At 41.6% G+C, this 288358-nt stretch overlaps 3 protein-coding genes across 7 annotated transcripts in view; 2 read left to right on the top strand and 1 right to left on the bottom strand.

Annotated features, from left to right (window-relative positions):
- The first annotated feature begins 4073 nt into the window (after window positions 1-4073).
- Window positions 4074-61977, top strand: SECISBP2 (SECIS binding protein 2). 3 transcript variants are annotated; one of them, XM_073344907.2, is made up of 18 exons: window positions 4075-4226; window positions 7244-7380; window positions 9807-10068; window positions 14665-14791; window positions 15239-15474; window positions 17226-17307; window positions 20129-20292; window positions 21073-21222; window positions 25806-25910; window positions 27410-27541; window positions 29640-29772; window positions 37172-37341; window positions 38994-39132; window positions 48454-48613; window positions 51571-51791; window positions 53894-54048; window positions 54963-55167; window positions 56363-61977. In XM_073344907.2, exons 1-18 carry the CDS (start codon window positions 4191-4193, stop codon window positions 56470-56472), a joined length of 2724 nt encoding a protein of 907 aa, XP_073201008.1. In that variant the 5' UTR covers window positions 4075-4190; the 3' UTR covers window positions 56473-61977. The 3 variants fall into 3 exon arrangements, with proteins under 3 accessions (XP_073201009.1, XP_073201008.1, XP_073201007.1); XM_073344906.2 differs by having other exon boundaries at window positions 4076-4226; window positions 20126-20292; XM_073344908.2 differs by lacking the exons at window positions 37172-37341; window positions 38994-39132 and having other exon boundaries at window positions 4074-4226; window positions 20126-20292.
- Window positions 61978-82517: 20540 nt separating this feature from the next.
- On the bottom strand, window positions 82518-223899 carry SEMA4D (semaphorin 4D). 3 transcript variants are annotated; one of them, XM_073344910.1, is made up of 15 exons: window positions 223824-223899; window positions 118942-119335; window positions 110499-110644; window positions 107910-107972; window positions 106109-106207; window positions 104734-104827; window positions 103526-103639; window positions 102261-102412; window positions 100113-100288; window positions 99859-100015; window positions 98257-98479; window positions 95141-95256; window positions 87117-87289; window positions 86722-86765; window positions 82518-85291 (listed from the first exon to the last, which is right to left on the bottom strand). In XM_073344910.1, the coding sequence occupies exons 2-15, from the start codon at window positions 119033-119035 to the stop codon at window positions 84369-84371; spliced, it is 2574 nt and encodes an 857-aa protein (XP_073201011.1). In that variant the 5' UTR covers window positions 119036-119335; window positions 223824-223899; the 3' UTR covers window positions 82518-84368. The 3 variants fall into 3 exon arrangements, with proteins under 3 accessions (XP_073201011.1, XP_073201010.1, XP_073201012.1); XM_073344909.1 differs by lacking the exon at window positions 223824-223899 and adding an exon at window positions 223722-223810; XM_073344911.2 differs by lacking the exon at window positions 223824-223899 and adding an exon at window positions 128040-128408.
- A 63011-nt stretch (window positions 223900-286910) lies between these two features.
- The window catches only part of GADD45G (growth arrest and DNA damage inducible gamma), a 1815-nt gene continuing 367 nt past the window's right edge, over window positions 286911-288358 (top strand). The window contains exons 1-4 of the mRNA XM_073346231.1: window positions 286911-287084; window positions 287253-287354; window positions 287467-287680; window positions 287989-288358. The exon at window positions 287989-288358 is cut by the window's right edge and continues 367 nt beyond it. Of these exons, the coding sequence (XP_073202332.1) occupies window positions 287032-287084; window positions 287253-287354; window positions 287467-287680; window positions 287989-288099 (480 nt within the window). The 5' untranslated portion in view covers window positions 286911-287031 and the 3' untranslated portion in view covers window positions 288100-288358. The remainder of the gene's footprint in view (window positions 287085-287252; window positions 287355-287466; window positions 287681-287988) is intronic.

Here is a 288358-nt window from a genome sequence, read left to right as displayed (position 1 = left end):
CCCCATCACTTTGCTGCGCTTAGGCTATTTGAGCCACCTCTCAAATCACTTTAGTATGATGAAGCTAGTCAGAAGATCACACTAAAACCAGCTGGAGAATGCAGTTGGCTGTCCTGGCTTTAAGATTATAAATATGCCTTGTGCTGCGTGAGTTTGCATTCAGTGAATAGCAAAAATTCCAGGCTATTCAGGTATTAGTTGTATCTGTCTGTCTTCTGACCACTCATTCCCTTCTGAAGAACTTCCTGCTATAATTTTATATCTAGGCCATCTCAAACCCAAGCCTGGCAATACACTTTCACAGCATGTAGTGTAAATCCAAATCAAAGTTGCTATGGTAAGCTTACCCCGGCTATCTTAGTGGGGTGTATCAGCTCAGGCATCTGTATTTGTGGATTTCTAGGCAACGTGCAGGTATTTGACTCTCTACTATGCCATTATACATGAGTCAAAAGTAAACGACTGCTAACTGGGCCTTCTCCCTAAAGGTCTCTTGACATTAGTGCTTCCCTTTAGGAAGGCATAATTTGTCAAAAATCTAAGTATATGAGCAAGCCATGCTGTTTACTGGAGGTGTAGGAGGGGAAAATATATTAGCTGACAATAGTTTAGCTCATGAATCATGGTTAATACTTAATCACAGTGCAATAAGCTGTAGCCTGAGAATACATCCTTGAAAGGTGAATAGGATAGAGTAAGGGCTGTTCCACTGCAGTCAGTATATTCAGAACTGTATGTAGATTAAAAGCATTAGATTGTAGAATGGTATAGGTTGATAAGGCCATCGGGGCTAGAATCATCTTGTTAGTACTTTGTAGAGCTGAATCTCAAAAATCATTAATGTAACTTCCTAATTATGTTGTAGCTGTGTTTGGTCCCAGGACAAGAGAGACAAAGTGGGTGAGGTAATATTTTGGGATCAACTTCTGTTGGCAAGAGAGACAAGTTTTTGAGCTTACACTGAGCTCTTCGCTTCTAAATTAGTCCCCTTAATTGTCTTAAAGTTCTATCCTTGCACTGGTCAATAGACATACCAAGTGCCTGTGGCTATATCAGATTTAACTTGGGGCTGGCTGTCTTTTGTAAATTACATGTTGGTATTTTATGTTCATGTTATACAAGCACATTGCTTTCTGATATGCTAAGCATGATGAAAGTTTAAACAATGAGATCCTTCTAAGAGTGAAAATGTCATCCTTGTTTTTTATTTTTCATATAAGTTAACTGATTTAGCTCAATGTAAATCAGACATTGGAAATATATTTCAGACATGTTACAAACATTGAGAATGGGCTCTCTACTAGTGCAGTTCTTCTTTTAATAATTTGAAGTAATGATATAGATTTTGTGGAAGAAATAGAAATTTTACTTATGATCATAAACACACAGTTGCACACAACTGTCATAAAAATGGAACAGCCTCAGTAAAAAATGTGCTTGTGTATGCTTCTCACAATGGTGATGATAAACTCTCCTTGTTTCCTTGATGGAGTCATGTATCTGACCCACATGGCTTGCAGTGGAGGGCTGCAAAGACAACACATTCAGAGAACAGCAGCTATAAGTAAGTAATTTTTCCAAAACATATCTTCAGATGAGTGACTACTAACTTTTAAAGGAAATAAAGAGACAACTTGGATGAGGTAAAATCTTTTATTGGACCACTTCTGTTGGTGAGAGAGAGAGAGAAGCTTTCAAGCCACACCAAGCTCTACTTCAGATCTGGGAGAGGTACCTGAAGAAAAGCTCCATGTAACTTGAAATCTCACCAACAGAAGTTGATCCAATAAAAGATTTTATTTCATCAACCTTGTCTCTAATATTCTGGAATCAAAATAGCTCTAACTACATGCCATAAAGGACATTTGCATGAAAAGTTTATGGGATGCCCTCACAATGTTTTGTTGCTGGTGCAAAATCATACACTTGTATCAATTTTTGAATCTTTGCATTGTTGTTGCTGAAATACAGGACAAAGAGGGTCCTGTATTGACTTGATGTGGAACTTTAGGCACTGCAATGTTTATCACCACTCAGTCATCAAGTTTTTTTGAGAGAGAAGACACCACACACATCAACTGGCAAGTACTTTGTTCAAGACTGCTCAGAAATATCATATGCAAAGGGGAGTACTGGGCACAAACTTCCATTCAAGAAATTGAATTTTGCATTGCTGATGTACTCATAGCACCACATTGATCCCTCTAAGACTTGCTTTCTTGATGGCCAAAGCTCTGTGGTTGGGAGTGGTGGTGTAAAGTATCCCCCCACACACACACTTTTTAAAATTATTATTTTAAATAGGAAGGAGGGAAGAAATTGAGAGGCCTTCAGTTGCCCCTACTCTAAGAAGTTCTCATTCTCTTTCTCACTATGTGTAAGAGCAGCCTTAGATGTTGTGTGCATGTGCCTATTAGCTGGCTCTAGGTGCCTTGTTTTATTATTACTGCACTGCTGTAGTACTGGGGAAACAAACAAGCAAATATAAATAGAAATGGTGAAAATGGAAAGAAAGGTGCCTGATTAATTTGTGCAGTGATTGATGGGAATAAAGTGTTCTCAGATGGTTGTAACAATCTTGGGGTTAAATAACAAACGAGTGAATGAAAAAGGCATACAACTTTAATAAAATTGGAGAGTATCTGTGGTGAACTGAGGCACACAACTATGCCGTGTTACCAACCCTTGCCTCCAGGGCACATCACCAAATGCCTAGGTTCATAATGTTAGGGGGCTTATTCCTTTGCCCACTTACTTCCCTGGTCCTTCTCACATGAACAGAGAGCAATGATACCCAAAGTCCAAAAGTGCAAACAATTTGATGTTTATTGGGGTGAACTTCCAGCAAGCATGATCCCAGTTTCCTTCCTTAGTATCCACCTTCCCAGCTCTGACACCACAGAGCCTTACCTGTGTCCCTGTTCCCATTCCCCGCAAAACATGATTCCAATTTTCCCATTCCCATTTCTGCCCCTTAGCAAAACATGATTCCAATTCCCTCTTCCCATTCCCCCCCTTTACTTCCTGATTGACTGCAGACTATATAGTAAAACTTGAGTTCTGCTTAGCTATACCTTAACCAATCATTTTCCTGAAATTTAACTAACCAATCCTAACATATTGTAACATGATTATTTAACCAATTATATCCCACTACCTTAATTAGTTTACACCCAGCAAAATTAATTATACAGCAGACAAACAATCACAGAACCAGAGAGAGATTATACAGACAAACAATAGGGAAATGGGGACTACAATGATAGAACAACACAGAAATGAAGATTTCACAACTACATCTCTAAAGACATAAGGGTTTCCCAGCTGTGTCTATTGATAAGTGAGTTCTTGCCTGACAGGATGCTATCAAACTAAGTTTCCTTTTACATCTTCTAGGTGCTTCCCTTTCTCTGGAGGTGATAGGCGTTATCGGGACAGGATTGTACCTAACAGCCCAATAGCACCTTATTTCAATGTGACTAATTTGGAATGTGAGTATGTGACCGTTTGCTTCTCAGCTTATGGCTGCCTCTGCAGCTTAGCCAAAGGCCTTAGCCCAAGAACAGGGCCTCAGACTGTCACAGTAAGAGAAGGCCCTTACACTGACAGACAGTGATTTTGATTCTTTCTTATATATCTCTATAACTAGCGAAGTGATAAGAATACACTTAAATTCTTAGAGTATAGGCGTTTACAGACAGGCCTGAATATCTATATCCTAACACATAATACTATCCCACATAAGGGAGCATTTCTAAATTATAATAGTCTACAAAATACCACTATAGTGTTTACTTGGCCATGAACTGCAAGAGCCAGATAAGAAGGAAAACCCTGGAAAACTGACAAAAATACCATAATTCCAAATGGATTATTTTCACAAAATAACACAAGCAGCTCTCCGTGAGCCACACGCACAGGAGCGCGCCACCCAGAGGCTTCAGGGAGTACCACCCAGTCTTGCGCACCGCCTCCAAACTCTCGGGAGGCAGGTTGGGCAGTGCGGTCATGTGACCAGACCAACAGGCTCCTCGTCAGTCCCTCGCTGCTGCAGTTGATTGGAAGGTGACGTAGAACCAGCTGCGCCGCGGCCCTTCTGACGCACCTGGCTGGCGTCATCAGCCAGTCAGACTCGGGAGCTGGTTTGGGGGAGAGGCGGCGCGCGGTGCTGTTGCCCTTCCCGACCAGCCATGGCCACGGAGCGGGAGCCGGGCACGGCCAGCGAGGTAAGGGCGGGAAGGCGGCTCTGGGCCGCGCAGCCCCCCCCCTCATCCGTTACATAAGCGGGGGCCTGGTTACACCGCTGGCCCCGAGGCGCCCTATGCCGTTCCCGAGTCCCTGACAGCGGCGTCGGGGGAGCCCCCGAGAGAGTCACTAACCATCCCCGCGGAGCAGCCGCCCGGACCTGCCCCCGGGGGTCCATGTCCTGCACGGGGAGCCGGGTGGAAACCTCCCCCGGCGCTGGACTGCCCTGCGGACTCGTGTGCTCTGCAGCTCTGCCCTGGGGCGGGGGGGGGGGGAAGCAGCGGCGGCCTCAGCCTTGGCCCTGCGTGGGACGGGCTAAGGGGCTCCGAACTGGCCTTTGAGTCCAGTGGCTTTCTTTTTAAAGGGACCATCAACTTGAAATGATACTTTTGGTCTGAAAATACTTTACCTGCTGTTGCTGCAAGTACTCCACCGGTATTACTGCAGCTGAAAGGGAGCCGGGTCAGGGAGATACCTTGTCTTTAAGTTTTTCTTGTGCTTTTAACAGTTGTTTAGCCTTGATCTTACAATCAGATCCGTGCAGGTGAGCTCTGTGTGTGTGCAGAGCCATGTCCAGGTGTAGGGATTTGCTTATATATGGCTCTGATTGCAGTGGGAGAGGCAGGTCCTTTGCCTGTCATAAGTTTCACACTTTCTTTGTGAAGTCTTAGAACTTGTCTATATGGGAAAGTTATACTGGTGTAAGCTAAAGTGTGCATATAGATCTACTGGTATAACCTCCTGTGTGAACAATCTTATTCTGGTGTAAAGAAATGGCTCTTTTCTGCGTAGCTGGTGTTGCTTGGGAATGGGTTTAATTGATTCTGCAAACGCTCAAGCATGTATGACAGGTTTCAGAGTAGCAGCCGTGTTGTAATTTTACTCCTGATTAGTCCCAGTAGTGTTTGTCCCTGATTCTGCAGCTGGATCCATGCAACTGTTGACCTCTATGGCTCTCTGCATAGGCGTTGGGGTCTGCCTCCTCAGATCCAGTTGCAGGATTGAGATGTCAGTCCTGCAAAAACTTAAATACGTGCATAAGCCTTTACAGAATCAAGACTCTGTTGTTTGTGTGAGCCTTTCACGCAACATCAAGGAAGAGAGAAACTTTTATGAAAAGGAATATATATTTATGAAACCACAAATAAGTAGGAGAGTCAGGAGCTTATGTAGTAACTGAAACATCTTATTAATTTTTAAAGATGGTGTTTGTTCTAATTATCCCAAAGAATTAAAAACCTTTTGTGAGTATTTTGGGCAGCATAGGAAACTAAATTGTACGTGCTGATCTATATGTGAAATATACTTTTCTCCCAAAGCCCTGAAATAGTTATTTTTGTCAGATACTTGTGGAGGAGAGAAGCAAGTAATTCAGAGAAGTATATACAATATTAAGAGCATACTTAAAGGAAACTGCTTTAGAATGCTTCAAGTTCTTTGACTAAAATCAGTCTTTTTACCATTACAGCATTATCAGCAGGAAATGTATTTGAATAAGCATTCAGTGAATATATTGCACCAGTACCTTAAGAACCAAAATCTCATGTTAAGAGAGTAAACACACTGTAGGCATGGTGAAGTGTGTGTGTGTGTGAGAGAGAGAGAATATGTATGAAAGGAACCCATTACTTTTAAGAGTCAGCTATGCTATGGGATAGTCTTCTATTACATTCATTCTGTGAATAATGCCCCCTAGGTTGTGTGTCAAATATAAAATGTACATATATAACCAATATGGCACTAGATTCCATAGAGATCTCCCAGTCAGACTAAGATGTTCTTAAAATTAATGATCAACCCAAATTAAAAGTATTGTTATGGTTGGTATTATTTATGCCTTATTCATTTGTCTGGTAACTAAGCTTTAACTCCAAAAATAACTTGGATTTGTTTTTATACTCGTGTGTACATATTTCATGTCCTGTTTCTCACCAATGCAATCTATATTTTGTATTTAAATGGCCAGGATACATTTGACAACAGTTGAAGTGGACACACTTCCTGACAAACCCATGAAGCCAAGAATCCATATTATCTGTTGGGTTGTAAAAGCCTTAATCCTCAAATTTCCAGGTGCACACTTAACCACAAGAGGGTGCTCATGTGCATTCTAAACACTGAAATTACTGTCAGTGAAACATTTATATAAACAAGTCTCCATGTGCCCTTGCATGGATACAGCAGTTCATGAAGTTGACTTTGTTTTACTGCTTTAACAATGAGAACTAATAAAGCAAGTTATGCCACTGTCTTAGTTATGAAGACCTATATAATCAGCTTTAAAATGACTTACTGCATGTATTAGAATGAATGGAATTATGAAATAGTACTTTGTCCAAGCACAAACTATGAAGTGCAAGCAACAAGTAACATCAATAAATACATTCTGGTTTTAACTTTGGAGCCTCCTTTACATTCAGAAGGCCTCTTGAAGGCAGTAGTAGTCCAGCATGTGGAACACCTCCAAAATTGGGCATGTCAATATGAATATATTAGTGCTGTGACAATCTCATTAAAAAGATGTAGAATTTAATGTTTGATCCATATTTTTTAAAAAGTATGCTTATAGTCAGTCACACTTACTGTACCTTTGGAGACAGCTTTTACAATAATGCTAATAATCTGCTGAGATGATTAGTCACTTAATCAGTATAATCTGAAAATGGAATATTCTTATTTTTGCATCTCACATGTTAAGCAGGATCCTAGCATTTTTGTAATGTAGCTTTCTTTTGTGTATTTTCTGTTAAATGTAGGCATTATGTGGAAATAACTTTCCAAAGCAATCAAATCTTTGCTGTTTATTGTTTTCCCCTTCACTTTCCTTCTGAGAATTTTGTTGTTTCACAGCTATTAGTATTATTATTAGAACAAGTGAACAAACTAGCTCTTTCTTGTGCAGTTTTGCTCTCCCAGAGAAAAGGTTGGTTCCCCTCTACCCCACTTACTTTTGGTTCATCTCAAAATGCATGTATCCAAAAAACATTTTGTTTCTCAGGGCTTCAGGTTCTCAGCAGATGTCAAACCGTTTGTCCCAAAATACACGACAGTCACTGTGGCATGGTCAGAACCCTCAGAAGCATGCGTCTTTCCTACTACATACTACCCATGTGTTCAGGAACAATCTGTGGATAAGTATGTATTTTTCTGAATCTCATATGGGTAATTTTAACCTTCTAGTGCCTTGACTTTGACTACTTTTTCAAAATTGCAGTAGGAGCCTCTAATGCTTTAATTCTTCTAACTGTAGTAGTGCTTGCCCAATGGTTTAGACTTCTACATTGCTCTCTGAGTGATACAGATTTGGTACCTAGGTTGTTGATCCCAAAGACCTGGTATTGTGGAGTCACTAGAGAAGGACAAGGAAGAGTCGTGTTGCTCTGCAGTGCCTAATCTAGCTGATTCAGATGTGGTGTTTGGCTCTGGAAGGAATCACATTCAGTCCTGGGGTAGAAGAATGATAGCTATTGTTTCTCCCATCCATATAATAGCCTATGTATAGAAGGGGAAGGGAGGACCCTTGAGAATGGGGAAGGGGGAGCCTCTCCAAATGCCTTCCTTCTAGATATAAGGAATCTTCACGGTCCTTCCTTGGTGCTCTCCCCCCCACCCAAAAAAAACCAAACAAACAAAAAAACAACTTATTTTAAAAGGTAAACCTAGTAAGAATAAGATACACTTGCAAAAAAACCCCAAACAAATCTATTTTCAATGTAGCAGTTTTCAGGATTTCCAAAAGTAGATTTTACTAAATGGATTGTTAATGCTGTATATTAGGATAAGAAAAAAACAACAATTAGAAGGGTTGGGTTTGATATTCAGTAAGTGTCCTAACTTTTTTATTAGTTTCTCAGAATGGTAAGCATTGGTTTCATTTTAGGCATAATTGCAGTGTCCTGCAACTCATTTATTGCCTTAAAAAAACCCCAAAGATTGTGTTCTTTTTTTTTATGCCTTAACTGACTTTTCCCACGGGCGATCTCAGAATTGTGACAACATTTCCTTTGTATGCAGCCTGTATTTTGGATTGTTCTGATCCATTTAATGATGAGCTGAATTGAAGTCTGATTTATGACAGAATATAATATAATTAAAGACATAGTGAGAAGCACCAATATTGTGATTAAGGTTGCATTGTTGGGGACTTAAGTCAGAAAATGAAGGTTAATGGTTGATACACTATTGTGCATATTTCTCCATATAAATTAGGATAGGCTGAAGTCAAAACAACTCTTACTACCAGAGAGAGAGCATTTCTTCTTTTGTATTGCATATCTGAAGTATCTGCTTATTACAGAATTGAACAGATATATGAAAATAGGAAAACATCAGGCTTATAAACTCTGGCCACACTAAACTGGTTTTTAAAATTGGATATGCATAAGCTAACATTTGTTTGCTCAAATTGAGACTGTCACCACTAGCTGTTCACTTTACATCTGTAAATGTAATTTCTGTGGGAAATGTGTCTTCACTTTCAGAGGCCCGCTTAGAATTTGGCATGATCTGGGTGGTGGAGCCCTTACTGATATCAATTTAGAAAATGTTTCCTTTTCCTCTTTTTTTTTTTTAAACTTTCAGATACGTTGAATTTGCGCAAGTTGTATTTAAGGCTTCCTTTAGCCACTAAGCACAACCCAAATATCTACCATCTAAGCCAGTGGTTCCCAAACTTGTTCCTCCACTTGGGCAGGGAAAGCCCCTGCCGGGCCGAGCCAGTTTATTTACCTGCCGCGTCCACAGGTTCGGCCGATCGCAGCTCCGAGTGGCCGCGGTTTGCTGCTCCAGGCCAATGGGAGCTGCTGGAAGTGGCGCGGGCTGAGAGACAAACTGGCCGCCGCTTCCAGCAGCTCCCATTGGCCTGGAGCAGCAAACCGCGGCCACTGGGAGCCGTGATTGGCCGAACCTGCGGATGCGGCAGGTAAACAAACCAGCTCGGCCCGGCAGGGGCTTTCCTTGCACAAGTGGCGGAACAAGTTTGGGAACCACTGATCTAAGCACCTTTTACTATAGTGTTTTATTGGGATAAATTCTGTCCTACAGAGTACTATATTTATACTCCTGTTTTTAAACTGTATTTTAAAAGAAGTTTCAGTACTTCATATTCCTTTTATTGTAGCGAAGTGCATTCGCACACATCTCTTAGTTGTATTACACTTTCAGTCCTCTCTGTCTTTTAGTTTAAGCTCACTCTTTACCACAAGGAAGTCTGGCAAAATAATAAAGAACTTTCCATCAACTGTTAAAGCTGAAATAGGGAAGTATAACTTTAAGTAAAGCAGAATAGTTTTGAAACTCAGTAACAAATATTTTATAGGTAGAATCATTGTGGTTTTTGAATTTTAAATAACCATTATAAAAGTTTAACTGTAAAAAGGAGAGAAACATTAATATTTTAATCATGTTTGAGGAAAAACTTGAATTTTATAGTTAAAACTCTTATCTAGAAAGCAGTGAGTAAATACTTAATTGAAATTATGGACAATGCTTTTCTTGCAAAATATTATGCCTGCCTTGATATTGAACAAAATCTTCAACTAAGGAATGGTGTATTTATTTAGGCCACAGATGTGTGCAGAAGATGTGTCCTGGAATGGTGCTTCATCTCTTTCTCAATATATATCTGGTAGCGTTATGGGATATACTCCACTTGGTGAATACTCCAGCTCGCTGTCTTCATCCGATGCTGCACCAAATATGTACTCACTAGCCAGTGCACGGTGTAATTATAACAACTCTCAACACTACAGTCATTCCAGGATAGTTAATGAATGTGCCGAACAAATTTGTCCAGTCAGACAGGAGACTAGAAAGACTTCTAAGGTAGGTGAATAACCTCTTCTGTGAGCTTTAAAATGAATAATCACTATTTGTTCACTATTGCTACTACAACAGCATTTAGAGAGGTTTCAGAGTAACAGCCGTGTTAGTCTGTATTTGCAAAAAGAAAAGGAGGACTTGTGGCACCTTAGAGACTAACCAATTTATTTGAGCATGAGCTTTCGTGAGCTATAGCTCACTTCATCGGATGCATACCGTGGAAACTGCAGCAGACATTATATACACACAGAGATCATGAAACAATACCTCCTCCCACCCCACTGTCCTGCTGGTAATAGCTTATCTAAAGTGATCATCAAGTTGGGCCATTTCCAGCACAAATCCAGATTTTCTCACCCTCCACCCCCCCCCCCCACACACACAAACTCACTCTCCTGCTGGTAATAGCCCATCCAAAGTGACAGCTCTCTTCACAATGTGCATGATAATCAAGGTGGGCCATTTCCTGCACAAATCCAGGTTCTCTTACCCCCCCCCCTTTTTTTTTCTGGGGACACACACACAAACTCACTCTCCTGCTGGCAATAGCTCATCCAAACTGACGACTCTCCAAGTTTAAATCCAAGTTTAACCAGAACGTCTGGGGGGGGAGGGTTAGGAAAAAACAAGGGGAAATAGGCTGTGCAGTTTCCACGGTATGCATCCGATGAAGTGAGCTGTAGCTCACGAAAGCTCATGCTCAAATAAATTGGTTAGTCTCTAAGGTGCCACAAGTCCTCCTTTAGCATTTAGAGAGATGTTATTAGCAGTAATATAGACTAGATTTAGATTTTTGTAGCAGCAAGATTTTTTTTTTTTTACAGAATCGAAGACCAGTAGAAGTATTTCTATGAAACTCTTACAATTCAAGTATGCACAATATTTTAAAATTCCACATCTTTTATTTGTCAAAATAACACAATATAATCAAGCCAGTTTCAATTAGTTTAATTTATTTCAAAATACCTGTCGTCAAGTACATCTAACAATACAGACCCCAAAAAGGATTCAGGAAATGTTTTCTGACAAATAGATTCCTTACTAGGCATACTAATACAGAACTGTGAGTAATAGTTCATTTAAACTGTGATACAGAAATGTATTTCCTGCACCCCTCAGAAGTAGTACAAAAGCTTGGGGGAGTCAGGGTAACGGAGGAGCTGAGTTGCTGGGAAAGAGGCAGGAAGTGAACCTGGAGCCTCGTTGGGTGGGAGTAGTATGGAACAGGTTTTTTTTTTGGTTTTGTTTTTTTTGGTGGGTTTTGGGAGGGCGGGGGATTGTTAGGGAGCCTCCCCCATGCAGACCCTGGCTGACCCCTAGCCTCTCCCATTCAGTCAGGTACATCTGCCCTGTCCCAGTACCTCCATTTAGCCAGGCATATCTGCATATGGCCCCTCACCCCCACTCACATTCAGCTCCTGGTTCAATGTTGTTACCCCACTAGCTTCCGTGTCTCAACCCCAGTCTGTTCCCACCACTAGCCTTTCTGAATCCCAGTCTGAGTGAGCCTCCCAGCAGCCCTGTGTGCCCTGCTCTGTTCACCCTCCCCCATGCCTCATGCCTGATTACCTGGCTCTGTGGGCAGGGTGCTGTGAGGAAGGCAGCCTCTGGCCTATGAGCCAGTTGCTCTCTCTTCTGGCACCACATCAGACCCTGGTGGGTGAAAGGTTTAATTATAGTGCAACCCCTTTCATGGCTTCCCTTAGCCTCCTTGTCAGAATCAGTTCTTCTGCAGGAGGAAAAATCTGTGGTGGACATTAATTCTGCACTTGCACGGTGGTGCAGAATTCCCCAAGGAGTAATATATATTTGAACAAATAAACACGTCTCTGAACTGAGTTGTCAATTCTCCCAGTATTTTTGTGAGTTGCCACTTCTTTTGTGGCATTAAAATTGTCCTCTTACCATATCGCCAGAAATTCTTGGTGGGTATCTCAAGGTTTCTGACTGAGGTTAAAGAGATACTGCAGTTCTTGCTGCATCCATCAAAGGCCACAGGTAGGAGACTAAATAGCGGGGTTTGGATATCCGTTCCAGCTGCCACCAGCATAGGCTGCTGCTCTCTTTTTTTGACCTGCAAAACGAATCTCTATTTCCTTACTTGTGCTCACTGTAACTAGAGCTAAGCAAATAATCGATTTTTCTGGTTTGGAGGCCAAACCAAAAAATCTGAAATGTTTTTCGACTGAGATTGAAATTTTTCTCACCCAAAAACTTGAAAAAATTTAGTTTCAGAAAATACCACCACACCATGTTTCCAAAAAGAAACTTGCTTCCCAGCACTGGCAGTTGCTAAGTGAAATTAGCATTCTTTTCAATTTCAGCTACTGCAGCAGAGCAATAGCAGTGGTGAAAATGATAAGAATGTCATTTTCTCTCAGCAGCTGCTGGTGCTCCCTGGCTCCCAAACAGCCCCACCATGCATATTGCCTAGGGCTTCCAGATTCCCAGCCCTGCTTGGACAGTCCACATGGCACCACTGCCATAGACCCTGGGATGCTGACCCCGGGCATCTAGGCTTCTGGGTCTGAGGCAGTGAAGCTGGAAGCTCTAAGATCCCTGGCTTGAGTTGGAGTTCTCAGGCCTGCAGACTCCCTGCTGCAGAGCCAGGAGCTGAGTCCCAGGTCAAGATGGGGCTCCCATGGTAGGGTGGGCATTTGACCAGTCCAAAAATAACTCGTCAAATATTTAAAGCAGTAATTTATTGGAACAGTAATGAAAAGAGTAAGACTTTATGGTCTCCAGTAGGCCTAGACTTAGCCTTAGAGTCTTATCCCTAATTGCAAAAAACAAGTTACTTAAATGAGTTGTTTTAACTCGGAAAAATGCAAAACACAATGAAATCAAGTTCTAAAAAAATGAAAGAATGGCACCAGATGCTAGGCCGCTGCCTACATCAAGGCATCACTGGAATATTTGACCATGGTTAATAAAAGCAGGTCAACTGACCAGCTTGCTAAGCCTGTCCCATAGTTTCCAGGCTCTCTGATGCAGAGCTAAGAGCCTAGAAGTCATGCAAACCCTGGCTCAGCTGGGTCTTCCAGGGCTGCCCTGGAGCTGCAGACTCTGGAAACTCAAGCCACGACTCCAGGGGGTTGCAGACAGTTTTCTGCAGAGCTGCTGTGGACCCTAAAATGCTGACTCTAGATTCGGGGAAATGATTCAGACCACAAAATCGACATTTTTCTGACCAACTCTCACTGTAACAAGCATGGGACATGTAATCTGTGAGACAAGTGGAGAAGCAGGTGAGCAAGGATAGTAAAGTGGGGGACCAAGAGGTGTAAAGGTGATCCAAAGAGTGTGTATGGTTCCCTTTCCCTGCAGGAAGTCAACTCTGCTGCACACTCTTAAGAATTGGCAAGGGAAATATGGAAGGGAGAAGAAGGTGGACTGCAGCAGTATCAAGAGTCTGGGGGACAGAGATTGGCAGGAGTCAGAGGTAGTGCTTTGGTAGAAGGAGAGCTGAGCAGAGCCACTCTCCATGGATGGTGAAAAAGGTGTTGAGCAGGGGACTATGTCCTTGAGTGGAGCAGGACAGGGCAATGGCCAGCTGAAGTAGAGCGAGGTACCCATTGGAGGGAAGGGCCTACAGAAGGGAAGGCATAGAGGAGGGAGCTGAGATTAGTGTTTGGAGAAGGATGCCCCCATCAATGAAAGAAAAATGGAGGCAGTCTTCCAGTCTATGGAGATTTTTTATTTGTGCATTTTAAGATGAATTTCCTGAAATCCTGAGGAAGGAAGGCAAGTCCCCAAAAAAGTTTACACATGTTTTAAAAAACCAAAGAAAAACTGCCACAAAACAGCATGATGTTAAGCCATTCTCTTGATGATTTTGGTCTGTTGTGATTTTTGAACTTGTTAGGTTAGCAGTTTTGCAGGCAGCATGCAACTCAGACTGCCTGTCCTGAAATTGCATCCACATAGCTTTCAGAGTAACAGCCGTGTTAGTCTGTATTCGCAAAAAGAAAAGGAGTACTTGTGGCACCTTAGAGACTAACCAATTTATTTGAGCATGAGCTTTCGTGAGCTACAGATCACTTCATCGGATGCATACTGTGGAAGCTCATGCTCAAATAAATTGGTTAGTCTCTAAGGTGCCACAAGTACTCCTTTTCTTTTTGCATCCACATAGCTGGCCTCTTGCGCCAGTGCTGAGCCCTGCTGACTCCAGTAAAACCCTGTCTTTGTGCGGTAGCCCACCCATGTAGATACAGTTGCAGGATCAGAGCCTAAGTATGCATTAGCATGAAGTGTCATGAGAACCTCAAGGTCCAATTGATTACAAATAAGTGGACTAATGTAGTTTTGTTGTCCAAACTGTGAGACATGCAAAAACTAAATAGCAGAAATAACAAAATGTAAATCAGATTTAATAATCTAAGAAGTTCCTCTGATTTTTATTGGTCCTCAAACTGTGTTGGTTATTTTAGTACTAATTTAAAGTCCAAACTCTTAAGGTTATTCTAGTTAAGTATAACTTAAGTTATGGTAATGGAAATATAGTGATCTGACCAAGTGTAACTAAAAAATCTTCCGGAAAGGTTTTCATTTATTCAATTGTTTCTTATTCAATTGCCAATTCATTGTTTCTTACAGAGGAGATCAAAAGGCGATGAGCAGAAATTGGGCAATAAAAGGCTTGATGGAAGTGAGTCATCAGACAGAACAGCAAATAGAAGTTCACTTCTTACTTCTGTGTACGGCAGAGATGCTTTGAAACCAGGTACAGGTGCTAATATGTGGCTTAGTTAAAATATATGCAGTAGAAATTATAATTGTTAATTATTTAGTAGTTTCTAGTTTAGTGTGACTATATGTTTCTGAATCTCGAGGTGCCAAGTCAAGGGGTATGGGGAGAATACTTCTTCGAGTGACTCCCTTTTTGAGAGAGGACCATGAATAACCTTATTTGCTGACTCCACAACATAAGGTAGATTGATATGAAGAACTTCCTAGGCAAGCAACTTCTCCTAGGTTCACTGTTAAATTATTCTTTCTGCATCTTTATTATAATGATTAGTGTACCAATATCTTCAAAATGAGATATCGTTGACCTAAAACTATTCTATTACAATCAGTGTGCTTGGATATCATGACATTTGAGGTGACATAAAAATCTGGGTATAATTTAGTGATAGTTGGCTTCTTTGACTTTACATGTTTTAATTAGACAGGTCTCATAAAGCCATGAACTGGAAATCAAAACAGATTCCAAAAACCGAGTCTCTTCCAAAACCTGCTTTTGAAGTTACCCTTTCGGATTTCCCTAAGTTGCAGAGTCTGGGAAACAATGATGTAGTGGACCTACAAAAACATAAATGGGGACCGTTATGCTCAACTGAAGGCAATACTGCACTCTTGAGACAACCAGTGAGAACACAGACTTCTGCTTTGGTGACCACAGAGGTTAGTTGATGTTTGTACTTTGGAGCCTTGTAGAGTATTTCATAAAATGACTTGTTTAGTGATTCATTAAACCACTTGTGTCATCAGTAGGGTGATTAAGTAATACAAGAACAAGGGGCTGCCAAATGAAATTAATAGGTAGCAGTTTAAAAACAAACACGAAGTATTTTTTCACACAATGCACTGTCAACCTCTGGAACTCCTTGCCAGAGGGTGTTTTGAAAGCCAGTACTATAACAGGGTTCAAAAGGGAGCTAGATAAATCCATGGAAGATAGGTCCATCGATGGACCTATTAGCCAGGATGGGCAGGAATGGTGTCCCTAGCCTCTGTTTACCAGAAGCTGGGACTCGGTTACAAGGCATGGATCACTTGATGATAACCTGTCTGTTCATTCCGTTTGTGGCACCTGCCATTGGCCACTGTTAGAGGACAGGATACTGGGCTTGATGGACCTTTGGTTTGACCCAGTATGGCCATTCTTACGTTCTTATGTAATTCTCCCCCAAGGAGTTCGGTCACAAATTTAATTAATGCATTATTTTTTTAACGAGCGTTATCAGTATGGAAGCACGTCCTCTAGAATGGTGGCCAAAGCATGAAGGGGCATATGAATATTTAGCATATCTGCACGTAAATACCTTGCAATGCCACTACAAAAGTGCCATGCAAATGCCTGTTCTCACTTTCTGGTGACATTGTAAATAAGAAGCGGGCAGCATTCTCTCCACTGTAAACAAACTTGTTTGTCTTAATGATTGGCTGAACAAGAAGTAGGACTGAGTTGACTTGTAAAACTTCAGCACCTACATTGTTTTGTTTTTGACTGCAGTTATGTAACAGAAAAAAATCTACATTTGTAAGTTACACTTTCATGACAAAGATTGCACTACAGTACTTGTATGAGATGAATTGAAAAATACTATTTCTTTTGTTTATCATTTTTACACTGAAAATATTTTTAATAAAAAATAATATACACTTTGATTTCAGTTACAACACAGAATACAATATATGAAAATGTAAAAAAAAAATCCAAAATATTTATTTAATAAATTTAAATTGGTATTCTGTTGTTTAACAGTGCAGTTAAAAGTGTGATTAATCATGATTAATTTTTTTAATCTCAACTGATTTTTTTAGTTAAGCTCATGAGTTAACAGCCATTAATTGACAGTCCTACTTATTAGCAACTGATGGATAACAGCAACCCCTCAGGTGCCAGCAAAAAGTTGCTAATAAGTTGAATCTATCATAGTAAGATGCTTCAGTAGCTCATCCCCTCCTTGTTCCCTCCAGCTACTTTCTTACGCGGGGGCGGGGGGGGGGGAAATAAGGCAACAACCACCACCTCTGTGCAAGGCATTGCCTGTCGATTAATGACTAACTGGCATCAGCTTCAGCCAGTCATTAATTACCAGGAAATGCTCTGCATCTCATTTTTATTGCTAAAGTAAAGTAAGTCTGTGTTCTGATTTGCATTTCGTTCACATAATTGCTGGAGCCTGAGAGCAGGAGTGTCATGGAACCTTTTATGCCAGATCTCCACTGGCAGGAGGTATTCTCAGGGTGCCATTTCTACCCCCTTTTAAAGATGCTTTTTTACTAATTGAATGGTATAAAAGGGTCTTGGTATAGTTGCAGAATATAATCGGGCCCAGTGATTCTGTTCCAGATGAGTCTAAAAAGTTATGTACATTTGGGAGTCTTCTGTATTTAAGAATACAAAACAATATGTTGTTGCTTTGTAGAATGAAGCTTCCATGGAAAAGAAAGCTGTATCAAAAATTTATACAGAAGCAGGTTCAGTTTCCTCTTCACTTGATACTAGAGGTAAGTGCTGGAGAAACCCCAAAATATCTGCCACTTATTGGGTTTGAATTGACTCTGCATCTCCTTAATATAAAAGTTACAGTAGTGCTGAATGCTTCTTGAGAATAAAATAAATGTGCACGTTTTAAAAATAAAAACCTACAATGTGAAAACTAACCAGTGAGAGATAATGAAGCAAACTTGAAACCAATTTCTCCTTCACTGAAGTGTCTGTGTGGCTTGAGGGGACACTTAACTTGAGTAATTGTTTTAATTGCTATGTAAATATCTTGACTTATCACAAACTACTTCCAAAATATATGTAAATAATGGATTTCTAATGCAGCGAGAGTTCTTAGTTTGTAGCAGATCTCTAGGTTTAAAGTTAAAAATTCACTTTTAAAAAGCAAAAATGGCAAAAGGAAAATTGTTCTTAGCAAACCACTTTGCATTGAAAATGCATTCATTTTTCTTTTAGGGCTTAGGTCTCCTCAGATTTTATGTATAAGCTTATCTTGTAGGGTTAAGAATATTTTATGGTAATGTATCAGTTTTTATGTTTCAAAACTATATCCATTTGTATTGCAGCATAAATATCTGCTCTCTCAATTAACCGCAAGTTGTTAACGGGTGTATATAGAATTCACAAGCTAATTGTCCCATTTTTGTCTGTGATGTCATGGACGTTTAAAGAGTAGTGCTGATGTACTTATTCCTGTGCTGCTGCTTTTTTTTTTTTTTTTTAATTAAGAGAAATTATCAGGTATTGAAGTATTTGAAGTCTAGTGATCTTTGACTTCTGATGTTAAGAGTACTCCAAGTTTAGAGCTTTGCTTTCTATTAAAAAAAAGATCAGTAGCAAATTACAAGTACCCTTAACAACATTTAGTAAACCTTGATAAGCAAACTTGTTTTGAGTGGTTGACTACCTGGTTGTTAGTAGCTGTCTTCTTTCACTGGCTGGCTGAGTCCTTGCCATTACAAGTATATTTCATGCTGTCTTGCAGATAAAATGGATCCAATTCAGACTTCACTGTCTGTTTCTGTGGCTGCAGGGCAGTGTCTTGAGAGGAGAAATGCAAGGTCTTCGCTGCTTGAATTTGGGACAGTCTCTCTCTCTTCCCTTCTCCCTTCCCCCCCCCCCCCCCCGAGATGGCAGAAGTGTTGTGAATACTTTTTTGTCATGAGCTGTGCTCTGGACTCGTGTTCCTTGCTGGCTGAAGGCCAGGATGAAAAATCTGGCTCAATTTATTGGCAGAGGTCATCAGTGCCTACTTTAGGGAGAATAGAATGCTAGCTTCTGCTAAAGAAATAGCCAACTATCAGCAGTATCATCCAGTATTGTGGCAAGACAGTTCTGAATATATGGCTGCCTCAGATCTCCTTGATGCAATCTCAGTACAGACTTGAGCACAGGAACTGGTAGCACTACTAGATGAACTCATGTCTATGCTGATATTAAATCTATCTCTGCCTTTGATCCATTGATTGTGAGGTGTTGATGCCTTGTCTCTGAACCCCAGCAGGAGTAGATGGGTAATTTTGTTCTTATGGTCCATGTTGTCTCTCCTCTATTGAATAGGTAAGTGTTGCCTATTATGGAAGGCAGTTGAAGGGTTTGAGTTGCTCTCGCCCAGCCCAGCCAGTGCTGTCAAGATATCTGTTCAAATGTCTTGGTATAGTAGGGTAGACAAGGGAGGTAAGATGGTAATGTTTATTGGACCAATTTCTGTTGGTGAGAGAGAGAAGCTTTCGAACCACACAGAGCTGTGTGGCTTGAAAGCTTGGACTTGTCTATGCTTACATTTTATAGCGCTCTAACTTGCTGGCTCAGGGGTATGCAAAATCACCCCCCTGAGTGCAGCAAGTGTGAGCGCTTTAAAGCGCTAGTGTAGAGAGGCTTCAAGCACTGGCAGCTCTCGGAGCTAATCTCCTTATGGAGGTGGATTACCAGGAGCGCTTGCAGTTGCGTGCGACCACACTCTCACTTCAAAGTGCTGCTGCGGGAGCCTTCCCACAACAGCGCTTCGAAGTTTCCAACGTAGCCATGCCCCTTGTGTCTCTCACCAACAGAAGTTGGTCCAATAAAGGATATTGCCTCACCCACCTTATCTCTCTAATATCCTGGGACTGACACAACTACATCAATACTGTATACAACATTGATATGGTTGGGACATGGATAAGAGCTAGCTGGCTGAAGTTCAGCCCAGATAAGACTGAGGTAGTATTGGTAGTTTGAGTGAGTGGGAGAAGGGAGCTGCTGGCAGGAGGTTCTTAGTGTGAGGATTCCTACTTCTCTTTGACTCTCAGGGCACTCTTGAACCTTATTTCTTTATCAGGGCTATTGTGGGGTAAGGGGTGATGAGGTGGTATTTAAAACAGAGTTATGTTGGGGTGTTCGGTTTCTCATTTTGGCTTTATGGTGGCTGTTTATAGTTTTGTTTTTTTTTTTGTTTTTTTTTTAAATCGAACACTTGAGCCTAGAATAGTTCGGAGGGGGGGTCCTCTTGCATTTAACTGCAGTTGTTTTCCCAAAACTTAATTTTCAGTTCTCTTTTGTAAATAAAAATTAATGTCAAAGCCCACGATCTGCATAACAACAAAGAAGTATGCATGCCCAGTGGAGGAAAAATGTAGTAAGGAAACACTTTGCTCTCTAGCTGCCAAGTAACTAATTTGAACAGCAGTCAAAGAAACTAAATTAAAAACATTCAGAATACCTTGTCACTAACTGTAGACGTGGTAGTATTTGATTAATTCCTAAACCTTTTAAATATTAAGTATCTTGTGAAATAATTTACCTTTAAATAGCTCTGAATATTTTTTTTCTTTCCAGCAGCCCTTCCTCCGACATCTGCACCTTACTCCACGCAGTCACATTTATCACAGGCCACCATACTATCGCAGGCTCCAAAGAGAGTTGTTTCCTCACCAGCCTCTGAACTTATTTCCAATAACCATTCTTGCAGCAAAGAAAAACCAGATGTTCAGGCAAATAGTAAGGTATTCAGAGAATTGTCTGTTACACTCCATTGATCTTACAGTGGTTCTCAAACTGTGGGTCAGGAACCCAAAGTGGGTTGTAACCCTGTTTTAATGAGGTTGCCAGGGCTGGCATTAGACTTTCCGGGGGCTGGGGCTGAAGCCTGAGCCCCACCGACTGGGGCTAAAGCCCTTTAGGCTTTGACTTTGGCCCCCCCCCACCTGGGACAGTGAGGCTTTGGCTTTGGTACCCCTGCCCAGAACGGCAGAGCTCAGGTGGGCTCAGGCTTCAGTCTGTCTTCTTGGTTCAGCGAAGTTTGAGAACCCCAACATCATCCATTGACACATTTAATGGCTTTTTTTTATAGTATCTGTAAACCAAATGCCTCTTTGCTAAGGTAGTTTAGGTGTAATTTTACGCTGTTTGTTAGAAGTGTTGTCCATAATTTTAAATTACACTTCTTCCACATCTTGCTGTCTTCAAAAGTTAAAGTTGAAACATGTCCTCTTTTAGGAGAAATGTTTTCTGCCCAAATCACTGTATCCAAGGTATGCTGTGATAATTGTGCAGTACGTTTACAGCAATATGTTTTCTGCTGTGCTCTGACTGCTGCTGGGTCTTAAATGATGATCAAACTCTGCCCATATGCTATCACAATGTAGATTGGTTAGGGCATACTTTGTTGTACATGTTTGATCATTTGCATAAGTTTGGTGTTTTTTTAAAAAATATTTTTACTTGTATTCTGATACTAGTCGTCTGTAAATTGTTGATTTACTCCACTCGTGGTCTTTCAATAGACAAAAACAAGAAATGATGCTCGTGAAACCGAGCCTGAAGAAGGATCAGAAAAGAAGAAGAAAAAAAAGAAAAAGAAACCTAAATCAAATCCTGAAGTGGAAAAACCTCAAAATGACAGCTTTATAGTACAGGAACCACCGAGGATTGAGGTACAGTCGAAATGTGTGCACATTAAGGGGTTGGTATATGATTTCTAATTTGTAGAAACCTGGATTCAGGTCTGTGGTGTAGACTGATTCTGTATGTATATTTAAGAAGGTAATTTTCTCCCTAGTCCTAAAGTACAGTTGTGACCAGAATCCCAAGGGATCCAGCTGAGGTCACTCAATTAAGGTGAACTGCAAAGAATGGGGCAGACAATCCCCAAAGCTGGTGGATATTCCAATACTTATATTTACCAAGCCAGCACAAAACAGCTTCCATAATAACCTCACTGGTTACCCAGAAACCAACAACACACTTTCCTTAAAGTAACCCAGCCTCAGGCCTCCACCGAGGCACCCACGTTAGATATGATGAGGATTAACAAATCTTATTCATCATACAAAAAAAGGTCCTACCAGTCCCAAAGGATCGGACATATTACTTCCCAAGTCAATGAATCTTCCAGATCTTACTTAAATACACGATAAGAATTACAGCCAATTCTTATTAACTAAACTAAAATGTATTTAAAAAAAAGAAAAGGGAGAGAGGATTGGTTAAAAGATCAGTATACATACAGACATGAGTCAATCTTGAGATTCAGATTCATAGCAGAGATGGTGAGCTTGTAGATGCAAAGAGTTCTTTCAGAAGTAGTCCATAGGTTATAGTCCTATGTTTATATTTCAGGGTGGTCCAGTCAGAACTGGGATCTCAGTCCTTGTGGCTTAGGGTTCCCCTGCATGAAACCTCAAGCAGATCTGAGATAAACAGGATCAGGACCCAAGGGTCTTTTGATACAGTTTTCTAGCAGCCACTTGACCATACAGTCCTGGGTAAACAATAGGCTTTTGATGTAACCTTCTGTTTCCTAAGCACCACCAGTAATTAGTTACACAAATTAACATAGACTGCCTAATGGATAAAGTGCTGCATCACAAACTTCAAAGAGACATATAGACATTGACATTATTTCACCCAAGATTCATCTAAATGTTAATACTCCCTTTTGGTATCTGAATTAATAGTTCTAGTCACAGATGGCTAAACAGATCGTTCCTATGTAAAGTTTGAGTGCACACAGACAATTAGTATCACTTCTAATGTCTAACAATATAGGTTTGCATTTCAAAGTTCTAGCCAATCTAACATCGAATGGTCCTAATTACCATTTCTAATATGTCTCTATAGGTTGGCTCTGGGTTGGTTAGCCTGCAAGCTATTTAACCCTTTCTGGCTGCGTGTTACACTTTGTATAAGATTCGTTGCAATTATATAACAGTGGTAGCAATGATGATTTGCATGGTTATATTTTAATTAGACAATGTCACAACAGTATGTTACAAAACCCTAACTGAGAAGTTAGGCAATTCAGACTCTGTATGTGACAATGGAGATCAGAGGGGAAAACAGGGTGTGGTAGCATGACCCTTGGACATGTTAAGTCCCACTGAATTCCACACCAGTTCTAGTAGATTCCTCTGCAGGATTTGCAGCCATAATGTGCATCATGACTACAAGCAACTAAAACCTTCAACTTGGGATTTCTTTTTGGTAGCAAAGGAAGCAATTAAAATCTGCTTCTTATTGCTTTGCTACACTGTACAGCTAACATTGTGTCATGTGCAGAACCTTCCTTACCCATATGCAAAGTATGCAGCTGCGTAGGGTACCAGGAAATTTGGGGCTCAAAATTTCCTGGTGCCCTGGGTAGCTGCATGCTGCTCCGGCTCTTCCCCAAGCCCCCGCCCCTGCTCTGCCCCAGCCCCGCCCGCACTCCCCTGAGGACTCTAGAAGCAGTCGGGCCTGCACTCACCGGTAAGTAGAGCTACCTGGCCCCAGCCTGCTCCGCTCCCGTGGCTCCCAGCTGCACCACCGGTGAGTGCTGAGGGACGGTTCCCCCCTCCCCCCAAGGCTGGGAGCCAGGGGAGCAGAGCAGGCTGGGGTTGGGTCACTCCACTTCCTGCAGGAAGTGGCCAGCCCTGCTGCTCCCCCCTGCGGAGGCCTGGGGTTGGGGCCCCCCCGCGGAGGCCTGGGGCCCCACACAGCCCCCCCTCCCCCGTGAGGTGGCTGCATAGGGCACCAAAATAGCTAGGGACAGCCCTAGTCATGTGCTTCAGATTAAGTATTATATTGGAGTGGGGGAAGATCCAGTTGATTTGTCCAATATAATTATTCAGGAGAAAATCAGGTATTCTGCTAGGTAAAGATTACACATGTACATTTTTGTGTATTACATGTTAAAAAAAAAAAAAAACAGCCTTTTAATGGTAAGTAGTAACTCTGAACATTTTTCCCTAAGATTACGGAATTGTTCCTGTGTTTGTGCATTGGACAGCACTTTGTATGTTAATTTTTGTTTCTCTAGTAAATGAAGCAGTTTCCATTTGTTTGTGTGGCTCTTTCCTCCTACAGCAGTGGGGAGAGAGGCTTTTTCAAAAATGTGTGGTAAAACGTTGAACTGACTGGGACTTGGAGGGCAGGACATGTGTAGGACCTCAGATTACCCTATTTTTTTGACATTGTCTAGATTTTAAATTGGTTTCCCTTTTAAGATTTTCATATTAACCTTAACTCTTCCACCTTACCTACGTATAACCCAATTTGGTCTTCAGATTCATGCAACTCCTGCTGAAATTGATCAATATGAAGGCATAAGTACTCCTATCTTTATATAAATGGTATATGTTTACAACAGACCTATTTCAAAATATGTGTGTAATTTGGGCAATTTAAGGTTACTGTGAGAGTATTAATGTAAATTTGTTTTTCCTGCCTCCAGAAAAGAATAGTTCTAATCAGCATTATTTTTACTCTAAATTCCTATTGTAATTTAGCTATTGCACAAATAAAACTGAGAAGTAGTTTTCATAGATAACATTCAGTTTTACTTAGTGTGAGTTGCATTTTAAAGTACATTTTGATTGAAAACTGTTTTTTTAATATATTCAAAAATTCCATTAAGCATAGTGTTATGGTGCTAATTGGCTGAGCAAAGAAGTCTTTCACTCAGCTCAGAGATGTCAGTCTGTTCATTACAGATATTTGAACACCACATCCTGTCAGTTCCAAAACTTGATGTTCTAAGCATCAGTGGGCAAAACTCCAATTGATCTGGGTAAAAATTGAAAAAACCTGAAGGGGGAAATAGGGGATTCATGGAGCTCCTTGAATCTTGTAGCAGCTTCAGCTACCTCTGTAATGGTCTTTAGATTGAAGAACTAGTTGATGGCAGCCATTAACACTTTCCAGTGTATCTATATCACCCATCTCAGATCTGCCTGTCCTCCAAGTACAGTTTAAAATTGTTGACATCCTGAATTACTTACCTCCCAGTCAGAGAAAAAAAGAAAAGAAATGAGAATGTGGGGATAGGGAATAGGGAGGAATGAGTAGGCAGGCCATTTGTCCTGCTTTTTGAAGGTTTGTTCCTATCTGATACAAAATTAGACGTGGCTTCCAGTGGAAGTGGAGACATGCCATTCCCAGAAGTACTGAAATGTCGTATTCTGGGAATATGTGAGTGGCCTTTTTAGGAATGAGGGCACATACAGAGGGGACCGCAGGGGTGGGGTGGGTGGGGAAAGCATGGAAAATGGTATGGGAAAGGGAACATGGGGGAGAGATGCCTACCATGTGGCAGAGTGGGGAAATGAGCAGGGACAAAACTCCTGGCGTGGGAGGAGGAGGACAAATGGAACACAGAGCTCCTGGCATGTGGCAGCAGGAAATGGGGAGGGCACACAGAGCCCATGGCATGGAGAGAATGGAGGGCCATGCTATCTTTGGCCTGAGGTGGAGGGTGGGGTGGCTGCAAGGAGTCCCTGAAATTGTGGGAGATTGGAGCATGGCATACAAGGAGCTTGTGCGGAGAATGAAGGCAGTCAAGGAGCCTGTAATGTGCTTTTTTTAATGCCCTCGGCCTACAGAAGCAACAAGAGCGTGGCCTTCTAGTTCGTTTAATATTGTATACTGCATACATGCATTCTCTGTGCTGTTGTTTCGCTGTAAACATACATGGTCAGTTGTATCAAAACGTGCATATACTGATTTCTTTGAGTTCACAATTCCATAGTCCAAAACTTGTGGCACTCTATTTTGTCCCCCTTCTCTCTCACCTACGCTTTTTAAGTCAGAACTACATAACTGGAGGCTAGAGTTGGAAATGGGGGCTTTGTAGTTCAGAATGCTTGTAAATCATCTAAAGAGTGGTTCCTAAAAGGAGCCATTTTGTTACTTTTAACTGTCCATACTAGTTGGCTGCAGTACTGACTGCACTCAGAGTACAAGAAAAGATTCAAGGTCTGGCATCTGTTAATGCAAGCTTTTTTTTTTTTTAAAAAATAATCCCTTCATCTCTGAATTGTTTGCTGCCATATGCAAAATCTGTGCCTTCTGCAGCTTTTAAGCATTAAGATGTTGTTAATAGTTGAAGGAGACGCACTCAGATCTGTGAACCTCTATACACCAAAACAGATGATGTATGTTTCTTTATGTGGAAGAGAGGGAGAGAATGTATATTTGATTTGTAGCTGGGAATTTGGAGCTGATTGTCTTCTTTAAAAATGATGGCTTGTATTTTATTTAGGATGTTGAAGAGTTTCCTGACCTGGCAGCTGCCGCTGACCGAAAAAACAGGGTGGGGACTCAGAAATCATCCTATACTCCTCCTGTTAGCAGAAGGCAGCCTGAAGTAAGAAATCTTGTCAGATGACTCCCATACACTTGCTTTGTATCTCCAAAAACCGAACAGAGAAAAATGGAAACTTTAAAATGTTGAATTTCCATAGTAGTTGTGCTTCTATTTGGTGAAGAGGCTTGCTCTTAGAACGAGTAAGGGAAAATGGACACAGGTGTCTACTGCAGTGTTGTAGCCATGTTGGTCCCAGGACATTAGAGAACAAGGTGGGTGTGATAATATCTTTTATAGGACCAACTTCTGTTGGTGAGAGACAAGCTTTCGAGCTTACATATGACCTGAAAAAGAGCTCTGTGTAAACTTGGAAAATTGTCTCCAACTTCTGTTGGTGTGAGACAATTTTCCAAGTTTACACAGAGCTCTTTTTCAGGTCATATGTAAGCTCGAAAGCTTGTCTCTCACCAACAGAAGTTGGTCCTATAAAAGATATTATCACACCCACCTAGACTCTCAGATGTCTGTTGCTGAGTATCTTCAGCTTCTGGCTCTGCAGCCTGATCAGTGTTAAATCTACTCAATTATATATCTAGGGCACCTAGAACACTACATTTCAGTGCCAGTCTGCAGCAAGGGTAAGAACTGTGCAGCTTTTTGGCAAAAGTAATCTACCTGCATATGCATTCCTTTCACTATTTTCCACTTCAAAATTACTCTATAGTGAAGGAGTAAATCTAAGGCATGACCTGTACTATCAACTTATGTCAGCATAACTACATCGCTCAGGGGTGTGGAAAAGTGACATAGCTATACCAACCTAACCCCCAGTATAGACAGCACTGTGTTGATAGGAGGGCACTGTCATGTCAGCATAGGTAGTGTCTTGGCTAATTGCTACAGTAGCACTGTGAGTGGGTAGACAAGCCCTAAGCCATTTCTGTGTTGCACTAGAGTAGTGTTTATAAATCTTTGGGCTGTGATCTGCAGGGGGATAACAAAAGACAATTGGAGGGTGGGGTGTGTTCACAAAGTATTAAAAACTTTTATTCTAAAGCAAAAAATATAAAATTTCCAGAATAACTTGGAGGCAGCCCAAACCTTCAAAGTTTGTGAGATGAAGCATGGTCTCAAAACACACACACCCACCATATAGGTTTGTCATATTTTTTTTATTGTTGTAATAAATGTAGAGGGGTCGCAAAAATATTTTTCACCACCAACCAGAAAAGAATGAGACATTGCATTAGAAGAATCTAGGTACTATCATAGTAGGCAAACTAGAAATACTGAAGAAAGAGAGAGGGCTTGGATGTAGTTGACTAATCTAGCAGCCAGTAAATGCTCACTGTTTCCTCACAGTGAGAGGAAACTCATTGCTTATTATTTCAGGTCTGGGTCACAGCTCCTGTTACTATAGGTAGACTTGACTACCACATGCTCCCTTTATTCCCCTGCAGATATTCATATTGCTTACATTTTGGTGTTTTAAGTCTATATGACTGGAGTCTAAACATTTTCTGTTCCTTCTTGGCACTTTCTGTCTTTAAATTTCAAAGGTACATCTAACCAAAGAGTCCTGTGACCGCCATTATCAAAATGATATGTCGCACTTGGGAGCTGTTGTAACAGCAGGGAAAAAAACAGGGAAACAGGCTTTATCTGCTATGTTGGAAAGAAAAAAACCTCAGGTAAACCAGTTCCCATAGAAAGTAAGTGATCATAGGCTGAAAATGCAATAAGGACCAAAAGATTCAAGCTTAAATGCAGGTGTATCTTTTTTGTATCTACAGTAAGTGACCTGATTCTTTAGTTGGAAGCACTTGGCACCTTTGTAAATCAAGCCACTTTAGGTTATCAGATGTGAAGAAATTTGGCCAGTGTCTTCACTTGTTTTTGCAGTATATATGTTTTAAGTATTGGAGGTTGTCCCCTTAGCCCAGGGGTTCTCAAACTGGGGGTCGGGACCCCTTGGGGTCATGAGGTGGGGGGGTTGCAAGCTGTCAGCATCCACACCAAACCCCCCTTTGCCTCCAGCATTTAGAATGGTGTTAATATATTTAAGTGTTTTTCATTTATAAGGAGGGGGAGGGTCGCACTCAGAGGCTTGCTATGTGAAAGGGGTCACCAGTACAAAAGTTTGAGAACCACTGCCTTAGCCCATCTGACTTGATCATGACGTGCCCTATCCTAAACCAGTGTCTTAAGAATTCAGGAACAGTTTGTGCTGGAGTCTGAAGTATATTACACACCCAGAGATTATATTCTCCCTTCTACATCCAACCATAGGCTCATCATTTTTAAGCTGTGGAAGGAAAGCAACTTCTCTCTAGGGCTGCAGTGCTGCCCCAAGCTACCTTTTAAGACATAAGCTGCCTTATTCCAAAAAATTCTTGCTGGATCAAGCTTGACTTGGGTTTATTAGCATTCTACTGGGTCTATATTGTTCTCTCTAAACTTTGAGAAATGCTTTTACTGTTTTAGTGAGCTCTTCAAAATTATTTCTATCTTGATATCAAACAGGTGGTAGGGCAAGCTAGTAGTCAGCCATGCGGAGCTAGGTTGTAGCATAGCTCTGGTAATGGAAGTAAATCAGAATGCCCTAGTCTCCTGCTTCCTGGCTTGGCTTGTTATTGGGTTGGTACATTACTAAAATGATGATGGCTGGGACTATGAAGGAAGAAAGAGTTACAACAATTTAGGAAGGCAACCTTGGTTTGGGTATATTGCTTACTCTGGCATGGTTTGTGTACAGAAATCAAGAAGACCATGATCCTGCAGAGATTGTCTTGTGTCTTATTTAGGTAGCTATAAAATAACATTTTGTTAGTACTTTCTGCAACCTTAGGCCTGGCCTACACTTAAAAATTAGATTGACTTAGTCATGTTACTCAGGACTATGAAAAATTTTGCACCTGGAGTACTGTGGTAAGGTTGACCTCACCCTTGGTGTAGACACAGCTAGCTTGATAAAAAAAATTCTTCTGCTGACCTCACTACCACCTCTTGGAGTAGTGGATTAACTACATCAATGGAAAAACCATTTCTGGTGATGTAGGAAGTGTCTATGTTACAGTGGCACAGCTATAGTAAAGACATACCCTAGGTTTCATGTTTCTGCCTCTGTTAGGTTATTTATTTACAGTAATAAAAGCAAGTACATGGAGCTTCTGTAAATTTGGATCTAAAATTAATTTTGTCTCTGGACAGAAGAGGCTACTGAGAAGAATAGTGCCAGCCATGGAGGAGGCTACTTGCCCACCTTCTTGAATAGAGAGACAGGAATATAAGGCTATTTGTCAGATGACTGCACATAAAGTGGGAATCACTAGAGAATTCTTTTCAAAGAAAGGCCTGGGGAAGGGTGAAGTGTCTGCACCAGGCCCAGGTGTTGAAAAACAGCTGCCTAAAACAAAAATGCATCAACTATTTATCCTATATATTTCTGAAGTAAAATTAGTAACTCCAGTAAGCCTTTTTAGTAAAAGGTACCCTACATACTTCCCAAAGCAGAAGCCTGTTCAGTCGTGAAATGTCTGCTGAAGCTAGTGTAAAGAGGTCTTTGATGCTCCATTACAGTAGGTGTCAAAAAACATACATCATTAATCCAAAACAATCACTGTTCCAAAACATTAAGATTTGATGTGTTTTTTCCACTTTAACTTGTTTTAATCTTTGAACACAAATATTCCTGAATGAATGTGTCCATAGTATATTGTACGTCACAAGAAATGCAGCCTCTTAAGATCTGAAATGGGACAACCCCTGTTTTGTTCCTGTCTTTCTTAGGAAGCTTCTAAGAGCAGTGGAAAGAAGAGTCAGATTCCAGTGAAGTTGGATTTGGGAGGCATGCTGGCTGTATTGGAGCAGAAGCAACATGCAGAGAAATCGAAACAGTCCTCAAAACCTGTGGTGCTTTCAGGTATAAGCTATGATTAATTTCCTTTTTTCATGTCAACTGTGTTGATTTCAAATATGGGAAATTTAAAAATAGCCTCACTTTTAATATGTGGTAATTGGAGGAATATACTTCACATTTGTGATGGACAAGAAAATCAAAGTGAAGCAAAGTTCTATATGAAAAGTTAAGATAGATAACATGGGGTGGAGGTATGGAAGAACTACAATTTAGCTGGATAATATCTATTCAGATGGGTTGGAAAGATGACTGAAAATTAACCTGAAGAGTTGGCAAGAGGGGGACATATTTGGTCTCTCTTCTGCTTTATGATGTATGGGGATGGCTGAAGTCTGTTTTAGCTTTTGTTTTTAAAATTAAAACTGTCGGGTCTTGTTTGCTCTTCCTTTGCTTGAGGTCTTCCTTATTGACAATTGGGGAACTGATAAGATTATGACATTGCAAGTGGCAAGACTGGAACCTGAGCAAATGAAAGTGAACAGAATTTCAGTCAGTTTCATTTTTTTTTAACACTGATTTAACTGAAACTCCTGACTAACACTTGGGAGAAAAGCTCTCTGGTAAAGATTCAAACCTTTCCATCTCAGCCCTTTCAGCTGAGGGCTGAGAACTCCCACAGCAATTCCCTGGTTCATGGAAGAGTTATCTAGGCAAAAACAAAAGACAAGACTAGTTAGTTGTAAGGTAAAAAATGAGCAAAAACCTGGCTATGGTGAGGGAAAGAAATGCTTTCAAGCTTTATTTGTATATCCTAAAGAAACAAAAATGGCACAACACATTGCATTGTAGATCACCTGTAAGGAAAACTTACATTTAACTACATTAGTTCAAGTAGAAAGGAAAAACTTAGTAATCCATATCACTCGGCAATGATTAAGAATTTCTCTCCTTATTTTGGTACTGTGGAAACAATATACTGACAATATACAAATATTACCGAGCCCTTGTAACTCAGGGCTCAGTAACATTTGTACATTGTTACAAATAATTTAGTAACAATAAATTATTATATGGTAAAATTAATTTTACGGTAAAATTAATTTCATAACTTTTTTTTAATGCCATGCCATTCTTGAGATTTCAAAGGAATAACTGGATATCAATTATCGGTGTTTTTTGTCTTTGTTCACTGTGAGAACTTGGAATACTTTGCGTATAATCTCTCTTCTAGCATTAAAGGCAGCCAAAATATAATATTGGAGAGATTCTAGCAACTACAATTGTTAATCCTAAATCACAGAGTAGTTTTTAAAAGTACTTACATGAGGATAATTTTAGGTGGGGACAGGGCGAGTGGTGTAGCAGGAAGTAAAGCATCATGAATCATAGCGTCTGCCCCTGTAGTAGTAATTACATTAGATTACTTGTGTCTGGCATTGTCTCGTAAGAGGGATGAGAATGTCTTGGTTGTACCGAGGAGGGATAAGACAGCTATTGCATTATTAAGAACTTTTTGAGACTCAAGTGTTCACAATAAATCACTTGAGACTGAGCCAAAATTTTGAGTCTGGCTTATAGGTTGTGAAATACCTTTATGCTAACAGCTGATATAGCTGCAAAAAAGTAAAGAGAATAGGAAAAGCCACAGCAATCTAATAGTGTGACAAAGATAGCATTTATTCACATTATTGCCTTTCTACCTTTGTGCTTCATTTTCAGAGTATGGTGAAAGTGAGAGAGTGGCTCAGTCATAGTAATTTAAACAACTTTAAATTTTATAAAGGATGATATATATATATATATATATATAGACATCTGTCATTTTAAAGAACTGGAAGGAAATCACATCTTAACTATGTTAAATTACTGACTTGTTTGACAGCTTCAGAGATTATTAAATGTCTGTTAATTGGTCCTAGAAACAACAAATAGTAATCTCTTAGGATCTGCCTTACATCATAGTTTAAATTCTAAATCATCAGCTGATTGGTTCTTGAGTACTTAAATTGAGCAATATCCTTATTTTGTTTTATTATAACTGTTAGAGGGCAAGACAAACACACTTGGATTTATTAATGTCTGAAGGTAAAGTGTTTGACTCTAAGGGCTAATTTTCGAAATGCTATAACCATATACAAACGACTACAGTATTTATATTTTTTGCCTTCAGGAATGCTAGCAAGGGCTCAGTAAATGTACAACACTGAGTAATTTCTTAGGGCATGGCTACACTTGCAGATGTAGAGCGCTGTGAGTTAAACCCGCCTCCTTAGAGCGCAGTAGGGAAAGCGCTGCAGTCTATCCACACTGATAGCTGCAAGCGCACTGGCATGGCCCCATTTGCAGCACTTGCAGTGGCATTGGGAGCGCTGCATTATGGGCAGCTATCCCACAGAGCACCTCTTCCCATTCTGGCACTGTGGCTTGTGGGAAGGGGGCGGGGAGTGTGGGGCATTCTGGGTCCTGTCCCAAAGACCCGTGATGCATTGTTTCGCATCCCAGCATTCCCTTTGCTTCCGTCCACATTTGGTGCCATCTTTCAGCGTTTTTTGTACTGCGTGCTTTGTCTTCCCTTTCAGTCTGCGGGAATGGAGCCCGAACTGCTGAGGAGTATGCTGACGAGTCTCGCCAGCGTGTCCTGTTTAGCAGTCGAGTTATTCCTTGTGATCTAAAGTGACAGTGAGGGCTCCGACGATGCTATTGACTCAAGTAACGCATATGACACGAGTTTGCTTGTGGCATTCACGGACATACCACCATGGAACGCTGCTTTTGGGCTCGGGAAACAAGCATTGAGTGGTGGGATCACATTGTCATGCAAGTCTGGGATGATGAGCAGTGGCTGCAGAACTTTCAGAAGAGAAAACCCACTTTCATAGGGCTCTGTGAGGAGCTCGCCCCCACCCTGCGGTGCAAAGACATGAGATTGAGAGCTGCCCTGATGGTGGAGAAGCAGGTGGCTATTGCAATCTGGAAGCTGGCAACTCCAGACAGCAACCGATCAGTTGCTAACCAGTTTGGAGTGGGGAAGTCGACCGTTGGAATCGTGTTGATACAAGTTTGCAGGGCCATTAATTGCATCCTGCTCAGAAGAACTGTGTCTCTGGGTAATGTGCATGACATTTTGGCTGGCTTTGCACAAATGGGTTTCCCTAACTGCAGAGGGGCGATAGATGGCACGCATATTCCAATTCTGGCACCAGCCCATCTAGCCTCCGAGTACATTAATCGGAAGAGGTATTTTCTCAATGGTTCTCCAGGCGCTTGTGGATCACTGTGGGCGTTTCATTGACATTAACGCAGGCTTGCCCGGAAAGGTGCATGAAGCACGCATCTTTCGGAACACTGGCCTGTTCAGGAAGCTGCAAGCTGGGACTTCTTTCCCAGACCAGAAGATCACCGTAGGGGAAGTCGAAATGCTCATTGTGATCCTTGGAGACCCCACTTACCCTTTAATGCCGTGGCTCATGAAACCCTACACAGGGAGCCTTGACAGCAGCAAGGAGCGGTTCAACAACAGGCTGACCCAGTGCAGAATGACTGTGGAGTGTGCCTTTGGCCATTGCAAGGGCCGCTGGTGCTCTCTGGGAAGCTGGACCTGGCCGATGACCGCATCCCCACGGTTATAGCCGCGTGCTGTACCCTCCATAACATTTGTGAAGAGAAGGGTGGAAGATTCACTCAGGCATGGAACATGGAGGTTCAACACCTGGAGGCTAAATTTGAACAGCCAGAGAACAGGGCTATTTGAGGGACCCAGCACGCGGCTGCAAGGATTTGGGATGCCTTGAGGGAGCAATTTGAGGCTGAAAGCCACCAGTAATGTCTGGTGCCCTGCACGGGAGTGAATTGCAGTGGTTCCAGTGTTAGGAATCTGTGCTACGCTGACTTGCAGTTCCTGTTTCTTTCCTGGGCTAAGGTATCTTTTACTTTATGCAATAATAAAGAATGTTTTCAAAGCCAAAAAATCCATTTATTGAAAAGAAACATAACTGCTTGGGAAACAGAAAGGGCAAGGGGGTGGGGTGGGGAACAGGACAATCACAGATTTGTGTATGTCTTGTTATCATGCTCGACCTTCTTGTCTGGAGTGCTGTGCAACGCGTGCTGCATTTCAGGATGGCTATACTGCATGGTGATGGGGGTTGAGTGCAGCGGGTAAGGGTCGTAGTTTTCAGGGCTGGGTGGTGAAGCTACAGGTGTTGGAGGCAGCTGGTGGCGGTAAGAACCCAGATGTTGGGGAAAGTGGGTTGGGGGTGACATGGGGGCACAAGGGAAACAGTTTTGGGGCAAGGGCTGCAGGGGCGGGTGGGCCGCGGTAGTGCTCCGCCTGCATGGCTGCAAGCACCTGGATAGAGTCCACTTGGCGCTCCATTATGCTTATCAGCTGATCTGTGCTTTGCTGCCAGAGCACCACGCTTTTGTGCCGGCTTTCCTCATTCTGCTGGCGGATCCTCCTTTCACTCTCCCGCCACTCCTACACTTTTTGATTTTCATTACTTGAATGCTGCATTACTTCATGCAACATGTCTTCCTTGCTTATACATGGCCTCTTTCTGATTCTTTGGAGTCTTTCGGCCGGTGATAACACGGATGGCTGAGATCTCAGTGTTGCATCTGTAAAGGCAAAATGCAACACTTAACAGAGGCAGCATTGTTTACACCAGACAGAGCAATGATTTCCCCTGTATTTAAGGGCAAGCACAATCTACACAATAGCATAATTTGCCTGTCCCAAAGCGAGCGCACATAACCCACAGGAGCCCCAAAATGCTGAGTAAGTACAGGGTCAAGCGTGACTGATTGTTTCACGACTGTACTATCCTCTGGATTTCTGTGCCTTGGGGAGAGCCAACAGCGGCAGGGGGTCCCTATACTGTACACTGTCCCCACATTTTCCACAGGAGTTCATCCTGGAAGATATCTCGCTGCTGAGGGTGACCTGGGAAGCAAGGGAGGGTCTTCTGCTGCAATGTGGATTCCATCCTGACCCATATGCAGCTTGCCTGTGTGCAGCAATGGTCCTCCCGCCTCTCACGGCACAGTGGCGTGGACAAGTTAGCCTGACTGGGACAAGGAACACAGTGGCTCTCCCAAGAAACCTGCGTAAGCACATTGCCCAAGTTCTGGATGAGACTTTTGAAGAGATCACTGAGGCCGATTACCATGATGTGAGAGAGCCCATCAACACCCTATTCCGCATCTAGGCATGCGTGCAGCCCTAACCCTCCTCACCTCAGGAGCCTGCATCAAATAACTTCCTTCCCAAAATAAAAGCCGCTTACCGGGAACCTCCTCTGGTGTTTGGCCTTCCCCAAGCACCAGCTGCCACGACTGGCTACCTTCCTCCTGGCTTGAGAACAGCTCCTGGCTGCATGCATCTAGGGATTCCAGGGTATCTTCCTCCGCCTGAGCACCCTCGCTCCCGCTTTGCTGCTCCTCCTTCTCCTCCCGCCTTGTTGAACTGGGCTCTGAAGTGTCCATGGTGGTCCTCAGAATGGAGGTGAGGTCGCCCCCAACTATCGCGTCCAGCTCTTCATAGAAACGGCAGGTTGCGGGGGCACCACTGGAATAGTTGTTTGCCTCATGGGCTTTGCGGTAAGTATTCCGCAGCTCCTTCACTTTAATCCTGCACTGCAGTGCGTCCCAGTCATGGCCCCTTTCCATCATGTCCCTTGATATCTGCCCGAAGGTATTGTAATTCCTACAGCTGGAGCGTAGCTGGAACTGGACAGCTTCTTCCCACCAAACACTGAGGTGCAGCACCTCGCCATTGTTCCATACTGGGGCTCGCCTGGCACATGGAGGCATGGTCACCTGGAAAGATTCACTGAGAGCACTCCACACCTGGCTGAGCAAACAGGAAGGGGATTTTCAGAATTCCCAGAGAATTTAAAGGGCAGGTCTGACGGTTGGTCACCTGAGGGCAGGGCAGTAGAGTTCAAAAGTGATGACCGGAGTGGCTAGAACAGGTATTATGGGACACTTCTGGAGACAGATCAGATCTCACTATAGGACCAGGGCATCCATACAAACGTTATTCCACTCACCGAGGTGGAGTACCAGCAGCGCTGTAGCCGTGGAGTCAGAGCGCTCTCCGTGCCTTGCCATTGTGGATGGGTCGTGAGTTAGGGCACCTGGGGTTCCTTTATTGCGCTGTAACTCACAAGTATAGCCTAGCCCTTAATTATTTTTCTCCAGGCTGTGAATACGCAGGTATATGCATAGTTTGACAGATGTATTGGAGCCTCAGGATTTTATGCATATTACTGGACATGAAGCAGCACGTAACCTTTAGCTCTACCTACACACACCTTTCTATTGCAGAACTTCCTTGGCTGTGTTCTCAACTCAGTTCTCGTTTACTAAGTCTAGCCTGAAAAGAGAAGCTGTCTTGTATCAGCTTTAAGTAATCTGAGTGCACAGTAGCTAATCAGCTCTGAGTAACTTGCTTGATATTAGAAAGATACTATGCAAATTCCCTTGAAAGCTCTAAGTAGAGGTGGCTGGGAGATACAAAAAGTGACTTGCAATATTTTCAGGAACAAGTGTGGCAATTTCACTCTGCTGTTACTTCTGATGTCTTATTCATTGAAGTACTAAGGTAAAATGATTTCTGTGCAGATCCTGAAAGTTTCATAGACTTAATGCATCTACAAATCCTTATTGGAAGCATGTTAGAGGAAAGATGGTCTAATGGTTAGTGTGCTAGCTTGGGACTTGGGAGATCCAGGTGCAGTCTGTGCTGTATCACAGACTTCCTGTGTGACCTTGGGCAAATCACTTACTGTCTCTGTGCCTCAGTTCTCCATCTGTAATGGGGATAATACTTCCCTACCTCATGGGAGCATTGTGAGGATAAATACATTAAGGATTGAAGTGCTGAGATGATGATGGGAGCCATATAAGTACCTTAGATATCTCGTTGTTCATTTGTTACACTCCAGTAGAAATAGTGTGGTGCTGGCTTGCAAGCAGTTCACAAATAAGAGGGGTGCAGGAGGTTAGACACATTTAACTTATTCACAACAAATAATTCTAGAAGCTCTAGCATATCCTTGAAGCTACCATAGAATCTGTTTGTGGAGGGGACGAAATCCCAAATGGCAAGTCTAGTAGAACTTTAGGTTTCCTAAAATATCCCAAATTAGATTGGTATTAAATTGAATATAGCCTGCATTGCAATATTTAGCTTAATTTCTTCTCCATGTTTTTGAGATTGAGAGATCAGAGCTAATTAATAGAGATGGGTGGGGTAATATTTTTTTGGGAAGGAGCCGAGATAAACTGAGGCTCTTCTTCCGCCCGCCCCCTCCCCCCCAGCTCAATATTGCTTAAAAAATGCCTCTTTATATGGTAGGGGACCTGTTGCATATGACAACCAAACACTAAATTTGCCTTAGATTTTGTTCAGATGTTAACATTGAGTTACAGCTGTCTGATTAAAACTCTCTTATCTCAGTTGGCGGTGCCATACCATTGCTTTCAAAGGAAACTACAACAGTAACAAAAAATCAACAATTAAATCAAGGGAAGACACCACATAATCCATTGGACTCCAGCGCTCCTTTGGTAAAGAAAGGAAAGCAGAGAGAAGTCCCCAAAGCAAAGAAACCAACATCTCTTAAAAAGGTGCTCCAATTTATTACCTTTTATTAAATAGCTCTATTATCTTTTTAAGCAATCACCATCATCTGTTAAATGTATTAATCTGGATTTTAGCCTTCCTACAAATTCAGTTTTAGATATCTTTGATTTTTTAAAAAAAAAAAATCTTTGTATATGATGAAGCTAAATATATTATTCAGTGTTCCAAATCAGCATTTTCTAGTCCTAACTCAAGCCACTTTATAGCACAAGGACTGTCTATATGAAAAAGTGCTCAACTCTTTGGGATGGGGAAACGTATTAAGTACCAAGTTTTTTAGTTTAGCCAGACTGTGCTCAGTGCAGGTTTGGGCAGGATGGTCTGATCCCTAGTATAAATTAGAGCAGCCCGAAAGCTTCTCTAATTTCTGCCTGGTTGCCCATGGAGCTTTTATGGAAACTGAAAATATAAGGACATCCAGGCCCCTTCGCATACCTCTTTGGCATCCCTTTTATGGTGTGGGCAGTGGCGTAGCATTAGTTCAGTTTCACCTGGGATTCCTTAGTACAAGGAGATCCTCATGGAGCCAGTTAGGATGGCTTAATAACTACTCTGTACTGCTGAAGTGCACCTGAAAATTGTACAATATAAAAACTATAGCTAACAAGCAGCAACAACGACATCACCCTTTGTTTATCAGTTTTCAGACTGTAAACTTAAGGGATGTGGACCATGTTTTGTGGGCTTTCTGGGGGGTTGGGGTCTGTACAGTGTTTAGTACATTTAGTAGCCATTGTAATAGGAGTATCTGATTTTGCTTTTTCTTGTTTTTCCCCTCTTAAACTGGGCCCTGTGGTGTGAGTGGTCACAAAGCTTGGACCAGTCAACTGAGCCAGTAGCCCCATACATGTTACCTGCTGCAATAGCAAGCTACGCTGGGGGCTGTTGCAAATGCAGGGAAGGATGACTGATTTCAAGAAGCGGTCCACTGCTCTAGCTATAGCAGTACACTTGGAATGAGTCATCAGACTGGATCCAGTGTTACACAGCTTTCCTCATCCCCAATACTCCCCTTTATCACCCTGTACCACCACTCTCCTTTCCTTTTTGTCGTCTCTGTACCCCTCAGATTTGTCTCTTTTCCCTCCCTCCCCCATGCCTCGCCCCCACAGTTGAGGAACACTGATGTACTACAAACTGACTGGATTTTACATAGTAGGATGGGAGGGAATAAAGCGTCAATCCAGCAAACTACCTTAAATGTGTATGCAATTGGACTACTCCCATATTTTACGTTCATACTTAAGTGCTTTTATCTGCCCCTTTGTTTTGGGCCAACTTTTTGCTCTGACTCATCCCTAATCTTCAGCTTTTCTCTGAGTCCTTGTAGTTGGCCACTAAAAGTCTCTCTTCCAGTTATGACGGTATCCATTAGAAAGCATCAATGTTAATGTAGGTGCAGAAAATTCATCTTTTCCCCTTTGATACAGAGGCAGGCTAGGGCATATGTGGCTTTTGGCTTGAGTCTTTACACTTACTCTGACATCAGGCTGCTTAAGCCTGGTGTGAGGGGATACACCCACAATGAAGCTCAAATGTTAGTGACATGGAGGAGTTGGTGTTTGTGTATTTGGTCTTGGTGTTAAAACTTGATTGTATTGGTGCCTGCCTGACACTGAACTGTTTAATGTTTAAGATTATTTTGAAAGAGAGAGAACAGCGAAAACAGCACCTTTTAGAACAGACAACAATTCCAAAAGATGATGGAGATACTGTTCATCAGTGTGAAGAACCCAAAACTGAAGATCAGACACTTACTCAGGATACCAAAACAGGTATTTCCTGATGCTGAATGTCTTATTTTTTTATTGGTATGGGGGAGGCTCTTTAATTTTTTTAAAGAGCTAACTAACTGGATACCACACCAGCAGTGTCACATTGCTGAGTAGACAATACAATGCGTAGGTGGCTGTGTGGGTGTAATTGCACTTGCTGCTTTAAAAAACTTTTACACAAGACTTGTGAAATGAAGATTAGTATAGAGCTCAGGCCTCCACTAGGGGTTTTCTAAAAGTTTTTTTTTGCAGAGAACAATTCCAGCCCAGCTAGAAGAGCATGTCCGAACTGATGTCTGTGCTGCTGGATAATTGCAAGTCTAGTTGTTGTTGCCTCCTTTCTAGGCACATTGGATTTACTGTATTTGTAATGGTGTCACAGCCCTGGTAAAGCTCCTCCTGCTGAAAGAAAAGGAGTACTTGTGGCACCTTAGAGACTAACCAATTTATTTGAGCATGAGCTTTCGTGAGCTACAGCTCACTTCATCAGATGTTTACCGTGGAAACTGCAGCAGACTTTATATACACACAGAAATCATGAAACAATACCTCCTCCCACCCCACTGTCCTGCTGGTAATAGCTTATCTAAAGTGATCAACAGGTCCCACCTGTTGATCACTTTAGATAAGCTATTACCAGCAGGACAGTGGGGTGGGAGGAGGTATTGTTTCATGATTTCTGTGTGTATATAAAGTCTGCTGCAGTTTCCACGGTAAACATCTGATGAAGTGAGCTGTAGCTCACGAAAGCTCATGCTCAAATAAATTGGTTAGTCTCTAAGGTGCCACAAGTACTCCTTTTCTTTTTGCGAATACAGACTAACACGGCTGTTCCTCTGAAACTCCTCCTGCTGGACGCTCACCATGCTCTGTGATTGGGTCCTACCACACTTGGCTTGTGTACTCTTAAGCTTCCCATTGTGTCTTTTCTTGACCCCTCTGGCACACTTATGGGCACTGGCTCTGTCACCACTTCATTGAAATGGGGTCCTGCCTTCCCGGGGGCCTAAGCCCAATAGCATTGACACTCCCACCCAGACTCCCTAGAAGCTTAAACATACCCTTTCCCAGAGCTCCAACCTTGTGGGCACTCTGGATTTATACTTCACTTCTTCAGGGATTATAGACTTTGTATGGGTTCCAGTCATTTTACTTTAGCTAGCACAAGAAACATGCAGATGTACAAAAACCAATAAAATATCTATACACACTTCCCTGCTCAGTTTCCGCGCCACTCTGGCATAAGCGCAGAAAATGCTTCAGAGGCCTCTACGGTGTCAAGGATCCACTTCCTGCAGCCCATGACTTCTCTGAATCATGGAGTCTGTTTTGCTCCTGCAGCCAGCTTTCTGCTCCTGGTCTCTTCTCCCCCTTACTCTAAGCCCTGCATACAGTGCTCTTCTGCTGTCTTGCACAAGCTTACTCTAAAATGGCTGGTGAGTGACCCTTTTTCATAAACTTCAGTCCCTTGTGTCAAGTAACCCCACTCTGCCCTTCCCTCCTCTCCCCATCCCCCCATCCCTCATCTGCCTTGTCAAGTAAAGAAAGTCCCCAGGAAGTCCACGTACCACCACCCCTGGAATTCAGACTTGAAAAACAGGTTTGCCATGGGTGGTAGCTGTTTGTCCAGGGACGCTCCATATGAATGGATGATCAGCAAAGTTTAACAACCCTCCATTATTATCCTTGTGTCAGGTGCAAGAATTTCTTTTGTCAGTTCCTGTGGGTTTTAGCTCAATATGGAGGCAAACAAGCCCCATGTTGAAAATGAAGTTGGAAGTTTGATATAGGCATGCAGAGTCTCCAATATCAAACAGAATTTGTAAATTGTACAAAGATTGCCCAAATTGTCAAACCGTAGTAGCCTCCCAGGGAAGTGTTACCTAGTGTGCATCTATGTCTTTAGAGAATCTCTGTCTCTTAGGTCATCTGATCTGTTGTTATACCAATAACATAAAAACCAGCAGGATCTTATAAAGGGGATAAGGCAAAATGCCATGTTTATTGTGAATACAGAAAGAATCAGAGTAAGAAATCAGTTATAGCTGTAACATCTCATTCACTCTCATACACATACACACACAAGTTCTGCAAAGTTGTTATAGTTACCAGCCTAGGAGTTGTTCGTGCCAAGTCACTGGCCTGGTGGCCTGGACACGAGGACGGAGCAGGGCCGTGTCAGATGCTCCTGGAGGTTGGTTTGCAGAATCAGACCCAAAGTCAAGGAGTACTTGTGGCACCTTGGAGACTAACCAATTTATTTGAGCATAAGCTTTCGTGAGCTACAGCTCACTTCATCAGATGCATACTGTGGAAAATACAGAAGATGTTTGTTTTTATACACACAAATCATGAAAAAATAGGTGTTTATCACTACAAAAGGTTTTCTCTCCCCCCACCCCACTCTCCTGCTGGTAATAGCTTATGTAAAGTGATCACTCTCCTTACAATGTGTATGATAATCAAGATGGGTCATTTCCAGCACAAATCCAGGTTTTCTCCCCCCCGCCCCCCCCAAATCAGCGGCACTGCTATGGGTACCCGCATGGCCCCACAGTATGCCAACATTTTTATGGCTGACTTAGAACAACGCTTCCTCAGCTCTTGTCCCCTAACACCCCTGTTCTACTTGCGCTATATTGATGACATCTTCATCATCTGGACCCATGGAAAAGAAGCCCTTGAGGAATTCCACCATGATTTCAACAATTTCCATCCCATCATCAACCTCAGCCTGGTCCAGTCCACACAAGAGATCCACTTCCTGGACACTACAGTGCTAATAAACGATGGTCACATAAACACCACCCTATACCAGAAACCTACTGACCGCTATTCCTACCTACATGCCTCCAGCTTTCACCCTGACCACACCACACAATCCATTGTCTATAGCCAAGCTCTGCAATACAACCTCATTTTCTCCCTCAGACAGAGACAAACACCTACAAGAGCTCTATCAAGCATTCTTACAACTACAATACCCACCCGCGGAAGTGAAGAAGCAGATTGATAGAGCCAGAAGAGTTCCCAGAAGTCACCTACTACAGGACAGGCCTAACAAAGAAAATAACAGAATGCCACTAGCTGTCACCTTCAGCCCCCAACTAAAACCCCTCCAACGCATTATCAAGGATCTACAACCTATCCTGAAGGATGACCCAATGCTTTCACAAATCTTGGGAGATAAGCCAGTCCTTGCCAACAGACAGCCCCCCAACCTGAAGTGAATACTCACCAGCAACCACATACCACACAACAGAACCACTAACCCAGGAACCTATCCTTGCAACAAAGCCCGTTGCCAACTGTGTCCACATATCTATTCAGGAGACACCATCATAGGGCCTCATCACATCAGCCACACTATCAGAGGCTCGTTCACCTGCACATCTACCAATGTGATATCCATCATGTGCCAGCAATGCCCCTCTGCCATGTACAATGGTCAAACTGGACAGTCTTTACGTAAAAGAATAAATGGACACAACAGATGTCAAGAATTCTAACATTCATAAACCAGTCGGAGAACACTTCAATCTCTCTGGTCACGCGATTACAGACATGAAAGTTGCGATATTACAACAGAAAAACTTCAAATCCAGACTCCATCGAGAGACTGCTGAATTGGAATTCATTTGCAAATTGGATACAATTAACTTAAGCTTGAATAGACACTGGGAGTGGCTAAGTCATTATGCAAGGTAACCTATTTCCCCTTGTTTTCCTACCCCATTCCCCTCCCCCTGCTCCTCAGAGGTTCTTGTTAAACCCTGGATTTGTGCTGGAAATGGCCCACCTTGATTATCATACACATTGTAAGGAGAGTGATCACTTTACATAAGCTATTACTAGCAGGAGAGTGGGGTGGGGGGAGAGAAAACCTTTTGTAGTGATAAACACCCATTTTTTCATGATTTGTGTGTATAAAAACAAACATCTTCTGTATTTTCCACAGCATGCATCCGATGAAGTGAGCTCTAGCTCACGTAAGCTTATGCTCAAATAAATTGGTTAGTCTCTAAGGTGCCATAAGTACTCCTTTTCCTTTTGCGAATACAGACTAACACAGCTGCTACTCTAAGACCCAAAGTCCTCAGTCTTCAGGGTCTGTTTTTATAGGGATTTATCCTCATACAAATTTATAGGGTTTGCTTCATCATGCTGTTCTCATGTTCGAGGTGATAGTCAATCATGCTGATGGCACAGCAATGACTAAATGATGTTATCTTGTTCTTCAGTTCTTCGGCCCTCCTGTCCTTGGGGCACAGGGTTATCGGGCTATCTCATCCACTGCTTTCTTCAGCCAAATGATCTAATTTTAAGGCTGGCACCTCAACCTTTAATCTTTCATTTCTCATTTAATCATATGTACGTACAGTTACACTCACACTCCAACGTATGTCCTGTCACATCTGCATTTTATCATCTACCCATCCTTTAACATAACCATTCTAAAATCAGTGGGACATGGCAGACTTTAATAAGTTTATTCATCCCACTTGTTACATCTAAAAGGAAACAAACAAGGTAAGCATGCAAGAGTGGGGGGTTCACAAATCTTATTCTGGAGTTTAGGAAAACAAAGTTGTACCATCCATAAAGAACAGCTGTTATCTTGTTACTTTTAGAACAATCTGTGTCTCTGGATGTGCTTCTGCATTTAACATTGATCTTGTAAAACTGACAGGCAATTTCAATTAACACAGACTCAGCAGGGTGGCTGAGAAACGTATTTCTTTCTAATGGTGAGGCCAAATTCTGGCGTCTGCTGTGGAGTCACTCTTTCTTACATTTCCCATATCAGAAATATACCAGTTATTAATCTAGTCCAACGTTGTTCCTCTGCCAATATAGATGGCTAACTCTTTTGTCTAGTCTGAGGTATTCAGCAGGGATTCCACTTCCACCATTTCCAAAAGGAAACTGCTCCACACAGGCTAATAAATCATATTGTTACTGAGGGTTTTAAAATATCAGCTACATTTCCCTTTCTTAACTGTATTCCATTATTCCCAATTAAATCTGTACAGAATAATGCGGTATATGTTATGAATATACATACTTGAATATACTTCAATTTTTAAAGAATTTCTCTGAAAATCCTGAATACATGTAAAGAGAACTAAACTTCCCCTGTATTTGTAATTGTGTTTATCCATTATAATGAAGATTGAGACTACTGAACTGTTTAACAGCCAGTTTTCCAAGTGTTCCAAAATCCACATGCTTGCTTGAATTGTTTTGGAAATTGCTGTGCCCAATGGAGGCCTGAGATAGGGTTAGTTTTCCAGTTTAGAGGTTGTTTGAGCAACTGTTTCCAAAAGTACAGCCCCCCTAAAATCATATGACATCAAAATTGTATGGTGCTTACAACTTTTTTTGCATGCACCTGGGGCTCACACTATGGCTCTGATATCCATCCCAAGCAGGTGATCTCAGTGTTTGGCACCACTGTTTCTTTGGGAAATCAGTGTTTTAAGTTATACAGACTAAAAGTTGATCTACAGTGTTGCCCACACCAAGTTGACAAGCCACAGAAGGGCATTTGCGTATGTGTAGCAGGAAGCACTCTGTTGAAGCCAAAGGCTTTCCAAGCAGCCTGATATAGTAAGTGGGTGGCTCGTGGTGATGATGTGGCCACTGAACCTGAGTAGTACCCATGTGTTGTAAGTTTGAGTCCTGCCTTTGTCAGTCTCTTGATAATGTGGTGTGCACATTAGTTGCTGACTGTCTACTCTTGGCCAGGGTCCTTTTAGAAATTTTACCCTGAGAGCAAAATTTATAGTTTAACAGCTATATTTCAAACTATTCTAAAATCCATGTGCATACTTATATTTTTCTTTAGAAGTATTGTCATGGAAAATAGTATTAACAAGAAGGAAGATTGAAGACTCTGGTAAACAATAAGCTTGGGGCAATGTAATCATGCCACATGCTCATCACCTGTTCCAAGAACAATAGAGTTAAGGCTAGATCTACTCTTAAAAAGTTAAGTTAACCTAGATATATTGTTCAGGGGTGTGAAAATCCACATCCATGAACAATGTAGTTAAGCTGACCTAACCCTGCTCTAGACGGTGCTTTGACAGAAGAATTCTTCCATTGTCTTAGCTACTGTATATCAGGTAAGGTCTACGCTACAAACGCTCCATCGATGCAGCTGCAGCGCTTTGATGAACACGCTCTAAGCCGACGTCAGGTTAGTTACTCCACCTCCATGAGAGGTGGTAGCTATTTCAGTGGGAAAAGCTCTCCTGCTGACATAGGGCTGTCTGCGCAGGGGGTTACGGTCGGTATCACTATTGCTCAGGAGTGGATTTTTCACACCTTTAAGTGACTGTTATACTGAAGTAAGTGTGTCGTATAGACCTGACTTCATGGAGCTGAATTAGCTATAGTGATTGGAGAACCCCTCCTATTGCTGTAATGAGTGGCTATATTTTAAGTGCTGCAGCAGTGTAAGTGTAGCCGTAGTGTTACCCAGAGGTTTCTGAACCCAAAACTATGGTAACTAATCTTCATTTCCCAGGTGGTTTCAGGAAATAAATCAATGGGGGACATAACTCTTCCTTCTGATAAATGATTGGTGCACTCAAGAGGGCTTTCACTCAAAGATCTTTTTTTTTTTTTTTTTTTTTTTTGCGCCTGAAGTGCACATCTGAAATAGTCTAGAGCAACCCAGACATAGTTATCCAAAACCTGAGATGGTGTTGAATGGTCAGTGGCAGGTTTCTGGTGGCCAGCCTTCCTCCTAGTCTCTGGGGACTTAGATGTCAGCCTCCTAGCTTGTAGAAATCCTCTCCGAACTTCTCCAAATTACACACACTAACCTTTTAATAGGTTTGTTCAGAACAAAGGACATAACTCGTAGTAACCCCTAGTGGACTACCAATTTTCCTAGCATCAGCAAAAACCTCAGAATTCTACTTGTCACCAAAGCAACTCCTAGTCATAACAGCATAAAACTCATGGTCATAGATACCCAGGTCCAAGGTCCGTAATCCACACTTCTCCCACTCTCATGAATCTGTCACTTACTCTGTCCTTATTAGCAAAGCTATCACTGCAGCTATTTCGCATGCTTATGCAAACCTCAAGTTATTCCTGACTTTGTGGTGTTCTCGCTTGCAGTTAATGGTGGCTAAGTGCACAAAATGGCTGTGGTTATGTCAAGTCCAGTTCTCTCGTAACAATAGCCTGAGTGCTCAAAGAAAAGAGAGTAGCTGCAACTCTCATCAGTGTCAGAATGATCAAAGTGGTTGCTGAGCGTTACGAAGTGAACCCATAATAGAAAGCTGTATTCTAATTGTTGGTGTAAAGTTTACATTTTCAAATGTAAAACCATGATCCTGGCATCAGTCAAAAGAGTATTTTTTATTTATCATGAAAACTTAACACAACAAATTTCAACTGATAATCATCAATCCCATCTCTGCCAACCAAGGGATCATGCCTATCAATTTTATTTCTTAGTGATGTGTAATTATCTAGAAAAAAGAAAAGGAGTACTTGTGGCCCCTTAGAGACTAACCAATTTATTTGAGCATAAGCTTTCGTGAGCTACAGATGCATCCGATGAAGTGAGCTGTAGCTCACGAAAGCTCATGCTCAAATAAATCGGTTAGTCTCTAAGGTGCCACAAGTCCTCCTTTTCTTTTTGCGGATACAGACTAACACGGCTGCTACTCTGAAACCTATCTAGAAACAGGGATCGAAGGAAATGTCAGACATTAGAAAAATTTTAGTCACGTTGTCCTCTTTAAAACAGTCACAGCAAACTTCAAACTGTATTTTCCCCCGTAAATTGCTATAGAAAAATTGAGCAGTGCACAAACTATTTATTTATTTTTTTTAAAATGATGCTCTAACCCAAATGTGTGTAGAACTTTTTCACACCTATTAAAATGGAAATTCTGTGTAACCTTAACTGTGGTGGCACTGCCATCCATATATTACTGTGCCACATTAGGGTCAGGGTTAGAGATAGTGGTGCAAGTTGGAATTACTTTGTCAAGGGATTCTCAGGTACAGCCGCCCCATGAAGAGCTCAAACACTTCTGAGCATAGTGAGATTATCTTGAAAATTGATGTACTTCAACAGGGGCTGGGGTAGATTTTTGGGATAGTGTGGGAGGATAACACCCATTAAGATGAATAGGTTAATTCACACTTCTCAGAGTTAAGGTTGATTAACAGTGTCTCATGCCCTTTCAGAATGTCTAATACAGCTAAACTTCTTAAAACCTGGAAATACAAAATTAAAGTACATACCAGCCCTGTACTACCCTTCAACCTTAGCTGGTCTCTTTGAGTGACGCCCTGTGCAACATCTGACAGGTGCCGTAGCAGTCTATCTTTGCTGATGATATGGAGCACTGTGGGGATACAGCATGAGTACAATAGGAGAAATCGAGAATGGCGAAGTTGCATTTAGGTTGGCATAATGAACAGCAGTTGGCTATACCTGGTGTATATTCAACCACGTCATCTGCTCTTTCCAAGCAGCCAGTTTTACCAGGTGTCACCACCCCCTTGAACCTTGTCCTGTAGATTCCCCCTGGAATATTACTTGCACTTACCTCTGCTCTGTGTGCTAGCAGACTGCTACAAATCCCCATGGCAAGGATAGACAGTTGTGCTCCTTTACTTGCACAACTGACATAACTTAGCCCAGAAAGCAGATGGACCTCTCCTCGTTACAGTGGCAACCTGCTGCAAGTAATCTCTGCACTGTACATTCAGCTGTCCCTGACGCAGTAAAGGGCAGTTGGGAGTGCATACAGGTGAATGAGAATACAATTCTGGGGGCAACACCACACCATGTAAAGTGGCATACTTAGTCATTCCTCATATCTGTTTATTGTAGGGCAGCTGTGACTTATATTGTATCTTGCGGGTCCAATGGGCAGACTTAAAGTGTTGGCACAGGGCTGGTGTGTACCATAACTCTATTTCCTTTCCTGGTTTTCAAGGAACTGCCAGTTAACCATAACTCTGCATTAACAATGTTTTTAGGATGTGAATTTTTATCTAATGCTGCGTCTTAGCCAAACCTATCTAAAATTGAAAGATCTGAATCTACAGGGAATAGATTGTAAAGCACTCTGGTCATATTTTAATAGTACTTGCTGAGTTATTCACTTCAGTAATAGAAATGATCCAAATAACCCTGAAACAAGTAAAAGCAGGGCTTGTAGGAACTACCTATCCTATTTCTGTGTAGGAGAGTCCTTGAGTTATATTCTCACTTATAGATCAGTTCAATTTTTCATCTGCCTTTTATAACACAAATACAACAGTTTATTTCTTTATGCTTAGATATAGCAGATGATGATCCCATAACCTCAGTTTCCGTGGCTCAGGGCGGTTCAGAAGTATTCCTGGAATGTAAAGTCCTCAAGGATTCTACAGAAAGTTCCTCCAATCTAACACAACTAAACTCCAGCCTTCCAAAAATTCATAGCAGGAGATTTAGAGAGTAAGTATTTGTTAGTATTGACACTTCCTTTATACTATGGTACCACAGGCAGGACCTTGCTTGAATAAGGTAAGTTACATCAGTAACATTCTGTGAAATGCTAACTGAATTTTAAACTCACAACTCTGAATTCTTATTTTCAGCTATCCTGCAGGTTGGCACCTAATAAGTGACATGCCAGTAAGCAGCAAGTGCAGTACTAATATGTCATCAGTCAGGCTAGGAAGGCAAATCCAAGATCAGCAGAGGAGAGGAGGATAATAGGTTTAGTGACGGCAAAAGGAAGGAGCAGCAGATACTCTTAGAAACATAAACACCTTGCTTATAATGTGGAATAAATCACGTAGTTATACAGTAAAACCTGTGTTATCTGGACCTGTACAAACCAGAAAGCTCTCTAAACTGGTATTTCTAACCGTCATAGAAAGCCCGGTTTATAGTCCTGTTGGTGCGTGGCCGGCAGGCTCCCTGCATGGCTCCCTACCCAGTTCCCTGGAAGGGGTGATGTGTCCCTGCTGCTCCTAGGCGGAGGAACAGCCATGAGGGATTTGGAGTACAGGAGGGAATGTGGGGCTGGGGTTTAGGTGTGGGAGGGGGCATGGGGCGTGCGCTCAGGAATGGAGTTTGAGTGTAGGAGGGGGTGCAGGGCAGGGAGTTGAGGCACAGGATGAATTTCGGGGTGCTGGATCCAGAGGATGCTCACCTTGGGCGGCTCCCCACAAGTGGGGACCTGTCCCAGCTGCTCCTAGGCAGAGGCACGGCAGATAGTTCTTGGCCAATGGGAGCTGTGGAGCCAGCACTCGGGGCAGGGCGGGGGCAGTGCGCAGAGCTGCCTGCTGCACCTCCACCTAGGAGCAGCCTGGATAGGTCACTGTTTGTGGGGAGCCGCCCGAGATGAGCCCCCCCAGATCGGGCACCCCGAAACCTGTCCCCAGCCCTGTGCGCTCTCCCGCACCCAAACTCCCTCCCAGAGCCTGCACCCCCTTCTGCACCCAAACTCCCTTTCTCTTAGTTAACTGGCATTTTTCACTTACCAGCAGCCCCCCATACTCCAACATGCCAGATAAAAAAGCTTTTACTGTACTGAGAGAGAGAATTAGGGCTCTTTCACCTTTCCGAAAACACTCTTACTATGGTTAGAATATTTCTTCATTTTCTGCTGCCAGACAAAATGATAGAGAGGTACAAAGCAGAATGTGATTAGCAGGATGACGTGTTTGTGTTGCATGGAAAAATCAAGGGGACAAGTTAGTTGCCCTCTTGTACAAACACTTTAAATGTTGTTACGATAGCAGCTGTGTGTACGTGTTTCCTTTTAACAAGAAACTTTGGTTATTGTGTTTTTGAACAGCAGGTCAAAGATCCACTATAGGAAAAACGAAACTCTGCCATTGACGTAACTGTTTAATAAGTGTTGCTTTCATCTTCATTCTTCAGAAAGGCACCACAGCCTTTTTATGAGTCACGATTTAGTTAATGTAAAAAAAGTCACTTTTTGTATTCCCTCTATCCTAGGTAACAGTAAAAGCAAACTTTTAATTGCTTTTTTTAAAGTGAACAAATTTCTTGGGTCCACAGTAACCGAACATTATTGCACTGAAATGGCAGATAGGTCTGGATATGCTCAGGGCTACTCAACCAAAGAGATCTTCTATTGCTTGGCATTCAGGGTGAAGGATTCTTTTATACAGCTAGATTACATTGTTTTGGATTTTAATGGGTTTGTCCATTAAACTGTACTGAGGTAAATCTGAAATAATAAATGAAGTTCTTCTACCAAAAAAATCCCACTGAAATATAAGACTAACCAATATGAAACCTAGTTTCACTTGTAAGATGAGTAATGGTTAGAAATAGGAGGCCAGATCTCACCCTTCATGGTAATACCTGCAGGAAAGGGCAAGAAACTCTTTGGCTCCCCTTGTGGATTATCCCTGCATTCTTCTGGTGTAAGGAGAGTTAGTGGGCTCCAGTATACCTCCAGAGCAAGAAAACAAGGGTCTGACTTGCAAAGTGCTGGGATCTGTGGGGATACAGGACCGTCCATACAAAGGCCCTATGAATCTGTAGCCACTTACTTTCTGGTAGCCTGGCTTCATGGTGCCAGGGATTCCCTTCAATACAGCTGTCCCCAAAACCCTTTTTTAGAGTGGTTACCAGTGTTGAGGAAGTCTGTGGGAAACTTCAGTGTAGCTGTCTAAGGCTACGTCTACACTAGCACTTTTGTGAATAAAATTTATGTTGCTCAGGGGTGTGGAAAACAGCCCCCCACACACCCTGACTGACATCGACAGAAGCTCCAGTGTGGACAGCACTATGTCAGTGAGAGATGCTCTCCAGCCAACGTAGAGCTGACGGGAAAGCTCTCCTTGTTGCCATAGAGAGCTACATGAGAGACCTCACAGTGGTGCAGCTGCATCAGTGCTGCTGTAAGGTCTCTAGTGTAAACAGCCTAACTTTCCACACTGATTTCCACTGGGTGCTAAGAGGAATGAGGTTCATCTACTCTTCCTGTGGATCCCCCTCCATGGGCAGATCACAAGGGGATCTGGCCCAGAGATAAGTAAAATGATAGTTGATTTTCTCCCTTGCCTTTGGCTCTTGCTCCAACTTTGACATTTCAATCTTGTTATAGGTGACAGTGCTATAAAAATCAACTAGTACTTCTACAATATGGTTGCTATCTCTTGATTCTTATGAGTGAAAATAGGCTGTGACATTGGGAGAACTTTTTCGTTAACAAAACTTGTCCTTTTTCTTGATATCATGTCTTGGTATAACTTGATACAGGAGCTGGAGTGTCAAGAAACAAACCTCCCTATACCTTTTTAATACACTGAAAAACCTGGAAAACTTTTTTTTATTGTCCTGTACATAGAGCTTGTATTTGAGAGAGTGCAGTTATGTTTGCGATTGCAGAATATTTAACACTTAAACAACTGATTCTTTTTTTCCAGTTACTGTAGCCAGGTACTTAGTAAAGAAGTTGATAGTTGTGTGACAGATCTTCTAAAAGAACTGGTTCGTTTCCAAGATCGCTTGTATCAGAAAGATCCAGTGAAGGCCAAGACAAAACGCAGACTTGTTATGGGACTCAGAGAAGTTTTGAAACACCTGAAGTTGAAAAAATTGAAATGTGTCGTCATCTCTCCAAACTGTGAAAAGATTCAGTCAAAGGGTAAATGTTTTACAAAAAATCAAGTTTTATTTTCAGAAGATAAATGTAGAACAGACTTGTTATATTGATGGTAGTACCCTTTGAGGGCCACATCTTACACTTGGAGAAAACTGGCATGGAAGACCAATGATTTATTGGTGCCTTCCTTGAAAAGTAAATCAGATTAAGGAATGTGAAAGCAAATGACTGGTTGGAGGACGTATCAACTTGTCATTGACGTATTATTGCAATGTTATAAGTACATCTCTATCCCAATATAACGCGGTCCTCGGGAGCCAAAAAATCTTACAGCGTTATCTGTGAAACCATGTTATATCGAACTTGCTATGGAGGGCCGAGTAGGGAAGGCTGTGCCTCCCCAAACAGCCTGGCCCCACCCCCATCCGACCCCCACCTACCTCCTGCCCCTTGACTGACCCCTCAGAACCCCCAACACCATCCAACTCCCCCTGCTCCTTGTCCCCGGCCGCCCCCCGAGACCCTCTGCCACTTATTCCACCCCCGCCCCCTTAACATGCCGCTCAGAGCAGCGTGTCCAAGCCAGACATACTGCTACCATAGGCGCCGACTCCGTGGGTGCTCCAGGGCTGGAGTACCCACAGAGAAAAATTGGTGGGTGCAGAGCACCCACCGGCAGCTCCCAGCTCTCCTCCCTTCCGCCTCCTCCCCTGAGCACACTGCTGCTGCTCTGCTTCTCCCCTCTCCCTCTCAGGCTTGCTGTGAATCAGCTGTTTGGTGCGGCAAGCTTGGGAGGGAGAGGGGAGAAGCGGAGCGCTCTGGGGAGGAGGCAGAAGTGAGCTGGGGCGGGGAGCAGTTCCTCTGTGGGCTCTCCCCCCCCCTGCCCACCATTACTTGCTGCTGCCCTCCCTGTGCCCCGCCCGCTGCCTCCCCTCTTCCCTCCCAGGCTTATAGATTCATAAATACTAAGGTCAGAAGGGACCATTATGATCATCTAGTCCGACCTCCTGCACAACGCAGGCCACAAAATCTCACCCACCCACTCCTGCAAAAAACTTCTCACCTATGTCTGAGCTATTGAAGTCCTCAAATCGTGGTTTAAAGACTTCAAGGAGCAGAGAATCCTCCAGCAAGTGACCTGTGCCCCATGCTACAGAGGCAGGCGAAAAACCTCCAGGGGCTCTTCCAATCTGCCCTGGAGGAAAATTCCTTCCCGCCCCCAAATATGGTGATCTAAACCCTGAGCATATGGGCAAGATTCACCAGCCAGATACTACAGAAAATTCTTTCCTGGGTAACTCAGATCCCATCCCATCACAGCCATTAGGCCTATTTACCATGAATATTTAAAGATTAATTACCAAAATCATATTATCCCATCATACCATCTCCTCCATGAACTTATCGAGTTTAATCTTAAATCCAGGTAGATCTTTTGCCCCTGCTGCTTCCCTTAGAAGGCTATTCCAAAACTTCACTCCTCTGATGGTTAGAAACCTTCATCTAATTTCAAGTCTAAACTTCCCAATGACCGTTTATATCCATTTGTTCTTGTGTCCACATTGATACTGAGCTTAAATGATTTCTCTCCGTCTAGTATTTATCTTGCGCAAGCCTGGGGGGAAGGAAGGGAAATGCTTTACCGCGTTATATCGGATCGCCTTATATCGGGGTAGAGGTGTAACTACTGTTCAGATTACTGTCTTTGATCTGTGATCTTGAAGTGATTTTGCTTTTAAAAGTTTTCTTTTTTTGACAGCCATACTTTACCAACACTGCATTGTTTCATACTGTTGATAGTGGTGCTGGTGTGTCATCCAATCTTTGTTCTTCAAATGTAGTAAAATCTGGAATTTAGTAGCAGTGTTATCTGAGGATTCTTGTTGATTCAAAGGGAGAATTGTCAGATTAACCTTTTAGAAGAGTAGATCGTACAGTACACTATCGAGTTTCAAGTAATGTTTCTGTGCACTGCACATTCATAAGTATATTTTAACACATACATTCTGGCATTTCTAAACGCTGCATCTTAAACCCGTAGCTTTTACTAAGGGACTTCTGGCAGTAATGCCTTTTAGTTATAACTGGATTGAATAAATGATACTTTTTGAATAGTCTCATTCTCAGTTCGCTGTCTGTTCCAGGTGGGTTGGATGAGACTCTACATACCATTATTGGCTGTGCCTGTGAACAGAATATCCCATTTGTCTTTGCTCTCAATCGCAAAGCTCTAGGACGCTGTGTGAACAAAGCAGTGCCTGTCAGCGTGGTCGGAATTTTCAGTTATGATGGTGCTCAGGTGAGTTGAACAAAGACACTGGTTCATAGCTTTAATTATTATTACTGTGTGTGTGTGTATATATATATATATAATGCGTACAATAAAGACCTGACTCTTAGGCAGCTAGACAGTCTCTGTCTCACTCCATTCTCTGTATTAATAGTCGACAGGTCTATTATAATGTTATACAGAATTAACATTTATTTCCACACCACCTTTCTCCTTTTTGCTTTGTTCACAGATGTATTTTTGGCCAGCTCTCCGCCTCTTCTCTACCCAAATCTGCTGTTCAAAAAGCTTTTCTTGAGGATAACTGGTATTTTAAATACCTGATGAGATGTCTGGAGGGAGGAGCCTAGTGGCAGCCCTTTTTTAAAAAACAAAAACAAAAAAAACCTTGTTGCAAATTGGGAGAACTACTAGGGACAGAGAGGGGGATACTGAATGTTTTTAAAAGAGACATTTGAAAATGTAAAATCTTCCTCTTCTAGCTGGTAGAATATTAGTTTGAATAACTTTTCAGGAAGGGGGACTAAATTTTCAAACTGGTACATAATAAAAATAGTATTTATAACCCATTAAGTTCAAAGCAATCTATAAAAATGCTATAGCAATACATGTCAGATGTGTGGCTAAAACCACACATTGCTTAAAAATGTACCTTTGAGTTCCTCACTGCATCAGAAAGTCTCTTGATGCATTTCCCTGTTTATCATTAACCAAAACAAGATAAAACAGTTACTAAACAAAATCCAGGTACATGGTTTATTCTGTTTTGCCTGCTCATGTGCTTATTTAATATTCGGAGTAGAAGGCGTGCAAAAACTGTACCCTACATCTTTGCACACTTCAACAGAGAAATATGGTTTAAGCCATAATAGTGTTTCATGTTCTCTTATCACTGGTTTCTCTCTTACTTTTTTTCCCGTTAGGACCACTTTCACAAAATGGTAGAACTGACAATGGAAGCCAGGCATGCATACAAAGATATGGTGGCAGCTTTAGAGGAAGAGGCCGCTGAAGGGGGAGGAAGTGAAAAGCACAGCACAATCTTAACCACTCAATATGAAGAGAAGAGCTTGTCCAAGACTGGTAAAACGCCCCATGTGGAATCTGATGAGGATGTACCAAATTACAGTGAGTGTTCAGTGGTTTATTCTTTGTGTTCAATCAGTTTTCCTTCCTTTGTACTAAAATTATCTGATCAGAATCTTTGTGAGGCAGTGCAGACTAAGGATGTCTGGTTAGGAAGGGCAAACATATCTCTTTGGCCCATGACCTTACCAGACTTCATGAATTGAAGTCCAGCCTGGTCGCTGTTTGGATGGGAGACATCTAAGGAAAACCTAGTTTTTCATGAAGTTATATGGTTGACATATCTGGGTATGTCTGCACAGCAAAAGCTTTGCATGGGCTAGCCTACCTACGCTGGATTTAATCCAGCTAGCGCAGGTAGTAATAGCAGTGAAGTCAGCAGAGAGCAGGCTAGCAAGCCAAGTGTAGTCAGGCTCAGTGCTGGGCTTGTGCTACCTGCGCTGTTTACTAAGTTACCCATGCTAGCTGGGTTTAAGTTAGCTCAGGTAGGCTAACCTGTGCACAGCTTTTGCTGTGTAGGTGGACATATCCTTTGTAAATGGCACTCTTCCTTTAAGTAATTTCTGAAATAGTCCACCTGGTGGTAGATGGCATATGCTGCTCTTTCATATAAGACTTGTAACAGAGCTCCTGACTGTTTGTTTGTGGCTAAAATTCCACTGGTACTTCTTGTAAGATTAGTTGGCCCAAGCAGGCTGGCTAAATTCTGATTAGTTTGACAATTTGCTACTACAGCTTCAAATATTCTTCTTTCTGTCCTAAAATATTTCTATGCTGTATGAAGGCCTTCAACCCTGTAGGTAACTGCATTTGCAGTACTGAAGGAATGATCCCTTTTTGTGTATATCTGTGTGCATATTAGGATCTGTAAATAAAATGTGCTCCTGATAGAGCATTAGAAAGTTATTAGTCAGATCATTACTTTGAAACAGCAGTAGGCAAATGAGTCTGTATCCGTTCCTAAAATGCAGCAAATAACATAGGGTTTAGATAGTCCCCCTGGAGAATTTTCAGATTATCTTCCAGCAGGTGCTTGCAAAGTATGTTGGCTTAAGAGTCCCTTACATGCTGATTTCTCCCTCAGTTCTTACATTGTCCTTCATACCGGGAGATTGAGCATTTCAGTGCTTAAGTAGGGTTGTCTGTGAATACTAAACTGGGGGGAAGAGAATCTGTGGGATACTCTAGGAGAAATTTAAAGTGACTTTCATACTAATATTCTGTTCTTTGTTTATAGTCAAAATCTGGAAGAGAAAGCTTGAGGAGGAGTATAACCCTTATACCTTGGAATTAGAAAAGATTGCAACTACTGAAATGCTGACCTTGAATTTAGAAGAGCCTCAGTAAAGCTGGATCATATTTTATTGGGCCTTATTACTTTTTACATAGATATGTAAATACTGAATTATCTAAAATCAGTGGTCCATCTAAGCTGTGAGGTGTAGCAAATAAAGTAATCTAGGAAACGTTTAAAGTTGGCTAAGACGACTATTCTGATCTCACTTGAAATGCATTGGAATGCATGAAACATTGGCTGATTCTTACAGGTTTCTGTATACTTGACTGGCTACTAAAGCTGCTGCTGCTTCATTCTTTGTATTAGAGAATTAATTTGAAGGGAGGAGAAACTCGTTTTAACCCAGGACCACTTAGGAATGGGCTTGTTTTAATACATGCCATGTTTTTAAGGGTTGGTAAGGCTGATTACTGCTGGTGTCTGGTGACACAAGTAGGGCTAGCTAGAAAACAAAATTTCAACATTTGTTTGAGACGCAGAAATTCTGAAAACCTTCATTTTGGGAAAATATTTCACGTTGCTGGTTATCTGCCTAGAAGGGTCTTGTTAATTTCACTTTCTCCCTGCAGGCAGAAAGTGAGATTGATAAGAACCTTCCAGGTGGGAGCAGTCACTTTAGTTTTTCCAATAGAAAATTTGAAATTTTCTTAGAAAAACTGGAAATTTTCTGAAGGGAAAATAGCCTCCTCTCCCTCCCTCCCCCTCCCCCCCCAACAAAAATCAAAATTATCAACCAGCTCTAGCGTCAAGTCAACTAAAATCTCCCTTCCTTCACTTGGGGCATGCAGCAGCTGGGAGGGGGATGGGGTAATGAGTCAAGAAATTCCTGAGAGATGGGGAAGCTGGTAAAGTTAAAATGGACCACAAAGGAGATTCCTACCCTAAAGAGCTCTTAAGATCTGATGCAGATAGAGCCCTTCTGCTGGCAGAGCTTAGGAATGCTTCAGGGAAAGAGGTGGGTCAGCCTGTTCTGTCCCCTCTCTCCTCTTACAGAATTTCTTCTCTGCCTTAGGAGTACCACAGCTTGGAAGAAGCAGGGCTATAGCAGCGGTACTCAATTCTGCAGGGAAGGGCTATTTCTTCAGCACCTGCTGCCTGCATTTTCTTTAGCTGTTGTCCGGCTGCCTCAGCCAAGCCCCAAGGGCAGCCATTTGTGTAGCACTGTTGCATAAGGGAGAATTATACAGCAATGTGCTTGGCTGCATAAACACAGTATGTGAGCTCTTAGCCCTTCCCTTCAGAAGAATTCGTCAGTCTTGTTGCTACTCTGTTTTTTTAATGTACAATTGTGTATTTTGATTCAGATAATGAAGACTTAATTTGAGGAAAAAGAACTAATATGTTAGAGCCAAGACTGACTGTATATAATTGTGTATCAAATGTAGAGAAGTTTTCTGAAGACAAGCTTAATTTACTTTTGATATTGAGACTTTTTTTAAACTGGACATGTACCTGGTGGTGGTAGAGCACTTTTGTGGGAGGTTTCTTTTATAAATAGCAATGCTTTATATATTTTTAAAATGAAGATGGCACACTTAATGGAGAGGGCCAAATAGTGTAGCAGAGTATTCAGATTTGTATAAGGGTGAAAACCAAAATTAGGATTTCTGATTTCAATGTGTGCAAAATAAAATGGGTGTAAATCCCAGATGCATCTAGTACCTCTGTGTCGTCCACTATGCACTGCATCTAACTTCTCAGAGCAGCTTTCATTTCAGCTTCTCTAGCACAATCCTCCTGAAAAGCAAGTGCCAGGAGGAATCACAGGTAAGCCAAAAGCGACAGAGGTAATATCAAGTCAACCTTGAAATGATTTTTAAAGTATAAAACTGATGTAATTTTATCGTATGTAAGACACAGTATATTATTTATATTGATTTCAGAAAATATGGTTGGGGTTGTCGTCTTTCTGACTTGCATAGCATCCTGTGGTTAGAGCGTAGCTAATGCTTGAGATTGATGTGTGAACCACAGTCTTATGCTCTGGGGAGTAGTCAGTAAAGGAGACAAAGCAGCTCTGCTTTGACACTGAGCTGATCACTGGATAGGAGATTGTTCTACTTTTCCATAATTGCAGCTGACCTTAACTTGACTTTGGGAGTGGGGAAAAAGTTCAGTGCTGAAAGATGATTTGGACTGGCAGTAGACATTCCTGGCCCAGTAGGAGGTTGCTGTGTACTCACAGCAATGCAAACTGTTGTGTATGAAGGTAGTTATGGTTGCACTCTGCTATTAGACTGTTTATTGCTGCAAATACCACTACAGGAGAGGTTTTGGTTTGTTTTGGCAGGGGGCCGGTGTTGGGCAGGTTCACTGCATCATGGAAAGCTCTCCAGCAGCTGAAGAGGTAGCTAGGTTTTTGCTTTACACAACTTCCAGAAGGCAGAAGTGCAGATGATAGAGAATCTGTGTGCTCTAGGGTTGCTACTCTGCACAGGTCATTTTGCACTCCATAGAAGTGCATAAACATGACTGTTAGCCAAGACTTAATGCTAGCATCCTTAGCAGTTTTCATTGTAACAAATTTAGGGAGTTACTCACCCATGTCCTCTCTAAGAAACCCACTGTTGAAGGCAGAATTAGTGTGGAAGATGATTAAGCAGTGAATGGATATTTGTCCTTCAAAACAGCTTTTGAGGGGTTGAAGTGTTCAACCTCATTATCACTCAACCATCCCCTTTAAGACAGTAGTTCTGTGGGCAACACTGTAAGAGAATCTCTGCTGGATTCCCCCCCCCCCCCTTTCTAATCCTGTTGCTTAGTTTCCAAAGTGTTTTTACTTCGCATTGCCACAATGTGCTATGCTTCCCACAGTTTGAGATCTAGCTTAAGTTAAAGCCAGCCTCGCTGCCAACCAACCCGCTCTGCTGGGCCAGCAGTCAGTTATAACTTCTACACATTTCATTTTTCAGTATATAAAATCACCTGATAGTAGTTTCCTCCCCATAGCGTCCACTTTTTTGGGTGGTTGGGAGGGGGGCAGAAAGGCCTGTGGTGTGCTGAATTACAGCCTAGCCAACTGTAAAGGCTTCCTTTCTCCTTGAGACTTTGGGTCACTGGTGGGGGCAGTTCTTGCTGAGGTAGCACAGCAGTAGCACATATCTTTGTGCTCGCCCTCTTTCGCTTTTTTTTAACAGGTAAAGCAGCAGTATTTTAAAAAACTGATTATCTTCTGTGCTACTGCAACAGACGTTAATAGCAAAAGGAAGTCAGGTCACTTGTAGTTTCGGGTAGGAAGAGGAATTGGCCTATTTGCTCAAATTATGCACAGGCAGGTGAAGTGTAAAGTAACCTAAACTGAGGGTAATGTTCTGAGAACAACTTACAATAATGTATGTCAAAGAAGCTATCAGTACTTCATAGTAAGCAGGTAACTTCATTTCTCTAAAGGCTGGGTGTATTTCAAGTGTTTCTCTTCGTTAGCCATTGCACCCCAGCATAGCAGTAGTCTTAGCAAAGCCTCTGATCACCGCTCCTTTAGGACTTCAATAGTGTAAAAAGGAAGGGTCTGATTTTGCCTTTGTTTTGCTTATTAGTGCATCCAACCTTTTGCTCCAGGAATGTCACTTAGTGTGTCAAACTTTTTGAAGTGGGAGGACTTTGGTCCTCTTTTTCACAACTGTCATTGAGGAAATGCAGCTGGCTTCTTCATCCTAAGATCCACAGGATCTGTTAGAATGATACTTCAGCATTGGTCAGTCACTGGCAGGAGGGGAGTGTCCAGTCCCTGAAGTTCCCTTCAGTTTTTCCTGGCACATTAACCAGGCCCCCCTGATTTGAGAATTCCAGCCTGTTAAGTCTAAACATTTGAAATGCAATGTGTCTCATTCCCAGCTGTGTCCGAGGGCAGCATTTGATTTTAGGGGTGATTGTCCCCTCATTTCTGCTTCCCCTTTTGATACATTTGCAGATGCTGGTTCTCCTACAGGCTTGCTGGGAGCGGGGGGGGGGGGGGGGGGAGTAGGAAGAAGAGTGCTAGACTGAGAAAAGCCAGAGGCAAAAAGGAAGGCCTGTCTCTCCAGCTGCCCCCTCCCTCCTCCTTACCAGTTGTCTTGTGTGGGGCTCTGCCAGCTCTGTGGGTAGAGGGCATTTTTTCCTCACAGCTCAGGCCCAGTGAAGTTGGTTCGTCTCTTGCCTATGGAAGAAGGGGCAGGTGGGATTGGAAAAGAACAGGCTCTGGGGCAAGCAGTCCCATCTCCATGAGGGGAGCAAAGCCAGAAGGGCATTTGGAAGACCATGTTTGAGCTCCTACAGCCTGCACCAGCAGCCATGCTTCTGACTGCAGAGCTCAGCTACCTCATGGATGGAGGGCACAGGACACAGCACAGCTGCTACCAATTCCAGAAAGTGGTAAGGGGCCTTCAGACCCAGCTTCCTCCTGCTAACACCCTTCTGCCCAAGGCGGTCAGGGGCTCAGCAATTCTAGCTGGTAAACTTTTACCTGAAATATTAACCTCTCTTATTCAATAGGCCCTTCACAGGCAGCCAAGCCTAGGCTGGCATCTCACAATGAAAACTCAGCCCAAAAAATTAAATATGAACTATCAAAGTGCCCCTGCATGCTTTCACAAGCAGTGCTAACATGAGTGGACAGTATTTCACATATGGTCCTTCTCAACCTAAAAATCACGTGGCCTCTCCCGAGGTAGGGAAAGGGGGGATTTAAATCTGTTTCAGGGAAACATATGGGACTTTGATCCTTGGGATTAGCTACTGTGACAAATCTGTGCATTGACAGCTGGAAACTGAACTTAAAGTATGGACTTTGCACCAGCCAGTAGAATAACTACCATGTTAAATAAAACCCCGAAAGGTTTTATTGTAGGTATATTAAATGTCCAAAGAAAAAAGCCAAGTGGCTGGAGTGCGATGTGTTTAGCATGTTATGAATCTTCCTTTTTTTGATGATTCCCAACATGAAATGCTTCCTTAAGGCAACCAACTTATTCCAGTTTCATGATGTTATAGAACATGACCTTCGAACCTCATTCTGCTCCTCACTGTACTATCCAGATTGGACATGGGGAGCTTTCTCAAACAAGACCTAGTATTGTACTTCTAATTCAGAAGGTAGGTGTAAATTCTGTAGGTAAATTAGAAATGCTGTTCTTCGGTTAGGCATTCAAGTTCAGTCCTTATGAGCACGGACAGTCTCAGGGCAGAATACTCATATCTTCTGTACTGAGACTGCCTTCATCAAATTCTACATATTTTGCATCCAGTCTTCTGCCAAAAAAAAGGAAATGGCATTGGCTAAGTCTTCTCCAAGGGCCGATGTCCATGTCCTGCTTCCCATCCTAGAGGCGAACTGCTACGAAAATCCCATTGTAATGGATCTGTGGACCCTAGAGTCAAGTGGATCACTGAGATGAAAATTGACATTCAGGGACTTAAATTTTACTTAATGAGGACAAGCCCACCATGCTTTGCTTGAAGAAATTGTTATTTTTCCTCAAAGTATATTTAACAATTTGAAGTGCTTAACAAGAGGGAACTTCAGGCATGGGGTATTCCCCTGCTGCCAGGTCTGGTCCCCAAGCTCCAGGCAGGCTGAAGTACCATTGTAAAAGATCTGTAGAGCTTGCTGCTTAAAGAAAGGAATTATTCAGGTAAGCGGGGAAAAGTTTTATTTCATATAAATTCAGGGTTAGGGAGAGAATACAGTACTTTTTGAATGACCATTCCCAGCACAATCAAGCCAAAGCTTTTATATAAAAAGTGAGGGATTTATGTGCAATGCTAACAGTGGAAATGTTGAGGACAAGAGAAGAACAAGTAAATGTCTCAAACTTTTTATTGATCCTTTGCAGAAAGATAAAACTTATTTTAAAACAGCACTGTGAAACAAGTAGGTTCCCAAAATTTGATTGGCTACCTCACTGTTAAGTCTGCAAATGTTTACTAGGAATAATAAAAACAATCCTGGTATCACATTATCAATTGCTGAATATTTGTTTAGAGATGTTTAGCATAAATCAGACTTGATCTTCCACAGTACCAAATATTATGCATATTTTGTAGCTCATTGTGTGCTGTGATTTACAGTATGCCAACTATTTTCAAGTCCTGTAAGTAAATATTTACTGTACCTTAAGTTGTCAAATTTTGTTTATACAAGTTTTCCTGTACCAATCAACAGAAATTTAACTTCAAAACAACCTTTGTACATTAATACTTTCCATGAATTAGTTTTCAATTTAAGGTCTCTCTGTCTGTGATGAATCACACAGTTTCTTTTTGAAATACTATTGTAGCTTTGCTGCCTATTTATACAAACAAGGAAAGTGAATTTGCCCCCACCAAAAAGGAATGTTCTTTAAAATGCCAGAACAGACTTTCAAGGTAAATCTTACTCTCCCCCATTACTTTTCTGAAAAATGTGTTCCAAATCCTTGTTAAATCTCCACTGCTTTAATAATGTTAAAGAGCATCACAATCAAAGTTACCTCGTCTGCATAAAACAGGATTTAGGGGTTGCATTACAATGTTTGAGCACCACAAGTCTCAGTAGGAACACTTAGTTCTTTTTCTGCTAGTTATTGAGGAACAGGTATCAGGTTGTTCAAAAGGGGTAGGGGAGTGTCTTGGTAGTAGATAAATCATTCTTCAGTGCAATGAGGAAATCCTGTTTTGCCTAAATTTTCAGCAGAGTCTCCTGAACAGCAAGCCCCCCTGCCAGCTACCATATCTGCTGAATCCTTTTTCAGATATGCTGGTTAGAGTACTGGAAGCCTCATTTTACAGACATTTCCTTGTCAGCCAACTCTTACTCCTGTCTCTGTCCATTAGGGCGTGTCTTTCTTCTTGCAACTCTCCTGAATGAACAAGACCATTTCATTTTACTTTAGAAATCTAGATTAATATTTTCATGTTAAACAAGCTGATTTTATTTAAAGCCAATCCTATGAGCTAGCAGTAGATCTATCAAGCTGAATTGTCATGCCCATAAGGGTATGTTATCTCTTGAATCTGCTTTTTCCTCAAGACCAGAAGCACTGGAAGTGGCTACATGGAACCAAGAATCTGGTCATCAGACTGGTGGTGCAGAGGGGCAATAATGGCAGCTTAAGGGACATACCCACAGTCTTTGGTGTTGGGGTAAAAGGGATCAGCCAGGAAGCAGCCCTGTGGCTCCAGCTTTGCTTAGCAGCTGTAACAGTCCCTTGGAGGCAGGAGCAGGTGGGCATTATTTACAATAGCCAAATAAGCCCCTGGTCTGTACACTTCTTAGAGAAAGGAATAGAGGTAGGAGTAGTGGAAAGCCACTTCAAATCCCCACCCCACATTGGTCCTACTGATAGTACCATCCATTTCATAGAATCAAAGGGGAGGAGGAAGGAGAAAAAATACGCTCACACTTCACTGATTTGTCTTGGTCCTAAGGTGGACTTTGAGTTGATGACAACATATCCAGGTATGATTCAACTGGCTGGAGACAGTTTGGTGTTATCTATAGGAACCTGGATTTCATTCCTAGCATCAACCCCCAAGGTACTAGATCTTAAAACACCAGAGGAAGGCAATTTTTGTCTAGAAGTAACTGAATGACAAGCAGGCAGTACTATATATGGACTACAAATGGAATCCTATCCTGTTCTCTCAGTTCAATATAGTGGTAAGTCAAAAATAAGGATTTTCAGGCTCCTCCCACTCGCTCACTTAAACAGCATAGCACAAGACAACATGCATGTCAAGAAACTTACCCAGGTCGTCTTCCAGCTTTGCATCATTGCATGATGTTCACTGACTGCACTTTTCCAGCTGTCATACCCCTTTACCCATCCAGCCTGACCAGCACTATCTGAAAATTGTAAGTCATGAAACAAGCTACATGAATAGGCTGTGATTAAATAGATGAGTATCTGCCATTGACTTCAGGGGAAGCTTTGAAAAACGTCTGAGTTAACATCAGTGGAGTTTGGAGAGAATGTTGGTGCTCTCTTGATCCCCAGAATCAGTAGGCACCAGAGCACTTGTATTCTCAGCACTTTTGAAAATCTAGCCAACAGCTCCTATTGCCTTCAGAGGGAGCTGATGGCTACACTCAGCCCCTTTGAAAATCAAGCTCCTTATTTAGATACGTACAGAGGGATTTAGGAGCCTAATGTTAAACACCTACTTTTGAAACCCTTCAGCAAGTGGTTATTCTGGAAATTTTAAGTGACTTCAGTAATATAAATGGCAGGGGGTTGAAGTAGCTACCAAACACAGTAAATCAGTACTGGAAATATAAAAAGCTGACAGCTGTATTCAATCAGGAAACTAAAAATCCAAGCTTGTCTAAATGAACATGTTTTATGGTGGTTTTGAAATTACCCGTCAGCAGACTACCTGTTTTCATAACTCACCAACTATGTAGTCTAGAAATGAAACGACAACAGCAATCACAGTCAGTATGGATATGCTACTTATTCCTTCCAGAAACAAATGCAGCCCTCATGGGAATAAGCCAGCCTTTTAAATATTGTGAACTAGGAATCCCTTCTACAATAACATCTGAAGTGGACACTAAATTTACTTAGAAATTAGAGTGTTTTTTTTAATAGTGACAGTCTTCAAGCATGTATATGGTCTTTATAGGTGAGCTAATTTTAAAGCTGTCCTCCCTGCATCAGGCCAGGATAAGCAGTGCATACCCACTGCAAGAGCCTACCTTTTCCTTCCACTGTGATGAGCACTTTTGATGTTTTATTTCCAGCTTTTGAGAGGACTGAACAATGGTATTCAGAGTTTTCTGCTACAGCATCTTTCACCCAGCTTAGAATATGCACTCTGCCATCAGCCAATGCATGGGATTGCTCACTGACACATGCTTCCACTTTCTGTCCATTCTTCTTCCAGACAAAATGTGCATCACTGGGACCTGTGAAAATGTTAGTTTAATTACTGAAGAAACCATTTGTAAGAAATTAAAAATGAAGAGAGTGTCAAATGTAGATTAAAGTGTGATGAAACATTAACATGAAACCCTGAAATTGTGATGATTAGACAGCACCAGATTCTGGATTTTAGAATATAAATAGCTGAAGATAAGAACTGTTCTGAGGGCTCTGTTTGTTCCTATGGTTCTTGAGTGCAGTGTGGTCAGAAGACTGGGACACCAGTGTTGATGAGCAGGTAAGAATAAAAGCTTAGCACTCCAACAGAAAAGATTCTCAGGGAATTGTTAAGTGGGAAAGAAACACCTGGATTCTGACATTCTCAAAAGTAGAAGCCACCCCTGGAAGAAGTAACATGATTGTAGACTGGACAGTGAGGGAACCTAGGTAAGCCCGTGTGCAAGAGGTGCAGCACTTGTTTTCTTGAAAAGAAGACCAATACCAAGTACAAGCCACTAGCAGAAAAAAGGCCAGAAACTCAGAGCCGTTGAAGATATTAGGTGTAATGGAAGCAAAATCAGATGAAACAGAAGAGACATCACAAATGTCAGCAGGGTAGTCAGATAAAGGAGGTGAAAGAACTTGGCATCTTAGGGTAAGAGGAGCAGAGGGCAAATAGCTATCTAGCCTTTATGCCTAATCACCAATATTCATACCATCCGTGAGGAACAGAATGCAACCAAGCTAAAGATTGACATTGTTTTCTTGGGATAAAGTAAAATAGGGGCTATCAAAGACAGACAAATGCAATTCTGCTTGGTGTGTACAGTTAGGAATTTAGCTGAGACAGATATAGCCCAGATAAAGAAAACAGGGATGTATGCTGTCTTTGGCTTTCCATATCGAACAACTTAAAAAAAAAAAATCCATTACCATTCTGAAGGCAAGTCCTGATGTGCCCATGTGACCTATAATCAAACACCCTTATTGATGAATAGAGGAGGGAAGATAGCAGTGAGGCAGGTGGTCTTAGGCCTCTTTTTGTTGACAACGAAGGGAGGAGACACCATATTAGAGAGACTTACCTACATTGCAAGGGGTGGATTCACTGACCACTACTATGAACTGTATAATGAGTTGATTTGGATTAGTGATTGTCACATAAGAGGGACACTGACCTACATTCAAACAGGCAGACCTTATTAGGTAGGCTTTGCATGGAAAATGGAGAACTTTCACATTAGTGTTCTACCACCACACCCGATGCAGTAGGCATTGTACACATACCAAAAAACCTTCGTCCTTATCTCGGGTTTCAGTAGACAAAGTGGAGTGGTTTGGAAGTTAAAGGAATAAGAAAAGCTTCCTGTTTGTTAAAATACCTTACACAAATGCAAAGAAACAACAAAGGGGTAGTGAGGATGAATGATGGAGATTATGATCTAATTAAACCTTGATAGGACCATTCTGTAAGAGCAAGATAAAAGGGAAGAGATAGGAGATTGGCACAATATATTTAATAGTACTTAGATACCAGCTGATAATCAAGATGGGAGAGATTAAATTATTTGGGAAAAATATATAATGAACTGAAAATACCCAACCCTCAACATCTGCAACAGCCCAGGTGTGCAAGAAGACAATGGAAATGAAAGTTTGCTGGACTATTTGCAGGGCACTGGTATTTTAGCTTCCCCAGTATCTGTACAGTAAACTATACACTCAAAAAACAACAAGGTCAGGATTAAAAAAAACAAAGGCCACACCAATTCTGTGATTTAGACTGATAATTAAAAGGACTCTTGTGGGAGTAATGCCCACAAGAAACTTGAATTCAGGATACTAGTGAATTGGGCAAGGATAGAGATTTTCTTGTTATTCTTTCTACTGATCCCAGATGTGTCATCGAAGTCCAAGGATATTTTAATTTCAGGAAATCAAATCTTGGAATTAAAAATTTAGATCCTGATTCTTCAAAGCCTTACGTAGTTTCCTACTGACTTTTCTAGGCGAGGAGAGTGTTTTATTGGCCTAGGTGCCATGCATACATCTGGTATTGTATTGATAGTAATGTTGCAAGGGACTGCATTCTTCTTGCAAATAAAGAGTAACAAGTTAATATAAGTTTTACTATCCCTGGAAATGGAGAAGTGAGAAATGATCCACCACAAATATGGAAGATCAGTTTAAAAAGAAAAAGTTGATTCTAACTAAAAAGTTAGAAGACATAAAATGGACTTTTGCAAATGTCAAGATAAACGCTTGGAGAGAGAAAGTCCATTGATACAGTGGAAGGGATAAATTTAGTAATGACTTCAACAGCTGAGGAAATTAGTTGCTTTTCCAAAATTTCTGAGAGAAATTGAAATTTGACCAATTGAAAGTCTAGAAATACTTGTTAAAAAGAGCAAGCTAGAGAATACTGTGAAAGTTTGAACAGAGAACAGCTACTATGTAATTGGTTTACTAGTATAACACACTTCATTTTATGACATGTCCCATAAGAATTCATGTGACCTTATCTAATCTTATCTTCCCACTCAGTTGGCATCGTATCATATATATTACTAATCAACTAAATTTAACTATTTGTTGCTTTTAGCAGTGACCTAACCCAGAAGGGGGAAAAGAGATACTAAGCTATACTAAGCTAGTAATTTGCCTGGTTCACTATTCAAGTTTTTCAACAGTTGCAATATGCATTTTCTTTTAAATGAGCTAATGTAAAACTATTCAGTGTACTCAAGTACCACAAAGGATAAGAATGCAGTGTATGACAAGCCATCCTAGATAATACTAACTCTTCTCAAGACCTTGCAAATATACCAGTGTCTGGATAAGTATATATATTTCCATGCAAAAGTAATTGTACAGCAGAATATCAAGATGACTGGCACTAGAAACAACATAAATGGCATACACAAGAAGATGAAGCAACTTATTCCCTTTCCCTCAAAATCCTAATTCTATTCAAAATACAGATCTTCACTCATCCTCTTGCTGTTTGGAAGAGAGGGTCCCGTGATTAGGCCCTTGCTTGGGACTTGGGCTATTGAGGTTCAGTTCCCTGCTTTATCAGACTTCCTGTGTGACTCTGGACAAGTCCCCTCTCTCTGTGTCTTCATTCCCGATCTGTAAAATGGCTAAGATATTTCACTATCTCACAAGGTTTTTGTGAGCATAAATACGTTAAAGATTGGCGGGTGCCCAGACACCACATAAGCATTTAAGAGTGTCATTTTCAAACAAATGGATTCATAGTAGTTCAGCTACTAACTTTACCAAGTTTGATTTGAACTACTTACTATCTTGACCTTCTAGAATGTCCCTTTTTCCTACAGTAGTGGGCGGGCCATATCATGAAACAGCACGTTTAATGCAGAAGACCATTTCCTGCAAACTTATTTTCAATTAATTAGAAATGCAAGTCAGTGTGATTTCATGCTATTTCCCATTTATACTGAAGTGCCAAAAGAGTTGCCAAGCGCCTGCTCTGTTTTCATTACCAAAACAATCTCAGTTCTTAAAAATCATAATGGTCTTGGAAAGGCTTCAGACGCTTTAAAAAAGCTGTAGTTTCCAAAAACAAACAAACTTGGGTTTGGCAATCCCTTTAGAAACTTCCTTGTTCTGGTTATCTCACAAGGAGTGTGATCCTGGGTCATCACTCTGGGGAGTCACTGAACAAGTGACTACTTTGCTGTCTTCCCACAAACATCCATCATATGCATAGTCAACAGTACTGGGATTTCCCACACACACTGCAAGATTTTTTGCACATCAGACTTTTACAACAACCAACCAGGATGCAAACAACATGTTTGTGCCCTTTTTGGTCTGCTTGGGAAAGAAAGCTTTACTGGCCTTTCTGCACGTTTCACGGCACGTTTCACGGTAGTTCAGTCCTGATTCTCTAATCTAATCACATCTTCCACTATGGTACTTAGTTTCATTTGCTCAGCTTCCCAGAAGCATGCAAAAGGTTAAAAAACAAACAAAAAAAAACAATTGCTAGGAAACATCTTGATCTCCCCAATCTTCTGGTTTACATTAAGTACTATATTATGATTTGCATAAATCTTGATTCAAACACCTGTTATGTGTACCTCAGCTTTAACTCTCCAGAATCCTCTGAGATACATTGTTTCTGTAAGTGATATTTAATAGATTCAATGAAAGAATGCCTGCTAAAGTTTCTTGCAGAGATGTGCTGGTGAATCCAATACAAAGGACTGTGCTTCTTTTTAAATTAAGTGATGATACCAGATGATAGAAGTATTGATACTGCTGAGAAATAGTTGGCAATCATATGTCATAACTAGAAAATTTATAGTTTCCTTTGTATTTATGAAGTGGATAGAACACAGATTGAATACAAGAGAATTGCTCACTGAGTGACCATAGAATTTCATATCTTGGGGTCTTCAAACATATTTAAACAAATACTTACATTCAGTTGTTATCCTCTCTTTGTGAGTGCTTGAGAGATTTAAAAAAAGGATTATAAAATGAAAGAAAAGGATCAAATTAATGCATAATAATAGGAGTGCAATATGCATCAGAAGCTATTCTGCACATGTAACCATCAATATAGTAAAACCAACCTTAGGAAATGGACTTTTCAGGGGTGTCATCTCAAAGCCACTGTTTCAAGCAAAGTCACTAGTTACAGAAAGCCATCAAAACTTGGACAACTATTTGGAGATTTACTTGAAAGGAGTAAAATTAATGGTCTGTCATATAGTCACATAAAAAAGCCCCACGCACCACTCTCCCAACAAGCACTGATCTTGAGACTGAACTATTCTTTTCCTCTGGAAAGCTCCTCCCGGTCAGTATGGAGTGATTGTCTGGGTAGTGAAAAGAAGCTTGCATTACCTGTGTTATGCTTGTGTGCATATATACAAGGCTTCATTTTCCAGAGCTGCCACCCTAGTACATTTCACACAAAGCCAACATTTTTAGACTTAACACCTTTGAAAATCAGAAACTTAAAGTTCCCCCAGCTCCAGTTCACATCAATGGGAGCTGCAGATCCTCATCACCTCCAATTTGGGTCACTTTTTAGGTGCCTAATTAGGGATTTAGGTGCCTAACTTTAGTCACTGAAATTTGAAATGTTCTGAATTCCCTTAAAAAATTACAATTTTAAAAAGCAAAGTAAAAAACTCTCCAATGTATGAAGAATACAGCTGCAGATGTTCTACCGGCAATATGCAAGAATACACTTAGAATACTAAAATTCTACTACCAATTTACTGATTATTAAACGGTTCACTGTATACAAACCTAATCCTGAAACAGAGTGCAGACTGCTTCCAAAAAACCTCTGAGATACTAATTTAAACAGCTCATTGGAATGAGCTGTTTCCTTGACAGGAGAAGCAGTAGTACAAGAAAGAAAGATTGCCTGAAGGAGAATATTGGAAAATCCTGGGTCCTGTGGCCAAAAGGCTTCCATGCCTTGCAAAAGAGGGGAAGAAAGTGAGCTTCCACCACTTAATGAGCCACTTAAAGATGCATTATGTAGAACACAAGAAATGCTGTCACACTGCCACTACACAATTTAATGTAGTATTTTTCCAGAATCATGCTATTCCTGGAGCTAAAATGAAGAAGCTTAGATCAGGTCTCCCTGAAGGTCACTCTAAGATTATCAAGGATGGAAATTAAATAGTAAAGGAATGTGACTAGTAATCAGGTAAAAGCAAAGAGTGAGCTGCTAGCAAGAATAAACAGCTTAGAGTTGTACCTAGCTAATCTCTAAAAGTCACCAGTGAATTGATATGCAATGAACTTTAGTGATTAATCAGCAATGGCTGCAAGGGAATCAGAGAACCTTCATCTCAGAATAGAAGGGCTTTTGTACTAGCCTAATGAAAATTTACTCTGGCATCTCAGGTGTGTCCTAAAGCAGGATAACAAGAAGGACTCTTTGTACCGATGGTTGGAATGATGAGAGAAAGGCACTATAAAGAGAGCCAATAGAAAAGGGTGTCATTAATGAATGGTGTACAGGTATGGAAGAACAGAAAATATATACAGATAGAAGATGTGGCTGGCAGCCATGGAGCTGGTTCAGAACAGCCCATACAGGAATAGTGACATTTCTTAATCTCAAAAATGAGAGACATATGGAGTAACAGCTGGTCTACAGGTTTGGTTTGAACTGAACATACTGTACTGCAATAAAAAAAAATTAAAACATCAGAACCATTTAGGAATCCCTCATCCAAAACTAGGATTAGGTTTTAACAAACTGTATAATCTGGTTGCAGAAAAAATGATCAGGAGCCACAGGACAGAAAAGTGAAAGGCAAGATTAGTCTTTTCAAAGCAGTGAACAGAAAAAGAGAGAGCATGCTTCAGGTGGAGCAATTCCTGTTACATTAGAAAGGCAACTACCAATACTATTCTTTGAACAGTAGGTGAATGAAAACTGGGTGTTAGGCTGAGTGATTCTCTATTTGGAAACTGTAAGGGCTAGATGAGAAGCAGAACTCTTGAGGGCTTGTCTAAATTACCCACTAGATCGATAGGCAGCGATCAATCTAGCGGGTCAATTTATCACGCCTAGTCTAGATGTGAGAAATCAACTGCTGAGCGCTCTCCCATCGACTCCAGGGCGAGAGGCGCGGGTGGAGTCAACGGGAGAACGTTAGCTGTCGACTTACCACAGTGAAGACACCGCAGTGAGTAGATCTAAGTACACTGACTTCAGCGATGTTATTCACGTAGCTGAAGTTGCATAACTTAGATCAATTCCTCCCCTAGCGTAGACCAGGTCTGATTGAGTCACAGGCTAGCTGATAATGAACTGATACAACTGAAGCAGACGTAAGAGCTGTGACTCAGCAAACCCCTGTGAACAAGTAGTAAGAAAACAGGGCACTTGCTGAGGGAAAGGAAGTTTCTTGACATGAACAGATTGCAACAAGTCCACAGAGATATGACCTAAAGTGTGGTCTGCTGTTGCGCTTTCCAGATAATGACAAGGAAGATGTTTGTATGAAGGTACCAGCTCCTTACCCCTGTAGAAGAGAAAGTGGATTAGCTTCAATAGAAGCTAAAGTCACAAAGAGAAACATGGGAAAACAGATCTCTCCAACTCCTGGACAGAGGGTTCATTATGTATCATAAAATACTGTTTGTTTCAATTAGCAGCCAATTCATATCTAAAGAACACAACCTGCTGCTTGCACAAAACTGGATTGTTTGTTAAATTACTGCTAAATTTACAGAATAGCTACACTGAAAATGTGTTGATGTCAGCCTTATGGAAAAGATTAAATAGATTGCACATGAAATGCTGCACGTACAAACTAAAAACAATAGAATGTCTCTTGTGGGGAAAAATATCCAGTCACCACTGCGCAATACACATGTATGAATGTAAGACCAAGCATCTAACCTGAAGATGGTAAAAAATGCAAAGAGAACAAACCAGAGGACCGCTGACCTGTCTACAAGGCTGGAAAAGTCAGTCCACTTACGACCTATTGCTTCCAGTGTGTCAATAGTATGAATTTAGATATCAGCTAGGTGGGTCCAAGAAGGGTCTCACAAAAGGAAACCTACATAGTTGCCTGTAAAAGATAATACATGTTAGAAAGCTGAACACTAGGGATTAGTGGGATTACTTAGTTTCCAGATTATGGGTTTTCTAATTTAAAGTACTCTAACAGGTTGGTAGCCTCTTGCATCTAGTAGCAGGGATAAGATGTTCATTTTTTAGTTTAGAGGCAAGGCAAAATAAAGTTCAGCTTCCCAGACTGTTTACGGAGAGCATCTACGTAGCCACTGTCTGGGGGCAATGGGGAAGAAAAGCATGTACCAAAAAACCCTCTAACTGCGGTGCTCTAAAGTGAACAAGGGAATATGTCCCATCATTTTACCTTCATCTTTTGGAGGAGAGGGGATATGGTGTGAAGAAGGCTAGAGAAGGGCAGAAATTAAGTTTGATCCTTGCTGGGGTGGGGGGAGAGGTACATAAAACCTATATACAGCAGGTGAATGATTTCAGCAGGAACAGTAAAAGTTAATGGGATTTACTCAGGCTCCAGATAATGGAAATACCAGCAGTCTGAAAGGTAAGGATTTTTCATTAAAAGAGCTGATCCTAGCTGAAGGCAGAAAATTAGGTCCTCATTCATATTCGTGACCCAACACTAAGCAAGGACACCTAATCACCCCTTCTAAGAGAGAACATGGAAGCTGGCAAAACATATTCTGTTTATAGTCCTTGAATGTTCTTAATATAATGCCTCATTGCTGCAACATGGGTCCACGCATATCACTGATCAGTAATGCATTTTACAATCTAGAACTGTGAAATCCAAATTCTTACTGGTACCAAGGGCTTAGCAGTAAATCTTGGCTTGCTAGTCTGGTCTAAGGCACTACAGAACCTATGATATACACATTAGGCATGGGGGAGGAGATCAAAGAACGGTTTAAGAACTTTATCTGTATTATAAAATAAGAGAGAGGCTAAGATATGAAGTCTAGTAAAACCAATCTACAAAGAACCCCTCTCTCTTCTGAGAGTCTTGGAGTCCACTGCAAGAATCTACACACCATATTTGGGTCAAAAACATACCACAAGGTAACTCAGAGTGCAGACTTTACAAGCTAAATTCAGTATATCTAGATGCTTATGTCTTATCCTTCGTCACAGTGTAAGTTTACCACAGCTGATTTTGTAAACAATTTGTTCTTGTGTCTTGCATTGTATGCCAGCTCAAAATATCACTTCCTCCCCCACTTGGAATCTCTTATGAGAGAGACTGAATCACTGATTTTAAATAACATGTGTGAGTGCACTGGGTTGGCAGCGGGAACACTGGTATTTTAATAACCAGATCAACTTATGTAACTGAGACAAAGGCTATGGCTACACTACAGTTTAAGTTGACATAAATTGTGTCACTCATGGGTGTGAATTAGCCACCTTCCTGAGCAACATAGCATGCCAACTTAAACACCAGTGTGGACAGTGTTAAGTTGGCAAGAGAGCTTCTCCCACCAACAAAGCTACCGTCTCTTACGGGAGCTGGAGTAATTAAGCCAACGGGAGAGCTCTCTCCTGTCAGCTTAGAGCGGCTACACTAGAGACCTTACATCTTACCGATCCTAAGTACTGCACTAATCATTATGTAATGCACTAAGCAGCAAAGTGGTAGGTTCATACAGGTATCCAATGGTAAGTTTTCTACCCAAGTTAGAAGGTACACATCATCGGCTGTATATTTGAGTCTCAGGAGATTATTCACTTTCTATAATAGAACTCAACAGGGTACATTGCCAAAAGAGAGTAGAGATCTCCTTATTAATGTAACACATAGATACCACTCTAAAATTAATTTTAAAAATGTACTTCAGATCTTTGAAGTGTGATCAATAATGCAGTGATAAAATCCCACTGCAAAGAATCAGATTTCACATTGTCTTGATCTTAACTTCCTTGTTATTATTAGTTACAAAAACCCACCAGACTGATGTACCAACTTAAATCATCCAATCTCTTAACAGTGAATGTGCATAAAATTTATAAACAAAATTCACTGATACTTTGTCGAAAACTAAAATAAAAAATACCACTACTGTTTGTAAGGTGCATTTGAAAACATTACATACATGCTAAGAATAACTATTATAACTACAATACCAGTTCTAACTTGAGAAAAAAACCTCTCGAATTTTTAAGGGGAAAATGTTTTTTATAGCATTGCCATTTTCACTATGCTGGTTAAGGTAGTTGTTTGGAATATATGAATGGTATACTAGAACAATGTAATCTACTGCTGTACCTAATGATTCAGTAGAAGGGGAAAATCTCATTGATCCTAGCCAATTGCACAATATTATACTATGGGGGAATACATTTCTCTCTGATCTCAGCTGCTGATTTATAATTAGGGCCTTACCAAATTCACAGCCATGAAAAATGCGTCACTGACCATGATACCTCGTCCCCCACCCGTGAAATCTGGTCTTTTGTGTGCTTTTACCCTATACTATACAGTTTTCATGGGAGAGACACGTGTTTCTCAAATTGGGGCTCCTGACCCAAAAGGGAGTTGCAGGGGGGTTGAAAGGTTATTTTAGGGGGTCGCAGTATTGCCACTCCTGCGCTGCCTTCAGAGCTGGGTGGCCAGGGAGCGGCGGCTGTTGGCCAGGTGCCCAGCTTTGAAGGCAGCACCCCGCCAACAGCAGCACACAAGTAAGGGTGGGAATACCACACCCTGCCTCCCTTACTTCTGCACTGCTGCCTTCAGAGCTGGGCAGCCAGAGAGCGGCAGCTGTTTGACTGAGGGCTCAGCACAGCAGGCAGCAGTGCAGAAGGAAGGGTGGCAATACCATACCAGGCCATCCCTACTTCTGCGCTGCTGCTGGCAGCTGCTCTACCTTCAGAGCTGGACTCCTGGCCAGCAGCCGCCGCTCTCCAGCCGCCCAGCTCTGAAAGCAGCGCCACTGCCAGCAGCAGCGCATAAGTAAGGGTAGCAGCACCGCAACCCCCTCCCCCACAACTCCTTTTTGGGTCAGGGCCCCTACAGTTATAACACCCTGAAATTTCACATTTAAATAGCTGAAATCATGAAATTTATAGTTTTTAAAATTCTGTGACTGTGAAATTGACCGAAATGGACCATGAATTTGGTAGGGCCCTATTTATGTCCCAAAGAGGAATGATATAACCCTTGTAATTCTTACCCCGTTGATTCAGAGTTTATACCATTTAGGCCTAATGTGCTCCAGGCTAAATTTGTAAACAACCATCTAGGGGCTGGAGGATGGTACAGACTTTCACTTAAAATGAACCAACAATGATAATTGTCCCCATTGCAGTTATTTCTTTTAGGGTTCCAGGTTATACTGCATTCAGTTTGGTCTTCAAATGTATCAATGTATAGCAACCGTCAGTCTAACAAGGGAGCTGTTTTCTGTTTGTTCAGATCTACCATTATCACCAAGAATTTAAAAACATTACATTAATTTCAAAGGTTTCCGTGAAGATGCTGTTAACTGACTAGATATTTTTCCAGAAAGGGGGAGGGAAAAAGAGGTGTGAAATAATATTGGCATTTAGAATTGTTTTGCATACAAGATAGGTGTGATCGGTCAAAGCAGGGTCACTGGTCTCTGAAACAGGAAGTGCTCAGTTAACAACATTATAATGAGTCAATAACAACTGTAGGCTCTCAACGAATTTGAGACATAAACCAACAAAAGCAAAGACATTCTTAGTCTAGTTTAACAGGACTACATGCTTTTGATGCAAGTCTTTCTTCAAAGGAATTTAGTTGGTTGTGTAAGCTTGAGTGACCAGCTTTCAGGCCTTGTCTGTTAATATCAATAGGGACAGTATTTTTCAGCCTTGCAGGTTACCTTTGATACTAAAAACAAAAAAGAAATAAGGGGACACAGATGTATATGTAAGGCATAAAGATATCTCAGTAAAGATCAAGCTCCATCAGATTACTATATCCACAGAGGCCGATATTAAATAGTCCTGGGCAGTCAGTTTCAGATTAGAAACAAAAGGTTTAGGGACAACCTAATACAAGAAAGAGGATATAAAACTGGTTAGCAAGTTCAAATTTAGCATCCCCGCATGAAGATAAAGATAAACCAAGCATGGATTAATAATGACTGTGCAGATTAAAGTCAAGGGTATGGGCTGTAGCAAAGAAAAAGCACCACATTATTTTATACTCAAAATTAATTTACTGTCCATAAAAATGTTACAGTAAAACCTCAGAGTTACGGACTGCTCTGGAATGGAGGTTGTTCGTAACTCTGAAATATTCATAACTCTGAACAAAACGTTATAGTTGTTCTTTTAAACATTTACAACTGAACATTGACAATACAGCTTTGAAACTTTACTATGCAGAAGCAAAATTCTGCTTTTAACCTTCTTAATTTAAATGAAACAAGCACAGAAACAGTTTCCTTACCTTATCAAATCTGTTTTTTAAACTTTCCCTTTATTTTTAATAGTTTACATTTAAACACTGTGAACACTGTGCTGTACTGTACGAGCTTTTTTTATTTGTCTCTGCTGCTGCTTGATTGCGTACTTCCAGTTCCAAATGAGCTGTGTGGTTGACCAGTCAGTTTGTAACTCTGGTGTTTGTGACTCCGAGATTCTACTGTACAGATAAAACATTTTAGGAAGTATTCAAATACTTTTTTTCTAAGGGATTGGATGGCTCTAGAAGACATGAGGCTTTTCACCTCTAAGTTATAAATTTGATTTAGGAACAGCTTGTTTATGAGCCATCTGACGGCTGGTCAGTATTCTCAAACTCTGATCTATGAACCACTACTATTGACCTTTCAACTGGTCCACAGAAGTAATAATTAAAAACCATGTACTGATGGGAGGTAAACTCCAGGAATAGCCACTCTCAGAGAAGGAGAAAGCTTGTGTGGAGGTGTATATTGTTTTATTCTTTTGGATTATCAATAAAACCAAACCTCAGGCATTTGTCTGAACACTAGCTCAGGCATGGCCTGTTGAGGACATGATAGATATGCATTCTCTCCAGAGTTATGGGTAACACAATCTGAAGTATTCTCAAAATAACTGTGAGGCTCATAGGGTAACGTCTACACAGACTGAGGTAACAAGCCTCCCGGCCCAGAGCAATGGACTTGGGCTAGTGGGACTCATACTAGTGCTCTAAAAATAGCTGCCTAGACAGCTCTCTGAAGTTGCAGGTGGGGCTGGAGCTGAGCCTTTGAAGCCCAGGGATAAGGGTGGGCTTTAGAACCCGAGCTCCAGCTTGAGCCACAACTTCAAAGTGCTGTCTACGCAACTGTCGACCTTGGCTGGGAGACTCGCTGCCGCGGCCTGTGGACACATACCCTAATGCAGAAGTTTAAAACAAGAAGCGTAGAAATGTTTGCAATGGTAATTCAGTGGAAGCAATATTTGTCCTGAGAAGTGAGAAAGAATAGCCTTCAGAAGTCATTTGTGATTTTAAAGAATTATGGGTCTTTTTTCCCAGTAATATTACGGTTGAGGTTTAAGGGAGGACGGGGGACTATTTGTTTGCACCATATTTTGATAAAGTAACCCTCAAATGGTGATGTGCCCAATCAGGGCAAAGTAATTAAAGGGCTTATTACCTGATTAAGGTATAAATAGCTCCTTTAAAATCTGCTTCTGAACTTAGGGAGCATTTATTGTCATTCACATGGGGTTGTCATTCAGGCTGGAGAGTTGGGAAAAAATAGTAATGGAAAACCTTCAACTTCAGAGAAAAACATCTGGGGAAGGCAGAGTCCCCAAAACAATGAAAAGCAATATTATCTGAACCTGAAAGCCAACACCACAAGGTTTCTCCCCATTACCGCTAGACCACTTAAACCTTCATTGACTCTGACCTGTTTTTATTCTTTTAGTAAAATGAGAGCAAACATAATATATAACTGTAATCACCATTAACAAAAGGAGCTGTATAGCTAGCTATCTGTACCCTCTAGTAGCTCAACCCCATACAGAGATTAATGAGTCTGCTACTGCCTGTGAGCTAATGAGCCTGATCCCTTAGCTCAAAAAATACAGCCTCATGATTTTACATTCAGCAGTGTCCTGGGTCAGTCCTCACAAACAACCAATTATTACAGAAGGAAAACTTACAAAAGAGTATCCTTCCAATCCCATTTCTTAACCTCATTAAAACTTCCACTAATGCCAGCCACCAAGCTCTGGGAGGCTCCTGATAAATGTTGGTTTCCCAGATATGATGTCCAAAATCAAGAGAGAACTCTCTTATGGCATGATTATGAGAGTCTGTTCAGAGAGAACATTAGCTGATTCTTCCTGCCATTACAAATAATGTTAAATGTGGAACACATCACTCCATTGATCTCTGGACTTTCTCCAGAAATGTTCAATGAAGCTGTGAAGTAAAGATTAAATTCCGTTAAGGTAAATTATAACGACCTCAAGCGGGCAGACAAACTATAACCAGAAAACTCCCATTAATAAACAACAAACTTCATCAGTGTACATAGTGTTCCTGCTTGTTTTTTAAACATCTATTTTAGTCAGCTCATGCTGGAGTGATGGGATAGAGTAATATATTTATCTTTATATTCACCCTCCCTTGGTGACTGTTCCTAATGATAGAGGATTAAAACGGGGAAAATTGGCAGATCACTGTTACACCATCCATGACATACTACATTTTAACAAATAAATACTTATAATTTCTCCAAACTTAGGCCACAATCTTGCAATTGCAAGTGCAGATCTTAGCATCTCTATGAAGTCCTACTGACTACAATAGAACTCTGTAGCTGTGTATGTTGGCAGATCCTGATGCAGGCTAAGTGCCAGTTAAATGACAAATAACCCCTTCAATAGGTTGCACATCTCTGGGGCTGGTGTTTACCTGGAGCAGCCTGCCATGACACACCACTGAATATTATGGAAAAGTTAATCATTTTGTGGTAGAGTGAGTGAGTGAGTGTGTGTGGGGAGGCTCAACCAGTGAAGGAGAAGGAACTATAATTGTCCCACCTATGAACTTACTTTACTATTTTTAAACAAAATTCTCTGTTGGTAATATAGCCAAAACCCTTGTGTCCTAGACCTGAATTCTTCACCAGAAACCCCAGAATCATGTGGCACTCTGCCCCCTCCAGCCAATTCCCCCTATCAGGAGTATAGCATTCTTTTTGTTATTAAATTCAATTTATTTTAGTATGCACCAAAGATTGTTTACACATGCTGCGAATTTCTAAATCCACAGAGAGTTGTTGCATTATAGAGATGATTAGGGGAAGCTGGAGATTTGGCAGGTGGGTGACCAACTGTTTGGTCTTCTAGGACCCTGGATAACATAGGAGATTTTGTTCTTTTGTAACCAGCAGGCAGTTAGGCTTTTGGTAATGGGAAGAATTGCATCCTTTTGGACAGCAGAGGTGACTTTAATTTTGGGGTAGGAAGATAGGAATTCTTTCCTCACCTCAGCACAATTTGACAACTAGCTCTCCCCCCTGTACCCATGCTGCTGCTAAAATGTTCAGCCGTGACCTCGTGAGCAATGTTTCCATTTAAGGTATATTATAGTAAGTCTTCAGTGTTAATAGGACCTTGAGATGAGTGGGAGAAGTTCATACCTTTTTAGAACTATTGCTTCAAGGTGTTTGCAGACTTGGACAGACATCATTTACATTGAATTCACATTCAACTGTTTTCTTCCTAACTTAATTTTTTAAAAATAAAGCATAGATTCTGGAGTGCAGTTATGTGGTAGTTTATGTGGCTGCATTATACGTGGGCTCCTGCTTCTTCGAAACTATAGCATTTATTTCTCCACCTGGAAGACAGGATACTAGGCTAGATGGACCTTTGGTTCGACCCAGTATGGCTGTTCTTATGTTCACCCATGCCATGTTATTCTTCTCTGTGTAGCAAAACACCATATTTTATACTGCAGGTAGTACTGCAGGCAATATGACTCCTTTATGGTTATTTCTAAGTAAGATATCACCACTATTCTCTGCAAGAATGCAAACTGCTCTTAATAGAAAGCTTGTTAGGTAACTAGTGCTGCTCAGCAGTAAAAGCAGCATACACCGTTTTCAGAAGTTCCTGCAAAGTTGTGGCCACTGCTTCAGTTTGGTGATTTTGTAATTTTTCAGCAGTGGAATGTGCCCATTCTGCCAGCTGAAGATTCGTAATGTTTCAGAGGAAAGCAAACAGCTCCAGCCTCTGCAAAAGGCCCAATAGTTTGATGCTCTCATTTGAACCCCACAGGTGGCTAAGTTGACACCCTGAATAAAAACACATTTCGTTTTCCCGTATCATTGTTCTAGCCTGCAGAATTTCAAAAGTAAAAATTTATGACATTATCCAGTTCTTTTCAACTATTTGTCTCTACCTTCTGTGAATTCCATAGACTGGCTTTAAGAAACAATTCCTTTTGTTTTAAATTTACTGCCATTTTTTTTTAATTATAATTTATATTTGAGAGAGAGAGAGCACATGAAAACAAGTTAGAACAGACATTTCCAAATACCAATTGAAGAGACACTACATTGGTTAAAAAACAATTTTTAAAAATAAACAAGTTTCCTACCTACATTACTAACATCAACTTAGATTATTGAAACAAAGAATATTTACACATTTTCTTTTTACTATTTATGCTGTTTGCTCTTTGCATTTCCTCATCTTGGACAATAACATAATTATTTTCACTTTAGTTTATAATAATCTTAAACTTGCTACAACATTTGTATCGCAAACACTGAAAGAAATGTTTGTTAAACAGTTTCCACTAACTTTTTTTTTAACTTATGGAAAAATGGCCTTCAATTTTGTAAAGGTTTATTTTATAAAACAAAATATTTTGATCAAGTTCAATCTGAAAGTTGTCCATTAAGAAACATATGCAGAGGCACAGCAAAATGAAAAAAATGCCTTACTTCTAGGGCTAACAGTCTACCAAACACTTCCAAGTCTATTCTTCAAATCAGAAGATAAAAGCGTTTAAGAACATATTTTCTACATGTTTCGTTTCGTGCTCCAAAACCCCCAAAGTAAAATTCTTTTAACTCCAAACAGGACAAATTCTGTACCACATACCTGTTAAAGACAAACTATGAATTTCTGAAAAAATAATAGCTTTGGCCTCAGAGTTACAGCTTTCAGCTGACATATACTGTGACATGAAAGATAGCAAAATAATAAGAATTTTACCAGACCAAAAAAATATGAAAAGTAATTGGTCAGGTCTAGGTAATGTTCAACTCAAATAAATGCAAGCCAGTAAAATTATATAATGAAAAAAAGATCATATAAACCATGAGACTGAAAATGTTTATTCATGTGAGTGAATTTACATATGGAAAGCCACTATTCAGCAAACTACTTAAGCACATGAATAATTTAATTAAAGGCAAGGGACTATTACATGCTTAATGATAACGGCATGCTTAAGTATTTTGCTGGGCTAAGGCTGAAGCATTTACAGTACAGAATTCAGGCCTAACCCTGAAAGATACTAAACACCCTCTGCAGCCACTGATTTCAGGACAGATCCTTAGACTTCCACATGCCATTTATTAATCAGGACATGGGGATGGATACAAAATATGCAATGGAGAAAGTGTTGGTTTACAGAGGGTCTTCTTACTTACCAGTGGCTTGACAGAAGAGGTGAAAGGTCCCCTGGACACTAACATGCTGTGCCTGGTCACTTAGGAAAGGCGGTAACAACATGACCATTACAAGCTCTGTGCTAGCCCAAACATCAGGCATGGTATTGGTGGGTGAAGGAGGTGAATCACTTCCCACACAGGACAAAAAGGAGGTACCAGTAGGAGGGAAAGGTATAGAAGATGAGGCTGTGTGACAGAAGAGGACAGAAAAGAAAAAAGAGGGCACTAAGGAAAAAAGTTTTAAGAAATACATAACACACTGAAGAAATAATGCAAAAAGGACACATGAGTTTTAGAAGGATGACAAATAAAAATCACTAGATTCCTGGAAATGAGCTCTATTCACTATCTACCCCCTAGGAATTTGAAGCTGAAGAGAAAACCTCTGTGAAATTCATTACAGAAGTCTCATTAAAGAAAAGCACAACTTAAGGCTTTACAATATTTAAAGTGGTTTCACTATGTACACTGGATGAAAGTCAAGGATATAATACAACTTATTTTAATATTTATTCTGTTGCTTTTCATATGTACATGATTAAAAATAGAAAAATAAAACCAAACTGAATCTTATAAAATATAAACTGTTTACACTAAGATGATCTATGTTTGAATGAGAGGTCAACAAAAACAACAAAAAGAAGCCTGGGCATACTGCTATTTACTCTGACAATTCTATTTCTAACATTTACAGAAAGACACGATGGAAGAAACAATTCTTCAGAACTGTACCACACAAAAAACTTTTACAGACAAATAGAGCCGCTGTGAACCAGGTTTAGAATGCTTGTACTTTTTCCACTTGCAGGCATGATTCATGTGACAATTCAGCTAACCAATTCTTTTGAGCAACTCCAGTTTCAGTCTCCAGTTGCATACGAGATTGGTGGAAGTTATCCAGAAATAGTGTAAAATTGCAAAGACTTCGTTTTTAAAGAGAAGTTCAGTTACTTTTGAGTATAAAAAAAACTGCAGTGTTGTCTTGTCTAGCTATCAACTGCAGCAAGTTTCCCCCATTCAATTATTACATCAAATTCTTCTAATAAATTCTGAATTGGTTCCACAGAGCAAAAACCTCTCAGAAAGGCATGGCTAAATGACAGCTGCTTCCTGTGCCATTTCACTTAAAAATAAAAATCTAGTTTTATATAGCAACAGAATGCAATGGTGTCCATCTTGTTGGGTTTTTTTTAAATCTTACCTATGTTCCTGAAATCCCAAAAAAATAACATTATCTATTCAAATGACTGTTGTACCTAAATTTCTAGAAAGCAAAAAGATAGCACTTAAAGCAAAGATTATCCCTGAGAATCTTAAGCAAATCAAACCAGCTCTTTCCCAATGCACATTTAAATCTAAAAGGTACACAAACAGCAATTTTTAAAAATTAATTCTGAAACCCATTAAAGCTACCCAACTTGCCAACAGATTCAAAACATTATACTAAGAATAAGAATCACTAGAAGCAAAGAAATGTCCCAATCTGGACAAAATGCTATAATTTACCAATCTGATAAACTAAACTTCATTTCCAATTTGGAATTAAAATGAAATTATTTTTTTTTTAAAATGGCAGCTAAAATATGTGCAGACTGGAAGTATTTTATTTAGTTGATTGCATTAGAGAGTCATTTTTATTGTATGGAAGGAAAGGGATTAAATAAAACAGTAATTGCATTTGCAACTGTTAAAAGTACTCTGAAAAATCCTGGAACAAACATGGTGATCTGCAACTGGCCATTTTTTAAAAACCATGAAATACGATTATCGGATACACCAGTACATTGTTTTCTACTCTAGTGAGGTTTGAAACTGGCGTGCTGAATCTTTTGAGCGCACATAACCCTCTATGGCTAAGTTGTCACATCCAAAGTATCCGTGCTCAACTAATTAACCGTAAGAACCACAGTTATTTTTATGCTTAATGTGGAGGAATTTCTCCTTCAGTCACCCTCTGCATCTGAGTCAGCATATTTTAGTTCACACTTAACATCAAAAGGTTTGTCCTTGACTTCTTTGTGAGCCTGCGAGGAGACATCATCATGTTGAACCTGGCCATTTCCACAATCTGGTTCAGTCTCATATCCAGTGTCATGAGCTGGCTTTGGATGCTCTCCAGTTTCATTCTGGATAATACCTTGCTCCACTAGAGTTTCTTTTACACTTTGCTCACAATCAGAAAAATCTGATTTGGGTTTTTTCTTACCAAGTAACATAGCAGAGCGGAATTTTAAACACTGGCCTGGTAAATAGCCTTTGTAACAGTTGTAGGACAACAGGCTTAGGAAGAGAACAAAAAAGAACAGAAAGAGAAACATTAAAAGGAAATTATCATTTGACTTTAAGAACATTGTCTTTTCGGGGACTCCATCAGGAACAGAATTGAAGATTTCAGGGTTGGAGGCTGCGCTTGTTAGGATGGGGCTGATTGGCTTTGTAATTATCCTTCCTGTTGTTATTGATATAATCTGGGTGGTTGAAGTTTGAGCAGTAGACCCTTCTGTTGGTACAGTTGACATTTTTGGTACATCGGTATTACCTTCTGTCTGTGTTGCTGGTTGGATTGGACCCACAGTACTAGGCTGGATTTTTTTCAGTTTCAAGACATGTTTAGCCACCACTTGAGAAAATTTCTTATTCTTCACTTTTTCTTCTGACAAACACTGATAAATACCACTATCTTCTTCTGATAAATTGAAGATGAGCAATGCTTTCTCCAGAAGACGATACTTGGGGCTCTCAACTTTCAATACATCATCTTTGAATTTCCAAACTACCTGGGCCAGGTTGGATTTTTGAGAACATTTGAGTTCTGCTGTGCTCCCATGCTTGAATGTATGCTGCAGAGAATTCTCTCTTACTTTATCTGGAACATCAAAATAAATTTGCAAAGTATCAGCAATGATTTTTGATTGCATTAATCCCTATAGTTTCATGATTCTGATAGTTTTAATGGAAATATAAAGTTTACTCCATGAAGTCTACCTCTATTCCTCAGTTTGAAACAGGATTACATCACCACCAACTAGGTACTTTTTAGTTCACACCAGCAGGGTTTACACAGGACAGTTAGAGCGCAACACTTCAGAGTGCTCTCCAGATCAAACCCTCTTAGTCCAGACTGTGGTGATGGGTAGACAAGCCCCTAGGCCATGAAGACATTCAAAGTCTGAACAAACCACCAAACAACAGCTATGCCTGAGATAGTGAAGATACTGAGGGATATAAAACCTCAGACTTTAGGATTTACACTAACTTCTTAATTTAAGAATTAGGATTAGGCCTTTACGGGGTAGATTATCCCACATCTTCCTATTAAGGAGTGTCTTGCACCTTCCTCTGAAGGACCTGATGCTAGCCACTTTTAGAGACTGCCAGGATATTGGCCTAGATGGACCACAGGTCTAATCCCATATGGTAATTCTTATGTGTAAGTAGTACATTTTTGAGTATGTAAATATTGTAAGCATCTAAAATATGATATTGATATTACTCAGAAATATCACTTATCAGTTGTAACACACTAACCCCCCCACACCAAAACAAAACACAATTAAAAAAAACAACATATACACAAAACCTATACAGCATGATAAAGCTAAACAATCAGCAAACAGCATTCTGAAAGTGATCCATACAGTGCTTGATTTAATAATAAACATGGTAAAGTAAACCCTTTGAAAGCCTCAGCTACTGCAATGCAAGTCTCCTGGAATCCTAATTCTCCCCAAGGATTCCTTGATGTGGTGACAGCAGCAACACACACATTACAAAAAAGAAAAGCTGTGATTATTTGAGCTTTCAATACCCTGGAGCATCGTTTCAGCTACTCTAGATATCTGCTCAGTGGTATTCAGAACCTTTCTCCCAACCATAAATCAGTTTATCTGAAGATCATTTCCTTTGCTCTAACCATAATAATCAGTTATTTCTTAACACTGCCATTAAAATTCCCAAGTCAGCTAATAAGTATCAAGAATGTAATTAAGGACTTCAATGTAATTCCTTACGGCAAACATCATTCTCATTCATAAGCAGCAGCTGCAATGGTACACATTCACTGTATTATTGCACTGACTGTAACTCTATGCAATGTATGTCTATCAATACAGACATTCTAAGATAATACACCTATTGTACAGATTCTCAAATACAATATATACAACTGAAGTTTAAACACATGAAATGGAAATGCACCTTGATAAATAAAAATATAAAACAAATGAATAAACATGACAATTTAAATGCACCACATATTTATTTTTTAAATCACTTTTATAAAAAAACAAAACTTACCAGGGCAGGAAGAGGCATCACCACCTATGTTCTGAATCCAATCCCTATACAAATTAATCAAGCATTAGAAGTTATAATCATATATTCCTCACCACCACCCCATAATTAAAAGGATCAGGATAATGATGATGCTTAAATTATGCAGACAATAGTCAACTAATAGGAAAATCAGAGTTTGAAGATACACCGCGTGCATGGACCATGAATATAAATAAATTGTTACAGCGTGCTTCTTGTTCATTAATGTCAACTGGACTTTTTAAAATTAAAAAAATTATAAATGATAAATAAGGTAACAAGTGTATCAATATTACATAATTTTGTCAGGGAATATTCACACTACAAATGTAGAGTTTCTTATTGCTAATCGCAGGACAGTCAACAGGTGCTATTACCTTTCAATTTCATCTTCTTTAAGAATATTAGTACAGGAGGCTTCATGTGATTTCCAAGCACAGTAGGGATCTCTAGCTAGAACACAGTCAACACAAGTGCTGTACTTGTCACAGAATGCAACAGGAGACTGAACCACACCAGAATTGGAACCTGCATAGAGATACCTTTTGCCCTGCGGATGTAACAGAGAGAGATCGTCCACAATCATCCTCTGGAAATCATGTAACAAACATATTACATTCATTAATTAACCACATTCTTAGGACTTGCAGGCAGAGAACAAGAGGACAGCCAAGAAAATGATGGATAGACCATCTACAGGAGGACAGAGTGGATATGGGGCAAGCATTGGACCAGCAAGCCTGGAAAATACTGATCCAGTGACCCAGCCCAGTTAGCTAAGGGGAAAAAAAAAAAGGGGGGGGGGGACAGAAGAAGAAAATTAGGACTTGAGGGGGCATATTATAAAATACAGATATATACTAGTAGAGGACTGGTGGGAGATGAGGGAAGGAGTACTTTGTTTTGAATAGTATTTTAAAAAGGCAAGGAAGCTGTCTCAGCGTGGGGGTGTGGATTAGATGATCCCTCAAGGTCCCTAGCAGCTAGGGTGACCAGATGACCCAATTTTATAGGGACTGTCCCGAGTTTTGGGTCTTTTTCTTATATAGGTTCCTATTACCCCCCACCCCCTCTCCCGATTTTTTCACATTTGCTGTCTGGTCACCCTACTGGCAGCCCTACATTTCTATGATTCTATGATCTTGACAGTGTTCAATGACTGGAAAAATGAGGGGAAATTGTGAGCGTTATGAGTGCTTGTAATAGGAGTAAATATTCAACTTTAAATCTAAGAGTCATCCATCGATTTAGAGCTGGGAAAACAACAGATTTTTCGGTTCACTGGCAATTCCAAAATAAAAAAATGTGTTTCAAGTCAACCACCACATTTTCTTTTGACAAAACTGAAATCTTTTATTTAAATTTCGACCGTTAAAAAAATCAAAAAACATTTTAAAATAAAAGAAAATTGTAAAACTAAACATCATTTTGAACCAAAAAAAAAAAAATCAAGAAGTTTTGTTTCAAAAAGGTCAAAACAAAATGTTCACATTTTTTCAGAATTTATATGAAGTGTTGTTTTTTTAAAACCAAAACAATCTGGTAAAACTGACATGAATTAGCAGTATTGCTGAATCTGCCTTTCTGAAAAAAGTTTTAGATGAAAAAGTTCACTCAGAGCTGCGCATGCAAAGCCCATGCTGCTGAGGACTCCAAAAAACAGGAATGGATGGTGGGTTGTGGGATCCACACTGACACCAACATCTCAGAGACTCACAGTTACTACAGGGTAAGGTAACTTCTCTCTTCTGAGTGTGTCACAGTGCAAATCCCACTGCAGGTGACTGGCAAGCAGTATCCTTCCTGGACTGTGGGAGTGAGGAGTTTCAGTTGCATTAGACAAATAACTGAAGTACCACTCTCCTGAACTTGGCATCAGACCTGGTTGCTGTGTCACAAACATAATGTTTAACAAAGGTCAGTAGGTTCTTCCACGTTGCTGCCCTGCAGTTCTCGGATACAAACACATTCCTAAAGCAGGTCAAAGATGCTACCTGTGCACTGGTGGAGCATGCCTTGATATTTGGAGGGAGAGACTCAGCAAATATCTGACAGCAGGTAGAAATGCACTGTGATCCACTTAGAGATCGTTTCAAATGAGATGGCTTGGCCTTTTGATGGGCTGGATATGCCCATAAGGAGGCAGGGAGACCAGCCTAAAAGGTTGGTTAAGCTCTGTTAAGGTAATATAACAAGGCTCCTGAAATGTCCAACATATGTAGCTTCTTCTCTCCTGGGGCTAAATGAGGTTTCAGGAAAGACTGGCAAGTTGACTACTTTAAGTGAAATTATGAAACCACTTAAGGATGAAGTTAGGTTGTGTTCTCAGAACGGTCCCTATGAAGAGGCATTCCTTCCTGTTCTGCAGAGCGCCACAGTGCAGATCCTGATGGACAACACATCTGTAATGCACTTACAAATAAGTAGTAAATAAGCTCACAGGCACTTGTTCATCCCCTCTCTGCCAGCAGGCCATCAGACTGCAGACTTGGTGTCATCACCATGAAGTAAACCCCACTGGCTCTGCACCTTTCAGGAGTCAGTAACAGTCTGGCAGACTTCTTAAGCAGACGTATACTGACATGAGCATGAGTGGTCACTGCAGAATTCCATCACAGAACTGATATTTCACCATTGGGGGACTTCTATAATAGATCTGTTCATTACAGAGGACACCACCAAATGTTTTAATTTCTGCTCTAGAGGGGGCATGAGGCTGACCACCTTATCAGACACCTGCCTGCTCCAGTGGTCTCCAGGCCTCCTGTATGCCTTTCCACCAATTCTCCTGAGCTTGAGAGTAATATCTAAGGCTACTCCAGACAGGCTATATTGATTGTTGATAGCTTCCTACCAGCCTGATGGCTTGGACGTTGGCTGGCTGAGTACTACCCACAGGGACCATTCTTGACAGGTTTGAGAAATTCTCATGCTGCCCAGGAAGCCATCTGCTAGGAAGACTTACTCCTCCAAATGGAATGGTTCTCCGTATGAGCAGTCCAACATAATTTAGACCACATCAAAGATCCTCAAGTACGTGCAGCATTTGAAGCATTCTAGATTGGCATTTAGTTCTCACAAAGTCCACCTTCCTGCCATACTGGCATGTCACATTCTGATTCAGTAATATTTGGTTTCACATCTGATGGCATCAAGGTTCCTCAGAGGCCTCCTGATACTTACCCACCTGTCTCCTATGTGGGATCACAACATAATCCTCCTGAAATCAGTGAAGCCTCTGTTTGACAGATCACCTTACCCTCAAGATTGCCTTTTTCTGGTGATTATCCTCTCAGCTTGAAAGGTTAGCAAACTCCAAGCCCTTATTGCTAGACCTCCTTACAATGGCCCTAGGCTCCAGGACGTTCATATGTACATTCAAATAGATCTGAGACCATATCCCTTGCATCTGCAGATGGTTCTGATGAGTTCCCCAATCTATCCCCAAGGTGTCCATGATGAATGTCATAATCAAGAAGAGGGCAAAGAGGGGCACCCCCCTTTGTATATTTCCTGGGCCCAGCCACCAAGTGAGCTTTCGCAGGACATAGGGTGAGACTGTGATTCTCTTGATCATACAGTACTTGGACAGGGAGTACACTGATCTCAGCCTTAGCTCTAAGGGTTGCAGGTGAAGTCTGGCAATTGGCATCACTTACATACTTGCCAACATGTGACCTTGTAGCCCCAGACATATCCAACATCACTGTTGGATTTGATTTTATTGGATTTATTTATTGTTGGATTTGATTATTTGCCATTGACTGGAGAGACTGCAACCTGTCCATTCTCTGGGAGATAGGGCAATCCTGGATAGCCCGGAAATTGTCAATATGTTGAATATATGAAATTTCTCTTATGACAGATGTCTCCTCTCTAGGAACTCTAAAATTCTCATAAATTCTTGAAACAACTTTAAACCATCCAGCACTGGCACCAGTGCAGAGACACTGCCTTGTTGGGTGATGAAGAGAGATTTTTTGGTCGTTGAGTGGGGCCAGAGCAGCAACAACGTCCTGAGTCCAGTTCTTGGTAGTCCTCTCTCTCCAGGTCTGGCCAGGGATACCGTTGGGGAGAGCATCCTCTTCTTAGAGTGCAGTGGAGATTGGCTCCTAGAAGCACGAGGGGGGACACGAGTAAGCCCACTAGGACTATGGCAGCATGCTGTAAGGCTACTGCTAGCTTGTTTGATATTGGCCAGTCCACAGCCATTCCTGATGGGGGCAGTGGTTGAGCCCTGTAGGAACAGCTGACTGGCCTTTTGGAGATACTGCCCTTGGATCTCAGAAGAGAGGATTCTCTGCTTAAAGGGGACCAGAAGACATGCCCCGGTGACAGGGAGAATGAGTAAATCTCTTCTAGAGACAATGCTAAGGTATAGGCACTCTCATTACACGGTCTGCAGTGGTACCAAAGATGGTCCTGCTTTCTTGCAGGGTCATGTCAGTTCGCTTTATTTCAATTGTAGGGGTCGGTATGGAAGGTTGTGTCACTGGTACTGGGATTGGTGTCGGAGAAGTTTTTTTCTCCGTCACAGGCTACTCCTTATCAACAGCCTTCAGTGCTGTGGGGGATTTTGTGGGTCTCTCTCCCGAGGCTTTAAGAGGTCCATCTTTGTGCAAAGACAATAAGCTCCACATGGATTCTCTGGCTTTGCATTTGGAGAGGCCCCCTTGGAGCTGGGCTTCAATACCGGTGGTGTTGGTGTCAATGCACTCTGCTTTGGTGCTGGTGATGCTGATGCCAAAGCGGGTGCCAGTCTTTCCTTGATGTTATCTTTTTCTGAGCTGGTCTTAAGCACCACATGTCTACTAGATGAGGTGCTGGTAGAAGCTGCCTTTCTTTTCAGCTCTGAAGACACAGTCATTGATTGTTCTAGTAGACAAAACTTCAACCATGTGTCCCATGATTTACATGCCTTCACAGAGAACGAGAGGCATACTAAGTATCTGCTTAGCACATGGGACTCTCCTACATAGGAGAAGCATCTGCTATGCTTGTCTTTTAATGGAATTAGTCTATTGTGGGAAGGGCAGGCTCGCAGGTTTATAATCCACCATACTGCAGTACCCTGTACAGGAGAGGGGTGTTTATGGGGGTATGACCATACAAATTCAGTCCAGATGAGTCTAGGTCATTCACAGCAATTCTGAAGAGTTTGGGCAAGGAGAGTTCTGAAGAAGTTTGGAAAATTTAGCTAGAGAGGGTTAGACAGTTATCAGGTTTCATCTCACTGCTCCAGGCGATATCAGGGACCTGGGAGAAGGTTGCAGTCACCCTGCACCTTATGCTCCTGCATAGGAGTCTGAGTAGACACAGCGCCCCTACATGACCCTAACAGACACTGCTGTTCAAGAGACTCCAATCTCATGGGCATGAAGCCCATGGGCATGCACATCTACCGTGGGATCCACACTAACACATACTCAAAGAACCAAAAAGAAATTGGTGAGAAAGTTGTGGGGGAAAATGGAACAGGAGACATGACTACAAAGGAAACATTTAATATATATATTCTCCCTGTGTGCGCAATGGTTACCATTAAAAAAAATATCAAGGGTTGCTAACAGTTATTGCACATTGATGTTTGAGTTATTATTTTATTTCCCTTTACTTAGTGATTGAAATAAATACAGTATCTGTTGGTTAATACTGACAGACTGGCAATTAGTGTGTGTGTACGTGCGCATTTTCCATTGTGTCTGGTAAAATTAAACACAGAACAACCCACTTTTGAATATTAAAATATAATATTAAAATATTATTTTATATTAATTTACAAGTTTTATTTTAATAAAATAGTTTAATACAATATCGTAGCATATATTGAATTAGAACATAAGAACGGCCACACTGCATCAGACTAATGGACCATCTGACAGCGGCCAGTGCCAGATGCTTCAAGGGAAATGAACAGAACGGAGCAATTTAGAGTCATCCATCTCCTGCTGGCCAGTCCCAGCTTCTGGCAGTTGGAGGTTCAGGGACACCTGGAGCATGAGGCTGCATTACTGATCATCTTGGCTATTAGCCACTGATAGACCTATCCTCCATGAACTTATCTAATTTATTTTTTCAACCTAGTTATCTTTTGGCCTTCACAGCATCCCACAGCAACAAATTCCACAGGTTGACTATGCATTGTGTGAAGAAGTACTTCCTTTTGTTTTAAACCTGCCGCCTATTAATTTCATCGGGTAACCCCTAGTTCTTGTACTATGTGAAAGGGTAAACAACACTTCCTCCATACCATTCATGATTTTATAGACCTCTATCAATTCCCCACCCTTAGTCATTTCTTTTCTAAATTGAACAGTCCCAGTCTTTTTAATCTCTCCTCATATGGAAGCTGTTTCATACCCCTAATCATTTTTGGTGCCCTTCTCTGCACCTTTTCCAATTATTTTTTGAGATGGAGTAACCAGAACTGCACACAGTTTTCAAGGTGTGAGCGTACCATGGATTTATATAGTAGCATTGTCATATATTCTGTTTTATTATCTATCCCTTTCCTAACAGTTTCTAACATTTTTAGCTTTTTTGACTGCCACTGTACAGTGAGTGGCTGCTTTCAGATAATTATTTAAATAATGCTGTTAAAATAGTTAACATCCCAACAAAAAGTCACAAAGGCAAAAGGGAAAAGGAAGGAATTTAAATAAGTGATTAAAACTTTTTTTTAAATGATAGTTTCTTAATTATATGCCCCATATCATTAAACTAGCTCTTATCTCTCAAATAATTTGAGTGAAGAAAAGAAGAATTTTCATTACATTTCTTTTGAGAGTAGAAACCTTTTATTGCTTTTGAAATTCTACTTGCATAAGATTTTTCTGTGGTGCAGCACAAATACATGGACGACACTGGAAATTACCTAGGAATCTATGGACTGGGAATGCGTTATCACACTGCAAACCCATCCACTAAAACAAAAAGTGGGCTCTCTGCATTTACAAAGTTTCTCTTCATCTTCATGAAAAATAAGAAAGCTTTCCAGTGACAGGTGCTGGAAAAATACACTGTGTAGGGCTCTATGAAAAAGAGGCAATACTGCTGACATGCAAAATGTATTTAAATATCATAGAATCATAGAATATCAGGGTTGGAAGGGACCCCAGAAGGTCATCTAGTCCAAACCCCTGCTCAAAGCAGGACCAATTCCCAGTTAAATCATCCCAGCCAGGGCTTTGTCAAGCCTGACCTTAAAAACCTCTAAGGAAGGAGATTCTACCACCTCCCTAGGTAACGCATTCCAGTGTTTCACCACCCTCTTAGTGAAAAAGTTTTTCCTAATATCCAATCTAAACCTCCCCCACTGCAACTTGAGACCATTACTCCTCGTTCTGTCATCTGCTACCATTGAGAACATATCAAGACTCAGCACAACAAGGCATAGATTGCCTTTCAGATACAGTGGTAGCCTCCCCAGTCGCAAGCTTCACGGCATTTATTGATCACCACAAACTTGTAAAGGTTAGGATAACGATCTTACATTTATAAAAAGTCTTTCATTTCCAATGAGCCCAAAATGTTTACAAATGCAAGTAATTCCATTGACATTTATGGCACTACTACTGCGGGTAAAGATTACATGCATAAATAAGGGTTTGCAGGGTCATGTCCCTAACTAGTGTACAAACTACATACAGAATGATCATCCAGATCTTGTCAGAAAACCACCCAGCAATTTCTTGACAGTACAGCGCAAACTAGACTAGAGTTTAGGACATGCAGTGAAGAATCTCTTTTCCATTTGGAACAGCAGGGGAATTTCAGTAGGCAGAATGCAATGATCCATGCTGGAATGTGACCAGGACACTGGAATTAGACACACCTATTCTTATGAAAAGTACACTACAGAAAAATCTGGTAGAATTTATATTGAAATGAATCATATCAATAACATTTGCAGATGACATCCTTGCTATAGAACTCCATTTGTTGGTTTAAAAATTCCACAGAAAGGACATCATTCCCTTAAATTCTACAGAACTTTTCCATAAGGGGTAATGACTTCTACTTTATATTTAATCAGAAAACTGGTACCTCCAGCAGCAGCAGAGTAGTTCCTAATATCATGCTGGGGAACTGGTTCTAGTATAGACTTGGGGAGAAGAATGCCACCTACTGAAACACCAGTATCTCTTTCTTCCCCACCTATGCATTCACCCTTGGAAGCTTCCCATCCACGTACCAAATGACCCAGCCTGACTCTCCTTATCTGGTGATGTCAGACAGTATCACAACACAAGATGTTATCCTATATTCTGAGTATTATTTCAGGGATAGTCACATTTTCCAACAAGTCCTTTTCTCTTTCTTCACACTACTGGGGTTACCCCTTTTTTTTTTTGGATCTTCCACAAAATGTCCTCAACACAGTCCTGTTTTTCACGCTTACCTTTTTTGATGAAAGCAACAGTGTCTGAACTGGCTCAAAATTTTGGAAAAGCTGTATTTCTTCAATAATATGCATTCCATTTTCATAGCTAATAGCTTTATGCAGGGCTCCTTTATCTGAAATATCCAAGCAATACACCTAGTAAGGACCTCAAAGAAGAACTGTGTGTAAAATGTGTATGTTTGCTATAGCTCGCATCAATGATCTTCACTAGAAGACTTCATGAACGATAATACTTTGTGTTCCATCACACAATGTTGACATGCACTGTAAACATTAACAAATTAGGTCCCAAGACAGCCAAGTAACATCAGTATTTCAGCCTCTATTTTACCAAGAGGGAAAATGATGCACGAAGAGGTTAATGGCCAGAGTACACTCCAACTTAAGTAACTGGTAAAACTTCTGTTCATTTTAACAGAAGAAGGATGAAATAAAACACTGGAAAATGTCCTTTTTTCCTGCCTGTCGAAATTCTTGACTTCTTGTCAAAAACCAAAACCTGAAAAATTGTGGGGGTTTTTATGGAAAAAAATCAGAAGTTTTTAGACAAGCAGACACTTCTCACAAAAATTTCTGTTTAGTCAAAAACTCAATCTTCCATAAAAAAAATAAAAGTTTAAAATGGAAAATTTTCAACCAGACATAGGATTAAGGGCTAAGTGGCTTGCTCAAGGTCACACTTAGTAACCCAGTCCATGTCTAGAATACTAGGAGCTAGACCCAGAACTCAGACCTTTTCATATCCAAGTCACATGCTTTAATATTAGATTATGTTTCTTCTAGCATATTCCTATGATTCAACCATTAGACTAGATTAAAAGAACCATGCCTAAGAAAATTTTCTCTTTAGCAGTTAACCATCATATCCAGTCTATAAAATCTATGGTACAATTCTGTTGGAAGCATTTAATTGAGACTATATTAAATTTAAATAGAGATATTATGGCTATAAATGTGATTTTTTTTTACTCTTGTGCAGCCATTAAAATGTTCCATTAATTATGTTTTCTCATTTAATTCTTGGAACTTCAGTGTATTTTCAGTTTGAAACAAAATACTGCAAAATTTGTTAGTATCTAGTACAAAGTACAATTTGAGCAACTGAGCCAAACACAACTGCTGGACTTGGTAACTAAGTTTGTTCAGGACCATGTTATTGTAAATGTGAGAGAGGAAAAATGTCCATTTAGCATAACTGTAGAAGGAAGTGCAGAAAATCTGGATGGGAAATAAAGGGAGAGACTTGATAACACTGACTGACCTGAGTCCATGCCAAAATGTGTTCAGGCCAATTTGGCAACTAAGTGATGATGTGTTGTGCTAACAGCACAAAGGCTTTTCTCATTTTAAAATCCTGTTTTGTACCAGAAAGTCTACTGTCTTGTCAAATATGATCCACCTGCCCCAGTTTTTAAATCTTTGCAGTATCTGTTTGTGTATTTTAAAATTTCCATTCCCTACTGATTTTTAACCTTAAATCACTAATCTGTATTGCACATGTGAACTAGGCCAATCTCCTTGTGTGGTATATTCATTTCCTAATTGGATCTGCTTCACTAAAAGGAATTGCTTATTTTATTTTGTACTAGAGAAGGCAAGTTATTTGAAGACTATTCATGAATGTTTGGTTAGGTCAGGCGGATAGGAAGAAGGGAAGGACCCCTCTGAAATGGACATATACACAGATCAAACAGGGGAAGTTAAGCATTAAAGGAGACACACTTTTATCATGTCAATTTCCATATAACGCCAAGAAAAACATAATTTTGTATTCTCCTGAATTTCAAACGCAGGGACACCTTGATTAAAGAAACTAATATGTACTTAAATACAACCGTAAGAAATAAAAATATTTTGTAATTGTGAAACCTTTGCATCAAAGGTCAGAAGAGCTTTTTGTTGGTTTAAATTAAATATAGCATGAAAATATCCCAGGTGTCGTTATCAGGCACAACAGATTCTAAGTTGTAGAGACCTACTAGTATAGCTGTATCTATGTGGTGTGGCACTTTAAAGTCACCCTTTTTCAGTATTACAGAAGAGTTCTTCAGGGAAATTAACAGTAGAGAGGAGGAAGAAGAGTCTCTCAGACAAGTCAAACACAAAACTACACAAAAAAGTGAACTCACTTTGTAGCTTTCTGGGAAACATTCAGATTTTTGTAAATTATGCAACTACCATTTCAGTTTCACCGATTTGCCAATGATCTTTTTTAAAACAAGGAATGCCCATTTTTGTGACATATACTGGACTGCCAAAAGCATGTCTGGGGTTTTTGTTTGTTTGTTGAAAGTGAGAGTCTCTCACTCTTTAAACTCACACTTTTTTTTTTTCTCCAATTAAGAGATGGTCAAGGTGAAGGAATGGCTAATCCTGGTCTTTTCTTTAGTTATTTTGATGTTAGATTAAAATATTTATTGGTCCCTGGCCAATCCTCGCCTTTTTACAGGCAGACGCCCTTCCCTACATGTGTCTCTTACAGAAGCAGATGGTACAGCACTTGGCTCCCAAAGACAAAACTGACGTTTCATACAGCAGTTATTGGAGATGCCTGGGTAGAGGAGGACGAGGAATACATGTGACCTTCCCCTACCCCTGACCTATTTGTCTTCCTCCAGAGGTTGATCCCCTTCCTACAGAGCTACCTGCTCTCCTCCTTTCCATCTGCCACCAGGAAGACTTAGGGCCTGTTTGCTTCCGTGAGCCTCTTTCAATTCAATCCTTCTCACACTGCTTGTAGGGGCAGGGGCATACAGGTGCATTGTAGGCTGCTGCTGCTAACTGAAACAACAGCTGGCTATTACCTTTAGGCAAACAACACTGTCAAAGGATACTGTTATTGGCCTTTCCCCTCCTGCTGCTGATACAGGGAACTCTTCAGCAAGGAATGAAACTTCAGAAAAGAAGACGGACAGTTTGGAGGACCCTAACACATCTACAGTTAATTTTGTGGGGATATTTTTTTAAATGGACCAAGACTGGCCATCATGGCCCTTACTTTTTAAAAAGCATGGACACCAGTTGGTATGAAAGTATTGTTCATTCTGTTTGTTGACAATATATTTCACCCTACTGTACTAACAGAGACTTAAAATAGTGTAATGCAAACTCACCTGTACTAATAAACATAACATCATACACGCTGCCATTGAGTGCTGGGACTCTGTCTACCACGATCTGTGTATACCTCACATCTCGTTTAATTAATCTGGGTCTGTCCCCTATCGGGGCCACTGAGTCATCCATTAGAGGGTGATCTTTAACAAACTGTAGTGTTTTGTCCGGTAAATTTAGAGAACTCAGGTAGTTCACTGCTCTTGCCTCCTTGTTTATACACTGTCAAAAGAAAAATTGTATCATTTGTTTTTACCATATTGTACACTGTTGATAGCAGCAACACCTGCTTTTTACCAATCTTATTTTTAAAGTTATAAAACACTGTAGGAACATAGGCTCTGTTCTTTGTTATTTCTCTGTGCAGTGCTGAGTACAATGGGGCCCAAATCCTCACCGTGTATTCCCAGGCACAAATAAATACTTACATACATACTTGCTGTTTCAAAGGGATCGCTGTTTTTTAAAAGATCCTATTGACATAATATGATTGGGCCATCTGTAAAATGGGTCATGTATTTAGTGTACACCTTTCAAAAAGAATGTTTAATATATCTTTGAAAGAAGCCTGATGGCTAAAACTGTGGAAGTGCACCTTTAAATAATAAAACTCAAACCAAACATACCCCTCAACAGTTTTTTCAGGTGCGTACTCATATTTTACAGCTTCCTGGTTTGCACAAATACCAGGTCTCAATTTGTAGCAGGATAAGTGAACAAATATATTAGGCATTGGACCCAACCAAAATATATATTTAAACACCTCCCCCGGGTCCCACACTTCTAAGCTACAATCAATTTACCATGCCCCTAAAATTAACTAATATGAAAGCAGAAAACATGTAAAAGCAGAAAAAGAACTGTAAGGACCCAATCCTATAAACACTAATTACTGTGAGTAGTGCTTCCTAGTGAGCAGTCCCACTGAAGTCAGTGAGATGACTTGAAAGAAAGGATTGCAGGATTATGCACTACTTTTGTTCCTATTGATCTAGAATACACTTTTACACTACCATAATGTGCTGTGCCATCTATTTAATTATAAGACAATTTGTTACCAAAAACTGAAAAAATGAATATGAAAATTGTGATATAAACCAACTCTGTGAACTATAAATAGAAAGAAAAGGAGGACTTGTGGCACCTTAGAGACTAACCAATTTATTAGAGCATAAGCTTTCGTGAGCTACAGCTCACTTCTTCAGATGCATATCGTGGAAACTAAGCCTGCTGCAGTTTCCACGATATGCATCTGAAGAAGTGAGCTGTAGCTCACGAAAGCTTATGCTCTAATAAATTGGTTAGTCTCTAAGGTGCCACAAGTCCTCCTTTTCTTTTTGCGAATACAGACTAACACGGCTGTTACTCTGAAACCTATAAATAGAAACTACTTCATTGCTAGATACAAAACTTCAAGATCAATCAGTTGGCAATATGGCAGTGATTAAAAGAAAAAAAAGTTTTCTAAGGAAATAGTATCCATATCAGGGCACATATATTAACTAATATCCTTCTCTAATATTTTCCCTGAATTTTTTATAGGTTCTTTCGTATGTGCAAGAGAAAAGGAACTGCTGTCATCCAAGTTTATCCAAACTTACAGCTCCAGGTCGAGGTTTAGGAATCTCTCCATTGTATCGGACCCACTTTGTATGAGACTGTTCTACTGTGGCACTCTGCATATACTTTCCTTTGGAGAAAACTTCTTCCACAGTAGACAAGTTGTATGCACACACGGCTGACAGCCCCACATTATTCCTAAAATTAAACAGTGGAAAATGTTACCATCTTACTGTGTGGTGGTAACCAATTGAGATTAAATTCAATTTCTGGAAAAAGATTAAATGATACTCACAGTTGTGGGGTAAAAACTCCATAAATCACTGGTTCCTTCAAACTTGGAGACTTTAGAATAAAAACATCATTGATAATGTTGAAAATTAAATTCTTGTCAGGTGTGGTACAGATCAATCTGGCCTTGAGAAAGGAGGTCCATTTTTTCTGCAAAGTCCTTAATCCTCCTTGGTCCCTCTTTCAGAGGGGTTGAGGGAAAGAGAAGGAAAATGTAAGGTATATTTTCTTTCTTAAATAAAGGTTCAACACATACAACACTTATGTACTATCTAAAATTTAAACTGAATAGTCATGAATAAAAGCAAAAAAGCAACTAAAAGATACAACAACAAACAAATTAAACAATGCTGAAGAGGTTTTTTTGGATACAATAGAAACAATGTAGAATGGTTTCTCTCAGCACACACAGATAAGTGTTATAGGGCCAAATTCTACTCCCAATTAAGTTGTGCAGCTCTGAAGTCAATGGAGTTACTTAGATATATGCTAATGAGTACAAAAAGAAAAGGAGTACTTGTGGCACCTTACAAACCTGCTAATGAGTACAGATTTTCTGGAGGGAAGATGAAACTTACGACAGCTTCAAAGAACTGTATTACAATAATAGGCAGTAAATTGAGCTGAGCACAGAGCTTTAAAAAAACAACAACTGTACATGGGACAACAATTTAAAGTAAATAAAGCTGCATTATAACTGCACTTACAAAAGAAATAATACGATGTCTATTCTGTGATCATCTCAAAATGTTAGTAACTTAAGATCTAGTCTGGCAAACACATATGCACGTATTTAATTTTACTTCATGTGAATAGTTCCTAGGAGACAATGAGTATTAGGGCCCAATCCTTAAATTAGGGTAAGTACCATGAGTAAAGATTTGCAGGTTCAAGGCCTTTAAAATAAGAGAGATCATTCAACTACTGAGACTGTATACCCAGAAATATAATGAAATTAGTTGTGCAGTGACTATAAGAAATTTTACAATATTCGGGATCTCAAACTTCAGCTGTGCTACTAATCTTTAAAAGCAGGCATCTCAGACCCAAATCCTTGACAGAATTTCCTGCCCTTTCTTTAAGGCTGCTATGCAGAATATTGTATAAAATATGCTAATTCCAAAAAAGCAATCAAGTATTTTTTTCCTCTTTTTAAGATAGTGTATGCATATAGATGGGTAATCTGCAAGTGGTTCCAAATAGATAACAGTTAAAAAGCTATTCCAAATTTTATGGTTCTCTCACTTTAAAGCATTGACAAACTGTCAGCAGGCAAAGGACCATACTAACAAGACCAATCTAAATTTGCCTCAAGCTGCTGGAAGATAGAAGCCTCCAGGGAAACATTTGTTATTGGTGTTTTAAAATTAAATTAAATTAAATTAAATCAACGTAACAAAAGTTAAAACAATAAAATGTTCTGACCTTATAGAAATAAAATGTTTAGATAATTTCTCATTGCAATTTTGATTAAATCAATACATTCCAGCAAAACATTTTGTATTTGTATAATCAGCATCTTCTGTTCCATCAGAAAATTTTCACACCAGCTCTAATGAGTAGAGAATCAACTCAGCCTGCCATATCCAGGTTTAAACACATTAAATGTGACAGAATCAGGTTGCTGGTGATTGTTTCTTTCCAGGCTAGGACACCTCTCCATGAAAGTACTACCTGTCACACCACAGTGAAGAAACTAACCATCTCTACATAAAAAAAAGCCTTATTTGGCTGGTCTGTAACCATTTAAAAATAACTCATAAAAGTCCACAACAATCACCCTATGGGCTCAGTTCTGCTTCTACTGAAGTCAGTGTAGCCTTTAATGCAAAAAAATCAAAGAATTGTTTCTGTGTTGTATAAAAGGGAAGGAAAGGGTAACCATCATCATTACTTTTTCAGCTGGGACACATGCTGAAATCTTACTCACTTCAGTTGTAGAGAGCTTAAAAAAATATTTGTTTTCACAGGCACCAACTAGACTGTCTGAGTAACTATATTTAGGTACAGAAGACTGATATGAATATTTGATTTGCTAAGAATAGATCTGACTACTTTTAATGTGTGTGTAAAACACAATATGAAATATCTTTCATATCTTGCGGATGTTGTCTCGATATTGGTTAAAGCAAATTATTAGATTGTGTCCCACCTTGCACACTCTACTTATTCTTGGAATCATCAACTTTCCAACAAATTCATATTCCACAGACATCTCAGTGAAAAAGAAGTACACTTTGTCATCTTCTTCTTCAGTGCTGTTTTGATCTGCTCTTATCACATCAGCAAAAACAAAACTGGGTTCTACGGATACAAATAAAGAGAAGCATTCTACATTAATAGCTACTTTTTCATTATTTCGTCATTTTCCTCTAGAGTTCTCTAGGACCATCCTTTCTCCCAAACCCCACGTTGTGGGCAACTGCACTCCATTTAGAAGGCCTGGAAACGGCTCCTCCATGAGCCCATCAGTATTGTTCCTATTTGGATAGGGCTGCTGGAGAGCACAGCTGTATGAAATATTTGCATTCCGACTCAAACTGATTGGAATGGAGTTACAGGTTTGCGATCCCAAGATTTCACATGCCCACACTCAACAGCATGATCTGAAGCTGCTTGCCTATCTGATCATCTGTCTAGTCACCCTCCCTGGCCAGCCTCCACCTCCTGTACCAACAAGCCCTAGGACCTGCTGGAAGAAATGCAAGGTAAGAAGGGGAAAGTGATGCACTACGGTTCATGCTCCTTTGAGGTTTGAGTTAACTAAATATGAACCTCAAAGCAAAGGTGCAGGGGTTGGTCAGTTTCCATTTTCTGAAAATCCTTTCATGAGTTGAACCCTATCTGCACAGCCCAATTGAAAATCCACCCAACACACTCGCAAATTCAGCTGGCTTGGAGTACAGGTCCTTAAACTGAACTTGAAAACATGCTGACAGGAGGGTAAGGACACTTTTTTCCTTATCATCTAATAGTCTGGCTAGTCATGCCAAAGCAAGGTGAAAGGTGAATGGAGACAGGATAGACTGTACTGCTTCTGGATCATGTCAAAACCTGAACGTCCTGATGATTTTCAGAGTCAATGCCACTGAGACTCGAAGTCTCAAACTAAGTATTTTCTCTCTCACACACTCAAACAATTAAAAAAGTAAACAAAACACCTTTTTCTTCTAAAAACAAAACATAGCAAGAAACAGCACCTCAGAGCCATCACAAAATTGCCTTTTTTCTTTGAATATATCCATGGACTTCAAGGTAACTATGCTCAGAGATCTGAACTTTTATAAGGGAAAAAAATATCCATTTTGGCCTTTTTTTATGTATTAGGAAGAGGTTTTAGTGGTAGTAAATAGGGAAATGTGGTAGGAAAAACCTTCAGTAAAGGAAATTGGCTTAGTTGCCTTCACATTTACTTACCATTAAGCCAAGGTATTGCATATTCTGTTCTCAACGGGCTCTGATGAGAGTTTCTAGAAATAATAGGCTCACTTCCCAAGAAGTTATAGGAAGTTCCTGAATAAAGCTCTCCATCTTTAACATAGAAAATAAAACACAATAAATACTTCAAGCCATACTACTTATTAAGTAACAAAAAGGTATAGAAATATTTCAAGACAAGTTTTCAAGAGAATATATGGTAATTTAAACCTCTCTTGAGGGAAGATGGCAAGAATTTCCTATATATTAAATTTGACATTTTTAGTGCTTATGTTTCCCCTCTGATCTTCTTTAAAGCTGATGTTTTTATATCTAATTTGTTACTGTTCTAATACAACTTTGATGGCAGAAAGTTACCAGGATTGCTCCTGCAGTAATTGTGAACGCATCTGCTTACAGCTGATTTATATTGTATACATAAAAATATAAATGAACCTAAAATATACCACTGAATTTTTGTAATTGAATAATTCTTTAGAAATTATTCAGAAAAAGTATAGGATATTCCTGCAAAAGTGAATCAAACTGAATTAATAAGAAGAATTTAAGGATCATAATCCAGTAAGTGTGTTCCTTCTGTTTCCCGTTTCATATTAATTTAAACTTTTCTTCCATGGTCTTGCTATATAAACATACAACCACAAACTTCACTGGTTTTCCCATATGAAGACTTAGTGTGGTTTAACCCTCTAATGATATGTTCATGATCACTGATTTCCCATTAATCTATTCTGTTTGGAGAAGAAGAAAGTATTCAGCCCACTTACTTTTTCACTTTTTAATTTACTGACACACGTTTTTAAATTACTTATATTTATACACAGATTCTTCTGCAGTGCAATTTTCTTTCACTGACAGTTTCATCAGATACTAAAGTGATGGGTGCTTTGGAAATACAATCTGGTGAATGAATGACTATATCAATAGCTATCATCTGCTTGAACTGAAAATCCTAAACATTATTCCCAAAAACCCAAAATGAAAAAAAGTCTAAAAACTATGAATTGCTGCAAGTTTTATGTTAAAAAAAATCACTTCAATTATAGAATACAAATATTTTGATGTGTGTCTAAAAAAAACCAACATCACAAACCCTGGTATTATGTCCTAGTGAAAAGATTAGGGCATGATGGAGGAGAAAGAATCAATGATTTTGTATTGATGATGTCATTAAAGTTTGAACTTACCAACCATAACTGATGTGTAGCTTTGGGCAGGGTCAAATGGACATCTACCTTTACCATCTTCATTTTTACCTCGGAGTTCAAATGACGTTAAATTCTATACAGAATTAATTTAAGTTAAACCAAAAGAGTTACATTCTTTACTTTCTAATTCAAACAATACATGTATGCAGTCAAAAATAGCTGTATAAAAATATAAAAATAAAGTTTTCTGTATTATTAATACTAAACATCAAAAGACACTTTAAGAGACCATATATTGAATTAAAAAACAAACAAAAACCTTTAAGTAATAAAGAGAGGAAATAACCCAACAGCTTGGGAGCACAAAGGGAGGCGGAGGAAAGGGTAGTGGGAGGGGAGAAAAGAGTTCCAGACAGATGAGGACGCCCAACTGAAAAGGTGCAGGGAGAGAAGACAGTTACGAGGTGAAGAACAGAGAAGTGGAGAGAGAAGTCAGAGGAGGTGGTTACAAGGTGGGAGAATTAGTTTGAGAAATGACTATGCAGAGTTTTGAAAACCAGAGATGGACAGGAAGACTGTGAAGTTGTCAGATGATGGGTGTGACATGACCCTATTTTTGGAAGTGTGGGAGTAATCTGTCTGCAACTTTATGGACTTCCAGATATTAAGAGAATAGGGGTTTAGCAAGACCACTAAAATGGGAAAGGAGCAAAAAAAATGGGGGGACTGAATGAATAAGGACTTCAAATGAGGCAGAGTCAAGGGATGTACGAATTCTGGCAATGTTCTGGAAGTGCTGATATACAGACTCAAAGACAAGCCACAGTCTAAGATAATTCCTAGATTTCTAGCCTTGGGAACACAAGTTAAGGGGAGCAATAGTGGAGTTAGAGACATGGAACAGGAAGGATATTTTGTTTTAACCTAGAAGAAGGACTTCACTCTGAAGTATTCAGTGATATGAAGCTCTGGAATACCCATGAGCTGATAGAGACAAGATAGGCAGAGACGGGAATCTGAGAGAGGTCAAGGAGAGACAGAAATGGGTATCATCCACACAGAGTGTCAATACCATTTAAAACTATGTATTTTGGCTACTGCAAATTTGCATCAATAGAACGTAATGAAAGCAAAGCCTTAAAGTAAATATGTTTCTGTTAATAACCAAGCTAAATCAATATTTTGTTAAAGGCTTTGTACAGGAAGAGTGAAATTAACCTCCAGACTCTGTGGTTATCATGAGACAGTATCACACCCGCTGGAAAACTATGACTGGCACTGGAATTCCAATTGCCTTAGGAAACAAAGATTAACTCATCAGGTACACTTTTCTCGAGTTCACCTTATTATTTAAATGAGCCGGTTTAGCTGGTTTTAAAGTTATTATTAAGAGAGAATGCATAGTCACACTTACCAGATGATCACAGATTGGCTGAAATGCATTTGTGCCACACACATAGAGAACATTATCATTCAGCGGTTGTAAGACACGCACATAGTTAAGGCACTCCGTCTGTAGTATGGAAGGAAAAAATAAATCCATTCTGATCAGCCACAACTTCAACATTATAATAGGAACACAGCTGACAACAAGCTATGTTGTCAATTCTTCCATTTCTACTCCTCATGTTCTATCACAAGCAGCATTTCATATGTTTAAAAACATACAGGGCTAGGTGATATGATCATTATTGAGACCAGAATCCACTCTAGCTGACTCCCTAAGAGCAGCATCCAGTGTTATATTTTTGGTGTACAATTGTTTCTAATATGCCCATTATCTCCTAAGTGACCAATTTTGCTTCAGAATTAATATGTTCGTATACAATAGCTAAAATTCGGATTCACTTGGATCTCAAAATTTTGTCTCAAGTCTAGTTCAGATAAAATGGCCTGTCATAATCCAGAAGTAAAGTCTTCAATCTGCCACACATAAATGTCACTTAGCTTCAGATTATCATTTCCTGGATTTTTGTATATACTACCACTCTGATGTGGGCAGCAATCATTATGACAGTTAACAGCTCCTAGTGTGTGAATTTGCCATGTCCACAGGGGTTTCCCACTACCTCGGATGGCATGCTGTAAACTTAGTGGTTTTTATAGCTTCCTGCAGCCTTTTGGGATGCTGGTGCTGGCAGCCCTCACTTTACTCAAAAAATAAACATCCAATTACAGCAATTAATTCCTTTAGCTTTGGAATGAAACTGGCAGTTTGGACATAGCTTCGAATGTCAAGGGAAGAGTACAGATTCAAAATGCTGAAAACCAATGAGAATGCTTGTTAACTCTGAACACCCATCTGTGTTTATTGACTTGATCAATAATCCCTATCTGTATTGTGAGCCTCATTTGGCAAGTTCCTGGTGGAATACAGAAAGACACCACCATTGTTCAAAACATACTGGGAGCTAGAATAAATAAGCATGCACAACATAACAATGAATACACACAGAAAGTCCCAGAGAGAGCAACAGAAATTCAGCGAAAAGAATAAAGGATGAGACAACAGAAACCATATGAAATACCATTAGGTAAATTACATATAGCTAGCATAAAATACTCAAGAACCAAAGTAACCTATGTGAATTACGGCAGTGTTTCTCTAACAGTTGATCGGGACTCTCAGAGTAGTCACAAAAGGCAATCAGGGAGATCACAAGGTACTGAGAGTTTTATTACAGTTCTAAAGCAAATAAAATAAAATTTCCAGAATAATTTTAGGGCAGCCAAAACCTTCAAAACCTGTGAGGTCAAATGTAGGAGACAGGGTAGCAGTAGCAGCCCCACTCCTTTCATGTGAGCACAAGTGACTCTCTCGCAATACACTATCGCACTCTCCAGCTCCCTGCACACCTTTTCTATTCAAGTGCAAGTGTTCTCTATCACCACTCACAACACACGCACGCACACAGAGTATAGACTTATCCATATTATCATTGATACAATTACTATAAAAGTAAAAGTAACAAATTGAAGCAGGACATAAGGAAGTGACAGCCTGAAAACATTGCAAAAACTGTACCAGAGTAAGTAGTTAAAGTGCAAAATTAACTGCTGCAGTTTACAAAACCCACTGCAATTAACCATTTGCTGGAATTTTTTTTTATAAATTATCACTCCTAAATAGTTACATTCAAAACACTGTTGAAAATGCTTTCCAGAAAACTAAATTCATAATGCTTTGCTGAAAGCTAAAGGACAAACAAATTCACCTGTTTGGATTTGCCCTTGTCTGCACATTTAGTTTTTTTGTCTTCAGTGACCTTCCAATACAACTGGGGGAAAAGAAGCGAAACAAAAACAAGTTCAGTGCACTTCACATTCACTTGAAAGCTATTATTAAGCGCAATGCATAATACAGAGAGCAGATCATGTTTAAAAGACAGTCCGCTGCAAATAAGTCATTCTGCAAGTAGCTGTCAGGGACCCCTCAGTGTTTGTCTTTATCCTCTGGGGAGGTGGCATTTCTGAATGCATGTGCAGTAATAGAGGTTTCAGCCACGGCCAGCACCTCTTAGAGTTCTGTACAAAGATATACTATGACGTTTCTTCTCAAATTATTAATGAAGTTCCCTGTGTTGTGTTTACTAGTGAGATAAGATTATGGTAGTTTTAGAGACTTCTACATTAAAAAAGCTGAGGGAAGAATACAATTTTTTTGGGAAAATGTCAATAATTCCTGGACCGTTATGCAGCTAAAAGGGCTTCAGTGGCTGTACGTGTCACCATGGATACTGGACTGTGTCCAGTATATCTATCTCCTGGTGTTTTTCACTGAATATCAATGTGGTTCTAGAGTAGTTTTGCTTCTTAATATGTTTCAGATAGTTTAAATGAAAATGATCAACTGTTGAAGAGGGATCAGTTTTACGTGCAGCTGAAAATCAATATAATCACGGGTCATGAGTATTTCCTTACACAACTTTGTGAATTAAACTTAAGAATCAGAAGGAATTTTCTCAAGACCGTTCTAGGTGAGAAACTGTGCTCTCTCTCTTAAGGTACGTCACGCTCCTTTCCGAAGACCCTAAAGTACATATACACACAACTCTAGCATGGATATAAACAGCAATGTAGATGGTGAAGCATTGCTTAGGCGAGTCAAAGATGTGCCTGAACCCCATAGGTATGTACTCAGATATATACCCTCCATGGCTCTCTATTTGTTCAAGCAGTGCCTGCCCGGTACAGTTTTAGCAGTAGAGTGTCCCACTGCCTCTCCTGCAGCACGGAAAGGCTCCAACAGAGTGAAGTCAGTGGGGAAATGCTCTGGCAGCTCCCAGCTGCTGAGTCTTTCCTCTCTGCTTCCCCTGTGCCACAGCCTTTCATTGACATGTGTAGCTACACACCGCAGCATGGACGTAGTGTGCTTTTCACTGCGACTTTCAGCTACGCATACCATAAACACTACTGCAAGAGGTGTGCAGTGTAGATGTAACCTTAGAGACACACTGCAAAACTTATAGCCCAGGAGGAGACTGCTGGCTTTAAGGAACCTTTGCACTATCCCTTTGGATAGTTATGGAGTGTGGAGAGGCCCCACTACAGGGTAATTCAGACAATGCTAGGGGTCGGTTAAAGTTATGGCAGCCTGTCCTATGGCCTAAAGTGCTGCCTAGAATCTCTGCAGTGCTGTTTGTTGTAGTCCTGCTCCTGACGAGCCCTTTCTGCCTCCAGCATGCCCCCTACACCAGGACTTGAAAAAGGGTCCTTGAAAGGCAACCTTGCAACTGTCTCCCACAGTGTCTGCACCAGATACGAGGCTTTTCAGACCCCCGTAAGCCATTCCAGCCCTTAATGCATCATAAAGGGACCATAGCAGGGATGAGGATCTCATCCTCTGGCTATTCAAAATCAAGATGGCCAACCTAAACTAAACCCTCACAAAGTTTTAAACACATGGAGGGGCAGCAAAACATTTATTTCCCCCCTGATTCTGTTCCACATTAGAAATGCAATCATGCAAGGAGCTCTGCACCTTACACACCCAGTCATAGCTTCATAAATGAATGATTTATCAAGGTGGCAGCAAGGCTACAGAAGCCTCTAACTCCACCTTCAAATTTATTTTACTTGACAGTAGCCAAGATACTGTAACAGGGAGGCCGTTGTACACCTCATTCATGGTTGCTGAAGATGGCTTGTTGTTTTTCTTTTTAATTTTCAAAATTAGAGCTCAAAATTTCAGAATTTAGGAGGCAAAGCACAAGTTTTCTACAAAAATGTCACCAAAATGGCATTTATACAAGAATCTGTTTAACATTTCTAGGTAACATTGCTAGGTAACATGAAAAAAATACTTAGGAGTTTAGAATTAGAAAAAGCACAGTAACTAGTGCTTTCAGGGTGAATTTTCAGAGTAATGTGCATGGATGGAGCAAACTTTCAAATTCCCACTAATGCTCACGGGAATCACAAGGTGAAATCACCTATTTGGCAAACCGAAAATTAATCCATTAAAGAATAAAAAATACATTTTTAATTTCAAAAAAATCCAGTGTATTTAAAGCAGTTCCAGACATAAAATACCTCAGTGAATCTTTACTAGAATGTTTTAAAATTCACTATTTCCTTCTCACCTTTCCTGTTTTTCAATGACATTACAAAATTACCTGTAATTTTTTCTTCCTGAATAATATATATGTGCAACATAAACACAAATATATTTACTATAGTCTACACACTATAGCTACATGAAATATCCTACTATCTATAACATTAGAAAAACGAATCTACCCCAAAAAATTCTGGGATGCAATTTTTTTTTAAAGGTGGATAGGAAATTAAAAATGCATACCTACCTCATGATGTTTTTCAGCAATATTCACTGAATTTAATGCAAAGATCACTTCTCTAGCTCCTACATATAAAACGTCTTTGTCATCACTTAGTAATAAAGTTGAATAGTTAAACACTTCTGGCTCCTGAAAATGGACCAGTTGTACTTCTGTTAAAGTAAAACAAACAGTGATGTGTAAAGAATGAAAACCATTTGAGGACTTTTTTTTTCTAATCTATCTAACCAATATTGCAGTACTTTGACAACATCTTAAAAGCAGCAAAACTGAACATAGAACCCTATTATAATAAAAATATTGGGGTCATCAAAAAGAGTAGTTAAATCGTGGGTTCAGTTAGTCAGGAGTTTGGGGCTGCAGCACTGACATACAATTGCTTTTTCCTGGATTTCAGTTTAAATTAATATCTGGGATTTGTGCTGCTGATCTCAGTTTAATTTACAACTGGGATTTCAAACTACTGCACATTTGTTGCATCTTTATTTCATATTGTGTACACATGCACACAACAGTATACAAAAAATGACATTAAAACTCTAGAGGTCTGCCTTAAACTTTAACCCTCTGCTTCATTCTTAACTAACCCTCTGCAAGACTGAACAAAGTGTTAGACTGCCCAACCAAGATGCACCTTGATAGGGGTAGGTAGAAAACTACATTTACCCCCATACACCAAACTTGCATTCACAAGTGCCACCATCAGCACAGAGAATAGTATCATGCTCTCGCAGGAAACTGCTTTACTCTCAGCTCCATGTGCTGCAAGTGAAATGGATTAGGCTGTCATTCTCTGATCCTAAAGTGAGATGAGTACAAAAGAGCAATTCAAAATGGCCAAACTTTGCAACAAAACGCTTGATAAGGGAGTGAGGGGAAATAGAAGACACAGGCCACTCCCTTTACTTTGGGCTTTCTCGCTGCCCTCCTGAGGCCTGGAGCTTTCCTAATCAGTCACAAATGCCTCGGAAGGGAAACGAGGGCTGGCAGGAATTAGACAAATTATTGAGCAAACTTGTCAGAAAGCTGGAATTTTCTCAGAAAGCTCTGCTGCAAAGAGGCCTGGTTGAGCTGCCAGCTGCTTGGGAAGCAGGAAAAACTGGGGGAAACTTCAGAGACACAACATAAGAATGGCCATACTGGGTCAGACCAAAGGTCCATCCAGCTGAGTATCCTGTCTACCGACAGTGGCCAATGCCAGGTGCCCCAGACCATGTGAACCGAACAGGTAATGATCTAGTGATCTCTCTCCTGCCATCCATCTCCACCCTCTGACAAACAGAGGCTAGGGAATCATAGAATCATAGAATCATAGAATATCAGGGTTGGAAGGGACCCCAGAAGGTCATCTAGTCCAACCCCCTGCTCAAAGCAGGACCAATTCCCAGTTAAATCATCCCAGCCAGGGCTTTGTCAAGCCTGACCTTAAAAACCTCTAAGGAAGGAGATTCTACCACCTCCCTAGGTAACGCATTCCAGTGTTTCACCACCCTCTTAGTGAAAAAGTTTTTCCTAATATCCAATCTAAACCTCCCCCACTGCAACTTGAGACCATTACTCCTCGTTCTGTCATCTGCTACCATTGAGAACAGTCTAGAGCCATCCTCTTTGGAACCCCCTTTCAGGTAGTTGAAAGCAGCTATCAAATCCCCCCTCATTCTTCTCTTCTGCAGGCTAAACAATCCCAGCTCCCTCAGCCTCTCCTCATAACTCATGTGTTCCAGTCCCCTAATCATTTTTGTTGCCCTTCGCTGGACTCTCTCCAATTTATCCACATCCTTCTTGAAGTGTGGGGCCCAAAACTGGACACACTACTCCAGATGAGGCCTCACCAATGTCGAATAGAGGGGAACGATCACGTCCCTCGATCTGCTCGCTATGCCCCTACTTATACATCCCAAAATGCCATTGGCCTTCTTGGCAACAAGGGCACACTGCTGACTCATATCCAGCTTCTCGTCCACTGTCACCCCTAGGTCCTTTTCCGCAGAACTGCTGCCTAGCCATTCGGTCCCTAGTCTGTAGCTGTGCATTGGGTTCTTCCGTCCTAAGTGCAGGACCCTGCACTTATCCTTATTGAACCTCATCAGATTCCTTTTGGCCCAATCTTCCAATTGGTCTAGGTCCTTCTGTATCCTATCCCTCCCCTCCAGCGTATCTACCACTCCTCCCAGTTTAGTATCATCTGCAAATTTGCTGAGAGTGCAATCCACACCATCCTCCAGATCATTTATGAAGATATTGAATAAAACCGGCCCCAGGACCGACCCTTGGGGCACTCCACTTGATACCGGCTGCCAACTAGACATGGAGCCATTGATCACTACCCGTTGAGCCCGACAATCTAGCCAGCTTTCTACCCACCTTATAGTGCATTCATCCAGCCCATACTTCCTTAACTTGGTGACAAGAATACTATGGGACACCATTCCTTACCCATCCTGGCTCATAGCCATTAATAGACTTAACCTCCATGAATTTATCCAGACAGGGCGTTCCCCTACTGGACAGGTTTGGCCCACACCAAAGGTGCAAACAGCTGAAGTACCATTGTAATGGATTTGTGGACTAGAGCTAATTAGGAATTTTACGACAAGTTGCTTTTGCATCAAAACCAAAACAGTGAAACTGGATCGGATTAGATGAATTTCCCAACTCGAAAAAGCATAGAGAAAACAGTTTTCATATTGTTAAATCATTTTGTTTTGACATTTTCTCAATGAAGATATTCTCATTTTCTGGTTCAAAATGACTTTTGGTTTCAAAATATAACCTTATTAGACCAAAAAGTCAAAATCAAAATTAAACTTTTCAAAATTATTGAAACATTTTTGATCACCTAAATTGAGGGGGCGGGCCAACAGTTTTTCATTTGTGAATATTTTCAAGATTTTTACTTTTTGTCCCAATGCAAGATGGAAAACAAATATTCAAATACTCAAAAATATTCATGAGATGGGAAAACCATTTCCTCTGTGGGCCTTAGCACAAAGAAGAAATTTTCTCTGCGAGGAGAACTAATGACCAGCCAAGCTCATGTTTAATGCCTATCAATTAAATTTCTCACTCTCATTTCCTTTCCCTCTATCAATTCTTTCCCTCATTTCTGTCTACCCTTTTGTTCATTTTTCTGCTCTACCCTTTATACCAGTAGTGAGCAACCTGTGGCCCATCAGGATAATCTGATTGCGGGCCGTGAGACATTTTGCTGACATTGACCGTCTGCAGGCACGGCCCCTCGTAGCTCCCAGTGGCCGCAGGTTGCCCACCACTGCTTCATACTATACCCTATCTTCATTATCAGCTCCTTTCTGCTATCCCCCAATCTTCCTCTTTTTCACTCTCATTGCATGTGTATTTGAAACAGAGAAAGTCGCCATATTCCCTACTAGTAGTGGGGCAGTTGCCCCACTTTGGCAGAGGAGGGGTTAAAGCAGGCTAAAGGGAGCCTGTGCAGAGAAGGGCAGAAAGTTGGCCAGGCTGGGCCCTCTATAAAGGCTGCAAAGCAGAGGAGGCAGCAGCCTCTTCCTGACAAGCAAGGGAGAAGGACTGTTACCTGCCAGGTGGCGGCTCCTAATGAAAAGGGCCAAGAAAGTGAAAGGGCCAAGGGGAAGTGGCCCAGGGTACACAGGGAGAATAGGAGATTGAAGGAGGGCAGTGGGAGGCTGCTGCTAGAGGGTCCCTGGGTCGGGACCCAGAGTAGAGGGCGGGCCTGGGTCCTCCCCTTACACCACACCTTACCATGGAGGAGCATGACCGATGTACTGTGCCTTGTCCCTGGGGCAAGGGACTAGACTTTGGGGAGGCAGGTGGCCACGAAGGCAGGTGCAGACTGAGGACTGCTGATATCCCTGGAAGGGGGTGCGGGGGGGGGGGAGGAGAATAGAGCAGGGGCACGGCCAGAAGGCTGTGTTCAGAAGAGGATGCCGCAAGCCAGGGAGTAACGCGGGTTCCAGACAGCACAGCTGAGCAGGCAACGGGTGGGACACCACCTGCAGAGGGCACTCCATGGCTAGGACATCGCTAATTCCCAAAGCAACCCACAGGAGGTGTCGCAGTGATGAGGGCCCGACATGTTACACTACTACATAAATCTTTTCCAAGAGAACTAATAGAAAATCCCGCACCCAATTAGAAGAGACTGCAGGCAACATGTTAATGTATAGCTGTTGTGTGAATTTAAATTGGGAGTTCAATTGGAAATATGCATAGTTTGGCTGGAGCCCTATGATTTTGGTGCATGTTTGTATTTAAACACACCCTAATTTAGCAATATAGCAGAAAATTCCAGATTAATACTAGGTATGGGTATATGTAGCTACATATTTTTGTATAAAATTTGTTTTCTCTATTGTCTTTAAAGAGTCTTTCATAATGCAGGAAACTGCATCTGATATTTCAAATATTTTTCCAAAGAATGTCCCAGGGCCCCCCTCACAATATGCTAAAATTCCCCCTTCTGAGTGAAATATGAATGTAAGAACATATCTCCATATAACATGCCTAAGACTGACATGTAACATTAAAAGCTGTATGTGCCTAATGGAGAATAAGACATTGTGGTGCTGGACAGAGAACAAAGGAGCAGTTGTGTTCAGGGGCAGGGGTATACATCAGAGCTAAATCAAACCAAGAGAAACTACTGCTGTTAACTATAGTCACCGCTATTTGGGAGCTCCAAGATGCCTAAAGCTTACATACAACATTTTTTCTCCAAGGTAATAAATCTTATATTCCCATGTTTCCTGGCTCTTTATGCCCATTAACATGGGAAATATTTTCAGGGCCTTATGCCAGTATTTTATTGTGGTCCTAATGTCCATGTATATTTTCCTGCAATAAACTCATTTGTACTTGACATCTGTGCTTAAGGCTATTTCTTCACACTGGCCATAAGCTTGCTTCGCTACACACTGCAAGCCTCTCATTTCAGTTGCGGAGTCAGGAAGAGTCAAGGACTCAATGGTATCCTTCACTCAGGATTTTCTCCTTACCCAGTAAAAACAACCTTTATGGTATCTAGAAAGAAACATCACAGACATTACATACAGTAGCTCAACATATTTTATTGCCTTATAATCCGTGTTCCAAAAATTATTCAAGTCCTGGGCTATACAGAGCATGTAGAATTCCATAGATTTACTTTTTCACCCCATATTTGTTCCATTTATGCTAATAGAAATCAGAATGGTTATGAGTACTAGGTGTGATAGTGGCCATGGGGGAAAAAAACGGCTCAGTGAAGAAGCTGGATTGTGTTCCAATTCCATGTCATCACATGGCAGATGGAGAAAGGATCAAATATTTATTTGCTCTTTATTTGGTAGTTTATACTGAGATGTGGATTTATACCTAAGCACACAAACCCATTGAGTTATAAGAACTTACATTTCTATCAAGCCTTCAGAATGGACTGAAGAATTTTAGCTTCAAGCAACAAAAGGGGTTGCACATCTAGGCACATGCAAAGTCCCCCTTACCCCACATCCCTACAAAGTTCTCCCCTTAATAGTAATTTAACTTTCTACATTTCTTTTTCATCAACAGTAACAAGAGAGATACAAAGGGAAGAACAGGGCTTCAATTAACAATGAACTGATCTCAGTGGCTTTGGGACTGATTAGGACCAATTGCAACTGTAAATGAAATGGCTACGCAAAGTACACAATACTATACATTGACACACTCCAACAGTTGCTAAAAGGTTCTGAATGGTAAAATGACTGCACTGACAAGGTACTTCTACTCACAAAACATCATGTCTGCTATGGTATTATTTCAAATCCTATTGCAATCAATGGGACTTTGTCTTGTATTCACACTCCACTTAAAGCTCTACTATGTAATGTAAGTGTAAGTTTAAAAAAAAAAAAATTACAACAATAGTTATTGTGCAAGTACAACAGCTGTGTTCCAGAGTTTTAAAAAGGCATGAACTGCTTAGCAAGAAACTGATTTCACAATTCCATCCACCCACCCAAACAGTACTGATAGGTCTTCTCTGAAAAATTTTGCCGCACATCTTTCTGACAGGATGTGATTTAGATCTAAAGAGACTTATTGGACATGATTGCGAATTAGCAGGAATGTAAATAATTCTGTTTTAAACTTTTGTCCAGATTTTATTTTATGCTAAGTAGCCTTGGGCTTCTGACTACCTCTCAGTTGTGGACAATTTCTCCTAAAGTTTGTCCATCATGAGACATGCTAGTCTCTTTTCTCTGTCAATCCTGCAAAAGGATTGAGCATAGCTGGGGAAATGTACAGAGACCTTCAGTGACTCCACTCGCCAAAAAAGTGCTAAGATCCCCCTAAACTCAGTTTTTCCTATGTAGCAATACAAACAGCTTAGTGGCTATGATTAAGGCTAAGATTTTGTCTCAGATATTTTTAGTAAAAGTCACCGACAGGTCACGGGCAGTAAAGAAAAAATCATGGAAGCCTGTAACTTGACCCTGACTTTTATTAAAAATACCCCTGACAAAATGGGGAGCCTAGCTGTGGGGTCCTCATACTGTATGCAGAGATTGGACAGCTGCCGGGGCAGGTAGGGGCTCATCGCTCCAGGGTCCTGTGTTCCCTGTAAGCTGTGCGCTTGGGCAGCGTGCAGGAGAGATTTAAGTGCCGTGCACAGCTGGCAGCATTTGTTCAGGTGCCCCTCCCCCATGTTGCTCTGTCCTGCAGTTGCTCCTGGGACCCTGCTGGCTGTGCAGGGAGGGAAAGGGAGGGTGTGCTGATGTCAGGGTGTCCCCCTCCCCTGTACCCCATCTCCACAGAGCAGGACAGGGCAGAGGGGACAGCCTGGCTCAGGAGGACTCGGAGCTGCTGCCGTCTGAATGGTGAGTGTCTGAGTGCACTGTTTCTGAGATTTCCCCAGCAACCAGCTCACACAGTCTCTCTGTCTCACTCACAACACACCACACACTTGCTCTCCCCCCACCCCCGAAGTACCCCATTTCCACAGAGCCGGGGAGGGGAGACAACAGGACTCCGGACAGAGCAGGGGAGCTTTCAGTGAGTGTCTTAAAGAAACAGCGCACAGCTTTCCCCAGCAGCCAGCACACACACACACACACAGTCTGTCTCTTTCACACTCACCTCCCAACACATACTTGTATTATTGTTGTAGTTAGTTCTTGGTACTTCCTGTAATGCACATACTCTCTGAAATTTTATTCTTTCAAAGCGTACTGGTCTATGCAGTCCATAATTTTTATTTCTCTTACACTTAAATTTAATTGAGTCCTGAGTTCTAAAATGCCTAATCTGTCCTAGCTGGAGTAATTATCCCTATGGTAACTTTTTAAAAATATATATTATATCTAGGTTTTTTGTTTCTACTGGTGGCACACATAGGCACATACCTCGGGTCACATATCAAAATGTATTCCACACATGAATGGAAAAAATTAGAGGGAACATTGCCGTGGTCCCCTGGCTCAGAGCTCTGGGGTACCCCCGCCACCTGCAGCGGCCAGAAGCTTTGAAGGATCCCCAGCACCCTCAGCGGCTTGGAACTTTGGGGCCCCCGGCACCTGCAGCCACGGGGAGCTGCGGGATCCTCCTGCCACCACGGGTGGCGGGAGGACCCTGCAGCTCCCGGACGACAGGGCTGAATTCATGGAGGTCGCTGGAAGTCATGGGTCCTGTGACTTCTGCAAACTTCTTGAAAAAAAATCGTAGCCTTAGCTATGAAATGTGACAGATAAGGATTTACTCTTTCTTGAAAGGAGGCAGGCACTTTTCCGTAACTCAGTAAATCACATGAGAGAGAAATGACAATAAATTGAACAAAAAATTCCATACTAGTAATATATTATAGATTTTTTTCAGCAAACAAAATCTGAATTAATAGGTTACTTATTAAATGCTCTAAGACACATTTTCCCCTGACTCTGACTTTCCAGAACTTTCTATTGCTGTAATGATGCTTGATAAAAGAAATACATGCAGGTGTCGCCTTATGTACCGTATGAAGACACATCCTAGGAATTTTTCAATTTTTTTCATATCAAGAAGCAAACCAAGAAGTTTTGGCATATTTTTCACAGCATAGAAACAGTCAATTAAACGAACATTTTTATATTGTTCTTTTTCCTCGTAGTGAAGGGTCTAGTCCATGCTTTTCAAAAGTGACTAGTGACTCTAGGTTTCTATTTAGGGTGCTGAAAATGGAACAAATTCAAGGGGCCTGGTATTCACACATTAGCTCTTTCTGAAAATCAGGCCCTAGAATCACTAGTTACTTTTGAAAATGTTAGCCTCGATCATTCATTCAAGTTTCATAATAGCAACAGCTAAGCAAAGTCTCTGTTAAATTGGGGGTTGAGGAGTTAACAAAGAGACTGGCAGGGCCCATATCACATTAATAGTTTTCTGTTACAAAGTGTTTAAAGAAATTACATAGAACACCCACACCCCATTTCACTACTTAAGTCATTGTTCTTACCTCTATGTTCCCAAGTGATCCTTGGTACTGGACCAAATGCTGCTGCTGCTCCAAACAATAAACCCAAAGCTGCATACAAACTAGAGAGAGCCATGGTAAGAGTCCTTGCTCTACGGAAGTTGGAGGATAACTGCAACAATTAATGTTCCTTTTGCGAGGAAATCTCCAGTTCCAAATAGTATGTTACAGGGTAGACATTGCCGAACTTAACGTTGCAATAAATGGGTTGGAAAGATGTTCCCAAGCCTATGCATCCAATAGATTACTTCTCGAAGGTAATACACATTTTCCGGGACGCAGAATACAGAGATTGTTCACACTTTCCACAGTGTTTCTCAGCAATTATTCTGCCTCTTGAGAACATTCTTCTGATTCATCTTAGTAGTAAATGAAACTGCATAGAGGAAAGGGGGTGGAAAAAGAAAAGAGAAGGAAGTGGGTTGAGTTTTCAACAAGATCAATGACTTACAGCCTGTCACGGTTCCTCCCCCACTCTGAACTCTAGGGTACAGATGTGGGGACCTGCATGAAAAACCTCCTAAGCTTATCTTTACCAGCTTAGGTCAAAACTTCCCCAAGGTACAAAATATTACCCCCGTTATCCTTGGACTGGCCGCTACCACCACCAAACTAATACTGGTTACTGGGGAAGAGCTGTTTGGACGCGTCCTTCCCCCCAAAATACTTCCCAAAACCTTGCACCCCACTTCCTGGACAAGGTTTGGTAAAAAGCCTCACCAATTTGCCTAGGTGACTACAGACCCAGACCCTTGGATCTTAAGAACAATGGAAAAGCATTCAGTGTTTTACAAGAAGACTTTTAATAAAAAATAGAAGTAAATAGAAATAAAGAAATCCCCCCTGTAAAATCAGGATGGTAGATATCTTACAGGGTAATTAGATTCAAAAACATAGAGAACCCCTCTAGGCAAAACCTTAAGTTACAAAAAAGATACACAGACAGAAATAGTTATTCTATTCAGCATAATTCTTTTCTCAGCCATTTAAAGAAATCATAATCTAACACATACCTAGCTAGATTACTTACTAAAAGTTCTAAGACTCCATTCCTGTTCTGTCCCTGGCCAAGACTACTACAGACAGACACAGACCCTTTGTTTCTCTCCCTCCTCCCAGCTTTTGAAAGTATCTTGTCTCCTCATTGGTCATTTTGGTCAGGTGCCAGCGAGGTTACCTTTAGCTTCTTAACCCTTTACAGGTGAGAGGAGCTTTCCCCTGGCCAGGAGGGATTTCAAAGGGGTTTACCCTTCCCTTTATATTTATGACACGCCCCCCAAATCTCAGCTAGGGTGAAACACTGGCTGGGATTTCTTCCTGGAGCTCTAGGAAAACAGAGTTAATAAGACACATGCATCTCTAAATATACTAGCAAGTACATAAAGACTAACAATATTTTCCACATCTCAAGGACGATTTTAACCAGTTGATTCTGGGAAACTTTCACGGGAGAGTGCATCAGCCACTTTGTTTGAAGCTCCTGAGATGTGTTGGATGTCGAAATCAAAATCTTGGAGAGCTAAACTCCACCGAAGAAGTTTTTTGTTGGTTTCCTTGACGGTGTGAAGCCACTTTAGTGCAGCATGGTCGGTTTGCAGGTGGAACCGCCGTCCCCAAACATATGGGCGTAGCTTTTCCAGAGCGTAGACAATGGCATAACATTCTTTTTCAGTGACTGACCAGTTGCTTTCCCTCTCAGACAGTTTTTTGCTGAGAAACACTACAGGGTGGAATTCTTGATCAGGTCCTTTCTGCATTAAAACTGCTCCCACACCACGCTCGGATGCATCTGTGGTTACTAGGAACGGTTTGTCAAAGTCTGGGGCCCTTAGTACAGGGTCAGACATGAGTGTCGCTTTAAGCTTGTTAAAGGCCTTCTGACACTTTCCGGTCCACTGAACAGCATTTGGCTGTTTCTTTTTGGTTAGGTCTGTCAGTGGGGCAGCGATTTGGCTGTAGTGCGGTACAAATCGTCTGTAATAACCGGCCAAGCCTAAGAAGGATTGAACCTGTTTCTTTGACTTTGGGACAGGCCACTTTTGGATAGCATCCACTTTGGCCTGTAGGGGGCTGATAGTTCCTTGACCCACCTGGTGTCCAAGGTAAGTCACTCTGTTTAGGCCTATTTGACACTTCTTAGCCTTAACAGTTAGTCCTGCCTCCCTTATGCGCTCAAGGACTTTTTGTAGATGTTCCAGGTGGTCTGCCCAGGAATCCGAAAATATGGCCACATCGTCAAGGTAGGCGACTGCATATTCTCCTAATCCCCCTAGGAGACCATCTACAAGTCTTTGGAAAGTGGCGGGTGCATTTCGCAGCCCGAAAGGGAGTACATTAAATTCATACAGCCCGAGATGTGTGATGAAGGCTGACCTTTCCTTGGCAGATTCATCTAGCGGTACCTGCCAGTACCCCTTGGTTAAGTCCAAGGTAGAGATGAACTGGGCCCGTCCCAGTTTCTCTAATAGTTCATCGGTGCGTGGCATTGGATAGTTGTCTGGGCGAGTTACAGCATTTAGCTTACGGTAGTCCACGCAAAAACGTATTTCCCCATCTGGTTTGGGAACTAGAACCACTGGAGATGCCCATGCACTTTCAGAGGGGCGGATTACACCCATCTGTAACATATCCTGGATCTCCCGTTCTATAGCAGTTTTAGCTTGAGGAGACACCCGGTAAGGGTGGACCCTAATTGGGTGAGCATTACCTGTGTCAATGGAGTGGTATGCCCGTTCAGTCAGTCCTGGGGTGGCTGAGAACGTTGGCGCGTAGCTAGTGCACAGCTCCTGGATCTGCTGTCGCTGCATACGCCCAAGGGTCATGGAGAGGTTCACCTCTTCCACACCACCAGCACATTTCCCTTCGTAATAGACACCTTCAGGCCACTCAGCGTCGTCTCCTCCCTGGGCTGTAAACTGACAAACCTTTAATTCTCTGGAATAAAAGGGCTTTAGAGAATTAATATGATACACCTTAGGCTTTCGGTTGGAGGTGGGGAATGCTATGAGATAATTAACTGCTCCCAGGCGCTCCTGGACCACGAATGGCCCTTCCCACGATGCTTCCATTTTATGGGCCTGGAGCGCCTTTAAGACCATGACCTGGTCTCCTACTTTGAAGGAACGCTCTCTGGCATGTTTATCATACCAGGCTTTTTGCTCTTTTTGAGCATCCTGTAAGTTTTCTCTAGCAAGGGCTAAAGAGGTTCGGAGGGTGTTTTGTAGGTTGGTTACAAAGTCCAGAATGTTAGTTCCTGGAGAAGGTGTAAATCCCTCCCATTGCTGCTTCACCAACTGCAATGGCCCCTTAACCTCACGGCCATATACAAGTTCAAATGGGGAAAACCCTAAACTGGGATGTGGTACAGCTCTGTAGGCAAAGAGCAACTGCTGCAACACTAGGTCCCAATCATTGGAGTGCTCATTTACGAATTTACGTATCATGGCCCCCAAAGTTCCATTAAACTTCTCCACCATGCCATTTGTTTGATGATGGTAAGGAGTGGCAACCAAGTGATTTACCCCATGAGCTTCCCAAAGGTTTTTCATAGTTCCTGCCAGGAAATTAGTCCCTGCATCTGTGAGGATGTCGGAGGGCCAACCTACCCTGGCAAAAATGTCTGCTAGTGCCTGGCACACACTTTTAGCCCTGGTGTTGCTTAGAGCTACTGCTTCCGGCCATCGGGTGGCAAAATCCATGAAAGTCAGTATGTACTGCTTTCCTCTGGGTGTCTTTTTCGGAAAAGGACCCAGAATATCCACAGCTACTCGCTGAAATGGAACTTCAATGATGGGGAGTGGCTGGAGAGGAGCTTTGACCTGGTCTTGGGGTTTTCCCACTCTTTGGCACACCTCACAAGACTGGACATAGGTAGAAACATCCTTGCCCATTCCCTCCCAGTGGAATGACCCCCCCAAACGGTCTTTGGTCCTGTTCACCCCAGCATGGCCACTAGGGTGATCATGGGCTAAGCTCAAGAGCTTGGCCCGGTATTTAGTTGGAACTACCAACTGTCTCTGAGGATGCCAGTCTTCCTGGTGTCCCCCAGAAAGAGTTTTCTTGTATAAAAGTCCTCTTTCTACAACAAACCTGGATCGATTAGAAGAGCTGAGAGGCGGTGGGTTGCTCCGTGCCGCCGTCCACGCTCTCTGGAGGCTTTCATCTGCTTCCTGTTTGGTCTGGAACTGTTCCCTTGATGCTGGAGACATCAGTTCCTCATTGGATTGGGGACCTAGGCTTGGTCCCTCTGGAAGCGATATAAGGGATGGAGCTGTTTCTGTTGACTGTGAACCGCTCTCCGCTGGTGCACTATGTTGGGATTCAGGCTCCGGCTGAGCCTCTTGTGTAGGGTTATCGGCTGCTGCCAGTTCAGGTTCGGTGGGGCCCTCTGGTGTTGAGGTTGCAAGTACTGGATTCAGTGCTGACACGGGGTCTGGTGTTGGTTGTTCGGCTGGTTCCGGTTCTGGGACTGGTTCCGTCTGGGTCTCTGGGACTGGATCCACTACTGCTGTTGCAGACATTGGCCTGGGGTCCAGGTCCATCACCTCTGACTGGGTCCTGATAGAAGTTTCCGGAACAGAGCTAGGCCTCACGGCTTGTTTAGCCTGGCTGCGGGTGACCATTCCCACCCTCTTGGCCTGCTTCACATGATTGGCCAAGTCTTCCCCCAACAGCATGGGGATGGGATAATCATCATAGACTGCAAAAGTCCACAGTCCTGACCAGCCCTTGTACTGGACAGGCAACTTGGCTGTAGGCAAATTGAAAGAGTTGGACTTGAAGGGTTGAATCGTCACTTGGATCTCTGGGTTGATTAAATTGGGGTCCACTAAGGAAGCATGGATAGCTGACACTTGTGCTCCGGTGTCCCTCCACGCGGTGACCTTCTTCCCGCCCACACTCACAGTTTCCCTCCGCTCCAAGGGTATCTGGGAGGTATCTGGGCCTGTGGACCTCTGGTGTGATTCCGGTGCAATGAACTGTAATCTGTTGGGGTTCTTGGGGCAGTTGGCCTTTACATGCCCCAGCTCGTTACACTTAAAACACTGTCCAGCTGACGGGTCACCGGGGCGAGGAGGGTTGCTGGAGAACGGGGTGGTGGGACGATAAGGGGTCTGGAGGGTTCTTTGGGAGGTAGGTGGGGCTTTGGGCGGCCCCCGGTAATAGGGTGTGGTCTGGGGTGGTCCCTTCTGGTCTCCGCTCCAACTGCGACCAGTTTGCTTCTTCTCTGCCACCTCCACCCATCTGGCTCCAATCTCTCCTGCCTCAATTACAGTTTTGGGTTTCCCATCTAGGATGTATCTTTCTATTTCCTCAGGAACACCCTCTAAGAATTGTTCCATTTGCATTAGGAAGGGCAAATTTACTGGAGATTCAACACTTGCTCCTGATATCCAGGCATCCCAATGTTTCACAATGTGGTAGGCATGTCGGGTAAATGACATGTCTGGTTTCCACCTTAGGGCTCGGAACCTCCGACGAGACTGCTCGGGTGTTATCCCCATTCTGACTCTCGCCTTGGATTTAAACAGTTCATACTTGTTCATATGTTCTTTAGGCATTTCAGCTGCCACCTCAGCTAAGGGTCCACTGAGCTGCGGCCTCAGCTCTACCATGTATTGGTCAGTAGAGATGTTGTACCCAAGGCAGGCCCTTTCGAAGTTTTCTAAGAAGGCCTCAGTATCATCACCTGCCTTGTAGGTGGGGAACTTTCTGGGATGGGAAGTGGTACCTGGAGAAGGATTGCTAGGGTTTGTTGGTATATTCTGCTGGGCCTTTATCCTCTCCATCTCCTCCACATGCTTCCTTGCCTCCATTTCCCTCTTGTGGGCAGCCTCCTGTACCTCCTTCTCCAGCCGCATGAGTTCTATCTGTCTTTCATGTTCCCTTTGTCTTTCCTCAGCCTGAAATTTGGCTAATTCGAGCTGTAGTCGAGCCGCGGATTTTGCCATTCTAACCTCTCTGTTTTTAACTAACTTTACACCCGAGGTTTAGAAATAAACAAACAAAACTTGGCTGTAAAATTTTGCTGTGCTGGAATAGAATACCTATTCTCTGATAGTGATTGTCAGCCTACAGAAAAAGACAATTCCCTTGTCTCTGCTCTGGGCCCAAATTAAAGTAAAAAACCTCCAACTACTTGGAAACCTGCTTACCCAGCCCAAAGAAAAAAAAAATTCCTTTTCAAACCTGTGCTCCTTGTAGAACGAAAAAAATCAAAATCCTAAAAAAAAAACCCTGCCATTTTTGTCTCCAGGCAAATGGGTAGAGCACACCCGCCCTATTTACTTTTAGGAAGAAAAGAAAAAAAAAAACCTCTGGGTTGGAAGACTGTGAATTTCCCTACAGGAGTTAAGTACCCTGCCTCCAGGCAAAGAAAACCTGCAATTCACAAGATAATCCCCTTTTGTCTCTGCTTGGCCACAAAGCAGAGAGAAACCAAGCTGCTTTCAGTTTCAAAGCTTCTTTCTGGACTTCCTAAAAATTCCTTTTTAAAATCTGTATTTCTAGTTCAAAAAATCTCAACTGGATCTCAAAATGATTTCAGGTTAATCCCACCGCTGTGCCACCATGTCACGGTTCCTCCCCCACTCTGAACTCTAGGGTACAGATGTGGGGACCTGCATGAAAAACCTCCTAAGCTTATCTTTACCAGCTTAGGTCAAAACTTCCCCAAGGTACAAAATATTACCCCCGTTATCCTTGGACTGGCCGCTACCACCACCAAACTAATACTGGTTACTGGGGAAGAGCTGTTTGGACGCGTCCTTCCCCCCAAAATACTTCCCAAAACCTTGCACCCCACTTCCTGGACAAGGTTTGGTAAAAAGCCTCACCAATTTGCCTAGGTGACTACAGACCCAGACCCTTGGATCTTAAGAACAATGGAAAAGCATTCAGTGTTTTACAAGAAGACTTTTAATAAAAAATAGAAGTAAATAGAAATAAAGAAATCCCCCCTGTAAAATCAGGATGGTAGATATCTTACAGGGTAATTAGATTCAAAAACATAGAGAACCCCTCTAGGCAAAACCTTAAGTTACAAAAAAGAGACACAGACAGAAATAGTTATTCTATTCAGCACAATTCTTTTCTCAGCCATTTAAAGAAATCATAATCTAACACGTACCTAGCTAGATTACTTACTAAAAGTTCTAAGACTCCATTCCTGTTCTGTCCCTGGCCAAGACGACTACAGACAGACACAGACCCTTTGTTTCTCTCCCTCCTCCCAGCTTTTGAAAGTATCTTGTCTCCTCATTGGTCATTTTGGTCAGGTGCCAGCGAGGTTACCTTTAGCTTCTTAACCCTTTACAGGTGAGAGGAGCTTTCCCCTGGCCAGGAGGGATTTCAAAGGGGTTTACCCTTCCCTTTATATTTATGACACAGCCACATGGTATTTTTGGCAAGTACTTCAATAGCATTATGCAGAGTTTATAAAAAGAGTAATTTTCACAAATTACATGATTATAAAATTATACTTTATATGATAACCACAGGCAACTATTGACAACAGTAATTTCCATCTACTACCCATATTATAATTCATATTTTGAGGCACATAGTACTGCCATTTATGTAGAGCTGAAAGTCTACTCTGCTTTACATCTTTTCCTGCCTTTAAACGTGGTTGTTTTTTTTTTTTTTTTAAACCCTGCTTTTCTGAAATATAAAAAAATAAATACAATGGTGAGTTTAGCAAATTTATATTTCAACATGTTCTCTTCTGGAATCATGTTGAGACTAGAGCTGACAAAAATGTTTCACCAAACTGTGTTGAAAGAAAACATTTCAAAAAAGTCAAACCATTTTGTTTCAATGTTTTCAAAACACTGATTTTTCAGTTTGAAAACTTTTTTAAAAAATTTCCTTCAATTTTATTTTTTTTTAATTAAAATAATTGAAAATACTTTAATTTGAAATGAAATATTTTTGTTTGACCCAACACACAAAGAATTTAAACTTTTTAATTCACCAAAAATTTTGAAAAAATTTGTTTTCAGTATGAGGCAAATTTGTTTTCCCCATTTTTTCAGAGTTCTCAACAAACCAAAAAAATCCATTATTTGCCCAAAATGAAATGTTTTTGCTCTTTCAATAACCTCAATTTTTTTATGGTCAGTCTACTTCCTACTCAAAAGCTCCAAATCAGTCATCAGAGATGTGTGGATCCAAGACACAAATACAGGGCTAAATTCTCATATCCTCACTCATGTAAGGGTATCATAATACCTTATGCCACAAGCGGTTTCACAGAAGTCAATGTGAGTAAGTGTAACAGGCTGGGCCTTTCTCTAAGATCACACTTGAGTGGTTTCAGAGGCTCTTCTCCCACAGTTCTTTTCCTGCTTTGGAACCGTATTCCAGCCTTTCCAGGATCTCCGGTCTGGGGGTCTTCCACTAACATTCAGTCTCTGAGTTTCCTGTAAAGGTCTGATTTATTTATAGGAGTCCAGTAAGGCTGGACCCCAGGTCAGGGTTTATCTTTGCCCCCTGCCCCACCGTGATCAGCTCTCGGGTCTGTTAAGTCCTTGTGGTCAATGGAGGCTTGTCAGCAACATTTTTAGGGTATTATTAATATTTGGAATCGAACAAACAGGCCAGCATGCCCTTAAGAGACCGTCTTTCTAGCACAATAGTACTTAATAAACCACACATTTTAAAGGCGATTTGTAAAGGTTTTTCTGGTTTTGTTTTTAAATCCCCCTTCAAACGTTAGTTAGATTCCAGAAGAGGAACAAAGCAAATGTAGTTAGCATTTACCACCAGCAAAAAAATCCTGAGAAAATCCTAGCTACAAATATTCTCATTTCCCTGACACAGCAAATTACACTGCAACCAGAACAAAGATTTGAAAAACTCCTTTCCACTTTAAACCTGTATATTCATTCCCTATGTTTATGGTACAGTGGTTGTGATGTCATTCAGTCTGGCAAACAAATGAGTAAGTCTGCAGTTCAGACTTCACGGGATATCAGAGAGATAACTTTCTTAAAATACAGCACTAGCTGTGTTTCTAATAAATTATATACTCCCCCTCTGCCTCCCATCCTTGGAATCGTTCATGTTTAATTACTTACCCTACAGGAACTGCAGGTTTTCAGGATGATTTCCCATATGTATATTCCACGTTTGGTGTGTGTACACGCTATGTACTGGAGACTGATTCTTTTGGTCAGCAGTAACTGTTGTAGCTGTGCCTGAGCCCTGAGTGTCCTTGTGCCTCCAGCTGAGCACATAAAGGGCAGGGCTACCTCAACCATCTCTCAGTTCCTTTACCCCACAAAGTCTGGATGTTATCAGACTCTGTAACAGGAGGGATGGGGGGCAGGTCAGCGAATATATACGTATGGAGCACACATCTTGAAGAATTACAGTAATAGTAAGGTAAGTAATCATTTCTTCTTCTTCCAGAGCTTGCCTATGTAATATCCATTCCACTCGTGCCGATTCCTATGCGGTGATCTAGTCACAGGAGGTGGATACGATGTGCTGCAGTAGAAGTGTTTTAGGGCATTGCTATACTGAGTGGGAACCAGTTTAGTATTTTTATTTCCTGTAATTTAGTAGAAGTGTAAAAAACAGAACAAATATTTTTGTAAAATGGCAAAACATTTTAGTTTCTTTTGGCTCCCCTTCCAGTTGAATGGTAATTTCTTCTTCTATTCTATCACTTAGCTTACTGAAGAGACTTGGTAGGTCCCCAGTCCACATTAATCGGTTTTCCTCTCTCCTCCTCTCTTGTTCTTTCTTTATAATTACATATCACCAATATCACAGGAGCATAGAGGCAATCATTTCTCTCTACCATTTATTTAATAGGCAGCTGAAAATGCAATGACCTATTAACCCTCCTATAATATGAGAGAGAGGTCTCCAGAGTGATACTGTTAGTGTCCTGTAAGCTTATGAGTCCCAAAATAGAATTATTTTAATCCTATGGCCCCATGATGGAAAAGTATTAATGCTTACTAGTTGCCATGGCTACTGTCTTGGGCTATCTCACCTTTCTTAGACTATGAAAAATGACAAGGAAAGTCTGGAACAAACAAACTACATTATCTTCTCAAACTGAGGAAGAATAAAAATTGTCTGGTTGGCTCATTAAGTGCTCATTTTTCAATGTTAACTGAAAAGCCTTCTGGATGCCCGGCAGAAATATGACATTTTATACTCCCTGTGTTGATCTGCAAATGAACCAATCTATAAAAAAATTAAATTTGACTTACAGGACATAGTCTGTTTAGGGCCAACTTGTGACACAATTAAAAATATATATAGGTAGTTTGGTACAAAATATGCTGTACTGAGGGACACAATCCTACAAGGTGGTGTGTATGCTCATCCCCCATTAGTTTCAGTAAAAGCTGGAGCGTGACAGGATCTGGCCAAATCCACCACAGCAAAAATTACAGTATATATTTATATACAATATACACAGAAAATGCCTAGGATTTACCATTTTTGCAGTGTTGAAAATTGTTTGTAGGGGCTAGTTCATTCATACTTGCAGGGAACTTATCCCGAGTGTGCAAGGTTTCAGTATGAGACTGCTTTGATGTAATTCAAGTGAGAGAAAGAAAACAATGCAGAATATACAAAACCAGTGGCCTGATTTTCAAAACTGCTGAGCTACTGCAACTCTCATTGACTTCAATGAGATTGATGAGTGCTCAGCACTTCTGAAAGTTAGGTAATTGTGAAGAGATTTAATCCCAAAAATGAGCCATAATTTGTCCAAAAACAAGTAAATATTAGAAAGAATACATAAAGCAACCTTGAAACCTTAAGTGTACTATCAACTTTAAATATTTAGGCTATGTTCTTCAGGGCAACGAATGTTTCTATGTTCTGTAACACATCTATAAGTTTTCAGTGGCAGATACATTTAAAATAATAATACATGATGTTAAAACATATACTCTGCTGCCAAGAATGTTTTCAGTCATCATTTGGCTGCAATTAATCATGATACAAAGGGCACACTGCCTGTATGATCTCTCCATAATGCTCTATATCAACAGTTGACTGAAATACCACCTTTATACAAGAAAGAAACAATTAACAGAGCACATGGCAGTTTGCCAGGGCACAGCTGGAATTCCAGAGCTGTGAACGTCCCTGTGTTCATCAATAATGCTAGTGCACAGACAGAGAAATAAGAGATGTCAATTTCTGATGCAGCAAAGGAAAAATAGGGAAGTAAAACACCTACTCAAGAGGGCATATGGAATTGGTAGACAAAGCCTCCATGGTTTGAAAATTTTATTACATAAACAATGGAGAGTAAAACAGTAAAGTCTAAAATACAAAAATGGGGAGCTAGATGGCTTAAAATACTGTTATAGAGACAAAGACACATTCACCTCTATGTCACCAGCTTGAACTTGCCACAGGTTAGTAGTGACTGAATGTTAGTATGCTTGGTGGACTGTATGGAATGATTTAGTCTCTCGGGCCATTTTCTGCCAGAGCCATATCCCTACCAAAAAACGAGCACTGCAACAGGCACTATTGTTGGCAGACTTAACAGAGAGACCAACGATGAAATGGGCCTGAAAGAAAAACTGCCTTCGTATCGCTCATGGTGGTCAGGATGGAGGCCCCCAGTAAAATTAAAAGCAGTCATAAACAGGATCTTATTAGTTAAATTTTCTAACAAGCTTAAACTATACCTGCACTGCCTATAAAATACACCCACACCCTACAACAATTCTAAGAGATGCATGATGCAGACTATTCTCAGATTACTTTAAAAGATTCAATATTATAAAGTCCAGAACCTTCTATGCTATCTGTGCAATCCCAAAACATTATGATTTACTGTCATATATAAGGCAAGGAGGGCCTGGGAGCAGTCTTGTTGCAAAACTAGCCCAAGGTTCGTTTACTCTAGCATTTATCTTAGTATTTCTCACCAGTAGTGGGAGCAACAGTGGGAGCGCTGGTGCAAACAAGGTACCAGTGTGTTAAACGCTCATCTAGACCTTCTGTACACAACATGACGATTTAAACACAGCCAGCCAGACAGCCCACAATAGTGCCTCTTGATGGAATTGCAGCACTGAGTAATGCAACAGTGGAAACTGTTAAGGAAAAATACTAGTATGGTCACACTAAATGAGTGAAATGCTACTAGGTAGCATCTGTTAAAACAATGGGCCTCATGATTTTTGATTAAGAAAATACAAAGGGAAGCTTGTAATCCTGGGCCTCATGGAAGCACATCTTTTTTATTTTTATTCAAAGATTATATTACATTTTTGGATAAATAGAAATAAAAGAGGGAAGGAAGGCAAAAAATCTCTATTTGGCAGTGAAATGGGAAAAGAAGCTGGAAACCAAAGGGTGGCATTATCAGAAGTGGTAGAATTTGTATGCAACAACCAAGCTACAGTTTAACAAAAACAACAAAATCCAACACTCTACAAAGCTAATCAGAGGTTCCCAAATTTTGTGATGGGAGTTTAGAGTTCTCCAAACTCCCGGTACAGATATTTGGAAGTCAGGCAGATGGATATGGAACATTTGTTCCTTTTCTTATTTAAAAATATGTTTGACTTAATTATTGTGCTGTAGTTCAGGGGGAGCACCAATAGTTTTTATGTCTAGAGAAATTAGTATGTGCCACCCTAACATACAGCTGGTGGCAGCTGATAGTGCTAGGTAACTTTCATTGTCTGCAAGGGAGAAACATACAAGAAAGGAATGCTTATTTAAAATGTTCATAAGTGACTGGCTTCTCTACATAATACTGGGATTATTGGTTAATATAACATCCTTCAGAATGAAATTATTCTACGGATTGTTGAAACTGGCAGGTCACAAATAGTGAGATGTAAAGACATTCTCCACCCCATAATCAAATGAAGCATATCTTTTAAAAGGCTAGTTAAAAATCCTATTTATTCCCAAATGTAAAATATAACAAACAGGAAGCCTAGGATGATTAGATAATGATTTGTTAGATTCTTTAGTAAATGCTACTGACTCTATTCCATATTAAGTTGAAGAACAAAGAACAAAAACTAAACCGAACAATCTTTGTAAACTATAGAAAAAAATAGGGACTTCTGTGATCCACTTGCTATGCAACAAATAATCTCCACAACTTTGTTCTATGTAAATCCACCTCTCTCCTATCCATTCATCTGAAGTTCTCTCTCTTTGTTATGGCTAATGAAGGACCTGTCTACACCATTTAAAGCATGATGGGCTTCCTATGTGAACCAACATAAAGCCACGTCACAATCTTAGAGAACTGCATTTTAATCCTGAAAGATTCCTAGTCTAAAACCCAATTCCCTAACATGGCTTCGAGTATTTCACAAGCATGCTGCCCCGTTCTTATAGGTGAGAATCAGACATGAAACATGAGACAGAAACATGTTACAACACAATCTATGAACATGGTTATTTTTGCAGTGTAATAGAGTACACTGAGCATTAGGCTTTAAGCGCATTCTGGGGTAGGTATCTATCCGTTGTCTGTAAAACACCATGCATAACTGTGCCACACTATAAATAAATAATAATTTTGAAGTAGCATTCAATTCTGGCAGTTATTAAATTCAATTCTGCTTATTAAATCAACCCTCTGATAAATCTCCTGTGTCCAGAGTTTATTTAATGTGTTCTTCAGGGATAGGGAATTTTTTCCTCAGGTATCTGTATCAAATATTGTTGATATGATACAGGATTTGAGGCCAATAACATGTGCTTCAAATCCAATTCTACTTAGCTGCTATGGGGAATGTTTGCCAGCTACAGCTATGATAATTCAGGTTATAATGAATCTGGAAATGTTCCATCAAATTTTAAACAAGACTTAATTTATTTGTTGAAGACACCTTCCAGGAAAAATGATGTGTCTAACATTAATCCAGCTTCTAATTTATGCTTTCTAATCAAGAAGTAACTTTTCCAATTACATATATTTAATTACAAACACAGCTTGCTCAACTCGATTTGCTTGAAAATTTCAATCAATTTTCAGAATGCATCATAGAAACTGAACTGTGAAAGAGTATACAATAGTTCTGTTAACTGCATCTGATTCACGTTTCTTTCACATTTGATTACATCAGCCTTCACAACATCTGACACTGATGTACATAGTGGTTTTTTGTTTTGTTTAAACACAAATTTATTTTTTTACTATGCATACTGCACTGTGTGTTTCCTTTTCCACTTGAATAATCTTGGAGGATGGAAACAGAACAGTCAGGCTCATATTTGTTTCAGATCAATTTCACTTACAAGGTCTCCTAAACTAGAAAAATACTGAAATGTTTGTGTTGCAAACACTGGATTTAAAGAATCCCTTCAACAAATAAACAATTTCCATTACATTTTTTAATAACCATGAAACAACTTCTCCTTTCTATACTGCACCAAAGATGTGGTCCATTTTGTGACTGATTACTTAATGGAAAGACCATTACTATAAACAGAGTGTTGTAACGTACATGCCAATGTGTAGTTCAAAATTTAACCATCAACATTTAGTGCTACACGGTTGTTATCTCTAACATGGCCATGCAGGGTGTAAGAAAGACAGCAGCTCTAGGTCCCTCCACAGCAAGTGATCTAGGTCCCTCCACAGCAAGTGAGAGGAGAGGGGAGCAAAGCCATGACCGCTCTCCCCAACAGAGGCAAACAGAAGTGGTAGGCACCTTTTTCAGGGCTGCAGTTATTTACTTCTGCCCCTACTACCATCACCATAGACGGAGGGGAGCCACAATTCCCATATACTCTGGGCTGACCCTAAAGGATCACTCTAGCCCATGGGAAGATGATTAGTTTTTCCCTTTACATTTTTATATCTTCTACGTTTGCACCACTGACCCTCACATTGGGCATACGTAGGTAGTTGTTGGCCAGTGAGGTTAAGGGCCTCGAAATGAGCATCTCCTCCAGCCCAACATTAGCTGCCAGGAAATCTTCTCCCAGTCAGCCAGAATGGAGTAAGTAAGTATGGTAGCTTTTGAAGACAACTGAATATAGCAGATTGTTCTTTTCATGATAATTGTTTAATTATATGATTTCATAGAGGCACATTATTGAGGTAAGGGTGAAAAAAATCTCACTAATAATGAAATAATATTTTAAATTAAGTCTATCAATTTAGAACAGTATTCTGAATGCAATGGAGCCGTGGTGAGGATTAATTCCACAGGAGCTTTCATGGACTTTTCTTGTCTAATCACATTTCTATTGGCTGCCTGCCTGTCCAGGAGACATTTGTAGTAATACCATACAAATAAACTGCTATTCATAGTTTGCCAATAGCTATGACACAGTTACACACATTAGCGCACTGGGACTTGAATATCAAATTGACATTCCCATCAATTCCAAAGATTCAAACAAATCCAGGCGTCCCCCTCAGGATCTACCATCTGTTCTAAAATTTTCACAAAAGCCTTAAAACCACAAGATGCAGGGAGTTCCACAGAGATTGTATTATATTTTCAACCTGTTGAAATATTAAATTATATTCTTCTATATCAGCTAAGATTTCAAAGCCCATACTGAAAAATTATTTATTTCGGTAAGTTATTTAAGTATGGTGACTTTTTTTTTAAAAACCCAAAAAGTTACAGTCTGAACAATCATTCTTTGTAAATTTTCAATAAAAACCTCCCAACTAATTATTTTGACAATTGTGACTAAATTATGAAAGGTTAAAGAAAACATCCACTGGATTACAGATGAATGAAAGTATGGAAACAAGTTAAATTCATTATATTCATCTTCAAGGAAACTTTAATTTTACTGTAATTCTTTTACATAAATTGAACATAAATCCTTCAGCATTCTAAAAGGGAAAGTGCTCACACCTCTACTATAAAACAAACTGTATGAAACATTAACCTACTAAAGGTACTTCTGAGAATTTAGGATAACTGACTAAAAATAACTGCACTACCCTCCTCTTTAATATAATTTACCAGTAGAACCTATCACTCATGTGTACTCCTTCCTGTAACTAGCCTTTTGAAACGGCTGCTACTCTGAAACCAATCAAAAGGAAAGAAATTTAGAAGAAAGCCTCCAGACAAGCAGCAGCTCTCCCCATCTTTTATTATTTATTTATTTATTATTTTAAGGTCTGGAACGGTAGCATTCAAACAAAAACATCCACTTTTCTCACCAAAATATAGTTTCCATTCCAGAGGTCGGCTGCTGAAAAACACATATATACTCTTGCTGCTAATGCAAACACTTCACTCGTACAAAAACCAGCCAAACCGCCTCAATATAGTTCAGTCTTATCAGTAAATTTATTTAAACACATACAGAAGCAAACCGCAGGTTAAACAGCCAAATAGTAATGAACTACCACAACTGCATATGCTATCAACAGATTGTTTTCAGAATGAATTCTCATGAATAGCCTGTGTGGTTCAAGAGTTCTAAAATAGAACAAGTCAGTGTATAAAAAGGTGGGTTAGAGCTTCTGAACTGAAATATTGTAATACACATAATTAGCATTTTGTTTTAGTAATGTGGATATCTAACATATCAAAATAATATTTGCTGCTACATCAGTTTCCATCGTTCTACCCTTATGCTGGAATTCTATGACATCTCCTAATTTGGTGCATAACAGGAATGACCAAGAGGCAGAAAGAAAACAAGAATGGTAGAGCAGCAAATGAGCTAGGACTATAAATAAAGATCAATGCAAAAGTAATCTGCCCATTCACTGCTCCTGCAGCTTCTGTTTTCATGGCAGTATCTAGTACCATATCTGCTATGCTGGCTATATTTTAGCTCATATAACTATATCCTGGCCTGCAAAAAACTAAAAGATAGCACTTTGGAGAGGAAATCAGTAGCATCACTCATGGACTTACAAACAACAACTTAAGGTTTTCACATCTACGACTTTCTGTGGACAGCCGTCAGCTTACAGAAATCCTGTGCTTCACCGGTGTTCTTATTAAAAAAAATAAAGATAAGTAAATGATTTGTTTCTGAAAAGGTATTGGGAGCTACTTTAGTCTACTACAATTCAGCAATTTATTTATAGTTCTCCAAACCATTCCTCAAATACTCTTTTTTTTTTTTAAGTCAAAAATTCAACTCTTAAACTGCATGTTGGTGCTCTCTTTTATTGTTTCCACACTGTCATAGATTCCAAGGCCAGAAAGGACCACTGTGGTCACCTAAGTCTGATCTCAAGTATAACATAGGCCATAGAACGGTACCAAAATAATTCCTGGAGCATATTTCTTAGAAAAACATCCAATCTTGTTTTAAAAATTTTCCATGATGGAGAATCCACCATGATTCTGGGTCAATTGTTCCAATGGTTAATTACTGTCGCTGTTAAAAATCTATGCCTTATTTCCAGTCTGAATTTGTCTAGCTTCAACTTCCAACCACTGTTATACCTTGCTCTTATAGACTGAAGAGCCTAATGCTAAATATTTGTTCCCCTTATAGGCACTTATAGACTGTGATCAAGTCACCCCTTAATCTTCTCTTTATTAAGCAAAATCGATTGAGCTCTTTGAGTTTATTGCTATAAGGCATGTTTTCTAATCCTTTAATCATTCTCATGGGTCTTCTCCAAATGCTCTCCAATTTATCAACATCTTTCTTGAATTGTGGGCACCAGAACTGGACACATTATTTAAGCAGTGGCTGCACCAGAGCCAAATATCAAGGTAACATAACCTCTTTACTCCTACTCTAGACACCCCAGTTTATGTACCCCAGGATTGCATTAGCCCTTTGGCCACAGCATCACACTGGGAGGTCATGTTCACCTAATTATCCACTATGACCCCTGAATCTTTTTCAGAGTCACTGCTTCAGAGGATAAAGTCCCCATCCCGTAAGTACTATCTACATGTACTTTATTCCTACAGGTATACATTTACATTTAACTTTATTGAAACACATATGGTTTGCTTGCACCCAGTTTACCAAGCAATCCAAATTGCTATGAATCAGTGACCTGCCATCTTCCTCATTTGCCACTAGCCCAATGTTTGTGTCATCTGCATATCAGTCATGATTTTATGTTTTTTTGCAGGCCATTGATCAAAATATTAAATAGCAGTGAGGCACAAAGTGGTCCCTGTGAGATCCTATTGGAAACATACCTGCTCAATGATGATTCCTCATTTAGACCTATCAGTTGGCCAAGATAAGCTTAATACATAATGCAAAAGAACACACTATCACAACTAATTGCAGCAGAAAGTTCCTGCTCCTAACTAACAAACCACACTTTGTGTTTGGGAGACTGCATCTTCTCATGTGGCCTCAACAATTATCTTATCCTGGTGACTCACAATCATACCTTTCTATTCCCTCAGCCCTATTTTGCATCTCAGCCTGGCTCTGTGACACTTCCTCCTGGTGTCTTGCTCTCAATTTAAATTTAGCATGGCCAAAACTGAGCTCTTTCACTTTCCAGTCCCCATCATTCCCCTGCCTCCCACAAACCTCGAGTAAAGGCTGGTCAGTGAGAGCCCGAAAAAGGACAAATCCTATTCCTGCACTCACACAAAAAACCTTAACTCCAACATTACGTATTTTACCACCACACATTATTTTTATATATATAAACTGTAATATGAAGTTGGAGTTTATCTTGGACATTTGAGAGTTTGTGAGGAAAGGAACACATGCATTATGAATGGTGACCTGTTGGAATTGAAAGAGAGGTTACTGTGGAGCTGAAAAGTCTATGAATGTTCTAATTGCAATAACTGAGTGATAAGCATGAATGCTGAAGTTGGTCTGGATATTAATTGTAGGCTTAACTCGTGATTTCCTTGATTTTTAGTGACTGTGTTGATAGAAAATGTATTTGAGCAACCTGAACTCTTTATTAACAGAGTGGTGTGTTTGGTGATATATATTTATTAAAAACTCCTCTGACAGGGGATTTCATCTTATTTTCTGCCTAAATGAGTGACTAGGATACTAATTAAATTTTAACATACAAGAGTAAATATTAATTCTAACTGTTCACTACAATTTCAGTTAAAGCATACTACTAAGTCTCTCATCACGAAGTCCAGCAAAGAACAAGGATTCCAAGATTACAACTGTCGGGGGGGAGGGGGGGGAAACGGGTGTTGGGGATCCATCCAACACTGAGCAAATGAAAGACCAAATCCAACTTTGCTTCAGATTCCACTTTTAAAATAAAACTGTCATTTTCTGGCCTTATACAAATTGTTTCCCGAAAAACTATGATGAACTAGGGCATGGACACTTTAGAGCAGTCAGCAGATGCTCTTCCAGAAGCAATGTCAGAAAGCATTTTTGTGGTCACTAAGCAATGCACTTCATTAGGACAAAAGATACTGGAGTATCTGTGCACTCAACCACCTACATGTATGAATGCTCGAACAACATATCATCCGCACATTTTAAAAAAATAATATTTCAATCAATACACAGAGAAATACTGTTTCCCTCACCATACACATGCTGTTTATTATTTTGGGAGGTCCTCTGAAGTGTAATCTCATCCTCTCCTTCTTCCAGAGGAAGGGCTTCAAAATAATTTGTTGGTGCTAGTAATAGCAGAGCTGAAAAGTATGTGGAATTATTTTTCTTAAGATGAGGGGAGGGGAAAGAAAGAATTTCCATGTAAATTTAAAGGTACAATATTTTATCAAATACCAAGGGCAGAAAAACTGCTCTACTTCATTCGATAGCTAAGATTCCAGGTTTTTAAATGCTGTACGGTATTATGCCAGTGGTTCCTCAGTTAGTGGACCCTAAATTGTTCACATCCTTCACAGTACGCAAACACACAAACCATTTACTGTGTAGATCAGAGTGCTTTCAGTATCCCAGCATCCAAGACCAGTCTGCCCCGAAGACAACTCTACTGGTAAAGGACATTCTTTTTTGTATTAAAAAAAAATGCACATACCACAATAGCAATAATGAAAAGAAAACAAAAATCCACTTTGAATAAACTGCCTTCCCCCTCCAGGAAAAGCGATATGAAACCAATTTAAGTAGGGGTGGTGAGTAGGCAACAACAAAAAACAATTGGGGATTGGTTCTGGTTTGAACACGGGGTTGGACTAGATGACCTCCTGAGGTCCCTTCCAACTCTGAGATTCTATGATTCTATGAAAAACAAAAATAATCCCACCAAGGAAAAGACCCTGATGAGCCCTCTCTGTTTGAAAAGGTGAAGAGACCTTGAAGTTTCTGATGACTTTTAGAACATGCCTGCAGTAGTGTCAAAAACTCCCTAAAGTCTGGAGTGCCCTCATGGCATTTGTGGAGAGTGAGGGAAGGAGGAGAGTTCAAAAAATAATTTCAACATGAAGTAAAGGAGTGAAGAGTTTTAGTTCCTCAAAGAAAGGACATGTCTCAGACCCAAGTTCAAGGATCCACTTAATATTTTAAAACAGACAACTTAAACCCATGAAGTCAAATTCTCTGCTGGTATAAGTTGGTGTAGCTCCACTGACTTCAAGGGATCCTTGCCATCTTACACTAGCAAAGGATTTAGTTCAGGTTCTTCAAAGAGGTAAGCAATATAACTTACTTTATTTGGCTATATGTAACGGACAAACCTTGCCCTCAGTTCAAAAAAGCTGAACCTTGAAGCAGTATTTTAAAAATGTGATTACAGTCCAAGGATGGAATTTACGTGAGTTCTGTAAGAAACAAACCTCTCACATCCCAAGAAACAAAAAACAAAGGATTGCCTCAAGCTCTAGTGAGTCATGAATGGTCATCCCTAATTCATAAACTTGAGCTAGGTTCATTTAGGCTTGTAAGTACACTGATCTTATACTGTAAGTATACCATCTTATACTGATCACTAAGCATATTTTCCACTATCATGTATTTTCTTTTAAAATTTCTCTCTCATATACTCTGTGTGTGTGTGCGCACGCATACACTCATTCATATATAATTCAATACTAAACTAAGTGAACACAATTGCAGACAACAAATGCTGAAATGTGTGTATACTTACAAGACTTAAAAACACAGTGTTTTCTGTCATGTGTTAATGTATTTGTTCCATTAATGGTAAGTAACATAAATCACTAGAATTACAGAAGAATTATCTGTACCTTTGTGCAAGACTGTGTGTTGATATTAACAATGTGAAGGTCACTTTGTGACCTTCTCACTAATAACTGTGTATCAGAAATCTGTAGTGTGTTTGTACCATACTACCACCTCTCACTTTGTTAAAAAAATACAGGTGCAGATCTTTCAATGTAGGTACTTCAAATTTCAGTCAAATTATGTGAGCATATGGGATTAATAGAAGTTTTGGTTGCTGAACAGGATCCTAGTAATGCCAATGAGACTAACTCCAGCAAAGCCTAACACAGGCTTTTTTCTTATGCTAAACGAAGAGTTTATGCCAGAGAAGAGTCATTATTATAGTTGATGATTAACTTTTTAGAATTTGGCTGGTGCAGCGATCATCACATTATGAAAGGGGAAGGGTAGATGTGAAAGTCAGCTGCACTGGGGAGGTTTTGTCTCAGCAAGTCTGCAGGAAATGTTGACCACTTTAGTTGTAATTTTCTAGTCCATGCATGCCAAGCAAAGGAAGAGAAATAAGAACTTTTCAGCATTACAAAATGTCAGAAGAACCATGACAATATATGGAAACATTAATTGAAGGCACATTTGTGTTCATGTACTTCCTCACAGATATAAAATCGAACAGTGGGATATAAAAAGCTGAGAAGACATCAGAACTGTATACCAGCCACAACTTAGCTCAAGTGGAAATACTGCAATTTGTCAAGTTTCGCTTTCAGGTTAAGAAAGCAGAAGTGTGACTAGGTGCATAACCAACCCATAAGCAAAAATAAATTGTGGTCTAGACAGACCTGTCAAAAAATTCAAATCCATTTACAAAAAATAAACCTATTTTAGTCAACCTGTGGAACTCATTGCCAAGGAAAGTTCTGAAGATCAAAACTATAATAGGGTTCAAAAAAGAACTAGCTAAAATCAGGTAAGATAGGTCCATCAAAGGTTATTAGCCAAGATGGTCAGGAACACAGCCCCATGCTCTGGGTGGCTCTAGTTTCTGACTGCCAGAAGCTGGGAGTGGATGAAAAGCGACAGATCACTCAATGACTGCCTATTCAGTTCATTCCATCTGAAGCACCAGGCACTGGCCACCCTCGGAAGACAGGATACTGGGCTAGATGGACCCACTGGTCTGACCCAGTATGCCCATTCTTATGTTGTTCAAGATTAATTTTTTTAATGGCAAATCAAAAAACTCCACACAATGTAGTGGGTAGATATCTAAAATTTTCAGGATTTATAAACCTTGTAATTTTTAAAACTTAAAGATGCAGCCAATATACCAAGGGTGGCCAAACTGCGACTCCTTTACACTTAAAGTGTGGCTCACGGAACCCCCCACTCTCTGCTGACCAGACTGTGGGGGGGAAGCTTGGGGCTTCTGCCCTGTGGGAATGGGGGGGGGGTCTCAAGGCTTCAGCCCTGCAGGAAGCAACTGCTGGGGCTTGGGGCTTCAGCCTCACAGCAAGGTGGTGGGGCTTCAGCCCTGCAGCAGGGTGGGTGGGGCTCGGGGCTTCTGCCCTGCAGGAAGGGGTGGGGTCTCAGGGCTTCAGCTCCTAGCCTCACCACCCTGCTGCGGGGCTGAAGCCCCTAGCCCTGGCAGGCACCTCCCACTGTTGGATCATATTAAAGAAGTTCTGTATTAAAATCACAAATGAGTTTGATTCCCCAGAGTTTAAATTCCAGGGTAGTACTAATTAAGAGGTCTCTTGGGTTTTGGTACTGTTTCTCTCCCTCTGTGTGTGAAACTTGCAAGCTGCTAATTGCGTTAGTACATTCTAAGACAGAGTCTGTTCTCAAAGCAGTTCACACAGAGAGAGACTCAAAGCAATACTCTGTAACAACAGAAACAGCATCCAGAGACTCCCCGCCCTCTTGTTGTATTAACAATTGTGATTAAAATAGAGATAGAGGATGTATGTGGGTGGATGCTTGGTGTGGATAATAACTGAATGATCAGGGAGGTGCCAGCCTAAGAATCCAGTGTCCATCGGCTGAAGGCGGCGGCAAGTGGAAATAACCAGAGGACCCCCAGAGGGCAGACTGGAATCCACCCAACAGCCTCAAGAATGGGAGAACCAAAGAACAAGATAACATCTAGCAGCACGGAGCCGTCAGGAATGTGCTATCTGCTGATTGATTCAGCAACAGCATGATGAAGCAATTCCCACAGACTGGCATAGGAAGAAATTCCTATAAAAATAGACTCTAGAAAGTGAGACCTTTGGGGTCCGATTTTGCAAACCAACTTCCAGGAGTATCAGATGAGCATCTGACAAGGCCCTGCTCCCTCCTCATGTCCAGGCCACCTGGCCAGTGGCTTGGCATGAGCAACTCTAAGGCTGGTAACTATGATAACAACCTTGCAGAACCTGTGTGTGTGTGTGTGTGTGTGTGTGTGTGTGTGTGAATGTGTGAATAAATAGGAGATTGAATGGAATGTTATAGCGATAACTAACTGCTTACTATGATTCTGTCTATATTCACAATAAATGTGTTAATTTTGCCTTTTCCCCTTTAATAAGATCCTGCTGGTTTTTACTTTATTGGTATAATACCACGGGGCAGAAGCCCTGAGCCCTACCACTCAGCCACAGGGCAGAAGCCCTGAGCCCTGGCAGGCTTGCCCAGCTCTCAAAATTCTGAAGATTTCTCAAACTTCAGAGAGTCAGTAAGTTTGGCCACCCCTACAACATACAATATTAATTTATTCTGCAAAAAATCGAATGCATCCATTTTTGTTCTGGAGAAGAGGCCCTACCAAAGTCCCTCACTTCTGATCCCCACTACAGCTTCAGGGCCAATTTAGTGGTCCCACCATTTTTGCCAGAGAAGAGATCATGGACATTCCTCATGGAGCTTATCGTGTTTCTGAAATAGCACTCAACACTGTTTGGTACTGTTCACACTTCCAGTTAAACAACGTTCTGCTGTTATCAGCAATGCATATATTGACGAGATTCCTATGGTTTCAACCCAAAACCATGTATGACCCAGGGCTTGCTTGAAACTTTCACAGACCTCGTGAGCATGTCAAAAGAATTAAGTCTCACAACCCTGTGACATAAGCAAGCATTGCCCTGTTTCTACGTTTGGGGAAATGGAAGAATAATGAGGTTTAGGTCAAAATTTTCAAGAAACTGTCCCCTAATTTTGAGTGCCTCAGTTTTTAGGTGCCTGATCTGAGACTTGTCCAAGATAACATAAAAAGCCTGTAGCAAAGCCCGGAACAGAACACAACTAATTTGAGTCTAACTCTTGTGCTTAAGCCACAGGCCACATTTCCTTTTCAATTCCTTCCTAGAGTTTTGAACTCAAAAGTTACAGAAATTGTATCCACATTTCAGCATCAAGAGATATGAAGGGGGAATGGAACTCATGTTGTGTACAGCAAGGTTAGGACACACAGCAAAAAAAAACCCTAAAATAAAACTAGGGGATGGAAGACAAAGAAAATAAACAATGATACCCAATTGAGGTTACATTTTAGAAAACCTTTTTTCCTTCAAGTTCCTCAAGACACTGGAATATTACAGCAATACACTTCATGCTTTTTCCAAAAAAGCAATACTCACGTGCCACACATTTATCTTAGTACAGTGAAGAACAATTTGCAATCCCCAGATGGGTAATAAAACTAGCAATGAGATACATACATCAAAATTTGTCACCTCACATTAATTCAAATCAATTTAAATTCTTGCCTTACAGACTCATATTTATTGAAGTTATATTTTATTTTATATTAAGGGTATATTTCTTTCACCAAGGCTAAATTTTATAGTGCTGTAGTTTGTTTTTTGAAACAGTTTCACAAGTTACCATGTCTTCAAATTCTCAAAAATGTAATTAGCTCTCAAACAGAGAGGCATAAAACAATAAATCTTATTAGCTCAATTACCTTCCCCTGCTTCTCCTCCCAACATATTTCCCCAGGTCACTGGAACAATTAGCTTTAATGATGACTAGTGTGCAGAATGCCAAATCAAAATAGGGTACATATATTAAATGTGGAGCTTGTAGAATCTGTCAGGGTTCCCTCCCTACTCTGAACTCTAGGGTACAGATGTGGGGACCCGCATGAAAGAACCCCTAAGGTTATTTCTACCAGCTTAGGTTAAAACTTCCCCCAGGCACAAATTCTTTGCCCTTGGACAGTATGCTGCCACCACCAAGTGATTTAATAAAGAATCAAGCCCTTCCACCCCCTTTCCTGGGGAAGCTTGAGAATAATATCCTAACCAACTGGTTACAAAGTGATCACAGACCCAAACCCCTGGGTCTTAGGACAATATAGAAATCAGTCAGGTTCTTAAAAGAAGAATTTTATTTGAGAAAAAGGTAAAAATCACCTCTGTAAAATCAGGATGGAAAATAACTTTACAGGGTAACAAAAGATTCAAAAACACAGCAGAACTTCCTCTCGGCTTTGTTTCACAGTTACAAAAAACAGGAGTAAACCTCCCTCCAGCAAAGGAAAAACGTACAAGCAGAAAAAAAGATAATCTAACACGCCTTGCCTGGCTTTTACTTACAATTTGTAATATGAGAGACTTTTAGGATGGTTTATAGGAGAAGGAGTTTTCTGACCTGATGCTTCTCTGCTTCCCAAGAGAACACACAAAACAAAGCCTTCCCCGCCCCCCCAAGATTTGAAAGCATCTTCTTTCCCCGTTGGTTCTTTTGGTCAGGTGCCAACCAGGTTATCTGAGCTTCTTAACCCCTTACAGGTAAGGAGAAATTCTAGGCTACCCTTAGCTGTATGGTTATGACATACATAACATGCTGCGCTGGGCATCACAAAATGGGGAAGAGATGGCCAGCCCTCTGTGGAGATAGAGGTGGTTAGGGACTATTTAGAAAAGCTGGACGTGCATAAGTCCATGGGGCCGGACGAGTTGCATCCGAGAGTGCTGAAGGAATTGGCGGCTGTGATTGCAGAGCCATTGGCCATTATCTTTGAAAACTCGTGGCGAACCGGGGAAGTCCCGGATGACTGGAAAAAGGCTAATGTAGTGCCAATCTTTAAAAAAGGGAAGGAGGAGGATCCTGGGAACTACAGGCCAGTCAGCCTCACTTCAGTCCCTGGAAAAATCATGGAGCAGGTCCTCAAAGAATCAATCCTGAAGCACTTGCATGAGAGGAAAGTGATCAGGAACAGCCAGCATGGATTCACCAAGGGAAGGTCATGCCTGACTAATCTAATCGCCTTTTATGATGAGATTACTGGTTCTGTGGATGAAGGGAAAGCAGTGGATGTATTGTTTCTTGACTTTAGCAAAGCTTTTGACATGGTCTCCCACAGTATTCTTGTCAGCAAGTTAAGGAAGTATAGGCTGGATGAATGCACTACAAGGTGGGTAGAAAGCTGGCTAGATTGTCGGGCTCAACGGGTAGTGATCAATGGCTCCATGTCTAGTTGGCAGCCGGTATCAAGTGGAGTACCCCAAGGGTCGGTCCTGGGGCCGGTTTTATTCAATATCTTCATAAATGATCTGGAGGATGATGTGCATTGCACTCTCAGCAAATTTGGGGATGATACTAAACTGGGAGGAGTGGTAGATACGCTGGAGGGGAGGGATAGGATACAGAAAGACCTAGACAAATTGGAGGATTGGGCCAAAAGAAATCTGATGAGGTTCAATAAGGATAAGTGCAGGGTCCTGCACTTAGGACGGAAGAACCCAATGCACAGCTACAGACTAGGGACCGAATGGCTAGGCAGCAGTTCTGCGGAAAAGGACCTAGGGGTGACAGTGGACGAGAAGCTGGATATGAGTCAGCAGTGTGCCCTTGTTGCCAAGAAGGCCAATGGCATTTTGGGATGTATAAGTAGGGGCATAGCGAGCAGATCGAGGCACGTGATCGTTCCCCTCTATTCGACATTGGTGAGGCCTCATCTGGAGTACTGTGTCCAGTTTTGGGCCCCACACTTCAAGAAGGATGTGGATAAATTGGAGAGAGTCCAGCGAAGGGCAACAAAAATGATTAGGGGACTGGAACACATGAGTTATGAGGAGAGGCTGAGGGAGCTGGGATTGTTTAGCCTGCAGAAGAGAACGAGGGGGGATTTGATAGCTGCTTTCAACTACCTGAAAGGGGGTTCCAAAGAGGATGGCTCTAGACTGTTCTCAATGGTAGCAGATGACAGAACGAGGAGTAATGGTCTCAAGTTGCAGTGGGGGAGGTTTAGATTGGATATTAGGAAAAACTTTTTCACTAAGAGGGTGGTGAAACACTGGAATGCGTTACCTAGGGAGGTGGTAGAATCTCCTTCCTTAGAGGTTTTTAAGGTCAGGCTTGACAAAGCCCTGGCTGGGATGATTTAACTGGGAATTGGTCCTGCTTTGAGCAGGGGGTTGGACTAGATGACCTTCTGGGGTCCCTTCCAACCCTGATATTCTATGATTCTATGACAGAGTCAATCTTTGTTTTGCAGCTGTGGACATGTCGACTTCTCACATTCTCTCCGCTTCCTTTTGGCAGGACATTGATCATTCTTCTAGATGAACAATTGTGCTTCAATACCAATCTTGCTAACAGAATGTTGGGAATCATTAAGAAAGGGATAGATGGAATCTCCATCGTTAGAGACTGGGACTTTTCATAGAACCATAGAACATCAGGGTTGGAAGGGACCTCAGGAGGTCTAGTCCAACCCCCTGCTCAAAGCAGGACCGATCCCCAATTAAATCATCCCAGCAGGGCTTTGTCAAGCCTGACCTTAAAAACTTTTCATCTTGGAAAAGAGACAACTAAGGGAGGATATGATTGAGGTCTATAAAATAATGACTGGTGTGGAGAAAGTAAATAAGGAAGTGTTATTTACTCCTTTGCATAACACAAGAACAAGGTGTCACCAAATGAAGTTAATAGGCAGCCAACCAACAGGAAATATTTCTTCACACAGTGCACAGTCAACCTGTGGAATTCTTTGTCAAAGGATGTTGTGAAGGCCAAGACTACAATACGGTTCAAAAAAGAACTAGATAAATTCATGGTGGATAGGCCATCAATGGCTATTAGACAAGATGAGCAGGGATGGTGTCCCTAATCTCTGTATGCCAGAAGCTGGGAATGGGTGACAGGGGATGGATCACTTGATGATTACCTGTTTTGTTCATTCCCTCTGGGGCACCTGGCATTGGCCACTATCGGAAGTCAGGATACTGGACTAGATGGACCTTTGGTCTGACCCAGTATGGCCGTTCTTATGTTCATCCACACAAAAACAAATACCAGCCAAAACCAGGCTACCATTTTTCTACCACTTGTTGCTAGGTGACTCTTCATCCATTTGACTGTATGTTAATGGTCGTAATGTACTGGATAAAAGTATAAAACTTTTTAAAATGTAAGGTTCATTTGAGCTTTCTTGTTCTTTCCACTGGGAAAAGCTGTTTATCATCTTTGGTTCACCTTTAATTCAGAAAAACATTTATATTACAGTATGTATGTAAGAGACTGAATAGCCTAGTAGCAAGGACAGTGGGTCCTAAGTATCGTAACGCACGAAGCAAGCTGCTCCTAATGAGCCCAATCCTGGAAGGTGTAGAAGGCTCTCAGATTCTCCAGGATCAGACCCAAAATCAAATAAATATCTGTTCAACAGGAAAGTTGATTGTCCATGTACTCATCACTTTTCCATGCCAGAACTATGTGTTTTACACCAGCTCTTCTGAGCAAGGACACTTTAAAAACATCAAAACTGACTATAATTTTTTACTATATAATATGCTTTGAAAGACTTGCAAGTCCATCCTAAAAACCATACATGTTAAATTGACAACTATTATGCAAGTGCACTTAAACAGACCCTACTCTCAAGACTTCCAGCAACTCTACTGTCAGATAGATGTATATCTGATCATGTCACTTGACATCAACTTGTTGGAAGCAATAAATATATAAATAAAAATTCTTTGCTTAAATATTCTTAGCAAGCTTATAGAGAGGAATTCAACTATCCACAACATTTCAGTATTTATTTTTTAAACTAAATATTATCAATGTACAAAACAGATTAGAGGAGCTAACAAGGTGATTTACAGTGCTTCAGCCTAATCAGATATAAGCTGTTCTATCTGGTTTCTATGTTATTCTCATAATGAAAAAAAATTAATAATTAAAATAGTTAAAAATAAAAGAATATAAAAAAAGTCTTACATAAGATGGCCAATACTGGAGGAGAAAAAAGAAATTTGAAGTTTCCACCAAAATCTAAATAAACTACTCTACATTTTGCCTAGGAGGACACTTCAATTCTTGTTGCTTCAATTGAGATACACTGGATAATTCCATTGAGAACAAGTTTTCCACACATCTTAAACAATTTCTAGAACTTTAGTAAATGCATTGCCTAAATAGAGTGTTCTACTAACAATTCCAGAATATGAAATTTTTTAATAAGGTTAAAATCATTGCTAATTTCAAGAATTTGGGTGTCAGAGAGAGTGAGAGAAGGCTTTAATTTGTAGTTATATCACAGTGTTAACACCTCTTGCAATCTTATAAAAATTGCTAAACCCTCCTTTCAAGGATCCCATCCACAATTAACATCCTCAAATAAAGACAACATAATCAACACACAAAAGTTGTGTCAACAACCAGAAAATGCTCTACTACTAAAATAATTTTTTAACACAGAATTACACAGGAGAAGCCTAAAGCCACACAAAAATATTAATATACCACTGAAAATGCATAACATAACACACAACATATAATTGAAGATAGCTTTGAAGTGCTGTGTCCCCTTTTAAATCTCCCTTCCTAGCTTCCTGGACTTCTGGACACAGCTCAGACAGGAACTCTACTTTAACGTGTTGGGTCCAGTACAAGTAATAAACATTACTGGTCACCTTGTGATCTCGGCTGCTTGCCTTTTAATTCCTGATTCTGTCTAACACACAGCACATTTTTATTTGGCTTGTAGAGAAGGCAGAGAAGGCCAGCATGTCTATCATCTTCTGATCAAAAGTCCAAAACAAAAGATTAGCAGTTGGGCCTAGGGAAAAAAGTTTATGTGGAAATCTATATACTGGCGCTTAGCAGTCATAGTAAGTGGATATAGCATAGCACAATATGAAAAATTAGGACATGACATATAGCAGCCATAATTAAACTTTAGTAACAGTGAGACTAAACTGCTTACTTTTGATGGTTAGAGTTTAAGTTGTGCTTCCATCTTATTCAACCAGTAATATTCCTGAACTGCAACCAGATCAAATTTTAATGAACACATTACATTAATATTTCTACAGTGAATATACGCTTGAAAAATTCTGGCTGCACCGGTCTTTCTTTTCCTGCTGTAAATCTCATGATTTTATCTTAGTCCCTTACACATTTAAATTAAATTAAATTAAATTAAATTAAATTAAATTATTTCTGTTTTCCACTACAGTTTTGTTTGGTCATTTTTAGGAACAATGCAGGTGATGTGTGCATTCTATGTTGTAATATTAACCAGCTAAATAAATTTACACCAATTTACTACAGAGAACCAACAAGAGATGGAAAAACTAATAGATCTGCTTATGTGTTTGTTTACTGAAAGGAGCGTTTGTGTGTATGTACTGATTTGTTAAACTTTCTTTCTAGATATTTTATGTTTTTTGCACAGTTTCAAAAATAAAAATGAAGAGTTACATACTGCGCTTAGGGTATGATCAATATATTTTCAATTCATAGAAAAAGTTCTCTTTAGAACATCAGCACTGGACTTTAAACATTTTACAAAAAGGCTAGAAAACAGTAAAATTTTAGGGATGATGGTCTTATACACACCCCATCTTCAAAACTGCAACATTCATATTTTAGTAATATTCATTGTTGTATCAGACCCTTAACTACTTATAGACACAAATCAAACTACGTGCAGCATAATATGGTTCAAAAATATACCTTAGTAGCATAAGATGAAATTATGCCTGAACACCTTGAGTGGGGGTCTCATTTATTTTCTCCTCAGTTGATCTGTACAACATACACATCTAAAGAGCGCAGCTAAAATGACAGGTTATCCACTTCCCAAAAGGCTATAGTTCAAAACAGAAATAACTAAATCACACAGTGCTGCAAATAAAACATCTCCACGCAGTTTAGATAAATGAGTGACATGGGTGCAAGCAAGGGCGCCACTCACTCCTTTCACTCACTCAGATCCAAAGGCTGACTAATGCCAGGTAACCAGCCATCTCCCACCGCTGTTCAGCATCTCATTTCCAAGTTTTGATGATAAATTGCAGAGCTACTGACAAGCAGCAACAGCAGCAGCCACTGCTGCCCACTCATGCCAGCCTATTCAACTACAGCCTATTCAATCCTCCTGTATGCTATCATCAGGCGAAGAGACATGGCTTCCAAAATAACACAGAATGGTCATATGACTGTTCAGACCACCCAGATGTGTGTACACATGTACAAAGTCAGACATGCATTCCAAAAAACAAGGGGCAGGCCATCTTACTCTGAATACAGTCTTACACAATAAAAATCTCATTGTCCTTCAATTAGTGCCACACTGACCTTCTAAACAGAGCTAAATAACCAGATCATGAACCATTAAACTGATCCATTGGGGAAGACTGCATGAATATTTCAATGTATTATCAGAACAACTTAAATCCTGAGAGTTTACAGAACTTGGTTATTATTCCTGAACAGAGAAGTTATATTGTTAATCCGCAATGTAGAGAGAAGCTGTCTTTAAAATTTCTCCTCACTGATGCCCAAGACCCTAAAGTAAAAGCAGAGCAATGGGTTATTTCTTCTCTTAAATTATTCCATTTAAATTGAATACAAAATCATTACTGAGCTATTTGGGGAGTTTGCAAATACTTTATTTTCACTGCCTTGCAAATAGGCAGTTTTGAATGATCTAAGTATTACTCATGATGGTTATTTTATTGTGCTAGATTAACAGAAGTGGCATATCTTTTACAAAACCTCCCAGTTAAGGTTGTAGCCATAAGACAAGTAGGTGTATCTCTAGCAGAAGAAACTGAGTTGAGAAAAAGTCTCCCCACTGTATTTTCCACTACATGCATCCGATGAAGTGAGCTGTAGCTCACGAAAGCTTATGCTCAAATAAATTTGTTAGTCTCTAAGGTGCCACAAGTATTCCTTTTCTTTTTGCGGATACAGACTAACACAGCTGCTACTCTGAAACCTGAGTTGAGATTGGAGAAGTGGTAGTTTTCAGCACCAAAAAGAGCATTGCAATATTAAAATACAGCAACAGTGGCTTATTGAGTCGGGTGGCAAACACTTTATACTCCGAACTACCATCGCTATGGGAAGAATAGTATCTATCTTTAGTTACTTCCATTTTCCTTCTTTATCATGGCAACAAATTGGTGAAGGAATGGGTAAGAGGTGTATTCATTCCCAGCCAGGTCTCACTATGTTCTGGCCACCTCCTCCTAGGAGAGCTTGCTATCCTCTGCCAAAAGATCTTCATTCACTCTGAAACTAAATTAAAATAAGGGACGCTCTTCTTCAATCACTAAGCAGTATCAAGCACACACACATAGCTCTTTAAAACACCATAAATCATTATTTTATCAGCATAGCATGTTCTAGAATTTAAAAAAAGGGAAAAGAAAACAACAAACCAATGAAAACACACCCACTGTTTGAATACTAGGACAAAGGAAACATACAATTCAGTGCATTTATTCAGAATTTCTGTGTAGGTATACTGAGCAGGCTTGGAAAATTTACTCAAACATCTACTAACCCAAAGGCTAAGCCTATCAGCTTAATACCTGTGAAAGAAAAATACCTGTGAGACAAAGTCCCTGAATGCCATGCCTCCTACCAGTTATAGGAATAAAGTAATTGTATACTGATTCTTCTGTACATGTATTTAATTGTAACATATTGCCAGTCAAACTTCTATTTAATTTTTTTTTTTCAGTGTAACCATCTCCTTTTGCTGTTCTCATACATTCTTTCTCTTCCTGGAAAATAGATCATAGTTTGTCCTCTCCTACATTATTGTCAGTTTGTTTCCTCTTTACTTTCTCTCTCCCCACCCTACATTGTGCTATCTCCTCTATATTTTTAATTTCTCCTTTCTTTTCAGCCTCAACTCGCGCTCTCTCTCAATAGATGTTCACAAACACACAAAATGTTAAAAGAACAAAGTAAAGCACATCTAAGTCAGGAAAATGCCAGAATTAAAGACTGGCCTGTACAAGCTTAATTTGGCCCACTTGTACATATGCACTGATACAGTCTTTAAATATATGATCACATACTCTTTTCCCCACAGGACCCTAGTCTCATGCATTGCACGGAATGGATGATGCTCATCTAATGAGCAACTATTCAATATTTTGTTTTATCTTTCTTGTTCAGTGTGTGGCCCCATGCCTTGTTTATTTACTGGACACAATTACAATCCTGCTACAAAGACAGAATTACTCATTTCTCTGTGGACTTTTCTATGGTGCTCATCTCTAGAGTATCTGAATATTTCACAAATATTAATTTATCTTCAAAAAACCCTTGTGAGGTGAGGTGGAGGTACTATCCGCATTTTACAGATGGGGAGTGGAGACACAGAGTTATTACAGGTCAAAAGTATCCACTAATTTTGGACGCCCAATTTGAGACACCAAAGATCTGTTTTTTCATAGAACTTTCCATTTTCTAGTACTTCATATGTTCAAAGCACAGTTCCAACCAACTTCAGTTAGAGCTGTGAGTACTCAGAATTTCTACAAATCAGACCTCAGGGTTTCAAGTCAGGCCCCCAGAAGATGGAGCACATTTCGGGACCACTGTGAAAGGTATGGTTTAAGTGACTTGAACTCTGTGGCTCAGACAGGGGTAGAATCCAGCTCCCCAAACAGCATTCAGCTCCCTTAACCATGAGACCATCCTTTCCCTTCCTGCAATCCCCTGCCTCATTCACTACACACTTTCAATTACTGTAACAAATGACGCTGGAGTCCTAAAGAGCAGGTCTATCCTGTGCACTGAATGAGACAGGGGCTTGTAGAAAAAATTGTTTGGAACCATGTAATTTAGACAAACTTATGCACAGTGGGGCCAAATTAAAGTTGCATGACAATCAACCTTAATTCTGGCATTTCCTGACTTTTGAGTGCTTGAATTTGCATCCTTAATAATCTTCTTTTAACTAGCTACCAGCTCTACCCCAACCTACACGTGCACACCAGGCTACTCTTTTCTAATTCACCCCATCAATCTATTTCCTACACACACAAGCATGCCTATGTACACACGCCAACCAGAACCCACACTTACACACATCCCCTCATCCCAATCCACTGATAAGAATAATCCGAAAAATCTTACTAGACACCTAATAGCCACAGAACTAAACTATTACCCAAGGACGGATAATGAGGATAGGAAGCTCCTGGCTGTTCAAGGGCCACACCAAGGCGAGAAGCCAAATTTCCTCAGCTGGGATTCCTACCAGAGTACTATCACTCTACACATGACAAATGTGGAGCTTTTCCTTATTTCCCCCAACCCCTTTTGGCTGCTGGGAGGAAAAAGGATCATTCTTTCTCTGTCCCAGTCCTCTTTGTCCCACTCAGAGTCTACTGGCTGCTGCAAAGGAGTGCTCACCACCAATATACACCTCCATCCAGTCTTCTTTTTTGGGTTTTCTTTGCTTATGCATAACTCCCAGTTCCTCCCTCTGCTGCTGCTCACAGCTTCTATCAGCAGCAGAATGATACTGACCCAATTCTTCTAAGCTTCATTGCTGCCACTGGGTTATGAATTGCAGCAGTTACAAACAAACAAGATTCTGGTCAGTTTTTCTTTGCTGCACATTAGGAAAGCTATGAGCAGCAGGAGAGACACCAGAAATGTCAGCAGACACTTTACATTCAGGTAATACTGGGAACATTATATTTACAATTGTAAGGGCCAAAAACACTTTTTAATGAAAATTTAGATTCTGTGAAAGCTGATGGCATTTATCTGGAACAGAAAAATAATTGCCACAGGCAAGCGGAATTTTCACGCCCTAGGTATTAATGTACAAGTGCTGACTGTATGTACAAAGAAGTGTCTGAGATATAGTACACACACATACGCACTAACCCCCTTCCCTCTATTCAAACATACAGATGCTATATTTCACAAATGCTCAATACAGCAATTGCAAAAATTAAAGATGTCTATGGGTCTTAATAATCACTTCTACACTTTTGAGCAGAAAAAAAAAATTAGAATAAGAAGAGTGATTTTTTTAATCATAACCATACTAAGCTGTTCAACTTTGTGGCAGAATGCAGCTGACTTTATAGCTAACATTTCACTATGTGAACTGACAGAAATATTTGCTCACATAAGCTGGTTAAATGTGATTCAGCTCAGACATCTCAATGGCTTAAACAGTCTTTGTTAGGAGATGTTTACAAAATATCAAAAAGTAAATACACACACCATCATATCACAAGGTTCCTACACAATGTACATATGGGGCTGTGAAAGAATGAGGCCATATTTTTCATATTGGTGTTTCTTTATCTAGTATACAGTAATAATTATAGCATAGTAACATGATTAAAACAATGTTGCATTGAGTGTTTTTCTCACAGAAAAGACAAATAGAAGATAAGAGTTCTAAAATGGACCAGCATGGGGAGCAGTTCATTGCAGCTCTGTTGTATTAATTTAGATGGAATAAAGGTCCAAAGAGTTAAAGGTGTTAACATTACTTTGTGAATAGTTAGTAATGCACAAAGCCTTGGAAACAAGCAGGGAGAACTGGAGGTCCTGGTGATGTCAAGGAACTATGACGTGATCGGAATAACAGAGACTTGGTGGGATAACTCACATGACTGGAGTACTGTCATGGATGGTTATAAACTGTTCAGGAAGGACAGGCAGGGCAGAAAAGGTGGGGGAGTAGCACTGTATGTAAGGGAGCAGTATGACTGCTCAGAGCTCCGGTATGAAACTGCAGAAAAACCTGAGTGTCTCTGGATTAAGTTTAGAAGTGTGTGCAACAAGAGTAATGTAGTGGTGGGAGTCTGCTATAGACCACCGGACCAGGGGGATGAGGTGGATGAGGCTTTCTTCCGGCAGCTCACGGAAGCTACTAGATCGCATGCCCTGATTCTCATAGGTGACTTTAATTTTCCTGATATCTGCTGGGAGAGCAATACAGCGGTGCATAGACAATCCAGGAAGTTTTTGGAAAGCGTAGGGGACAATTTCCTGGCGCAAGTGCTAGAGGAGCCAACTAGGGGGGGCGCTTTTCTTGACCTGCTGCTCACAAACCGGGTAGAATTAGTGGGGGAAGCAAAAGTGGATGGGAATCTGGGAGGCAGTGACCATGAGTTGGTTGAGTTCAGGATCCTGACGCAGGGAAGAAAGGTAAGCAGCAGGATATGGACCCTGGACTTCAGGAAAGCAGACTTCGACTCCTTCAGGGAATGGATGGCCAGGATCCCCTGGGGGACTAACTTGAAGGGGAAAGGAGTCCAGGAGAGCTGGCTGTATTTCAAGGAATCCCTGTTGAGGTTACAGGGACAAACCATCCCGATGAGTCGAAAGAATAGTAAATATGGCAGGCGACCAGCTTGGCTTAATGGTGAAATCCTAGCGGATCTTAAACATAAAAAAGAAGCTTACAAGAAGTGGAAGGTTGGACATATGACCAGGGAAGAGTATAAAAATATTGCTCGGGCATGTAGGAATGTTATCAGGAGGGCCAAATCGCACCTGGAGCTACAGCTAGCCAGAGATGTCAAGAGTAACAAGAAGGGTTTCTTCAGGTATGTTGGCAACAAGAAGAAAGCCAAGGAATGTGTGGGCCCCTTACTGAATGAGGGAGGCAACCTAGTGACAGAGGATGTGGAAAAAGCTAATGTACTCAATGCTTTTTTTGCCTCTGTTTTCACTAACAAGGTCAGCTCCCAGACTGCTGCGCTGGGCATCACAAAATGGGGAAGAGATGGCCAGCCCTCTGTGGAGACAGAGGCGGTTAGGGACTATTTAGAAAAGCTGGATGTGCACAAGTCCATGGGGCCGGACGAGTTGCATCCGAGAGTGCTGAAGGAATTGGCGGCTGTGATTGCAGAGCCACTGGCCATTATCTTTGAAAACTCGTGGCGAACCGGGGAAGTCCCGGATGACTGGAAAAAGGCTAATGTAGTGCCAATCTTTAAAAAAGGGAAGAAGGAAGATCCTGGGAACTACAGGCCAGTCAGCCTCACCTCAGTCCCTGGAAAAATCATGGAGCAGGTCCTCAAAGAATCAATCCTGAAGCACTTGCATGAGAGGAAAGTGATCAGGAACAGCCAGCATGGATTCACCAAGGGAAGGTCATGCCTGACTAATCTAATCGCCTTTTATGATGAGATTACTGGTTCTGTGGATGAAGGGAAAGCAGTGGATGTATTGTTTCTTGACTTTAGCAAAGCTTTTGACACGGTCTCCCATAGTATTCTTGTCAGCAAGTTAAGGAAGTATGGGCTGGATGAATGCACTATAAGGTGGGTAGAAAGCTGGCTAGATTGTCGGGCTCAACGGGTAGTGATCAATGGCTCCATGTCTAGTTGGCAGCCGGTATCAAGTGGAGTGCCCCAAGGGTCGGTCCTGGGGCCGGTTTTATTCAATATCTTCATAAATGATCTGGAGGATGGTGTGGATTGCACTCTCAGCAAATTTGTGGATGATACTAAACTGGGAGGAGTGGTAGATACGCTGGAGGGGAGGGATAGGATACAGAAGGACCTAGACCAATTGGAAGATTGGGCCAAAAGGAATCTGATGAGGTTCAATAAGGATAAGTGCAGGGTCCTGCACTTAGGACGGAAGAACCCAATGCACAGCTACAGACTAGGGACCGAATGGCTAGGCAGCAGTTCTGCGGAAAAGGACCTAGGGGTGACAGTGGACGAGAAGCTGGATATGAGTCAGCAGTGTGCCCTTGTTGCCAAGAAGGCCAATGGCATTTTGGGATGTATAAGTAGGGGCATAGCGAGCAGATCGAGGGACGTGATCGTTCCCCTCTATTCGACATTGGTGAGGCCTCATCTGGAGTACTGTGTCCAGTTTTGGGCCCCACACTACAAGAAGGATGTGGATAAATTGGAGAGAGTCCAGCGAAGGGCAACAAAAATGATTAGGGGACTGGAACACATGAGTTATGAGGAGAGGCTGAGGGAGCTGGGATTGTTTAGCCTGCAGAAGAGAAGAATGAGGGGGGATTTGATAGCTGCTTTCAACTACCTGAAAGGGGGTTCCAAAGAGGATGGCTCTGGACTGTTCTCAATGGTAGCAGATGACAGAACGAGGAGTAATGGTCTCAAGTTGCAGTGGGGGAGGTTTAGATTGGATATTAGGAAAAACTTTTTCACTAAGAGGGTGGTGAAACACTGGAATGCGTTACCTAGGGAGGTGGTAGAATCTCCTTCCTTAGAGGTTTTTAAGGTCAGGCTTGACAAAGCCCTGGCTGGGATGATTTAACTGGGAATTGGTCCTGCTTTGAGCAGGGGATTGGACTAGATGACCTTCTGGGGTCCCTTCCAACCCTGATATTCTATGATTCTATGATTCTATGATTAAACAGTGTTAAACCAGGTTTGGGGCGTGGTATACAGAGACCGTAATTTGTTAGTTTTACGGCAAACATGTAAGAAACTTATGCCATGGTTTAGAAATTTGTTAACTAAGATATGTAAAAGAAAAGGAGTTAAAACAAGTTATAATGCAGTTTAAAACAGACACTGAATGATTATGCAAAACAATCAATCAAAACCTTTTAAAGTTCCTTTTTAAGAGAGGATATCAGTCAGAATTCCTTACTGAGTTGGACAACCCTTTTTTGGGGTTAAGAGGGTAGCTCAAGCCTGGTCTATATCTATTTTTTGTACTGATATAGTTACATCACTTAGGAGTGTAATTTTACCAAAAAAATTATCCTGGTACATCTCCTAGAACAGACCCAGTTATACAAGTATAACAGTGCTCATACCAGTATAACTTATTTCCATACAGGAAGGGGAATAAGCTATACCAGAATACGCACTTTTATACTGGTTTAACTGTCCACAAAGGGGAGGAGTGTGTGTTGCACCACTTATGTCAACTATACTGGTATAGTTAAAGTGGTACAACCTGTGTGTAGAGATAAGGCCTCTGTCTCCATACTCTCTTCAATCCTCAGTATCTCAGTTGATACCACAAATACATGTACCAATTAAAGCCAGTTGTGGTGGTAGCTTTTATTATATGAACACCTGTCTTTCAGCAATTAGTAATTAAGCAGCGTAATTGCCTTTACACGCCATTTATTGCCACTGTTTACTATTAATTTCCAAAATAAGAAGGAAAAAATAGTACAACATTTAGCAGGCAATCCTGTATGCAAATCTCTGATTCAGGTTATGACACTAATAAGCTACAATACAGAGACAACTCAATGCTCAAAAATGTCTAATTTCTCTCTCTTCCACAGACATAACAGTCTACTCAGTGTTCATCTCCAAAACCAACAGGGACTTCCAAAACCCAGCCCTGCACCAAATGCTGATAGACCATAACTAAAGAAGGAGCTCTATTCTCAGTCTTCAGAGATAGGAACAAAGACAGAAAAGAAGTCCCAAAAAGAGAAGCAGGCAAGCACTAAAAACGTAGAGATTGATTTTCATTTACACTAAGGTCACTTTCAACCATTCTAGCAGTGTAAAGGGGCCTTAAAGTGGGTGTGGACCCTTAGGATACATGTACATCACACACTAAGCCCAGACTCCAATTTGGGTTTGAGCACAAACCCCCCTTCCATCCACATACATATCAGTCTGATTTAGGTCAGCAAGCACTCAGAACCCAGGTCCTAGTACCCTGGATGGGGCCGTGGGTTGGGGCGGCAATGTTCGGGGGAAGACCCATTGTGACCCAGGTCCAAGCCCTGTCATTTTTCAGTGAGGATGCAGGTCAAGCTGCAGACCTGAGTCTATATCTGTATATTTTGTGCCATGTTTGGTCAAATTCACTTTGCAATCCAGATATGGGGAAAGATTTTAAAGAATTTTATTTCTCAAAGTTCAAATAGCAATTTTTGCATACAAAATTTAATTCCTTTAACTTTTTTCTACATCAGCCAATTCTTTCTACCCTTAAAGTCAAATCTTAGCATCAAGCAAGATTATAGTAAAAATCCCACTGACTTCAACTGGACCATATTTGACTCTTACAACAATAATATTCTCTGTAAATCCACAGGAAACATCTACATTCTGTCCAGTTTAATGGATGAAACAACACTGATACAGTCTGTAACCATGTCAAATATATGTGGAATTGCACATAAATATAAGAATCAACTTAATTAAGATACACAATAACCAAGAGCTCCTGAAAAAATCATATTTGTTCTAGAAAGAGAAGGGAGAAAGTGATACACTACATACATTTTAATATAAAAAATTATTCATAATATTGGAAGTCTTTTTAGCATTTTGCGACACTTTTAATTCTACTATAATAATAAATCATAATACCACCACCCAGTTCTTAATGCTACTTATTACTGGAGCGCAAACAGGATAGCTTTCATTTAAACGTTACAGTTTACAACAAACTAAGTATCCATAAGACTTCTCAGAGAAAACTTGGGGGAAGGGGAGTGTTGGAATTCCCAGAATGAGATCAGTAATATCCTAGTAATTTATCCTTCAAACACAAGGTCATTTTCTTCTCTCAGATTGTGGAATGTATTGATTCTAATTAAGCACACAGTCTCCTGCAGCAACAGTAGTTAATGTAATGTCTGGGTCAAAGGGTTTCCGGAATTCATGCACACATTGCAAATTCATCCTTGAAAAACATTTTTTTTTAAATATTACTTTCTATGTAATACAAATGGCTTTTTTTAAAAAAAAAAATTGGAAATTTCATAGATAAGTGCACCAGTAAAGCACATCTGGTTTGCCAGTTTTAGGTATAGTATACTATTTCAGCAGTACTTGCTGCAGAATTCTTATACAGTACTCAAGTATTCGATGCAACATTGTTATAGCTGGGTAGGCCCACAATTAGCTGGTATAAAGATTTCATATACAGCTATGTACATGATATTTGGTGCAACAGCTACCTCCAACTGTTACTAGTGTTGGCCCCCTTTCACAGTTCACATTCAGATGATCTCCTTAAAATGCCCCAGGCATAACCCAACCCATTTAAACCCATGCCCATGACCCTGGGCAAGATACACCATGAGCCAACCATGGAGCCCCACCGTAAGAGCTCAGTCCTCCCAGCAGCTCCAATCCTGTTTTCCACTAAAGGTGGGTTGATATCAAATGTGTAACAAAGGGGCATCGCCACCCATCCCCAGCCTCTTCAGCATCAGAAGAATCAAGCAACAGCTCCCATTCCATCCCTGCTGAAGGGAACCTAACCCCTGGTGCCAGGGCCAAAGAACTAATGTTGTATTTCTGTGAAACAAATTAAATGAACCATACAATCTGTGGAGAGTGGTGCAGGCAGGTGCCCACTTCCACCCACCAGTGGCCACCACTGGCCCATCTGCAAGGATGAGGCCCACCCATTCAAAGTCCTCTCAATCCAGCACCATCTGTAATGGACAGTGTTCCTTTCCTGGTTTCAGTGGGGTTAGGACCATTGAAATATTACTAGAAAGGCTGTTAGTACAACTCATTACTAGGCAGAATGATTGATTGGTAGATACCTAAACATTACATCTGAGCCTCTCTTCATTTGTCCATCACTCTTTTCAAACATCAAACACAATATGACTACATAGTTCAGGGCGGAGGCTTGGCTCCAAGGGAAGCACATGCTTAACTTTCAAGTGCCTAAAATTAAACGTGTATTTCAATGCTTTGCTCATCGGAACTCAAGTCCGTAAGACCCTACCACTATGGAAATTTTTCATCAGCAGTCTGGATAAATACACTAGAGAATCATATAGCAGGAATATAAAGGAGGAGGAGGAAAAACTACCCTTTGGATTCTGTCCTTGCTCTCATCCTCAGAAATTAAATTCTTACCATAACTAGAAGGGTACAGCACAGCGCTACTTGGTGTTTTCCAGAAAGGGAAGGCAATAGAAAAAACTTTACAGCATAAGATCAAAACAACCAGAAGAAAATACAGATAATTTGTCTCTCTGACTAATTATTCAGGGTTAAGGAGGCCAAAAATAAAACTGTCAGAATCTATTATCTCCTTTCAAGATATACAACACATGTACAGAAGTGAAATTAAAGAAATAGGCTATCATCTTAGTGTGTTCATTTTAAATTACAAATCATAGCTTCCACAATCCTTCACTCCATATTTAACAAAACAAAAAACAAAAGGCATTTGTATTTCTGGCAGCTTTTATGAAAGAATTGCCATAAGACAAAAGTCTGCAACCTCCCACTTGTTCAGCCGCAGAACACTAGTACAAAATAGTTTGATCTGGCCAGTTTTCTTCCCCAAGCAACAACTGCTGTCCTTATTCATGAAGAAAATTTAATGAAGCCATCTGCCCCACTGTTCAGAGAAAACTAAAAATATCCTGTATTCAGTTCTCTTTCACATTCCACTAGCTAACATCCCAAGGCTGCACTTCTCACAAACAGTACTCCAAGAAACAGAGTGAATATACATCAAACATTTTATATATTTAGTCTGTCACTGATCACAAGACTTGTACCCTCAATAATTTACTTTATTGCATATTACTGTTTCACAACAACCGCCTATTAAACAACCTCCTATAAAATAATGTGTCTCAGTATCTAGATGTTAAAAAATTAGACTCTCACAACAATTTAAGCCTTTGTTGAAAGCACTAATTTCATTATAAGAAAAAATGTTTACGCAGCATGTTAAATAGATTCCTTAATTTCAACTGTTCCGGGTGTTTAAAATAATCATAGAAGCACAGAAATGTAGGACTGGAAGAGACCTTGAGTGTCATCTAGTCCAGTCCCCTGCACTCAAGGGCAAGATGGTACCATACACTATAATCATTAATTGTAGTCAAGAATCAAAAGTCCATATTCTTTCAGTTTTCTCCAAAATAGTGAGTAGGAGATCCAAATTCTACTCCTGGGGGCAGGGACATCCCTAGGGGGGTGTAGGGCCCGGGGCATAGGCACTGACTTTATATCTGCTAGGGGGTTTCTATCCAAGTTTCTATCTCTTCCCCCCCCCCCGACACCATCCAGGCCCTGCTCCCACTCCACCCCTTTTCCTTAGGCCCCACCCCCGCCCTGCCTCTTCCCATCCCTGCTCCCCACCCCCCACCCCTTCCAAGCCCAGTTCCGTCTGTGATGGATTCGGTCACAGAGATCCCCCTCGGACTGTCACCTGAGATGCTGGAATTACCTCTGAGCCTGTTTTCCACTGCCAGCTTGGGACTCCAGAACCCGGCCTTGTTGAGCCAGACATGCTAGTCTGCTACAACACAGACCCAAGTCTGGTCCATGCCCCCAAAGCTGAAGACTTTAACCAAAAACTGCTCAGCAAGTCACTTATCTCCAGCACCCAGATACCCAGCTCCCAATGGGATCCAAACCCCAAATAAATCAGTTTTATTCTGCATAAAGCTTATACAGAGTAAACTCAAATTGTCCACCCTCTATAATACTGATAGAGAGATATGCACAGCTGTTTGCCCACCCAGGTATTAATCACTTACTCTGGGTTCATTAATAAACAAAAGTGATTTTATTAAGTATAAAGAGTAGGATTTAAGTGGTTTCATGTAATAACAGACAGAACAGAGTAAGTTACCAAGCAAAATAAAATAAAACATGCAAGCCTAAGCCTAACACATTAAGAAACTGATTACAGATAAAATCTCACCCTCAGACATGTTCCAATAAGCTTCTTTCACAGACTAGACTCCTTCTTAGTCTGGGCCCAATCCTTTCCCCAGTACAGTTCTTGTTAGTTCCAGCTCAGGTGGTAACTAGGGGATTTCTCATGACTGGCAGCCCCCTTTGTTCTGTTCCACCCTCTTTAATAACTTTTGTACAAGCATGAATCTTTTGTCTCTCTGGGTCTCCACCCCACCCACCTTCTAAACGGAAAAGCACCAGATTTAGGATGGATTCCAGTACAGGTGACATGATCACATGTCTTGTGAGACCCCAAGCCTCCATTCTTTCCACCCTGACTCAGAAGGACACAGGAAGGCTTACAAGTAAACAGAGCCATTTACAACCAATTGTTCTAGTTAATGGGAGCCATCAAGATCCTAAGCCACCATTAATGGCCCACACTTTGCATAATTACAATAGGTCCTCAGAGTAATACTTCATAGTTCTAGTTTAGATACAAGACTGATACATTCACACAAATAGGATGAACACACTCAGTAATTACAAGCTTTGTAATGACACCTTACAAGAGACCTTTTGCATAAAGCATATTCCAGTTACATTATATTTACACTCATAAGCATATTTCTATAAACATATGGAGTGCAACGTCACACCACCCCCTCCCCTGAGCATGCTGCACCCTTCTCCTCTCCCCTCCCCCCAGTGCCTCCAGACACAGCAAAACAGCTGATCAGCGGGGTGGGGGAGGGGGGCGTGCTGATCTGCGGGGCCCACTGGCAGGCAGACGGCGCTGGAGGGAAGGGGGACTCCTCCTCGCCCCCCCCCACCTCACCTCCCCACCTGCCTCTTCACGAAGCAAGGTCACCCTGATTTCCCATAGCCTAGGGACAGTTCTGTCTGGGGGAATTCAGTCCAAATCACTAAAGCAACATAAGCATTTATAAAGCCATACTGTCCTTTACACCAGTGGTTCTTAACCAGAGGTATGTGTACCCTTGGGGATACGTAAAGGTCTTCCAGGGAGTACATCAACCCATCTAGATATTTGCCTAGTTTTACATGAGACTACATAAAAAGCATTAACAAAGTCAGTACAAACTAAAATTTCATGACTTGTTTACACTGCTCTATATTCTGTACACTGAAATGTAAGCACAATATTTATATTCCGATTGATTTATTTTATAACTATATGATAAAAATGAGAAAGTATGAAACATTTCCTGTAATAGTGTGCAGTGACACTTGTATTTTTATGTTTGATTTTGTCAGCAAGTACTTTTTAAGTGAGGTGAAACTTGTGGGTATGCAAGACAAATCAGACTCCTGAATGGGGTATAATAGTTTGGAAAGATTGAGAGCCACTGCTTTACACCATTCTAGCAATGTAAAGGAGGCTTAAAACTTTTACACCTGTTTTATACTCCTGGAGGAATTCTCAAAGACAATGAGAACAATTCACTAAGCAGGCAGGCTGCCACATTCTGCTCTGCCTGAGGGGACAGAGCCTGCCCCACACCTACATCCTCAGAAACACCCCAAACCCCTGCCCCTCCATGCCAAGAATGCCACAATAGCGAGTGAGAGGGACAGACTGTCTTTCTCACACACATATAACTGCCCAGCCCCCCTCCCCTCCTGGCGGTGATTTACATCTCTACCGGCTGCTCCGGGTGCCTGAACTGACCTGCCTGCGCTGCCAGGAAGGGGCATGTGACTGCTCTTGCAGCTTCCCTTTGCTCCCCCATCAGAAGTCATGTGCTGAAAGAAGCATCCATGGATGAAGCTTGAATGAAGGCATAATGCTGAGTAAAATATGTACAGAGCCCCATGTAGCCAACCTACAGATTTCTAAGAGGGGAATTCCTTGCAGAGTTGTCACTGAGGTACCTTGTGCTCTGGTTGAGTGGGCCTCACATCTTATTGGGGAGGGGTTTCCATTAATTCACAGCAAAGCAGAATGCAACAAGAAATATATTTGGAGAGTCTTTGTGATGAAACTGCATCATTTGCTTGTGGATGGACACAAATATTCCCAAAAACTTCCTAAAGCTGGGTTTCTCAGCCTTTTTGATACCAGGGACTGGCTTGCTGCTTTCCTAAACTGGGACAGTGAAATCTAAGGGATTGGCAAGGAGGCTGCCATGGACCAGTCTTTGAGAAGCACTGTCGTCTGCAAGTAAAAGGCCAAAGCTCTAAAAAACATCCAGCAAGTGAAGCTTCTTGTTGTCCCTGTTATCATGAGGTTTGTGGATAGAAGATAGGTAAATGTATACTTTGACTGAAGTGAAATCTGGAGGAGACCTTTGGGATGAACCTGGAGTGCAATATCAGAGACACTTTAATCCTTATTAAACACCTGTAGGAGGAGTTTACTACAAGAGCCCCGTGCTCACCCACTCTCCTGACAGAGGTGATTGCTGTTAGGAAGGCCACTTTCATGCAGAGGTATAAAAGGAGGCCGAAGACTTTAACAGTGGATTCATAAGCACTGACATCAATAGGTTCAAGTCCCAGGAAGAAGAAGACTGAGTAGCTCTCCACTACAGGACAGAAGGTATTAAATGCTACTAGATGTACAACCAGCGAGCTAGTGGATAGATCCAGTGACTTTAGAGATAGAAGACAGTTCAAGATGAGAGTGATCCCAGAGTCCTCTGGAGGTATGTGAGGTTGCTGGCACCAAAGAGAGAACCACTTCCATTTGTGGCATAACATTTCCTTCTAGAGGTTTTTCTGCTATTATTGAGGATGAACTGGATCTCTTCTGAACATGCTCTCTCTCTCTCTCTACGTTTGTTGTCTGTCCAAGAATCATGCTGTCAGAAGGAGCGATACCGGGTTGGGACTATTGGTTCTGTCCCGATTCTGAGTTGGTAAATCCAGGAACAATTGTATGCATGCATGGATGGAAATGTCCTGCGGCACTGAGTAGTGGAGGTCCCACTTGTGATCCTTTTAGGCAGGGTTGGCCTTCCCATGAGGCGAAGTGAGGCAGCCGCCTCAGGTGCCAGACTATGGGGGGATGCCACTAGGACCCAGAGTGTAGAAAATTGTGTCTGCTGCTGGTGCATATGTATTCTCTCTGCTCTAGATGCACAGAGATGGTGGAGTGCTGTGCTGGAGGAAGGAGGGCACAAGAGACATAACAGGCAGGTAGGAGAAAAGGTGAGAGGGAACAACAGAAAGCAGCAGGAGCTGCAGGGAAGAGAGGAGGAGGAGCCTCGTATGTACCTCTCTAGCACCCCCAGGAGCCTGGACTGATTAACACCAGCGTCTCAGGGAGCTTCCTGTTTCCTGCTGCTTCCCTGAACCCACTTGAGGAGAACAGACAGTAAGTTGAAGTAGGAGGAGCCAATTAGGCCCTTAAGATGCTGATATCTTCCCTCACTCAGGCCCTGCTACCAGCCTGCTTATTTGTCCCCTTCAACTGAGTGTTGAGAGCCACTATAGCTGACACAGAACAGCAGTTATGAGTGAAAGAAAACACTCCTCTTGGGCAGCATTCAGAAAAAGAAAGCAAGCAAGCAAAGGAAGCTTTTCTATCTAAGCAGGAAGGAGCTCTTGTGAGATACATAGACACAAATGTTCACAGTGAGCCTTCCAGCCCCAGTGAGGATGTGAGTGGTGAGGAGATGCCTGAACTTCCAGTTAGTCAGAGTGCAGGTGACCAGGCAGCTACTGCAGCATCCATATCTCCATCTCAAATGGATGTAACCATGCACATTCCTGAAGAAAAGTGTAGATCAGAGAAGAGTGTGGTGGAGGTGCAAGAAACAACTGCTGCTGAGTTTAGTTCCTTAAGTCTAGATGATCCAGGACTGTGGACTCACTTGAGCAGTAACCTAGGGACTTCCTTGTACAGCATGGGCCACAGCAAGTGAAAAAAGTCATGTTCCCCAAAGACAATGAAAATAGAAGTTTCCATCCAACACATTACTGGCATCAAATCCCCAATGGTGACAAAGTGGAGAGGCCATTGCTTATGTACTCAAAAATTCAGAAGGCTGCATACTGTTTTTGTTGCAAACTCTTCCAGTCTAATGTTCCAGCCACATTGGGTTCTACAGGAACAAAGGACTGGAAAAATCTGGCTAGAAATCTGGCATGCCATGAGAAGGCAGAAAATCTCCAGAGAGCATTCCATAGGTGGAAGGAGCTTGAGATGAGACCAAGGTTAAAGGCCACCATAGATCATCAGCATCAAGAGAAGATTGCATCAGAGTCTCTTTACTGGCAAAATGTTCTGAAAAGGCTCATTGCCCTTGTGAGAATGCGTGCTACCCAAAACCTAGCACTGCATGGCACTTCAGATCAGCTGTATGTGCCAAACAATGGAAACTTCCTTAAAATTGTGGAGCTGATGGCTGAGCTTGATGCTGTACTCCAGGAGCATCTAAGAAGAGTCACCACCCAAGAAATGTACACACACCACTACCTTGGAAAAACAATTCAAAATAAGACCATAGAGCTACTGGCAATGAAAGTCAAACAGAAGACTGTGGCAGATCTGAAGTCAGCAAGATATTACTCGGTTATTCTGGACTGCACACCTGACATCAGCCATACTGAACAAATTACTTTAATGGTGCATTTTATAACAACAACAGAACCTAGTGAAAATGTCCCTGCAATGGTGACTGTCAGAGCATTTTCTAGAATTTATTGACTTTGATGATACTACAGGAGCTGGTATGACAAACGTGCTTCTTAAAAAAGCTGGAAGATACGGGAATTGCAATAGGTGACATGAGAGGTCAGAGCTACGATAATGGTGCCAACATGAGAGGAAAGAACAGAGGAGTGCAGACACGGATCCGAGAGTTAAATCCTCGAGCTTTTTTGTCCCATGCAGTTCTCATTCATTGAATTTGGTGGTCAGTGATGCAGCATCAGCTTCTAGTGAGGCTGCTGAATTTTTCAAATAATTCAAAGCATCTATTTATTTTACTCTGCATCAGCTCATCGATGGCAAATTTTGAAGCAACATCTGGGAACATCCTCTCTGACACTGAAACCATTGAGTGCCACACAATAGGAAAGTCGAGTGGAGGCGATAAAGCCTATCACACACCAAACTGGGAAGACAGATGATGCCATAGTTGCCATTATGGAGGATAATGCTATGACAGGAACTGTTCGTGGGAGAACGGTGGCAGAGGGAAATGGAATCACCAGAAACATACATAACTTCAAATTTCTCTGTGGCTTAGTGTTGTGGCATGACATACTGTTTGAAATAAATGTTCTAAGCAAGAGACTCCAAGGTGTTGACCTTGATATATCTAGAGCAATGGAACAACTGGACAAAGCAAAGTCATACCTACAGTCTTACTGGTCAGATGAGGGATTTCAAAACGTTCTGCAGAGTGCACAGAAGTTGGCAGAGGAACTTCACACTGAAGCTATTTTCCCACCCATTCAAGAATACAAGAGTCACCGAAGAAGACAACGACATTTTGATTACAAGGCACGGGATAAACCCATAAGAGACCCCAAACAACAATTCAAAGTTGAATTCTTTAACCAGGTGCTAGATTATACAATACAGTCAGTTGAACATTTCATGCAGCTCAAGGAACACAGCAGTATATTTGAGATGTTGTATGTTATTCCAAAACTCCTCACTATACCTGAAGAAGGCCTACACCAGCAATGCAGGGCACTGGAGACAGTGTTGACACATGATGACATGCGCGATATTGATGCAAGCGATGTAGGTGATGAACTGAAAGCCCTTTCAAGATACATTTCAGCAGGATCAACTCCAAAGGCTGTTCTGGAATATATGTGCACAAATAAGATGACCACCCTCTTTCCAAATGCTTTTGTTGCTCTGCGCATACTTCTAACACTTCCTGTAACAGTTGCCAGTGGAGAAGGAAGGTTCTCCAAGCTGAAGTTAATAAAAACACATCTATGCTCCACAACAACACAGAAGAGGCTGGTCAGCCTTGCAACCATCTCAATAGAGCATGAGCTGGCCCAGACTGTGGACCTTCAGGAAGCAGTTCAAATCTTTGCAACCAAGAAGGCACGGAAAGCACCACTTTGATTATTCAAACAGATAAAAATGCCAGTGTTTACTATGCAGACGAGAAAAGTTTCAAACGCCTGAACAGCAAATGTAAGTTAAGTGTTACTTAAAATTTTTGAACAAGGCATTTTAAGTGGTTAGTTCTCCTTTATTGGGGTAGGTAGTAGAGCAGTACCATGAGAGAAGTAGAACAAAAAGGTGGCAGAATAGGTAAAATCTTCCTGCAAGCTTCATACACTGCTAGTCTGAGAACACTGATGTTCTGTTTGGGCTCTCACAGAGTCTGAGAGCCCTGAGCGACATGGTCATCCAGGTGCACTCCCCAGCCCAGTATGGAGGCATCCAAAAGGAGCTTCTTTGTGGATCGTGCAGACACAAAGGGGACCCCAATGTGTGTTTCTTTGGTTTCCCACCAGGTGAGTGATGTTAGAATGCTCTGAGGAATCAAGATTCATTTGTCCTTTGTCTACTGTCTAGAGAGTAGACCTCCACAACCATGCATGGAGGATAGCACTCTGCAAAGGGAAGCTATACGGCCTAGAAGGAACAGACAGGACCAAATAGTTATCTGGGAGCTCAGTCAGAGTTGGGCAATGAGATCCCTCACTGCAAGAAATTTGTCCTGTGGTAAGCAAGCACTGGCTGAAATCAAGTTCAGATTCATTGCAATAAATTCCATAACTTGTGTGGGGAATAAAGTGGACTTTTTTAGATTGACCCAAAGTTCCAACGAGTGAAAGATATTGAGTAAGGAGAGGGCTACGATCTGTACTTCCTGATATGACCATCCTGTCAACAGTCAGTTATTGCTGGAAATAAGGCATAATTTTTTTAACAAGACAGTAGTTAACCATTGCAACAATTCACCAAGGTTCAGGGATGGATTCCCCATCACTGACAATATTTAAATCAAGATTGGATGTTTTTGAAAAAGACATGCTCTAGGTATTATTTTGGCAAAGTTCTATGGCCTGTATCATACAGAAGTTCAGACTAAATGATCACAATGGCCTTGGAATCTATAAGGTAAGGATATACTGGGCTGCTCTGCCGATGCGGATACACTGCTACCATGGAGAACACCCTCCTGAAAACTCTAGGGTCCACTGAGAGTCCAAAGGGAAGAACTCCAAATTGACAATGTTCCAGACCCACTCTGAAGTGCAGGAATAGCCTGTGCACTGGATGAATATCTATATGAAAACAGACATCCTTCAATCAAGAACTGTAAACCAGTCACCTTTATTTAAGGAGGAGATTATGGAGGCCAGGGTGGTCTTCCTGAATGGTATATGAAGATACTTAGATGTCTTAAGTCCAGGATGTGTCTCCAGTGTCCCTTCTTTGTGTGGATGAGGAAATATCTGGAATAGAAATTCCTCCCTTTGTGTTGAGGAGGCACTAGCTCTATTGCCTGTAACTGGATCAAGGAGGCCACTTCCTGTTTTGAGAAAGGGGCTTTGGAAGGTGGGTTTTGGAGTAGGGGTGGAAAGAAATTGTGTCATGTAGCTGGTTAAGATGATTCTTGGACCCATTTGTCCAAGGCGATATGCTGCCACATTGGTAGAAAATGGCCCAGGTGGCCACCGAAGGATGTGGGGACTACTGTAGAGGCTGGTTCGCAGTTCACAAGGGTGCCATCAAAATGACTGCAGGGTGGGAGGCTGGAGTTAAGGAAGGAATGACCGCAGGGCGTTATGACTTCTGCTTTGTATCCTTTTGTGCTTCTTGGGGGCTCATAGGCTCTTTGATGGTACAAGGGCTAGAGATCAGGATGGTGCCTATAAGGAGGCAGTTTGTAGTACTTACTCTGAGATGCCAAGGAGTATATTCCAAAGTAATGGAGAGTGGTGCGGGACCTTTTAAGAGTATGCAGTGACTTGTCTGTTTCCTCACTGAAAGGATTAATGTCCTCAAAAGGGAGATCTTCTACCACCTGGGAAACCCTAATGAATGACGCGTATCTCATAACAACCAAAGTCACCATGTAGCAGGAAGCAGCCCCTTTTCTTAGAGGATTTGGGAGCGGATTTCTCCCCTTTCTTATAAGAGTGTTTGCCCTTACCCTGATCACATCTTTGTTTGGATGAGTCCTTGGGTCTGACCTCTGAAGATGCAGAGCAGGAACTCTAGCTGCGGCAGAGCAGGAATGCTAGCAAAGCCTGAGGACACTGAGTGGTTCCATCTCAGACCATGAGCAGCAGAAAAGAACTGGAGAAGTGGTCAGTCCATGCTGTGCCTTGTACCCTCAGTTTGGAGCATGAGGAGATGCAGAGCCCTGGCGCAGACCAACAGATTTGGCTAGTGAAAAACTTTTAATCTCAGGCACATGGAGCACATGTGCACCCACAATGAATACCTACAGAGACCATTACTCAGAGAATAATTTTGAAATATCAAGTCAAGTAGCCGTCGCCTCTGGCATGTCCTACATACAGAAGATTGTGAGGGCATCCTTGCAGGGCATTCTTATTGCTGTCTGCTGCAGTTCCTGTGCTGGGAGAACCCTCCCTGGCTCGAACTGGGACTTTTATAGCCACTTTACGGTGCATAAAGGGCCAAAGTAGCATAAAGGGACAGGAGCAGGAGTGAGGATTTCAGTCAGGACAGGTAGACCCGATTCTCAGCAGGAAGGAGGGAAAAGAAAGACCCTGGGGCAGAGATAGTAACCTCAGAATAGAGGCGAAATCCTAACAAGTTAATTTTTTTGGCAATGTGGAAATTTAAGTGGATGGTGGACTCGAGATACTAAGATTAATAAATCTATACTCATTAGTCCCAGACTTTACTGGAGGGATGTGGTGTTAGCAAAGAGTGAGAATAATAAACAAAGTTATCACTTGTAAGCCATATGATTCCTGATGTATCAATGACAAAAGTTATAGGAACAAGTGATTAGAAAATGAGGGAAGGAGCTTTTTTGTGCTCTTATATTATCTTTGTTGCCTTCCCACTTCATTGACTTTAATGTTGTTAATCTTGATTTGAACTGCTGTAGGGTAAATGAGAACCAAGCCCTTGAACTACAGTTTTAGCAGGTAAAGTTTCTATCTTTTTCATTCACATTTATCAGAAAATTTGGTACATCAGAAATCAGATAAAGCATAGAAAACATAATTTACATTCAGATGCTGGTTGAATTAAACATTTCACTTGCCTACCACAGTGCTGAAAACTATAAGAATGGGCAATAAAATCCCATGCGAAGAAATATAGGCACAAAATGACAGGCATCAGCCAAAATTCTGTAACATAGTAGATTTACAAGGTTACATTTCATACAGTGTAATTATACTGTGAATTCCTTGAGGCAAACAACCCTATCTTCCTATGTATTTGTAATATATTAGCACAATGGGATCCTGATTGTAATTGGTCAATGGAGATGTTACCTCAGTTCAAATGAATAATAGAAGAAAAAGTAGTTAATATTTGATCAATTTAAAATTGATGTTTTTGACCTGAAGAAGAGCTCTGTGTAAGCTAGAAAGCTGGTCCAATAAAAGATATTACCTCACTTGCCTTGTCTTTCTAATATCCTAGGACCAACACAGCTACACCACTGCATATATCTTTGACCATCAATTTCACAATTCAAAAACAATCTCTTCCATGATAAGGCCATTTGCCAGTCAGTCTTCCCTCCACATTTGGATTATATAGCCTTTAAAGAAAGCTGTCCTGGATTGTTAGGAACTCTGAAAAGGAGCAAACTAAATCTAATGGGTTTTAGAAATGTCTCTCTTATTAATTGTTTACTGGGAGCCATTTTACAATACATGATACAACTGCAGAACCAGTGTAACAATCATATAATGAATAAGATTTATGCCACCTGCAGAACTGTGTAATTTCAGAAAACAAGTCTAAAATTAGAAGAATTTGCTGTCGAAGGCACTAGTGGAAGCTCTTAAACAAGAATTTAAAGAGTTCCCTTCCACTTCATCATTTAAACAACAGCTTTTTCCCACAAGCCAAGTGAGTAATTTGATGACAGCAGCAATAGTATTTAATACACATGCTAGAAAGAATAATTTTATTATCCTTCTATTTCTTTCTCAGTTGTCACATATAATATTCCTCAGCAAGTTTTCAAATTTAGTCTATCCTTTTCTAAAAGGCTATCCTTGTGAGCCATTCACTTGTTACAAAGTGTTTAGAATGTGTTTATAAAGAGTATCAAGTCAAGACTACAGTAGCATTATGGAAGACATTTTTATCAGAACAAGAAGCCCTGTAACAAGGGATTTGGGGGTTTTAATATGTAATGTTGCTCCATATATTTTGTATAATATGATGTTTGAACATCAATGGAATTATTTTTTTTTAAATTCATCATCATCATGCTTAAAATATATAGAATATTAACAATACTAACTTCCAAACAATGGTCATGATTGTTGTAATGTACAACCCAATTAGGAATTTCAAAACCATCCCTACCTCCCTGTAGAAGGGAGTATCAAGGAAAAATATATGGAAGAAAAATAATGTCCAAACTATAGGGAGAGTCAAAGAACGAAGAAACAGAGAAAGAAACCGATCCTCCCCGCCCCCCACCCCAAGCCTAAGAATGTAACAGACCAAGATACAGAAGTGCTTCTAATGGTATTGATTTATTCTATTACAGCCTGGGAGTGTCGGGTTACGTGAGGAGGCAGGTTGATGCATGACTGCACATGGGGGGAAACGTTTTTTAAATAATGATACTGATCTTGTTCTACTGATGTCAAGTGACAGTGTGTCTTAAGACGACGGATGAAATCTTTAACAGCTCCTTAGAATTTATTACATTTTTCTAACTTTCTTGAAGATCCTCTTTGCACTTACAAAGATTTACTCCTCTTCCCTCAAAACAGACTGAGAAGAAGACAAAAGAGATAAAAGTGGTTTTATTCAATAATATTTCATAGATACCATTATTCCTTTTGCCTTTCTCAATTGTTTTTCTTCTTCTTACACTTGTGCTTTCAAGAAGTCTTTGCCTTTCCAAGGCACAGATCAAATGCTGCATATGATTAGAGCATGTGGGATCATGCAGCAGCACCTCCATACTACAAAGAAAAACTGGCCCTGGACTTGAGCAGAGAAACAAAGTAATAGTAATAGTTCTTATACAGCACTTTACATCAACAAATCTCAAAGCACTTTTCTGAAGGAAGGAAAATTCTGGAGAGGCTTTTATGATGTGTGAAAACAACAGCCACTTTAGGCCAATCTTTTGGGATGCTGGGTGGCTAAACTGTGCCACACCAGTGATGGAATCTTCTTGTAAAACTGGACTAACATGCCCTGGGAGAATTACCCCAATGTAGGGGAAATATGTAGTAGCATACAGCAAGCCTACTGACTCCTACACCACCACCACCCTTCTCTAACCTACAACACACCTGGCTGCTGGCAAAGAGAACCTGAACAGAGCTTCCCTACAGCCTACTGATCCTCCACTGCTGTTTCAGCACCCTGGGGTTTATTGGCAGGTGGAGCAAGTTTAGAGGGGCAAGGGGGGGGATCAGCCCAGCACAAAGTGGTCTCAGGACTGGGGACACCCAAAGGTAAGTTTTATGACATCTTTGCATTCCATTGCTCCCAAGTTGTACTGCATATAGTTTGGCAGGATACCCAAGATCTAGCTTTTCATTTTGTCTCCCAGGGAAGAAATGTCTTTATCTGGATAAGAGATTATAATGAAAAACAATTATCTCTGCCAGAATGCACATGTACTGGACAGTTACTGAAGCATAACTACAGATTTTCCCAGTTATGCAACTCTGACCTTTGATTGTTACTGGGTGCTTGACTTGCATAATCATTTCTTTTCAATTATACTGAGAATATGCACATTTCTCTACTAGGACTGGCCTTAGTACTCTGAATTGTTAAGTTGTTTGACAGCAACAAAAACACTTCATCCTCATTCCCTTCAACTGAAGCAGTAAAATTTCAAAAATGTACATGACAAATTCCCAAAACAGAAAAGAAAACAGGGTTATGAAAAGCCCAAGAGACTAATAAAAAAGTAAAACCTTGATTAATTTCTCTTTTTCCTCTCTTCCTCACCCTACAGATCAAAAAGGCTCTTACCTATACTTCCTAAAGTCAATGAACTATATTTTTGTTTACATTGCTTACAATATGAGAATCCCAATACCACCTTCTCAATTTCATTTCAAAACACAATGTAAACAAAAAAAGATTCTGTTTCTATTGGACACAAGAGCCTTGTGAAGGAAAAGAGATAAAAGAAAGGCAGTGAGGAAAAGAAGAATAAAGAGAAAGCCAGTTTTGTTTTAAAGTTATCTTTCAGCAGTGTGACAGACCATTTTGATTTCTGTAAAAAAATTTGTTTAAAATTTGAATAGTGTGTTAAATTTGTCATTACAGTAATTTGATTTTCTCTCTCAACTCAATAATAAATATACCATGAAGCTAAAGGCTCAGGAAATCTGAGGTGCTCACAGGAAAAAGATTTAAGTCTCTGAGGGTATGTCTACACTACGAAATTAGGTCGAATTTATAGAAGTCGGTTTTTTTGAAATCGGTTTTATATATTCGAGTGTGTGTGTCCCCACAGAAAATGCTCTAAGTGCATTAAGTGCATTAACTCGGCGGAGCGCTTCCACAGTACCGAGGCAAGCGTCGACTTCCAGAGCGTTGCACTGTGGGTAGCTATCCCACAGTTCCCGCAGTCTCCGCTGCCCATTGGAATTCTGGGTTGATATCCCAATGCCTGATGGGGCTAAAACATTGTCGCGGGTGGTTCTGGGTACATATCGTCAGGACGCCGTTCCCACCCTCCCTCCCCCTGTGAAAGCAAGGGCAGACAATCATTTCGCGCCTTTTTTGTCTGCTGCCAGCCAAAGATGTAAAGGATAGATGGAGTGGGTCAGAACAAGAAATAGACCAGATTTGTTTTGTACTCATTTTCCTCCTCCCCTGTCTAGATCACACTGCAGTCAGTCACAGAGAAGGCGCAGCGAGGTTAATCTAGCCATGTATCAATCAGAGGCCAGGCTAACCTCCTTGTTCCAATAACAACGATAACTTTGGTGCACCATTTCTTATTGGAACCCTCCGTGCAGTCCTGCCTGAAATACTCCTTGATGTACAGGCACACCCTTTGTTGATTTTAGCTCCCTGAAGCCAACCCTGTAAGCCGTGTCGTCAGTCGCCCCTCCCTCCGTCAGAGCAACGGCAGACAATCGTTCCGCGCCTTTTTTCTGTGCGGACGCCATACCAAGGCAAGCATGGAGGCCGCTGAGCTCATTTTGGCAATTAGGAGCACATCAACCACCACACGCATTATCCAGCAGTATATGCAGCACCAGAACATGGCAACGCGATACCGGGCGAGGAGGCGACGTCAGCGCGGTCCCGTGAGTGATCAGGACATGGACACAGATTTCTCTGAAAGCATGGGCCCTGCCAATGCATGCATCATGGTGCTAATGGGGCAGGTTCATGCTGTGGAACGCCGATTCTGGGCTCAGGAAACAAGCACAGACTGGTGGGACCGCATAGTGTTGCAGGTCTGGGACGATTCCCAGTGGCTGCGAAACTTTCGCATGCGTAAGGGCACTTTCATGGAACTTTGTGACTTGCTTTCCCCTGCCCTGAAGCGCATGAATACCAGGATGAGAGCAGCCCTCACAGTTGAGAAGTGAGTGGCGATAGCCCTGTGGAAGCTTGCAACGCCAGACAGCTACCGGTCAGTTGGGAATCAATTTGGAGTGGGCAAATCTACTGTGGGGGCTGCTGTGATGCAAGTAGCTCACGCAATCAAAGATCTGCTGATATCAAGGGTAGTGACCCTGGGAAATGTGCAGGTCATAGTGGATGGCTTTGCTGCAATGGGATTCCCTAACTGTGGTGGGGCTATAGACGGAACCCATATCCCTATCTTGGCACCAGAGCACCAAGCCGGCGAGTACATAAACCGCAAGGGGTACTTTTCGATAGTGCTGCAAGCTCTGGTGGATCACAAGGGACGTTTCACCAACATCAACGTGGGATGGCCGGGAAAGGTGCATGACGCTCGCATCTTCAGGAACTCTGGTCTGTTTCAAAAGCTGCAGGAAGGGACTTTCTTCCCAGACCAGAAAATAACTGTTGGGGATGTTGAAATGCCTATATGTATCCTTGGGGACCCAGCCTACCCCTTAATGCCATGGCTCATGAAGCCGTACACAGGCAGCCTGGACAGTGGTCAGGAGCTGTTCAACTACAGGCTGAGCAAGTGCAGAATGGTGGTAGAATGTGCATTTGGACGTTTAAAGGCGCGCTGGCGCAGTTTACTGACTCGCTTAGACCTCAGCGAAACCAATATTCCCACTGTTATTACTGCTTGCTGTGTGCTCCACAATATCTGTGAGAGTAAGGGGGAGACGTTTATGGCGGGGTGGGAGGTTGAGGCAAATCGCCTAGCTGCTGGTTACGCGCAGCCAGACACCAGGGCGGTTAGAAGAGCACAGGAGGGCGCGGTACGCATCAGAGAAGCTTTGAAAACCAGTTTCATGACTGGCCAGGCTACAGTGTGAAAGTTCTGTTTGTTTCTCCTTGATGAAACCCCCCGCCCCTTGGTTCACTCTACTTCCCTGTAAGCTAACCACCCTCCCCTCCTCCCTTTAATCACCACTTGCAGAGGCAATAAAGTCATTGCTGCTTCACAGTCATGCATTCGTTATTCATTCATCACACAAATAGGGAGATGACTACCAAGGTATCCCAGGAGGGGTGGTGGAGGAGGGAAGGAAAATGCCACACAGCACTTTAAGCACAGCACTTTAAAAGTTTACAACTTTAAAATTTATTGAATGACAGCCTTCTTTTTTTTGGGCAATCCTCTGTTGTGGAGTGGCTGGTTGGCCGGAGGCCCCCCCACCGCGTTCTTGGGCGTCTGGGTGTGGAGGCTATGGAACTTGGGGAGGAGGGCGGTTGGTTACAGAGGGGCAGCAGTGGCAGTCTGTGCTCCAGCTGCCTTTGCTGCAGCTCAACCATACACTGGAGCATTCTGGTTTGGTCCTGCAGCAGCCTCAGCATTGAATCCTGCCTCCTCTCATCACGCTGCCGCCACATTTGAGCTTCAGCCCTGTCTTCAGCCCGCCACTTACTCTCTTCAGCCCTCCACCTCTCCTCCCGGTCATTTTGTGCTTTCCTGCACTCTGACATTATTTGCCTCCATGCATTCGTCTGTGCTCTGTCAGTGTGGGAGGACAGCATTAGCTCGGAGAACATTTCATCTCGAGTGCGTTTTTTTTTCTTTCTAAGCTTCACTAGCCTCTGGGAAGGAGAAGATCCTGTGATCATTGAAACACATCCAGCTGGTGGAGAAAAAAAAAGGGACAGCGGTATTTAAAAAGACACATTTTATAAAACAGTCGCTACACTCTTTCAGGGTAAACCTTGCTGTTAACATTACATACATAGCACATGTGCTTTCGTTACAAGGTCGCATTTTGCCTCCTCCCACCGCGTGACTACCCCCTCAACCTTCCCCCCTCCCTGTGGCTAACAGCGGGGAACATTTCTGTTCAGCCACAGGCAAACAGCCCAGCAGGAATGGGCTATACTGAGTGTCCCTGAAGAAAAGCACCCTATTTCAACCAGGTGACCATGAATTATATCTCACTCTCCTGAGGATAACACAGAGAGAGAAAGAACGGATTTTGGTTGAATGCCAGCAAACATACACTGCAATGCTTTGTTCTACAGTGATTCCCGAGTATGTGTTACTGGCCTGGAGTGATAAAGTGTCCTACCATGAAGGACGAAATAAGGCTGCCCTCCCCAGAAACCTTTTGCAAAGGCTTTAGGACTACATCTAGGAGAACCGCAAATGCCAGGGCAAAGTAATCCTTTCACATGCTTGCTTTTAAACCATGTATAGCATTTTAAAAGGTACACTCACCAGAGGTCCCTTCTCCGCCTGCTGGGTCCAGGAGGCAGCCTTGGGTGGGTTCGGGGGGTACTGGCTCCAGGTCTAGGGTGAGAAACAGTTCCTGGCTGTCAGGAAAACCGGTTTCTCCGCTTGCTTGCTATGAGCTATCTACAACCTCCTCCTCCTCCTCATCTTCTTCGTCCCCAAAACCTGCTTCCGTATTGCCTCCATCTCCATTGAAGGAGTCAAACAACACGGCTGGGGTAGTGGTGGCTGAACCCCCTAAAATGGCATGCAGCTCATCATAGAAGCGGCATGTTTGGGGCTCTGACCCAGAGCGGCTGTTCGCCTCTCTGGTTTTCTGGTAGGCTTGCCTCAGCTCCTTCAGTTTCACGCGGCACTGTTTCGGGTCCCTGTTATGGCCTCTGTCCTTCATGCCCTGGGAGATTTTCACAAAGGTTTTGGCATTTTGAAAACTGGAACGGAGTTCTGATAGCACGGATTCCTCTCCCCAAACAGCGATCAGATCCCGTACCTCCCGTTCGGTCCATGCTGGAGCTCTTTTGCGATTCTGGGACTCCATCATGGTCACCTGTGCTGATGAGCTCTGCATGGTCACCTGCAGCTTGCCACGCTGGCCAAACAGGAAATGAGATTCAAAAGTTCGCGGTTCTTTTCCTGTCTACCTGGCCAGTGCATCTGAGTTGAGAGTGCTGTCCAGAGCGGTCAGAATGGAGCACTCTGGGATAGCTCCCGGAGGCCAATACCATCGAATTGTGTCCACAGTACCCCAAATTCGAGCTGGGAACGTCGATTTAAGCGCTAATCCACTTGTCAGGGGTGGAGTAAGGAAATCGATTTTAAGAGCCCTTTAAGTCGAAATAAAGGGCTTCACTGTGTGGACGGGTGCAGGTTTAAATCGATTTAACGTTGCTAAATTCGACCTAAAGTCCTAGTGTAGACCAGGGCTCTGTATATTCAGCTGAGGATCTGGCTACTACCCATATTCCAGAAAGTACTCAAGTTCTGACAGTAATACCTTACAAAAAGCTGTGGCATAAAAATTAATCTACATGATTTAAGGATGTTTTAGGATACTAAAGGGGAAAAAGTGAAACTAAGTATACTAACAAATTAATCTTAATTTAGCCCAAATGAAATTAATAGGCAGCAGGTTTAAAACGAACAAAAGAAAGTATTTCTTCACACAACACACAGGCAACCTGTGAAACTCTTTACCAGAGGATGTTGTGAAGACCAAGACTATAACAGGGTTCAAAAAAGAACTAGATAAGTTCATGGAGGATTGGTCCATCAATGGCTATTAGCCAGGATGAGCAGGGATGGTGTCTCTGGCCTCTGTTTGCCAGAAGCTGGGAGTGGGCAACAGGGGATGGATCACTTGGTGATTGATTACCGGTTCCATTCACTCCCTCTGAAGCACCTGGCCTTAGCCACTGTCTGAAGACAGGATACTGGGCCAGATGGACCTTTGGTCTAACCCAGTATGGCCATTATTATGTTCATTGGATTACAAGAGTAGGGTGGGAGGGACAACACAATTCCAGTATGAGAATAATCTGTGGAAAAAAATATTAACGAACAAAGTCTGAACTAGTGACATCCCTTAGCCTCTTAAAGAGTAATTCCTTCGTTAACATCATTATTGTGAGAACAACAGATACTAAACTCTACTCTCCCCCGCCCCCTCCCTGTAACTGATCCCATCATTGCCTGGTTAGATATGAATGCACCGTATTTGTTAACCAGTACACTGATGATCAAAAGGGGAACAAAAATGAATTGTAATATCTGAACAGCCAGACTTCATGGCAATTAGAAATTCTTCAATAAAAACTAACAGGCATCATCTTAATTCAAGCTATAGTGACAGTTGCACAGCTAAACCCCACATGTGCAGCTGAAAAAAAATCCTCATAAGAGAAAAATAATGGCCTTGTAACTGGATTACACATTAACCTACTCTACACTATGCTTAGTATTGTGTCAATATTTGTAAATAAAGAATTCAACTTAACTAAATAATCCTGAGCAACCTCATATAAATCATTTCCAGAATAAAAGTGAAAGTAAGAAATTAAATGTGCGTCTTAAACATTTAGGGCCTGTTTGTGGCACTCTCACTAGTACCAAATAGTACCTTACTCCTCAAAAGTTCATAGCTCTTAGATCAGTAGTTCTCAAACTAGGGCCGCCGCTTGTTCAGGGAAAGCCCCTGGCAGGCCGGGCCAGTTTAACTGCCGCATCTGCAGGTTTGGCCGATCGCGGCTCGCGCTGGCCGCAGTTTCGCCACTCCAGGCCAATGGGGGCTGCAGGAAGGGCGGCCAGCACATCCCTCAGCCCGCGCCACTTCCCACAGCCCCCATTGGCCTGGAGCAGTGAACCACGGCCAGTGGGAGCCGCAATCAGTCAAACCTGTGGACGCGGCAGGTAAACAAACCGGCCCGACCAGCCAGGGGCTTTCCCTGAACAAGCGGGCGGCCCTAGTTTGAGAACCACTGTCTTAGATGGCCTATGACAGGAAAAAAAAGTGGAAAGGAAGTGGCATTGTTGGCAGAAAACACAGTTTGATACAGACAAACTCAAACAAATAATTTTTACAGACCAATGCCCTTGTAGTAATGGAGGCAGGAAGGGCCTGAGAGCTAGGTATTATTATTACCTTTCTTCTGCCATAGCGATCGCAAAAATCACACCACACAAAACTTTTCCTGACTGTAAATCACTAAGTGGAATCCACACTGCTTTCACTCTTTCCCAGCAGCTCTCACTGCAAGGAATTCTCATATTTCACAGAAATCACCTGCACCTTGGATGGGCCATGAAGACCGAGAGGCCAAGCACACACCGGAAACATAATGGCTTTCTTCCAAGAATTCGCCTATTCACACATGTTATAGTCATGGAAGCAATGATGACAGTCTGCTTTTCCTGGATAGGCAAGACAGTAGACCTCTCAAACATCTCCTTTGTGGCCACCCACCCTAAACCACGCAGTAGTCCAACCAATCCTAAAAGGATCATCTCTTGACGCTAGGGACCTTGCAAACTACCACTTAGTGTTGAACCACCCTTTTTAAAGCAAGCTAACCAGAAAGCTAGCAAAAAGGAGCCTCTGCAACTCTGCCTATTCACCGCCCATAATGTATCCTGGTCTTTCCCAGTCAGGCTTCAGGTCAGAGCAGGTACCAAGACATCATTTGTAGCTCAGATGGATGACCTTTGTCCGCGCAAAGTACATCCATACTTATCCTGCTGGAACTCTCCAAAGCATTTGAAACTGTTGATCACCAAATGTACCTGTCCGGGAAACTGCCAGGGTTCACAGAAATACCTTGAAGTGACTTCTTAAACTAAACCCAGGTTGCCGTTATGAGCAATTGTTCCTTCAGTGTCAAAGACCTCACTTACAGAGTCCCATAGGGCTCAATCATATGTCTACAGAGCATCATTCAACATTTATATGAAGCCATTGGGAGTGGTGGCTTGAGCTAGCACACTAAAAATAGCAATGAACTACACATAACTGGAGGCTGCATTAAGGTTTTTTTGAAAATGTGGCCTTCATATTTTATATGCATTTGAATATTTAAATCAAATTATCTGTGTTTGTGTTACAGAGAATATTAAGGACATGGTGATACTGCCATAACATCTATTGAAATAACCACATAAACATTCTTTATGAATTTTTCTATATAAAAAGTAATGAAAGAAAGGTAATTATCATCATTACAGAGACCTTGCTGAAAAATCAAGGTGACACACAGGCTTAGCATCTATCATCCTACCATTAGGTAGCCACTAGAAATAATTTAATGCACAATTCTAGACAGCGTTATAATTTTAAGAAGTGCTGTCTTTGTTGAACATTAACTGTGTAATTGATTTATCTAAAACTTAAAAGCTATTTACCCGTGCTGAACACATTAAATGATCAATCTGTTTCACTTAAGGGTCAGCTCCTTTTTGCTCCAGACACACAAATCAAAGGCACAGCAAATAGAAAGTAGCACAATTTACTTAAAAATTCTATTATGTATAAAATATCTACATGCTGTACGCACAAGTTTCTCTAGAGTAGGTACAGTTTCTCTTTGTCCTTGCAACCAGTGCAATAAATCTGACAGAACAAGGAGTAATGGTCTCAAGTTGCAGTGGGGGAGGTTTAGGTTGAATATTAGGAAAAACTTTTTCACTAGTGAAGCACTGGAATGAGTTACCTAGGGAGGTGGTGGAATCTCCTTCCTTAGAGATTTTTAAGGTCAGGCATGACGAATCACCTGGCTGGGGTGATTTAGTTGGGGACTGGTCCTGCTTTGAGCAGGGGGTTGACTAGATGACCTCCTGAGTTCCCTTCCAACCCTGATATTCTATGATCACACATTATACCATTATAGCTCAGAAAATGAACTGACCTGAGCTCATCTGACCGAAACATATAAAAGAAAATACTGTGTACCTATTTAAAAGAGAAAAGCTTCAAGAGTATACTCTTATAGACAATGTGAAACATTAAACAGAAATCTGAGTCTAAAACCACAGTCTTTCACAAAGGAATTCCTATTTATTTTCAGGCTTTTATTAATTAAATCAAAGTTCAAACTGGGTCAGATATATATAGTTTCATTTAAAAAAAAAATCAAATTATACATTTTACAGAGATTCATGCGCCAAATGAGCTACCACAAAAAACTCAAATGTGAACCCTCAAGTTGGAATCTAATCCTACAGGCATTATTTGTTCCTTAAACCTTGCTTTATTACACAGGTCATGCCACTTTAAACTTTTAAGTGCTGAAGAATCACATTCAATTTAATTATGTACATTTTATTCTTCAGGCATTCCTCATCACGTAGATTCAAGACCCATCATGCCTAAAATGTCCTCTCTGCCTCAGAAAAAAAGATTAGAAACCAGATGCTCTGATCTGGCTCCGTAATGCAAAATGTTTAATACAGTGATGTTTGTCTGGTCTTATGAATGTCAGAAATTTCATTCAAAACCAGCCTTCCTAAGAGAACATCCCCATATATTTTCAAAATGAACAAGGCTTTTGCAGCTAGCAAAGCCCTTACATTCTTCATTGTCAAAATCCGGATATTGCTTCTCAATGAAACTTCCAGTATCTTACATAAATATTTGATGAAAAATAATACAAATCTAAAGAAATTAAGTGCTGATCGGTGTAACAATTTTCATATTCAACTTACAAAATTAGTCTGTGTACTGCTTACGTAATAATGAGTTTATTTCAAGTCAGATGTACCAATACATGTAGGCGGGACTCTCCTTCCAAAGTGTGGGTTAATCACAAAAAAGACTGATAAAAGGCAAGTAGAATTCTGAAAAACACAAGCTCACCAACCAGCTGCTTCCTTCCAAGTCATTTCCAAAAGACAATCGCTTGTTCACCAGGAAGGTCCTTCTCTAGATTGTTACATGGTGTAATAAAAATTCATTTTACAAGTAACACACTAACTTTTCTGTATACTGCATTTAATGATGGACAACAAATTACAAAAAACAAACCATCTAATTGGGACCAAAGAGATTAATCAAAGCCAACAGAGTGAGTTATAACTTTATTGTGAGAAATCCCCCCAAATCGCTAAGGGCCAGATTCTGCCACTTTTGCTCACTTTGAGTAACACCTTACTCCATGAAGTACTCCTTGATTTAAAATTGGGTTACCTGCAGAGTTAGGTGCTATTCAAGGCAAGAAAGAGCAGCAAAATTTGGACCTCAGTGACTGAGACCAATCACTTACACCAAGTCTTAAACTGAGCTGAAGATTCTATTACTGCCAGATGTCTGAGACAACATACCACACAAGAAACAGATTTTTAGGGACAGAAGGAACCATTACAGTCATTTAGCCTGACCTCTGCGATAGCACAGGTCTTAGACTTTCACCCAGCAGTTTGTGAATGAAGTCCAGTAACTTGTGGATGACCAACTGAATAACTTTTAGAAAATTATCCAGTCCCGATTTAAAGATTAAAGTAATGGAAATTCCACCAGATCCTTTGTCTTCCAGTGGTTAATTACTCTCATTGTTAAAAAATTGTCCCTTATTTCCAGATTGAATTTGTCTAGTTTCAGCTTTTGAGTCTTGTCATTGTCTTTGCTAGATTAGACCTGACTATCAGATATCTCTCTATCTTTACGCGCTGATATTTTTTTTTTTTAAAAAATGCATTACAAAGCTGAAAGATTTCAAAAGTTGCAAAATGAGATTATATAGAACAGCAAAGCATGTCAACCCATGTAGGCCATACTTACAGGATGGAGGACTCTATCCTGGGAAGCAGTGACTCTGAAAAAGATCTGGGAGTCATGATGAATAATCACCTGAACATGAGCTCCCAGTATGATGCTGTGGCCAAAAGAGCTAATACAGTCCTGGGATGCATAAACAAGGGAATCTGGAGAAGTGGAGAGGTTATTTTACTTCTGTATGTGGCACTGGTGTGACTGCTGCTGGAATACTGTGTCCACTTCTGATGCCCACAGTTCAAGAAGGATGTTGATAAATTAGAGAGGATTCAGAGGGACCCAAGAGAATGATTAAAGCAGGGGTAGTCAACCTGAGCCTGAGAAAGAGCCAGACTTTGCCAATGTACACTGCCAAAGAGCCACAGTAATACGTCAACAGTCCCCCCATCAGCTCCCCTCCACCCCGCTCCCAGCACCTCCCCCTCCCTTCCCCGCACCTCCCAATCAGCTATTTCATGGCATGCAGGAGACTCTGCGGGGGAGACAGCAGGAGGAGCGAGGGCACTACAGGCTCAGGGGAAGGGGTGGAGTGGGGGCAGGGCCTGTGGCAAAGCCAGGGGTTGAATAGTGAGCACTCCCCGGCACATTGGAAAGTTGGCGCCTATAGCTCCAGCTCTGGAGTCGGTGCCTATACAAGGAGCCACATATTAACTTCTGAAGATCCACATGTGGCTCCAGAAGCACAGGTTGGCCACCCCTGGATTAAAGGATTAGAAAACATGCCTTATAGTGATTGACTCAAAAAGCTCAATCTATTTAATTTAACAAAGAGAAGACTAAGGGGTGACTTGATTACAGTATAAGTGCCAATATGGGGAAGAGATATTTAATAATAGGCTCTTCAAGCAGAGAAAGGTATAACGTGATCCTATGGCTGGAAGTTGAAGCTAGACAAATGCACACTGGAAATAAGGCATAAATTTTTAATGGTGACAGTAATTAGCCATTGGAACAATTTACTAAGGGTTGTGGTGGATTCTATATCATTTACAATTTTTAAATCAAGATTGGATATTTTTTCTAAAAGATACGTTCGAGGAATTATTTTGGGGACGTTCTATGGCCTCTGTTTTACAGGAGGTCAGAGTCCATGATCACAACGGTCCCTTCTGGCCTTGGAATCTATGAATCAAGACAATCCAGTAAAAGTTAAACCTGGAGATGGAGTTTTTTAAAAAACTCCAAGAAAAAAAAGCAAACAAACTTGACTTACTAGAGCTTTTAAGTAAATACCAAGTACTTAGTCCTAAAAAGATAGACTTAATTATTTTCTCAACACAAAACTGTTTCTAGATGTGTTTTTAAACTTCTACAAGAGGATTGGATAGAGGGATGTGGGAGAGGGTTGGTGGTGAACTGTGATGGAATGAACTATTTAAATAACTAATATTTCTTTACTTTATAAAGTGTATTATGCTATAAACCCCTAGTGTTCCCCCCCCCATCCCATGCAAAGGTCCAATGCATCATTAGCGTGGTAAATTAAACATGAAAACAGTGCTTAAATAAAGGTAAGGCTGTAACTTGAGCCAATAAATGCAGTTATATTGAATTAAGCCTCTCACTCCATCCTCCTTATGTGGGTCAGTGTGCACATGCTACATGAGTTCACTCACTAAAGGGAGGTCTTTGTAGTAATCTTACACCCAACTGCATGTCTTAAGGCTGAAATAACTTTTATTCTGAATTCCTTCTTATTTAAATAAACATGGTTAAGTGCGGAAGATATATGCATTTTTGATAATAAGAGTTTGTTATTTAAATGACTCCACCTCAAGCATGGGAACATTAGCATAGCAAACATTTTCTAATATGCTTCTTTAATCAAGTAGAGATGCACAACTTTAAAACGTTATAAAGACATGATCTGGAAATGAAATATAATTACTTTACAAGCCAATATGTTGTAGAACATCTGAAAATACATGACTTTGCTATTTTAGATACAGACAGGCAAAAATAGAAGATTAGTGTCTTTTTTGTGCCTCCCTATCTCTCTTCCTCATTCTCTTTTTTTTGACCTGGTAACATTTTGAACTTGATGGCTAAATTCTGATGATAGGTTTGATCTGTTGACTTTCAGAAAATAAACTGGTTGGTTTTTTTTTTTTTTTTTTTTTTTAAGATGCTTCAGTCTTTAACCATTAATAAATCAATGGTGTAAAACTTGGTGAGTCAGGAATACACAATTTCTTGTGAACAGGATATCTACTGCTAACAATCATGAAGATGTCAGTTTAGATGATAATCAGTTACTGTAAAACTATATATTCTTGTATTTATGTTCTTAATACAAGAAATACTTCAGCACCATGGACCTAAATGTTAATCCTCATGAGACATGTGGAGTCTTAAGTATCCCCTTTCACAAGGGCTTTTGGTCAAATACATTGTGTACTTCAGTGCAATTTATCTTGACAATTACTAAAATACACAGTTGTATTGAAAAAGAGATTTTAGCCATTTCATTAGCTTCACAAAAGAAATGAGTTTAATTGCTCAGGTTGAATTGCTTTTTCTAATTGTCAGTAGAATGTGTTAGTCTTTATACAGTAAAGACTCCTGATACATTTCCTTTTGCATTAGCCAGGCCTTCTGAGAAATACATGGAGAAACAGAAGATTTTTCTCTATACCCCTCTCCCACAGGAATGCATAGAAAATAAACTCCTAGGATCTGGTACACAGAGTAGAAAAGTAATAAAAAAAATCTATAGTCTTTGAGCACATGTTAAAGAGAAAGACCTAATCAAAATATGATACAAACAAACACAGAATCTTAATGATTTTTTTTTTAATAATTTGTCTTTTATTTGTAATCCATATGTTGTGCTGGTGGTTGTTTCCAAAAAAAGATATTTAAAAACTATTTTAGCTCCATAACCTTTGCCTGCCCTTCATTTTTATCAGCAGTATGTGGCTAGTCAGCCAGAAAATAAAATTAAACACCTTTTGAGATTACCATAGTATTCTAAGGGTTTGTCTTCACTGTCAGTAAATGATAACTAACAGCCTGCTAGCTTTAGCAAACCCTCTGTAAAAGCCCAGTAGAGACAAGACACTGTAGTTTTTACCACAAGGTAGCTAGGTGAGGTCAACACTATACCTATACCCATGGTTCATCTCACCTAGCTACTGCATGATAAAAACCACAGTGCCTTCTGTCTACCAGGATTTTGCAGTGGAGTAGCTAAAACATCAGCTAACCTACTTTAAAAAGCATAAGAGACAAAAAACCCACCTTTAGTTTAGTGAAGACAAAACCTAATATACGTTGTCGTGTAAGTGAGCAATAAATATTCATCCTCACTGAGCCATCCATGCACCGTTTGCAATCACTAGCCTTAGACTAACTAAACTCCTAGTATGCATGTGTGTACATCCCCAGGTCCATCAGTTTGGACTCATGGGTTATTCCTCCCTTTTGTTCAAGACAGACAACTTTCTCAGTTGCCTTCTCCGTTCTTTAACTCATTTCCCCTACTTCATCAGCAAATAAGCAGCCACAGCAGCTCTGTTCCTTGGAGTAATATTCCTTTATCTGCTGAGAGGAACCTTCATAAATGCTAGTTTTCCCTCTATTTTATCCAGTCTGCAACTGAAAGTCTTCCCCGCTGCCATTCAAACTAGAACTATGAAGAGGAAGATCATTCCTTCACCCAAGTTTTCACCAGAAGCAAAAGCTTTTAATCTTTGCATCTAACTGCATTCTGCTGAATCTGTGGGCCTTGTCTACACTGACAAGTTTCTGAACAATAAAGCAGCTTTCTGCAGTGTAACTCCCGAGGTGCACACACTGCCAAGCCGCTTAGTGCGCAGAAACTGCACAGTTGCAGCGCTGTAAAAAAACCCACCCCGATGAGAGGTGTCCAGCTGTCTGCGCCGGGGTACAGCGCCGCGGTGCCAGTGTAGACACTGTGGTCGATTACGGCCCTGCGACTGGCCTCTGAGAGAGGTCCCACAATGCCTGTTCTCGCCTCTCTGGTCATCGGTTTGAACTCTACTGCCCTGCCCTCAGGCGACCAACTGTCATCCCCAACCCTTAAATTCCTTAGGAATTTTCAAAGTCTCCTTCCTGTTTGCTCAGTAACGCATGCAGTGGTCTCAGCACATCTTTCCAGGTGGCCAAGCCTGCTCCACACACAGAGCAATCCCCCACTTGGAACAACGCTGAGCTGCTGGACCTCATCAGCATTTGGGGAGAGGAGACTGTCCAGTCCCAGCTGAGCTCCAGCCGTAGAAATTATGGTACCTATGGACAGATTTCACGATGCATGACAGAAAAGGGCCATGACCGGAACACAGTGCAGTACAGGGTCAAAGTGAAGGAGCTTTGGAATGTCTACCACAAGGCGCGGGAGGCAAACCACTGCTCCGGTGCTGCGCCCACGAGCTGTCAGTTCTATAAAGAGCTGAACACGATACTCGCTGGCGACCCCACCTCCACTGTGAAGGCCACTGTGGATACTTTGGTGGCTTGCGTGCCAGCTGAGAGTGGACCGAACCAGGAGGAGGAAATCTTGGACGAGGATATGGAGCGGGAGAGGGACCCAGAGGCAGAGGATGACTCGCAGGTCGGAGACGCATGCAGTCAGGAGCTTTTCTCTACCCCAGAGGGGGCTAGCCAGTCACAGCTGTTGGAGCTTGGCGAAGCACAAACAGGAGAGGAGGCCCCTGGTAAGTGGCTTTGATTTGGGGGAGGGCATGGGAAAGGGAATCACTGAGGCGAGTTGTTGGGGGCAGGACAGTTGCAGAAAACAGGCTTGCGTCTGTATGATGCACATACCACCACAAGCCTATTCTGAGCAGCGGAACAAGGTGTTGATTGACTCCTTCACTTCACGGGAATCTGCCTCAGAGATCTCCACAAAACTCTCATGGAGATACTGGCCAATCTGCTGCCGCAGGTTCTTTGGCAGAGCTGCTTTGTTTCTTGCCCCATTAAGGGTAACTTTCCCGCACCACTCTGCCGTCACGGGGGGACCATTGATGCACACAGGCAAGCCACATAAGAGCCAGGGCAGAAGACCCTCCCTTAATTCCCTGCTCACCCTAAGCAGCAAGGTATCTTCCATAAGGAACAGAGCCTGTGGAAAATGTGGGGACAGTAATGATTGTAAGGCCCCCCCCAAACAGTGCTGGCTCTCCACAAGAATCACGTGTACAGTACGGTCCTGGAATACTGATTTCCCCTGCCTCTTCAGTTACTCACCATTTTGGGGGTCCTGTGGCTCATGTGTCCTTGCCTGGGGTCAGCCAGCTAGTGACAAGTATGTGAATCGTGGCTGTGTTTTAAATCACTGAACCAGTGGTCTGTGTGTTGCAAACAATACTGCTTCTGTAAAATGTTACATTTTGGCTTCACAGATATAACCTTGGGAGCCCAGAATCACTCTTTGTTATCGCCAGTTGAATGGCTGCTCAGAATTAGAAAGCATCCATGAAGAACTAAAGAGGACTTTCTACGTGATGTCATGATGCACTCAGCCACTTAGAAACAAGAATTGAAGGAGTGGCGGGACAGCGAGAAGAAGGACCAAAAGGAGAACGCGGTACGCTAGAACAAAGCCATGGAGCGGCTCTTAAACATTATGGAGCACCAAGTGGACACGCTCCAGGCACTATTAGCCCTGCAAACCGAACAGCTCCACACCCACTCTCCCCTGCAGCCACTGGCGAAAAATTCTTTCCCATGCCCTCCCCCAGACACTGCCAACACACTCTTATCAACCTTCTGGCTCCAGTCTGTACCCATTGCATTCCACTCCTCCCCCATCACAGTCCAGCCCTGCGGACACCCAGTACCCACTGCACTCAACACCCATCCCTCTGCAATGTCACGCACGTTGCCCAGAGTCACAGTCTTTTGGAGCAGGATGTGATTAATGGCCCTGCACACTTCCGTCAACATGCATCCAATGGTAGACTTTCCCACTCCGAACTGGTTAGTGACCGATCGGCAGTCTGGACTAGCCAGCTTACACAGTTCAATCGCCATTCACTTCTCCAACGGGAGGGCAGCTCTCATTCTCATGTCCTTGCACCATAGGGCTGGGGCGAGCTCAGCACACAATCCCATGTATGTGGCTTTCCTCATCTGAAAGTTCTGCAGCAACTGCTCGTTATCCCAGACATGCATCACGATGTGATCCCATCACTCAGTGCTTGTTTCCTGAGCCCAAAAGCGGCGTTCCACTGTGGTCAGCACCTCCACGAATGCCACAAGCAATCTCATGTTGTAGCTACTACGCATGGCGAGATCAATGTCGAACTCCTCTGGCCTTTGTAGTTTAAGGAATAACTCCACTGCCACTCATGACGTGTTGGTCAGGGCGAGCAGCATACTGGTCAGCAGTTTGGGATCCATTCCTGCAGACCGGAGAGGCAGAGCGCGCAGTACACAAACTGTTGAAAGAGGACGCCGAATGCAGACAGAAACACAGGGATTGCTAGAATGCGAAGCAATTCATCACGGGGCATTGGGACTGGACCCAGTATGCCCCGCAACCCCCTCCACCTTCCCACAACTCTTAGCGGCAGAAAAGGAAGAGATGCTCTGTGAGACAGCTGCCCAGAGTGCACCGAATACCACTGCAAGTGCCGCAAGTGTGAACACACTATTGCTCAGGCAGCTGACAGTGTGAAAACACAACAGCGGTTTCCCTTCAGCTCTCTCTGAGTGGTGCTGTAACTGCCAACACTGTAACTGGGCCAGTGTAGACATATCCTGAGTCCTTTGAGTTCCTGACTGAATCAGGGAGGATGTTGCTTTTGAGATGTTTTGCCTTCTTCTAGGGTTTCATTCATAGTTGAGGGTTTTTCTCCCCTCCCTTTGCAATAATCTATTTCATTTGAGTTCTTATAATGATGCTCATCATGGTAGTCTCTCATGATGTTGACTTCTTAAAGTGGATTGCATATCATTTTACTTTATCCAGAGTCAGTTAAAAATGTCATGCTTGTGAAAGCAAACTGGCTTCCAGGATACCTGGCTGTCACTACAAGCCTTCCCCCACCTCTAATGCCCCTGCACAGTTTCTAAGCTGCAGAGCATAGCAAACAACGGGAGAGGCATGGTATGCTGAAGAGGGCATACTCCATAGGGTAGTCCAATGGGCACATCTCATGCTCTGGTGGCACCACAATCTCTCACAACCACCCCCATTGTAGGGAAAGCAAGACTTTTTGAACCCTGTCCCCACCCGCTTCTGTACCCTCCCTCTGGCTCACACTTTTATTTGATAAAAACAAAAAAACACTGCCATCACACACCTTTACATGTGTTTTCTTGGACTAACAGTCTTTCCTCTATCAGTGGGTATCTTTCACAGTTCTCCACAGGCAGATTCTGCAGCACTGACCTGGCACCATGCACCTATGTCATCCTGCATCTAATTACTTAGGCATACCCTGGAATGGCCTAACTTTTTAGCAGTAACTTCTATTATGCTCTGCCAACCCACACAACATAAAATTTGAAAATCCATGCAGGCTGCTAACCCCATGGCCACACATCAGTGATCAAAGAATGAGCACTCTCTTCCCAAAGCACACTTGTGCTCAGCCTATCTGAAAACTCCACTGGTACATAAATTCCCCTCAAAGGCCTGCTTAGGATTTAAGTCCCTATTTACCTGCATAAACTGCTTTGGAAATTTCATCCCAGATTTAATAAGAAGTTGTAAAGAAGAGTCTTAAAAATACACATATCCAATGCTGGCCTGACTTACAGTGTTTTAATACATTTCAATACAGCTTCTCTGTACCTAGTACTGTTCAGCATAATCATACAATGTTCTCTCTCTCTCTGAATGTTTTAGCAAGATGCATTTAAACATAATGTGCATAAACATTTTCATTGCATATCTGTTTCAACACTGTCCTTACACTGTGTCATGTCATTTATTTCTCAATTTGTAAAATGCACCTATAAACAACCATGAGCATATAAATGGCCATTATAAAATACAATATAAGTATTCAGATAGAAATGTCCACTGGAGGGAAACTTCCGACACTGCAGAAGAAAATTAAAAGCACCCAAGAAAATGCTGAATGGACAAAGACCTTTTAATATGTTAGGAAAGTGGGGAAAAAAATTTCTGACTGTCAAACCAATGTAAAAGCAAAGTTCAGAGTTGAGGGCTGTCCAGACACACACACCCTGAGCATGCTTATCACCATCCCCCCAAACTTTTACTTGTCTTTGTGACAGTCTGCATAACACTTTGGCAGAACTCAGCTGCAGGAATGCAGCATAAGGAGAGGATTATACAAGTTTTGCTACACTAACATTTTTGAGCAAATCTCTCCCCATTACTACACGAATCAGTAGTACTAGCATAGCCTCAGCTCAGACATTTGTGCTCCCACCATTATTACACCTCATGGAAATGCATGGGTAATGCAATGCTAGCAGATTTCCCCCCAAAATGGTAGTGTAACCATGTAAGGTTTGGGAGATTAAAATCAACACCTTGAAACACACCCATCAACAAATAGGAAGCCAATGCAGTCTACTGGCATAATATTCAGTGTGAAAAGCCAGTTACATTCTGCAATAGATGAAATTTTCAAAAGGTCTTCAAGGATAGTACCCTGCATAGCACACCGTAGTAGTCCAATCTGGGGGTGACAAACGTCCAACAGCTGAGAAGAGGTCTGCATTCTAGAGGAGAGGTCGTAACCCACCTCTTTGCCACAAGATGATGAGAAATAATGCACATATAAATAGATTTTTCTTGTCTACTCCTTAGTATATATTCATGTTTGCTGTATGTGAAACTATGAGTAGTGGCGGACCTAAAAAGTAGGCATATTCTTCTCAAATCAAGTTAGCAGATACAACTTCCACTATGTACTCTGGAAGTTTTTCCTGGTCTCAATAATATCACTTCCCATATACAGCCAACTAGCTCTCGCCAAAGCCCCAGTCTCCACTAGATTCCCAGACAAAAAAAAAAACTATATTAAGCTGGAGTTACTTGTAAACACATTTTAGTAAAAATTAAAAAAAACCTTCAAGAATAGCGAACTAATCCTAAAAACCCATTCGAACCCATATGTTCGAAACCTACAGTCAGTTAAGTGATATCCAGATTTAAAGAGATTTTCAATAGGCACAAAGGAGAGTTAGACACCCAACTCATTGATTTTTAATGGGAGTTGTGGACCTAACTTCTTTTTTGTGCTTTTGAGGATTTTTCACCAACTCAACAGAATTTAAACCAACATATCTTTGTAAGTGTAATTTAACTTAACAATATGTTGCAGCCCCTCAAGTTCCTGTAAAGCACTTAAACATCTTCCTCATTTTGTATCCAGCCATTCTATAGTTTTCCCAGAGGGATGAACAATAATGCAACATATATTTCCAAAAAAACTCTTCTCAGGACTCTTGATCATTTGCATCTCTGGAAGCTAACACAACTGGGTGACTATGTCAGCACTATTTTTATAAGCCATTTTAATTATTAAAGCCAGTATGCACCACTGGATCCTGCTTTGACATGCTGTGTTTTACATCCCCATCTGGTCCTTGTTCATACTGTTAAAGCAAAGACGGACTAATCCCAAACATTTGGGATTCTTTTAAGGACATTAGTTTCATGGCAGTTCTTGTGGATGTTATTTTATACTGATGAATGCAAACAGTGGGAATAACAATGTCTACCTTGTCTACAAAATAGAACAATACTAGCTGCCTGGACCATCTTAAATTACTGATTTTTAACCCCTTTCGTACATAAATTAAGTTCAATACAATGCAAAATTGTAGAACTAGTCCTAGATTTTTCCTTCATTTTCTTTTACTATCTTGTTATGATGCAGGTTAGAGTTATTGGGGGGTTGGGTCACACTGTATTTATGGAAACAGCACGTATATTACCTTACCTAAGAAAAAGCTCTCTGCAGAGAGCTTACACAAATGTTCACATTTGGGTCAATCCCCTCATCATGGTAACTGTTAAAACTGATGAAGAGATTAAAAAAGATAGATCTACTTTGCATTTTTAAATATTTATCCCTCTGATCTCACAAATAAAGTTTCCATGACTAGGCAAGAAGACAAAAAACGTCAATACATGGTGTGATAAAATGCACAAGGAGAAAATGTAAAATCTTTCATAAAGGTGACTTATTTTCAGCAACAGGCTATACATTTGCTTTCTGTGAATAGAACAAACTAATTTAAGTGAACACAGATGGAACATTAAAGCAGCAATAGTCTACTAAAATAACAAAGTAAGGGATGGAAATCCACACAATTTTTGTCCATGGAGACAGGAAAATCCCTCTGCAGCATCTGCAGCCCACTTTAATTCTAATTGCTATCACCCAACATAGAGGTCAAATTGTGGACCAGGTTAACTAGCTTGCCAGCTAGGACTAAACTTGTCCCTCATCCTCAGTCACTTTTTCTATTAAAAAATAGAATATAATAACTGAATCCCACTAGGACCTACTTTCCTACTTCTCCTTACTGCCACCCATACAGGCCATGCCTGTTGGTGACAAGTGCAGCACAGCAAGCTTCTTACAGGGGCATAGCCCTTTTAAGGACAGAGTTTGGGGCATTTTAGTCACCAGAAGGTCACTTTATAAGCAAAGCTCTTGGCTCAGTATTAGAGCCTGGAGATGGTCCATTCAAGCCAGGCACAAGGCCCAGTGGAGCTCCCAATGCAGAGAGAGATAGGGCAGCAGCAAGATTAGTAGGAGGCCTTGCTAGGGTGGCTCTATGAAGCTATGATACAAGAAAAGTACCACCTGTGGCACCTTAGAGACTAACCAATTTATTTGAGCATAAACTTTCGTGAGCTACAGCTCACTTCATCGGATGCTGTAGCCCACAAAAGCTTATGCTCAAATAAATGTGTTAGTCTCTAAGGTGCCACAAGTACTCCTTTTCTTTCTGCAGATACAGACTAACACGGCTGTTACTCTGAAACATATGATACAAGAGTGACTGAAGCATGATGTAAGAGTATCTATGAAGCCCAGGACAAAGGACAAGTTAGGATTTGAAACCTGGATACAGAGGTGAAGGTTAAATACTTTTTGTTGAATTATATTAATAAACCACCAGGTCCTAGAGGAGAAGGCTCTCACTTTTTACACAAGTCACGAGGCACTGATCAAAAGAAGGAAAACTGAGGCACAGCAGCATACTCAGACAGAGAGGACACAGTGACCTTGTGCAACATCAAGAAGCATAATTGAAAGAAGAGTGATTTTTAAAACAGAGCATCGGGTTACCACCAATCAACTTAAAGCAAACTGACTATAAAATATCTCAGTGTCTAAAAATACTGCATTTTGCCATTTTCAATAATATGTATAATTATCAAGAAGCTGGGGCAAATATTCTCAAAGTACTCAGATGGAGCATTAAGCAAAATAATTCAATCTCTATTTAAAATAAGTCAGCCCACCCAGTTACCAAGTGCTTTAGTACACCACACAAACCAGGGGTATTACCAACTGGGAATATACCAGTCTGAAAGAAAAAAGAAAAAAAAAGCCTCTGGCTGCAGTGTAATATATGAGTAAGTGAGGATGACAAATTAGTAGACAGACATTAGCTTCAGACACAGTCAGATAAGAGTCATTCCTGTCTGCACATTTCCTGCTACTCATTGCATAGGATTCATAACTTTAAATTGTGAAACCTTTTTTGCAAAAATCTGTTGTGAACAAATATAAGTTCTCTCAAGAGAGAAGTCTGACCTACCCTTTGTAGGGAATGTTTCATTACTTACCTGTTAATTTAGTTTCTCTAAATTGTTCCAGATTCTAAGGTTTTGTTTCTCTCTACCACCTGCTGATAACCCTAGAATATGAAGAGCCAAAAGAGAATGATAGAGCAAAAAAGGGAATTTTTAGTATCTCAAGATTGAACAGCACATTTTTTAGATCGCTATATTTACTGACCAAAGCTACCTCTGAAACACAAGCTTGTTTGTATGTCATTGTTTGTATTTTTGTTGTTACTGCTGACTGAATTTAAGGGTTGACCTAACAGAAAAGCCTAGTAAAAGTTAACAGCTGCATTCATATTTTGATCTGGGAACCATACACAAGTGGAAAAACTAAAATATTTTAAATTAGACAGTTGAGACTACACAGTTCAAATTTCAAGTTAAATTATTGAAAACATTTGTAAATTTTGTTTTATTTCCGTTTCCCCTGCACTGTGTGGGTGTGCAATATCATCAGCACTGACCACATGCATTAACATGATGACAAATCTAAAATATTAAAATTTTCTAATAGGTTCTCATTGCAAGGGAAGAAAAAGTCTTTTAGTAACATGGTAGAAGGTTCTGATGGCCCCTAAAATACAATTCTGAGCCTTACAAATTCCTCTAGCTAGAAGGCCAAATGACTAAAGTAGAGTTAATATTAGCATCACAGCTTGAAAGGGTGAGCTCCAGCACCACACTGATAACAGAGGTGTACTCAAATTAAAAACATTTAAAAATAGAAATACATATACTGGTTATTCAGTATCTATCTACAGTACAGTATGAGCAAATGCATCAACTTGCTACAATAACCACACACCCAAATAATATATTCTAAGCACAGCCATAGCTAAGAGAAGGCTTTTCCACTTCACCTTTTAAAGCAAATGCTTAAGTGTGATGTTATTGACATGAACTGTGACCGTATAGACCATTGTTGCAACCAGTGTCATACAGTGGCACCAAATCTTGTACGGAGAGATCAAGTGAGGTGTCTACAACAAAGTTATGATTTGCTGATTACGATTATGCTATCTGTATGCATGTATCATTTTTGTATTTAAAGTTATAAGTACTGGCTCTATTTACTGAATGTTAAACTGTGTGGTCATGTAAAATAAATAAAAATGCATGTATAAAAGCCTCAGCAAAGAATTTAAGCATGTATAAAAGCATTTATATATTTAAATGCATGTTTAAATGCATATTTAAATATGCATTTTAAATATGCATTTAAATATGCATTTAAAAATGCATATTTAAATATATAAATGCATTTATATATTTAAATGCATGTATAAAAGCTTCAGCAAAGAATTTAAGCACATGCTTAAATGCGTTTCAGCAAAGCACTTAAACCCAGGCTACACTTTAAGTGAACGTTTAAAGTACTCTGTTGAAGAGGGATGGACCTCTGAATAGAGACAATAGTACATAGATGAAAAGTGAAAGGAGGAAAAAGATCTCAGTCCAACACGTGCACAAAGATAAAGTCAGAGTGCTTTACAATAGGCTGTAATTTGGAGGACTGAATCAATTTATAGTTTATTTGAAGAATCCAAGTTAGTGTAACAGATCCTAAATCTATTAAACAGATTAAACAACTCTATTTTAGTAGCTACCCTTTCCTATTTGCATATTGACTCAACTTTACTGAAACGGTTTAAGTGAGGGTGAAAGCAGTACACAGGTTCTCTTTAGCGAGGCCCAAATTATATGATGTTTTTACAAGACAACGGCCTAGTGCTGTCTCCTGAATTATTTCTTATTGTGCCAGATCTAACATGATAAAGCAGTTTCCTGTGATCTTTCAATTCATGTAGACTTATGCAGATGCCTAAAACTTAATTTCCCTCATATAACTTATGCTATATAGCTGTTCTCACATATCTTTTTCACACAGATGTAACCAAAAAGTCTCCCTCGCCTCTAGGCAATGTAGAGATTTGTTATCAAGTAGTAAGTCCTCCGAGACAAGAATGACAGCTCTGTGGAGGCCTGCTGCACTTAAACCCCTATGTAGCCTAAACTGGATTTAGGATCAATACTATATTCTTTAAAGCAAAACAAATCTGGGCAAAGTACAATCTGCATATAAGGGCATCTGCAATACATATATGATCCTCACGTTATAACTGTAAAATATGATGCAGCGTAACACTAGATTAATTTCTATTTAGTCAACTGTAGAAACAGAACATTTTATATCTGATCTTAACTTTGCTCAGTAAATCAATCATAAACTAAACAATTAGCTATGCAATCCAGAAAACCCTTTTGAATGGGACTGACTGCATTTCTGCTGGGGGAGGAAGAGAAATGCTAAAATATTTTCTTTGTCCTTGCCTTATATTTTTCCTGCAAGGCCCCATATCATAGTTAACATCTTTCTGGCTGAAAATGATTGGCTGGGACTCCCTTTGGAGACAGTCAACGTCACTCACTAATCAATGGAAGCATGGTTGAGTGATATAAGGCACTTCCAACTTCTCCCTGGGGGTAAGCACAGTGCCTCAGCAACACAGCACTATCTGTCAAGAATTAAAATGAACTTTTAAACACTGTATTCACCTCTATGAAGGAAGAGTCCAATATTTCAATAAGCCAAAAATAATAAAGCTATAATCATTAGACCACTCACAATTAAGACGCTTACATTTGTAAGTAATTTATTCCAAAGAATAAATTTTCTGATCCATATAAAAGATCAGAGAAAACTACTTGGAAAACAAAAAAAGAATGCCATTTCATGAAGATATGAAGAAATATGCACACACGTTGGTGACACTATTGATGACAGCAAAACACGTAGGAAAATGGATTGGTCTTCCATCGGGATAACAAGACAAAACAGTTACAAGGTCACATACCAGTGGTACCATACACCAGTAAAACTAAAACAGATTTATAAAATGAGACCCAATTTACAATGAAGGACATGGAAACATAAAATTACATTCCTATATACATGGTGAAAGTACTTCATAAAACAATTCTGGACAGATATTTGCTGGCTAACTGAGAAAAAAACAGGCAAGTGGTTACCAGTGGACTTTATGGTACTTTTATTTATCTACCAGGAAATGGAATATCTGAATCAAAGTGACAAGAATTAATCAGCCATCTACTAATAGCAGTCAGCACATACTGTGAAGTTATTCCAGATGGAAATGCCAACATCTAGAGATTATTCTGCAGCTATGTTTCTTCAAACAAATCCAATCACTTTTTTTTCTATTGTGCACACTGCTAAAAAAAATTTATCTTGGCCCTAATCAACCCCATTAAACCCAATCTTGATTATTGTAACATCATCTTTCCCGATACCAACATTCCCACTCCCATCCACACCAATATGCAGCTGTTGTGATCATCTTCCCTGATCATCCACTGTGACACATTTTAATCCTATATCTGACTCCCTTTTTTTCACTGCATCAAATTCAAGTTTTGTCCATAATCCCTCCATACCTTGTTGCAGCCCCAATTCTCTATTCCCCATTTCCCCCGACCTGCTAATCCCCCTGCCCTCCCAGCAAGCATTCACATTTGTAATTTATTTCTTTTTGGGAATAGCTTGAGCATCTTCTGAATTATCTGATGTATTCAGATTACATTTCCCCCCAAATAACACCCACTGCCCCGAACAGAGGAAGATTTTTGCAACAAGCCTAAAAATCTCTCTTCAGATTTCTGCCATGGGTAGGATTCAAATTGATACTGGCTGGGTGTAAGTCAGGTTCAATGGCCAAAGCATGTCCCCTTTAGCCCCAGAGATCCTGTTAATATTGGCTGGCTAGACACCCGTTTGGGTACCCTGCACATCCGCCGTGTAAGCCATCAGGATCAAGACTGATGGCCATGTTTCAATCTGTAGAGTTTAACTCTTTCTTGAATAAGATTTTCAATATTGCTTCCCCAAAGAGGTAGTGGGTGCCATGCACTAGCTGGAGTAAATGTTGAGCGACTGAAACCCTTTGGGACCTGATCAGATCCATGGGAACCCTTTGGTCAAATAACTCCAAATCTGGATCACTAATCCTACCCCATACCCACACAAGGCACAATACATTTCAAGGCATTTCAAAACAATGCAGATTTTAGAGCATTTAGAAGAGTCATCCTTTAAACGAAAGGGCTTCTCAACCAACTTTACTGATAGTGGAGCTGGCGCTCCGTTATAATTATTCCTGTACAGTGTAAGTATTTAGATAGCTACTTTAATGCACAAGAGAGCTGTTATACGATATATATTAAGAATCACCAGCACGTTTTCTATCCTGCAGGTGCCTGAAAAAGAAATGCTCAACTGCTGATCTTCCAACTCCACAGCTGCTTTTCTGCTCTTCCCCATTCATCAAATAGACTTCTGACAGTACATGACCATCCTAGAAAAGGGATTTTTGAGTGAAGTCAGACTTTTTAGTACATTTATTTTCTCTTCTTGCCAGCGAGGCAGACAGAGCATTATGGTCAAAGTCCGTAATCATTCCAGTCTCTATAGAAAAAAAGTCTCTATATAGAGATAAACTGGAATTAATGAACTGTGATGTTTAAACAGTATGAGCCCGATCCTGCCAATACACACAAGTAATTTTACTCATGCGAGTAACCCCACTGATACTACAGGTACAGATGTGAGTTTGCAGGACTGTGCCTTAGGCTACATAATTTAAGAACATCCTGGCACTTTTTTTATTGACAAAGACAATTTAATACACGTACAGTAGAACCCTATTTATCCGATCCTCCATATCAACTGAACCAGCGCACACAGGTAAAGAAGCTGGTGATCTCTCCTGTGGATGATAGATGGCGCTGCAGCCTTTCACCTTCCCATTCTCCAGATTATCCAAATTTTTGATTATCCAATCTGGTTCCAGTCCTAATTAGATCAGATTAATGGGGTTCTCCTGTAATATCACCATAAAATATAATAAATTGCACAAAGCCCTTGTAAAGACTAATATTTGGCTCAAGTAGAAAATATACATAACAAAACTCTCTTTATTTATCCCCCTGACACTGAGAGGAAGATTTTTTTTGGCACACATCCTAATGATAGCATACATTTTCCAGACCCACTACACTGCTCTGATGTGCATGTGGCAGATATGGCAATGTCCTGCAATATCCTGGACCCAACCTATTGAATTAAGTTTAAGTATCTTAGGTGTTCATTTTATTAAAAATGGAAATGCTTGTATATTATTGTGGAATTCTATGTAATGTCTCAAGGGGAAAGAGATGATTGATGTAAACCCTGGTAAGTATTATGAGCTTCAACGGACTCTCTTAAACAATTCACTTCCCCCTCCTCCAGTTATACAAAAACCCAATGTTTTAAAGATTTGCTCTGAGGAGGGGACCTTTGTCAGCTGAACACCTCTTACATGAAGACAAGATCAGAGGCCCACAGTGTATAAAGGAGTGAGTCTCAGATTCATGGGTGTGTTTGTTCTGAGCCAAGGCGGTTATGATCTAGTAATCACAGAAAAACCCTTGCTTGGGGTTTGATGAAACGTTCACCTACCAGGATAATGCTTTTATCTTAAGAATAAATGTACTTGCTTAGAAACAGCTGTGTGGTAACTTAACTGTGGCCAATTACACTGTTTATACCCTCTGAGGAAAGGCAAAGCAGGCCTGCAGAGACTGTCTGACTTGCTGGGGAATTCACAGTGTAAGCATGGAACTGCAGCCTGAAATACCCTAGTCAGGAGGAAGAGAGACATGTCTGTGCCCAAAAGAGGTGACAGTTGGGGAGCTAGAAGCCTGCATGTTGGTGCCCATGCTGGACCCGGGAGTTGCCCTAAACTGTGACAATGCGTACCAGCACCAAGCAGAGCGAATAATATGGTCTCTGTGTGTTTTGTTACTCCTAAATGATGTAGCAGTTCCACCATTTAAGCCAACCTAAAATGTGCAACTTTTACATACAGTTCATCACTGTGATTAATAAGATCTGTGTACTCTTAATGGGAGTTATAAAGTACTACATTCAGACTTGTTTAAAAAGGAGGTTTATGTATTTCTGTAAATTAAAGAATATTATAGTTAAAACTCAAACAGGAATATAACTACAATAGTTAAATGAATGGCAACTAAAAATATTGACTCTGCCTGAATGACGCGTCTAAACAGCCTACCTAATATTAAACTTGTAACATAATTTCAAAAAAAAGTTTTAAAAATTTCCATGAAGTCCAAGCTCCACTTTATAAGGAAATACGCTTGTATGTTTTTATTAAGAAAAAAAAAAAACAACAGACCACCATCCAGTAGGCATTCCTCAATTATATAAAAATAAATAATGAATGAAGAAAGAAAAGCCATTCAAAATTAACCAAAAAAAACCTTTTTTTTTATTAAATGAAATTTCATCACTTGGTTTTAGCTCAGTTTTCTGCCTTTATATGCAATGGAAGCCATGAGACAATAAAGCTGCTGTTTTTCATTGTGAGCACTAGCCATGTGACAGCGTTCATGAACACAAGAGCAAAAATAGCCTCATAAATATATTCCCAGAGCATGGCCTGCTGAAATTAACACAGCGGTACAAAATTATTTGCATTTTTCCACTTAAGTGCTGAACTCTGTAGACATTTACCTTTCTGGAATCTAAGCAATATAACAAATTACCTTAAGATTAAAAAAAAACAAAAAAAACCCCAATTTTTGTCCCACATACTCCTAGAGATTTTTGTTAAGAGATTTTACAGCCTTACTTTCAGTACTTTGGTAACATTAGTACACCTCTTTGATGATGAAATATAACAGCTAATATAAATATTTTAAACAAGCAGCTTTTCCAACTTTCAATTTGCAAAGTCTTAAAATTCAAAATACACGGTCTTGTTCAGGTACATAGAATCAAAAAGGTATTTAGAGGTTACACAAGTATGGACTGATATCAAGCCCACTAAATTCTTATAGTTGATTACAATGAGCTTTGGATCAGCCCCGAAGAGCCTGATTCTGCAAAAACTTCTATGCAAACTTAACTTTATTAACATGAGTAGTCCCACTGGCTATAATGGAAATACTTATATAAGTTAAGGATTTGTGTAACACCTTGCAGGATCAGGGCCAAAGCTACTACACTATGATGTAACAGAGTCAACCTAACAACAAAAATGGAATTAAGGCTGCCATAACTCATGCCTGTTGTGCCATTGTCTTATTTGCGCATATTTGATTTCTGTAGTACTTTAAATGAGTACAGACTTGCTCCTGTGTGCCCATAAATCTTGCATAAAAGTCAGCTATTAGAAGCATGCAATGTAGCCCAAGCAGCCAATTCAACAAGAGCATGAAAGAACAATGGAGACACATGCAGAGACATGCATGAGGGGTCAGGAGTGCAAGGTAAAACAATGCCTAAAATTACTGTTTTACTCTAAGTTATGAATTTGACTGTACAATCAGAGATTTTATAATATACTTAGTGAAAGATAATTGAAATTGTACTGATTTAAAATCCTAAAGAGCAAACAGATGATTTTTCCTTAGCATAGAGGGCAGAGAGAAACTTGCACACTTTTTTAATGAGTTCTGTCGAAGTTTATGACAGAACAGAAAGCGGGATGGAAATCAAAAATTCTGGGAAAGTTCATAATGTAGATAGCTTGGTCATCAAGAGTGCTCAGGGCCAGATTTTCAGAGGTGCTGAGCTGCTTCCACTTTAACTGGAGTACTGAGCACCTCTGAAATCAGAGCCTAGTTATTTAAATTGGGCACCTAAAAACTGAAACAGCCAGAACTAACCAACTAACCAAAATCTGACCCTTAATCTCTTGGCATCTCAGTTTTCCCATCTATATCTACCCACATGCAATTTTGGAAATTTTAAGTGAAGTATTTTCATTTCTTCAGATTTCACTTTATGGTAAAACTTGTGACCCTAACGGAGATGGGAATAGAACTTGGAACCTCTGGCTCACAGTCCTGCACTCAATCAAGAAATACATGGGCCTTCCACAGAGACACTATTACCACCACAAAACTGGATTTTTTAATACAGTGAAGCATGCAAACAGAGAGATTTCAGTCTCCTGAAATACTGAGAAAGTTTTTAATTTCAGGAGGTACAGAAAGCACAAAAGCTAGCTGGCAAAATAGCTCACTAAACTGTTTCCAGTTATTTTGACCAGTTCTACTTCTGATACTATTCACAAGATATACATCATAGATAAAAGCCCGTTTGGCCTCTAACCACAAGTTAGAGTATGCAAGATTTTTTCCAGTTCCACCCGCTATTACAGTACTTTGGTATAAATCTTGGTATCTATGTTCAAGAAGAACAATCCATTCCATCTCTTCCACCCCTTTAAGGAATCAATGAAATTCTGATGGCAAGCATCATTTCAGGCAATATTTCCCCTTTTCTGACGATTAACTTTTGGAACAAACTAACAAGGGAAGTGGTGGATTCTCCATCTCTTAATGTCTTCACATCAAGACTAGATGCCTTTCCGGAAGATATGCTTTAGTCAAACACAAGTTACTGGGCTCACTAGAAGTAACTGGATGAAAGCCTGTGATCAGTGTTATACAGGTGGTCATACAGATCTAATTCTTCCTTCTAGTCCTAAAATAAATGACTTTACTACCACATTAAACAGATCAGATACCCAGAAAGACCACCTCATATAAGAGCATCTCATACATACAACTCAAAAAAGCTGTTCTGGCAGAGAGATTTTCTTTTTTTTAGGGATTTAAGAGTCTTCAAATTCAGAGGCTTCTCTTTGGCCCAACTGCTGACCTATGACAAATTCTGCCCTCAGATTCAACTGCAAATGATAACAAATGAGAGTTGCATGAGAACACTAACCGAGGGCAAAATTTCATTCTGAGTTATTTTAGGCTGTTCACTCTCAGATATATCTTTATTCTGATTAAAGTGCATCTCTTTCACATGTAGGTACTTACAGACCGTGATCAAATCACCTTTTAGTTTTCTCTTGGATAAGTTTCTTTAGTTTCTCACTGTAAAGGCATGCTGTCCAAACCTTGAATTAGTCCTGTAGCTCTTCTCTGAACCCTTTCTAATTTGTCAACATGCTTTTTGAAATGTAGACACCAAAAAGAGACACAGTATTCCAGTAATGGTCTGACTAATGTTATCTTCAGAGGTAATACCACTCTCTACGTCTATTTGATATTTCCCTGCTTACCTATGCAAGGACCATTCGCCCTTTTAGCAACAGGAGCTCTCATTCAACTGGTTATCAGTAGACTTGGAAGAACAGATTTTTATCAGTAAATGCTGGTAAACACTGATTTCACCATACACACACAAACTGGAAAAAATATTTCCATAGATAATAACTGAAATTTGCAGACAAAGTACAAAAAAAGCTGCTTGAGAACTTATTATAGTTTGATTTAAGGATATTTACTTTGTACATTTTCATGTGATGTTAACAATTTGTGTTTTAACAGTTACAAAGATTTAACTTTTTGAATATCAACACCTACTGTCATTAAATTATTGTCTGACCCCCACATTGTCTGACCCCTCCTTTAATTTTCCACAATTATGAAACTTTTGATTTATAAAAATAGGAAAAAATGCTTAAATAAACATCGATATTATCCATCAAAATTATAAAAAAGTAAGAATTGAATTCTGCCACACCTAGTTATCTACCATTACACCTAAGTCATGTTCGTAGTCACTGCTTTCCAGGATACAGTTCCCATCTTGTAAATGGGACTTATGTTTTTGTTCATATTAAACAGAAATCAGTGAGTATAAAACCAACCAGATGCTAATTATTTCATAATCTCAGAACAAAGCAATTGTCAAAACACAGTAACAAAAACATCTTGCATTCTATTTCAGATGATATGGCAAGACTTTGAAAGGATATTCAGGCAGACATAAAACCAGAAAGATATAAAGCTCATAAAAGCCAACAATTGAATTAAAGAACAGGAGACAGGCATTGAACAGAGATTACTTTCCCCCAGGGTCTGTCATTTCAAAAGCAGGAGAAAGAGGAGTTCCTAAATATCAACATGTATGATCAGCTGTGTGATCAAGCTACATACATAAGAGGCCCATTTAAAAAGCACAAGTGCAGGGAGAGCCTTCTAAAATTGAATCTAGATAGAAAAATTCAACCACATGTGAAGTCAGATATCAGTATCATCGAATTGGGAATGTTTAATACTGACTGGCTTTACAGTTAAAAGCACTTTTCATTTTCCTGTGTACCGAACACAATATTCCCCCAAAGTAAATATATGTGCATTAGAAATGAAAACACTACTATCTTCTCTACCTCACTTCAGTTTAGGAGACAGTCCACTTTCTCCACTTGTCATCTCACTGAATATCACTAATAATTCTGTTGGCACTCTCAGTAAAATCCTGGTCCCATTAACTGAGTGATAAAACTCATATGGACTTCAGTGGGACCAAGGATTCCCCCTTCCTTTTTAAGAGTTTTTTTTTTAAGAGTTTTTAAGAGTTTTTTAAAACTCTTTTTAAAACTCTTTTTTAAGAGTTTTTTAAAACTTTTTAAGAGTTTTTTTTTTAAGAGTTTTTTTTTAAGAGTTTTTTTTGGATGGGTCTATATATACACAGAGGTGAATACCTGCACCGTTCCCTTGTCTGTGCCTGAAAATAGGCTTAATTTTGACTGAAGTTAAAAAAGCATAAGGAGAAATATGTACTTTCTTCTTCTGAAGCTAGTGAAAATACTGTGAAAAATAAAGTAGTACTATCTTATGCAAAAACAAAACTAGACAGTTCTAATTAGCAGAGCTATCTATTCTCATTCACCTAATGATCCCTTCAATTTTTAAGCAATGTTTTCTTTTTATCACATCTACATTTCGGCCTTACAGAAGGGTTAAGTTTCTGATAAGTGGGCTCTCCAGTTACAGCTAAGTAAAGGAAAAGCTAATACATATGCATGAATTCTTAGCAAACCCTGAGCAGTTGTGCAACTACTGTGTGGAGATGGTTATGTAGAATTTTGCCTCCTGGGGATTTGTGCAACTACTCCTTCTCCCTCACTCTCATCAGGAGAAGGCCACGTGGGCATGTCCTACCAAGGTACATTAACCTATTTAGCTAATATTCCTGTTTCATAATGGATCTTCTCTCTCCCCCACACATTTCATACCCATTCTTCTGTTCCACCCTTTTTGGGATTATTTCACTGCTCCTGGAGCAACTTCCATTGGCGAAATCACAGCAATGACCTTGCATTAGGCCTCAATCCTACAAAATAATCCATGCAGTGGGTAGGTCAATGTGGCTTAATGTGAGTGCAGAGATCTGCCCACACTTGCAGGATCAGAGCCTATGTCTATCAATGTATGCAGTGTGAAGCTATGCAATCTTCCAATCTGTTCCTACAGGCTTTGCTGCAATAAAAATAGACTGTTCTTACCAAGCTTTATCAAAACAAAAAACGAACAAAATCTTTTTGAAATGTTGGCTACAAATTCTAACAAGCTAAGCATACTTGTAGACTCTAATCTATCTCCACACAATCAATATGGTACATTTGCCACATTTTGGTAATGTTAAGATCCCAATTTAGCAAGATACTTGAGCATGTGTCCAATTTTATACACGTGAATAACCTCACTGATTTCAGTAGAACTACTTACATGAGCAACTGTTTGCAGGATCAGGATCTAAAAATGCCCACAATGAAAACTCAAGGCTGACTTGGTGAAGTCAATCTAAGAGACTATTTAAGCAGCCCACAATACTTATTCCTTTACATCACAAGTGAAACTATACTTCAGAATTGAAACAAAGTGTAACATTTAACTGCAATAGTGTTATGTATTTAATTTTTTAAGAATTTCCTGCAGATGCTGAGGATGCCAGGATGTTAATAAAACCACTTAAGGGGACAATTTCAAGTTAAATTTGACACAAACGGAGTGTTTTTCTTCTTTTAACAAGTATTCCCCTTACAGTGTTTGCAAACCAAATACTGTACTAGCACATAGAGAAACAATTATCCTGCTTTCAGGAGCCAAAGGGTTAAAATTGGCAGAATCAAGTGACCTCTGTCATCAAACATATATTCAAAGATTGTGAGTAAGCACAGGCCTGTGAACCAAGGCTATTTGACTTCGTCCAGGTCTGCACTATAAATCTTTGCTGGCATAGTAATATTGGTGCATAGGGGTGCAATGAGATGTGATTTGTGACTGACATAGCTATGCCACCAAAAACCCCAAAAGTAGATACAGTTTTGCCAGTATATGCTGCATAAATTCTAGGAGCACTTACTGGTTCAGTATATCTATACTGGCAAAGCACTCCAACTGTCCACCTGGTCCTTGTTTATGTTCCTTTAGTTGTTTTCTTCCAAATCAATGCAAATCTGGCTGAACTGGACAAAACAACAGTGTCAATCCTTATTGCCAATTTGAGGATTGATTAAAATTAGGCTAGCAAGAGCCTGGAGCCTTCCCTCCTACACCATTTTCTTCAGGAGAATGGGAGAATGAAGTCGTCAGAAAGATGTGAACCATCAGAAGAGATATAGGTAAAGTTAGAAACCTGTAAGAAGTCAGAAAAGATCTAAGTGGAGAAGGAAGCATTAGAACTAAGGCAACATATAAGGAGAAAGGCTGAAACACAAATCTAGGACGAGTGACAAATATAGGCAGTCCTACTGAAAAGTTAAAATACTGCTAATTAAGACAACATACTTCTACATTTGTGACACATAGAAAATAGTTGATATAAAAAGGGAGATTCAACAGTCTTTCCTGCGAGAAGCTAGAAATTATATGACACTTTGGAGATAATAGACATTAAATAGCCTAATCCCACTTTTAAGGAAAATGTTCTGGCCCAAAGAAAATTTTCAAATCCTTAAAGAAGGAATGAAAGATTCACAATTCCTGAATGGCCAGACATAGTCAATGCGATGCTTCCCAGGGGGCACCCACCACCTGTGCTTAGTGTGAGGAAGCGTTGTCCGTGCCTGCCATGGCTCTGCTCCCCTACTTCACTGGTCACAGGCAACTCAAGTTCTGAGCTTAGCCTACGCAGGCTCCACTGTAATGATAGGGCCGCTCAAACTCCTGAGCCTCCCAGCATCCCCCTGGACCGTCCAGTCCCTGTCCCAATCTCAGGACACTCCATATTTACAGAGTAACTGCTCCCAAAGGAACAGTACGCTTCAGCTTACCTGTTACACCTCAGATCCCAGCTCCCCTTAACACACAGCAATTAATAATGTTTACAGTAAAACAAGCAAAAGTTTATTTGTCAAAGAGTAGAGATTCTAGTGAAAGCAAGTAGAAGTACTGGAAACAAAATGGTTACCCATAAAATATAACATGCATTCTAGACTGACTTACTTAATTACTGCAAGTTCTTACAGAGCAAAAGCCCTCTCCAAATACTTACAGCACATTACAGCCAGGCTTGGCTGTGATCTTCCATTTGTGAGACAAGTCCTTTGCCTCTTCAGTGGGAAGGTTCACTGGGATACCTCTCCACCCTCCCCAATGCTCCAACAATCTGTTGTCTTCATTCATAAACCAGATCCCCTCCCGCTTTTATTTCTTCCTGTAAATTTCTTCTCTTGAAGATTTCACAATCTCTTAATGAGTATTTTGGCTCCAAATGCAAACTGACCTATACTGCTGAACGGACAATACACAGGTTTCAGAGTAACAGCCGTGTTAGTCTGTATTCGCAAAAAGAAAAGGAGTACTTGTGGCACCTTAGAGACTAACCAATTTATTTGAGCATGAGCTTTCGTGAGCTACAGCTCACTTCATCGGATGCATGCCGTGGAAACTGCAGCAGACTTTATTTATACAAGAGAATATGAAAAAATACCTCCTGTAGCTCACGAAAGCTCATGCTCAAATAAATTGGTTAGTCTCTAAGGGACAATACACAGTGCCCAGCCAAGGAGAAAAGCTTCTACTGCCTGGAAAGAGCCAGTCTGAGTCATATCACCCCGTTTACCTGCCTTAATGCCAAGGCTTTGAAAACAATTTCCAGTATAGATACATAACTCCTTAAATATTATCCATACATACATTTTGCAATGATTATGATGACTAGTGGGCTACTGGCTCTCAGTACAAACCTCACATGCACCCTTTGGAGAATTATTGCGCACGTATTTGAGCAAGAAGATCTCTATAAAACTTTGTTGTCCCCCCTCCCTCATGCCCTCTGCCAGATGGCACAAAAAGGTTCCTGGGTCACAGTTAGAAAATGCAATGAATTTTTCACAGAATTTATTGTGAAGAATATGTCCCCTTTTTCGTCCAAAATTTTCAACTGGCTCTAGCCCCCCCCCCCCCCCCAAATTAACATATGGCTCCAAAATAGTCAGACCTCAGAGGAAAGTACCAAAAGGGCCTCCTATGAAGCAAGAACCTAGCTACGGAAGCAAACAAGCTTGGCCTAGCCAACAGTGACAAGACCAAACGCAAAGGAAGAGCCCGAAAGTTCTGCTGTACCCATGTCCATTAGTCATCCACAGTATCCAGTACACTAGGAATCAATCACACTCTCATACTTCCAATCCAAGCCAAGATGTAGTTAAGCAGACACCTGACATTTAGCACAAACGAATGATGAATTTGATATGTTATATATTGTTCTTCAGTTGAAGAATTTAAAGATTAGACTTTCAAATGAAGTTTCTAACTGCACCATAACGTAACTTCATTTGCCAGTAGACTTACAGATAGTAAACTGCCAATACTAGAGGTAATTACTTAGTGTGTGTCACATAAGTACTTATGTTTAAAGTTGTCTTTGAAGTGATACACTCTGCTGAACTCCCTAAACATCATTGGGCTGTAATTTAATACCTATCTATTTCAGCATCTGGCCAGCGATAGTCACAGACAATATTTGTATTGATTTTAAAAGGTGTTTAACATTTTAATCCAAATATGTGTGTGTGTGTAACACACACACACACATATATATATATAAACTTCCGGTTAGTTATATTTAACTTTCTATGTAATGTCACAATATTTTTACTTCCTCTGAAGTGTGAATGAATTGCAGATGAAAACTATGTGGTTATTCTACACTGAAACGTACTATCAAATGCTATTTTACTTCTTTATTGTTTTAGTTACTCATTCAATTTAAAAAATGTAATTTATTAGACCTTAGAGCTTCAGGGCTTCCATTTATTCAGAGAGCAAAAGCAGTATCTTTTTCCATTTCAATACCAAGTCAGCCTTCCAATAGTTTGTCAACATCCATTTTAATATTATTTGGGTTTATCTATATTGACTGACTGCTTTTAGAGCATGAGAATCTGAAAGTGAACTCACTAGAAACTGACTAGCCTATTTTCATGAGGAAATTATTTCAGATTTTATAAATAAGTTATCTGTTACATAGGTAAAGATTTTTAAAAGATGTAACCTCACTGCTCGTGAAACTATTATACTTTAACAAACTACAAGATGCTTGTTTCTCCATATAGTTATTGGGAAATATAAACCCTGCTGCAGCTCCAGCTTCACTATAAAAAAGTGATCCATCTGAAACTTTACAAGCTGATTTTATTATATTTTTCTGGAAAGGCAAATTAGCATGTGGTTTTGGGGAGATATGGGGATTCAAAAATAAAAATCATCTACCATTTTTATTTTGTTATACCGTGTTTTTTTAGCAATCAAGTGTCAGATCAGGGAGCAGACTCATTTCTTAACCAGATTTATCTCAGGATTTCAGGCATGTTTTTGCTTGTGGTGAACTGAGAGCCTTTTTTTAATCACCACGGTATGACTAAACAAATGGGATCTCAACAAATTAGAACACTTATGCAAAGAGGTAGGAGCACACATTACCATGCATTCCTATGAATATGTACAAATACGAATACTGTAATATTGCATCACTTTTAGGTTTTATATGTATGAAACTTTCATAGAGCCATAGAATATCAGGGTTGGAAGGGACCTCAGGAGGTCATCTAGTCCAATCCCCTGCTCAAAGCAGGGCCAATCCCCAATATTTGCCCAAGATCCCTAAATGGCCCCCTCAAGGATTGAACTCACAACCCTAGGTTTAGCAGGCCAATGCTCAAACCACTGAGCTATCCCTCCCCCTGATCTCTCACCAGCATCTCCCTTTGGTTCCTCACCAAGCATGCTGGCTTTTATGGACTGCAGTCTAAGCTGCCTATCTCTCCCCATGCATTGTATAGGGAACCTAGGTGCCTAACTCAGGCTTTGTGCATTGCAGTGATCGTCCTGTGATTTTCTAGGTGCCTAAAAGTTAGATGTTACAATCTTCAGCGTTACAACACCTAAGTCCTTCGTGGATCCAAGCCAAAGTGATTTTCTTATGGTCACCCCACAGGCCAGTGGTAGAGCAGAAACAGAGCCCAGGTTGGTCTCTTAACTCACAGCCTAGTGCCCTGTCCAGACAGCCACACTTGCCTCCCCTATATGAGGTTATAAATCCTGCTTCAAGGATTTTCTTAACAGAGGCTTACAGGTAGCTGCATGTGTTTTTTGGTCAAAGATTCTGAGTTCTATTTTCCTTGACACTTGTATACAGCTAGCTGATGACTTCTTGCTTCTATAGATCATTGTTAAGAGTATACAATTATAGTAAAGCTTTCTAGTGTGTTAATTTAAAATTTACATGTGGAAAGGTAAGGGACTCTATATTGTAACTTGGCTTTCTTCAATTAGACAAAATTATAATTTACATTCTAACCAGCCTCTGATAATGTGGACAGATTGCTGAAAAAGCACCTTTAGGAGAATATGAGCATTTTGCCTGGACACACAAATTCTAGTGATTCTGAATGTACAAATATAAACTTTTTGTAGTCATAACTTATTCTTTAGGGTGGGAAGGGCAGTCATGGTGTATTTACTTAGGGATAACTAAGATGGGCATAAAGACTTTTAGTTTTCTGTGCAGTTGCATCTGGGAATGAAGCAACATGTAATCCATGTTCACGTTTTACAAAACAAACAGTGTTGCAATTCTGAGACCTCTTTAGAGATTCTTTATTCCAGAAGGACAGTAAAGATGACTTCTCCATGTTTTTCAGCAGGATGTTTTTTCTGTTCCTAACCAGAACAAAAGTACTGTTACTAAAAATTAGTTTTAGAACTATAACAGAGATGTAACATTCTAACCTCAAAACATAAATATTGATTCATAAAACTCACTGCACATCAAGATTATGCACTCATTTTTCAGTCACTAGATCACTTCCCACCCCCCACAAACATGCTTCCTCCCCTCTTTATGTGTACAGTGGTGAACTCATTGATATCTAATAGGCACCCTACACAGTGAGCTTCTTAAAACTTAGTATGGCAGAACTGCACACACTGCAGCAAAATTAGAACATGTTGGCCTCATTACAGGAACAAGTAAAATCTCCAGGTTCAATTTCACTTGCTCGCTGACTCCAAATTATATCTGTGGGTATATAACATGGCATGGGCCTGATTTTAAGAAGTGTCCATGCATAATTTACCCTGGACCTAATCTACATGTTCATTTATATCAACTGCATGTGCAAACTAGATAATTATGCACATTGATGGCCAGTTAAACTAGGAAGTTGGTCACAAGGTGACTACCCCTTATAGGGAGATAGGGCCAGCCAAATCTGTGTCATAATTAATTAGCTGCTTCCCAGATTGAGGGGGTCCACTAAGAGGGACAGGTGATAGCTTATAAAAGACCTGAGACAGATAAGTCTGGGAGTGGGCAGATTCCTGCAGAAGACCCTAAGCCAGCATCTGAGAATAGTACTCAGGGGAACCAACTTTTAGGGCTGAATATATGGGAACAGGTGCCAGAAGGTGGGTTGCAGAGAAGCTGTAAAGAACAAAGGAACCTTTTTTATTTGTTTGGACTTTTTTAGTTTGACTTTTGCTGGAAGAGGCTATGTTTGTTTGGGACTTAGCCAGAGAGCTAAGCCAATCTCTAGCACAGGTATGAGGAGAGCTTAAGGGACCTACTTCGGAGAGGGAAACTGAGGTAGGGAATGCTGCTGTGCCACACTTTGCCAGCAGGGACCACGAGGAGGCAACCATGCCCCTACATCAGGGTCACACATTTCCTAGCTTCTGTAGGCCAAGCGTATTGCACACATCAGGGGATCATTCCATCCTTTCATTTCCTCCTCCCCACCAGGTCCCTGTGTGCATGTCTCCTTCCCTCCATACAAAAGGTTCTGTACGTCCCTCTCCCTTATACCATAGTCCCCCATTTTGCCTTCCATGCCAGGGCTGTATGCATGCATGCCCCTATTCCCTCCCCACCCCCATGTTATTTTCTCCCACCACTATTCTTCTTTATGTCTGATAGATAAGTCATTCCAGGTATCAACATATTAAACTACACTGGGAGGATAGGCAGAGATGAAAGAGGAGTACTCTTATGTTGGAAGGCATTAAACCAATTGTTAGATCTACAGATTATGACAGAAGTGCAGCTTTGCTAAAGAACTGGCTGGGAGGGACTTCATGTACTCCCAATTTTCCCACTTTTGGTTTTCCCTAAAATCAACAGGGTTGTGGTCACTGATATCTAGATCTTTTCCTGACATTTTGGAGTTGGCTGGATGCAGCATTCAACAATTGTCAGGTTAGACAGACACACACATGGAGAAATGCTGCCAAGTGTAAGGCCTTCGCCAGCTCAGCCAATTACTCCTGGGAGAATTCTGCACCACTGTGCACATGCAGAATTCATGTTCCCTGCACATTTCTTTGCTTCCTCACAGAAAATTATGGGGAAGCAAAGGGAAGCCACATGAGCAGTCAGGCACCCTTCCCCAGCAGCACAGGTGCCTACTTTTGGGTGCCCAGAACAGCCGGAGGAGAGGTAAATACTGCAGTGAGAACCAGGCTGGGATGCTCCCAGCTGGCAGCTCCTACCCTGCGCTGGGCTCAGCTGCTAGTCCTGGTTGTGCTGAAGGCAAGGAAGGAGAACAAGACTTCCTCTTCCCCTGCAACGAGTAGCGGGGTCAGACCCACACCCAGAAATCTTCCCAGCTGCAGGAAGCTCTGCACGCCCCCCAGCTGCTTCTTGCCCCCATCGCTCCCCAGCTGCAGGGAAGGGGTCACTGTATGGGAGCTGCTCCCCTGTCCACCCAACCCCTGTGCATCTGGTGCCCCTCCCCCAGCCAGCCACCCACCCAGAGGCAGATTAGTGTTTTATGGGGTCCTGGGCCAGAGCAACTGGGGGCCCATCCCCACCCCTTCCACCTACAGTCCTCCGCTCTCCTCCCCTGGTGCTCCTGCCGGGGAGCAGGGTCAGGGCACAGGGGCTTGACCTGATTTCCAGCAGGAGTGCCGGGCAGAGTGGGGCAAGTCCCAACACCCCAACTCCACTTCCCAGGCAGACAGATCAGGGCAAACCACACTGGTTCCTAGGGTCCCCTACCTATTAGGGACCCTATTAGGTAGGTACTGCACAACAGAAGGATAGTCCCTGTCCCCAAAGCGCTTATAAGTATTTCAATAACCAATGACATGTTATTAATTTTGTTGTAGAAAAAAATGTTAAAGTGATACTTTCAAAAGTTTCCACTGAACCTGTAATGACAAGTAGAGAAATGGACAGGAATGCTTAAATGTGAGAAAGGAGCTTTTTTTACTTAGGCTTGTGACCATTTTTTCTTCTACAGGATGGAAGAAGCAGGGTTTTGAGGTGTTTTAAGTTTTAATTTTCTTCCCTCTACCCACTCCCCACAGAAATATCAAAAATGCCTCATCCGGTCTCCTTTGGGTTTGCCAGTTGACTCACAGCATGTTTAATGTGTCCTGGCACAGCTTAAATGAAGGGGTATAAACTTTGAAATTTTAAGAGACTTTCTCCGAAACATTAATCAGACACTGAAGTTAAATAGGTGTTAAGAACAAAGGTCAAAGTGTTTTAAGTAATTTGACTAAAAATCCATTTCCCGCTCTGCTTTTACTCTTCATATGTCATATCACTAGTCTCCAGTCATTATAGTGCTTATTTACACTAAGAAAACAGACATTCAATTCACTCTCAGCACAGCTCTTCTGGTGGTAGCCACAGTAGAAACTGTTATATAAATGAGACTCTGTGATGGTGGTAAAAATGCTAGAAGTTACCAGAACCTTGTCTGCACTAGTGCAGCTGAAGCTGGCAGAAGCATAGGTGGGATTATTTTCCCCCACCCTCAACATAGACAACTCTCTAGAGTTTTCCAAGATAGAGAAGACCTGAATGTGAAACACGAACAGAAGTGTGTGTGTGTGTGTGTATATATATGTGTGTAAGAATACCTTAAAAGTCATTGATTACACCATAACATTACATACCAAGATGGATTTTCCAACACTGCCAATTTTTAAATCGAGATTGGATGTCTCTAAAAGATCTGCTCGAGGAATTATTTTGGGGAAGTTCTATGGCCTGTGTTACACAAGAGGTCAGACTACATAATCACGGTGGTCTCTTATGGCCTTAAAATCCATGAGTCCACAAAGTAACAAAATAGAACACAAATCCATACCTCTTTCCTTTAAGGTACCATCTCATTGTTATATATCATCTTATGCATTTACTACTTCTTGCATTCTCTAAAAATGAATCATGAAATATGAAATCAGTCACATGAATAAGTAACTAAGGTTTAATTTAAAACAAGAAAAAACCTACTAAGTTTACAAACAACACAAGTGACCTTGCACCTTGAAAAATCCCCTTTAGACTCATGTAAATCACAGAAAATTTTGGTTCTTATAATGATCTGCATTTAAGTTTCACTGTATAAATTATGTCAGTCAACTTTGATAAATACCACTCTCCGTCACTGTCACTTCTTATTTCAATATGTCTTTGCCCAACAAATACTGTTGAAAAAAGAACAGGAGTACTTGTGGCATCTTAGAGACTAACAAATTTATTAGAGCATAAGCTTTCATGGGCTACAGCCCACTTCATCAGATGCATAGAATAGAACATATAGTAAGAAGAGATATATATACATACAGAGAAGGTGGAAATTGCCATACAAACTGTAAGAGGCTAATTAATTAAGATGAGCTATTATCAGCACGAGAAAAACAATTTTGTAGTGATAATCAAAATGGCTCATTTAGACAGTTGACAAGAAGGTGTGAGGATACTTAACATGGGGAAATAGATTCAATATGTGTAATGACCCAGCCACTCCCAGACTCTATTCAAACCCAAGTTAATGGTATCTAGTTTGCATATTAATTCAAGCTCAGCAGTTTCTTGTTGGAGTCTGTTTTTGAAGCTTTTCTGGAGCAGAATTGCCACCCTTAAGTCTTTTACTGAGCGGCCAGAGAGGTTGAAGTGTTCTCCTACGAGTTTTTGAATGTTATGATTCTAACTATAGGTTCCATTCTATGCATCCGATGAAGTGGGCTGTAGCCCATGAAAGCTTATGGTCTAATAAATTTGTTAGTCTCTAAGGTGCCACAAGTACTCCTGTTCTTTTTGCAGATACAGACTAACACTCCTGCTACTCTGAAACCTGTTGAAAAAAGGATATTTTCCTTGAACATTTGAAATACTCTGTATTCTTTCATCAGAAAATGTTTCATTTCCTACATTAGACAAAAAAAGCAATGACAACAACTGCTTTTTGGAATTTCTTATTTTCTAAAGCCAACAAACAAATCATAAGATATCTATAAACATTACAGAATTTAAATTAGGGATGTAAAAGCTTAAACATTAACTGGTAAGTATTAGGTTCAGCGTTAACTGGACCTTAACTGTTAACCCCAGTGGCCGGCGGGACCCCATCCATGATGGGCAGGTGAGACCCCAGCCACAGCCGTACCGGAGCAGCTCCAGCCCCAATCCCATCCACAGCGGGCAGGCAGGACCACAGCCCTGGCCCGCAGCCCTGGCCCGCAGCCCCTGCTGCTGGCCCACTGGAGTGACCTTGGTTAATGATTAACTGGTTAAATGATATAATTTTAATTGTGTAACCGCTTAAACTTTAAGCAATATTTATATCCCTAATTTAAATAATATTCCAGAGTAATTCCCTTATAGCAGCACCATTCACATTGATCTAAAGAAGAAAAAGACTCTTTGGTTAAAGTATTTCCTAGAGACAATACATATCTGTTGATTTACACAGCACTTTCTGCAGACTATGTACGGCAAGTCTTAGATCTTACAGTAATTAACTCTTGGCTTTAAAACAAATAGACTATTTCAACACTGCATGTAATTCAAAGAACTCATTATTTTCACTAACATTTGTAACAAAATACAAGCTATGTTCTACTTCGTAAGACAAAAATTCTTACTACAACAAATGTTCAAGTAAACAGGTATTGTGCAGGTGGTATGTGAGAGAGTTGAAAGGAGCAGAGCAAAGAGAGCACATGCAGCCCGCTGCAACCTCACATCATGGCCAAGCGGCTCCACACAGCTGGTACCTACTCACCATGCCTCCACAGTCCTCCCTCACAGGATTCACACAGAGACAGCCACTGTAAAACAGTTTGTGCTATGGCAACTGTGGAGGGCTCCTTAGGGAAATGGAAATGGCAGGGCCAGGGCATCCAGGGGATTCATGTAACTCTCAGGCAGTCTTTATGGCAGGACTCATAAAAAGCCCCAGAAAAAGTTCAAAGCCATTCTCCTTTGGCAGAGGGCAGTTGTACTCATGCAACGTATTATTATGTCTGTATAATACAATAGTTGCTTAAGCATTTTTTTTTTAAGTGACCCATCTATTACTAGGAAACAGAAAGCAGCAACAGCGTTGGTTAAATGAAAGTAAGTCTTCACACAAATCTTCCCTTGAATCCTTAGGATATGTCTACACTGCAAGAAGACACTTGCAGTTGGCCCATGTCAGCTGACAGGCTCGTGGGCCTCAGGCTGTGGGGCTATAAAATTGCAGTGTAGACGTTCTGGCTCAGGCTAGAGACCGGGCTCAGGGACCCCTAGGTTATTAGGTCTGTTAGGCCTCTCGTTCCACAACTTCTGGCCCTTCATCAAAATAAATAAATAAATAAAATCAAAAGAATAGTGGAGTCTTGAAGTTTACACTACATTCTGCTGTTCCACTCAGCAATTTAGGTTTTTTCTATAGCAAGGCCACCATTTTTCAAAGTAAACACTGATTTTGTGTTAACTTTTGAATGCCCAATTTGACACCTAACTAGACCTGTGTGAATAACTGATTTTTCTGTTTGCTAACAGTTCTTAAAATTGGATCAAATGAAATGTTTTGTTTGACTGGAAACTAAATGTTTTGTTTTGAAACTTTTTTAGATTATTTTAAATAATATTGAAGGAAATCTGAAAACAGTCTTCTTGAATTGAAAAATCAAAATATTTTATTTTGAAATTGTCAGAACAAAACATTGTGGTTTGTTTTTTTTCCTAAATGTGTAGGTTTTTTGTTTGGTTGGTTTTTTTAAAACTGAAACAATTTGGCAAAGTCGACACAAATTCTCAAAATGTTTCAGATGACCCAAATCCACATTTTTCAGTGGAAAAAAAGTTTCAGCTGAAAAATTTCATCCAGCTCTTCACCCAATACCCAAGTTTTCAGAGGCACTCAGGATTCATAGCTCTCATCAGCTGGAATGGTGGGTCCTCCATGCCTAATTTTTACAGGTACTAAGTGTCTGAGGTTGGGCATGCAAATTTAGTTACTGCCTCTTATAATCTGTCTGAAATACCTATTTTGTTAGCACCTAGAGAACTGTGTAAACATTTTTCCTGTTAGAAAATTGCAAACTTAAGGCCTGATTTTGCAGTTGTGTCTGAACACGCATATCCCTGCCCCTGTATGAAACCCACTGACTTCAGCGTTATTCTGCACGGGGTCCACCTGTGTGGATGCAGTTGCAGAATTGGAGCCATGGTTAGTAAATGCAGTGTAGAGAGTAGGGATGTAAAAGGTTAATTAGGCTTACCATTAACCGGACCTTAACCGTTAATCCTGGTGGCACGCCGGCCGCGCAGGGCCAGCCAGAGCAGCCCCAGCTGGGCAGGCAGGACCCCATCCACGCAGGGCAGGTGGGACCCCAGCCCATCCGTGCTGGGTGGGCAGGCAGGCTTTGGCGGGCTGGCCAGCCGGCGGAACCCCAGCTGCGGCGAGCTGGAGGGCCCCAGCCCTGGCCATGCCACCGGGACCCTAGCCCCTACCTCCCAGCGCTGGCCCGCCACAGCGACCTCAGTTAATGGTTAACCAGTTAAACAATGTAATTTTAATCATCCCTAGTAGAGAGGGCCTTGAATGAAATATTTACGTCCCTAGTAGAGGGGGCCTTGACTGAGAACAAACCAACTATGGCAACAGCAGAAAACCCTTGTAGCACTCCAAGGGCAAAACTGGGCCCCTACCACATCCCCTGCATCAAAGGAGGACCCTAAACACAGTGGGTTCCACTTTGTGGAGTTAGCAGATTACAAATCTGCAGAGAGGTACTTTGAACTGCCTACAGGTATCAGAGGAGTGTACTCCGATTCCTGTAACTGCAGCAATGCATTGGAAGATTTGAAGGCAAGAGAGTAATCAAATTTGCCACTACACGTTGTCTGGTCAGAACGCCTCACTTGGTGGGAAAAAAAACCCAAAAAACAGGTGCTGAATAAGCTAGGGCCTCAGTAGGGGCTATTAAGCTTCTCTGCCTGAAGCAGAGAATTCTGGGTCTTCCAGGGCAAACCTATGCAAAGTTTGTTTGCTCAGATTTTGCAGAGTGGTCAAGGATTTGATCCAAAATATGGTTGCAGAAACCTGTACACAGTCAAAAGGTAAGTTCAGAAGAGTGGTTTTTGTGTTGCTTTGTTTTTTAAGAACTAAAGCCATGATAGTTATTTTAGCTGGGCAGGAAGGAAAATGGCTCCTTTCACAAAGAATGAGCTTTTCAGCTCTGCTGGACACTAAAGATATGTCTACATTGCAATAAAACACCAAGACCCAGGCGATGGGGCTTCGGCTTTCTACCCTGGTCCCCAGCAAGTCTAATGTCGGCTCTGCCAGGCGGACCCCCTGAAACCTGCTCGCCTCCCCCCAGTGGGCCCTAGACCTCTGGTTGAGAACCAGACATAATCCATCCGCATGCTAGGGCAGGTACAGTCATCCCCCACAGGATGCATTATATATTAATATCAATACATTACATCTAAGCCAAAGTATGCACCATTGAAATTTATGATCACTGCATTATCTTTATGCAAAAGAATTATAAACTGGAGATTGCCTGGTGTCTAAACCTCAGAACACATTACCAAATAACATATACCTTAGACTGACAGCACAGAAGATTTTCATTTATAATTAGCTTGAGGGCAAATAAGAATTGACAAGAAACTCTGATGTCATTTCATGCATCTTTTGTAACCTCATCACCTCTGCAAAAAGCTGATATAAAATCTTACCACAGCTGAGAAATAAAAGAATACACAGTGGTTCTTTGAAAACATATGCAGCAAGTTTCCAAACATTAAGCATCAAATACAGGCTTGATTTCTGTTTCATGTGAGAATGAGATTTTAAACAGAAATCCTGACTTAAGCACCATGATACCACAAGTTCAGTGCCAAGCAATCTACACCTTTTGATTAGAGGTAAACAAGCCACTTTCCTGTTCAATGAAAATGTCTCAGATTGGTATTTACCAAAAAACAAGCAGCCAGCTCAAATATCCTTTACTTGTTGATCCTGGCAACACACCAAGAGGTTCAACTCAGTGCAGCCAATCTGCTACAACAGGTGCAGCTCAGACCAACAGCGTCCTCTTCTCTATTTGGAATAACAAAACCAAATAATACGGTTGTGACCAGAAGACAAACACAACACCACAAAACGTATTGCTTTACCCCACCCAAACTGCCTGAGGATAGGACTCCCAGTGCAAGCTTAAACCAAACGAGCAGCCTCTCCTTTTCGCTAGGCAGCTGGAGTGGAGCTGGTGAGAGAGAGAACCAGATTTGGACTGCAGGGCTGGAGCAAGGGGGACAACAGGCAGCGGGGGCAAACAGGGCTGGAAGGGGAAAAACTGATGAAGCTGTCAAGGAGAGACAGGAGGCGTCTCTTCCAAAGCATCTCATGCCAAGGCAGAAGTTTTGTAATGGGTCTGAGCAGAGCTTAAAGCTCGCTATTTCATTTTTCTCCAGCGCTCCCTCCTTCAGTTTGTCACAGCTGGAGAAAGCAGCAGCGCCTCGGCCTTCCCTTCACTCCTCTCCCAGACTCTCCCTCCTGGCTCCTTTAAACTGCTGCACAATCCGATTGGGGGGCGGGGGCGCAACCCCAGGGAGGATCAGCACTTTCAGAGCTCTCCCTTTGTGACCGTGAAACGCAAGTAGAAACCTGCCTCTTTACATGAGGCAGGGACCGGAACAAAGCGGGTGTGGTTTGTCCCCAGGCTTCTGGGGAGCTCGTGTCCACGCAGGTTCCCCACTCAGGTCAGGTGCGTGTGTTCACACGCAACGCGAACGAAGCACCCCCCATTGCCCGCGAGGCACGGCGGCGGGGGGGGGGGTGTCACCCCACTATCCCACCCCTCCGTTTCCCCGCCAGGCTGGGGCGGCTGGCAGCGCGAGCTCTTGCTTGGGCAACAGCAGGGAGGGAAGCGGCGGCGGCTTTAGTGGGAAAGCGCCGAGCCTAGCCCTGGGAGAACCGGAGCCGCGTTGCAAAAGGCGACCTGTGAAGCAACAAACCCACCCGAGAGAAGCGGTCCCTTCCCCTCACCCACCTCCCCAGCCCCCCGCTCCGGAGCGCCACTTCCCAGCCGCCTACCATCCCCCCGAGCCCTGCGCACAGATTCTGCCCCCCCTCCCCTGCCAGCTGCCCCCACAAACACCCTCCCCGCCGCGGCAAGCCGAGACAATTCCTCCCGGGCCTCCGGCCAATCCACCCCTGAGCCGGCCGGCGCTCCCAGACACGGACCGCAACCCAAATCCTGGAACCGTAGATGCCACTCACTCAGCCCGCAGGCGGCGGCGGCGGCTCCGCGTCCCCGCGCCGCTCCAAAGAGCTCGGCCAGGCAGCCGTCGGCGTGCAACGTGCACGGGCAAAAGCTCCTACCTGCCAGGCTGCAACTCCCCCGCTCGCGCTCCGCTTCCCGGGCCGCCTTCCCCTGCTCTGCGTGCCGCTGCTGAGGCGCCTGCAACAGGGGGCAGCAGCAGCAGGAGGAGTTGGTGCCAGTGTGTAACAAGTTTGGGTTGCCCCGCAGTATGGCGGCGGCTGGTGGAGGAGGGAGCTCAATGCAGCAGCCCGAGGGCTTGTTGCCCTGCCGAGAGCAGCTCCAGGGGGAGGGGATGCCGGGGGCTGTGACTTGGGGGGAGGGGAGCTGTAGGCAGCCCGGGCTCACGCTGTGACCAGCGAGGCAGATTTTGATAGTTGTTTTCAGAGGGAGATTTTGGTCAATAGCTCGGGGAAGCAGGCACAGAAAAACCTGCCAGCCTTGGGCTGGGGGAGGGGAGAGCACTTGCAAACCCGGCCTCAAAATGATGATGGAGTGTTAGCTGCACGTCTAGGGAGAGGGGGGGGTTCTGACGTTTTTGTACACAGAAACCACGCTACATTTCCATACACTGCTGCTGGTAGCTGTAGGCACTGACAGACTAAAGGAGAGGAAGACCTTTCTCTTCAAAATACCAGGGCTGGACATGGAAACCTCCAGAACGGAGGGTTTTTCACCTGTAACCGACGTTATTTCTCATTTGTGTGCCATTTGATCCGGCCTTGAATCATAAACCTGGATGTCTTTCTTCTCACACACAGACACTGTATAATCACCTGACTAACCCAGGCAAGATTGCTCCTGCTGAATATTCACAAGTGCCCTGACTACTGTGTCATCTCCTGTATATAGAATGAAGTTATGTAGCTGAGACAGAAGGAAATGGAGAACTAGTGTGTGAGTGTGTGTGTGAGAGAGAGGAGGGGGGATACGAAACAAAAAACAGGAAAGGAACTGTCAAACACTAAAGATTGCCTAGGTGTTGGGAGACCACAGAGACTAGATGTGATAGAAGAACCAGTAGCCAAGGCTTACTTTACACAGGTACTTTATGGATGTAATTTCATTTGGTGTCAAGGGGACTATTCGGGAAGCACACACATACATTGTTTTGTAGTTTTAAATTAATTCCCTTCACACATCATCTAGGCCAGTGGTTCTTAGCCTTTCCAGACTGCTGTACTCCCTTCAGGAGTCTGATTTATCTTGCCTACCCCAAGTTTTATGTCACTTAAAAACTATTTGCTTACAAAATCAGACATAAACATACAATGTCACAGCACATTATTACTGAAAAATTGCCACTTTCTAATTTTTACCATATAATTATTAAATAAATCAACTGGAATATAATATTGTATGTACATTTCAGTGTATAGGATACAGAACAGTATAATAAAGTCATTTTATGTATGAAATTTTAGTTTTTACTGACTTCACTGGTGCTTTTTATGTAGCCTGTTCTAAAACTAGGCAAATATCTAGATGAGTTTATATGCCACCTGAAAGACCTCTGCGTACCTGTGGTTAAGAACCACTGATCTAGGCACTATAGCCTTTGACAGCTGGCCCCCTAACTGACTGTGCAACACTGACTTTCTCCCACAGTGACTTCACTCTCCTGCTCCCTTGTCAAAGGATACCACCACAATGGGAGGTTTAAAGTTGGTCTGACCAACAATAAGCTCCAGGCTAGTTCCCTGGTACTAGCATGACAGAGCAGCATTGAGTGGCTTTTGCTACCTTTTTAGCTATAGCTTTAGCTTTTCAATAGTCGTTTTTCTTTTTTCTACTTCTGTGCTTCCTTATATGCTATCAAAAGGAAAGGGGATATCCATTTTTCAACCAGAACGGAGCCACCCTTAATGAAAAAGATGGCAATTGCATACAATAAATCAACCAATCATTGATTATTTGATTGTGTACCATTTGAGGGTACCTTAATGTATTTATATTGAAAAAATAGAGTTGGTACCTTCAGAAACCTATCAAGCTGCGCACTAGCTACCTATGTAATCAACTGATGTTATTTCATTACTCTTGTCCCCCCCCCCCCCTTGCTCCTTTTTATTCTTCACACCCACCTTCTGCAACTTGTCTTAAGCTAGACTACAAAATCCGGACTGGGACAGTATCAGTGCAAAACACAACAGGGCCCAAATCCTGATTGGGGGCTTGCAGCAATAGCACAATACAAATAAATAATAATAATTAATAAGCAAACATATACTGTGCAACAGCAATTTCAGTTAAGTGTAGACGACTTTATCTGTAATATGAGGGGAGCAGTAGCCTGGCAGAGGAAAGGAAATAGGCCAATGACTATGCAGATGTGACCCATGATGCTTCTGCTGAGTCACTGATGAGTTTTTGATTACAATCATATCCTATGCAAAGCTATGATAACTGTTGTTTTATTTACATTACAGTATAGGTGAATATGAACCGGCACTGCAGACACACAATTTCTTAATCACTGGGGCAGGGGTCAGCAACCTTCAGCATGCGGCCCATCAGGGTAATCTGCTGGCAGGCCGCGAGACATTTTATTTACGCTGACTATCCGCAGGCACAGCCCCCCGCAGCTCCCAGTGGTCGCGGTTCGCCATTCCCGGCCAATGAGAGCTGTGGGAAGCAGCGCAGGTCGCAGGGACGTGCTGGCCACCATTTCCCACAGCTCTGACTGGCTGGAAACTGCAGCCACTGGGAGCTGCGGGGGGACGTGCCTGCAGACAGTCAACGTAAACAAAATGTCTCGCAGCTCACCAGTGAATTACCCTGGTGGGCCATGTGCTGAAGGTTGCTGACCCCTGCACGAGGGCCCTACCAAATTTATGGCCCTGAAAAACACATCACGGACTGTGAAATCTGGTCTTTTCTGTGTTTTTACCTTATACTATACAGATTTCACAGAGGAGACCAGCGTTTCTCAAATTGGGGGTCCTGACCCAAAAGGGATTTGCAGGGCGTCACAGTATTGCTACCCTTACTTCTACGCTGCCTTCAGAGTTGGGTGGCCAAAGAGCGACGGCTGTTGGCCAGGTGCCCAGCTCCGGAGGCAGCGCCCCGCCAGCAGCAGCGCAGAAGTAAGGGTTGCAATACCAGACCATGACACCTTTACTTCTGTGCTGCTGCTTTACTTCAGAGCTGGGCAGCAGGAGACTGGCAGCTGCTGACCAAGGATCCAGCTCTGAAGGCATCAGCGCAGAAGTAAGGATGGCGATACCATACCAGGCCATCCTTACTTCTGTGACTCTGCCTTCAGGGCTGGGCTCCCAGCCAGCAGCCACCGCTCTCCAGACGCTCAGCTCTGAAAGCAGCGCCCCCACCGGCAGCAGCACATAAATAAGGGTAGAAGTACCACAACACCCCCTCCCCCCCAACTCCTTTTTGGGTCAGGACCCGTGAAGTTACACCACCTTGAAATTTCAGATTTAAATATCTGAAATCATGAAATTTACAATTTTTAAAATCCTATGACCATTAAATTGACCAAGATGGACTGTGAATTGGGTAGGGCCGTATTCATCACCACAGAATGGAATTCCAGTGTCCTTTGATTATTCTTGTTTTGTTATCAGGAACCAAATAAACACATTTGAACAAAGTATTTAGTTTACTGGAGAGGGAGTCTGCAGCGCAAAAGAGTGCTTAGATCCAGCACTACAGAATGTGCATGGGTTAGTGCAGTGATGTCACAGTTCTCCATTAATCTGTCCATAATTCACATTAGATACAGAAAAGAGATATTGTTAAAACTGAGTTACTGAGAAATTGGAGCCAGATATGGATTCAGACTAACACCTCCAGCTAGGGACAATTGACCTGCAAATCAGGGGCCGGCCACCTTGACACTTTAGGCTGACTGTGACTTAGGCTTTGTCGATACTAGCACTTTTGTTGGTCAGAGGTCAGGGTGTGAAAAAACACACCCCTGAGCGACAAGTTTCACTGACAAAAGCACCGGTATGGACACCGCTATGTTGGGAGGAAGATGTTCACTGGGGATGGTTCAGTTATGCCGGTGGGAGAGTTCCAGGAGACCTTACAACGGCGCAGCTGCAGTGGTACAGCTATGCTGCTATGAGGTCTGTAATGTAGATATAAGAGGCATTTGAAATGCTAGGGTTTGAGAGAGGTGGCAGGATGTTAATAGATATAGGGAACGTTAGCTATTATACAGAGGACCGTGAGTAATCCAATCCCCTTCAGGTGATACTGCTGACCAAACATTACATTGTTGAAATGCCAGTCTAATCCAAGCCAGCATGCCTGACACTATAATGGATTTTGTCACACCTTTAACATCAAAAAGGGTCACAGACTCTAAAGAACTTCGATTTCAGGCAGCAAGAAGGGGCCGATGACACATGGTTTTAGAGCAGTTTCTGAAAGGCTGCCTGACAAAGGGTCTGAGAACAGGACGATATGGGGAGAAAGCATATGGGCTCTCGAAGTGTAAGGCCTTGTCTACACTTAAAAGTTTTGTGGCCGTTGCTGTATCTGTGAGGAATGTGGGGGGGGGGGAATCACACCCCTAACCAACATAGCTATTCCAGAAAAAGTTTTGTCCGTTTGCTAGTATAATTTATTTTGTTTGGGGAAATGGTATAAGTTGTACCAGAAAAAGCATCTTTTCCCAGTACAGTGGCATCTCCACTAGGGGAGTGGAGTATATCAATACTGACAAACCCTTTCTACTTCAGACAAGGCCTTTGATTATGGGGGAAGCTGCTGCATCTCCTGAGGGGTCCAGTACAGATGGCACAGCCCAAGGGAAGAAAGACAAAGATGGCCTTACACCACCTTTTCATCATACAGATTCTGGGTTGCTACAGGAGTTGAGATGGCCCTCAACATAAGGTAAAGCAACCATAGGGTCACTAAAAAGAAAAGGAGTACCTGTGGCACCTTAGAGACTAACCAATTTATTTGAGCATAAGCTTTCGTGAGCTACAGCTCACTTCATCGGATGCATACTATGGAAACTGCATGCATCCGATGAAGTGAGCTGTAGCTCACGAAAGCTTATGCTCAAATAAATTGGTTAGTCTCTAAGGTGCCACAGGTACTCCTTTTCTTTTTGCGAATACAGACTAACACGGCTGTTACTCTGAAATTAGTCAAAAGGGCACAGAAGAGATCCTCTCCCATGAAATTTGTCACTGTCAGAGACGCGGCCCTAATGATGCATGAGAAATGCCTAATAGCCAGTGATGAGAACTGAGTTTAAGGGACATAAGATAAGGGACAGTATCTGTGTCACTGTAAATTCCTGTCAAAGTTCCCACTACAAATAACATCTTTCAGAGGATTTTAAAAACAAGTGGCAGCATTGTGCTTAAGTGAATGTAGTGTTGGCAAAAGGTGCTGACTGACAGCCTGAGAAACTAAGGTCTGTTATTTATCCACTGAACAGATACAACACAGGTAGCAGGGCTGCTACTGTCATATCACCTTTCCAATATGCCCCAGGCCTAACATTCATGGCTCATTCGGTCCTGTGATTGGAAACAAGAGTACTATTAACATAATTTGTGATGAGGATACCTGCCTATTAACCTTGCCTAAAACTAATTTCACACAAAACTATCAGATACTTCTCATATCATTTTTATGAATGAATTTTGAAAGCAAAATTATTTTGACAATTAGTAAAGAGCAAAACAAAAATTTAGCACAGCAATGTGTTTCACTTTTTTTTTATTTTTATTTTTTAAAGCTGTCACTTTCTTTTTTTAAATAAAATGTATTGCGGCAATGAGGTCATATAATGAACAACTATTAATACAGGACAACAGCAGTTGCTTCTAATGTGGATTCCAAAGTAATGCATGAAACATGACTTTAAATAACTCTGTTATAAGTAAAGCATAATCTTCTAAACACACATTAATATATGCTACAAAGAAATTTTACACAAAGTCTGGCTCAGTCTTAACATAGCTACTGCTTTGGTATCATGTTCAGAGGAGTATTACACTCCATGGCATATCAAAAGAACATTTTAATTACATGGTAATCTGTACCTGATCCCAGAAAGAAAAGTAATTAACAATGAAAAACTAAATTAAAATAATCTGTAGACTCTGACTGTACTCTCAGAAACAAAGATATAAATTTAATCATAGGAGAAATATACTGTAGTAGCAAAAGATCGCAGAGAGCTGTGGTGAGCAAGTAAGTGAATGCACAGCTGAACAGGTCAGACTATATTTTTATATAACTATATTGCTGTGATATTTCAATGTCAGTTAATCAGTGCTGTATCAATGCAAAAAAAAAATTACATGTATTTCTAACTAGCCATTTCAAATTGACCATCATGAAAAGGGAACCATAGTGAACATATTTTAATAAGTATTTAGTATTTAAGTGCACTTTAAAATTCTGAAACCAACAATAAAAATCCTTTTGGAAATCATAATTAAGGCTACGATTTTGTCACGCAGGTTGTCGAAGTCACGGAATCCCTGACTTCCCATAACTGTGAATTCAGCCCCAGTGGCTGGGGGCTACAGGGTCCTACAGTCGCAGGGAGCTGTGTGGTACCCCCGCCGCGGCAGCGGCCCCCCAAGCTCCCAGCCAATATGGGCGGTGGGGGTACCCTGCAGCTTCCAGCTGCCACGGGCAGAGGAGGGTACTCCTCAGCTTCCAGCTGCTGTGGAGGACAAGGGGACCCCGGCAGCTCCCTGCCAGCCACAGCAGCAGGGAGATCCCTGCAGCTCCCTGCCACTGTGGGGCAAGGGGGCAGGCGGATCCCCATGGCTCCCCAGCCACCACGGTGGGGCAGAGGGACCCCAGCAGCTCCCCACTGTGGAGGTGGCAGGGGAATTCACACAGCTCCTAGCCACTGGGGAGAGGGCACGGGGACCTTGGAGCTCTGAGCCCCCACGGGTGGTGGGGACCCCGGAGCTCCCAGCCACCCTGCAACTGCCTAGTCCCTTCCCATTTTATCATGGATGTTTGTAGTAAAAGTTAGGGACAGGTCACGGGCTTCCGTGAATGTTTCTTTATTACCCATGACTTACCCATGACTTTTACTACAAATATCCATGACAAAATCTTAGCCTTAATCATAATGTACATTTAAGAAGTGGAGACATTTTTTTAAAATGCAAGCAGAGGTTTTCCACAGGCTTACACTGTTTAACAACAACTCCAAAGGCAATATTGCTACTACTACTAATAAATAATAATAATAATAGTACTGAGCACATTTCATCCATAGATCTCAAATTCATTTTCAAAGCTGGATATGTATATTATCCCCATTTTCCAGATGGATAAACTGAGGTACAAGGAGGTGAAGTGACTTATCAAGGTTACATAGTGATTCAGTGGCAGAACCCCAGGAACAGATAGAACCAAGGACTTGTGCTACTGTGCCCTACCCACTAAACAACATAAAATGTTTTGTCATTTGCTCCATAAAACTAGAGCAGCTATATAACTATAAAATACTAGCCAAGGGATGTACTTTCCCAGGGATGTGGGGATTTATCTAAACACTTCCTAAAGGTAGAATTCACTCTTTTGCAAATTCCAGGCTCTTATAATTGCCCCTTTACTAGACATGGTGTATGGGTGGTGGAGTAGCTGCTGCACAGGCCTCTGCCTAGCCTGTGGTTCTGTGCTGGCTCCAGATGAGATAACATGGAGGGGGTAGATCACTAGATTCTCATGTGCTTGATCTAGTGGCCAGTAATCCCTTACTGGGGGCATAGAGGTGCAGTGTCCCCCATTCCAGCTCATAATCTAGATTAACAGACTCATAGGGGCTATAACAGGGGTAGGCAACCTATGGCATGCGGGCCAAAGGCGGCACACGAGCTGATTTTCAGTGGCACTCATACTGCCCAGGTCGTGGCCACCAGTCCCGGGGGCTCTGCTGCTGGGTATCGGCCCCCAGCCCTCTGCCAGCTAGGGTTCCATCCGCCAGTCCTGCTCAGCCCGCTGCTGGCACCGGGTCCTGGCCACTGGTCTGGGGAGCTCTGCTGCCAGCCCGGGGTCCCAGCCGCCAGCCCGGGGCTCTGCAGCTGCCCCCAGCTATGGCCCACTGGCCCCAGCCTGGGGCACAGAGGGGTGCAAACAGGGGTAAGAGGGAGCGCAGCTCAGCACCCCCACCTTAAAAATTGTTCCAGCACCACTGTACTGGGATATTTTAAAGTCCTGATTTGCTGCTTACATTACTATCATGCCACGTGGAACAGCACACTGCATTTGACATTGAGATTAGAATGTACATGCAAGAACTGGAATCAGAATTTTCTGACAGATTTCAAGATTTCCAGTGATTTGGCCTAATTCCTTCTTTTCTAATTAAACCTGAAAAGTTCAATGAAAGTGACTCAGATTTCTCTGTATTTCAGTGGATGTGTGTTCAAGATTTTGAAATGCAGCTCATTCAGTTAAAAAGCTCAGAACTGTGGGCATCAAAGTTTGGAGATCTGCGCAGTGCACTTGAAGCTACCAAGAAAGATCATGCGACCTGTATTCTGACCTGCTGGACGTCCCTGCCAGTGAAATTTAACTGTTTGAAGAAAATTGCATTTGCAATGCTTTCAACATTTGGATCCACATACCTGTGTGAACAGGTATTTTCACACATGAAATCTGTCCCCTGTCCCTCTCAGAGCCGGTTAACAATTGATCGCTCAGAAGCCCGTGTGCAGCTTAAAATATCCAAATACATGCCAGACATTGGAAAACTCAGCAAGGAAAAGCAAGGGCAAGGATCACACTAAACTGATAGGATCTGCATTTTAATTTAATTTTAAATGAAGCTTCTTAAACATTTTAAAAACCTTATTTACTTTTCATACAACAATAGTTATATATTATAGACATATAGAAAAAGGCCTTCTAAAAATGTTAAAATGTATTACTGGCCCGTGAAACCTTAAATTAGAGTGAGTAAATGAAGACTCGGCACACCACTTCTGAAAGGTTGCAGACCCCTGGGCTATACTGTAGTTCAGTGCCCAGCCAATGAGATAGGGAACAGAATTTCGCTCCATTCCAGCACCATTTAATCAATTTAAGGGCCATAGCCTTTGGCCCTTACTCATGTGAGTAACTTCACTTGAATTACATATGAGAGTTGCAGGCTCCAAATTCGGACACTAAAAAGCAGAGAGTATTAACTTTGAAACTTGTATTGCAGTTCCTGCTGCTGTTGTACTGGCTCCATGTCTCAAACTGTTTCAAGTAACACACAAACCACTGAATGCCGTAGTCACTCAGCCAACCAATGAACCCACAAATGGAGAAGTCATCATCTAAAATACCCCTGGAATGAAATGTGAAAGTAGACTCTTCCTCTTCTTCTGTTTCCTCATCATCATATTTTTTTAAATGTTTTCTTGCCTGCAATCTTTGTCCTTCTAATTCTAAAAGAATGTAAAAACCTGATATAACTTGCTACCCGATAAACTGAATCTCTTTGCTGAAGCTAAACCAGGTCACGATTCCCTGAAGTGTGGTGTTATTTTCCTGTCCAGCTGTGAGGTTTTACTTTCCACCACTTGCTACTATTGAATTTCTGTTATTTCAAATGGAGAATAATAGCTCAGGATCCAATTGCTTCACAATTATACGTTAAATAAAAGGATACAAGGTAAAGGAAAGAATGGGATTTTCTAAGATGGTATGAGTAAATTCAGCAAACAAAGATCTGATGGGAACAGAGTTCTTTGTCCTCGAGAATAAGGAACAGGATCATAAAGAGCAGGGTAGAAGGGATAAAGATCAAGGACAGTCTTTGATAACAGACTATTATAGGCATAAAAGATCACTGTTAACAGCATGAAATAAAAAATGATATGTGTAGGCTTCATATACTTTACATAAGGGCCTCAGTGAGTTATAGTGCAAAATATCAAATATCACAACTGTGTCTCAGAAAAAACATTGAAAAATCACAGAGCAGTGCACTTCCTTTCAGTTACTGAAACTATTTGCAACCTCCCCCAAAAAGCACTTGATCCTATCATCAGCTGATCCTGCTGTGACCTGCAAAAATTATAGACTCAAACCTTTTAGCTGACAAATCCACCCACCCTTTACAGCTTCCCTACTAAGCTCTCTGGAGAACCACCCAGACCCAGATAGATATGTTGCAAAAAGGGAGGAAAGTCAGGGAATGAGAAGAAATTAATTAATAATTAATGGTCCATCACAGTGTGACATAGCAATGGAGATAAATTAGATTAGGCTAGAAACACAGACTCAGTCTGACTCTTCTGAGTCAGTACTTAAACACAGAGTTGGGGGGCATCATATGGCTGCAGCTGCTTCTTTTGTTCATTTATTAAATACGTCTTAATTTCTAACAATTTTAGAATAATAAAAGCAAGGAACTCCAAAGAAAAGAACCAAAGATATAGCCAATGACATCAACTAGTAATTACCAATGTGTTGCTCTGTAGTAAGAATGAAGGTGGCTACAAAAGAGAAAGTTCTAGAGGACAGGAAGTGTGACAAGCAGAGAAGGGTGCCTATACTGAGAATTCACAGGGGTGGAGTATGTGGAGAGGGCTAAGGGCTGGGGCAGGAGGCTGGGGTGCAGAAGGGAGTTTGGGTGCAGGCTCTGGGAGCTGCCCCCGCCTGCAGGCGCTGCCCCGGCAGCTCCCATTGGCCACAGTTGCTGGCCAATGGGAGCTGTGGAGCAGGTGCTTGGGCAGGAGCAGTGCATGGAGCTCCCATGGCCAGCTGCTCCTATGCCTAGGAGCCAGAAGGTCATGCCGGCTGCTTCCCAGGAGCCACGCAGAGCCAGGTAGGGAGTCTGCCAGCCCCACACCAACCAGACTTTTAAGAGCCCAGTCAGCACTGGTCCCTTTTTGACCAGTTGAAAACCGGACACCTGGCAAACCTAGTGGGCACAGGAGGAAATTGGGTAAACAGAATTAATTACCTGAACTAGAATTTGGCCAGGTAACAACCTTAGATTTTAAAAAAATATCATTTTGGAACATTAGCTCAGTACATTTTTGTAATGCAACAAAAACACATGTAATACGATGCAGCTGCCCAAAACCTGTCTGTGATTTGTGGTATGACATGCCTAGAGCCAAACAATTTCAAGCCAAGGCCTTTTTGAGTCAGTGAATGACTGTGTGACCAGTCTACTTTAACTATTATATGTTTTTCTTTGTTGAAAGAAAATAAATGACCTTTCCAATAAAGGATAAAAATATGGTCATTATTTCTATCTATCCCCAGTTTTTCCATGACCTTGCACATGAACCAAAATCAAGGATGAATGAAGATTTAAGGATCTTCATCATATCAATCCCATTCAGCTTCTGCCACACGTCAGATGTCTGTGAACTCAACAGGAGGTGTAGGCAAGCAGCCTTCTTTAAAGCTGAAATTATGCTATGGCAGGGTCAATCTGCAAACAGTGTGTGAATTTGAGGCTGGCACACTATACACCTCTAGAGCCCGAACACATTACCTACGCAACATGGGTTATCTGCTGGCAGGAGATCCAAGATCAGGTCTCTTCTGAAACTCAGTTTTCCATGTCAGAACACGCAGGACTACTGAAAATTTTGTAATGATAAAGGAACACATTTGTTAATTCATTCTCTATGAAGCAAACCACCCTCTCCACCAAACAAACAAATCCAAATGTGAAGATATGAAACACTAACAAGCCCTTAAACAAATGTTATGTGAGAAATGTTTTTAGAGAAAATAAGGTGCAACAGCAACTTTGAATGCAAATTTGTGTGGTATATTACTAAACTGTTATTACATCAAGAAAACAGCCCTGAGGCTGAAATGAATTTGAACAAGAGGCTACATTACCTGAGGCTCAGGAATGATGGATTGATGGAAAAATATTCACTTAGAGAGCTTTTATATTTCAGCATTATCTGATTGAAACCATTTAACGTTCTCAAAAACTGGACCATCTGGGTCTTTTTCAGACACCCAAGGTCTGCTAAAACAGATTTTAACATAATTGTTATTAAATTTTAGATTTATAGGCTGTCAGTATTTTGTCTCACAGGCCTGTACTGAGTCTTGGCTGAAATGTTGACTAACTGGTTAACCACGGAAAGGAACAAGGGCCAACTTGGCCCTTTCTAGGTTTCATAATTTCACAAGTGAATGGAAGGGAAAACTCATCCCGCTGAATCAAAAAGTGTGTGGGACCAGTCAACCACCTCTGCAGCACTGTTTCACCAGCCTGAAGCCCTGCAAATAGCAATCTGTGCATCTGGAGATTTTGTATATGAGCATGGGTCAGCCCTAGGAGAATACATATTGCCCCATTAGGCCTGAAAAATGATGGCCTCAGGCTATAACTACTTTCCTGTGGAGCCTCTCCATGTTGTAAAATCCCCTCTTCATGGAGGCTTTTGAGCAGCCGTCACTGGATGAAGGCCTGGCATCTCAATCCTATTCCAAAGGAACCCCGGGAGGATTTAGAGCTGGTACTGAAGCACAGGGCTTCACTGTAGGTCGCCCTTGTCTCCTGAAGTATTTAGATCATGCATAGATTCTGTGGGAGGAACCCCCTGTTCATTCTAGGAGAACCCCAACTTCTCAAAAAAGTGATTTTGCAAAAATTCTGCAAGGGTAACCTTCACATTTTTCCTCCCTGAGCAGAGACCCCTTCCTCAGGTTTTCTCACAGGAGAGGGCAATCTAGACAAATATTTCTTTTAGCTTGATTATTCAGATGGCTCATCTTTTTCCAGAATTTTTACATGTCTGCTGATCCCCTCCCTCTTTTTTGTTTACAGACGTTGCAAATTTTGTGCTCATTGGACCCCAGCCTACTCCCTTGGAAACCATAGAGTTGTCCTATTGACTTCATCAGGAATCCCGTCAGTCCCCTTAATGTCTTGCAAAATTCTGATAGGTAAAAAAAATCCCAGTATAGGTATATTTAAAGCAAAATGTGATACTGTTAAAATCCTCAGTTGGTGTCAATCAATATAGAATGCTGATTTACACCAGCTCAGAATCTGGCCCATGGTTTGAAGGGTATTTTTTCATGTTCTAGAACCAATAAAGTAAATTAAACTAATAAACTGAAGAAGACACTTTTCACTCTGGTGCGCATTGAACTCTTGGGACTTAGTTATAGCAATTAGTGTATGTTACAAAAGAAATGTTAAAGGCAGCTTTGGAGTACTGGTTAAAAATATCCCTGAAGCCCAAGTTAATTTAAGTAGGAAAAAATCTCAGTGTTTTAAAAAAAATAAAATGGTCACCAACTGATATACTGAGGGCCAAATTCCATGAATGACAGTTCACTATGGTATAGGCCATTGCATAGTTGGGGTCCATGCTTGTTATGTCTTTCTCACAATCTACTGGAGGAAGGCAACTCCCCTGAAGTCAGAAGAGGCACCAAAGCCTGTCCACTGATATGTAAATCAGAAACAACACACTATATGATTTAATTAACAAAGTAAAAGCTAACAAAGAACTATGCTGAACATGGTTTGGTCTTGTCTATACTTGCAGTTAAACCATTTTCAGTACTGCTGTCTCCCATTATCAGAGCATGGTTTCATGAGGCAGTGCTGAAAATGCTTAAGTCTGGTATGCCAGCATTTACACCATCGCTAGCACTGGGATGTCTTTTATTTCAGTGAGCAGCCCACTCCTGTCTCTTTAGTCACAGATTCATAGATTTTAGTCCCTTATGGCCCTATTAGATCATCTAGTCTGATCTCCTGCATAACACAGGCCAAAAAATTTCATCCAATAATTTCTGCAGCTAACCTAATTTGAAGCCCTTATTACTTTTAATAGTTCTGTAAGGCACTTATTATACTTTAGGGAACAATATAAATAAATACAACTAACAAGAACCTTATTGCAGCCTGAACAGAGTTGCCAAAGACTGAATGGGTCTGGCTACTGAACTGCTGTGCCACCCCTATAAATGGTTCCTTCACATCATAACTGAGACAAAATGGCTGGGTAATGTAGGGAAGCTTTCACTACTGCTGTGCAACACGTCAATACAAATTCTTAGCATTATAGTGATTTTGATGTTTGAAGTGCTTTTATAGACATTAACTGATTCTCACAATACCTCTGCAAGGCAAAGGACTTTGGTATTCATTGCTATCAATCCAGCACCTTTCAGAAGCGCAGTGACTTACAAATGTATACACAGGCACACTCACGCATACAGTATTATTATTCACCTCTGATACTAAAATCTGTTACTTTCAAAGTATTAGAATACATGAGAAAACACGTACTAAAATATACAGCCTGATAGGCACAAAAGACTGCTTATCACAAAGCACAAGGGAACTATGTGTTTTTGCATGGATCCTGCAAGTCTGAAAGCCAAACATATGGGAACCAAATAGATTTTCTATATATATGTTAATTCTGCAAGAGCTTCCAAGGGGCAGCCTTGCCCCAAGTGATAATTAATGTATTTTCAGAATCACAGTAGCACATCATCTGTTTAAACTGAGGTGTGATTGACTAAAGAACAATTGGTATCTCTTTTATGGAGCATAAAAAAATTGCAATAACCCTCAAAGCTTTTCAAATTCTTTCACTGCAGTACCACAGTATTAAACTGATTTGTTTTTGAGGCTACCAATAAACATAGGCAGTCTTGACCCAGTCAAAAGTAATGGAATTACTTGTCACAATTCTGTTTACTGTGGTCAGTGCCATCTACCTCCATTTGAAAAAATAATTTTCTTGAAAGCAACTGTGCTCTGTAGTATAGCAAAGCTTGATAAAACCAGCTCCTATCTCTGGCTAATCTTTGTCGTAATATAAAAAGCCTTATTTCCTTTTTCATTAAGTAAAGTGCCTTGCAAAGACAAAATGTCAGTGTATTAATGGTATCAGAATAGAGGGCCAATATATTTGATAATATATTGACTCTAACCTAGCAGACGGAAATAATCAGCCTTGAGAGTTCAGAAAAAGGAAGGAACTAAAATAAATCCTTTGGTAGAAAGCTATCAGAGGTACTGGATGGCCCACTGAGCTAAGATAACACAAACCTGTCTTTTCTGGAAATGTTATTACTATTATTAATTGTTTAGTGCCAACACTGTGTTCAGTACCTCATGGTACACAAAATAAAGTCTGTTTCTTCCCCAAAGAGGTTGTAATCAAAGGGACCAATCCTGCAAACACTTACATGTGCATAATTTTACTCTTGCATGTAGTTCTATTGCCTTCACAGGTAGATACATGGAAGATACTGGAAAGACCAGCATTGGGGCTCCGCTATAGTGCCCAATACCCTCCTGGCACTGCTAGACCTGGTGCTGCTGAGAGACTGTGGCAGTTGAAGGGGGTAGAGGAAGTCAAAAAGTAAAGGTAGTAATTAGCACTGTGCTGAAGTTACTAGAATTCAGGAGCTGTGAAGACATGCAGCTCCTCACTTCCTGGGCACTCTTCAGGTTTCTGGAGGGTTTGGCTCTGCCTTGTGGGGTCCTGTTTCTTCTCCAGCCCCTATGCCTCCCTCCCCTCCCCCAACTCACCTCCTTATGTGTCTTTACCGTGCTTCAGTGGTCCTATGCTGCCTTTTATAAAATGGTTTTGTCTATTTCAGAATTTAGTATTTCAGTCATTATTAATGGGAGAAGGGTCGGAATTTGGGAGGAGCATGGGCTGTTATAGCAGCGATAAAGGAGAGACAAGACAGATCTGGGGGGGAATCAGATCAGTATCTTAGATGTTTGTATACTAATGTGAGAAGTATGGGGAATAAGCAGGAAGAACTCAAAATGCTAGTAAATAAACATAACTATGACATAGCTGGCATCACAGAGACCTGGTGGGATAATGCACGTGACTGGAATATTGGGTACAGCTTGCTCAGGAAGGACAGGCGGGGAAAAAGGGAGGAGATGTTGCCTTATATATTAAAAATATAAATACTTGGACTAAGGTTGAGATGGAAATAGGAGACAGACTTGTTGAAAGTCTCTGGGTAAGGATAAAAGGGGTAAAAAACAAGGGTGATGTCATGGTAGAGGTCTACTACAGACCACCAAACCAGGAAGAAGAGGTGGATGAGGCTTTTTTTAAACAACTAACAAAATCATCCAAAGCACAGGACTTGGTGGTGATGGGGGACTTTAACTGCCCAGACATCTGTTGGCAAAATACCACAGCAAGACACAGATTATCCAACAAGTTCTTGGAATGTATTGGAAACATTTTTTTATTTCAGAAGGTGGAAAAGCTACTAGGAGAGAGGCTGTTCGAGATTTGATTTTGACAAATAGGGAGGAACTGGTTGAGAATTTGAAAGTGGAAGGCAGCTTGGGTGAAAGCGATCATGAAATGATACGCAAAGCACTTTACCCGTATGCAAGTTTCCTGGTGCCCTGCGCAGCCGTGTGCTGCTCCAGCCCCTGCTCCGGCTCTTGCCCAAGGCCCCCGCCCCAGATCTCCTGAGGAGTGCAGTCGGGCTGGGCCTGCACTCACCGGCAGCGGGAGTGCAGCGACCCGGCCTCAGCCATGCCGCCGGTGAGTGCTGGGGGGTGGTCTTTCAAGAAGGCAGACTTTAGCAAACTAAGGTATTTGGTAGGTAAGATTCCATGGGAAGCAAGTCTAAGGGGAAAAACAATTGAAGACAGTTGGCAGTTTTTCAAAGAGACTTTATTAAGGGCACAAAAGCAAACTATCCCACTGCATAGGAAAGATAGGAAATCTGGCAAGAGCCCCCACCCTGGCTTAACTATCATCTTCAATGATCTAAAAATCAAGAAAGAGTCCTACAAAAAGTGGAAACTAGGTCAAATTACAAAGGATGAATATAAACAAACAACACAAGTATGTAGGGTTGCCAACTTTTTAATCCCACAAAACCAAACACCATAGCACCGCCCTGTCCTCAAGGTCCCTTCCCTGCCTTTTCCCCGAGGCCCTGCCCCAAGCTCACTACATTCCCCCCTTAATCAAGGTGTGGGAGGGGGCTGCAGTGTGGGAAGGGGTGAGGGCTCCAGCTGGGGGTGCGGGCTATGGGGTGAGACTGGGGATGAGGGGTTCAGAGTGTGGGAGGGGGCTGTGGGTTAGGCAGAGGTTGGGGTGCAGGGGGGATTAGGGCTCCATCTGGGGGGGTGGGGTCAGGGATGAAGGGTTTTGGGGGCAGGAGGGGCTCCAGGCTAGGGGGGGTGGAGCAGAGGGGTTCACGGTGTGGGAGGGGGCTCTGAGTTGGAGCGGGGGTTGGGGTGCAGAAGGGGTGAGGGCTCTGTCTGGGGGTGCAGGCTCTGGGGCAGGGCTGGGGATGAGGGGCTTGGGGTGCAGGAGGGGGCTCAGGGCTGTGGCCAGAAGGTTGGGGCTCTGGGTTGCAGCACGGGCTTACCTCCGGCAGCTCCCGGTAAGCAGCGCAGGAGGGGGGCTAAGGCAGGTTTCCTGTCTGTCCTGGCACCACAGACCACACTGCGCCCCGGAAATGGCCAGCAGGTCCGGCTCCTAGGCGGAGGTGCGGCAGGAGGCTCTGCACGCTGCTGTCACCCACAAACACAGCCCCTGCAGCTCCCATTGGCTGCAGTTTCTGGCCAGTGGGAGTGCAGAGCTGGTGCTTGGGACAGGGGCAGCATGCAGAGCCCCGTGGCAATCCCGCCTAGGAGCCGGACCTGCTGGCCACTTCTGGGGCACAGTGCAGAGCCAGGACAGATAGGGATTAGTCTGCCTTAGAGATCCACAGCATCGCTGACCAGACTTTTAATGGCCTGGTCAGCAGTGGTGACCAGAGACACCAGGGTCCCTTTTCGACCGGGTGTTCTGGTCGAAAACTGGACACCTGGTCACCCTACAATTATGTAGGGACAAAATTAGAAAGGCCAAGGCACAAAACAAGATCACACTAGCTAGAAACATAAAGAGTAACAAGAAAACATTCTACAAATATATTAGAAGCAAGAGGAAGACCAAGAACAGGGTAGGCCCATTACTCAATTGGGGTGGGAAATAATAACAGAAAATGTGGAAATAGCAGAGGTGCTTAATGACTTCTTTGTTTTGGTTTTCACCAAGAAGTTTGGTGGTCATTGGACATCTAACATAGTGAATGTCAGTGAAAGTGAGGTAGGATCAGAAGCTAAAATAGGAAAAGAACAAGTTAAAAATTACGTAGACAAGTTAGAGGTCTTCAAGTCGCCATGACCTGATGAAATGCATCCTAGAATATTCAAGGAGCTGACTGAGGAGATAGCTGAGCCATTAGTGATTATCTTTGAAAAGTCATGGAAGACGGGAGAGATTCTAGAAGACTGGAAAAGAGCAAATATAGTACCAATGTATAAAAAAGGAAATAAGGACAACCCAGAAAATTACAGACCAGTCAGCTTAACTTCTGTACCCAGAGAGATAAGGGAGCAAATAATTAAGCAATCAATTTGCAAACATCTAGAAGATAATAAGGTGATAAGTAACAGTCAGCATGTATTTGTCAAGATAATGTGATAGCTTTCTTTGACAAGGGTAACAAGCCTTGAGGATGGGGGGAAGTGGTTGACATGGTATATCTTGACTATAGTAAAGCTTTTGATACTGTCTCACATGACCTTCTCATAAACAAACTAGGGAAATGCAACCTAGATGGAGCTACTATATGGTGGGTGCAAAACTGGTTGGAAAACCATTCCCAGAGAGTAGTTCTCAGTGGTTCACAGTCATGCTGGAAGGGCACAATGAGTGGGGTCCTGCAGGGGTCAGTTTTGTTCAATATCTTCATCAATGATTTAGATAATGGTATAGAGAGTACACTTATAAAGTTTGCGGATGATACCAAGCTGGGAAGGGTTGCAAGTGCTTTGGAGGATAGGATTAAAATTCAAAATGATCTGGACAAACTGGAGAAATGGTCTGAAGTAAACAGGATGAAATTCAATAATGACAAATGCAAAGTACTCCATTTAGGAAGGAACAATCAGTTGCACACATACTAAATGGGAAATGACTGCCTAGGAAGGAGTACTGTGGAAAGGCATCTGGGGGTTATAGTGGACCATAAGCTAAATATGAGTCAACAGTGTAACACTGTTGCAAAAAAGCAAACATCCTTCTGGGCTGTATTAGCAGGAGTGTTGTAAGCAAGACATGAGAAGTAATTCTTCCACTCTACTGTGCGCTGATTAGGCCTCAACTGGAGTATTGTGTCCAGTTCTGGGTGCCACATTTCAGGAAGGATATGGACAAATTGGAGAGAATCCAGGGAAGAGTGACGAAAATGATTAAAGAAAGGTCTAGAAAACACTGTGAGGGAAGATTGAAAAAATTGGGGTTGTTTAGTCTGGAAAAGAGAAGACTGAGAGGGGACATGATAGCAGTTTTCAAGTACATAAAAGGTTGTTACAAGGAGGAGGGAGAAAAATTGTTCTTAATCTCTGAGGATAGGACAAAAAGCTATGGGCTTAAATTGCAGCAAGGAAGATTTAGGCTGGACATTCGGAAAATCTTCCCAACTGTCAGGGTGGTTAACCACTGGAATACATTGCCTAGGGAGGTTGTGGAATCTCCATCATTGGAGATTTTTAAGAGCAGGTTAGATGAACACCTGTCAGGAATGGTAATACCTAGTCCTGCCATGAGTGCAGGGGACTGGACTAGACAACCTCTTGAGGTCCCTTCCAGTCCTATGATTCTATGAATTTTCTGTCTATGAATGGAGATGAACTCCCACATGAGAGAACTTTGTAAACAGACTGGCTGATGATTGAAGGAGAGTGTAAATTTTATACTGTTCCCCTTCCTGATAGCTGGTATGCTACACTGCAGTTCCTGCTTTCAAGAATGTTTTCATGTGTAAAATGAATGTGATAGAAGGAAGATACAAATTTCAGCATTGTGCACAGACAGTGGTTGAATCCACTGACAGCTAAATTGCTCTTTTATGGGTAATTGTTGGTATGAACCAGCACAAGGATATACTCAGGAGATGAAGTGAGATCAGCTTGTGCAGAAATCAGCCATATGATGATGATATTATTTTTGCAACACCATAGAACCATGACTGGTCCCTGCCCCAAGGATTATGGTCTAATCTAATTGTACCATACCATGCATATGTGAACAATTACTTCTTGAACCATAATTAACATTACAGAATGCTCTACTGATTGCTATGGCAGAGGCTAAAATAATTGCTGAGGGGACTACAGACCATGACCCAGCAGTTAATTCACAATTTATGGTTTCTCCAGATGAAAAAGCACTGGAAATAAACAGAGTACAGTTCTTACATTTAATAAGCAGTATGCATCCCAGCACCTTTACTTTAAACAAAGGGTATGTCGACACTACCAAAAAAACCCCCCAAAACTGCACAAAACCAACACCCCACCCCCAACTCTGTGCAGCGAGTCTCAGAGCCCCAGTCAACTGATTTGGACTCATGGGGCTCACACTGTAGAGCTAAAAATAGCAGTGTAAGTTCCCCCACTTGGGCAGAAGTCCAGGCTCGAAGATCCATGCCTCTCGCCAGGTCTCAGAGCCTGGACTTCAGCCCATGCGGGGACATCTACCCTACTATAGTGCAGGCCCCACAAGGCCGAGTCAGTTGACCTGGGATCTGAGACTCTCTCCCGCACTCTTTTTTTTCTTTTTTTTGCAGTAAGTCATGCTTCCATGGTAGATATATGCTGCACATAGTGTAATATAGAGGCTAGAAAAGGTGCCCAGTGTCAGCAATGTGAAAAGGCAAGGAGGATGTTTTGCTAAAACATGCTTCACTTCTCACTTGACAAAGTAGGTATATAAAGTCAGTGTTCCTTATGTCATTTATTATTAATGAAAATAATTATTTTCATTTGTTAAATGCTGATAGCGTGACTAGTCCAGTGCAAGACACAGAAGAAGACAGCCTCTGTTCCAAGGAGTTCACGTTCTCAAACAGTTGGATGCAATGAAAGATCCAGAAACTGCTAGTAAAATGATTTCTCGATTTAATCATTGTCAAGAAGGAAGAGTGACAAGGACACTATTCTGATTAAAAAAGGTTGCAACTTTTTTGTTGTAAACAGCTGTAATGTCAGCAGTTTGATGTAGGAACTTAAAGTCAACAGTGAGATAGACCCTAAATCAGTGGTCTGGTGAAAAGCAGTTGTGCTTTATGAGTTATAAAGGCAAATAAAAAAAGACTTGGCACATATGCACTGAATTTTGTGCCTCATTCTCTTATTCTGCTAATATCGGTCTATTGATTCTGCACAGGTGTATAGCTTATGACAATTTATAGGCACTCCTACATTTTTCCCGCCAAAAAGATAAACTGTGTCAGAACAAACTTTCTTGGGAGATTTCTGATACTTCCTGTCTTTTGGATAGCCAGAACACTGTCAGAGCAGCTTGTCTTGATGCTTCATTTGTTTGGTTTTGGCACCTCTGCTTCTGGTGTTGGCTGGTAATCAGAAGGGAAAAAATATACATATATAAATTATAGCAAAAGTGTCCTGGTATGATCGGATTACTACTGTCTGATTCTTGTGAGGTTTCCAGCCAGCTGTTACAGGACACTCAGGTATGGCCAAACCCCACAACCCAGAACCCAGTTTTCTAACTAGGTAGATAGCAGCACTATCAGGAGTTAAATGGTTGAAGAACTGATGCAACTGGGACTCATTTAAACTTCAGCACCCTTGGCTGCTGATGGTGAAATGCTAGTCTTAAAGTTGCCATTTTAACTAGCAATTTGCATGTGAAAATACACAATTTGTATGCATACTTGTGGTCAATGATCAAGCAAATTCAACACAATTTTTTTAAGAAGTCAGGTTCTAAATTGTCTACATTTCAAGTTGAAAATATAATCCTCAGTCTACAAATTGATGAAAGCAGAGTTTGCTACCTTTCAGAAAGGCATCAGAACACGGAAAGGTGGGGGGAAGGGGAAGGGAGTTAATCTGCCATGCAGGGTTTTCTACCTGAATTATACAGCTGCAGGCAGACAACAACTGCAAGCCTCTATTCTCCTCTGTTGTGCTTCCTTGATGCTTCACTCTAACCCCAGTTCAGGAAAGCACTCCCTACTCAGGAAAAAATGTAAACGTGTCTGCTTGACTTAAGCATCTACCCAAATGCTTCCCCAAATAGGGATGGGCTTAAGCAAAGGCTTAATTGCTTTCCTGAACCGAAGAGACAAGATGGGTGAGGTAATATCTCTTATTGGACCCACTTCTATTGATGAAGGAGACAGGCTTTCAAGCTTACACAGAGCCTAAAGAAGAGCACCGTGAAAACTCAAAAGCTTCTTTCTCTCACCAACAGAAGTTGGTCCAATAAAAGATATTACCTCACCCACCTTGTCTCTCTAATATCCTGGGACTGACATGGCTACAACAACACAACATACAAAAAGTTTTTGTTTTGTGTGGGCTATCTGCAGATTGATTTCCAAAATCCCAGCATGGAGGACAAAATGGGAAGGAAACTGCACAGACTAGTTTGGAGGCTTGTGAGCATGTAGGAAAATACAGATGAGGGAAAGGAAAGACAGAAAGAGGAGAGGTCACTTGTATATTTGAACTATGCCTGTCTGCAATTTATTTTTACATGGTGGCCCAGCTGTCTCATTAGTTCTGTGGCGAGATAGGCTGAACCAATACAATAGCATCAAGAAAAGAGTAAGGTTTTCCCATTTATCTTGTTGGAGAATTAATTTCAAAGCCTAGCTCTAGCCATTTAAATGCTTTCATTATGAAACCAGTATCTATGTTACGAGAAAGCATCATGTTAGAAAACATGGTAACTGAAATGCTGTAACAAGTTGCCAAATACAATTTTGCCGTAATGTGAACAAAAGGGACAAAGGCAGTTTTGTTTAAATATGAGGTAGTTGGTCATGGTTATTCCTAGAAATGGACGGTAGGGTTAACCACAACCAGCCAATACCGTTTTTAATGCAACTGCCTCGTGATATATTTAATGCTGTTAATTTGAAAGCACTCTAGATTACATCTTTAACTGGTGAATTTTCTCCTAAAAAGTAACATTCTGCAGGGATTACTCCCCCATCCCTCAAAATCAACACAAATCTGCAGTAGGGCTTGGTGGCATGTTAGCTAGAAGCTGCATATTTCTTCCTCTTTGTTTTGAATTTCACCTGGCCTTTTGAATGCCGAAGAGGAGAGTCACAAAAAATACACATCTTCATTACAACCAAACAGTAATTCTAAGTTCTAAACACAACCATGACAAGCAGAAAATGGTTCACAAAAATTTGGAAAACTCCATGGAGATATCCTACACTTAACTATACAATCTAAATACCCCTGAGCTAGGGAAGGCTTTGCAATACTGAAGAATTATTAATTCATAAATATTGTAGCAAACACTGTATGAGCTTCTGGTACCGAATATAAACATAAGTATGATCACTGAGAAACTGAGTCTGTTTTAAAAAAAAAAAAATCTTAAACATGAAGAAAGCTGCTCCTTTTGCAAGGCCAGTTATGACAGGCTGCAAAACCTGTGTTCACAGTTGCCCCCCACCCTCCCGGGGCAGCAGAAAAAGAAAGTTCTGCTAGGGTTGCCAGTTTTGATTGGACATGTTCCTGAAGGGTTTCATCATATGACATCATCTTTAATTAAAGATTAATCTTTAATTCCTGGATTCTCCAGGACGATCCTGGAAAGTTGGCAACTCTAAATTCTACTCTGTTCTTCACTCCTACACACAAGGAGCAAGCATCAGGAAGCTGTACTGAGCCTCCGACCTTGAAGCTCTCTTGGCCTGGCCAAGGGTTTACATCTTATAAATGCCCCTTTTCCCTACACCCCCACCTGGTGACACACAAGAGGAAAGGGGATACAGGGGGAGGATCAGTGACTTTTTCTCCCTGTCTCCCACTTCCTGGTTGGTCTTTTCTTATTCCTGAGCCACTCCAACAGTAACCAATGTCCTTTACTAGGCTCCCTGACACAGTGCTGCTCTTGTCCCCAACTGCTTCCAAAGATTTCTTCCCCTCCTTCCTGCTGGTGCTGCCCCCATGTTGGGACTGTCAGTAAGGCCCCATCTTCTGAGAGGCTGCTCCCCTGCCCCTAACAAGGGTTTCTTCTCTGGCTCTAACTCCCACCAAGTTACTCCCTGTCCTCAGCTGGGGCTTCCTCTTCATGGCTACTCTTGTTCTGAGCAGGCCTTCATCTGGTACCCTCTTCCCCAGAATAGCTGTGTGTGCACACACAGCCCTACCTCTGAAGGACCTGATAAGATTCTTTTCTGTCTTCTTTAATTTCCTCTGTGCCAGGGCTATGAGAATGCTATTTCCTTCTTGTGTTAAACCTATCATAAATACTTTCATGGCTCAAGGTCACACAGGAAGTGAATGGCAGAGCAGGGAATAGAATCTAGGTCTTCATATCCAAGGTTAGTTCCCTAACCCCTGAAGCATCCTGCCTCTCAGCTCATATAAAGTATTTTCCTTTTGGTGTGAATATACAAGTAACCTTAAATTTGCTTATCACAAGCAGTTCCTTAAGAAAAACTCGACCATTCAAATTTTTGCAAAAAGCCAACTCCAAAGGGAGTGAGCACAAGTGAAGGGAAGTAATTTTTAAACTTCGGTGAACCCCTGTGGGAAATATTTTGCAATATTTTCCCAGGAGTAAGGAGTGGAGGATCAGGCCACACATTGTTCCTTAGCACCATGTACATTCATATTTTCATTCATGTACTGGCTCATGTTAGAGAAATAAAATGGTAGGCCTTTTGTCTTCTCCTGTACTAAAAACAGCTGATTTGTCAAGAAAATGGATATGAGAAAAATCAGTGGCCATCGGACTGTGACTATTGAAATTCAGAAGATTCTCAAGTTTCATTAACTCACTCATCGAAATTCTTCATCAGCAGAAGCTGGTCCTTTAAAAACCACATAAAAATTAATACAAAATGCAGAAGCCTCTTTCCAACTAAGTGAGGGCTTGGCAGGCCCTACATTGGGAATATGCAAACATTTCCCTTTCCACCTTTAAAAGAGAACATCACAAACAACAAAGAGTTTAAAAAGGAACTTGAAAAGCAATTGACAAAGGTTCTTTGAAGAATAAAACCCACAACCTGGTGAGGAAGTTATAAAAATGCTACCTTCAAAGCAAATGTAAATAAATACAACCTCACTGAAAGGTTTATATGGTACTAGGAACAGTAGGTGGCTTACACCTGATTGCAGTATATTTGTCCTTTTAACTTTAGTACATTTTGCATGAATTTGGTCAAAAAGCTGCGCTCTTTATAATTTTCTCTAATTCTTTAGATGTTCAATGACTTCACTGGGACTACTGACAGTGCATAAAGTTAGGTATATGCAGGTTTGGGGCCTCAGTATACACATAAATTAAACCACTGCATAACTGGGTGGAATTTGTTGGAATATGCTTGCGGGGTTATTTAAAAAAAAACCCAACAATTCAGTTATTTAATATTACACATCAGCTAAACAAGATTATTGTTCACTAAAACTATTTTATTAATTGCTCTGATCATTGCATTTAGTTAGAAATAAAACAAACTATGTGGTAGCTTAATGATCACCTAAATCCACAGTAGGGAATGTAACTCTATTAAATATCCATTTTCAGCAATACCCACTCTTAGATCTTCCTTTTACTTATCTGTAAAGCACATGCAGACCTCTTCATTTTAGTCATGGCTTGTAATTCAGTGGCACTGGCAAAGTGATCATGTTGTTTCTTTTATTATTGTATCTTGTCACAGTGATATCCATAAGGTCAATGCTGCAAAATGAAATTCCTTTATCTCCCTCCTTCCTCAGTATTATCTGAGTTAACAATCAAAATACCAATTATTTACCTTCAAGGAAATGTGAACACAAGCCAAGTTCCTTCAGTAAGTGGGGAAATGAGTTCAGTATTGTTAGCTCATCCCCTGTGGATTCAGCAGATGGCACCAGACAGCATAATTTGAAGTCTGTTCAAGTGTGAGACAGGAATAGGGCAGCATGAAGAGTGAGCCCTGGTTTTTTCCAGGGCTATAGTGGTTTGGGTGTTTTTTTAAGCTTGGTTATAATACACATGCAGGACCAAAACATGTTAAACAATCGTGCTTTAACAGTCTGTTTATTAATAATGTAGATTGGTCCTGAAATAGCCACTTTCCCCTAGAGAGGGTGCTCTCATTAGGTATGGGTTAAGGTCTTTCACAGGTCAGTATAGTGGAGGGAGATAGGGAATGAAGCATTGCAGCTGCTTGCACTAAGCTAGTTCAGTGTGTGAATTCACTAAATGGAGTTTAGTCTCTGTTCTTTAAATATCACAAGCATACATTATTCACTCAAAATACATTTATCTCAGAACAGAAGTGCTCGCAAATCAGAAATGGAATGTCTTAGTGGAGTCTGAAACGGCTAAAGCTAGACTGGCCAAAGCATAAAACAATTGGTATAGCCAGTTCCAGGGGATGGATGAGATGGCCTAATAGTTCTTTTCCATCTCTATTTTCTATGATTTTATTATTCCAATAGTTTTTAGGACAGATACTCAAGTGTAATAAATTAGCATTTCTTCACTGAATGCAGCTACATTGATTTACAGCAAGCTGAGAATCTGGCCTTTAAGATCTGTTTTAACCTTTAGAAAACTGACCATTTTTCAGAGAAACAGGAAACTAGCCCCCTCATTATCCCTTCTTTGTTGTGCAGGGGTTGGGAGGTGCAGGGAATTGTGACAATGGGTGACCAAGGAGATGAAAAATTCACCAGCCTCTGATAATTAGGGTAAAAGGGGCCATGGCCTCAGGAAAAGCACACAGCTGGGGAAAAGTCACCTACACGCTATGCTTCACAGTGTTCCCATCTGTGCTTCTGTCAGTCAGGAACTGGCAATTGGAAGGAGGTACAAATGGACATCTAGGGGCTCTTAGACAGAGCTGGAGGGGAGGGAAGGAGAGGCATAGAGCGAGACCAGCACCACACAAGGGATTCAGGTGGAGACTTCTGGAGGGTTCTTCAGGAAGGCAAGGCACCAAAGGAGGATAGCTGGCCTCTACTATGAGGCTGAGGACAGCACAAGGGTACTTTGGATGGTTCAGTAGTTGTGGGGAAGATGAGAGTGCTTCTTGTTAGGAAGGCAGAGATGAGGCTGGGTGTACTTATGACGTTTGTTTTACTGAGGACACTCAGCATTGGGGAAGTTATTTAAAATTCCTGGAAGCACAGATTTTACACTGACTTACACCTGTGCAAGCCACGGAAATCAGCGAGGCTACATAAGGAGCCTCATTCAAACCCTACCCTATTGAGGTCAGTGGCAGCCTTTCCAGTGACTTCAAGGGGTTTTGGGTCAAGCCTAAGGTGTGTACGTCAGGAAAAATCTCGCCCTTTGTTTTGGAGAGTTAACCCTCGTACAGACCTTCCTTTCCTATGGCTTCTAACGGCACTGATAAAAATATCTGTCCCAGTCACCCCTTCCCATAAGGGTGGGGTAGCAGTAGTGAGAACCTGAATAAAACACAAGGTCTGCTTTAAAAGAAGGTCAATTGTGTATCTGCATTCTCAACGAGGAGAATTAATTGTGGGAGGAGGACACCATCACTATTTTATACCATCTGTGATTTTGTGGTGATATTAAGAATGTTACTAATTAATAATGCCCTGCTTAGAAAATCTACACTGGAAGGTAGAGCTGCTAATCCATCTACTGCACTTACCCCTTTTCTTGTCCCTGTTTCTTAAGCATTTCCTTTCATTATGAGATGGAAAAATGAAGCTTTTATTTGATGGCAATTCTGAGCTATCAGATAAACAATGATTGAAGGCTTATGATGGAAAAAATGAAATATTCTTAGGAAATGGTCTTTAGCACCGAATACTTATAGTTATTTCAATCTCTCTTCGGAACATCTATTTAGCTCATAGAAAATACATGTTTAGAGGTCAGTTCAGTAAATATTTCAGCATTCTGAAAAGTCTATTAGCTACCATGAAAAATACGTATGTTGGTCCCACACTACACATATGTTGATATCCAGTTTTACCTACCAGGCAGTAACAATGGAATCACTGGATCACAAAATCTGGAGATGGAAAAGACCTAGTAACCCATCTTCTCTATCCCTCGGTCAGTGTAGGATTGTTTCCAATAGTATGTTATTGCCTCTCGTTTGAAATTACTCAAGCGACAGTGGTGGGAATGGGGGGACTCCATGTTCCTCACTATTCAGATTGCTTTCCTGATACCCAATCTAAATTTTCCTTTGCTGAATTCTATTCCTTTACTTCTAGTTATACCTGCTTAACTCACTTTATACTGTCCTACCCTTCCTCTTCTCCCTCCAATACTGTTCAAAGGCTCTGAATACTTGTAAATGGGTTTCATATATTCCCCTTAATTCTCATTTAGCAAGGCTTAGATAGAACGATAAAGGTAGGATCTGCTTCTATAGAAGAAAATGGGAAAACTACAATGGACTTCCAACAGAGCAGGATAGGCCTTTTGTTCTTCTACTGTTGCCTCATACATCAGTCTCTCTAGTCCCTTCACCGTTTTTATTGGTTGCCTCTGAATTTTCTCCACTCTATCAACCTCTTTCTGGTGCTGGGGTGCCCAGAAACAAATGGAGGGGTCAGGTGGTGTAAATAGTTGTTGTCCCATTGAAGTCAATGCTTAGACCCAACTTCCCCACTCAACTGTGCTGTGTCCAATGACCCCGCATACAGCGGGATGAAGGTGTTTGGGATGATGTAGTCAATTGCTTCAATAAAGCTCTGTTGATTTATAGTAGCTGAGGGTCTAGCTCACCATTCTAGATGCAGTTTCACCACTATCATGTAGAGAAAACTAACTCTTCCTTGGTCATGATGCAATACCTCTGGATGCATATCTTAAAATAGCATTTGCTTTCTTTCCTGCCACATTGCATTTCAAATTTAAGGTCCTCTCATTTTCTCTCCACTGTGATGTGACTGGGAGCTCCCTAAATCAGGTACCGAAGCTTATGCTTACATTCTGAATGGCATTCACACTGGAGCTGAAAAACGGTTCAAGCCCTCTGCATTATTTAGGCTCCACTTAAACTCAACATTTCTCAGTGGTGTGAATGGTCAAGTGGCTAGGAGGTGGGCACTGGCCCACTGCATGGGAGTTTCAGAGTAGCAGCTGTGTTAGTCTGTATTTGCAAAAAGAAAAGGAGTACTTGTGGCACCTTAGAGACTAACCAATTTATTTGAGCATAAGCTTTCGTGAGCTACAGCTCACTTCATCGGATGCATTCAGTGGAAAATACAGTGGGGAGATTTATATACACACAGAACATGAAAAAATGGGTGTTTATCATGCACACTGTAAGGAGAGTGATCACTTAAGATGTGTAAAACTATTTCCCCTTGTTTATTTCCCCCCCACACCCGGTTCCTCAGACGTTCTTGTTAACTGCTAGAAATGGCCCACCTTGATTAACACTACAAAAGGTTTTCTCCCCCCCCCCCACTCTCCTGCTAGTAATAGCTCATCTTAAGTGATCACTTAAGTGATCACTCTCCTTACAGTGTGCATGATAAACATCCATTGTTTCATGTTCTGTGTGTATATAAATCTCCCCACTGTATTTTCCACTGAATGCATCCGATGAAGTGAGCCGTAGCTCACGAAAGCTTATGCTCAAATAAATTGGTTAGTCTCTAAGGTGCCACAAGTACTCCTTTTCTTTTTGCATGGGAGTGAATTTCACCCTCTGAATATTCTCCTAATGTATAGGGTCAGATCATAGAATCATAGAATATCAGGGTTGGAAGGGACCTCAGGAGGTCATCTAGTCCAACCCCCTGCTCAAAGCAGGATCAATCCCCAATTAAATCATCCCAGCCAGGACTTTGTCAAGCCTGACCTTAAAAACTTCTAAGGAAGGAGATTCTACCACCTCCCTAGGTAACGCATTCCAGTGTTTCACCACCCTCCAAGTGAAAAAGTTTTTCCTAATATCCAACCTAAACTTCCCCCACTGCAACTTGAGACCATTACTCCTTGTCCTGTCCTCTTCTACCACTGAGAATAGTCTAGAACCATCCTCTCTGGAACCACCTCTCAGGTAGTTGAAAGCAGCTATCAAATCCCCCCTCATTCTTCTCTTCTGCAGATTAAACAATCCCAGTTCCCTCAGCCTCTCCTCATAAGTCATGTGTTCCAGACCCCGAATCATTTTTGTTGCCCTTCGCTGGACTCTCTCCAATTTATCCACATCCTTCTTGTAGTGTGGGGCCCAAAACTGGACACAGTACTCCAGATGTCGAATGTCGAATAGAGGGGAATGATCACGTCCCTCGATCTGCTCGCTATGCCCCTACTTATACATCCCAAAATGCCATTGGCCTTCTTGGCAACAAGGGCACACTGCTGACTCATATCCAGCTTCTCGTCCACTGTCACTCCTAGGTCCTTTTCCACAGAACTGCTGCCTAGCCATTCGGTCCCTAGTCTGTAGCTGTGCATTGGGTTCTTCTGTCCTAAGTGCAGGACCCTGCACTTATCCTTACTGAACCTCATCAGATTTCTTTTGGCCCAATCCTCCAATTTGTCTAAGTCCTATCCCTGCCCTCCAGCATATCTACCACTCCTCCCAGTTTAGTATCATCCGCAAATTTGCTGAGAGTGCAATCCACACCATCCTCCAGATCATTTATGAAGATATTGAACAAAACCGGCCCCAGGACCGACCCTAGGGGTACTCCACTTGATACCGGCTGCCAACTAGACATGGAGCCATTGATCACTACCCGTTGAGCCCGACAATCTAGCCAACTTTCTATCCACCTTATAGTGCATTCATCCAGCCCATACTTCTTTAATTTGCTGACAAGATCCTTAGCTGGTGTAAATCAGCATTGTTACATGGAAGTCAATGGAGTTACTACAACTTACACCAGCTGAGGCTCCTAAAGTCCAGCCCTAGAAAGCCCCCAACTCAGTGTATTTAAAACGGAGAAGGACTCTCTGGGGGCAGTCTCTTCTTTGGTTTTCTGAATTCCTGGTTAAGAATCTGCAGCAATCTCTGGAGGACATTTTTTATCTATATTTAGTCTCCCTTTTTTCACGATTGTTGCATTAAAATATCTCCATCCCATTGTTACCCTGGCCCACCATATACCATGTAGCTGGAGAGGAAGGAGGAGGCAGCTCTATGCCACCTTTCTGCACACCTGATACTCCTCTCTCTACCCCAACCTGCGCTCACCACAGAAGGGCCAAGAAAGCAGGTAGTGTAGCTATAGCTGCCAAAGAATTCCCAGCTCCCTTTTCTGGGGAGCTTCCCAGAATTTTTGCACTGCCTGAGTAGTACAGAGTGCCTGGATCAAGGCCAAAGATCTGTCCTGGTACCCTCTTTTGGATTATTTTTCACCAGATTAATTTGCATTTAATCTCCTATTTCTAATTTGTCCAGGTCCTATGGGTTTTATTTTTCTGTTCTCCTTGCTATCTACAATGCCTCCCCATTTCAGATCATCTGCAGTTTTTAATCAGAGTGCCATTTACCCTCACTAGCTGATGGTCAGCAAGCATGTTAAATAAATCCAGGCCTGAAAGTGGAATGAGAAAACCAACCTTCTTGGGTCACTTTGGTGGCATCAAGATCAATTTGCTCATTTTGAGTCTGATCTGCAAGGTGCTGAACATCCTGAACTTCCATGAAAGTCAAGGGGAAGTGAAGATGCTTTACACCATTGAGCTCTAGAAACTAAAAGACATTTTCAATACAATTGTTCCAGTGTTAAGTTCAGCCCTGCAATAACTCTGTTGACTTCAGCTGTGGACGTGCAGCTGCTTACACCAGGGCTGAATGTGACCTCAAGACAGCAAACAAGGCAGCTTGTCAAGACAGCAAAATATCAACAGTGAGTATGAGAAAGACTAAAGTACAAGTTAAATCATATCCCCCTGGCTCCAAAGTGTACCATATAATTACTTGATAGAGCTGCAGTACAGAGCCTCACTGTAAACATCTGCTTCATTTTTTTACTTAGTAAGCATGACTCCCACACATTAATGTCGTAAAACAAGGCCAGATGGTAAAAAATAAATCTGTTTCCTTTTAAACATTATAATATCCTTTGAATGTGTCAGATGTAATGATAGGGTCTTAAATTATGCCACTGTAGCTATTGGACACTTTATTTCAGGGGTTCTTAGCCTCTCCAACTGTAACCCAATATACAGCTGTGCCTCTTCAGGTGTGCCCTAGACCCTCTGTTTGGGTATGCAGAGTGTTTCATAGGGGGTGCCGTGGAACTGAGCATAGTGGTTTAAAGGCCACTCCTGGTACCTGTGCAGGACCAGTTGCATGGGGCTGAATAACCATCTGCAATGGTGGAGTCATAGCCATGCCTTCTGCAGTCTGTCATAGCACCACCTACCCACTCTGGCTGCAGGATAGCCGCTGCCTTAGTTTTCTTTTACGGAGGTTTTCCAGCCTTCCAGCACAGGTTGGTTGCTGAAGTGACTCAGCCCTCCAGCTAAAGAAACAGAACATTCCACCTTCCAGGGTATTAAAGTCCAAACCAACACCAAACTCCTAAGAATCTTCTATCCCAGTCTGAAGCAGGGCACAGGCCGGCCTTCCTTCCTAAGACTCTGCTTTCTCTTTTAAAGAAGGCTTCCACATTCTACGCCCACCTCTGGGCTCTGTTCAGTCTTTCCACTAACATAGGAGGCTTCTGCAGGAGCCTCCCTACCCCTTGTAGCCACTGAGGACTGGTGACTGCAAGTAATCCAGACATTAGATTACCCAGTGGAGGACAAGTAAGTAACCTACTCCAAAGCTGAAGTGTGCACTGGTGGCTGAAGGACCTGCTCCTGGGGAGGGGTCATCTGGGAAGGTGGTGTCATGCTGTCTAGAGTGGCTCACCATCGCGAGTGCCTGCCTCAGGGAAGACACTCCAAATTGGTGGTGTGTTCTACCCTATATGACATTAGAAAGACCATTATTGCATTATTGGAATTCTGTGTCCAATTCTGGTGAAAAAACACATACCCTTGACCGACATAAGTTTCACTGACAAAAGTGTCGGTGTGGACAGCACTATGTTGGCAGGAGAGGCTCTCCTGCTAACATAGCTAACAGCGCCAGTTGAGGGTGGTTTAATTATGTTGGCAGGAGAGCTCTCTCCTGCCAGCAAAGAGCAGCTAAACAGGTAGTACATCGTGTAGACATAGCATAAAGTATTTAAATCAAGACTTTATATTTTTCTAAAAGACATGCTATAGTTTAAGCAGAAGTTATCGGCTTGATGCAGAGTTTACTGGATAAAGTTCTTTGGGCTGATATGCAGGAGGTCAGACTAGGTGATTAAGGCTAGAAGGGACCCTTCTAAACACTATGAATGCAGCTGCATTAGAGCTTATGTTTAGACTTTGGTTGCCCCAGAAGGGATGACTTTTGATTTGGTGCATTGAACACTTGGCCGTCCAGCCAAAATGCCCAGTTGTATGAATAGACTGGGGGAAGCACAGTTGTGGGACCTGACCTTGGGTAAAGTAGATCAACCTTATCATACTTGGGCTACTCTTTCTACGCCTTAGATCATTAGGGCTGGCCTACACTAGAAAGCTAGGTTGACCCAGCTACCTCACTCAGGGGTCTTACAAATCGACACCCCGAGAGACAGAGTTAAGACAATCTGAGTGTAGCCAGTACTAGTAGCTGCTGCCTCTTGGAGAGGTGGATTTACCCCAGCGACAAGAGAACCCTTTCTGTCACTAGTAAGTGTCTACACTGGTGTAGCAGCAGTAGTGTTTCTAGTGAGGATACAGCCTTCTAGTCTAAATAGATCAGATAAATGAGGTTGGGAGGGGCAACAGAGTTCCCAGCCCAGTGTTCTATCTACTGAACCATACTGCACCAAACAATGAATGCAAACCCACAAAGAATGTTTGATCAGAGTCTCTCCTGTAAAATTCCTTTCCTGGCTAACTTGGCTCCTCCATCGTTAAATTATCATTAAACTATTTTATATTCCGGTCCTGCATCATCTATTGACTGAAATAAGTTGTCTGTTGAGAGGGCAGGATTAACCTTTTGTGGGCCCGGCACCAAATGTATCTGTGGGCCCCCATGGGGCAATGGTGCATGGCGAGGGGAGGTCAGTCCCCAGAGTGAGAGGCTGGCTGGTGGCAATGGGGTGTGGCATGGCGGGGGCAGCCCCACTTTGCCCAGCCCAGTGCAAGGACACTGTTTACAAACCGGCACTTGCAAAACACACAGTGGCCTGCCCGGCCCTGTGCTGTCAGTGTGCCCCTTCCCCTTGGGGGCAGGCGTATGCCATGCCACACAGCCACCCTGCCCAACACTGCTCCCGACTCCCTCTGGCCAGAGCCCCCCCAGGCCTGCTGTGCCCAGCACCCCGCAGACCCTTCCACAAATGCACAGCGCCCTGCACAACACCACCCCTGTCCAGCATCCCCCTGCCCACAGCCCCACCACAGATGCCCAGTACCCCAGACAGAACCCCCACTCCATAGTGCCCCCATACTCACAGATCTCATCTCCCCTGCCCCGAGACCCTGCCTCCTGGCCACACTCACCAGCTCTTCTGGGAGGCAACTGTAACTGCTGGGCTGAGCCAGCAATGCAGCCAGGACTGGTCCCAGCTGGGGCAGGGAATCGCCCCAGCCCCTCAGGAGTGGCGAGATCAGCCAGGCCAGAGCCTGCTCTGGCTGAGCTCCCTCAGGACCCACCTGCCTGGAGGGGCCCAGTCAAGCCCCCGTACGCTGTTTCTCCCCCCCGCAACTGACTGAGACTGGCCAGGCTTCTGCACTGGTCCCAGGCGGCTCCGCTCCAGCGAGACAGATGGGGCCCCACAGGCGGCGGGAAGCAGAGACTGCCCAGAGCCAGAGGTATACTGGGATCTGGTCAGGGTGGGGCCAGAGGACGGAGAAGAGCCCTTGGCCAGCTGGCTGAGAGGAGCAAGTGGTGGGTGGGGGCAGGCTGGCGGGGTCTTGGGGAGCAGTGCAAGTGGAGGAGGCCGGGGCCCCTTCTGAGCATGGGCCTGCTCTATGGTGCTACTGTAAACCCAGTACTGCCTGGTGACTAATTGGCAATTAATTAAAAGTGCAGCAAAGCTTTGTTTTTCATCTCCGTATGACTAGTAGTGTTCATGTGGAAGTTTTACCCATGCTAATAAAAGAATTTTAATAGAAATGGACCTGAACCAACATTAAAATACAGACACCCCCAAGTTCTGCAGAATTTCATGTCCAGTTCTGAACTTCGCCTGTCTCTAACATAGCCTGAACCCTGTAACAGACCATCCTCAAACTTTGGGAAAGTTCTGTCAGATCCTAACTCTGTGGTTTGGGATTGTTTCTAGATCTAGAAACTGGCTTCCGATAACATGGATTAAACACTATTATCTGGTCAATGTGACCCAACTACAACAATTTTAAATAGGATTAGAAACTAATTTGCATACTCCCATGTAGTTGGAGCTATTGCAGCAGATCTAAAAGCAGCAGCTAATTGGGGAGGGGGAGGGGGAGACTTTGTGTGACTCAGACAAGGTGTGGCTAATGCTACAGGCAGTTTATTTTTAATTGCATGCCACCTTATTGTGGAAGAATGAGTGATAGGAAATGCTTTTAATTCTCGAAGCTGGATCCTAGCTGGCTTGGTAATAAATATCTTTCTGTTCCCAATAAATTGCTTTTCTACGGCAGGCAGCTATGTTTCTTTTGTATGAAGCCATGAAGCTGGTGCAGCTACTGTCATTAAAGATGAGTCAGTTTTTGCATAAGCTGTTATTTTCAGATTTAATATCTCCTATAAAATACCATTGGTCTGCAATTTTGTTTTAAAACAGTTATTTAAGATCATGGCACCATGAGTAGCAAAAAAACAAAAACAAAAATTAATGTTTGCCAAGTTCTGTGTTCCATGAATGCTATATTGTTGTTAAGCCATAGAAACCAAGAGGCCTGTGAGGCCTATGATACAAGGGGCCAAACTTCTACTGCAAGCTGCTTAACATGGACTTTCAAAATATATGCGTGCTCTTATTTTGTGGCTGAAAAACCCACATATGTATATGCAGAATAATTACTTTGTGTGCATAAGTGCCCATTTTGCAGCCAAAAATCGTTAAGCACACAATTATGTAGGTATAATTTAGGTGGGCAGATTTGAAAAACTGTGCCAAGATCTCCATTAATTAAAACAGGGACTTTGCAGCAACAGATTAAAGGCTGTCCTGCAACATATTTATGCTGTGTGCAGCAGAGCTGAAGATTATCAGGGAACTGATTACAGCTCCCTGAGTCTCTGCCCAGCCACAGCTGGCAACAGTCCCCAGGGACTGTCAGCTGAGCATAGCCAGACCATGCCACCTCACTAACCCTGACACATCATTCACTGCCCTCAACACTCCCTCTATTCTGGGTCAGCAGGGAGGGTGACAAAACAGCTTGATATGCCAATTCCATACAGACAGAACTCTCCTATGCCAGGAGAGTCCTCAATCCAGTAGTAAGGTCAGTTTCCATTCCCTTTGTGTTGCTTGTGCAGTGCAAAAGAGACAGAATGGGTCAGAAAACTTGGCCTAAAGAGTGTATGATAATTTAATTATAAACTTCTGGATGGCCTTTTATGCCATAATGATGTGAGGCCACAATATATTTCAGTGCATTAATAATATTTTGCAACTGTAGGCCACAGTCCTTCAGTTGGATCTGCATGGATGGACAAGTCATTGAACTCAGTGAGTCTCCACATGGACACAAGGATCTGCATGCGTGGAACAGATTGCAGGATCAGAACCATATCACGTTCTATGAGGGGTAGCGCTATTCTGCGAAACTGCAGATTCAAGTCTGCAAAAACAGAATCTAAAATGTTTTGATCTCGTTTGATTAAGACCCCTGGATGTTACATTAGTCTGCACAATTACTTACATCAAATACCATTTTTCAAGTCAAGCCACAGCTGTGTTCTCAGTTTCCTGAATGCTGATATAAGGTCTGTTTCTTGCAAGTGGAGTGCATACAGCATGTCAAGTTAGCTCTATATAGAGAACTAAATATGTGCTGGGGATGGAGGCTACCAAGGAAATCAAAAGGAAGAGGACTGTGCTGTCTCTCTAGGGAATGGGTTTCTCCAGTGAGAATATGGTGACATCTGAAACAGACTGGAGACAAGTGAAGAGGAGAAATGGCTACAATCAGAGCAGGAAGGAAGAGGAGGCGGCGACCAGAGGGAGTGTGTACGGGGAGGCATGAACCAAATGATATCTAGCTTCTCTTTTCTGTTGAAACTTTCCAAGATTATGGTCTCTCTTTTTCTGGCCACTTTGACCCTGGGAAAGGACAATGTATTAAATTCACATCTCTCTCTTTAAAAAAAAAAACAACACAAACAAAAAAACCCTCACTGTTGGGAGAGGTTAGGAACACGTATCCAGCTCATTTATACTCTCTTACCATGGTATAAATTTACCCACACTTGTGGGTTTGCAAGAACAAATGAATGAAATCATAGAATTCTTCAGAGATTTTTATGAGCATAAACTGGATGATAATATCTAATTGTAGGGATCTGAGACTTTCTGACTGCAGTTGGGATGCCATTAACCTGCTTATGTCTATGGTATGGATGTGTCACAAACCAAAACATAATTTGAAAAAACTATGAGAAGGAACAAGGTCTTAGGTCTTGAGCGTGCAAGTACATAGACCTGTATTTAATTTTATGCATGGTGAGTATTCCCATTGCAGTTAATACTCACCGTGCATAAAGTTAAGCCTGTGTGTAAGTCATTGCAGGATCAAGGTCCTATATTTTAACAGAAGTTTAAATATTTTAATAATTCTCTATAACAGTATATTCATTATTTCAGGAACCAGAATACTAAAAGTGTAATACTGAATACAGTCACTGTAGCAACACTGTACATGCAGTTCAGGCTGCTATCTATTTATGCCTCACTCATCACCATGGTATCTGATGCACTTTTTGTAAACCACTATTTTTTGGTCACATAACTTTCTGAAATAATTATTTTTAGGACTGAAGATGTCTTAGAATCATAGAATTGTAGGACTGGAAGGGACCTCAGTAGGTCCTCTAGTACTGTCCCCTGAACTGAGGCAGGAAGAAGTATTATCTAGACCAGTGAAACTCAGAGCTCAGTGGTTCAAGAGCCAAATTAGCATCAACATTACCCAAAAGGGCCACAGTAGTGTGAACTCATTGTTTCATTTACTATTTATATATAATATACACCAAAATGACTGAAGTATTATTATTTATAAACTATAATTGGTTAATAACTTAGACTGGTTAATAATTAAATCACACAGAGTTTTAGTATCATGTGCTGCAAAGAGCCACAGGAGAAACATTAAAGAGCCACTTGCAGTTCTGAAAGCCTCAGTCTGAGTATCACTGTTCTAGACCATCTCTGACAAGGATTTGTCTAACTTGCTCTTAAAACCTCCAGTGATGGAGAGTCCACATCCTCTCTTGGTAATTTGTTCCAGTGCTTAACTACCGTGACAGTTAGGAACTTTTTCCTAATGTCTAACCTAAATCTCCCTTGCTGCAATTTAAGCCCATTACTACTTCTCCTGTATTCAGTGGTTATGGAGAACAATTTATCACCCTCCTCTTTTGTAACAACCTTTTATTTACTTGAACATTATTAACATGTCCACTCTCAGTCTTCTCTTCTCCAGACTAAACAAACCCATTTCCCACCCCCCTCCAATCTTTCCTTGTAGGTCATATTTTCAGACCTTTAATAATTTTTGTTTTTTTCCTCTGGAATTTCTCCATTTGTCCACATCTTTCCTGAAGAATGATGCCCAGAGCTGGACACAGTACTCCAGCTGAGGTCTTATCAGTGCTGAGTAGAGCGGAAGAATTACTTCTTGTCTTGCTTACAACACTCCTACTAATACATCCCAGAATGATGTTTGCTTCTGATGTTTGGTTTTTTTTGCAACACTATTACACTGATGACTTGTATTTAGTTTTGTGATCCACTATAATCCCCAGATCTACGTCTACAGATTTCTTCCTAGGCAGGCCTGGCTGGTCATAGCCTAGAAGTATGTTCAATGCTGGCCTAACTTTGTTCCTCTTGAAGTCACTGACAGTTTTATCAGAATTAGGCCAATCCAGTACATTTTTGAAAATCCCGCTCTGTCTCTTTTTGGGTTTGTGAAGCACCATGAATATCTGACTCTCTATAATGTAAAACCCATCCTATTTGGAGCCTTCCATACATGGATGCTAAGCATTTAAAATTATTCTATTCATATTTAAATTCAGAAAGTGGTGAGAAGATATATTGCTGAACGTTTTTTGTGTGCTTGATGTAATGGACAGTCATAAACCCATATTCATATAGTGTATGTTGTATAGCCATGCAATGTAAAAACTTGTTTCAGTGACTAGTATAATAGAGCCCTAATAGCTGAATGGGCCTTTTAGTTTCTACTGCAACACAAAACGTAATGTTAACAGAAATATTTTAGTAACTTTTAAAAGTTTGTTTAAAAACCATTTGTTTGGCTCTAAACATTCTGCTGCAATCCAAACACTGAAACATCCTACCAATGTGAGAACCAAAGTGAAAATGACTACAGACAAACAAACAGACAAGTCTGTTTTCATTGCCCATGGTGAATCAAATATAAAAAAGTAGACAATTGGCATAAATGGTGAAAAGTGAAAGAATATGAAACATTTAATTCAGTGTTAATATCCTTTCGTGGTGTTAGCAGAGCAGCTAATCTGACTCTGTCCATTTAATTTTTTAGCTCTGCGTACACACTGTACATTGTTTCACTCTGCTAGTGCTTCTTGGGAAGATGAACCCTGGGGCTATAGCACCACCTAATGGTTATTATATAGTTTCCTTCTTAAGAGCATTTTTTTTAAAAAAACCGTACAATGACTTATTCATCCATATTACAAATACAGCAATCAAGTCAGAATTTAGGCCCTGATGCTGCAATGAGCTTTGTGTGGGCAGATTCAAGTCCCACTGAAGTCAATAGGGCCCCATACAGGAGTCTGCAGGTTTGGGGCCATAGACATGACTCGCTGGTTCAACAACAGTAGTGCATTTGATTTGGGCTTTGCTCAGTCTAAGGCCTAAATGGTGGCACAGCCTCCGAAGGGTACAGTGAGGAGGTGCATCATTCCAGCAGAAGCTCCAGAAAGAACTGCACCTCAGGCAAATGTAACCCACAGACCTTCTGGGTGTGGTGTTCTGTTCCATCTAGTGGCACCGAGACCATTTAGAGAGAGTTAAATGAGTCTGCTCTACAGCCTTAGCTAACAGCTGATTGCCTTTTAGCTCATGCAGTAGAGGCTCATGCACTAAGCTCCAAAGGCCCCAGGTTCGATCCTGCCTGCTGAGGACTGGGGTCTGTTGGTGTTACATAAGCACAGTGTTAATGGGAGCACAGGAGGAGTGCAGTTGCAGTTGAAGTATATCAAGGAAGCATGGTGCACTCCTTCCTGCATAGGAGGAGCAGTGATGTGTGGGAGTGGGCATGGTTTTACGAATGTGCCCTACCACTCCCCGACCACTCTGGAGAAGCTAGCGTCACGGGTGGAAACTGGCCTGGCATGATCCTAGTGCTCAGGAGAATGCAAGGGCTGCCACTGTGCTTTGTGCAGGAATGCATGTGTGCGGAAACGTCCCACCTTGCACTCCTCTAGGGCTAGGCAGGATGGAAACCTCGTACAGCAGTTTCCTAATGCAGTAATCCTCTTTGTGTGCTGTTGCACCATCCCTTCCCATGCATTCCACTTTGGAATAGCCTAATCTGCTGTCTATTCACACTACTCCTCATTATCTCTGCCCCTTGAACTCCTACATGCAACTTACAGCAGGGTGCACGTCTGTCCATTTGCACACAGTGATAGTGATTCTTTCTTCTAGTGAAGCATTATACACCTGCTGGCAATGGACAGAGCCACTGCAGTAAATTCATCTGGTTTCCGTTCAGTAATAGACGTCCTACAGCTTTATCAAATGGAATCCAAACAAAACAGAAGCTCTGATGGGGGATGATCATCTGTTGTTGAGATATTCCCACTCATCCCTGGTGATCCCATTCATTACTGTATCACTGTAAGTCCATTTTTGAGTATAACAAAGCCTGTCTTTATGTCAGACAGAATTATGCTCTGTTTTGCTGATGAATATGCATCTCTGTTCTGTTATTGAAACATCATTTTGCTATGCACAAGATAGCATCAGGCTGACAGTAATACTCAGCAAGAGCGATTTAGAATTAAAAATATATATCCTTGATTTTTTTTTAAAGTTCGATATTTTCCAGTATAGCTTATACTTTTTTATTGTCAATGAGAAAAGTTTTGAACATAATGAAATACTACAAAAATAGAGATTGGGTTGGTAGTGTCAGTTTCACATCATTGTGAGAGATGCTTTGAAAGATGAGGCTGATGGAATGAAATTTAAAAAGCATATTGCTGTTGGTATCTGGTCTTCAACGTTTGCCAGTACTGAAAAATTTCTGATGAAATACAGAACAGGAGGACTTGTGGCACCTTGGAGACTAACAAATTTATTTGAGCATAAGCTTTCGCGGGCTACAGCCCACTTCATCGGATGCATAGAATGGAACATATAGTAAGAATATGTATATTCCCCCCTGCCCCGACTTCCCTAAAGATGGAGTAAATCCTCAGAATGTAGTGGCAACAAGTGATGGGGAACCTCTCCTCCCTAACGACATAATGGCATTGGCCTTTTCCCTTTGAGTCCCAGTTACTTAAAGAAAAAACATAATTCCAGCCCTGAGGTCAGGGCCGCCCCTAGGCATTTTGGTGCCCTACGCAGCCCACGAGGGGGCTGTGTGGGGCCCCAGGCCTCCGCGGGGTGCGGGGCTGGCTACTGCCTGCAGGAAGTGGAGTGACTCAGCCCCAGCCTGCTCTGCTCCCCTGGCTCCCAGGCTTAAGTTGGGGGGCAGGGGGAACCACCCCCCAGCACTCGCCGGTGGCACGGCTGGGAGCCAGGGGAGTGGAGTGGGCTGGGGCCAGATTGCTCTACTTACCGCCACTGGTGAGTGCAGGGAGCCCAGCCCCTGTTGCAGTCCTCAGGGGAAGGGCTGGCTAGGGTGGGGCAGGGGCAGAGCAGGGGCTGGGGCTTTGGGGAAGGGGTGGAGTGGGTGCGGGGCTGGGGCAGATCAGGGGTGGGAAGAGGCAGGGCTGGGGCAGAGCAGGGGTGGGAGCCATGGGGAAGAGGCAGAGTAGGGGCTGGAGCAGCATGCAGCTGCGTAGTGCCCCAAATTTCCTGGTGCCTTACGCAGCTGCATATTTTGCGTTTGGGTAGGGAGAGCCTTGCCTGGGGTAGTTACTATAGCCTTACTGCCTGAGAGGAAGGGTTGTCTTCTGGTTATAGCAATGAGCAGGACCTCAAGTATCATGGTTAAACTTCTGACTCTGCTATAGGTTTCCTATGTGATGTTGAGCAAGCCATTTAGGCCCAGATCCACAGAGGCACTTAGGCTCCTAAACCCCAGGTTTAGGAGCCTAAGTCCCAATTTTAGCTCCACTGACATCCACAAAACTCCCAGGGAACACTGTAGACACCTAAGTTTCTGCCTCTGGACATGCACACGGCTGTCTCACTCTAGGCATCTGGACACCTATCTCCTACCTATGTCCCAGAATGATTCACAAACTGGAAGAAGATAGGTTTTTGGCCACCTAAGTCACAAGCAGGGCCTGATCTGGTAGTTGGTCTCTGAGCACACCTACCAGATTTGGTCCCATTCAAAATCTCACCAAAGAAGAGGCCCCGCAGCTTTTAGCCCAGTGGCTAGTGTACTAACCTGGGAGAGCCAGGTTCAATTCCACACATACACACTCCAAGAGGGGAAAAGAGATATGTGAACAGGGGGTCTCCCACCTCTCAGGAGCAGGCATTTACCACTGAGCTATGAAATATGCCAACATGGGGCACCCTCAGTGTCTCCTGTTGAAGCTCTTTTACTGTGGCTATAAAATGAGTCACTACCACAGGGAGACTGGACCCTGGGTCTCCCATGTGGGTGCCTTAATCATGGGACTATAGAATTGTTCTCTCTCTGCCCCTTCTTTCTCCCCTCCAAGATACACCTTAGGCATCTCAGCTTCCTGACTCAGGAGGCACATTTTCATTCATGGATCAGTCAGTAGAGATTGGTGTCTGCACCTATCTCAGAGAGGGGCAGGGTTTAGCATGCATCCTGTCATCAGCATCTCCCGGTGACTACTTTAGGCAGCTCCCTGCCTAGCAAACTGACTTATGTGTATTGCATTCTAAGGCCTCTATCCTTCCCTCTTCATTGGCTAGGGAGACAAGGCACCTTACTCAGGCTATGTGGATTTCAGTGGAATTCCCGTGCGATTTTCTAGGCACCACGGTTCTCACCCCTGCAATGCCTAACTCCCTTTGTAGATCCAGGCCTTAATGTCTCTGTGCTTTAGTTTTCCACCTGTACAGAAGAAATGATAATACTTCCTTTGTCTGACTTCTTGATCAAGGTTATAAACTCTTTGAGGTGTTCGCAGCAGGCTGATCTGTCCTCTTAATAGGCATCCCATGTATGTATACGCTGCAATTTGAAACCTGCAGCTAGCCCATGCCAGTTAGGGTTGCCAACCCTCCAGGATTGTCCTGGAGACTCCAGGAATAAAAGATTAATCTTTAATTAAAGCTTATGTCATGATGAAACCTTCAGGAATACATCCAACCAAAACTGGCAACCCCAGTGCCAGCTGACTCAGGGTAATGGGCTGTTTAGCCCAAGTGTGAACTTCTACATTTTCATTAGAGTCCTGACTCTAGGACCCTGAGAGGTGGGAGAGTCCCAGAGCTTGGGCTGAAACCCGATCCCAAATGTCTACACTGCAGTTTAACAGCCCCTTAGCCCAAGGCCCGCAAGCCAAGGTCAGCTGGCATGTGCCAGCCACAGGTATCTAATTGCAGTACAGACATACTCCCCATTATAGAGTTGGTCCCCCTGACATTCCTGGTTAGGCATGGCTCATGAGGCTATTGCTCTCTGTTACTAGGTCACCCCTTCAGTTAGCTGAAAGTTTCTCTGCAGCAGCTTTCAGGGGGCTGGGTTTATGTTTTCTTTTCACTATGTGATCTATCAGTTCTCACTGTAATTGTCATTTGCAGTCTGTGATCATAGCTGACTATACTTCCAAGTCATTGTGCTCAGAATGTAAATGCTAAATGTTAGCTCAGAATGATAAATGTTATTCCTTTGCTACAAAAATAACCCATTCACTGGTTCAATCATGCCTTATTTCAGAAGCTTGCTTTGTGAGAATACATATTGTCCAGACAGCTTTACTTGTCACCCACAGCCCTATGTTACAAAGCAGGGTAAAGGGACAGTTTCCTTCCCTTCAAAAAGGAAAATACTATTAATTTTTTTTTTTTAAAAAGCAGCCTCACATCTGTAAAATGTAAGTAGAAACTGGCAATTCTGCTACTTTACATGCAGAATAATGCAACCCTCCTGAACATCTTCACTGACAACTCAGAGATTGTCTATGATGCTCTGGCTGTGCCATGCCCGTAAGTCTGCAACTCTGACATCGGTCTTAGCAGATAACAAGAACTTGTATGTATAGTATATAGCATCTTTCACACCACTCTCTCCTGGTGTGGTATACAACTAGCTATAATCATTAGGAACAGTTCAAAGCTATGGAAGATGTACGCTTCTTTAGTCTTCTCTGAACTGAAGAGACAGGCTTTGCATCTCAAACTACACTAGGCAGAGGATTCCATAGCAATAATATATAAATAGTATATAAATATAATAAATGCCTAAATAAAAAGTAGAGATACAGCCATGGCTAGGTTAAGGCAATCTGGGAGGTCGAAGCACACCCCTGCAGCCCCATGTCTCCACTAGTGTATCAGGGGCTTTCTCCCTTGCCAGAGAGGCAGTGGTGTGAGGGCTGTTCTTCCCCAGGAGTGGCAGCAGGTGGGGGCCCCTCTTTTTCCCTCATAGAGGAGCAGGAGTGGCAGCAGGTCTCCCCCTGAATTTACAGCAGCTACAGGAGTGTTGTATCTGCTTGGCTAAGGCAGTTAGGCACACTGCACTTTTCCTGCTGCCCCAGAGTCTTCTGCTGTAGGGGTGTTGGCAGGCCCCCTCACTGAAATGAACAAGGCAACATACACCTCTCAGTGGCCAGGGCTGGTGCAACCACTAGGCGAACTAGGCAGCTGCCTAGGGCGCCAAGTGGTTGGGGGCGGCCAAAAGCGCACTCCAGGTAGGCGGTGGAACGGAGGTGAGCTGGGGAAGGGGGGGCGCGGGGATGGCCCCCTTCAGCAGGTAATGGGGGGAGGGGTGGCGTGCAGGGGAACCGCTCCCCGCCCCAGCTCACCTATGCTCCACCTTCTCGCTCTGCTTCTCCCGCCTCCCAGGCTTGTGGCGCCAAACAGCTGATTGGCGCTGCAAGCCTGGGAAGCGGGAGAAGCGGAGCAGCAGTGGCATGCTCGGGGAGGAGACGGAGCAGAGGTGAACTGGGGCGGGGAGCTGCCACACGGCTCCCCGGGCCGAGGGGGAGCGGCGGTGGGGAGCTGCCGCGGGCTGGCGCAAGGTGGAAGTTTTGCCTAGGGCATGAAACATCCTTGCACTGGCCCTGTCAGTGGCATTGTTTCAGGGTGGTAGCAGACCTCTCCACATCCCATTTTTCTTTGCAACCCTGAGAGCTAGAAAAGTAATTAATTTAAAAAAAGTAAACTGAGATTCTGATGCAATCGCATGACTAGGCCCGAGGCGCCTATGCCTTAATCTGGCCCTGAATGGACCATACCCCCAAATCTGCAAACCCTAAACTTTGTGTCTCCCATTGACTTCAACAAAAGATGGATTAGGTAAATTTCAGTGTATACTTCTGAAGCCATGGGGGTAACAGGTACATTATTTTTTCTACTGTAAGCATATAAAAATCTCATCTAATTAGTTTTATTTCAAACACATCTTATGCTACTTTGGAATATTTGATTTAGATCTTGAATAGATGTCTGCTAGCAAAATAGGGGCTAGAAGGCCTTTTTGTGATTAAAAGTAATTTGATCTGTTGATGTCTCTTTCACAAGGCACAAAAATGACCAATACAGAACTCCAAGGATAGAACCCTTTCATATATGAACAAACCATTTGCACAAATATCTGAGCTATTTTACTTTAAATGACCTGTTTTAAGAGGACCTAGGGTGCAGGAGGTAGGCATATACCCTATGCAATTCAGTATACAACACTTAGTTTTCTGGTGTCACCATTTCTTCTATCAACTGGCAGATTTTGTTTTGTTCCTTATCTAGCTTCTTTTTAATAGACCACTCTGCCTAACTATACCTGCTATTAGAGAATTCATGTGTTATAACACATCTACCTTAGGAGGCTGTGGATGTATGGCACTTAGGAAAATAGATCAGTTTGTTTGCAGTACTCAACGTTGCTAACACCACCCAGGCCCTAAAAAAAGTAAAAAAAATGAAATTATCCTGAAGGTTATCTTTTATGAATACTTACATCATCTCTCCTTCTATCATTTGCTCAAGATACTAAGGTAAATGAACTTTCTAATGACCACTTTAATTCATATGAGATAAGGCTCAGGTCCATAAAAGGACTTGGGCACGTAAATCCAAAATTTAGGCCCACTGAGATCCTCAAAACCCGTGCTCATTTGCTACCTACCCCTGTAGACACCTAAAAGTTCTCACTGCCTAAATTTTCACTGTTATAGCCCTCCCTTCCTCATTCCTAAGTTTCTGTTGAATAAATATATACTGGGCATGTGCACAGCACCCCATTCTAGGTGTCTGGATACCTGTCTCACACCTAAGCCTCAGATCCCTCCCTATATTACCTGAAAGGTCTAATCTACTAGGTGAGCTCTGAGCACACCTATCAGATTGGTGTGAGGCCCATACAAAATCCAAGGGAGCAGAGGAGCAGAGGTGGTGATGCTTCCCTCAAAACAGAGGTTTGAACACTCACCTAGGATGTGGAAAACCAAGGTTCACTTCACCTCTCTCCTTGATGGGGACAAAGGAGTTGAACAAGTGGCCTTCTATCTCTCAAGGAAATATTTGAAGTACTGGGCTATCAGGATATTCTGATGCAGGTTTCTCTCAATCTCTCCTATTAGAGCTGTTTCACTTTATATAAATAATTATACAGTAATTGGAGCAGGGGGTTTGGACCCTGGGTTTCCCATGTGAGTGCACCACCCACCAGAATATAGAATAATTCTCCCTCAGTTGGCTCAGCGATCCTTGTCAGTGCTATGTCTCTCCTCTGCTATATTCTCTGGTTCTGATACTTTGGTTGTTTATTACATCTGTTGGATCACAGATAAACATATAAATACACCTACAATTCCAGTAACTGGCACAGTGTGGCCCAGATGCATGACAGGCTGCTCTACTTGCTAGCACAATACAAATAATTAAAAATTAATAACAAATTCCAGTGAGATTATCATCACTCTCTAATCTATCTCCCCACATCACTAAGGTATATTTCTGCAACCTTGTAACCAATCTGAGTTTTCTCTCTGGAGCCTTATAATATTTATAGTCTGATTTGGTTTCTCTTAATCTAGGCATTTTCTACTGCACTTACCCACATAGCATCTGAGCACATAATTAACGAGACTGAAGAGACACAGGAACTCATATTTCTAGGTGCAATCACAGTAACTTGATGTTTTCTTGCTGACTAATGAAGTAAATCAAAACATCTTCAGTTATTGTGGTTAGGTGAATGGAAATGGGGGAAGGGAAATATCCATTCCCCAGCTTTTAACAAGCTTTTATTTTAATACTGCAAATAAAGGAAGGAAAGGAAGGAAAGGAGAATGTTCTATTTATGTGTGGCCTATGAACAGAACAAAGTTAACTGCTGTGGTGTCCTTCTGACAATCAAGGCAACTCTTTATCCAATTTCTGTTTGAAAGAAATCAAATAAAAAGCATCTGATCTCATATTTTAATTTTAGCTATTCAGATGTAACACAATCTGAAGCACTAAAATACAAGGGCAACTCAGATATGAAGTACACTTAAGTTTCACATTGATCAGCTAGCAGTTCATTCTGAGATTGTCTGCTTTGTTGGACCTAAAACAGATGCCTCAAGATAAAGCTTGTGAGGAGGGGTCAGATTATTTTTGCTCAGTTTGGCACATCTCTGCCAATAAAAGTTCCATTAGAGAGCATCGCCCTGCGATATGAGAATAGTTTCAGATGGTGCAATACATCTGCTTTCTCTGTCGGTGTTGAGGGACAATACTTTCACCAGATGGGGTACAGAAGAAATGTATTCTTGTTTCATGATAGTCATAAGGGAGTGGTTCAGAAAACATGTCCTAGCAATGCTTTGAGACCTTCAAGTGTTTGGTTTTAGCTTTCAAACATACATAATAAAAAAATCAGATCCTTTATTTTACATAGAATGCTAGTCTAGTTATGCCATCTGTTAAAATCTTAGAGCCTTCCACACTGGGAAAACCATCCACAATAGCCTACACCTCCATTCTAAGTACTCTTAAGAGGCCAATTGCAAGGCCTGAGAACTGACAGGCCCTCCCACCCACAAAAAGGACTTTTTCTCACTAACCATGGTCTGAACAGCAAAAGAACCAACACAACAGATATCAAAGATATCAGAATATAGGTGAAGTTTGGGGGGGAGGCATGGGAGGGAATTCCCCCCCTCCCGCAAGCCTCAGACCAGCAGAGGCAGCCTGAGTGTGCAATGTAAGGAGTTCTGCAGAGGAGACAAGAAGAAAAGGAGTACTTGTGGCACCTTAGAGACTAACCAATTTATTTGAGCATGAGCTTTCGTGAGCCACAGCTCACTTGCATCCGATGAAGTGAGCTGTAGCTCACGAAAGCTCATGCTCAAATAAATTGGTTAGTCTCTAAGGTGCCACAAGTACTCCTTTTCTTTTTGCGAATACAGACTAACACGGCTGTTACTCTGAGAGGAGACAAAGAGACTCCTCCCAGCTTGCACCCCTGAGGCAGGGAGTCAGAATTTTGTTTACGAACAGAGTGAGTAACAGGTGATTTGAGATAAGAAAGGGCTGTTAGGCTGTTTCCTAAAGTTAAAGGATCTGTTCAAAGCTTGGTGAACTGCAAAAAATAAGTAGCCTAAATGATAGAAAGTAAATGTAGATTTTTCTACAATTGTTTCAATTGTTGTATGCAAGAGGTGGTAACAAATTTTCTAATATCTTTCTTTGAGAAGATAACTGATTTTTTTAGACAAAGGAAAGGCAGTAGATCTACTCTACATGGATGTCAGTAAGATATCTTATACAGTTCCACATGAGGAATTATTGGTTAAATTGGAGAAGATGTGGATTAAACAAACTTTGTATTTGTGGATAATCTAAGCACTATACCCAGATGTACAGACACTCTTTTCTCAACCTATGTATTATATAATGGTAACATTAGCTTTAATACATTTTTAAATATGAGAGCTGAAAGGTAGTCTTCCCTTTAACTCAGGGGTGCAGGTTCTGTGTGGTGCTTACATCAAGCAGCTCCCGGAAGCAGCAGCATGTCCCCTGCTTCTGGTGGCTCTGCTGCGTGCTGCCCCGTCTACAGGCACCACCCCTGCAGTTCCCATTGGCCAGGGCTAGAATGAGCCTCACACTTTGCAGCACAGTGCATGGTTTCAGAGTAACAGCCGTGTTAGTCTGTATTCGCAAAAAGAAAAGGAGTACTTGTGGCACCTTAGAGACTAACCAATTTATTTGAGCATAAGCTTTCGTGAGCTACAGCTCACTTCATCGGATGCATACCGTGGAAACTGCAGCAGACTTTATATACACACAGAGAATATGAAACAATACCTCCTCCCACCCCACTGTCCTGCTGGTAATAGCTTATCTAAAGTGATCATCAGGTTGGGCCATTTCCAGCACAAATCCAGGTTTTCTCACCCTCCATCCCCCCACACAAATTCACTCTCCTGCTGGTGATAGCCCATCCAAAGTGACAACTCTTTACACAATGTGCATGATAATCAAGTTGGGCCATTTCCTCCACAAATCCAGGTTCTCTCACCCCCTCACCCCCCTCCCAAAAACCACACGAGTTTGTGTGTGTGGTTTTTGGGAGGGGGGTGAGGGGGTGAGAGAACCTGGATTTGTGCAGGAAATGGCCCAACTTGATTATCATGCACATTGTGTAAAGAGTTGTCACTTTGGATGGGCTATCACCAGCAGGAGAGTGAATTTGTGTGGGGGGGTGGAGGGTGAGAAAACCTGGATTTGTGCTGGAAATGGCCCAACCTGATGATCACTTTAGATAAGCTATTACCAGCAGGACAGTGGGGTGGGAGGAGGTATTGTTTCATATTCTCTGTGTGTATATAAAGTCTGCTGCAGTTTCCACGGTATGCATCCGATGAAGTGAGCTGTAGCTCACGAAAGCTCATGCTCAAATAAATTGGTTAGTCTCTAAGGTGCCACAAGTACTCCTTTTCTTAGTGCATGGTTTGCAGTTCATCACACTATACGTATAACATTGGAAATGTAAGTTGTAGACTCCAAATCAGAGACAAGCAGAAAATCATGATCCATTGTAGCCATCAGAAGTGTGGCATTTTAACAAAGCCCTTTCTCTGAAAGTATATTAATTGGACTTACAAAGATGACATAGGTTAGTTGTTTATCATGGGAGTGACTATGTTAAGTCAAAATCCCTACCAAACCCTAACCTGGCCTGAGCTCTTTGGCTCTGGAGTGAGCTGTAGCTCATGAAAGCTTATGCTCAAATAAATTGGTTAGTCTCTAAGGTGCCACAAGTACTCCTTTTCTTTTTGCAAATACAGACTAACACGGCTGTTACTCTGAAACAACTCTATTATATCACCCTGCAGCTCATTTTGGTAGCAGCCCCTCAACCTGTCCATTTTAAAAAAAGAATGTGTGTGTGTGTGTGTGTGTTTTTCTTGCTGTTGTGATAAGATTAACAAAACCCAGAGAACAATTTTTCATTTCACATCAACAGCCAAAGATGTAAGTAAGAACAAAACATAACAAAAATCTCCTAATTACCACCACACATCAAAGTTGCAATGTTGCTTTCTTAGCACCAGATGGTGCTCTGTGAAGGTATAAACAGCACTAACAAGTCCATCACATGACGAAAACCTGGACTTCATCAGTATTGCTAATGGATTCACTTGGCTCAAGGAGAAAATGCCTAGGCAAGAAGCTATTCCTCTAAGGTAAGAGTGCTCAGATTTCTCCTGTTTGTAGTATAAGAAAAGAAAGAAGTAGGAAGGAAGAAACTGGCTCTGCACTGTGTATGTTGTAGTTGGTTTGTCTTTCTTTTTGTCTGGGCTCTTGTTTAGCTTCAGTGAAGGCCTTTAATACAATACCTTTTAGATTAACCCTTTAAAAGTTCTGCTTCTTGGATCTGTATATTTTCAGTAGTGGATTACTCTATTACACTATACTTCTCCTTCTCTTGGTGCAAAGGTGATGTAAAGCTAGCGATACTGGCTAGTCCAAGGGGAGTAGGAAGCAAGCCAGCCAGCCTATGGTCAAAATCCCTCTGCCCATGCTAACAGAGCAGCCTCCCCACACAGGGGAGCACAGGAAGGGGTGGTGCACTAGCTACATTGCACTTCCATGCTTGGGAGTGCAGGAAAGGGAGCCCTTGTTGGCTCTTTGCCAACTTCAGTCTGAGGCCTTGCCTTTAAGGAATAATCCAGCCCCAAGGAAGAAATGATAACTCGCGAATTTCTGTCTTTACAGTAAGCCAGAGCTTGATTTGAGTCACCTGGAGAACCTGAGTTCTACCTCTGCTACTGATTTGTTTGTGTGCTGGTAGGCAAATCACTTAAGTCAGCAATTTCACACTTGACTCCATATAGTATGGGGTGGCAATGAAGTCAGGAAAACTCTATCTGCTCTAGTATTTCCCCTTTACTCAACCCACATATCACAAATAAAACAAGTCAATTATTATTTATTTATCCGTTGAAACAAGTTACAACTCTTCCCTTCCAGAACATGGTTCTCTTTAATTTCTATTTCTTCATGCCCAGCTCACTTTCCATTCCATTGGCTTTTGCTGCTCTCTGAGTTTCCAGGCCTTAGAATCTATCCCCCTGTTAATTTACTTTCCCAGAGAGGTATGCCATATCAAGGCAACCTTAGGGCTATGTGCTGTGGTGGACTTTCACGCTGCAGAAGTTTCAAAGCTGGTGGTAAAAATGCTGCCTCCACCAACAACTAGCTGATGGGGAGGGAGGGGAGCATCACTTGGGTGCTGTATGTGAACTGTGGGCCAAATTGTCAATGTTATGTTTGATATGGGAAAATACTTGCATACTTTACTATATGCAAATATCAGATGCAGGCATGCCCATCGGCAGTTGATGCCTGACAGACAATATGTACACACCTAGAAGCTTCATGTACAATCTATAAAGAGGAGGAATTGCCTAAACCAGTCCACTGTCTGTGTTCAGCAGCCCGCTCAATGCAGATTTAGTGGGGAAAGTGGAAGATAGTTAGCCTACACACACACAGACGAGAAGGGAGTGAAGGAGTTACTTCAACTGGCTGACACGAGGTCTTGTCACTGGGCTCCCTGTTCCGTTCTGTTAGCTGGATGCTACTCTCTGATGCACCATTAGCTTATGTCTCGTTACTAAGTGAAACTGACAAAAGATGCCAATTTACAGCATCAGATAAAGATCATAATGCAGATGGTACAAAACACTGCAGTTGATGCCTATCCTGCTGGCCATGGGAGTCTCCACTGTATGCCATTTACTGCAGTGTTTTCTCACCTCCCCAATAGCCTTTGCTATACTTGGCCACTCCCATGAAAAGAAACTGAAAGATCTCCTTCATTCTAGATCTTGGTTTTCAACATTGTCCTTTTTACAGGTGAGAGGTTTGAAAGAGAAACAAAGTGTTGCTAATTAATAGCCATCATCGTTCAAATCTTCAAGGAAATAATTTCTCATCTTAAAAGAGAGGTGCTCAGCTATTACCAGACCAATCACTGTGGTTTTTCTCTGTCCTCTTAAAAATAGTATCTTCAGGAAGAAGAACATAGCAACAGTATTGGTTCAGCAACACTTGAAGAAAACCTTTGTAGCCACTCCAAGTATTAGACTATGGCACTTGGCATGAATAGTTGAAACTGACGTTATGCAGGGGATACTTCTGCCCTTATAGGCCAAAGACAGGAAAGGGATGACTGAAACAAAGGCTCCATCTTTGTGCTCAGCTGCAGTGCAGCCCCTTATATTATATCTCATTAAAGCTATCCAACATTGTTTCAATTAAATACAAACCCATGATTTTGTATTTATGTAAGAATCCTATTTTTGGCAGGACAATGAAACATTTTTCAGAAGAACCCTTGCTTTTGTTTGCACAGCTTCTCTTTGAGTTTTATCTGGAGAAATATTACTTTTACTAAAGGAAGGTGATGCTAGAAAAAGTGTTTTTGCTTAACTTGAATCCTTTCTTATATTTGAGGGTCTACCTTCTGTCTGTATATCTTGGACCTTTGTTCTTGGTAATTGGCATTTGAACAGGTACAGTGCACTGTTGAAGGGTGAGCTTGCCCTTTAATGGGAGTGGGGCTCAGTTGCACCATGTCAGGCTTAGCCCATCCCCCCATGTGACAAAGAACCAGGTTGGTGGGAGACAAAAGGGTTGCCTGAGTTCCGTCAGACTTTGGGGAGGAAATTTAGTGGAGAAGGGGACAAGGCTCAGTTCTTTAGAGTTTCCATGCAGAAGATCTGGGGGTGAGAGGTTGGTAAGGAGTAGGAACCTACCAGGAACCTACTGAGGGATAAGCCTCAGTGAATGGCTTTGTAGGGAACAGGAGCCTGCTATGTGAGAAGCCCCAGCTAGGAGGGCTGTAAAGGACTAGCGGCTGGGAAAGAGGAAGGGCTATAAAGGAGGAGGAGAGCCAGTTTCTTCCTTCCTACTTCTTTCTTTTTTAATACTACAAACAGGAGAACCCATGATTTCCACTTAGCGAAAATTCATTCCTAGATGGGAATTCTGTTCTCATTTACATTGGTATAAATCTGGAACAACTCAGTTAAAGTCAGTGGAGTTACATGTTGAGTGTGTGGATGAAGGAGAGAGTTTAGTTGAACAAACTTGAGGAGGAAAGGAGTACTTGTGGCACCTTAGAGACTAACCAATTTATTTGAGCATAAGCTTTCGTGAGCTACAGCTCACTTCATCAGATGCATACTGTGGAAAGTGTAGAAGATCTTTTATACACACAAAGCATGAAAAAATACCTCCCCCCACCCCACTCTCCTGCTGGCAATAGCTTATCTAAAGTGATCACTCTCCTTACAATGTGTATGATAATCAAGTTGGGCCATTTCCAGCACAAATCCAGGTTTTCTCACCCCCCCCCACAAACCCACTCTCCTGCTGGTAACTAAACAAGCCATTTACAACACACACTTTGCTTCTCTACAAAAGAAAAAGGATACTAAACTTTCTAAACTACTACGTGCCACAAGGGGCCACAGCAATGGTTCCCTCAACCCACCCAGCAATATTGTAAACCTATCCAACCATACTCTCAGCCCAGCAGAAGCAGCTGTTCTATCTCGGGGCCTCTCCTTCTGCCCCTCCACCCCCACGAACATGATACAGTTCTGTGGTGACCTAGAATCCTATTTTCGACATCTCCGACTCAAGGAATATTTCCAACATACCTCTGAACAACATACTAATCCACAGATACCTCCCTACCAACACTACAAAAAGAAGGATTCTAGGTGGACTCCTCCTGAAGGTCGAAACAGCAGACTGGACTTCTACATAGAGTGCTTCCGCCGACGTGCACAGGCTGAAATTGTGGAAAAGCAGCATCACTTGCCCCATAACCTCAGCCGTGCAGAACACAATGCCATCTACAGCCTCAGAAACAACTCTGACATCATAATCAAAAAGGCTGACAAAGGAGGTGCTGTTGTCATCATGAATAGGTCGGAATATGAACAAGAGGCTGCTTGGCAGCTCTCCAACACGAGTTTCTACAAGCCATTACCCTCTGATCCCACTGAGAGTTACCAAAAGAAAAGAGTTACCAAAGAAAAGTTACCAAAAGAAACTACAGCATTTGCTCAAGAAACTCCCTGAAAAAGCACAAGATCAAATCCGCACAGACACACCCCTGGAACCCCGACCTGGGGTATTCTATCTACTACCCAAGATCCATAAACCTGGAAATCCTGGGCGCCCCATCATCTCAGGCATTGGCACCCTGACAGCAGGATTGTCTGGCTATGTAGACTCCCTCCTCAGGCCCTACGCTACCAGCACTCCCAGCTATCTTCAAGACACCACTGACTTCCTGAGGAAACTTCAATCCATCGGTGATCTTCCTGATAACACCATCCTGGCCACTCTGGATGTGGAAGCCCTCTACACCAACATTCCACACAAAGATGGACTACAAGCCGTCAGGAACGCTATCCCCGATAATGTCACGGCTAACCTGGTGGCTGAACTTTGACTTTGTCCTTACCCATAACTATTTTACATTTGGGGACAATGTATACCTTCAGATCAGCGGCACTGCTATGGGTACCCGCATGGCCCCACAGTATGCCAACATTTTTATGGCTGACTTAGAACAACGCTTCCTCAGCTCTCGTCCCCTAACACCCCTACTCTACTTGCGCTATATTGATGACATCTTCATCATCTGGACCCATGGAAAAGAAGCCCTTCAGGAATTCCACCATGATTTCAACAATTTCCATCCCACCATCAACCTCAGCCTGGTCCAGTCCACACAAGAGATCCACTTCCTGGACACTACAGTGCTAATAAACGATGGTCACATAAACACCACCCTATACCGGAAACCTACTGACCGCTATTCCTACCTACATGCCTCCAGCTTTCACCCTGACCACACCACACGATCCATTGTCTATAGCCAAGCTCTGCGATACAACCGCATTTGCTCCAACCCCTCAGACAGAGACAAACACCTACAAGATCTCTATCAAGCATTCTTACAACTACAATACCCACCTGCGGAAGTGAAGAAACAGATTGATAGAGCCAGAAGAGTTCCCAGCAGTCATCTACTACAGGACAGGCCTAACAAAGAAAATAACAGAACGCCACTAGCCGTCACCTTCAGCCCCCAACTAAAACTCCTCCAACGCATTATTAAGGATCTACAACCTATCCTGAAGGATGACCGAACACTCTCACAAATCCTGGGAGACAGGCCAGTCCTTGCCTACAGACAGCCCTCCAACCTGAAGCAAATACTCACCAACAACCACATACCACACAACAGAACCACTAACCCAGGAACCTATCCTTGCAACAAAGCCCGTTGCCAACTGTGCCCACATATCTATTCAGGGGACACCATCAAAGGGCCTAATAACATCAGCCACACTATCAGAGGCTTGTTCTCCTGCACATCCACCAGTGTGATATATGCCATCATGTGCCAGCAATGCCCCTCTGCCATGTACATTGGTCAAACTGGACAGTCTCTACGTAAAAGAACAAATGGACACAAATCAGATGTCAAGAATTATAACATTCATAAACCAGTCGGAGAACACTTCAATCTCTCTGGTCACGCGATTACAGACATGAAAGTTGCAATTCTTCAACAAAACAACTTCAAATCCAGACTCCAGCGAGAAACTGTTGAATTGGAATTCATTTGCAAATTGGATACAATTAACTTACGCTTGAATAGACACTGGGAGTGGCTAAGTCATTATGCAAGGTAACCTATTTCCCCTTGTTTTTTCCTAACCCCCTCCCCAGACATTCTTGTTAAACCCTGGATTTGTGCTGGAAATGGCCCACCTTGATTATCATACACATTGTAAGGAGAGTGATCACTTTAGATAAGCTATTGCCAGCAGGAGAGTGGGGTGGGGGGATGTATTTTTTCATGCTCTGTGTGTATAAAAGATCTTCTACGCTTTCCACAGTATGCATCCGATGAAGTGAGCTGTAGCTCACGAAAGCTTATACTCAAATAAATTGGTTAGTCTCTAAGGTGCCACAAGTACTCCTTTTCTTTTTGCGAATACAGACTAACACGGCTGTTACTCTGAAACTTGAGGAGGTTTGAAAGAAGAGCCTAACAAGTTGTGCCATGTAGGAGTCTAGCCAAAAGGTGAGAATTAGTATGATGGAGATATAGCAGAAATGGTGCTAGTAGGGGAAACAACTTCACTGTCATCTGGCAGCCATGCGAAGACACTTCATGAACTAATTTAGACATGTGAGACCCACAAAATGTTTTCATGTTTTACATTTGTGATTATTACTATACCTTTTCTGAACTTGGCCATTTACACCATCACAAGCTTCCCCATTCCCTTCAAATTCACCAGGACAGAATTACTGTCCTAGATATAGATTAGGAAGGGATGGGCAACATGATAGATCCAAGTCTTTACTCAACTTTGTATTATGAAATCCAAAAAATCTTGGCTTACTGTGGCTGTGTTTCTTTTGGGGGGGCACCAGGCACTTCCCACATTTGACTTGGGCCAGAACCATGTATTTAAAATTTTACTGCATCAGTTTGCAACCTGTGGCCTGCAAAAGCTATTGGAGGTGGGGTGGGTGAGGGGAAAATATGAATGTAACTAACTTCTAATCATAGTTGAAGTGATCACAACGTATTTCCCTCATCACAATGGATTTCTCTATAAATCATCAGTGTATTTTTTGTGTGTAGAATTAATTGGTTCTCTTGCTGTTTAGGGTTTTCTTCATGCAAGCAATAATTATGCTTATTTATATGTCTGTTTTTAATTTTAAAACTTGCAGTGTGTGAGAATAAGAACTGGATTTAAGTGTAGTAATTTTAGTTTGTTTTTGTTGTGTTGTACAAAAAAAATATTTTCTCTGTCCACAAGAGGTCTCCCTATAGTTTTGAACACAGCACTCTGACACAAGCAGTATTTAATAATGTAGGAAAGCTAGTAATCTGAACAAAGCTTTAATCAAATCATTCTTAGAATAACTAGCCTTTTATGCTGTTAAAATAACACTTTGGTGTGACTGGTTCTAAATTAACACTATTCAATGTAGTAAAATTAATATTGTTCAATTGTATTTATATTTGTAATTTTTGGTATCGGGGAAACAATTACCTCACTAATGCATTGAGAATTGTTTCCAAAGTGTTATGAAATTGAAAAGTGCTAGGTATTAGGTGCTAAGAGCGGTCAGTGCTATAGAAGACACAGAACTTATTCCCTGCCCAAAGAAATTTACAAATGCCCACAAAGATTACCTGGAGGATTTGACTTAAATTCATAAAAGTAAAAATTCTGATTCCTTGCTCAGTCCTTAACCCACACTGAGTTGATAATTCTGAAGTGTGAAAATGATGCACAATCTTGTATAGAGAGTTTCAGTAATGTAGGAGGGAAAAAATATTTTCTGAGAAAATGGTAGAATAATGAATGAGGGCTTGGAGGTAGGTCTCATTGAAGTTGGAATTTTTTCACTGTACATTAAAGGCATCGTGCCAGTAGTGCACATGCCCCTTCTAAAATTGTTTGACCTGAATAGGAATCCTAATGAGGCATAACCCTTTCGCCCTTCATTCGTATTGTCCCTCTTTCCTCATACCTTCTGTGTTGCCTTTCTTTCTCTGACCCTTTCATGCTGTTGCTCCTTTCCTCTCCATCTGGCTTTTCCACTGCACTTCCACATTGCTTTAGGCTTAGCACACGAGTTGGCTGTGGACGAAAAGTAGCTGGAATCCCGTGTCTCTTAACCACTGCCCAAATCCCTCATAACAAATACTCTTAGTTAGTTGCAGTTTACATCTGATACCACATAGACCAGTGTGGCAAGGAAACACAATGCAAAGTGTGGAGATCCTGGCTTTCACAGTTTCCTCTGATCACACAGGCAATGGAGGAGTCTGGTGATGTGCTTGGTCTTATGCACCATATGTGCTACAATTTCTGAGAACAATGGAATGAATTGAGAAGCCATGAGGGTAAGAATCCTTAACTCTGAAGTGCCTGGCTATCAAAATATAATGTTTTGACATTTTATCATATACGGTGAGATTCTTAAAAAGCCACAGAGTTGGAAGTTTGCATGACAAGAGATACTTAGATGATCCAGTATTTGCAACTATAATTTCAATAACTGTATAACAAATATGTGAACATATTTTGGTCCACTCTGGATCCTTCTTAAGTAATTTTCTTCTCTCCCCTACCCATACACAAATGGGTATGTGGAAGTTCATTATAATCAACAAATTGCAAGGCACTGAATCAGGTCAGGACTTTCATTCTATTTCATTACCCATGTAAATTGGAGCCTACTTATAGTGAATCCCAGAGTATAAATCTGAAAAGTGTTAGTGAGCATTGTTTATTTGCCCCATCCACATTAATTCAGTGTGAGACTTGCAGTGGCCATTCACATCATAGATTATTCTTCTAAACAGTGCATGCAGTCCTCTCTATGATTATGTATTCTTATGATAAGAGTATAGACAAATAACTAGCAGCACTTAGCAATGTATAGCACTTGACCTTTGGAAAGGATTGTATATACTAGGGTAAATTTGATCCTGGTGTAAGCAGGCACTACTCTACTGGCTTAACTGGAATTCTCTGTTTACATTAGGACTGAATTTAGTCCATTAATTAATTCTCCCTCAGTCTCTGTGAAGCAGGTATGATTATGTCCTTTTTACAAATAAGTAAACTAAGACAGAGATTATGATGTGCTCAGGCAAGTCCATGGCAGAGGCAGGATTATGATGCAGGCATTGTGTATGGGGCTAGAAGCCAGCATTCTACTAGACTAAATGTGACTAAATATTTGAGAAAAATTCCGGGAAATCTCATCAGTGCTGAACTGTATCCCACACTAGATGTAATCTGAGAAATGCTCTCAGGAAACAGTTGGTTTATCTAATATATTTCCCTGTACCCCCAAATTAAATGGAGATTCCTAGGAAAAAGAAAAGAAATACCTGTGGCACCTCAGAGACTAACCAATTTATTTGAGCATAATCTTTGGTGAGCTCAAATAAATTGGTTAGTCTCTAAGGTGCCACAAGTACTCCTTTTCTTTTTGCGAATACAGACTCACACGGCTGCTACTCTGATTCCTAGGAAAGTGTTGCTGGGGCCTGAAGTTAAACAGCTCAAAACCTGAATATTTTGCAGCCATTAGATTTGAATTCTGAGTCTGTCATGGTTATATTGACATTAGTGTTCATGAAGTAACTAGAAATAAACATAAGAGGAAATATTTCTAAGTATTAAATTGCAGGTCTGTCCAAACTGAATAGAAATTGCAGTACTTAAAAAAGCTGAAACTTTTCTTCAGATAAAATAATGCATTAATGTACATTGTTGGCATCACAACAGAGGCAGGAGTTTCTAGTCAAGATGCTGTTTGATCTAAGATTCCTAAATGAAGTGATGAAGTATTGAAAAGGACACTTTCAGTGTTCTGGACCTGAATTGCATTTAAAGGAGGACTGGGTGCCTCAGGGGATTTGGTAACAGGATACTGACTCCTTTGTCTATAGGAGGCTGGATTTGATCCAGCCCAAGTTTATATATGATTGCTACTATTACTTCATGATGGCTCTCTAGTGGCCTATAGGAAACAAGCTGGTGCTGGTCTCAACCCACTTCTTAGGGAACAGCTATCCATGTAACAAACACTAACTGGCAGCCTCAGCATTGGTGTCAGTTCATTGAATAGACATGGAAACTGAAACTACCCTCCTCATTGGACTGGGTTCATCTGGCACTGAAGCCATCATTGTGGGGAAATCGGTACTACTGCTACCTGTTCTGGGGATAAACAGAAAACTTCAGTATTCAGATCATCAAATCCTGCTGCTTTCACACTACATTCATTTCAAAGGGCACTGTCTGCTCAAATTTGACCCCCAAATTAGATTTTTCTAAAATCAAATTTCTACAAACCTTGGGCCAACTGGAACATTTCTGGTTTTCTGAAAAACAAGTTTTAAAAGCAAATTAGTTATTCCCTTCAGTGTTTGCAATCCAAATATTGCAACCCAGAGAACTTGACAAAGAAATGGATATAACTGATTTTTACTATCCTAGGTGAGAGAGATGCCAAAAACAGAGTTACTCTATATAATATAATATAGAGTATTTTTAAGTCTACGGTGGTATTAGTGATCTATAGGCAACAAAATAGTGTGTGTGTGTGTGTAGATAGAGAAATGTGTGTTGAACTCTGGAGTTGCACTCTGATTTAGGTGGAGACTTTTCTAAAATGTGTTTTGAAAAATCTAAATCAGACGCTGAATATAACTGACAATGATCCTAATGGCACAGTTAGCGTACACTTATTTTATAAATACTGTATATTGTACATTTAATACTTGACCTCAGAGTTTTCTTCATTCTAAAGAAAATTTTGTATCCTTTATTTGTTAGGTAGCTTCTAAATCCTTAAGCTCACAAGGTGGTGCAATTTTATTTTAATACTGATTACCATTCTGCTAGAAAATGCAAACCTTTTTCTAAGTGTACAGATGCAGCAGTTTCTGTACTCTAGAATAAGTATAGGGAATTAAACATCAGGCTGTTGGAGAATTTGTACATGGATCACTGCTTAATACATGTCCCTTTTTTGGTTTGCATGTATTGGCTCTTTTTTCCAGCAAATCCTTCTAGTGTTTCTGCACAGTAACTTGTAACTTAGGGCAGGGAGAGAGAAGAGGAGGATACATTTTAGCAGCGGCTGTTTAAACATCCAGCAGATAGCGCTACTACTCAAGATTACAGTGTTTTTGAAGTGAAAGAAGGCAACAAGGTTTTCAGGAGAAACTGGTTACAGTGTATGCAGTACACTGATTTGGATACTTAGTAAAATGACAGGTGAAACTCTTGCTAGTTTTCAGGGTAAGTGAGTGCGTTGAATATACAATGAGTTCACAATATGCTACAACCTGTGTCAACTTTTTAGTTTCCACTAAAACTATTTCACACAGTTATACTTGTGAAAATAGAGGAAATAGATACATGTCTAGTGAATTGTTTTTTAAAAATAAATCACAAAGCAGGCTATAAATCATTCCAAATTTGCACTGAAATGTTGATTGCTTGCTTTGCCAAACTTGCATGTGTAATTTTCTGAAATGTATTAATTGTGTATGAAGGATTAAAACAAAGAACAATAATAAAGTCTTTAACTAGGAGATGATCGCGTGCTCAAAACATTCAATTGCACTCCAGAAGCGTGTGCAAATGGAGACATTCATCTGCAATAGCAGATTGGACGATACAAGAGAGTAATGCAATTGTCCTCTCTTGCCCTCCACCCCAGCAGCAAATCCCCACCCCAGTGGCAGGTGGACAGTGTTGCTATGAAGAAAAAGAATCAATTGTCTGAACTCCAGACTGCCACACGCCAGACCTCCACTATTGTGCGCTTTCTATAGAAATGCAAAGTAGCAGCGTGTGCCATCCACAATCTGCTCCACACACCGACTGATTATTCATACAGGGCTTGTGTCCTCATTTTGGTAAAGTTTGCAAGAACATTTCTGCAGCAACCTAAATTGGTAGTAAGTCTGCCAAGCAAAAATAACTAGTGTGCTTGGAAAGGAACTCAAAGCATGCAAAATTAGGGAGTACAATATGCAATGATCCACGTGTAAATGTAATTTGTCTGTAATGTAAAACACTCTCCTCACCCTTTAATTTTTATTGCGATTCTGCTCTACTTACTTGTATTGCACTCTAAATAAACCGGTAAGAGTTGCATTGTCTTTATGTTCCCCAATGCAATATTTTAGTGCATTTTGCATAATTTTTATTAAGACGAGGTTCACAGGTTGCAATAGCACCAAACAACGCAACGTAATTTATACCCTTTTTCTGGTTTTTTGTTTAAAAAAAAAAGGAAAGAAAAAAAAATTACATCTGCAGTGTCTGCCTGGCAACACCATAACAAAAGCAGCAGCACTAGCAGACTCGAGGCAATCTAATTCCCTCCCCCCCCCCCCCACGTGGCCTCCTGGCACGAGCCGGCCCAGCCTACCGCCCGATTATCATAATAATACTCCCTTAGCCTGGCCAATGAGGGCTGCAGAGACTCCGCCAGCTGCCGGCACAGCAGCCAGGCTGCCTATAAATACGGCAGCTGCCGCCAGTCTCCACTTCGCAGTCGCCAGGACCCGCGCAGAGCTCGTCGGGGAACCAGAGCGTGGGATCTAAGCGCCGAGCCGCCCCGGGTGGATACGGATACCGGCTGTGAGACGCGACATGACTCTGGAGGAGATTCACGGCCAGGAGCCAGTGCCGGAGAGCAGCGACAGGTACCTGCCCCGCCGGGGCGTGCTGCGGGCGCTGCTGAGCCCGCGGGCTGCTGCCGGGGCGCGGGGCGGGCGGCGCGTGCAGGGGAGCGGCTCCCGGGGGTCTCGCGGCGGCGGCGGGGGTCTCGCGCCGGGCCCCGGACTGAGCCGCCTCCCCGCTCTGTGTTGCAGGATGCAGGGCGCCGGCAAAGCCCTCCACGAGCTGCTGGTGGCGGCGCAGCGGCGCGGCGGCCTCACGGCCGGGGTCTACGAGTCGGCCAAGCTGATGAACGTGTGAGTATCCGAGCGGCGGCGGGGCCGGGGGGGGGGGGGCGGCGCGGGCTGTGGCCGGCGCGGGGTGCCCGGGCCCTGTGGCGCCGCCTCTAACCCCCGCTCTGCCCCGCAGCGATCCCGACAAGGTGGCGTTCTGCGTGCTGGCCGCGGCCGAGGAGGACGAGGGGGACATCGCCCTGCAGATCCACTTCACCCTCATCCAGGCCTTCTGCTGCGACAACGACATCGACATCGTCCGCCTGCACGACATCCCCAAGCTGGCCGACATCGTGGGGCCCAGCGAGGAGTCGGGGGAGCCGCGCGACCTGCACTGCATCCTCATCACGGTGAGTCCGGGGCCGCCGCCCAGGGCCCTCCGGCAGCCAGCCCAGACCTGCTCCTACCAGGGCTAAAGCGCCCTGCTGTGTGACCCAGGGAGTCCAAATCCCGTGCGCCATGCCGCCTCTGGGTGCACCAATTAATGGATTGCTGGTGTTCAGCTAATACCACAGGTTTCTTTCCCCCACCCCTTTCTTGCTCCATCCTGCCCATTTAAAGAGACTAGTTCACTTTCCCAAAGCCCCAATCTCTTGCTGATCTAGTTTAGTAATATGTACTCATAGAATGTGTTTTGTCTTCTCCGTTCTTCTCACAGAATCCCAATGAGGATGCTTGGAAAGACCCAGCCCTGGAAAAGCTAAATCTCTTTTGTGAGGAAAGCCGAAATGTCAATGATTGGGTGCCCACGATCACCCTGCCTGAGTGATGAAGGTTCAGTGCACTGGAGAGGTTGAAACCTTTGTTGCATTCTCATCATGGTGTTGCACACCTGGGTGAACCAACAAGTTGCTGATTCTGTGGATTAGCCTGGTCAAGAGATCGGATTAAGCCGCTCAGACTGGCAAGCAGTGGGCTCGGGCTCTTGTGGAGAAGAAAGAAGTGAGGGAGAAGGGGGATGTCTCATGCCAGCAGTGAATCCCCACTGTGCTGCAGCAGTGGAATGGCTGGCATGCCATGGAGCTGAA

The sequence above is a fragment of the Lepidochelys kempii genome, chromosome 5, assembly GCF_965140285.1.
Source record: "Lepidochelys kempii isolate rLepKem1 chromosome 5, rLepKem1.hap1, whole genome shotgun sequence".
Lineage (NCBI taxonomy): Eukaryota > Metazoa > Chordata > Testudines > Cheloniidae > Lepidochelys > Lepidochelys kempii.
The sequence above is the reverse complement of the archived record's forward strand: the minus strand, read 5'-3'. Positions and strand labels throughout refer to the sequence as shown.

What these genes read in the sequence shown, in the direction of transcription:
- SECISBP2 (XM_073344906.2), top strand. Translation starts at nt 4,191, where the DNA reads ATGGCCACGGAGCGGGAGCCGGGCACGGCCAGCGAG. An exon ending in AGACTAGAAAGACTTCTAAG is followed by an intron (nt 10,069 to 14,664) that starts GTAGGTGAATAA and finishes TGTTTCTTACAG; the next exon opens with AGGAGATCAAAAGGCGATGA. An exon ending in TGGAAAGAAAAAAACCTCAG is followed by an intron (nt 27,542 to 29,639) that starts GTAAACCAGTTC and finishes TGTCTTTCTTAG; the next exon opens with GAAGCTTCTAAGAGCAGTGG.
- SEMA4D (XM_073344910.1), bottom strand. Translation starts at nt 119,035, where the DNA reads ATGGCTCTCTCTAGTTTGTATGCAGCTTTGGGTTTATTGTTTGGAGCA. An exon ending in ACAAGGGCAAATCCAAACAG is followed by an intron (nt 106,208 to 107,909) that starts GTGAATTTGTTT and finishes TCCATACTACAG; the next exon opens with ACGGAGTGCCTTAACTATGT. An exon ending in TGTTGCTTTCATCAAAAAAG is followed by an intron (nt 87,290 to 95,140) that starts GTAAGCGTGAAA and finishes TTACATCCGCAG; the next exon opens with GGCAAAAGGTATCTCTATGC.